Consider the following 288,358-nt stretch of genomic DNA (forward strand, 5'->3'; position numbering starts at 1 on the left):
AATTATTGAAAAGTGACTTCTGCATAAGCCTGGAGATATTTTCCTTTCACAGCTCCAAAATGAAGCCAAAGGCATTGCTCTTCCTGCTGAAGGGCAGAAGTTTTGTTTGATTCTGTTACACCACCTTAATATTTGAGCACATGGAATTCCAGCTATCATTAATACCTTTGAACGAACAGATCAAAATCAGGGGTACCTGAACTTACCTTGTGGATATTTCTATCACTTGTGTCAAACACCAGTCAAACTCAAAATAATACTCATGAAATTAGAAAAAAAGGTCAGTTATTTTACACACTTATATGACAAGGTAAAAAAACAGAAGTTTATTTACATATTGTTAAACTATAGGCCTAATGAACATGATTTGTTTTGTTATTGTTAAATTGAAAAATCATGAAAAGTACCAGCTCTTGATCCATTTTCCTTTCATTGACTTCTCAACATAATCTAGGTAAAATTTCAAACACAAACTTGTCAGAAGTTTGATAAGATTGTAATTTTATTTCCAAGATTGAATAAGATCAAAATGGCAGGTTTAATTATGAAAATTAAAATAAAAATGACAAGGACAGGAGCAATCTACTTTCATAATTTCATTGCAAGATTGTTGTTTTTATATCAGTGATGCCACTCTCCCACTGAAATCAGTGATATTGGGACATGCCCTGTAGAAATACTGTGCTTAAAATATATCAATAAAAATGTTCTAATTCCTATTTGCACAAACCTTTAATAAAATATTTTAATTACAAAACATACTACAATAAAACTAAATTTCCTACAAGGTTATGAAGTATTTGTGAATTTATTGTAATATTACCCATGACATTGTTGTATTCTTGTCTTGGTCAAAACATTACTCAACAATATTAAATATTAAATCAGTGTGCTGAAGTAAATGGAATATCAATAAAATACACTAGCGTTTGGTACTTCTGACTTGTTGAGAAAAGTGCAGTTGGTGCTGTGAGTGTCAGCCTATTTTTGTATTAATTGCACAATTTAAATATTACTATTTGTAGTTTGGAAAAGATGGTTAAAATACAATTTGAAGTTAAATATATTTTCAAAACACTCTAAAAGTAATGCAGAAGTTGCACCACTTGGAGGTATAAAACATTAATCAGAAAATCTGATTCATGCATTGTAATGATTATTGCTTTTAAAAGATACAACACAAACACTGCTTTACTGTTCCCTCAGTATAAACAACTAAATCAATTAGTGTTTTCAACTAGTCTTCAATAATTTGCCAGTATTTTTTCTATAGTATTAGTGTAATTTCCCTTTAAAATATTATTAGTTTTCTGTCAACTTTGCTTTAAGCTATTTGAACATTTGAAACTTAGTCTACTGTCACTGAATGGAAAGGAGATTCCACAATTTTCCATCTTATTTGGCTTCTTTGGTGATACTGGATTGTATATGGCAAATCTGAAGAATTGGAAGCAGTAATTGAAATGCACTTTGGATGTAAGTGGCACTGTTCGAGCCCTGAAAAGAAAAACCCGAAGTATTAGTTCCTTACGTTATTTTTGCACATAAATAAATGCAAACATTTCTTAGTACTTTTAGGTGTACTTTGTGTACTAGCATACAGTGGATCAAATTGCTTATAGTCAAAAACTTGAGACAACTGGCTTAGTGAACAGCAAACTCTGGGTATATCATGTGGTTAGAATATTTATTCAGGATTTAAAATATAATAATAAAGGATATGGATTTATTTCTAACTGAAACTAAAGATCATATGCTTTATTGATAGTGGTTCTACGTCATGTGGAATGAGCTAAATAAACCAAGTACAGTAAATGCTAAGTAAAATTAAAGTGCAACACTGCAAAAGGTAGAAATCTGAAACAGATAAAATCCTTTACAGAGACGCATTACACGAGAAAGTAAGACTGTAATAAATTGTATGTTGAACAGCATTTGTGGTATTGAAGAAAGAGAAATGTGAATGCAGGCCTTCTACCACATAAATACTGCTACCATCCAACTCTACTGCCTGAGTTTGCTTGAGCCAAAACCTGTTTCAGTTAAATACTCGGAAGGCTAAAGCTAGAACACTACAGCACAGAAACAGGCCCTTCATCCATCTAGTCCATGCTGAACTATTATTCTGCCAAATTTTCCAAAGTGTTGAAATTGAACTTGCACCCACCATCTCTGCTGGCTACACGTCCCACACTCTCACCACCCTGAGTGAAGAAATCCCCCCTCATGTTCCCTTAAACATTTCACATTTTACTCTTAACCCATGACCTCTAGTTCTAGGCTCACCCAACCACAGTGGGAAAAGCCTGCTTGCATTTATCCTATCTACACCCCTCAATCTCATAACTCTGAAAGTTAAACAACACAATTGGGTATTTAAATGTCATTGGAGTGCAAAATAAATCCGGATTATGCAACATAAAACAACAACAACTGGAGAACGTTGAGGGGGTTTTTTAAAAATAAAATATAGAAGTTACCTCCAGCAAAATGGTGTTTATTTGTGGATTTAGCACCTCTGCTTTCAGTTTAGCCTGTGTACAAAAACACAAAAGCAATGTAAACAAAGCCTCCTTAATTTACACTACCTAACTCTTCAAATTCAGGAGAAGTAACTCAAAGATTTATGGATATATTCTATTACAATTTTAACGTTAGTTTGAAATGTTCTATTGTGTATTTAAAGATGATACCTCTTGGCTTAATTACAATGTAAAGCATATATTTGCAAAAGAATGTTTGCATTTGTAAAATAATCATTATTAATATACATAAAAACAATTTTCAGAATTGGTCAGTGGAGTTTTATCTGTGTTACGTTGTCTAACAAATGCAGCAACTCCTACTCTTCAGAACTTCAAATTTTGATGCTTCAATTAAAGATCCATTTGTGAGTACAATGACTTTCTTGTGGACTGGGACATCATTATTAAAGGCCACTGATGACTTAAAAGTGCATTCAGGCAGTTCTAAAAAGAAAATTACAACAAATTTTTAACTATGTGGAAATTATAGTAACTTACCCCTGCTTGAGTTAAACAGAGAACAAATTTCTGGGAAAGAAAGGACACATCCTTACACATAGCAATGGTTAACCTGAAGCAATGAAAGAAAAAAATATAAAATGTGACTTATAAAGCAAACAGAATGATCATATTTCCTTGATGAAAGACTCGTATTAAACACTAACATGCAATCATGGAAAAGCTATGCTAGAGTTTACTAGATGTTCAAAGGAAGCTATGTTAAAACATTATGAAATTTTGATAACATTTTTTCTTCTAGTTGTAGATAACAATCTGACATTAATTATTACATAGAGTTTTGTGGAAATTTGTGATAGGAATTTGACTTATCATGCTGTTTCTATATTATGCAGACTTAGACTAGCGCAACTGAACAAAATGACTGAAATTAGTCATTTTTTGTTTGTTAATTTTAGCAAATAAACACATTCTCATAAATGGCTTATGGAAACAACCTACTTTTGATTAAAATTATTCCAAACAATGATTAATGATTATGTCTTACTCAGTCAGGATTTTAGCCTGATCCAGTGCTGATTTCTCGATATCCTGTCCGTGGAGGATCAATTCAGCCACCTTATGGAGTTGTTCAATGCAACGTGCTGTTACTTCGGCCAAACTCTCAATGGATGACATCAAGACATCCTGTGTTTAATAAATGGTTAATTTTAGAAATAAAAAATCTCTACAATTTTTGCATACCTCTATATTCTGAGATTGCTTTCCAAAAGCACCAGCCGCTTTAACTTATTTTGCCAATGAGAGCTGACATGTGAAATGTCTACTAAGGTTTCAGTGTCATGCCCAATTATACCGTTTTATCAATGTTCTTTCAGGCACTTCCATTAAAAGCTGTAAAGTTAAGAGCCTGAGTTGTTCCTTTCCTTAACTTAAGTGCAACATTTGTTTTTACTGCTATTCTTTCTGATATTGGCTATCAGAGCAGAATTGAAAAAGCAGGAACTTCTCAGTTTGCTTGGTGGACAATCAAGGAAGTTTTGATATATTAACTCAGACTGCACAAAGCCAAAAGCACCAATTTAAGTCCATAGTACAATTTACTGGGCAGAATTCTCAACTGCAGGTAATGTCAAGACTTGTGTTTGTCAGCATCATCAGGAAAGAGCCATTTCTGACTTATATTTGCATGCTAACACAGAAGTTGCCATTGAATTGTAATCTTCACTGAGCCAATCTACTTTCAGGTCACCATTACAGTATGATATAGGTTTTATCAGGAAAATGATAAAAATTATTATTGATAGTGCTATCAAATGGATTTGACATGGTCAACACAGGTGAATTCCAGAATTGAGGCAAGAGTGACTTCTCTGAATATCAAGACAACAGTCAACTCTGCCATAAGGTCTGGCAAAACTGAAATCTTCAAGGGAAAAGCATTAAAACAGTTGGAGTCAAAGGAAGATGATTGTGGCTGCTGGATGTCAATCACCCCAGGACAAGACATCACTGCAGGAATTCCTCAAGGCAGTATCAGATCCAGGTGCTTTATCAATAACCTGGAAACACAAAAGACTGCAGATGCTGGAATCCGTAGCAACATATAAAATGCTGAAGTAACTCAGCAGTTGTGGCAATATCTATTGAGGGTAGATTAATGGACAGTCAAGGCCCTTTATCAGTCCTGATGAAGCACCATGTGTACTGGCTTCATCAATAACAATCCTTCCACAATCAAGTCAATAGTAAGGATGGCTGCACAACATTATTTGGGACTAGTGATTTGCTATCTGACTATTATGAAATAATGATAACTCGACATTTTGTTCACCATTTGAAATCCTGATGATTCACCATCTAGTTCTGGTGATAAAAAAGAATGGGACGATACATTGGTGGAGCTTCGCAATTTAAAAGGTACTTAAAAAAACACTTGCAAAATAAGGTTTTATTTTTGATTGAGAAAAAGCATTTCAAATTAGTATTCAATTTAAGCTGTCCTTGAAAGACCTCACCTCTGTTTGTATTTTGCCTTTTTGAATTTCTTCCTGCTTTTGTTTCTCATCCTGCTTATCCTCTTTTTCATTATTTGCACTTGTACTTTTTGTTTCAGCTTCTGCTGCAAGAACAGAAATGGTCTCCTCCACCCAATCGTAAGCTTTTCTTCTTGCCTGGAAAAATGATTGCCTGCCAATTAGGACCACTGCATTTTGTAAATCTCTTTTTAAAATCTTACTTTAAGCAATTGATAATATAATTCCATAATCACAAAAGGTTAAAAGACTAATCCATTACTCTACATCTATTGAAAGTAACATGAAATGGTCAATATCTGAAATTAAAATGATCTTGTTTTGTCTAAATGAAACTATTTCAATTATACCAACTCCGCTTTGACAAAGATATTAAGAGTTTGACATACCATGTTTAGATCAAGTTAAGTAACAGGTTCAAACATGTGCTAAAGACATATTACTGATTTATCAGTGCTTTCACTGGGAAAATCAGTAGCCAAATTGTATATAGCAAGGTTCCTCAAATCGCAGTAAACTAAATGCTTCATATGGTATAATTATAATGGACATATTTTATATAAAGCTTTATATTGGCAAAAGAGAATCACTTGACTGAGTTTAGCATCAAAGGGCACTCGTAAAACTGGTTAATGAACATCAAGGTAAAAACATTACCTTCAGCCAATCAACCATTAGAAAGCTTTAACCTTGACATTCATTGACTTCAGTTTTATGAGGGCCCTCTGATGCTAAATTCAGTCAAGTGATTCTTTGATGCCAATATAAAGCATTATATAAAATATGTCCATTTTGTCCATTTGTGGTAAGTAATATTTGAGCCACAGATATGACACACATTGTTCACCTTAATGTCCAGCTACCTAAACCTGCTACTCAATGGCATTACAATTACCAGGTCCCCCATCAGCATTATTTGGGGGTCCTTTTGATCAGAAACTAAACAGGACCAGCCAGATGAACATGTCAGAGGCTGAATTTCCAGAGGAAAGTGACTCTCCTTCTGATATCCCAAAGCCTTTACACAATCTACAAGGCAAGGTTCAGAAGAAATCGATGATTACAGCTCTAAGTTCAACATCAGCAAAGCAAAACAGATTCCTTCATTGGTATCCCATCCATCACTAGCCCAGCATGGTTAGGGTGTGTTTCTGCTACAAAATCTAATGCAGCTATGCATTCAGCCTATTCCTACAGTATCTCCTAAACCCTTGCCCTTTAGCACCAGGATGGACGAGGAAAGAAACAGCTCTGTGTTTACACTTCCACTCTTGTCAGACAACGTTTTAAATTAGAAATATATTGCTTTCTTCATTACTGCTAGGCCCTCAAACTTGAAAATCCCTACCAAATACAAATATAGGAGCTTCTTCAGTAAAAACAAATAGTCATAGTCATACTTTATTGATCCTGGGGGAAATTGGTTTTCGTTACAGTTGCACCATAAATAATTAAATAGTAATAATAAAACCATAAATAGTTAAATAGTAATATGTAGATTATGCCAGGAAATAAGTCCAGGACCAGCCTATTGGCTCAGGGTGTCTGACCCTCCAAGGGAGGAGTTGTAAGGTTTGATGGCCACGGGCAGGAATAACTTCCTATGACGCTCTGTGCTGCATCTCGGTGGAATGAGTCTCTGGCTGAATGTACTCCTGTGCCCACCCAGTACATTATGTAGTGGATGGGAGACATTGTCCAAGATGGCATGCAACTTAGACAGCATCCTCTTTTCAGACACCACCCTCAGAGAGTCCAGTTCCATCCCCACAACATCACTGGCCTTACGAATAAGTTTGTTGATTCTGTTGGTGTCTGCCACCCTCTGCCTGCTGCCCCAGCACACAACAGCAAACATGATAGCACTGGCCACCACAGTCTCGTAGAACATCCTCAGCATCGTCCAGCAGATGTTAAAGGACCTCAGTCTCCTCAGGAAATAGAGACGGCTCTGACCCTTCTTGTAGACAGCTTCAGTGTTCTTTGACCAGTCCAGTTTATTGTCAATTCGTATCCCCAGGTATTTGTAATCCTCCACCATGTCCACACTGACCCCCTGGATGGAAACAGGGGTTGCCAGTATCTTAGCTCTCCTCAGGTCTACCACCAGCTCCTTAGTCTTTTTCACATTGAGCTGCAGATAATTTTGCTCAAACCATGTGACAAAGTTTCCTACCATAGCCCGGTACTCAGCCTCATCTCCCTTGCTGATGCATCCAACTATGGCAGAGTCATCAGAAAACTTCTGAAGATGACAAGACTCTGTGCAGTAGTTGAAGTCCAAGGTGTAAAAGGTCAAGAGAAAGGGAGACAAGACAGTCCCTTGTGGAGCCCCAGTGCTGCTGATCACTCTGTTGGACACACAGTGTTGCAAGCACGCGTGCTGTGGTCTGCCAGTCAGGTAATCAAGAATCCATGACACCAGGAAAGCATCAATGACAGCAGTTCAAAGCATGGCTCATGTTCTCAGGGAGATTTAATGCCAGCAACAACTCATCCCAAAAAATGAACAAATGTTGAGCTCTCATCGGCTAGAAAGACCTCAGAATTGTTCTTCAGAACAAGAAATCTGCCATTAGCCGGGTTAAAGAGAATCACTATAATTGCCATTGAAACGATCGGGTTTGAGAACAGTTGCTCATGAACTGTGTAGAAAGATTAGGATGGGCGTGTTGATGTTCACTCTGGGCTGAGATAGGATCAGGTTCATGCCACGTGGATGTTCCTCCCCTCACGAATGGGGTGCAGCCTTCAACGAACTGAAGGCATAAAATAAAAAGGCTATGGAGAGCAAACACAAAGGCAAGTACGTACTTGCATAGTAATATATATGAACAATCTTAGTGCTTACCGATGAAAATCACATCTAATTTAATTGTTGCATGTCTGCAATTTTCATTATACATAAACAAATCTATTTACCTTGTTAAGCTTGTCTGGAGTAGCAGCCACATGCAACTCAAATAGTAGTTCAGTTAGCATGTTCACAAATTCTTCATCATCTGCTTGAAACAAAGCAAAAACAGTTCGCTATTTCACACTTCACTCAGCATTACAGAAGGTGATGAGGATTTTTTCCTAAAGCACGCATGTATCAAAGGCAATAATTTAAGTATTTGCATTACTTTACAGCCTCATCGAAATAATGGAAAATTATTTTTAGATGGTGATAAATGATAGGGGGTTTATAAACAAATGACACGGAAATTGCAGTTTCTACTCAATGATTAAAGACAATGAAGTCTCGGGAAAACAGCTGGTATGAACTTCACATGTCCTAACCCAATTTAGGACATGAACCACTATAGAAATATTATGGAAAACCTCAACTATGACAATTTTCTGTGGAGATGTAACTTTGTTGAATCGTCTGTCATAAATAAATTTTAGTGTTCAACTTATATGGCAGCCATGAAACTAATTTATAGGGAGAAATTCAGCCTAAACAGGCCAAGATTCCAGAATTTCTAGAACAGCTTGATTGTTTCCCTATAAAAGTGAAATTTAGAATCGTTTAGTTACATCAAAATGTTATTGTTGATTAATTTTCTGAAGCCAATACTTTAATTATTTGAACAATTGAAATTCAGGTATATTGGCATACTTTTCTGTTCTTGATTTTCTTCTGTATTAAATTCTTTCAATAAGAACAACTCTTTAATACTAATAAGGTCTGTTTTCATGGTCTCCAATTCTTCTCCTGTGAAGGACATGAGAGCAGTTTGAACCTGGTAGAAAAACAAAGTCTATCATTAGTAATTGATTATAAGTAAAGCTGATTAGAGCATTGATTTTATGAGTTGTCATGTGTAACACTAGCAATAAAGAAATCAAAACAAGGCATATTGCAAAGTAATAGAGCAACCATGTTTTAATGGTATATTGCAAATTTTAAAAGGTTTACCAATAATATATGATTGCTCTAAATATATAGAGAATGGACAAAAAAAAAATCTCAGGTAGCAATTATAATACTGAAATTATATTTACTTCCAAATTTTCCCTCTGCTTATCCACCCAATATGACAAATACTCTTTTTCAGGTTAAACCATATCAAAAAGGACTGATAGCTATAATTTATAAATGGTTACTGAATTTGCGAAAGGTATCTAACGATAAAATTAAAGCTGCGTAGCAACTGGAATTTCAAGAGTTACTTTCAGATAATCAATGGGATAACATTTTTCATTTGGTAAATACCTCATCTATTTGTGCCCATCATTCCTTGATACAGTTCAAGGTAGTACATCAGGCGCATATGTCAAAGGATATATTAGCCTGTATTTTTCCCAATATTAATCCTATTTGTGACAGATGTAATATTGACGTGGCTACTTTAACTCATATGTTTTGGTCTTGTATCAAGATAGATAATTTTTGGAAAGATGTCTTTAAAACTTTATCAAAAGTTTTGAATTTGGACCTACAACCAAATTTATTTACAGCAATTTTTGGTATCATTCCACCGGAAGCAGGTTATGTTCCTGTTTCCGCCAACGGATGATAGCTTTTACAACTTTATTGGCTAGGAGAGATATTTTGCTTAAAGGGAAGGACTCTAATCCACCTATTGTCTTTTATTGGCTTTCCTTCATTATGTCTTCGAGAAAATAAGAAGTCGGACATTTGGTATATCCTTTAAGTTTGAAGAAACCTTGCGACCTTTTATTCAATATTTTCATATGGTTTGATTTATTGCTCTTTCAGTTACTTTCTCGAAACTTTGGATTTGATCAGAAAGTTTCTCTTTTTTCTTACTTTTACTCTCAATATGGGCTGCCCAGTCCCCTTTTTCTCTTCCTCTTTTTTTGATTATTTTTTGTTTACCGAGAATAGTGGTTTTTTTATACATATAAAATTATAAAAGTTTCTTTATCTTTTTTTCTTTTTATGAAACGATAGGGGAGAATTGATTATCTTATTTTTTATTATATACTATTAGATTAATACTATGTATGATCTTGACAATGTTTATTTTACCTTTTATATGTATTGTTATCGATATAGATATCTGAGATAATCCGCCTCTTGTTTGTATATATGTACTTTTTTAAAATTAACAAAAATATTGATAAAGAAAGAAAGAAAGAAACTATAATACAGGTTGCAGGGGATTGGTGGGGTGAGCAAAGAGCTGGAGGACAAAAAAAAGGATTAAAACAAACAACAACATTGAAAATAATGATAATTAAATCAAATGGGGTGGGTGGAACTGGTATAGATAAACAATAGTACATAAAAACAGAAATAATTCATACCGTGGCCATTGCCTGTAATGCCAACACATTCTCTAACCTTTCTCAAAGCACTGCTGTTCATCTAATAGATGGCACACACTTTACTGACAGCAAAGAGTGTAAATGTGCAAGGAGGAAAGTGGGAAGAAAGAGCCAACCAAATGAGACGCCTTGTCCTGGGTTATGTTGAACTTGAGCCTTTTGGCTGGATGCATTTAAGAGTACTCCATCTCACATTTTTCAATGGTGAAAGGCTATCAGGAAAGCACAGCCTCTGCAAAGGCTGATTCAATGCCAGCATCCAAGATATTGAACATCACAGATCTGGATGTGAATAAATTTGGTTACACAGTCTCTTGCTAGACAATCAATGCATGCCACATGGATGTTTTAATGTTATCAAGGTATGGCTGCATGATTATCTAAGAATAAAACTGAATACCCTTTAATCTTGATCATTTTAACTACTGGCCTTATGACAAAAGGAAAGTCTTAATATAGAAGGTATGTCATTATATTGTTGAACGATGAAGTAGACGTGGAGACATAAATGGCCTGCTCCTGCTTTAAATATCTGAAAAACATAGAACACATAGAAAATAGGTGCAGGAGTAGGCCATTCAGCCCTTCGAGCCTGCACCGCCATTCAGCATGATCATGGCTGATCATCCAACTCAGAACCCTGTACCAGCCTTCCCTCCATACCCCCTGATCCCTTTAGCCACAAGGGCCATATCTAACTCCCTCTTAAATATAGCCAATGAACTGGCCTCAACTGTTTCCTGTGGCAGAGAATTCCACAGATTCACCACTCTCTGTGTGAAGAAGTTTTTCCTAATCTCGATCCTAAAAGGCTTCCCCTTTATCCTCAAACTGTGACCCCTCGTTCTGGACTTCCCCAACATCAGGAACAATCTTCCTGCATCTAGCCTGTCCAATCCCTTTAGGATTTTATACGTTTCAATCAGATCCCCCCTCAATCTTCTAAATTCCAACGAGTATAAGCCTAGTTCATCCAGTCTTTCATCATATGAAAGTCCTGCCATCCCAGGAATCAATCTGGTGAACCTTCTTTGTACTCCCTCTATGGCAAGGATGTCTTTCCTCAGATTAGTGGACCAAAACTGCACACAATACTCCAGGTGTGGTCTCACCAAGGCCTTGTACAACTGCAGTAGTACCTCCCTGCTTCTGTACTCGAATCCTCTTGCTATAAATGCCAGCATACCATTCGCCTTTTTCACCGCCTGCTGTACCTGCATGCCCACTGTACCATGCAAGGTGATAATAAAGTACTCTGGCAATCTTTACCACTGGAAAACAAGGCAAAGTTTGGCTTGCGGAAGCTGGAAGACATTTCTAACAAATTTCAAATTTCCCAATGTTAAGAAACACTTAAAAATTGTTAGAATTTCTGTAAATAATATAATAATAAAAACTTTTAAATAGTTAAAAAGGGTTTAAAACACAACATTGCTTCAGGAAATAATTAAAGTATTAGAATAACATGAAATAATAACACAAGTAGAAAATAAACTTAATTTATCTGTTCCTTCCTCTAACACCATGTATACACAAACATGCACACACCTTCCAGAATCTAATCGGGTGAATAGGCAGAATAACTTGAACAATCTGTGGTACCATCCATACAGAGCAGTATCACAATCTTTTGAAGTCACTGCTTTAGTCTGATGATGGATACCTAGTTGATTTTGTAAGAAGTTCTTGGTTTGGTTTTGATGAAGAAACCTGACATTAAATGGAATAGTCCTGTACTTCAATTAATACTGGATGCTCTCACCCATTAATAACTAAAGTAGATTTTGTTTTTGTTTTGTTCTAATTGTGTTTTCTTATAAAATTGTGTATAATTTAAGTTTTCATGTGAATACTGCTTATATAATGCTATGTGTTTGTGAGGCATTGCAAGAGGTTTTCATTGAACTTGTGTATACATGTATATGCAAATGATGATGAACTTGAGTTGACCTGATTTTATGTGTGGAGAAAGATGTTCTAATTTTAATGTAAATGTATTACCGAAAGACATATCTATTACTATATACTACCTTGAGATTCATTTTCTGACAAACAACCAACGTGCAAAGGAAGACAAACAAAAAAAATGAGAACATGAGTGGTAAACAGTTCTTGAAAGTGAATCTGCAGGTGATAGAATCAGTTCAGTGTGGAGGTAAATGAAGCAATCCACGCCAGTTCAGGAGTGTGATAGTTGTAAGGTAATAACTGTTTCTGTACCCGGCGGTGTGGAACTTTTAAGTCTTCGCTAACACCTACCGATGGTAGTAGCGAGAGGAGAGCACGGCCTGGACGGTGGGGGTCTTTGATGTCAGATGCTGCTTTCTTGCGGCAGTCTTCCATGTAAATGTACTCAATGCTGGAGAAGGGTTTGCCTGTGATGGGCTGGGCTGCATTCACCACTTTCAGTAGTCTTTTCCTTTCCTGGGCATTTTTGTTTCTAACAGTTGTGATGCAACCAGTTAGGATACTCTCCTCTGTGCACCTATAGAAGTTTGTCAATGTTTTTGGTGACATGCTGAATCTACACAAACTTTTAATTAGAGACGCTGTTGTGTCTTCTGTGTGATGACACTTGTGTGCTGGTCCTGGAACAGATCCTCTGATATGTTAAAGCCAAGGAAGTTAAAGCTGCTGATGTGATACGTACACCTCTGGGAATTTTTGACACATTGGCCACTACCCAGGGCCTGGCTTCTGGAGGGCTTCGCTCCTTTGCCTCCATACTGAAGACTTGTTGTGAATCCCTGTGGCTGCACTCATCCCACAAATCTGACTGACACAGGATTCCTGAAGCGGATTCGCCTGCATAAAGTTCCGCAACAGAGGTGCACTGTTCACCGAACACATCTTCAGCTTTTAAGGGATAAGCAGATATACATGACCACTTTACTTAGGAGTTTACCTCAAAATGCGGGTCAGAGGTATCATAAATCAGCTCAGAGATTACCACTGTGCAGCAGCATGACTACTTCAAACTGGACAATAATGCCCCTCTAGTTGTCTACTAATAATGTCTCCAAAGTCGGCTTTCTACTCTTGCTATCAAAGATGATCACATTGTTCATGGAAATAAAGCATACAGTGTTTTCTGGTTATAAGAGCTGATTCACTCTTTCCAATACTTAGACATTAAGAGCAGCACTCATTACTCATCCTTTACTGCCTGAGAAAGGTGTGCTGCCTTAGTTGAACTGCTGTAGTCCATCTAGCAAAGGATTTCCAAGATTTAGATCCAGCAACAGTGAAGGAATAGCATTATATCACCAAGTTAGGATTGTGCATGACGTGGAAGGCAGTGATGTTCCCTTAAACCTGTTGGCTTCGTCTTTCTCAGTGCTAGAGGTCAGGGAGGCTCTATAGAGCAGCTTAGACAAGTTATTACAATGCATTTTGCAGATGGTGCAGACTGCAATCATTCTGTGCTGCTATTGCATGGAATGAATGTTTTTGAGTTGATGATGGCATGCCAAATCTATGGGGTGTTAAACTTACTGAATGCTCACAATGCTCTGGTTTCTATAATTGTTCTATGATCCAACTCAAGGGAATCTAAGATAACAACCTTCATTAAATAATCATGTCATTTACATTTCCTGTCAAGTCACAATTGAACCTTGCAAGGTGTGTGACCTTTAAGATCTCCAATTTCTTGTATGTGTTGATTATAATAAGATTATACTAACACCAGCAACTTGAATTTCAATGGAAACCTAACTCATTCAAATACAAAAAGAGAAAGTCAATTAAATTTCCTCAAGTATGAAGTGCTTAAGACAGTACTTACTTTTATTTCACTTTCATTGGATAAAATTTCCAAAGCTTCTAAATGAGAAAGACCTTGGAAGTCATCAAACAACATCCCAAAGTGAACTGTCTTCTCTACAGCAATCTGGCAAGAAAGTCGTTGTTTTTCTTTTTCTTTTGCTTCTCTTAACATCTAAACAATGAAATTATATGTGTTAGCTGCTCATGGACATGACACTAGTACACACTTTTACCTCACTACCAGTGGTGGACCAAAATTCAAACATATCCCGAGTATTTATTTTTTAAAGTCCTTATGAAAATTGCAATACTGAATTGTCACTGTCATGCTACTTATATCATGCGATGAAAATCTTGATGAATAGTAGTCATTAAATGTGAATGAATGAACCTTATTATCATCAGGCAGTTTCCACCCTTCTGTTAGGAAATATTCCTTGATAATTCTCAAACCACTACACTTTCAGTTATCCCCTTCTCCCAACAATGAAACACTAAGCATTCGTCAGGTGGGAAATGATGAATTTTAAAATCAGAAGTAAACAGGCAAAGAAATCTGGTTACTTCACAAAACTAAAACCATGAATGCAATTTGAAAAATCGAATACCATTTGAAAACAGCAAGTCACGTCAGGAGGGAGTCATTCTTTGAAGTAGTAAGTGAGAGCACAACATTGTTGCAGAGTGGGGGCCATTTGAAAACTGTAAGACTCGCTGGGAGTGAGTTTTATTTGAGCCAATTAAAAGAAGTGAGGTGCAAGTAGAGTGGCAATTGTCAGGAATGTTCCGGTATGAAGGAAGGACAAGGATTGAGTGGATGTCAAGGAGGAAAAGGAAAAGTATGCAAACCTTAGCAAGTTAGAATCAGACACAGCCCTTGAGTATAAAGAAGCTAGAAAAGAACTCAAGAAGGAAAAGGAAAACCAGGAGGGGCCATGAAAAGTCATTGGCAAGTAGGATTAAAGAGAATCCCAAGGCATTCTATACATACATCATGAGAAGTGGAAAACCAGGCAGAGATTAGGACCAGTCATGGATAAAGGAGGGGAGGGGGGGACATTTGCTTGGATGTGGATAATGTGGATGAGGTCCTTAAATGAGTACTTTACATCAGTATTTACCAAGAAGGACATGGAGGATAGGGAGATCAGTGCTGAGCTAGAGCACTGACAGAGCATTTCAAAGTCAAGGAGAACGTAGTGTTGGGTCTCCCAAAGAGCTTTAAGGCGAATAAGTCCTTAGGGACTGATGGGATATCACCAAGATTATTGAGAGAAGCTAATGAAGAGATTGCTGGGGCCTTGACCAATACCTTTGTGTCCTCTCTTGCTACAGACGAGGTCCCTGATGACTGGTGAGTAGCTAATGTTGTTCTGTTATTTAAGAAGGGAACCAGAGATAATCCTGGAAACTGTAGACCAGTGAGTCTCCCATCAGTGGTAGGATAGTTACTGGAGAGAACTCTTAGAGATAGGATTTACGAGCATTTGGAAAGCCATAGCCTAGTTGGAGAGAGCCAGCATGGCTTTGTATGGGGAAAGTTGTGTCTTACTAACTTGATTTGAGTTTTTTTTGGTCGTGGCTGATTGATGAAAGGGAGCTGTGGATGATATCTCCATGGATTTTAGTAAGGCATTTGACAACATCCCTCATGGGAGGCTCATCCAGAAGATGCATGGGATTAATGGCAAGTTGGCCATCTGGATTCAGAACTGGCTTACCATAGAAGACAGAGGGTAGTGGTTGAAGGAACTTATTTTAGCCGGAGGTTCGTTATTAGTGGTGTTCCGCAGGAATCTGCAGTAGGACCTCTGCAGTTTGGGATACAATGAATGACCTGGATGACATGTAGATGGGTGGGTTAGTAAGCCTGCACTTGATACAAGGGTTGGTAGAGTTGTTGATAGCATAGATGGCTGGCAAAGAATACAGCGTGATACAGATCAATTGCAGATATGGTTATAGAAATGGCAGACGGAGTTTAACCCAGCCAAATGTGAAATGTTGCACCTTGGTAGGCCAAACTTAGACACAGCACACTGTTAGGGCAAGATCCTGAACAGTGTTGAGGAGCAGAGGGAACTTGGGGTTCAAGTTCATAGCTCCTCGAAAGTGGCTGCACAGATTGATAAGGTGGTTAAGGAGGCTTATGGCATGCTTGCCTTTATTATTTGAGGCAGAGTCCGAATGTCAGGAGGTTGTGTGACAGTTTTATAAATCTCTAGTTAGTCCACATCTAGAGAATTGCATACAGATCTGGTCACCCCAATATAGGAAGGTTGTCCCAGCTTTGGAGAGGGTGCAGAGGTTTACCAGGATGCTGCCTGGATTTAGAGGGCATGTACCATAATGAGAGGTTGATTGTTTCCCATGGAGCAGCAGAGGCTGAGGGGAGATCGGATGGGGGCTGAGGGGAGATCGGTCGGGGGCTGAGGGGAGATCTGACGGGGGCTGGGGGGAGATCCGACGGGGGCTGGGGGGAGATCCGACGGGGGCTGGGGGGAGATCCGACGGGGGCTGGGGGGAGATCCGACGGGGGCTGGGGGGAGATCCGACGGGGGCTGGGGGGAGATCTGACGGAGGCTGAGGGGAGATCTGACAGAGGCTGAGGGGAGATCTGACAGAGGTTTATGAGGCAGAGGCCGAGGAGAGATCCGACAGGGGCTGGGGGGAGATCTGACAGGGGCTGGGAGGAGATCTGACAGAGGTTTATGAGGCAGAGATGAAGTAATAAGACAGCATCTTTTCTTGGGATTGAAATGTCTAAAACCAGAGGTCATGTATTTAAGCTGCGAGGGGGTAATTTCAAAGGAGATGTGTGGGGCAAGTTATTTTTTAAAATACAAAGCAGTGGATGCTGGAAAGGCACTGCCTCGGGCAGTAGTAGAGGCAGATACATTAGAGACTCTTAAGAGACGTTTCGGTAAGCGCATGAATGTGAGGAAAATTGAACATTGTATAGGAAGAGGGATTAGACGAGTTGGCTATTTGATTACTAATTTATTTGATTTGGCAATAACATTGTGGGACAAAAGGGCCTGTTCCTGTTTGTACTGTTCTATGTTCTTCATTCTAATTTAACAAAGGATTTGAGTTAAAATTTTTTGATTTCTCTCCAATCAACTATCATGAACAACAGCAAACTCTACAGACACACACAAAATGCTGGAGGAACTTAGCAGGCCAGGTAGCATTTACTGAAAAGAGCAAATAGCTGACATTTCAGCCTGAGACCCTTCACCAGTCCTGAAGAAGGGTCTGGGCCTGAAACATTGACTGCAGTCTTTTCCATAGATGCTGCCTGGCCTGCTGAGTTCCTCCAGTATTTTGTGTGTGTTGTTTGGGTTTCCAGCATCAGCAGATTTTTCATCTCTTTACTCTACTGACATGAATTTTTTAGATATATACTCAGTGGCCTCTTTATTAAGTATCTCCTGATAACACTCTTCTGCAAACCACTGTTTGCAATAATGTGTGGGGTATTTGAGTTACTGTTGCCATCCTGTCAGCCTGAACTAGTCTGGCCATTCTCCTCCAACCTCTCTCATTATCACGTAATCTTGCCCTGAGAACAGCTGCTCACTGGATGTTCTTGTTTCTCACACCACTCTCTGTAAACACTAGGGACTGTTGTGCATGAAAATCCCAGGAGATCAGCAGATTCTGAGGCACTCAAACCACCCTGTTTTGTACCAACAATTATTCCACAGTCAAAGTCACTTAGGTCACATTCAGTCCCATTCTAATGTTAACAATATGTTATAATGTTAACAACAATAGAACCTCTTGACCATGTCTGCATGTCAGGAAGCAAGAGTGAGAGCCATTACTATTACAAAGGAAAATGTGCTAGGCAAACTGAAAGGTCTTAAGGTGGATAAGTCACCTGGACCAGATGGACTACATCCCAGAGTCCTGAGACAGGTTGCTGAAGAGCTAATAGATGCATTGGTCATGATCTTTCAAGAATCACTTGATTCCTGGAGGACTGAAAAATTGCAAATATCACTCCACTCTTTAAGAAGGGAGGAAGGCAAAAGAAAGGAAATTACAGGCCAGTTAGCTTAACCTCAGTGGTTGAGTAAGTGTTGGGGTTTATTATTAAGGATGAGGTTTCGAGTTACTTGGTGAATAATGATAAAATCAGTCAAAGTCAGCATGGTTTCTGTAAAGAGAAATCTTGCCTGACAAACCTGTTATGAGTTTTTCGAGGAAGTGACAAGCAGGATGGACAAAGGAGAGGCAGGGGATGTCATTTACTTGGATTTTCAGAAGGCATTTGATTAGGTGCCACACATGAGGCTGTTTAAAATCCTATCATGATACAGGAAAGATATTGGCATGGATAGCAGAATGGCTGACAGGCAGGAGGCGGAGAGTGGGAATAAAAAGGGCCTTTCCTGGTTGGCTGCCAGTGAGTAGTGGTGTTCCTCAGGGGTCAGTATTGGGACTGCTACTTTTCACATAGTTTGTCAATGATTTGGATAATGGAATTGATGACTTTGTGGCAACGTTTGTAGCAGGACTTAAGACAAATTGGAAGAACGGGCAAAACAGTTGCAGGTGGAATACAGTACTGAAAAATGTATGATAATGCATTTTGGCAAAAGGAACAATAGTGCAGACTATTATCTAAATGGGGAGAAGGTTCAAACATCAGAGGTGCAGAGGGACTAGAAGTCCTCATGCAAGACTCCCAGAAGATTAATTTACAGGTTGAGTCTGTGGTAAAGAAGGCAAATGCAATGTTGGCATTTATTTCAAGAGGAATAGAATATAAAAGCAGGGAGGTAATGCTGATGCTTTCTAAGGCACTAGTCAGGCTGAACTGGGGAGTATTGTCAATAGTTTTGGGCCCCATATCTCAGCAAGGATGTGTTGTCATTGGAGAGAGTCCAGAGGGGGTTCACAAGGATGATTCTGAGAATGAAGGGGTTAACATATGAGGAGCGTTTGCCAGCTTTGAGCCTATACTCACTGGAATTCAGAAGAATGCGGGGGGTTTTCTTTGAAACCTACTGAATGTTGAAAGGACTAGATAGGGTGGATGTGGAGAGGATGTTTCCTATGGTGAGGGTGTCCAGAACTAGAGGGCACAGTCTCAAAATGAGGGTAATCCTTTGGAACAGAGGTTAGGAGAAAAGGAACTTCTTTAGCCAGAAAGTAAATCTGTGGAATGCTCTGCCACAGACTGCAGGGGAGGCCAGGTCCATGCATATATTTAAGGCAGAAGTTGATCATTTCCTGATCAGTCAGCGCATTAAAGGATATGGCGTACAGGTGTACGGGGTTGAGCAGGATCCGGGATCAGCCATGATGGAGTGGCGGGGCAGACTCGATGGGCTGAATGGCTTAATTCTGCTCCTACGCCTTATGGTCTTTATGGATTGTCTTGCTGCCACATGGTTGGCAGATTGGATATTTGCATTAATGAGGTGTACAGGTGTACCCAATAAAGTTGTCACGGAGTGTATATTAACAAAATAATTTTTAACAGTAGGGAAGTGAACACAGCTTTCAGCATGTCATTTTTAAAATGAACATTGGGAAACAAGCAGAAAATGGGGCTAACTATTCTAATCAATAGATGTGAATACTCCTTAACAATATTTTCACCCAAATTCCATCCTTTTACCCAGCAACTATCTGAAATGTAGCCAAGCTTCGTACCAAACTTGAAGATCAAGTTTATGATCATGTATTTGTGTCATAACCCACACAGCCTACACCCACCTCTGTTAAAATCACTCAATTCTTCACTGCCCTGCACCATTTGGTGCTCCAGTGCCTAATCCAGCTTTTGTTACCTCAAGATCTTACTCTCCTGATTGGTCTTTGTCATTCTCCTTTCTAAAGCTTCAGGTTGTTGAAAATCAAAGTTGCTGGTGAACGCAGCAGGCCAGGCAGCATCTCTAGGAAGAGGTACAGTCGTCGTTTCAGGCCGAGACCCTTTGACAGGACTAACTGAAAGAAGAGCTAGTAAGAGATTTGAAAGTGGGAGGGGGAGAGGGAGATCCCAAATGATAGGAGAAGTCAGGAGGGGGAGGGATGGAGCCAGGAGCTGGACAGTTAATTGGCAAAAGGGATATGAGAGGATCATGGGACAGGAGGCCTGAAATGTCGACTGTACCTCTTCCTAGAGATGCTGCCTGGCCTGCTGCATTCACCAGCAACTTTGATGTGTGTTGCTTGAATTTCCAGCATCTGCAGAATTCCTCATGTTAGGTTGTTGAAAATATTATTTTATTTTTAAATTCGATTTCTTTTTGACAAAGCTTTCTTTATTTTTTTGCTTACATCTTTACACCTGGATTGTTGCCAAGATTTTGTTTATTTTGCTTCTATGAAGTGGCATGAGATGTTCGTTTGCTTTACAGACATTACATAGATGGATGCAACAGATAGCTCTTGTTAAAAATGACAGCAATGTATCTTTTCAAATCATTTTATTCTTCAAACAAAATGATAGTCGGAGAAAGAGTGGGTCCCATTAGGCAGGGAGCTATATTGCCTCAGTTGTGGTGAGGACTATGTCTTCGTTGCGGGGCGGCCTGCTGCAGTCACCAGGGAGAGGAAACACAGGTAGTGTGGGAGAGAGCAGTGGCCTCAGAGGCACACTGGAAGCTGCACTGGGTTGGGGGCTGATCCCTCCCATCAGTGCTGCCCTCTGGTGTTCACTCAGTGGAAGAACAAGCTGGACCAGGACAACTTACCCCCAATTTACAGTCATGCTACTCAGGGACTTGGGCTATATTGTTTTTGTATTGTGACAATACGGTTTTCTGCAATCGTAACCATATACACCATTTGTGCTATGTGCAGTGTGGGGCTGGTAATGTGTTTTGTACCTTGGCCCCGGAGGAACGCTGGCCATATTCATTTATGGTCGAATGATAATTAAACTTGAACTTGCACTTGGAGAGAAGTCAATCTATGAATCTTGCTGACAAAACTGAAGGATGGTACAATCAATATGTTCAAGAGACATTTAAAACAGGCACGTAAACAGACAAGGCACAGAAGATGGGCAAAAGGCTCACTGAAGGATTTGGTGGGCTGAGGGCTTGTATCTGTGCTGTTTAACACTGACTATTTGCAGTGATTCTAGATCATGTAACACCAAGATCTCAAATAACTGTTGGGTTACTTCCATCAGTTACTGAAATTCTCTAAAAGGATGTTAGTAGTTATGTGATGGTCCAAGTAATAGTTCTGAGAAATTATGGACATCAGCAAGATGCAAAGATTCCAGCTTCTAGCAGAATATTGTAACGGTGTTCCTGTGTAACATGCCACATGTAATTAATTGTAAAATGATCACTTACTGTAGTTACAGAAACAAGAACAATTCCAACATGACATGCATTTGAAGTCTCTGTAAATGTTCTTAAGAAATCAATAAAACTGGTTTACACTTTTGAAATTTTGCTGTACATCTTTAAAAGGCAATCAGATGAGGCGTATTTCTAAATACCTGGGATAAGGTAGCAGTTCGATTTATTAATATCTTTGTTTTCTTGAATCCAGGATCATTTTCTGCAAGGACATTCATGGTTTTCTTGCCAATAAATTCTAATGCATCCAGGCCACCCGTGATTACAGTTTTACCCTAAATAAAGCAGAAGTGATATGAGTATTTGTAGACACTTGCCATTTTTACAATTCGTAAACTGTTGAATACCAGAGGGAGTCAGTTGTTGATTTGGTGGTAACACTCAGATCTTTTAAAAGTCAAGCTTAGAAATCCAGAATCTCAAACAGATTGACACTCCATTGTACAGGAAGTGGGGTCTTGCTGTGCATGATTTGGTTACCACACCCATTTCTAAACAGTAATTATACACCAAACATAATTGGGCTGCAAGAGGCTCCTCCTTGCAACTTGAAACTTGTTTATCTGTTATACCTGGGATATTTGCAGTGCCTTTCAGCATAGACTATTGCAGAGCATTGATTTAATTACCTACCATTCCCTGTGGGTGGTGGGGTGGAGCTACTTCTCTACAAAAGGAGGTGTAAGGCACTCCTTCTCTCTGCTAGTCTGCAGGTCACCCTTGGGGCAAGGTGTAGCACCTGCTTAGCCCCTCCGATCAGGGTCATGTAAAGCCACAGGAGCAGGTGGTGGATGGTTGTATCGGCAGCTGGTGCACATCACAAGTCTTGTTTATGCAACCACTGATGCCAGGCAATCTATGAAGTGTATTGATAATGGCTGAGGTCACCCATTTTGTAAAGACACTGCCCAGAAGAAAGCAATGGCAAAACACTTCTGTAGAAACACTTGCCAGGAACAATCATGGTTATGAGACCATGATCATCTACGTTAGAAAGATGATAATGAGGATCACCATTCCTTGCTTCCCTTTAATATCATCTATGGGCCCCACATTTACCTTCAATCGCCCTCTTCATTTTTGCACATGCACACAAGTGCTTGCCGTTTCTTTCAATGATACTTGCCAGCTTTCCTCTCAATCATTTGTTCCCCCTTTTTGAAGCTTTCTGATCTCTTGCTGTTGGTTCTCAGAAATTCATGGAGTTTTGGTGTGCCACTCACTTCTGTCTCTTTGCATGTATTCTATAGTTGGTTTACTTTTCTAGTCCATTCCAAGAAACTATCTTTGTACTTGCCCTTCTTTAAATGGAGGACTCTGATTTAGGATCGCAGGTCTTCCTCCTCAAACTCTATCTGGAATTCTACCATGTTATAATCACTACTCCATTAGAAATTCTCAACTACGAGATCCTTTATCACCCCCCCCCCCCACACCTCATTACACATGACCAAAACTAAAATGACCTGTTCTTGGTGAGGTTCTATAATATACCACTGTAAAAAAATAATCTGTGATGTACTCCACAAATACCTCTTCCATGGTAGTCCTGCCAGTTTGACTAAAGTTACCCATGATGAATGTATTTACCTTTTCATAACTCCCCATTTATGCTTTGCTTTACAAGGATGTAACCAGGACTCAAGGACCTGAGTTATAGGGAAAGGTTGAATCGGTTAGGGCCTTATTCCCTACAGCGTAGGAGAATGAGGGGAGATTTGATAGAGGTATATAAAATGATGAGGGTTATAGATTGGCTTAATGCAGGTGGACATTTTCCACTGAGTTGGGTGAGACTAGGTCATGGGTTAAGGGCGAAAGGTGAAATGTTTAAGGGGAACATGAGGGGAAACTTCTTCATTCAAAGGGTGGTGGAACAAACTGCCAGGCGAAGTGGCAGATGCAGGGTTGATTTCAACACTCAAGAGAAATTTGGATAGGTACATGGATGGGAGAGTTATGATGGGCTATGGCCCAGGTGCAGGTCGATGGGACTAAGCAGATTAATAGTTCAGCACAAACTAGACGGGTCATAGAGCTTGTTTCTGTGCTGTAGTAGTTTGTGACTATGATTCCAGGGGAGGGAACATTTTGGCTGCCTATAGACTATTCCTATCCAAGTCTTCTCTCCCCCAGCTATTCCTTACTTGCAATGTAGCCAATACCACATCATGATCCACTACATTGACTCTTTCTGTTTTGGTACCCCATCCCCTTTCGCATTCCGTCTTTCCTTCTGGAACATGAATGACCTGGAATACTGAATTCCCAGTCCTAACTAGCTTGCATTTGTTACCGTTTCTGGCATCTTCCATCTTATTACAAACGTCAAGTGCACTCAGATAAAAAGACATTTTCTCCTTATCTGGATTCAATTCTGGCCACACTTGCTTATAATTTCTGTCGTACTTTGATTTTCATTCACTCCTTCATGGCTGCCCATGTTAATTAAGTGTCTGACTTGTCTTACCGTGCTGTGAACTACATTAGAAATGGTTGACAACATGCCACGAGACCCAGCTGTGGGAGAAGAGTGTGTCACATCTGCAGAATGTGCTTCTTCTTGTGTATCTAACCGGGAAATTAAAAATATACTAAAAACAGTTATTTGGGAACAAAAGGGCACAAAATTGTATCTCATTTCTTAGATTAATCCCGTAATAAAGCTGAAATCCCCCTCTATTTCTCTCTCTGAACTTCTTCCTGCTTGACACCAGGAATAGCATAAAATTAAATTAGTACCAGTCAACTTTATTTTCAAAATGCTTTCATCTCTGATGCACATTATTGAAGTGAAAACTTCAACTTGACATCTTTCATTAAAGAACTTCTCTCATTATTATCTGTCATTATCACTAAAATGCAACCAAACACAATTATTAGTTGGCTTTCCTTTTACCAAAAGCAACAATAAATATCTTGTAGCTCTTTGAGAAGTTCTATAGTTCACTTGCTCACATTCTACTATCTGATGGATTTATACAATTACATAAAAATATTACAAATACCCAGCAATCTATTCTACACTGGATAGACCTTGCTTTTTAAATTTGTCACCAGGAGGTCACACAACTTCCACTAAACTATCATTTGTCAGAGCCCCAAGTTGAAATCAAAATTAGAATGTTCAGCAGTTCAAACAAACTCCAGTCCTGGTCAGATCACTATTGGAAAGCATGTAATATTTATTTTATTAACAAGTTATACTGTGGTTGAATACATCCAAACCGTCAAAGCCAATCACAATGACCTTGAAAAAACTAGCGTATTACCAAAATCCTATCTTCTGCCAGTTTAATCTACCATACAATGTGACAGAGATCTGTGTAATTCTTATTAATAAAACAGGGAGTTTTAATCCCAGTACGAACATATTGCTCACTTTTTGGAGGTTTGTCAATTTGTACAGATTTTGGATCAATCTGTAGCTAGAAATGGAAAATACCAATTTATCTAGGACTTGCTTCTGATACCCATTTCCCCAGGTCAGTAACTAGATTAGTTTCAAACACTGACGAGATGTGCTGACAATGAAGACATCAACCCTCCCCAAATTACAGTCTATGTTTCAAGAGTGGAGTTTAACTTGGATTCAACAACAACTCTAATATATGTCATAATTAGAGCTGCGCAAAAATGATTGAATTTATTTATTTTAGTAAAGATATAAAAGTAGTGTCAGTTTGCAATTATCAATGAGGAGGAAGTGGGTTAAGTGTGGAGTGCAAGCTTTCTGAAATAATAATTTTTTGGTGGAAAAGGGAAAACATAAGATTAAGATTAGCATTATTTGTCAAACGTACATTGAAAAATACAGTGAAATATGTTGTTTGCATCAAATCAAATCAAATCAGCAAGGATTGTGCGAGGCAGCCCACAAGTGTCACCACACTTCTGGTGTTAACACAGCAGGTCCACAACTTACTAACCCTAACTTTACATCTTTTTGGGATGTGTGAGGAAACTGAAGCACCCAGAGGAAACCCACACAGTTACAGGGAAAACGTGCAAACTCCTTACAGACAGCAATAGAGGTCAAACCCTGGTCTTACAGCTGGCATGGTAAAGTGTTGTGCTAACTGCTACACTTCTGTGTTGGCCTGAACTAAAAATCTCACTGAAACTGTAAAAGACCTCATAAACTGCTTCCTCGTCATCTTTTGTTGACAAATACTAGAACCATGAATCAGTACAAATTAAATATAATTGGAAAAACTATAGAACTAGTCTCTACATAAAAGGTAACAGCACAATATATGCTACTTCATCATGTTCAAGAACTTTGACAAGTATATTTTACAGATGAAATAAGATGGGTAAAAATTTAGAACAATTTCTGGTGTGTTAAGCTCCATGAATTTAACTCTTCCTTTCCTGCTCCTCAGTGAATTATTTAACTAAGTCCCATGCCTGAGTGCACCTTACACCCTGAAGACATCGACTCAGTACAGAAAATGGGTGAAAAAGGTACTAAATATCATGAGAATAAAGAAGAAATAAGTGACATCAAGAAGGAGAACAGCAAAGAGAAAAAAATTGGTTATTTTTCAGCTACCTGATGCTAAGGCAACTTCATCTGTCTCAGCTAGTTTCCTCTCCTCAGAAGTGGGGGCACCACCATGTATTTTGAGAGATGCTTCTGCCTTTTCCTTCACAGTGTTCAATCCATGACCTACAATTAAGTGTTAAATTATTTGAGGCACATACTAAAATAAGGCTTTTTCAGAATAAATAAAGAAGTAGCAAGCATAACCAACAAAGCTCAAAAGCACGGCCTTCACTAAGAATCACCGCGGAACTTCCACATCAGCCCTACCTTTTTGTCCTATCTTCATGCTCCTTCAATACCATTGTGATTGAATCCAATGATCTTAATCAGATCACTCTCAGGTAGAAAGTACCAGAATTCCAAAGATTCATAAACTCAAAATATTTTTTCTCATCCTACATTTCATCAACTATAACTATGACACCCCTTCCCAGTCTAGACTCAAGCCAGTCAAAGCCCTTTACCAATATAATACAATATTAATTTCCATTTGGAATAATCAGAAGTCATATTGTTTGAGGGACCAACAGTTGATTAATTTTAACTATAGGTGAAAAAATTGAAGGCTTATTCCTCATCTCCATAATCTTATCAACAAGTATATTTACCAATCCATATAGCTGTCTTGCATCATCTATTGTGACTACCAAGTGACGCAAGTTCCTAGCTCCTAATCTTTTATGCTCAACTTATCTGTATATGAAACATTGAGTACAATTTGAATTCTCATTACTTTGAGACATTTCATTCATATGTTAACTTGTAAAGTAATTGTTCTCCTCTGGAAACTTATATAATCAAAAAACAACCTGAAATGTCGACTGTATCCTTTTCCGTAGATGCTGCCTGGCCTGCTGAGTTCCTCCAGCACTTTGTATTGTTACTTGGATTTCCAGCATCTGCAGATTTTGTTTTATTCATAATCAACTAACATTTACATTTTCCAGTCAATGAATAACAACCATAACACTCACCAACGGTTGCTGTAGCTGTGGAAATCAGAGATTTTCCCCAAGCTCCCCAGGATCCCCAAGAACTTTTATTTGAGAGGGAAACCTGCAAAATTGATCCATGATAGAAAAGGTTTACCCAATGCAACATCAGATTTTTATTTGAGATCATTTGACATGGCTCAACATGTAATGAAATCCCATCTTAATAAAATGATTGTTAATAAAATGATTGTTACTGGTTATCTTAGCCAATTTTTCAAACGTGCACTCACTTGACAAGGTTCCACAGCAGATTTAAAGGCATTCAGGTCAGTGAAAAATTTTATACTCAAATATGCTTCTGCAGAATCCTGGTCTCTGATCATGAATGTCAGTATACCAGACATCCCACCCTGCAAAAACTCATTTCAGGGAGGTAGCACCAACAATTCGCGGGAGATTCCTGGAACTTCCGGGAGAGGTGGGACGTCTGCAATAGAGTAGCTCCTTAGCAGCTAGCCAGCTAGTTTAAATAACGTTAGCTATGCTAATGAACGAATGACACCTGTTAAACTCACCTCAACATGTCTTTTACAGTCTTAACCCACCATGGGCAATAGAAAAGTCACTGTTGCAAACAGTGCAGCGAGCAACACTGTCATTATTTTTGACCCCTATTAGGCCGGGGTACATTTTAGTGTAGTCTGGGGTGACGTACGTTTTATATTTTCTTTTTTTGGAACACTCTGCCATGGTGTGCTCTCACTCTCTCTCTCTCGCGGTCGCTCTCTCTCATGGTCGCTCTCTCACTCTCTTTCTCTCGCACTCTCTCTCTCATGGTCACTCTCTCTTGCTCTCGCTCTCTCTTGCTTTCTCTCTCTCTCAAAAGAATTGATTTCTGGGATATTGTATATAATTTGCAGGCATCAGGGAGACACTATTAATATGCGGGAGACTCCCAGAACTTCTGGGAGAGGTGGGATGTCTGGTATACAATGAAATCTATTTTATGTGGGTGACGGTCAACGGTTATGGGCTCACTGCTTGTTGCAATGAAGACCTGCACATTATAAACAGTCATATCTCAAGAAAAACTGCTCTAATGTTCCTGCAGCACCATTTTAAGCATTACTAAATGGCAATCACTCAACAATTCTCAGTTCTGGATCTGAAAGCACTCTACTGTCACAGATGCTCTCCACTTGCATGGTAGCATGCATCTAAACAGTCCATGAACCCATGAACACTCCCTCTTTATTCCTCTATTTTGCCCTACCTACTTTTGCAACTTATACTAATTGTTTGGCTTTGCACTGTATTGCTGTTGCAAATTAGCAAATTTTATGTAACTCATCCGTGATAATAAATCTGATTCTGATGGAAAAGGGTACTCTGGTCCACTGCCAAGCACACATTTACACTCCTGTGGAAGGAATTCTTCTTTATTCTCTCCAGATTCTACCGCTCTCCTACACATCTGGGGAAATTAACAATGGCCAACTAATTTACCAACCTACACATCTTCGGGACACAGTAGGAAACTGGAACACCCAGCGGAACTCATCCAGTTAAATGGAGAATGTGCAAACTGCAAAAGATCTGGACTAGAGTAAAGGATTAAACCCAGGTTTCCGAAAAATGTGTATTTGATCCTATGGATTTCAACAGGCCACAGGCATAAAATATTCATAATGTAATATAATATAAAATGTAGTCAGAAACCTTTGTTAGAAAGCACTGAGGGAGTTGCAGCGAGATGCTAGAATGACAGCAGTGCTACATGTGCCATTCCACGTGAATATGGAGTTCGGTGGTTTTAACAATAGGTGCGGGGAAATATTTTTATAATTTCTCATCTGGAATGTAGCCTCATAATGAGTTGGTAACTCCAGTGAAATTACTTGGCCTCCTGAAGCACCACTGCAAGCACAACACCGGTGTTTGACGAGCAGGAATCCAATTCAGGATTGTGATTTTTAACAGGAGACAGGAAATTGCTGAAGTCCATTTGCTCAAGGTCGGCGGGGAAGGGGATGGAAGGAAAAATGAAAGATTACAAGGCAATGTTAGATTAAATGAAACTAGATTTGTTCGTGATTGGTGGGGTTTTATTTTAAAATCAAGACCTCTCGGCCGTGAAAGTACTACAGTCAGGGGAGGGTGATCTGATCAGTCAGCAAAAGTTGTGTCTTACTGGACCATTAGCAGGTTGGCACCGGCCACCATTATAACCTAAGCTCGGAGTGTTGACGGATAGAGGAAGTGAAGGGTATCATGGTATTAGATATTACTTTGTCATTGACACCATGGTAGTGTAGGGGTTAGCGCAACACCATTACAGCTCAGGGCATTGGAGATTGGAGTTCAATTCCAGCGTCCTCTGTAAGCAAGTTTCTATGTTACTTCCAGTGTGTGAGTGGATTTCCTCCTGGTGCTCTGATTTTCTCCCACAGTCCAAAATTGTATCAGTTAGTAGATTAACTGCAGATTGGAAACTGTCCCATGATTAAGCTGCAGTTAAAATGGTGTGTTACTGGGTGGCGCGTCTCAAAGGGTGAGAGGGGTCTGTTCCATGTCGTAGCTCTAAATTAATAAATACATTTAACTCAAGTAAGAGAATTTCATCACAGTATAAGGAATTCTTATTTATTAAGGTCCTTAGTCAGAATTTCTGCATCACCAGCAAGTATTCAACAACTGCTGCAAACATAAGTAGGCAGAGAAGATGCTGGTCAAGCATTTGGTATTTGTGAACATATTTGACAAGGGAAGAAGGAGAAAACTGTATCTTTTCCGCCCTGATAGCTACACAATAATACTGCTGAAAACTAAACACAAATACTTAACAAATTAAGAGATGACTAGATTAGATGAGGAAGTTTGTCTCTTCAAATCTACTATTCCTCTGAATATACCCTGAAACCCTTTATCAATGGACACTTTTGCCTAATATTGAGTTTTCTTAAATTGCAGAGATAAGAGAAAATAAAAGGAATGTTTGCGATGTGACACAGATCAAAGTTGTCAAGGTAATAATTACATAACAAATAGGAACTAGAGAAAGATTAAACATTTAAAGCTAAAAAGTACAGACAAATCTGGAAAGAAGAAAAGTAGTTTACTTGAAATAGTTAAAGTCTGAGATAACACCCAAGGATTGCAACCCATTCTGTCATAGAGGTGTGGGAAGGGGGTGGCGGGTGGATTGAATGCGTGGCAGAAAACAAAATTACCTGCTTATGAGAGCATTATTTAGTTAACAGAATTTACCTTCATAAAATTAATAAGCATGCTACTATTATAAGGAACCTATAGAATTATTCCCACACTGTGTGCAATTGTTTGGGCTTATTTAAAAACTTCAATGTTCTGGATTGAATCAAAGAGCCAAACAAGCCTTTAGATGTTTAGCAACTAATATTCCATAATATAAATTAAACTTTAACTGTGAAAAACATGATGGAACTTCTTTTCATTGCATGAGATACTCAATATGTTGGCTATATAGAACAACTAATTGTATTGCATACTAAGTGCAAACTTAACTACACCAATAATTTATTTAAATACTTATTTGATAACTTAACAGCTATAAGATAACTTGCACAACCAGAGTTTGGATAATACTTAGTCATCAGCAAACACATTTGTAGCCATTCTGAAACCCGCTGCACAAGAAGAATCAGTGACGACATAATATGAATGTGCCCTGAACAGAATCTGACTTTAGCCACCTAGCTGGTATTGAAAACTGGTTCTATTCTGATCACTTATAATTTATCTTTTGAACACATCACATACCTCTGTGACATTTTCCTCTGCTGGTGTATGTTCGTCCAATATCTGCGGTCTGCTGGATTCTGTGTCAAGACTTATAACCTCATTATTTTCAGTGGATATAGCCTTAAACGACTCTTCAGTGGACAATGGATCTTCTGATAAAGTTGCTTCTTCCAGGCCACTCTGTTTTCGCTCAACCACAGCCCCAGTCTTGGGTACAATTTCTTGATGTGAGCTCTTATCATCAACTGGGACATGACTGAGATCATAATCTGAAGGATCACTCAATTGAGAAGATATGGTATCTGTTGAAATTCTTGTGCTATTTCCATTTGCTGTATTGGACCCATCTTCAATTGATACATTTTCTATTGCAGCTGAAATATCATCCTTGGTGTTACCTTCTGCCTCAGACATTGTTAATCATATCTATAAAATAAAATGTTAATCATTACTACTCACATTTATTCTCATCATTTCATTCCCAAACAAATGTTAGAAGCAAGTATTTGAACAGCCTGATATCTGCATAACTATCCAATATTCCTTAGTTAGCAAGAATTTTCAAACTCTGGCACCTAGTAATATTTACCTGGACCCACTAAAAAATTCCCACAATCAGATATTCTTAGCTAGTGTTTGACAAAAGTTCCTGCACCACACTGCTTTCAAGGCAGATTACTTAGTAAGTGCTCAAATATGGTTCCCTTTAGAGACAAAGCTGGCACTCAAGAGAATAGGGTTATAGACAATAGACAACAGGTGCAGGAGTAGGCCATTCGGCCCTTCGAGCCAGCACCGCTATTCACTGTGATCATGGCTGATCATCCACTATCAGTATCCAGTTCCTGCCTTATCCCCATAACCTTTGATTCCGCTATCTTTAAGAGCTCTATCAATCTCTTTTTTGAAAGCATCCAGAGACTTGGCCTCCACAGCCTTCTGGGGTAAAGCATTCCATATATTCACCACTCTCTGGGTGAAAAAGTTTTTCCTCAACTCTGTTCTAAATGGCCTACCCCTAATTCTTAAACTGTGGCCTCTGGTTCTGGACTCACCCATCAGCAGGAACATGCTTCCTGCCTGCAGCGTGTCCAATCCCTTAATAATCTTATATGTTTCAATAAGATTCCCTCTCAGCCTTCTAAATTCCAGAGTATACAAGCCCAGTCGCTCCAATCTTTCGACATATGACAGTCCCGCCATTCCGGGAATTAACCTTGTGAACCTACGCTGCACTCCCTCAATAGCAAGAATGTCCTTCCTCAAATTTGGAGACCAAAACTGCACACAGTACTCCGGGTGTGGTCTCACCAGGGCCCTGTACAGCTGCAGAAGGACCTCTTTGCTCTTATACTCAATTCTCCTTGTTTTGAAGGCCAGCATGCCATTAGCTTTCTTCACTGCCTGCTGTACTTGCATGCTTGCTTTCAGTAACTGATATACAAGAACACCTAGATCTCGTTGTGCTTCCCCTTTTCCTAACTTGACTCCATTTAGATAATAATCTGCCTTCCCGTTCTTACCACCAAAGTGGATAACCTCACATTTATCCACATTAAACTGCATCTGCCATGCATCTGCCCAATCACCCAGCCTGTCCAAGTCACCCTGCATTCTCATAACATCCTCTTCACATTTCACACTGCCATCCAGCTTTGTGTCATTGGCAAATTTGCTAATGTTACTTTTAATTCCCTCATCTAAATCATTAATATATATTGTAAACAGCTGCAGTCCCAGCACTGAACCCTGCGGTACCCCACTGGTCACCGCCTGCCATTCCGAAAGGGACCCGTTAATTGCTACTCTTTGTTTTCTGTCAGCCAGCCAATTTTCAATCCATGTCAGTACTCTGCTCCCAATACCATGTGCCCTAATATTGTGCACTAATCTCCTATGTGAGACTTTATCAAAGGTTTTCTGAAAGTCCAGGTACACTACATCCACTGGCTCTCCCCTGTCCATTTTCATAGTAACATTCTCAAAAAATTCCAGAAGATTAGTCAAGCACAATTTCCCCTTTGTAAATCCATGCTGACTCGGACCAATCCTGTTACTACTATCCAGATGTGTCGTAATTTCATCTTTTATAATTGACTCCAGCATCTTTCCCACCACCGACGTTAGGCTAACCGGTCCCTGTTTTCTCTCTTCCTCCCTTCTTGAAGAGAGGGACAACATTAGCCACCCTCCAATCCACAGGAACTGATCCTGAATCTATAGAACACTGGAAAATGATTACCAATGCATCCACGATTTCTAAAGCCACCTCCGTAAGTACCCTGGGATGCAGACCATCAGGTCCCGGGGACTTATCAGCCTTCAGACCCAACAGCCTATCCAACACCATTTCCTGCCTAATATAAATTTCCTTCATTTCATCCATTACCCTAGGTCCTTTGGCTACTATTACATCTGGGAGATTGTTTGTGTCTTCCCTAGTGAAGACAGATCCAAAGTACCTGTTCAACTCGTCTGCCATTTCCTTGTTCCCCGTAATAAATTCACCCGCTTCTGTCTTCAAGGGCTCAATTTTGGTCTTAAATATGTTTTTCCTTTTCACATACCTAAAGAAGCTTTTACTATCCTCCTTTATATTCTTGGCTAGTTTACCTTCGTACCTCATTTTTTCTCTGCGTATTGCCTTTTTAGTTACCTTCCGTCGCTCTTTAAAAGTTTCCCAGTCCTCCGGCTTCCCACTCGTCTTTGCTATGTTATACTTCTTCTCTTTTATTTTTATACTGTCCATTACTTCCCTTGTCAGCCATGGCCTCCCCTTACGATCTTTCTTCCTCTTTGGAATGAACCGAACCTGCACCTTCTGCATTATTCCCAGAAACACTTGCCATTGCTGTTCCACTGTCATCCCTGCTAGGGTATTGTTCCATTGAACTTTGGCCAGCTCCTCCCTCATAGCACCATAGTTCCCTTTGTTCAACTGTAATACTGACACTTCCGAGTTTCCTTTCTCCCTCTCAAATTGTAGATTAAAACTTATCATATTATGGTCACTACCTCCTAATGGCTCCTTTACCTTGAGGTCCCTGATCAAATCCAGTTCATTGCACAACACTATATCTAGAATTGCATTCTCTCTGATAGGCTCCAGTACAAGCTGTTCTAAGAATCCATCTCGGAGGGACTCCACAAACTCCCTTTCTTGGGGTCCAGTACCAACCTGATTCCTCCAGTCTACCTGCATGTTGAAGTCCCCCATAACAACTGTAGCATTACCTTTGCGACATGCCAATTTTAACTCTTGATTCAACTTACACCCTACATCCAGACTACTGTTTGGGGGCCTGTAGATAACTCCCACTAGGGTCTTTCTACCCTTAGAATTTCTCAGTTCTATCCATACTGACTCTACATCTCCTGATTCTATGTCCCCCCTTGCAAGGGACTGAATATCATTCCTCACCAACAGAGCCACCCCACCCCCTCTGCCCATCAGTCTGTCCTTTCGATAGGACGTATACCCTTGAATATTCATTTCCCAGGCCCTGTCCACTTGAAGCCATGTCTCTGTTATTCCCACAACATCATACTTACCAATTTCCAACTGTGCCTCAAGCTCATTCACTTTATTTCTCATACTCCGTGCATTCATATACAATACTTTTAATTCATTACTCCCCTCACCTCCCATATCAATTCCTATTTCACTTGGCCATACTGTACGATCCCTTCTTGAGCTTTCTGCTCTGTTGATTCTGCTGTCTTTCTTAACTTTTCTTATTCTCACTTTCCCTTTATCTCCATCCTTATGTTTCCAGTTCGTCCCCTCCCCCCCACTACTTAGTTTAAATACACCCATGTTGCAGAGGCAAACCTGGCTGCCGGAATGCTGGTGCCCCGCTTATTAAGGTGCAACCCGTCCCTTTTGTACAATTCATCCTTACCCCGAAACATACCCCAGTGGTCCAAGAATGTAAATCCTAACTTCCTGTACCAGTTCCTCAGCCACACATTCAGATCCATTATCTCCCTGTTCTTGACCACTCCAGCATGGGGAACTGGAAGCAAACCGGAGACAACCACCCTGGAAGTCCTGCTTTTCAGCCTTCTTCCGAGTTCTCGGAAGTCGCGCTGTAGAATGTCTTTCCTCTTCTTCCCCATGTCATTTGTGCCGACATGCACCACCGCTTCCGGATGTTCACCTTCACTCTTGAGGATTCCCTGCAATCGGTCCGTGACATCCTGGATCCCGGCACCAGGGAGGCAACACACTATCCTTAAGTCTCGCCTGCTGCCACAGAAATCCCTTTCTGTACCTCTCACTATGGGTTGTGAGACAGGAAGGTGTTTTAAGAGACAAGAAAATCTACGGATGCTGGAAATCCAAGCAACACGCACAAAATGCTAGAGGAACTCAGCAAGCCAGACAGCCTCTATGGAAAAGAGTAAACAGTTGACGTTTCTGGCTGAGACCCTTCATCAGAGTCGTGCAAGACTTTATGATAGTGAATTATGTACCCTTAGGTCTTTCAGCTTTTTGAGCACCTTCTCCCCTGTAACAGTAACTTCACTCACTTCTCTTCCTTCAAACCATTTAACATCCGGCACACTGCTAGTGTCTTCCACAGTGAAGACTGATGCAAAATACTCATTTAGATCATCTGCTATCTCCTTATCCCCCTGTTATTATTTCTCCGACCTAATTTTCTAGCAGTCCTACATCCATTCTTATCTTTCTTATTCTTTACATACTTGAAAAAGTTTTTATATTCAGCTTGACAGTGTTGCTAGCTTGCTTTCATATTTCATCTTTTCCCTCTTAAAGATTCTTTCGGTTGCTTTCTGTAGGTTTTTAAAAGCTTCCTAATCCTCTATCTTCCTGCTATTTTACTTTGCTCTTTTGCTTTTACATTAGCTCTGACTTCCCTTGTCAGCCGTGGTTGTACTATTTTGCCATTTGAGTATTTCTTTGTTTTTGGAACACACTATTCTTCACCTTCTTCATTTCTCCCAGAAACTCAAGACATTGCTGCTCTGCTGTCATCCCTGCCAGCATCTCCTTCCAATTTACTGTGGCCAAATCCTCTCTCATACCACTGTAATTCCTTTACTCCACTGAAATACTGCAATGTCAGACTTTATTTTCTCCCTATGAAATTTCAAGTTGAACTCAATTATACCGTGATCACTGGCTCCTAAGGGTTCCTTTATCTTAAGCTCTCCAATTGCCTCTGGTTCATTACATAACACCCAATCCAGTATAACTGATCCCCTAGTAGATTCAACGACAAACTTCTCTGAAAAGCCATCTCACAGACATTCAACAAACTCACTCTCTTGGGATCCATTACTAACCTGATTTTCCCAATCTACCTGCATGCTAAAATCTCCCATGACTATCCTAACGTTGCCCTTTTGACATGCTTTTTCTACTTCCTGTTGTAATCTGTAGTCCATATCTTAGCTACTGTTTGGAAGCCTGTACATATCTGCCATCCGGGTCCTTTTATTTACCCTGTTTCTTAACTCAACCCAGAAGGATTCAACATCCTCTGATCCTATGTCACATTTTTCTACTGATTTGATGCCATTATTTACCAGCAGAGCCACGACACCCCCTCTGCCTACCTTCCTATCCCCCTGATACAATGTGTAACCTTGGACATTCAGCTCCTAACAATAGCCGCCCTTCATCCACGATTCAGTTATGGCCACCTCATACCCAACAATCTGTAAAAGTGCAACAAGATTTCTTCACAGTATTTCTTACACTGCACGCATTGAGATATAACATTTTGAGTACTATTTTCACTACCCCTTTTGATTCTGCACCACTATTTCACTGATACTCAACCTGTTGACTGTAATGTCGTCATATCATCTGCCTGCCCTTCCTGACAGCCTTACTGCACACTATCTTTTTATTTAACCATCCGTCCTATCCTGAGTCCCTTCACTCCAGTTCCCACCCCCCTGTCAATTACGTTTAAACCCTCCCCAACTGCTCTAACAAAACCTGCCTGTGAGAACATTGCACACCGCCCACTCACCCCACCCCCGGTTCAGGTGCAAATCATCCATTTTGTACTGGTCATACCTCCCCTAGAAGAGATCTCAATGATCCAAGAAACTGAAGCCATGCCCTCTGAACCAGCTTCTCAACCATGCCATCCAAATCATCCTGTTTCTACCCTCACTGGCATGTGGCACAGTAGTAATCCAGTAATTACTACCTTGGAGGTCCTGCTTCTCAGCTTTATGCCTAGCTCTCAAAATTCTCTCTTCAGGACCTCTTTGCCCTTCCTTCATATGTCATTGATACCAATATGTACCAAAATATCTGGCTGCTCTGCTTCCTTCTCCAAAATGCTGTGGACACGATCCGAGATGTCCCTGACCTTGGCACCTGGGAAGCAACATATCATCTGGGTAACACACATCAAAGTTGCTGGTGAATGCAGCAGGCCAGGCAGCATCTCTAGGAAGAGGTACAGTCGACGTTTCAGGCCGAGACCCTTCGTCAGGACTAATCTGGGTGTCCCGTTCAGGTCCACAGAACCTCCTGTCTGTTTTCACTCATGAAAAAAAATCTTTAACATTAGTTTGCGTCAAAACTACTTCAAGCATCTTGATGTGCAGAAAGGTAAGTAGGAGAATTTTCCTCACTCTGAAGCTCCTCAGTTGCTTTCACATGATGGAATGCGAAGCTGAGATGCCCCAGTAGCACAGCAAAACTGGGGATTGGTACATGGTCATCTAAAAACACACAGAAGGTTCCACATGTACTTGGGAGAGGCTTAACTGTATCATCTGTTGCAAAGAAAATGCAAGACTTATGATTAGAAGTAGTCCAAGTGATCGATTTTAAGGAATGTGTTAAAAGCAGAGTGCGGGTAGAGAACCAGAACTTATAGGAAAGATACACCAAAGTCTGGGGTTTTTGTTGTTGATAGTTATTGATGGTCAAGCTATTGATATCAGTGATGCTCTCAAGGATATAATCAAAAAAAAACTATCTTGGCGGGTTTCAGGCTTGGACATAGTAAGAGAAAAAGGAGAGAATTCTTAAATGTTTGAAGGGGAACTGATGTGGCACACAAAGTAAAGATCCAAATCTCATTTCCCAATATTTGGCCTGAAGCCTTCTATATCATAGCATCTCAAATGATCAACAACTACTTCTGAAAACTACCTTTCCTCACTACTCCTTTGGGCAGCAAGTTCCAGGTTTCGGTCATCTGCTGGGTGAAAGAAATTCCCCAAGATGGACCTTGTACAAGATCCCACTGTACCTCAGTATTTCCTAACCATTGTTCTGTCCATCAATGCCATTCTGTAGCCAAAGATAACTCACTATCTACAGCAGAACCAGTATTTGGAAATATATTGTTCATACTTTCTACATTCATATGCATCTTTCCTTTATATAACAGACTACAAGGTCCCAGGACCGATCCCCTGTGGTATAGATGGAAGATCAGGCACCTGGTTGAGCAGTGTTAAAACATCCTCTAGCTCAACATCTGTACAACTTAAGGGCTGATTGTTGACAAGGAAGGAGGAGATGGTTGAACATGCACTAGTCTATATTAGTGGATCAGTGGTGGAGAGAATCTGCAGCTTTAAATTCCTGGGCTTAACATATCAGATGAACCATCTTGGGCCCAACACATGGATGCAATCACAAGGAAGAGGTGTCAGCATCTCTACTTTCTTAGGAGGTTAAGGAGGTTCAGTTTGTCACCACAAACTAACAAACTTCTATAAGATGTACTGTTGGAAGTATTCTGACTGGGTGCATCATGGTCCAATGTGGCAATTTTAATGCACAGGAACACAAGAAGCTACAGAGAGTAGCGGACTCAGGCCAATATACAATGGACACATCCTTCTCCACTATCAGTAATACCTACAGGAGGTGCTGCCTCAAGAAGGCAAAATTCATCATGGTCCACCAACTGGACCAGGAGATCTTCTCACAGGTACTACCAGGCATAACGTACAGAAGCCTGAAGTCCTATGCACTAGGTTCAAGAACAACTATTTCTCTTCAACCATTTGATTCCTGAACCAACTGTCACAACCCTTATCACTAGTCTAGAAACACTATAACCACTTTGATCATTTTGCACTAAAATTGACCTTTTGTTTTGATTGTGTTTTACTTGTAAGACTGTGTATTTTGTGTTTTACTTGTGAATGCTGCTTCGGTAAAGCTATGTGTCTCTGATGCTGCTGCGAGTTTTTCCAGTGCACCTTGTGCATATGACAATAAACTCAACTTTGTCTTTGGTACACAACTGTTCATAAGCTTTCACTGCAAAAACAATCTCCTTCATCGACCCCTGTCCGTATTACTGAGCTAATTTCAGATCCACTCTACCAAATTGCCACGAATCTTACCGCTTGGACATGTCAAAGGCCTTAATGAAGTTCACGTAAACTACATAACCGCAGTACCTTTAACACATTAATCATCTCCTTGAAAATGCATATTAGACAGGATCTTCTCTTAACAAAACCAAGCGGATTATTCTGATAACGCCTTACTTCTCCAAGTATAGATTAATCCAATAATTTCACACCACTTTTAAGAATCTGTTTTATGCCTGCTACGGCATTTACTAAAATAAGCCTCCTTTTTTGTTTCCAGATCTGGTTTTTTCGCAGGAGCTCCCGAAATCTCCATCCTTGCTTCTCACAGCAGGGATAAAGAGCCTCGCTGCTTTAGGTCCATCGCTTCGTAAACTGCAGCACATCTATTGCAAAACTTGTAAAGGCGAGAGTTTCTGCCTCTGCTCCCAGAGTTTTGCACACACCTATCCCCCTCGGGGTGAGAAATATTCTGTGGTGCGGTTCGGGAGCCGATCAGCTGGACTGCAAACCGCCTGGAGTTTAAAACTCCTCCGCTCTGGACTTCGAAGCGTCGGAGGGGGGTGCACGCCGAGCCGAGGGTCTAACCCCGGGCTGTGACCGTGGCCTCCCACCGTCGTCCGTTAGCAGTTTAAACCCTCCGCCCTGCTGTGGCGGGCTCAAGACTCACCTGCCGGCACACCCGCTCGCTGCCGCCACCGCCTCACCCTTCTCAGGGCCGCCACGTCGACAGCCAAGCCCCATCCTGGGCCCGGAACCTCGGGCTCAGCACGGCACAACCCACCGGAAAGCAGTATCGCATCCAATAGGGATCGGGCCGGCCCTGCGCTGGGTTTCAGCGCGACGTTTCGAACTAATCGCTCATGGGGGAGGCAGGTTCAATACCTCACCTGGCAACACACACAAACTGCTGGAGGAACTCGGCAGCATTGGCAGCATCCGTGGGAATGAATGAACAGTCCACATTTGGGCTCGAGACCCTTCTTCAGGACTGGAAAGGAAGGGGGAAGACGACAGAATGAAAAGGTTTGGGCGGGGGGTGGCAAGTGTTAAAGAGGTCAGAGGCTCATGGGGTAGTTGGTAAGGACAAAAGGAACTCAGCGGGTAGATGGGGTGGGTGCAGATGTACAGGGAATGGAGGAGATGTGGGTGATCAATGGTGAGGAAGGAAAGCCCTTCCAGGTGAGGCAACCCTTCACCTCCAGATTTGCTGGGGTCATCTTTTGCATCCGGTACACCCTTCTACATTGGTGAGACCCTTCATAAATTGGGGCACCGCTTAGTCAAGCACCTCTGTTCCATCCGCCTACAGCAGAACTTCCCAGTGGCCAATCATTTTACTTCCAATTCCAACTCCCATTCCGACAAGTTGGTCCACGGCCTCCTTTTGTGCCATGTTGAGAATATAAGCAACACCCTAGATTCTGTCTGGGTAGCCTCCAACCAGTTGGCATGAATATCGATTTCCCCTTCTGGTTAAACCCCCACCCCACCTCTAGGTAACCCTTCTCATTCACTTTCTTCTATAGTGCACTCTTCTCCACTCTCAGATTTCTTCATCTCCAGTTCTTTACCTTTCCCACCCACCTGGCTTCTCCTATCACCTTCTAGTTATCCTGCTTCCTCTCCCCCATCTTTTTTATTCTAGGAACTTTCCCCTTCCTTTCCAGTCCTAAAGAAGGGTCTTGCCCTGAATCATCAACTATTTGTTCATTTCCATGGATGCTGCCTGACCTGCTGAGTTCTTCCAGCGTTTCGGGTGTTGCTTTGGATTTCCAGCATCTGCAGGATTTCTTGTATTTAGGTTCAATAATACATGTACTGGTCCTGGGCAGGGTAATGGGTTCAGCTGGCTCCTAGTTTTGTAGGTTGCAGATTCACTCCCATTCCTAGTCAATTTAATTCCTTTTGATGAATACCCGCAAGCCAGTGCTTCATGCAGTATGTTGAAGGGTTGAGAGTATTGATAGGAGGGATTGATATTGACTAGGAATTAATGTTTAGTTGCATCGGGACCAAATGGAAGCCAATCTATAACCTATAGTGCAACACACACAAAATGCTGGAGGAACTCAGCAGGCCAGACAGCATCTATGGAAAAGAGTATAGTCAAAGTTTCAGGCCGAGACCCTTCAGCAGGATTGGAGAGAAAAAAAAGATGAGTAGATTTAAAAGGTCAGAGGAAGGGAGAGAGAAAGACGAGGTGATAGGTGAAACTGGGAGCGGGTGGGATGAAGTAAAGAACTGGGAAGTTGATTGGTGAAAGAGACAGGGCTGGAGAAGGGGGAATCTAATAGCAGAAGACAGAAGACCATAGAAGAAAGGGGGGGGGGAAGAGCACCAGAGGGAGACAAGGTGAGAGATGGAAAAGGGGATGGGGAATGGTGAAGGAGAGGGGGTGGGGATGGGGGCATTACCAGATGTTCGAGAAATCGATGTTCATGCCATCAGGTTGGAGGCTACCCAGACAGAAAAAAGGCGTTGTTCCTCCAGTCTGGGTGTGGCCTCATCGCGACAGTAGAGGAGGCCATGGATTGATATATTGGAATAGGAATGGGAAGTGGAATTAAAATGGATGGTCACTGGGAGATCCCACTTTTTCTGGTGAAGCAATCTCCCAATCTACGTTGGGTCTCACTGATATACAGGAGGCCACACTGGGAGCACCGAACGTCGTATATGTCCCCAGCAGGCTCACAGGTGAAGTGTCACCTCACCTGGAAGAACTGATTGGGGCCCTGAATGGTAGTGAGGGAGGAAGTGTAGGGGCAGGTGCAGCACTAGTTTTGCTTGCAAGGATAAGTGCCAGGAGGGAGATCAGTAGGGGGGACGAATGGCCAAGGGAGCTGTGTAGGGAGCGATCCCTGCGGAATGCAGAAATAGGGGTGGGAGGGAAAGATGTGTTTGGTGGTGGGATATAGTTGAAGATGGTGAAAGTTCTGGAGAATTATGTGCTGGATGCAGAGGTTGGTAGCTGTGAGAGTCCATGGGTTTATAATAGACATTAGTAGATAAGCTGCCATCAGAGACAGAAACAGGGAAATCGAGAGAGGGGAGGGAGCTGTCAGAAATGGACGAGGTAAATTTGAGGGCAGGGTGGAAGTTGGAGGCAAAGTTGATGAAGTTGACGAGCTCCATGTGGGTGTAGGAAGCAGTACCAATGCAGTTGTCGATGTAGCGTCGGAAAATTGGTGGTGGTCAACAGTGTAGGCTTAGAACGTAGACTGTTCCATGTAGTCGACACAAAGTCAGGCAGAGCTGGGACCCATGTGAGTGCCCATGGCTACACCTTTAGTTTGAAAGAAGTGGGGGGGGGCATTACCCTTCTCTCAATTCCTTGGATTTCCAGCATCTGCAGATTTTCTCTTACTAATGGCCTAGTGTACCCATTCGTCTCTCCTTGTGACTCATTTAATTGATAGCTCTTCTCTGAATCACCATACAAGAGATTCTGCAGATGCTGGAAATCTGGAGCAATACATCCAAAGTGCTGGAGGAAGCCAATGGACCAGGAGGTATCTATGGTGGGAAATGAACAGTCGTGACCCTTCATAGGACTGGGAAGGAAGGAGTCAGAAGCCAGAATAAAAAGGTGGGGAGAGGGGAAGGGGCACAAGTTGGCAGTTAATTAGTGAGTCCAGGTCAGGTGTTGAAAGGGAAAGATGTGAGACGCTGGGAGTGATGGTTGGATTTCTGAATCAATACGTTGTTAAGTCCCATTAATAGACTATGGAAACCTAAATCCAGGCTGTTATCCCAACGCTTAAGAGAAGCTGGAGATTGGGTGTTAACTCTCATTTAATATCTCTATATTTCTTTTTGAACAAGCTTGACTACACACTTTGTGCATTTCAAAAAGCTTTCTGGGTTATGAACTCACAACATACAAGCATTTGGGATGAATTTGCCAGCCGCTCAGGGCTGCGGGCATCTTCTGTCTCCTAAGAACTTGGTTCATGGCTGCATTTGTGACTTATGAACTGTCAGGTTGGGAACAGAAACCTTCTATAATGTTAGTCTGACTTGTAATTGGCTGCAAAGTGATCTGATATTGTGATATGAACTATATATTTATAAACATTTACTTCCTGGTCTTGTTTTTACATATTCATTGTTCCTGAAGCCACCGTTGGTGGAAACATTAAACTGAACTTCCGCTCTGGAATTTCCTCTTACTCTTGAGACACTCCCAGAAAATTAGACTTTGACATAGAGTTACTTGTCACAAGACATCTAGCTTAGTAATCAGTGAGTTTCTGACATCTGGGTACCGTCATGGAAGAGGGAAGCATGCAGTGGATCTTAAGGATCCCATAAAAGCAATCATTTTCTGTGAAAGGACTAAGCCTAATACTTGTGACTGTGGGGAAAAAGGCTTTGGCCATTGGGTGGAGACAGTAGTATAAGATTTCTGCAATTCCTATTTTCCAGTGGAACAGAAGAATCAGAATCAGGTTAATTTACGCTGATACAAATCATGAACAGTGATGTTTTGCGGCAGCAATATAGTGTTCTCCTACAGATGTCTGGGGGAGAGCATTTTGCCGGGTTGCGTTAGTGCCTAGTATGGAGGCTCCAATGCACAGGATCAAAAGAGGTTGCAGAGCCGGCCAGCTCCAGCAAGGGGAATAGCCTCCTCAACATCAAAGACAACTTCAAAAGGCAGCGCCTCAAAAAGACAGTGTGCATCATTAAGGGTCCTCACCGTCCAGGACATTCTTCTTCTCATTACTACGACAGGAGCCAGAAGACACACACTCAGCATTTCAGGAAACTTCTGTCCCTCCACCAATACATTTCTGAACAGTCCATAAACACCACTTCACTAGTTTGCTCTCTTTTCGCACATTTTATACATTGTAATTTGTAATTTTTTAATGTTTTGCATGATACTGCTATCACAAAGCAACAAATTTCATAACATAAGTCAGTGATAATATACCTTATTCTGATTCTGATTCTTGTGTTCCAAGAGGAATATTATTGCATGGATCTTACACCACTGTCTACTCCCAGTGGCTAGAGCATTTCTCCCTCATCACAAAGAAAATACTCTCTGTCAAGAGTTGCCCTCTACACCATATGACAAATACAAGAAAGATGCAAAGAATGGCAGCAGCCACTAGTCACCTTCTATCTCAAAAAAACATTTGTCCAAAAACCTATCAGTGAGATGATGCCTTTCAGTTTGTCATTTTACAAAACTGAATATAGCATTTCCATGATCCTTATAACAAAAGAATGATAATGGAGAACCATCTGGAAATATAATATAGCTGTCAAAAAGTTTGTTCTAGAGGCTGGTTGTAAGAAACTTCTTAAAGGAAGAGTCAGATATCCAGTACGTCGTATTGAAAAGACAGGCAGGTAGGTAGAGGGGGTGGGATGACTTTGTTGGGAAAAAAATGAAAGAAGTACATAGGATCAGATAAGAATTCTTATGAGTAGAGTGGAGAAACTGCAAGCGTAAGAAGACCCTGATGGGAGTTCTATACAGGACTCTGAAAAGTAGCCAGGACATGGGATACAAACCAAAAGAGGAGATAGAAAGGCAAGTAAAAATGGCAATGTAATAATGGTCGTGGGGAATTTCAATATGCAGGCGGACTGGGAAAATCAGGTTGGTGCTGGATCCCAAGAGAGGGAATTTGTAGAATGATAGTGAAGCTTGTGGTTCTGGATTGGGTGTGGTGTAATGAACCATATTTGATTATGGCGCTTAAGGTAAAGGAATGCTAATAAGGCAGTGATTATAATATTTCATAGAATTCACCCTGTGGTGTGAGATGGAGAAGCTAAAATTGGATGTTTTGCTATACAGTAAAGGTAATTACAGCAGCGTGAGAGAGGAGTTGGCCAAACTTGATTGGAAGGGGACACCAGCAAGGATGATGGTAGAGCATTAATGGCTGTTGTTTTTCAGGGCAATTCGGAAGACACAGGACTAGTTCATCCCAAAGAAAAAGAAACATTCTAAAGGAAGGATAGGGCAACTGTGACTGATAATGGAAATCAGAACAGCATAAAAGCAAAAGAGAGGGCATGCAATATAGCAAAAAATTAGTGAGAAACTATAAAATTGGGAAGCTTTTAAAACCCAACAGAAAAATCAACTAGAAAGGCAATAAGAAACGAAAAGATGAAGCCTCAGCTACCCAATAATGTAAAAGAGGATACCAGCATTTTTTCATATATATATAAAGAGTAAAGGAGAAGCAAGAGTGGACATTATATTGCTGGAAAATGATGCTGAATAATTAGTGCAGTGCACACAACATGCTGGAGGAATTCAGCAGGCCAGGCAGCATCTAGGAAAAGAGTACAGTCGATATTTCAGGCCGAAATCCTTCAGCAGGACAGTTAGTGTAATTAGTAATGACAACACAGAAATGGCAGGCAAACTGAATAAGTAGTTTGCGTCAGTCTTCACTGTGAAAGACACCAGCAGCATGCCAGGAGTTCAGGAGTGTCAGGGGGCAGAAGTGAGTGTAGTTGCTTTCACTAAGAAGAAGGTGCTTGTGAAACGGAACGGTCTGAAGATAGAGAAGTCACCTGAACCAGATGGACTACTCTCCAGGGTTCTGAAAGAGGTGGCTGAAGAGACTGTGCAGGCATCAGTATTGATCTTTCAGGAAGCATTATATTCAGGAACGGTTCCGGACGACTGAAAATTGCAAATGACACTCCACTCATTAAGAAGGGAGGGAGGCAAAGACAGTAAATTATAAGTAAGTTAGCTAGACTTCAGTAGTTGGCAAGATGTTAGAGTCCATCATTAAGGGTGAGGTTTTGGGGTACACTTGGATGCACACAATAAAATAGGCTAAAATCAACATGGTTTCCTTAAGGAGAAACCTTGCCTGACAAATCTATTGAAACTCTTTGAGGAAATAGCAGGCAGGATATACAAAGGGGAGTCAGTGGATGTTGCTTACTTGAATTTTTAGAGGACTTTCACAAGGTGCTGTAAATGAGGCTGCTGAACAAGTTAAGAGCCTATAGTATTATAGGATGGGTACTGGCGTGAACAGAAGATAGTCTGTCTGGCAGAGGCAAAGAGTGGGAATAAGGGGGGCCTTTTCTGATTGGCTGCCGTAGTGTTCCACAGGAGCTGGTGTTGGGTCTGCTACTTTTCACATTATATGCTAATAATCAAGATGACAGAATTAATGACTTTGTGGTCAAGTCTGGAGATGATACAAAGATAGGTGGAGTGGCAGGTAGTGTTGAGGAAAAAGGTAGTCTGCAGAAGGACAGACATTTGAAGAATGCCAAAGATTCTAAATCCAGTTGGATTATAGTTCAGAAACATAGAAAACCTACAGTACAATACAGGCCTTTCGGCCCACAACACTGTGCTGAACATGTATTTACTTTAGGAATTACCTAGGGTTACTCACAGCCCTCAAAGCAGGAGCCTCTTAAAAGAACCTATCGTTTCTGCCTCTACCACAGTGACCGGCAGCCTATTCCACGCACTCACCACTCTCGGCGTAAAAAACCTACCCCTGACATATCCTCTGTACCTACTTCCAGGCACCTTAAAACTATGCCCTCTCATGTTAGCCATTTCAGCCCCGGGAAAAAGCCTCTGACTATCCACATGATTCATGCTTCCCATTATCTCATACACCTCTCATCCTCTGTTGCTCCAAGGAGAAAAGGCCAAGTTCACTCAACCTGTTTTCGTAAGGAATGCTCCCCAATCCAGGCAACATCCTTGTAAATCTCCTATGCACCCTTTTTATGGTTTCCACATCCTTCCTGTAGTGAGGTGACCAGAAATGAGCACAGTACTCCAAGTGGGATCTGACCAGGGTTCCTATATAGATGTAACATTACCTTTTGGCTTTTGAACTCAATCGCATGGTTGATGAAGGCCAATACACCGTATGCCTTCTTAACTACAGAGTCAACCTCCTCAGCAGCTTTGAGTGTCCTATGGACTCGGACCTCAAGATCCCTCTAATCCTCCACACTGCCAAGAGTCTTACCATTAATACTATATTCTGCCATCATATTTCACCTACCAAAATGAACCACCTCAGACATCTGGGTTGAACTCCATCTGCCACTTCTCAGCCCAGTTTTGCATCCTAGCGATGTCCCACTGTAACCTCTGACAGCCCTCCACACTATCCACAACACCCCCAACCTTTGTGACATCAGCAAATATACTAACCTATCCCTCCACTTCCTCATCCAGGTCATTTATAAAAATCACGCAGAGTAGGGGTCCCAGAACAGATCCCTGAGGCACACCACTGGTCACCAACCTCCATGCAGAATATGACCCATCCACAAAAACTCTTTGCCTTCTAAGGGCAAGCTAATTCTGGATCCACAAAGCTAGGTCCCTATGGATTCCCTGCCTCCTTACTTTCTCAATAAGCCTTGCATGGAGTACCTTATCAAATGCCTTGCTGAAATCCATATACACTACATTTACTGCTCTACCTTCACCATGTGTTTAGTCACATTCTCAAAAAATTCAATCAGGCTCGTAAGGCATGTTCTGCCTTTGACAAAGCCATGCTGACTATTCCTAATCATATTATGCCTCTCCAAATGTTCATAAATTCTGCTTCTCAGGATCTTCTCCATCAACTTACCAACCACTGAAGTAAGACTCAATGGTCTATAATTTCCTGGGCTATCTCTACTCCCTTTCTTGAATAAGGGAAAAACATATGCAACCCTCCAATCCTCCGGAACCTCTTCCGTCCCCATTGATACTGCAAAGATCATTGCCAGAGGCTCAGCAATTTCCTCCCTTGCCTCCCACTGTAGCCTGGGATATATCTCGTCCAGTCCCGGTGACTTATCCATCTTGATGGTTTCAAAAAGCTCCAGCACATCCTCTTTCTTAATGTCTATACGCTCAAGCTTTTCAGTCTGCTGTAAGTCACCCCTACAATCACCAAGCTCCTTTTCTGTAGTGAATACTGAAGCAAAGTATTCATTAAGTACCTCTGCTATCTCCTCCATTTCCATACACACTTTTCCATTTTCACACTTGATTGGTCCTATTCTTTCACGTCTTATCCTCTTGCTTCACATACTTGTAGAATGCCTTGGGGATTTCCTTAATCCTGCTCTCCAAGGCCTTCTCATGGCCCCTTCTGGCTCTCCTAATTTCATTCTTAAGCTCCTTCCTGCCACCCTTATAATTTTCTAGATCTCTATCATTACCCAGTTTTTGAACCTTCTGTGAGCTTTTCTTCTTGATGAGCTTTTCAACAGCCTTTGTGCACCATGGTTCCTGTACCCTACCATCCTTTTCCTGTCTCATTGGAACGTACCTATGCAGAACACCATGCAAATATCCCCTGAACATTTGCCTCATTTCTGCCATACATTTCCCTGAGAACATCTGTTCCCAAATTATGCTTCCAAGTTCTTGCCTGATAGCTTAATATTTCCCCTTTCTCCAATTAAACACTTTACTAACTTGTCTGTTCCTATCCCTCTCCAATGCTATGGTAAAGGAGATAGAATTGTGATCATTATCTCCAAAATGCTCTCCCACTAAGAGACCTGACACCTGACTAGGTTCATTTCCCAATACCAGATCAATTAAAACCCCTTCTCTTGTAGGCTTGTCAACATATTGTGTCAGGAAACCTTCCTGAACACACCTAACAAACTCCACCCCATCTAAACCCTTTGCTCTAGGGAGATGCCAATCAATATTTGGGAAATTAAAATCTCCCACCACGACAACCCTGTTATTATTGCATCTTTCCAGAATCTGTCTCCCCATCTGCTCCTCGATGTCCCTGTTACTATTGGGTGGTCTATAAAAAACACCCAGTAAAGTTATTGACTCTTTCCTGTTCCTAACTTCCACTCACAGAGACTCAGTAGACAATCGCTCCATGACTTCCTCCTTTTCTGCAGCCGTGACACTATCTCTGATCAACAGTGTAAAGCCCCCACCTCTTTTGCCTCCCTCCCTGTCCTTTCTGAAACATCTAAAGCCTGGCACTCAGTAGCCATTCCTGTCCCTGAGCCATCCAAGTCTCTGTGATGGCCACAACATCATAGCTCCAAGTACTGATCCGCATTCTAGCCTCATCCGGTTTGTTCGAGCACAACAACACAGAGGCAGTCCATTTGGCCCATCTAGTCCATACTGGCCTAATCTTCTGTCTAGTCCTATCTACCTGCACCTCTATAGCACTCCATTCTCCTCTCATCCATGTACCTATCCGAACTTCTCTTAAATGTTGAAATCAACACTGGATCCACCACTTCCACTGGTAGCTCATTCCACATTCTCACCACCCTCTGAGTGAATAGGTTCCCCCTCATATTCCCCTTAAATACTTCATCTTTCACCCTTAACCTATGACCTCTAGTTGTAGTCTCATCCAACCTGAGGGGGAGAAAGCTTGCTTGCATTCACCCTATCTATGCCACTCATAATTTTGTACACCTCGACAAGACCTCCCCTCATTATCCTTTGCTACTGGAGAATGACCATATGACACAGAAGCAGAATTAGGCCATCATCCTCATTGATATGTTGTATGATGTAGGTAATCATGGTCTTCCGATGATCATGATTGTTCTTGGCAAATTTCACTGCAGAAGTGGTTTGCCATAGCCTTCTTCTGGGCTATGTATTTACAAGATGGGTGACTCCAACCATTATCAATACACTTCAGAGATTGTCTGCCTGGCGTCAATGGTCCCTTAACCAGGACCTGTGATATGCACCAGCTGCTCATACAACCATCCACCACCAGCTCCCATGGCTTCACGTGGCCCTGATCAGGAGGCTAAGAAGGTGCTACACCTTGCCCAAGAGTGACCTGCAGGCTAGTGGAGGGAAGGAGCGCCTTACACCTCCATTGATGGAAACATATCTCTAACCTGCTACCCCTCCAAAACATTGGTCCTCGTAAATTCTAGCAGGCGATCTGCAGAACGCAATGAAAACTTTCTTCATTAGCTGTAAAAATATTAGTAGAGATGCAGCTCCACCCTGCCACCCTAGAATTAGGCCATTCAGCCCATTGAGTCTGCTCTGCCATTCCATCATGGCTCATTTATTAACCCTCTCAATCCCATTCTCCTACCTTCTCTCCATAACCTTTGACACCTTTGAGGTTCCTATGTGACCATCAACTCTCCCTGATGAACCTATACTATAGGGTGCATTTACACCAGTCAAATAACCTTCCAGCAGGTCTTCAGGATATGGTAGGAAACCAGAGAACTTAGAGGAAACCTGTGGAATCACAAGGAGAACAGGAAAACTCCACACAGACAGCCCCAGAGGTCAGGATCAAACTTGGATCCCTGAAGCTGAGAGGTAATAGCTCTATCTGAGTCTTCCCCACACAGTAATAATTAATCCATCAGGCAGTGCGTTAGATACCGAGATCAATGATGCTAAAATATGTTTTAAACTCCCACTACAATAGCCAGGAGCTTAAATTCAATCAATTAAATACATCTTGGAGCTAATTTGTTATTTTTCAGTTAATGTCAACCATAAAATCAACAGGGAGTGGGAGAAGCTGGACTCATGTAATGAATACAAATTGGATCAAATGATTCGGGAAATCAACTCAGGCTGTGAATTGGATACGGGGGATTGCTAGGATAATGCAATTTAAATAGGCATGCAAAAATTAGTCTGTATTCTACAGAAGAACAGAGCGTCGTGGTCCAGAGTCCCAGAGCAGACTCTATGACTCTAAATCGTGCCTCTCCACTCCTCCACAGAGCACAGACCATTTTCTTTTGCTTCCCTGTTTAAATTGCATTATTCCAGCAATCCCCGTAATCCAGCTTCAGCCAGTAAATTGTGGGCATGTTATGTTGCCGGAATCCTGGCGATGCTCATGGGCTGCCCCCAGCACAATCCTCGGACTGTGTTGGTCGTTGATGCAAACCCATTTCACTGTATGTTTTGATGTTTATAGACGTATGTGTGACAAGTAAAGCTAATCTTTAATCTTTAATCATTCCTGATGAAGGGTTTCGACCCAAAATATTGCCTGTTCATTCCTCTTCATAGATGCTGCCTGACCTGCTGAGTTCCTCCAGCGTTTTGTGTGAGCTGCTCATGATTTCCATCCTATCCAGAATGTCTTGTGTTTAAAATATTGCAAGGGGTTTAGTTTCCATGGAACAGAACTACTGGCTGGTGTGTAGTGTGTTGGTCAGCACAACACTTTACAGTACCAGCATTCTGGGTTCAATTCCCGCCACTGCTCGTAAGGAGCTTGTACGTTACGTTCTCCCAGTGACCACATGTGTTTCTTCCGGGTGCTCCAGTTTCATCCCACAGTCCCAAGATAAACCAGTTGGTGGGTTAATTAGTCATTGTAAATTGCCCCATGATTAGGCTCGGATTAAATTTGAGGTTGCTGGCTGGCGTGGCTCGAAGGGCCGGAGAGGCCTGTTCCATGCCGTATCTCAATAAATTAAAAAAATAGTAAATAAGTTAATTAAAGGGCTGAACATGTTCACAAGATCACAAGACAAAGGAGCAGAAGTAGGCCATTCGGCCTATCGAGTCTGCTCCGCCACTCCACCATGAGCTAAACTATTCTCTCATCTAGTTCCAATTTCCAGCTTTTTCCCTATATCCCTTGATACCCTGACTAATTAGATACCTATCAATCTCCTCCTTAAACACCCTCAATGATCGGGCCTCCACAGCTGTATGTGGCAATGAATTCCATAAATCCACGACCCTCTGGCTAAAAAAATTTCTCCTCTTCTCTGTTTTAAATGGGTACCCTCTAATTCTAAGACTGTGGCTTCTTGTCCTGGACTCACCCACCAAGGGAAACAGCCTTTCCACATCTACTCTGTCCAACCCTTTCAGCATTGGAAATGTTTCTATGAGATCCCCTCTCATTCTTCTGTACTCTAATGAATACAGTCCAAGAGCCGACAAACACTCCTCATATATTAGCCCCTACGTTCCAGGAATCATTCTCATAAATCTTCTCTGAAGTCTGTCCAACATCAGTACATCCCTTCTAAGATAGGGGGCGTAAAACTGCACACAGTATTCCAAATGAGGTCTCACTAATGCCCCATAGAACCTCATCAACACCTCCTTACTCTTATACACTATTCCTCTTGAAATGAATGCCAACATAGCATTCGCTGTCCTTACTGCCGATCCAAACTGGTGGTTAATCTTTAGGGTATCCTGCACGAGGACCCCCAAGTCCCTTTGCACTTCCGATTCTTGAATTTTCTCCCCATCTAAATAATAATCTGCCGGATTATTTTTTCTTCCAAAATGTACAACTGTACATTTCTCAACATTGTATCTCATCTGCCATTTCTTTGCCCACTCTCCTAAACTGACCAAGTCTCTCTGCAACCTTTCCGTTTCTTCAACATTTCCTGCTCCTCCACCTATCTTGGTGTCATTCGCAAACTTAGCCACAGAACCATTTAATCCATAATCTAAATCATCGATAAACATTGTAAAAAGAAGCGTCCCCAACACTGACCCCTGCGGAACACCACTAATAACCGGCAACCAATCAGAATAGGATCCCTTTATTCCTACCCTTTGCTTTCTGCCTATCAGCCAATGCTCCACCCATTCCAATATCTTTCCTGTAATTCCATGGGCTCTTATCTTATTAAGCAGCCTCTTATGCGGCACCTTATCGAAGGCCTTTTGAAAATCCAAATACACAACATCCACAGCCTCTCCCGTGTCAATCTTATTTGAGATTACCTCAAAAAATTCCAATAGGTTGGTGAGGCAGGATCTTCCCTTCATGAAACCATGCTGGCTTGGGCCTATCTTGTTATGCACCTTGAGGTATTTCATAACCTCGTCCTTGAGGATCGACTCCAATAACTTTCCAACTACCGATGTCAGACTAACAGGTCTGTAATTTTCTTTTTGCTGCCTCCCTCCTTTCTTAAACAACAGAACTACATTTGCGACCTTCCAGTCCTCTGGAACCATGCCAGAGTCTATTGATTCGTGGAAGATCATTTCCAATGCCTCTACAATCTCCAAAGCCACCTCCTTCAGAACCCGTTCATGATACTCCTTGCATTAAAATAGACACATCTGCTCCAAGGTTCTTTCAGAAGTCAAGAAAGAGGAACAAAACATGTTTCATCATGATTGTTTTCTTAAGCATTGATAGAACAAAGGAAACAGGAACAGAACTGTGATATTAGACTACTAATTAAGAGAGAGGAAAAAAACTGAGATGGCGCTGCCTTGTAGTCAGTTATTTTTATACCCATAGATCAGGAAAATTCCATTCAAATTTGGAGATAAGAGTCAACAAATGAGAAAACCATTATTCAAATAATGCAGTACCAGGATGCTTCCTGAATGATACCAGTATTATGCCACTAGGAGAACACACTGAACTTGCATATGCAGACTATTACCATCAGGAAGCATAATAGGCAGTTAGATGTATATAAATAATTGTATAACATACAGGCAGATCATTAATTGTTCAACTGAAAAGTAAATAACAATTAGACAGTCCAATCTAAAAATAAACAGTCAGATCCAACAATCCCCCCTTTGATTTTAAATCACTCATTTAGAATCATTACATCTGAAAATTCAGAGGCAGGAATACTTATGATATCTATGTCAAGTGTAAAATAATCAAAATATACTTATAAAATATCAAGGAGTATGTATTCTTCAAACTGTTCATAGGATTATATCGTGGTCAGGCAGATTAGTTGGCATACTTACATGAATTTGAACTTCTATTAATAATTGCTTTTAAGCAAGTAAAAAAGATGTAAATTATGATAAGGCATATTAGTATGAATAATATGACTTATAATATGACAAGTATGATGTTGTAGGCATCACAGAATAATGGTGAAAGATTATAGCTATGAGCTTAATGTCCAAAGATATAGATTGTATTGAAAGGACAGGCAGGACGGCAGAAGGGGTGGCATTGCTCCGTTGGTAAAAAATGAAATCAAATCCTTAGAAAGAGATGACATAGGGTCAGAAGGTGTTGAATCAATGTGGATAAAGCTAAGGAACTGCAAGGGTAAAAAGACCCTGATAGGAGTTGTGTACAGACCCTCAAACAGTGGTAAGGATGTTGCCTACAAATTAAAAAGGGAGATAGAAAATGCATGCATGGGGGACTTCAATATGCAGGTAGATTGGAAAAATCAAGTTGGTGCTAGATTACAGGAGGGGGAGTTTCCAAAGTGCCTACGAGATGGCTTTTTAGAGCAGCTGGTGGTTGAGCCCACTTGAGGATCAGCTATTCTGGATTGGGTGTGGTGCAATGAGCCAGAATTGATTAGAGATCTTAAGGTAAAAGAACCCTTAGGGGAGAGTGATCATAATATGATCAAATTCACACTGAAATTTGAGAAGGAGAAACTAAGGTCCTGTGTATCAGTATTACAGTGGGGTAAAGGGAATTACAGAGGCATGAGAGAAGAGTTGGCCAGAATTGATTAGAAAAGAACACTGGCAGGGATGACGGCAGGGCAGTAATGGCTGCAATTTGTGGAAGCAATTCAGAAGGGACAGGGTATATACATTCCAAAGAGGAAGACGTATTCTAAAGGAAAGATCACACAACAGTGGTTAACAAGAGAATTCAAAGCCAACAGAAAAGCCAAGGAGAGAGTATATAATGGAGCAAAAATTAGTGGTCAAATAGAGGATTGAGAAGCTTTTAAAAACCAACAGAAGGCAACTAAAAAGTCATTAAGAAGGGAAACAAATCAAAAACAAGAGAAAATCTGCAGATGCTGGAAATCCAAGCAACACACACAAAATGCTGGAGGAACTCAACAGGCCAGGCAGCATCTATGGAAAAATGTTTAGTTGATATTTTGGACCGACACCCTTCAGCAGGACTGGGGGCAAAAAAGATGAGGAGTGGATTTCAGCGAGTTCCACACCCACAATGATGCTGAGCCTTTCTTCTGCCACTTCTGTCTCTGAGCCTATTTCTTTGGCAAGAACTCTTCACCCCGCACCGATGACCTCTTCTCCTTCTTCAACCTTCCTCCTCTTCCTGGACACCCTGCCCTGGTCTTCTGCCTGCTCTGGACTTTTAATTGCCAACTGCTGACAAGATATCAACCGTCTCGACTTCAACACTCTTCTCTCCAATTCCAACTTCATCCCTTCTGAACACTCTGCTCTCCACTCCCTCCGCACTAATCCTAACCTCACCACCAAACCCGCAGATAAAGGAGATGCTGTAGTAGTCTGGTGGACTTTGCTAAGGCCCAGTGTCAACTCTCAGACACCTCCTTTTACTTACCCTTTGAACAGGATCTCACTAAGGAGCACCAGGTTATTGTCTCCCACACCATCACAGACCTTATTAGCTCTGGGGACCTCCCATCCACTGCCACCAACCTCATAGTTCCCACACCCTGCACTTCCCGTTTCTACCTCCTACCCATGATCCACGAACATGCTTGTCCAGGTAGACCTATTGTTTCAGCTTGTTCCTGCCCCACTTTACTCATATCTGCATATCTCAATTCTGTCTTATTCCCCCTAGTTCAGTTCCTTCCTACCTACACCCATGATACTTAACACGCTCTGGATCTTTCCAAGGATTTCAAGTTCCCTGGTCCCCCTCATCTTATTTTCACTATGGATGTCCATTCCCTATACCCCTCCACCCCCCATGAGGAAGGCCTCTAAGCTCTCCATTTCTTCCAGAACACCAGACCCAACCAGTTCCCCTCCACCACCACTCTCCTCTGTCTAGCGGAACTTGTCCTCACTCTTAATAATTTCTCCTTTGGCTCCTCCCATTTTCTTCAAACAAACGAAAGGTGTAGCCATGGGCACTTGCATGGGTCCCAGCTATGTAAGCCTTTTTGTCGGCTATGTGGAACAGCCTATGCTGTAAGCCTACACTGGAGTCAGTCCCCCACTTTTCCTCCGCTACATTGATGACTGCATTGGTGCTGCTTCCTGTGCTCATGAGGAGCTCGTCGACTTCGTCACTTAGCTTCAACTTCCACCCTGCCCTCAAATTTACCTGGTCCATTTCCTCCCCTTTCTCGATCTCACTGTCTATATCTCTGGAGATAGCTTATCTACTGATGTCTGTTATAAACACACAGACTCTCACAGCTACCTGGACTATATCTCTTCCAACCCAGTTACTTGTAAAAACGCTATCTCCTTGTCTCAATTCCTCTGTTTCTGCCACATCTGTTCTCAAGATGAGGATTTTCTTTTTAGAACGAAGGAGATGTCCTCCTTTTCCAAAGAAAGGGGCTTCCCTTCCTCCACCATCAACACTGCTCTTAACTGTATCTCCTCCATTTCACACACATCTGCTCTCACCCCATCCTCCCACCACCTTACCAGGGATAAGGTTCCTCTTGTCCTCGCCTACCTCCCCACCAGCCTTTGCGTCCAGCACATAATTCTCTGGAACTTCTGCCATCTCCAACAGGAGCCCACCAACAAGCACATCTTTCCCTCACACCCACCCCCCCCAAACTTTCTGATCCTGCAGGAATCGCTCCTTGTCCATTCGTCCCTCCCCACTGATCTCCCTCCTGGCACTTACTCTTGCAAGCGGAAGAAGTGCTACACCTGACCCTACACCTTCACCCTCACTACCATTCAGGGCCCCAAACAGACTTCCAGGTGAGGCGACACTTTACCTGTGAGTCTGTTGGGGTCATATTCAGTGTCTGGTGCTCCTGGTGGGTCCTCCTGTATATCGGTGAGACCTGATGTAAATTTAGAAGATTGCTTCGATGAGCACCTACGCTCCATCTGCCAGAAAAAAACAGGATCTCCCAGTGGCTACCTATTTTAATTCCACTTCCCATTCCCATTCCCATTCTGATACGTCAATCCATGGCCTCCTCTACTGTCGCGATGAGACTACACTCAGGTTGGAGGAACAACACCTTATATTCTGTCTGGGTAGCCTCCAACCTGATGGCATGAACATCGATTTCTCGAACATCCGGTAATGCTCCACTCCTTCTTCTTCACCATTCCCTATCCCCTTTTCCCTCTCTCACCTTATCTCCTTGTCTCCCTCTGGTGCTCCTCCCCCTTTACTTTCTTCCATGGCCTTCTGTCTGCTTCTATTAGATACCCACTTCTCCAGCCCTGTATCTCTTTCACCAATCGACTTCCCAGCTCTTTATTTCATCCTTCCCCTTCCTGGTTTCACCTATCACCTTGTGTTTCTCTCTCCCCACCCTCAGCTTTTAAATCTACCCCTCATCTTTTTTTTCTCCAGTCCTGCCGAAGGGTCACAGCCCAAATCGTCGACTGTAATTTTTTCCATAGTTGCTGCCTGGCCTGTTGGGTTCCTCTAGCATTTTGTGGGTGTTCCTAAGAAGATAAAGATGAAATTCAAAACTAAGCTAGCCTATAAAATTAAAGAGGATACCAGAAGTTTCTTCAGATACATAAAGTGTAAACGAGAGGCAAGAGTGGATATTGGACCACTGGCAAACAATGGTGGAGAGGTAGTCATGAGGGACAATGAAATAGCAGACAAACTGAATAAGTATTTTGCATCTGTCTTCACTGTGGAAGACAGTGGCAGTATGGTGGAAGTTCCAGATGTCAGGGGTCATGAAGTGTGTGAAGTTACCATTACTAGAGAGAAGGTTCTTGGGAAACTGAAAGGTCTGAAGGTAGATGAGTCACCTGGACCAGATGGTGTACACCCCAGAGTTGTGAAAGAGGTGGCTGAAGAGATTGTGGAGGCATTAGTAATAACCTTTCAAGAATCACTATATTCTGGAATGGTTCCAGCAGACTGGAAGATTGCAAATGTCACTCTACTCTTCAAGAGGGGGGAGAGGCATAGGAAAGGAAACTATAGGCCAGTGGTTGGGAGGATGTTGGGAGCGATTAGGATGAGGTCTCAGTGTACTTGCAGGCACAGGATAAAATAGGCCTTAGGTGGCATAGTTACCTCAAGGGAAAATCTTGCCTGACAAATCTGTTGGAGAAATAACAAGCAGGATACACACAGGAGAATCAGTTGATGTTGCGTACTTGGATTTTCAGAAGACCTTTCACAAGATGCCATACATGTGGCTGCTTATCAAGCTACGAGCCCATGGTATTAAAGGAAAGATTCTGGCAAGGGAAAAGCAGTGGCTGATTTGCAGGAGGCAAACAGTGGGAATGAAGGGAACATTTTCTGCCAATGACTAGTGGTGTTCCACAGGCATCTGTGTTGGAACTGATTCTTTTTACGTTATATGACAATGATTTGGATGATGGAATTGATGGGTTTATTGCAAAGTTTGCAGATGATTTGAAGATAGTTGGGGGGCAGGTAGTTCTGAGGAAGTGGAGAGGCTACAGAAGGACTTAGACAGATTATGAAAATGGGCAAAGGAATGGTAGATGGAACACAGTGTCGGGAAGTGTATGATCATGCACTTTGGTCGAAGAAATGAAAAGGTTGACTATTTTCTAAGTGGAGAGAAAATACAAGAATACTGAGGAGCAAAGGGACTTTGAAGTCCTTGTGTAGGATTCCCTAAAGGGTATTTTGCAGTTTGAGTCTGTGGTGAGGAAGGCAAATGCAATGTTAACATTCATTTCAAGGGGCTAGAGTATAAAAGCGAAGTTATAATGTTGGAACTTTATAAGGCATGATGAGTCCTCACTTGGGGTATATTGTAAGCAGGTTTGGGTCCCTTATTTTAGAAAGGATGTGCTGAAACTGGCAAGGGTTCAAAGGACGTTCATATAAATGATTCCAGGATTGAATGGCTTGTCATAAAAAGAGCATTTGATGGCTCTGGGCCTGTACTCACTAGAATTCAGAAGAGTGAGGTGTGACCTATCGAATGGTGAAAGGCCTTGATAGAGTGGATATGGTAATGATGTTTCTTATGATGGGAGAGTCTAAGACTAGAGGATACAGTCTCAGAATAGAGGGGCATCCTTTTAGAACAGAGATGGGGAGGAATTTCTTTAGCTAGACTGTGGTGAATTGGTGGAATTCTTTGCCACAGGTAGCTGTGGTGGCCAAGTTTTTATATAGATTTAAGGTAGAGATTGATAGATCCTTGATCGGTCAGGCCATGAAGGGATACAGGGAGAAGGCAGGAGATTGGGGCTGAGAGAAAAAGTGGATTAGCCATGATGAAATTGTGGACTTGATGGGCCGCAATGGCCTAATTTTTCTCCTATATCTTATGGTTTTATGGTCACACTGAGTAACCCCAGCTTCTGAGACTTAAATGAATCCAGTCTAAAAAATCTGATGGATGGGATTTCTTTATAGATATGATATGCCAAATTAGTTATGACTTCAGACTTGTCAGGCATGTAAGTACAACTCTCCTTGCCTATAACGGCACATTTCCCCCTTAACTGCTATGTGAAGATATAATGCCGTATGATTTTGAAGAACCATCTTATGCATGGCAACCAGTTCTGTTGTTATTTTTCCCAAGGCTTCAGCAGTGTCATTACTTACCCTTCCTAAGGTTGCAGCAACATTTTAAATCCCTCTCATACTCCTTGTAACATCATAAAATGGGAATAAAAGTGATGCAAAATGGTCTCCTTCTGAAATGCTTTGTTTACTTTTAGACTCGGGAGGTAAAGGTAAGGTGTGTGTCTTGACAGGGAAATCATACCCTAACTAACAATATCCTAGCCAATTACATGGAAGAGAGGTGTGGGCTCTATTTCCGCACATAAAGTACGTATTGCACTATGAACTTACACCATTTCTTATTACTTGACAGTTTTGTTCATTATAATATTTTCCGATCATCAATGAACATTCCAGAGTTGTTACTCCATTTAGGATAGTGTAAAGTGTAATTGTGTGGGCACGTGGCCAAGTGGTTAAGGTATTGGACTAGTGACCTGAAGGCCGTGAGTTCAAGCCCCAGCTGAGGGACTGTGTTGTGTCCTTGAGCAAGGCACTTAATCACACTTTGCTCTGCGATGACACTGGTGCCAAGCTGTATGGGTCCTAATGCCCTTCCCTTGGACAACATTGGTGTCGTGGAGAGGGGAGACTTGCAGCATGGGCAACTGCTGGTCTTCCATACAACCTTGCCCAGGCCTGCACCCTGGAGAGTGAAGACTTTCCAGGCGCAGATCCATGGTCTTGCAAGACTAACGGATGCCTTTAATTTAATTTAAAGTGTAATTGCATGAAATATGCTCTACTGGAATTGTACCTTCTGAACTCAAGCAAAAGGAAGCTTTTATAGAGAACATATGAAAAAATTTAATAGTTTTTTCATAAACATTAGATGTGGTTATATCCCAGGATAAGGCATGAATAGTGTCAGATATGATAGTTCCTGAATCACATTGATTATATTTACGTACAATTAATGATACAGTTTAGGATAATAGGTGGGGGTATGATCATCATATATTTGTGTTTCTCCTTTCGGAATAATGAACCATAGTCATAATGTCAACTTTGCCATTGTTGAACGGTTTAATAAAGAGGGTGCATGTTTGAAGTGTGCAGTATATGTTGCCATACTCGACAACTTGAGTCATTAACAACATGAACAAATTCATGTGATACTCACAAGTATATATTATGAGTCATCTCAACTGGTACATTATGAGTAGGGAAAATTGGCAAAATATAACAACAACCAATATTAGAATAAATTTCATAATATCCAGTAGTTGTCTACTCCCTTGAAGTCTTCTGGCTGGTTAGTGATTGCTCACTGCAGGCACTGGGTCAAGAGGTTACTAGCACATTAACTACAGCACTTGTTGTCGTCATTGGGTACCACTTTAGCTTACTTACATACTTTTACCTTCTACTTCCACCACTGAGTCGGTAATTAACAGCACTTGATAAGGACCTTCCCATTGATATCCCAGTGGTTCCACCACCATCTGGAGGACCTGTCATTCATCTTTGGCACTCCAGTGTGTCTTCGGAGAGTACTTGCTGTGACAGATAAGGAAGCAACATAGCTGTAACTACCAGTCTATGACTAATGTCTTATCTCCATACTTCATCACTGTTTGACTTCTGGCCATTCACCATTCAGAACCACTTTTCCTAATCAGAACATTGAGCTTGCATCTCTTGAATACCTTGTATGTTCATCTGTGATACAGAGTTCAACTTTGATTCCATAATTCCAGTCACAGGTTCATTGTTTTTGATACTACTTTTATTTCTTTTACCCTTCCCGGGCTGCCCTTTTTGCAAATTCATCTGCAAATGCATTTCCATAGCTTTCCATTGTAGCCATTTTGGAGTGGCTTTTACATTTGAATACAGTAACTTCTGACGGCAGTTATATGACATCCATGAGTTCTTGAGCTAGTTGCCCATTCTTGATTGGTGTTCCTACAGCCATAAGATATCCTCTTTGTCTCCAGAATTTTCCAAAATCATGAGCAACTCCAGAAGCATATTGAAAATCAGTGCAGATATTAGCTGATCTTCCTTCTGCCAACTTACAGGCTTCAATCAAAGCTTTTAGTTCTTCCTGTTGCATAGCGGTATCAGGAGCCATGTTTCCCAATGCCAGTGCTTCAGTTCCAGAAATAACCATTCGAACTCCTCTCTCAATTGTTGGGGAGCCATCAGTGTACAGAATCAGATCTTTGGCAGAGTAATAAATAACAGCGTGCTGTAGGTCTCCATGTTTTTGAGTTAAGACTACTATCCTGTGTTTCTCATTAACATACAGGGTAAATGGTTTACCTGTATCAAGTATATGGTTTACTTGATCTTTACTGGAGCAAGCTGTGACACAGCTGTCAGTCTTATTGTTTCATTACAAGGGCTGTGTTGTGTTCTTTGTGTGAGACGTGGGAATTTTGGGAGACCTCCAGCATCCCGGATAACCACATCTGCACCAGGTGCACAAAGCTGCAGCTCTTCAGAGAACATATTTAGGAACTGGAGCTGCAGCTCATATGGGAAAATAAGGAGATGATACTGTATATAGGAGCTACAGAGGGGTAGTCAGTTCTAAGTTGCAGGAGGCAAGGAACTGTGTGACTATCAGGAGAGGGAAGGGAAATGGACAGCCAGTACAGAGTACCCTTGTGGCTGTTCTCCTCAATAATATGTATACATTTTTAGGTACTGTTGAGGGGGAATACTTTCCTGGTGGGGGGAGGGGGAGGCACAGCAACCATGTCCCTGGCACTGAGTCTGGCGCTGTGGCTCAGAAAGGAAGGGGGAAGAAGGGAACTGTAATGGTGATTGTTAGAGGAGTAGACAGAAGATTCTGTGGATGTGGTGGAGACTCCCGGATGGTATGTTGCCTCCCAGGTGTGAGGGTCAGGGACATTACGGATCAGGTGCATGACATTCTAAAGGCCGAGGGTGAGTAGCCAGAAGTCTTGGTACATATTTGCACCAATGACATAAGTAGGAAAAGTGAAGAGGTACTGAAAGGAGAATTTAAGGAACTAGGTACAAATCTGAAAAACAGGATTTCCAAGGTAGCAGTCTTTGGATTGCTGCCTGTGCTATGCACCAATGAAGGTAAGAATAGGATGCTGTAGCAGATGAACGTGTGGCTGAGGGACTGTTGCAGGGAGCAGAGGTTCAGATTTCGCGATCATTGGCCAGGATGTGGATTACAAATGACATAGAAAAGGGCAATGTTACGATAATCATGGGGATTTCAATATGCAGGGAGATTGAGACTATCACGTTGGTGCTGGATTCCAAGAGAAAGAATTTGTAGACTGCCTATGAGATGGGTTTTTAGAGCAGGTTGTGATTGTGCTCAATAGGGCATCAGCTATTGTGGATTAGATGTTGTGTAATGAAACAAATTTGTTTAGGGAGCTTAAGGTAAAGGAACTCTTAAAATGTAGTGATCATACTAAGTTTAACTGCTCCAAGCAAACCAGCTGAAATGAACGTTGTTGATATTATGAACTAAGTTTAGAAATGAATCCAGAATTGAATCCATTGTTGATTGCAGAAAGCTTTATGTTTCATAAGTGGAATCAAAAGGAAGGACAGTCCATTTCAGTTTATGTGACTGAACTGAAGAAATTGTCCGAGCACAGTGATAGGCTTAATGATGCAGTGAAAGACCACTTACTTTGTGGAATCTTCCAAGACAACATTCAAAAATGTCTCCTAACTGAAGCACAACTTACATTTAAAAGAACAGCTTGAACGGCTGTATCAATGAAAACAGCAACCAGAGAAGCAATCGAGTGGCCGCAAGGAATGAGAATGACTGTGAACTAAAATGCAACATCTAAGCAGAAACCCGTCTGGTCGAAGAAATTCTGTTACCGCTTTGGCAGGAGCTCACATTAACCAGACCAATGCAAGTTTAAAGGCAAATCTTGCAGAAAATGCATCAAAGTAGGACACATACAAAGAGGATGTTGGGCAGACAAAATAAATGGACTGCACAGAGAAGATAAAAAGTCAAGTTGCAGTTTCATAAAGAGTACTTATTTGCATGTTGTGATGAACAATCTGATAATGATGAGAGTGACACAGGACTGAGTAGCCCTATGATTTACAATGTGAAAACTAATAATAGACAAGCAACATGGCTAGGACCGGAAGTGAATGGCACATTAATTAAAACAAAATTGGACACTGTCACAGCTGTTTCAGCTATTTCACAATATGAGTTTGAACAGCATTTTAATGATGCAGAACGGAAACCTGCAGATATCCAACTAACAACTTATACTGGAGAGAAGATAACGGCTGTGGGAATGACATTGATAACAGTGAAATACAGCAACCAACAAGCAACTTTGGGCTTGTATGTGGTAAAAACAGGAGGGCTAGCATTGTGGGACTGTGATTGGCTGAGACAACTACAATTTGATTGGAGATCTATCCACAATTTGAATACCTCATACCCTGCACAAGAATCAATGGAAAGCAAATTAAGAAAGGTGATGCCATGGCAATGTTCAAACGCATGAAGGGTAAGCATCCCTGGAAGAGACTTCACAGTGTAGTAGTCCCACCCCAAACAAGAGAAAATCTCCATACGCTGGAAATCCAAGCAACACACACAAAACGCTGGAGGAACTCAGCAGGACAGACAGCATCTATGGAAAAGAGTATAGTCGACATTTTGGGCCAAGAACCTTCATCAGGACAGAAAATAGTGTTAAATGAAAATGCCACACCCAAGTTTTACCAAGCCTGCCTGGTTCCTTATACCATCTGTGATAAAGCTAGAGAGCTAGATTGTATGGAAGCTGAAAGAATTCTTTCTAAGGTTGAGTGGAGCCTATGGGCAATGCCAGTTGTCCCAGTAACCAGAAGGGTTTGTCAGGATCTGTGGTGATTTTAAGGTCATCATCAATCCAGTTCTGATAGTAGATCAATACCCTTTGCCTAGGAAAGTGGACCGTGACTGTGTGGGTTTCCTCTGGATGCTTCAGTTTCCTCCCACAGTCCAAAGATGTATCAGTTGGTAGGTTAATTGGTCATTGTAAATTGTCACGTGATTAGGCTAAGATTAAGTTGGGGGTGTTGCTGGGTGGCATGGCTCGAAGGGCTGGAAGGGCCTATTCTGCGCTGTATCTCAATAAGAACAAAAGAAATAGGAGCAGGAGTAGGCCATTCTACCTGCCGTTTCCCCATAACTCTTAAATACGTTTGTAAATAAATATCTTTGCAAACTTCTCTGGAAGAAAACACTGAGCTGAGGCCTACCTACAGATGAAGCGAGAAAAAGCGTCAAAAGTGTTTCTCACTATAAGCACTCACGAAAAGCTTTGTCACTTATTTTTGGAGTAGCAATTGCACCTGCACTTTCTGGCAGAAAGCTATGGACCAGGTGCTGCAAGGCTGCTCGGGTACCCAGTGTTACCTGGTTGACATCAGGTGAGAATGACAAGGAACATCTCCAAAAGAGCACGGTGTGATAAGTGTGAATTCTTTAAAACAAGCATTACTTACTGTGATTGCACCATTGATGCACAAGGATTACACAAATGTGCTGAGAAAATTTGAGGCTAAAGGACGTGTCACAGTTGTGGTCCTTTTTAGGATTTGTCAATTACTATAACAGATTCCATCCCTTGAACTCATTACTGCAGATCGGGAAGAAATGGATATGGACAAAGCAGTATGAGGTGGCTTTCCAAAAGACAGAGGAAATGGTGATGTCAGACACTGTACTTGCACATTATGATCCACATAGTCCAGTGAAGCTTGCCCATGATGTCTTGCCTTATGGTATAGGTGCAGTTATGTCACATGTTATGAGTGATAGAAGTAAATGACCCTAGCGTTTGCATCACATTCCCTTACCACTGCAGAGAAAAAGTTACATACAGATTGACAGAGAGGCCTCGAGTCTGGTTTGGGATACAAAAGTTTCAACCAGTGCTTGTATGGGAGAGCTTACCCTCTTTACTTATCATCAACCAGCGGTGTTCACTTTCAAACTACTGGAGGATGTTCCACTGATTGCAGAAGCATGAATGCAGAGATGGGCTTCAAGCATACAATTAAAAAGATCATATTCAAGAGGACAACTAATCCTGTAAATGCTGATGGATTGTCCCATTTACCCTTTGGAGAAGGAAATACTTGAAAAATTTACAAATGAGGACACTCCTTTTGATGTATTCTCCCTTATGCAAATTGAAAGAGCCTCCCTATTACGGCAGAGATGATCTAAAGGGAAATCAGAAATGGCTCCACACTGTCTCAGGTGTACATGGCAACTCAAAATGGCTGAAATGTGCAGCAGAAATTCCAGTTCCCCCATTTTTACAAGCAGCAGGATGAATTTGCCGTTGATAGGGGTTGCCTTATGTGGGGATTGAAATTTGTTGGTTGTTGTACCATCCAAGCTGAGAGTTGAAGTGTTGGAGGGGCTACATGCTGGTCATCCAGGAATGGTCAAAATGAAAGCATTGCCTTGAAGCTTTGACTGGTGGCCTGGGATAGATCAGCAGATTGAGCAGCTTGCCATGCACTGTTCAGGATGCCAAACATCCAGAAGATGCCAGAGCAGTGCCTCTCTATCCCTGGGACTGGTGTGCATTGCCCTGGCAGAGGGTTCATGTGGATTTTGTTGGACCACTTATGGGCACAAATTTGTTGGTAATAGTGGATGCAGCTACAAAGTGGCCAGAAGTGTTCCAATAGCCTCCACTACAGCCTCACACACCATTGATGTGTTGAGATGCCTCTTCTCAATGACTGGTGTTCCAGGAACCTTAGTGACAATGGACCACAGTTTGTTGCAGAACAGTTTCAGTCATTCCTGAAAATAAATATTACAACTGCACTGTACCACCTAGTCTAAAGAATACACTGTGAGCAAAACACACTACACTGAATCAGAAGCTTGCCAATTTCTCCCTTGCTTATCAGAATGCAGCACACTCCACAACCAAAAATTTTCCAGCTATGCTATTCCTCGGTCATCCCTTACACTCAGGTTTGGGTCTCCTCAAACTCAATCTCAGATGGAGTAAGTAGGACAAACAGCTGAGACCAACTGAGGGCTTCTCAAACAAGGAGATTCGATGTTTCACTCCTGGGCAAGCAGTCCTGGTGGGGGATTACAGAGGTGATCAAAAATGGATACCTGGAAAAATTACGGACAGAATTGGACCACTCTCCTACCGAGTGGAGATAGAGTCTGATGTCATCTGGAGATGACATATCAATCATCTGAGGAGAAGAGAGTCAATTGTTGGAGAAGAAAGGTGTCCAGAACTGTCAGAACCACTTCCTGCAGTCCCAGAGTCAACTCCTACAACAATCAGGGTTGTAAAGGGACTTGGGAGTACTAGTGCAGGAATTCTTAAATATTAACTTGCAGTGGCCCTCTTTGTCAGGAAATGTTATCCCACAAGAGTGAAAAATCCTCCACTGCAATTAAATCTTTAGGTAAGAATGGGACTATTTCAAATTTACTATGCAGTAGATGTCTATAGAGTGGTAGTATACTGTGTATAGTATATAGATATATAAGATGACTAGAAAGCAGTGTGTTGCATATTTGACTTGAGATGCATTCTATATTAAGTTGGAGTTTATAGCTAATCAGGGAGGAGTGTAGTGTATTCAATAATTTAATAACATTTAAGTAATATTGCAATATATTGTTTGATTAAGCATTCTTTGTTTATATAATTAACTATGGGTTATATATAAGAAGAACATGAATAGCATACGTCATTACATCACCACATCATACGTGAATAGGAAAGAAAAACTAAGTAGATAAATATCCCAGCTCCTGTGTTTTTCTTTCGGTTAGTTTCTGGAGTTACAAAATGTAACAGCAACCAATATTTTTACAGCTTTTCTCTTTTTAATGCAGCAGTCCTCAAATCTAATTTCCATGAAGGCAGATCCAGTTTTTCTTCCAGACAAACAGAGGGACAGAGGAAGTTCTTACCCTTTCTGTTGCATGCTAAAAATTCTGCTCTGTCTGCAATTGCTCCAAGTCCTTAACTTCAAAATCCTGCTGCCTACACCAATTGTTGCTTTCAGGTGCTTTAATACAAGGCTCTTTCAGAAGTCAGGAAAGAAACATAAAACTTGCTGCTTCATGATTGTTTCATTAAGCATTGATGGAACAAACAAAACAGTAAAAGAATAGTGATACAAATCTACTAGTTGAAGAGATAGAGAGAAAAAACTAGGATGGCACTGTCTCGTAGTCAGGTATTTTATACCCTTAGATAAGGAAAATTCCATACAAATTTGTAGATAAGAGTCAACCATGAGAAAGCCATTATTCAAATAACTCAGTACCAAGAAGCTTTCAGAATCATACCAGAATTATACTACTAGGAGAACGCACTTAACATTATCACCGGGAAGCACACTAGGAAGTTACTCATGTAAGTAATAATATAAAATACAAGCAGAAATGTACTAATTGTTAAACTGCAAAAAATAACAATTAAACAGTATAATCTAAGAATAAGCATTTGGATCCAACAGTGGTATACCGTGTAGGGAAGTAATGGTCATAAACTTTGGCAGAAGGAGTAAAGGCATAAACTATTTTCTAAACAGAGAGCAAATTCAGAAATCAGAGTTGTAAAGGGACTTGGAGGTCCTAATGCAGGAACTCTTAAATATTAACTTGCAGGTTGAGTATGTAGTAAGGAAGGCAAATGCAATGTTAACATTCATTTCAAGAGAACTAAAACATAAAAGTAAGGATATAATGCTGAGACTTTATAAGGCATTAGTCAGTCCACATTTAGAATATTGTGAGCAGTTTTAGGCCTCATATCTTAGAAGTATGTGCTGGCATTGCAGTGGATCCAGAGGAAGTGAGTGAAAATAATCCTGGGAATGAAAGTGTTGATGTATGAACAGTGTTGATGGCTCTGGGCCTGTACTTTTTGGAGTTTGGAAGAATGATGGGGTTCTCATTGAAATCTACTGAATGTTGTAAGGACTAGATAAAGTGAAAAAGATATTTCCAATAGTGGGAACATTGTCTGGGACCAGAGGGCACAGTCTCAGAAGTACATTCCTTTAGGACAGAAGTGAGGAGGAATTTCTTTAGCTGGAGGGTAATGAATCTGTAGAATTCATTGTAACAGGTGGCCATGGAGGCCACATCATTGGGTATATTTAAAGCGGAGGTTGATAGGTTCTTGATTGGTTGAGCATCAAAGAGTACAGGAAGAAGGCAGGAGAATGGGGCCGAGCGGAACAATAAATCAGCCATGGTTGATTGGTGAAGCAGACTCTATGGGCTAAATGGCCTATTTCTGCTCCTATGTTTTGTGATCTTATTTAGAAAGCAAATTTCTGATACTCCACTCCATGTAACTAGCCACATTGCTGGCAGCAAAAGGAGAAAGGGGAACTGAATGTAAGGAGGCCAGAAATGGCAGAACACTGCTTCATCCTTATAATAACCCGAAAGTAAGTCATTCAGCCATTCGGATCCATGCTGGCTCCCAGGAGAACAATGCTTCTTCCTGCTCTCATTATTCCATTGTACCCTCCCCACACTCACTCTCACTCATGCCTGTCAATTCTCCTGCAATTCTTTTTGCCCTGAAACTCACAGCTTACAAAGAGACAATCACTGACTGCAAAAGAAAATTAAATAAGCACTTGAATCAAACTTAAGGGACTACATGGATTTTAGAACAGAGGAATTAAACGGATTGGAATGCTCTGCAGAAAATTGTCATGGATGTGGCAGGCCAAATGCCTCCTTGGTACCGCTAGGAATCACTGTGACTTAAAATCACTTCATTCTTTCTGATGGAGGGAGTTGGGGCTTATCTCTGATTTGGATAAATTGATTGACAATTTGCTGGCAGTAATGAAATAGCCGTAAGAAAAACTGGCAGCCCAACAAGCCACCCAGTTACACCCATGTGACCTACTAGCTTACTAATTCACATGTCTTTAGAATGTGGGAGGAACTCAGAGCACCCAGAGAAGACTCGTGATCGTGGAAGAATGTGCAAACTTGATAGAGACAGTGACATAATGGAACTTGAGTCAGTGGCACTGTAACAGAGTTATGCTGACTGCTAAGCTACCATGCTCCCTTATTTATCACTCCCCAGAAAGGCCTGTACCCTGACACAGCAAATGGTTCAGCTCAGAAAGGATGGAATACTGCACTTACAGAAGTTGCTTCACACTGATGCCAATTTAAAAGTTTTTGCCAACACTTTTATACTTAAAAGCAAGTAAAATAAAAAGGATAAAACTTGAAATGAAACTTTAAGGTTTTCTCTAATAGCTGAGCATCCTCTTAATGCTTCTAACATTGCTTGTACTGAAAAAAAATCCAAGTAAAACTTGTGAAGGGTGGCTTGGACGGATAGGTAAAGAACTTCACTGGGAGTACAGATTAGGAAGAGATGCCATTGTTGGAAACGGACTGGCCACAGTTAGTTGAGGAAAGAGTTGAATCCAGTGAGGGTAGCCCCACTCTACTGCAGCATAACAGAGAGGCAAAGGAAAAGGTTGCTGCGGCTGATTGTACTTGACTCTAGAGGAAAGATGTTTGCAAAAGTGATAGTTGCTTGCAAGAACCGATGGTTTACATGTGATTACTTTGAGAATAGTTGGGTTTGGGTGCTGCTTAGCAGTAGCTTTGAGAGGAAGGAGGCTGTGTCCAAGGAACGAGAACAGTCTTAGAATGTCCATTAGGATGGATCAGGAATGGAAGGTGAAGAGATAGAAATTTAAATAGTATGGGGCAGTGAGAGCAGTAAGTGACTCTGGATGGACAAGATGTTCTCATTAGATGTGTGGAAGGCTGCTGCCTCCGGTACCCTTTCAAGCAGTAAGTTCAAGAGCTCCATTACTCTAGGTGAAAAAATCTTCCTCACCTGCCTTCTAATCCTTTTATCAGTCACATTATATGCCCATTAGGTTATTTCCTTCTCTGCCAAGGGAAGTGTGGCTCTTTTAAGTCTCTTAATCATTCCATCCAGGCTTCTTAGAATTTTATACTCCTCTGTTGCCAATTGCAGAATATGGTGAAGCGTGTCAGACAATCAATTTATATAATAACTGTACAGGCAACTTCATTGTAACGGCAGAGTTGGGTTCCTAGAAAACTGCCTGTATACTAATCCATAACACAAAACCCTATTTCTAATTGAATCTGATGTAGAAGTGGGGATGCATTCCTATGGAATGTTTTTCTTTTAACAGTAATTATAGTACTACAGCTTCTGGTTTATGGCAGGGGGCCTCTTCAGAGATTACCTTCTCAGTTGCTGAAAACCTCAAGTATAAAACAGCTTGAAAACACCAGTCATTGCAGGTGCTGTAATCTGGAGCAGAATACAAACTGAAGGCTGGAAGATGACAGGTAGCGATAGATAAGGAAAGAGGAAGATGCAAAACGAGGAAATCTGCAGATGCTGGAAATTCAGGCAACACACACAAAATGCTGGTGGAACGCAGCAGGCCAGGCAGTATCTATAGCAGCGGTCCCCAACCACCGGGCCGCAGAGCATGCGCTACCGGGCCGCGAGGAAGCAATATGATTTGGCGATATGAGTCAGCTGCACCTTTCCTCATTCCCTGTCATGGCCACTGATCAGCCATTATGCATGCGAGGTCATGACCCGTGCGTCATCCGTGTCAGCGCGGGAAGGCGATCAACTGCTTGAATTTGCAAATGACAATGGGCTGAAAGGTATGTTTGACATAACATCTCTGTCGGCATTTTGGATCAAAGTCAAGGCTAAATATCCTGAGATAGCCACGAAAGCACTGAAAACGTTGCTTCCATTTCCAACATTTTTCTGCGAAGTGGAGTTTTCTGCAATGAATGCAACGAAAACTAAACTGCAGAATAGACTGGACATCAGGAACCCCCTTCGAGTATCGCTGTCTGCCATCACCCCTCGATAGGACTGTCTTGATGCAGGGAAACAAGCCCAGGGCTCCCGCTGATTCAGCGATATTGGTGTGTTGCAATGATTTTATATATTCATACGGGGAAAATATGTGCTGTGTGTTTAATATCCAAACGTTGCTTAAAATGTTATGATGCTATTGACTTACTTATATAACCATATAACAATTACAGCACGGAAACAGGCCATCTCCGCCCTTCTAGTCTGTGCCGAACGCTACTCTCACCTAGTCCCACCGACCTGCACTCAGCCCATAACCCTCCATTCCTTTCCTGTCCATATACCTATCCAATTTTTCTTTAAATGATCATATCGAACCTGCTTCTGCCACTTCTACTGGAAGGTCGTTCAACACTTACTTCAAGCTCCCCTGATAATTGACTGATCATTATATCCGTGCGAGGAAAATAGGCGTTCTGTGTTTAATATTAAATTCGTTAGATAAACCCTTTTAGAAACAAAATTGAGTGTATTATCCACTTATCACCTATATTCCGGTAGTGATTAACACCCACCCCCATGAACAGAATCGCCAAAAAGGATTTGCTTGGGGGGGGAGGAATAAGCAAGTCACGACGCGCATGCGCATTGGTGCCCGCGCAAGGCTTCATGGTCATTGTAGTCTTTTGGGTAAACACTGTATTTGACTCTACTCTTGTCCGTTGGCAACCCTACCCGCGCCCCCCCCCCACCAGTCGGCTGGTCCGCAAGAATATTGTCAATATTAAACCGGTCCGCAGTGCAAAAAAGGTTGAGGACCCCTGATCTATAGGAAGAGGTATGGTCGACGTTTCGGGCTGAGACCCTTCGTCAGGACTAACTGAAAGAAGAGATAGTAAGAGATTTGAAAGTGGAATGGAGAGGAGGAGATCCGAAATGATAGGAGAAGACAGGAGGGGGAGGGATGGAACCAAGAACTGGACAGTTGATTGGCAAAAGGGATACAAGGCTGGAGAAGGGAGAGGATCATGGGATGGGAGGCCCAGGGAGAAAGTAAGGGGGAGGGGAGCCAGAGGAAGATGGAGAGCAGGCAAGGAGTTATAGTGAGAGGGACAGAGGGAGAAAAAAGAGAGAAAGAAAGGGGAAAAATAATAAATAATAAATAAATAAGGGATGAGGTAAGAAGGGGAGGAGGGATATTAATGGAATTTAGAGAAGTCAATGTTCACACCGTCAGGTTGGAGGCTACCCAGACGGAATATAAGCTGTTGTTCCTCCAACCTGAGTGTGGCTTCATCTTGACAGTAGAGGAGGCCGTGGATAGACATATCAGAATGGGAATGGGATGTGGAATTAAAATATGTGGCCACTGGGAGATGCTGCTTTCTCTGGCGGACAGAACGTAGGTGTTCAGCGAAACGGTCTCCCAGTCTGCGTCGGGTCTCACCAATATATAGAAGGCCACACCGGGAGCACCAGATGCAGTATATCACCCCAGCCGACTCACAGGTAAAGTGTCGCCTCACCTGGAAGGACTGTCCGGGGCCCTGAATGGTGGTGAGGGAGGAAGTGTAAGGGCACGTGTAACACTTGTTCCACTTACAAGGATAAGTGCCAGGAGGGAGATCGGTGGGAAGGGATTGGGGGGAACGAATGGACAAGGGAGTCGTGTAGGGAGCGATCCCTGCGGAAAGCAGAAAGAGGGGGGAGGGAAAGATGTGCTTGGTGGTGGGATCCTGTTGGAGGTGGCGGAAGTTACAGAGAATTATATGTTGGACCCGGAGGCTGGTGGGGTGGTAGGTGAGGACAAGGGAAACCTTATCTCTAGTGGGGTGGCGGGAGGATGGGGTGAGAGCAGATGTGCGTAAATTGGGAGAAATGCATTTGAGAGCAGAGTTGATAGTGGAGGAAGGGAAGCCCCTTTCTTTAAAAAAAAGAAGAGGAAGAAAGAACAGATGGAAGTAGGTGGGGTTGGAGGTAGGTGGCAACCTCTTGTGTCTCCACTTATCACCTTCCAGCTTCAGACTGAATGGAGACACATACTTTTAAATGCATTTCAAATATAAGTCAGATAGCTTAACGAGATCAAGAATAACAGTGATTGTTTAGGTTTGAAACCTTCACTTAAAGTTGCTGGTCCTGTTTCAGACATCATGAAGGCAAGTAATATGGATAACTGTTGGAAGAAAAAATCTCCCAGACAGCAAAATGAACTTTTTACACTAAGTAACCTGCCACATTATTTGTGCATGCGTAAAGAAGTGCAAGTTGGTAAAAACAGACAACGTTTGTTGTGTTTTTTTTTGCTTTTCATGTTTATTTAATTTTTCCTCACATAGATTCCATGAGAGTGAATTTTACTCTGCATATGCAATTTTAGGGTTATGATTTGTGGATTCTATTAGTGTTAGTTCTTGTAACCTAAATGGCTGTAATGCATGGTATCTGTAGTCCTTTATAGTGATTAGTTCAAAGAACTCAAAGATTTATGTCATGTAACTGTAAAGTTTTTCAATTCTTTTAGTTATGTAACTCATTAGTTACTTTCACTACTTCTAAAAGTCACACCTTGTAATTAGATATTGCCTCCTCTAGATGGACCTGTTTGACGTTATACTTGTTGACATTGCTTCCTTTGTTACAGCCAATTATTTGGCAAAAAGACAAGTCCTATCTTCCAGGCTTTGCTTAAATCGTTGTAGTCAATATGTGGCTGTTTCTCCAGTCCTTATCTCTACGAGTGCATGTTTCTTTAACTCCTTCAAATTCCTACTGTTGCTGTCCCACAGTTTACTGATCATTGGTGTGAATTTTGTACACCATGGTAGTGTAGCGAATAGCACACTGCTGTTAGAGCACAGTGCTATTGCAGATCATGGCCTTCCACAGTTTGGAGTTCAATTCTGGTGCTGTTCTGTAAGGAGTCTCTGTAACATCCTCCCCATGGAATGCATGGGTTTCTCCAGCATCTGGTTTCCTCCCACAGTACAAAGATGTGCCGGCTATGTTAATTGGTCATTGTAAATCGTCCTATGATTAGATCAGGGTTAATCAGGTTTGTCAGGGATTGCTGCAGCAGTGTGCCTCAAAGGACCAATTCTGCGCTGTCTCGCTAAATAAATTAAATTTGACAGAGGCACTATAGGAGGCAAGGTGGAAGTAGCACTGTTGTGGTCATCAATTAATTTTGCATTGCGAGACTGAACTGGATTTCTTTCCTCTTTTTTTTTGCTAATTCTGCTTTCTTTTGGGTGTTACTTTTCTGACACATTTTATTCTGATATTAACTTCTGATCAGAAAGTAGCTTATAAGGTCCTTTTTTAAAAAAGATTTTGCAGCGTGCCTCTTATTTTCATTTAATTAACTACCAAAAATGAAACAAGTGTATTGCAGTAACTGGTTAATCTCGTTAGTTTCAGCTTAGAGGTTTCTGAATGTTTTATTATGCAGCAGCCAGAGTGCCAGAAACAAGTCATTTCCTGTATAACATACAGGCTTTGCACGGCTTTGGAGATTGGTGTGGAGATTGGTGTGGAGAACTGGTTTGAGCAAACTACTGAGGTAAGAATCCATATCTTCAAAAGAATTTGCAATTTATGTTAGTTGTTTCTTCTTAAAGTCATAAAATCAAAAGTAATGTTTAATTAGTTGTAGAGGGAAGTAAGGGTATGGAACAGAAATATATAATTAAAACATCATGAGATTCAGAATAAAAATATTTTACTCTTTCCCAAAAGCTTAGAATTTATCTACTGTGGATATTTTATACATTCTAATTTCTTTCCATTAACAGATTTGCATTTATCTAATTATGTATAGAGATTTTTATTATCTGCAGATTAACTGCAGACATTCTTAAGAACATTTAAGAGTGTCAACCAAAGGCAGGCTTGTGGGTGATACCCACACCTTGAAGGTGTAAAGGAAAAACAAAATAGATAAAGTGAAAGAAAGGACACTTGAGCTTTTAGTGTGTAGCTGTTTTTAATATATGACACATTTCTCCACAAGGGCAAAAGATTCGTGAGAAAAATCTCTCACGCCCCCCCCCCCCACTCTCTTGTGCCCCCTTGCTCTCCTCCTCTGCTTCTCTCATGAACTTAAAGGATAGATTAGAATAGAATTAGGATATACCTTGTTAGAAACCTCTAGACTTCCACTATGTCTGAACAAAGTCAATCCAGGGAGTGGAAGTGGTATAACAAGTAGGATGGAGGGAAGTTCATGTAGAAAAGGTAAGAGACAGAAAGACGTTTTCCTCACCAATCCTTTGTCCTTATAGAGAAATGTCTGAAATTTCCTCATATATTAAAAACACACTAAAAATACAGTAGTCCTTTTTCCTCATCTGTTTTGCTTTTCTTTTACACTTTCAATGCGTGGGAAGATCATTGATGAAAAGGAACTTCAAAGATCCTCTTACAATATTTGACTGTATTTGTGCTGCTTCCAGCACCCACGTGGAACTCATCAATTTTATCATAAGCCAGAGCCATAGCCATAGAATACTCTAGCACTACAACACAGAAGCTGGCCCTTTGGCCCATCTAGTCTGTGCCGAGCTATTAATCTGCCTAGTCCCATCGACCTGCGCCCTGACCATGCCACTCCCAGCTATGGACAACATCTTATGCAACTTCGACATTACATCCCAACTCCTGTACTCAATACTTAGATTTAAGAAGGCCAGTACACCAAAAGCTTTCTTTACAACTCAGTGATGACACTTCCATGGAATTATGAATCTGTATTCCCAGATCCCTCTGTTCTACCACACTCTTCAGTGCCCTGCCACATACCATGTAAGTCCTATCCTGGTTAGTGGTCGCAAAGAGCAATACCTCACACCTTTCAGCATTAATTTCCATCTGCCATTTTTCCACCCACTTTTCCAGCTAGCCCCGATCCCGCTGCAAGCTTTGATGTTTCCTCGCTGTCGACTACACCCCCAATTTTGGTGTCATCTACAAATTTGCTGATCTAGCTTACCATATTATCATCCAGCTCATTTATATAGTTGACAAATGACAATGGACCCAGCAGGCATCTCTGCAGTACACCACTAGTCATAGGCCTCCAGTCTAAAGGGATGTCCTTCTTTTCTGAGGATGTACCCTCTGGTCATAGACTCCCCTGCTATTGGAAACGTCCTTTCCATGTCCACTCTATCTAGGCCTTTCAATATTTGGAAGGTTTCAAAAATAGCCAACAAACACTGCACATACATTAACTTTTTTCTTCCTGGGGTCATTGGTGTAAATCTCTTCTGGTCTATCTCCAATGACAGCACATCCTTTCTTAGATATGGGGCCCAAAACTGCTTACAGTATTCCAAATGTGGCCTGATCAATGCCTTATAAAGCTTCAGAATTCCATCCTTGCTTTTGTGTCCTAATCTTCTCAAAATAAATGCTATTCTTGCATTTGCCTTCCTATTCCTGAATCATCTTTGACACTAACTTTCACCTTACTGTCAGGTTTACATGACACGGACCATTTCTGATACTTTCCCTTTTCTATATGTCTCTGACCCTGTGTCAGGAGAAAAACTGTCCACTAACATTTATTGTAGATTGACTATTTCCACACGTGCCTGGTCTACACTTTTCCCACACTGCTTCTTGTAAGGATGTAATTCTTTTCACCCAGTTTCTCCTTCTTTGCCCTATCTGCTCCCAAGAGGAGTCTTTCCATTCCAGCAGTGTTCTCAGAATATGAGGTGCTGTTTCTTTAGTTTGTGTGGGGCCTTACCCCGGGCAGTGGAGAAGACCATGGTTGGACAGGTCATTGTGGGAATGGGAAGGAGAATTGGAATGGCATGCAACTTGGAGCCCTGAGATGGACATTGCAGATATTTCTCAATATGTTCTCCTTTTCAGGAAGTGTGGCTTTCATTCTACTATTATGGAGGAAGCCCGCTCTTGCATCTCTGTTTCTTGGGCTTCTGCTTTCCTTGCGCCTCCCTCCATGCATCATCCTTCAACGTTGCTGCCAGATGCAATCAGATGCCACCATCTCTCTCCTGCACCACTCAGTCTTCTGCAGGGATCACTCCCTCTGTGACTTTCTGATCAATTTATTCCCTTCCCACTCCGTCACTTTCCTCTGCAACTGCATGGGGTGCAATACTTGTTCTTACACCTTTTCACTCATCACCTAAACGGCCCATCCAGCTGAGGCAAAGATTCATGTGCACTGCTTTGCCCTCACCTACTACATTTGGTGATCCCAGTGTGGTCTCTTCTGCATCAGTGAGACTAAGAAACAGTTTGGACGACCATTTTGCTGAGCGTCTATGCTCTGTTTGCATTGGCCATCTTGCACTCCCAGTTGCATGCCATTTCAATTCCCCTTCCAATTTCCACAGTGACATGTTCATCCTCGGCCTTCTTCGTTGCCAGGGTGAGGCCTGTGGTAAACTAAATGAAGAGCACCTCACTTCATATACCTCCCTCCGGCATATTTTCCTCCTACACACCCACATACCTTCTGATCATCCTCCATTTCCATTTCTGTCCCTTCTTCATTCCTTCTCTCTCCTATATGATAGTTTCCCTTTCGCTTCCCACCCCTCTCCTCCAATTTCCAGATGCCTCTCCTTTAACGGTTCCCATTATCTCCTTCTTTACTTATCAGATTACAGTGCTTGTAGTCTTTGTGTTCCCGATAATCTTCCTTCACCATTCCATTGGCTCAAAATTGGAACATCTGGACAATGAAGATGCATACATCAGGATGCTTTTCATTGACTACAGCTCAGCATTCAATACTATCATCCCCTCAAAACTAATCAATAAGCTTCAATACCTTGGCTTCAGTAACTCCTTGTGCAACTGCATCCTTGGTTTCCTCACTTGTAGACTTCAATCAGTTCTGGATTGGCAAAAACATCTCCACACTCTCCATCTGTGCTGAGCCCTGCTCTATTCTCTTTTTCCTTCTGTAACCCTCTCACCAGGCTCGTATGCAAACTTGGCTCGATAGCTAACTCGGCTAACAGTAACGTGACTTAGTGATGAGAAGGCCACCTTTCAAAAACAATATACATCTAGGGTTGGTATGTCTTGGGTTTTAACCAAACAGGAACATCATGATGTTCCAATTACAGAAACCTCGTTTTGAGTGAATGCTGTGTAAATACTGCCCATACACAATTATAGGTCGGCAAGAAATAACAGATCGTACAGTGCATAAAATTACATAGAAAGTATTTTTACCAATTCCAGCTTTATCAAACGGTGAATAGGAAAAAGGAGAGAATAGAAAATAAAAGGGCCCATTACCGTTGAACCAGTCCAATGCGCACATAAGGGTGGAGCTTGTACTAGAGTACTCGGGGGGTGTATCGCTTACTCAGCACTAGACCCATGGTCTGCTGAAAACACCCACCACATTTTTAAGCTCTCCTCAAAGATCTTCTTAAACAAACTGGTTCTCTCTCTCAGGAGTATTGGCCCCTTCTGCATGGAGCCATTCATCTGCACAAAACACTTCTTGAAATGGTGACTCCTTCCAACAGCACTCTGCAGCATCTTACCTTCTGTCCTATTTTGCAACACCTGCCAAAAGACCCCAAACGAGACTACAGTCCTTTAGGAAACTCTTCCCCACAATTCTCTAGAACCTTCTCTCACATCCCACAATCCTGATTGGCTGACTCTCACTCCTAAGCTGGACAACATGGGTCCTTAAACACAAAATAATCTGCAGATGCTGGGGTCAAAGCAACACTCACAACATGCTGGAGGAACTCAGCAGGTCGGGCAGCATCCGTGGAAAAGATCAGTCGATGTTTCGGGCCAGAACCGGATGCTGCCCGAGCTGCTGAGTTCCTCCAGCGTGTTGTGAGTGCAACGTGGGTCCTTATCTCAGCCAAAGCCAAAACACACTTACTCGCATGTCACACTGCTTTTACAGAAAACTGCTAATGTAAACTACCTCACATCATAACAGTGGATATCTTAAGCGTGGCATTGCACTTATAACTGTGAGGCTAAGCACAGCTCCAATGCCATATTTAAGTTTGCTGATAACGCCCTTGACATTGGCCAAATCAAAGCTGGTGATGAACCAGCATACAGGAGAAAGATTGAAAATCTGGCTGAATGGTGCCGTAATAACAATCTCTCACTCAATGTCAGTAAGGCCAAGGAGTTGATTATTGACTTCAGGAGGAGGAAACTAGAGGTCCAAGAGCCAGTCCTCATCTGCAGCTCAGAGGTAGGGAAGGTCAGCATCTTTAAATTCCTCAGTGTTATCATTTCAGAGGGTCTCTTCTGAGTCTAGCACATAAGTGCCATTATGAAGAACACATGGTGGTGCCTCTACTTCCTTAGAAGTTTGCGGGGATTTGGCATGTTATCTAAAACTTTGGCAATCCTGTATAGATGTGTGGTGGGGAGTATATTGACTGTGTGCATCATGGCCTGGTACGGATACGCCAGTGCCCTTGAACAAAAAAGCCTGCAAAAAGTTGAGGATATGGCCCTGCCTATCATGGGTAAAGCTCTCCCCACCATTGAGCTTACCTACACAGACCGTTGTTGCAGGAAAACAGCATCCATCATCAGGGACCCCCATAATCCAGGCATGCTCCCTTCTCCCTGCTACCATCACAAAAAAGGTATAGGACCCTCAGTCCTCACACCACCAGGTTCAGGAAAAATTATTGCCATTCAGCTATCAAGCTCTTCAATCAGAGGGGATAACTTCCCAGTTAGATCCCTCCTGTACGCCCGGAACGGTTCCTCCACACCCCACTGCCCAAGGGAGGACTGTAATGGGGTGGAGTCGGTGGCTCACCTCTTTGCACACTGTGGGTTCGCAAAGAAGGTGTGGAAGAGAATGGAAGGGACAGTACTAAGATTCATGCCCAGCAGCTGCGTTACCGAGGACTCCGTGATCTACGGGCTGTTCCCGGGGACGCACACGGAGACCAACATCCGGTGCTGCTGGCAGATCATCAACTTGGTGAAAGACGCTCTTTGGTTGGCCCGAAACTTGATGGTCTGCCAGCTGACGGAGATGTCCGTGACTGAATGCTGCCGACTGGCTCACTCTCGTCTGCAGGAGTACGTTCTGAGGGATGCACTCAAACTTAGTGCAGCCACCGCGAAGGCCCGGTGGGGAAGGACCACAGTTTAACGTTCATCACCTGTAGGAGGGGGAGAGGTTGGGTGGGGAGGAGACCTACCCTCATCAGCGGTGTGGACAGATAATCAACATGGTGCCCAAGGAGTGGGTGGAATTGTTAATTTGGGAAGTATTAGAGCCATTGCCTGCCTTTATTGTTGAAAATTTTGATTGTTAATAAGTCTTAACTCTTGACCAAGGGTTGAGAGTAAACGCATGATTTACTGTAAACATCTTTCATTTGTAAATGAACAGAGTCAATGCAAAATTTTTATTGTTAATAACTGTATTGAATAAGGACTCACAGTCAACGAATGGTTTTCTTTTCCTGTATGTAATTATTTTTATTTTGTAATATTTCTGAATAAAGTATTTTTGGAAAAAAAAGGATAACTTCACTAAACTTCACTTGCTACATCACTGAAATGTTCTCACAACCTATGGGCTAGCTTTCAAGGAATCTTCATCTCATGTTCTTGATATTTATTGCTTATTATTTATTATTATTATTACTATTTTAATATTTTCTTCAGCTCAGGCTGGTATAACCTGAGGTACAGGCATAGCCAAGCACACTCATTTTCAATAGTTAGGAACTTTTGGACTAATCTTGTAGTTAGTATTGTGGCTTTCAGGAGATTCACATAAATATTGCTGTGCAGGCCTAATTGTTTAATGCTATTGTGTAGTGACTTTGGAATGATACCAGTTGTAGATACTATTATCAGGACTATGTATACCCCGTTCATGTTCCATAGTCTATCAATGCCCACTTTTAACCTAGCATATTTCTGGTGTTCTTCACTTATTGATTTCTGTATGTTATGTGTGTTTGGAATGGATATATCTATTAAGTAAACTGTTCTTGCTTGTTTATCCTGCATTATTATAGCTGGATGGTTATTATGGATTGTCCTATCTGTAACTGATTGGTCATAATATAACTAATGGACCCTGACTATAAAACTGGATCAGGCTTGTATTTATAGTAAGGTATGGTTTTTTATGAGTTTGCATTTTAAAGCAAGATTTTGGTGAATGATGTTTTCCACTTGATTGTGCCTGTGGAAGTAATCAGATTGAGTTAAACTGTTGCAGGATCCTGTAATATGTTTGATTGTTTTTGGTTTCTCTAGGAATTTTCTGTATTTATTATCTTGAATTTGTTAGTCTTTTATTATGTACTTTTGATTTTTTTTGTGTTAACCACCTGGTCCTGTATTGCCACAAGGAATCCTTCTGTTTCTAGGAAGAAATCTCCAACTCTGAGCCAGGCATTTGAAACTACCTTGTCAACATCTAGTCTGCTCAGATCATGGGGATGTCTTCCATGGAGGGTAATGCTCTTCTATTGGTTAATGCTTTCTTCTATAGTGATAATTTCTTCATTTTTCTGGATTGTTCTTTTAACTTAAGTTGTTGGTACTTCACAGACGGAATTCTGAACCCTGCTTTCATTGATGAAAGTATCTCCTTAGAAGTTTTATCTGACTGTTGTGTAAATTTTTAATGATTGTTATTCCTCTTCCTCCTTCTGTCCTAGGTAGTGTTAATCTAAGGGTGTTTACATAATGTTATCTGAAATTTGTCATTTCTGCTCTTATTTTTCTTAGGAAATTTTCCAGATCAGTTTTGGACCAAGGTATTATGCCAAAAGAATATGTTAATGCAGAGTGAAAGTGTTTATTGCCTGTGTTATATTTTTACTACTGAACTCTGGCAGATTTTTTAAGCCTTGAAGTAAATCCTGTTGAAAGCTTTCCCTTTATCACACGGTGATCTGTTTTCTTTGCATGTTGATGTCCCAGATACTTACATGTTTCATTCTCATCCATCTGTTGTGTTGTATCCTGCTGCTTTGTTTTAGATTCTATTAGCTCTACTGCACCTTTCTTTATGTTTAATGTTCTGCATTTATCCAGTCCAAAGTTCACATTTATATCTTTTGAAAATAGTTCTACTATTTGAATTAATAAGTTTAGCTTTACTGATGAAGGAGTGTATCATTTCAAATTGTCCACGTATAGAAAATGTGTCAAGTTATAATTTGTTTTGTTGTTTCTGATTTGATTCCCAATTTTTCTCTGATTCAGTAAATTAGAGAGTGTGATTAAAGCTAGACAAAACCATAGTGGGCTTAGAGAGTCGCTCTTGAAAATGCCTTGGTTTATTTCGATAATGATGATTGTTCTCTTTTGGTTGTTAATAGATAGGGTGATTATAGTACACCAATGATTCATCAGATGTTGAAGGAATTTTACAAGTATTGGGTGTAGTTTATATGTTACCATAACTTCTACTAACTGTGACTGTGGGACAGAATCAAATGTATTTTGGTAGTCAATATAACACCATGAAAGACTTCTGCTTTTCTGCTAGCCTTGGCTTAGAGTTACAGAATCTATAATCAATTGACCTTTACATGCTTTCATATCCTTCCTGCTCTTCTATAAGTGGTTATCTAAAGTGAGTGGTGATTAGTAGCGAGATGTATGGTGTTACAATTTAATATATACACAATATTTTGATGGATCATTTGTGATTTCTCCGTTAGGTAAGAGATATATAATTACCTTCTGCAAAAAATTCAGGCACTTTTTCAGGATTTTTAAGAAAGTTGTTGATATGTATTAATATGGATAAAGGCAGGTACGTTTTTATACCAATAATTATGAATATTATCACTGCCAGTACTTTTCTATTTGTGGGTATTTTTTATAACTATTTTTAGCATATCCATTGTAACTTCAGGTATTTGCATTTCTTAGATTGTTTGAGCGCATTCATTTTCCTCCCTAATCCATCTTGCTTCTTAATTGTGCGTAATCCTGTATGACCGGATATTAGACCAAAGATTCATTATCTCTGTGTTTGTTGGTAATTCTGTACTAGGGTTATTATTAGTAGTAGTATTTATGTATTTGCACAAATACTTTGTTGTCCTTTGCACGTTGGTTGTTTGTTTGTCCTGTTGGGTGCAGTCTTTCATTGATTCTATTGTGTTTCTTGTCGTTACTGTGAATGCCTGCAAGAAATGAATTTCACAGTTGTATGTGGTGACATATATGTAGTTTGATAATAAATTTACTTTAAACTTTGAACTAACTTTCTCCAATTTCACTCTAACTTCAGCATGCCTTTACAGATCATTTCTAATATTTTTTCATTGACTAACTTCTGCTGTTTCATGTCTGTAGGTCAGTCTTTATTTTGTGTCCTTGAGTCAGGTTTCCAGCATTTGAAAACTTAAATACAATTACTGTGTAAAGTTACTTTAATGGGAAAGAGGAAGTGATTTATATTTTTTGCAGATTTTTGCCATTTATTTTTAGTTCTTCCCCTTTTGAACATCTGCAGTGTGGTTGTAGAAATAAAAATGTTCCTAATCTTCAAATAAAAATAATCCTTTTGAAAAGTAGTTTTTCTTTCTAAATTGTTTAATTGTTATAGATATCAAAGAAAAATCCTTTATAAAAAGATTTTTCTACATTTAGGGTCTCATGTAATTGTGTGGTTTATAGCAGCAAGATGCATACAATGTTTAGGCATGGACCCGTGCAATGACAGTGTTCAACAAATGGGAGTCTGACTGCTGAATCATGACAGGGGCCGGATGAAGTTGCCAGCCAGCTGTGGAAAGATCAGCAATCCTAAACTCCAGGGCCGCATTTTACATGGCATTGCATGTTATCCCTGTGACTATATGGGTTTTGGGTTCTTTGAATACAGTGATTTTGTTCCTATGCAGTTCACCCTTAAATTGCATCTGGATTGTGTTATATCGTGGTCACTACCTTCCTCAAGGATTTTTAACCACAAGATATATCCTATTAATAAGACCATTAGAGCAGAATTAGGCTATTCAGCTTAATTAGACCATGAATTTGCTCCATTATTCCATCATGGCAGATTTATTATCCCTCTCAACCCCATTCTCCTGTCTTCTTCCCGTAACCTTTGACACCCTTACTAATCAAGAACCAGTCAACTTCCACTTTCAATATACCCAATGACTTGGCCTCCACAACCATTTATGGCCACATATTTACCATCCACTGGCTAAAGAAATTCCTCATTTCAGTTCTAAAGGGAAATCTTTGTATTTTGAGGTTGCGTCCTCTGATCCTAGGATCCCCCACTATAGGAAACATCCTCTCTACGATCACTCTATCTAGGCCTTTCAGTATTTGATAGGTTTCAATGAGACACCCCTCTCCCCAATTCTTCTGAACTCCAGGATGTACAGGCCATCAAATACTCCTCATATGTTAACCCTTTCATTCCTGAGATCATTTTCATGAAGCTTCTCTGCACTCTCTCCAATGCCAGCACATCCTTTATTAGATAAGGGGCCCAAAATTTCTAACAATACTCCAAGTTTGTTTTCCTTCCTTTTCTTTTCCTTTCACATCCCAAAGACATGCAGGTGTAGATTAACTGGCTACTGCAAACTGCTCTTGGTGTGCAGGTAAGTGGTAGAATCTGGGGTAAATTGATGGAAATGTAGAGTGAATAGGTTGAAGAAAAATCAGTGGGAATGGAATTGCTCTGTGATCTGGCATGGACTTGATGGGCCAGATGGCTTTATTTATCATAAGGAAATATGGAAATCAATTGTCTTTTCATGACACAGTAGTAGTTCATTCCTGGCATACCTCCTTTGTTCCCTTTCCAAACCCTTGATATTCTTCTTAATGTTTAGTTTCCTGGCATTCGACATTACTCCAAATAACATCCATCCATTAATTTTGTAAAAGTTTTGCATTACAGCCTGTTTTTTATGGTTAATTCATTGATATTCAAAGATAAACATTCTGCATCCTTTCTCGTCTACCTGAATAACCTGCTCTTCCCTTTGACAGCATTCTGAAAATGTGGATCCTTTTCCCTCGCCTTTTACAACACACACAGAATGCTGGAGGAACAGGTACAGCTCTACTCGCTTCACACTTACGACTGTTTGGCTAAGCACAGCTCCAATGCCATACTCATGTTTGCTGATGACACCACGGTTGTTGGCTGAATCAAAGGTGGTGACAAATCAGCATATAGGAAGGAGATTGAACATCTGATTGAGTGGTGCCACAATAACAACCTCTCACTTAACATCAGCAGGATTAGGAAGCTGATTATTGAGTTCAAGAGGAGGAAACCTGTTGAGCCAGTCCTCATCTGGGGATCGGAAATGGAGAAAGTAAGTAGCTTTAAATTCTTTGGTGTTATCATCTCAGAGGTTCTGCCCTGGGTCCAGCACATCAGTGCCACTACAATAATTTTGTACCATTATAAATAAAGCAGTGCCTCTACTTCTTTAGAATTTTGTGAAAATTTGGCATGCTATCTAAAACTTTCATAAACTTCTATTGATATGCGGTGGAGAGTATTTTGACTGGTTGAATCACGGCCTGGTATGGATACATCATCCTTGAACAGAAAAGCCTACAAAAAGTAGTGGATACAGCTCAGTACGTCATGGGTAAAGCCATCCCCACCATTGAGCACATCTATTTGGAGCACTGTTGCAGGACAGCAGCATCCATCGTCAGAGATGCCCACCATACAGACCATGCTCTCTTCTTGCTGCTGCCATCAGGAGCGGGGAGAGGAGCCTTAGAACCCACACCTCTAGGTTCAGGAACAGATATTACCCTCAACCATCAGGCTCTTGAACTAGAGGGGATAACTTCACTCAGCTTCAGTACCCCAACACTGAACTGTTCCCACAACCTACGCACTCACTTCTAAGGACTCTTCATCTCACATTCTTAATTAATTACTTTGCTTGTTTTTTTGTTGTTTCTTTGTATTTAACGTGAATACTTGCAATAAAAAGAAACTCATGGTTGTATTTGATGACACACTGTATATGTACTTTGATAATAAATTACTTTGAAATTTGAACTTTTGAGATGGCCAGTGACTGGAGCTTGCATGGTATGAAGGTTACTTTGCACTTAACATTGAACTTGCAAGTTTGAACATTGCCTTCAGGAACTGCATCTTTAGAAACTCCACACTTATTTGCAAATTCTGAAAAATGGCAGACCTGAAGCAAATTCATGAAATGAAATAATCTCCCTGCAAAGGCAGAATGTAGGAAACTGCAAATGTTGGAATTCAGAGCAGCATGCAGAATGCTGGAGCATCCCAGTCTATCAGGCAGCCTCTATGAAGGGAAATGCACATGGAATAGATGAAGGATCTTGACCCAAATCATTGACTCCTTTTCCATCCTTAGATGTTGCCTAACCCATTGAGTTCTGCTGGCAACAGGAATTCTGCAGATGCTGGAAATTCAAGCAACACACATAAAAGTTGCTGGTGAACGCAGCAGGCCAGGCAGCATCTCTAGGAAGTGGTGCAGTCGACGTTTCAGGCCGAGACCCTTCGTCAGGACTAACAGTTCTGCTGGCATTTTGTTTGTTGCTCTCTATAACTGCTGTTTCATTCTAAACTGTTTTTTTCCTTTAAAGGTAATCAGGAAACAAAAACGTAGTAAAACTTTGATAATCTGCTGTCTGACTATCCAGAAATCATAATGGTTTAGCACTTAGCTCATTGGGTGCTAGATTCTGCAATGTATTTCACATAAAATGGTTCAGGTTCTTGGGCACCCTTACAAACACTAGATCCAAGATTTCCTGCTCTACTTCACAAACCAGAGCTCTAGTTCCCTTACTCCCTTTATCTCACATGGTCTTGGTTTCCAGGCTCCCTTTAATCTCACTGGGACCTTGGTTTCTGTATTCCCTTGAACTCACTTGGTTCGGTTTACTGTGCTCCTGAGAAACTTAACGGAGCCCTGCATCCTGTGTTCTATTTAAACTTACAGGAGTCACTGGAGAATTTATTATTCAATTGTGTGACATCTAAAAAAGAAGTGAATTAAAAAATTGCATTTAAGTATAAAAAGAAATAACACTGAGAAGTTTTGAAAATCTACTCCACCGAAGTACAAAGTTTGCAAGATTAATGGACTTTTTCTGTGAGGGTAGTTAATCCTGGGAATGCTTAATATGTTAGTTACTACCCAAGAAATAAAAGATTCAAGCAACACACACAAAAACTGCTGGTGATCGCAGCAGGCCAGGCAGCATCTATAGGAAGAGAAATAAAAGATTCAATGTTTTTTTAAATTGAACTGTCCTGCTGAAGGGTTTTGGCCGGCATCATCGACTATACTCCTTTCCATAGATGCTGCCTGGCCTGCTAAGTTCCTCCAGCATTTTGTGTGCGTTGCTTGTAAACATGCTCATATGTGCTTTCGAAATTTTCTCAATGAGACCAAATGTTGCACTATTATATTTACCATCACAAATTTTCACCGCTTTTTCCACAACAAAATTCTCTCATCTTTTTGAAATGTGTTGGTGGTTAGTTCAAAAGTGCATTATTGATGTGTTTTGTTTGGCTACTGTATAACCATTGTGGATTGCATGTTTCAATTAACATGTAAGAGTCACTTTGAATGTGGCACTTAATGCATCTTCTGTTTTCAGTTCAGCTTTCTCAATATATACCATTAATATTACTCATATTTTGCTTTTCTTTCAGATGTTCTAAGTGGATTTCACTTAAGAGATTTGTAAGTGTTTCATTGTGGGAAAATCACACATTATGGCCAACTCTTCCTTCCTTAGCTGGATTTTTATCTTTAAAACTGTCTGTAGTTTGTGTTTTCCTGCAGAGAATGGCAAAGTCACAGACATTTCGTCCTCTGCACTGACAACTGTCCCAAGCAACTTACTAAACCAGACAGAAGTATTGGATTTATCACAAAACAACATCACTGAAATTTATATCCAGGACTTTGCTTCTCTTCGCTGGTTGAGAAATCTGAACTTGTCCAGCAATAGAATCAACAATGTAGCAAGTGCTTCCTTCAGGTCTAATCAAAATTTAGAATGTTTAGACCTTTCCAAGAATGAACTTTCAAGTATTGAATGTCAATTTTTATATAATGTTGTATCTCTCAAATACTTGGATATTTCTTATAATCGTTTTCATCGGCTGACCCTTGGGAAAGCATTTAGGTTGTTGAAAAATCTGGAATATTTAGGACTAGGCAGTAGGGAAACAATAAACTTACAGAAAAATGATCTGAAAGAAATAGCAGGAAAACAGTTTCAAGAAGTTTCAATTGGATTAAAATATTTGTCTGAATATGATCCAGGTACTTTACCGGTTTTGAGAACTACTAAACTCTGCATTACTTTGCCATCTGCTGGCACAGAAGATTTACTTAAAAAGATCTTGCATGATGCCTTCATCTCTTCTGATACTTTGAAATTATCAAACATTGATTGCTCTCAAGCATGTATCAATTATATTGGTGGCTTTCAAACAGTAGGAAAATTGTCAAGGGTTAGTAGTTTGTCGTTAGAAGATTTAACAATCTCTTGGCAAGATTTAATGAGCATAGCAGAGCCTATTTGGGAGACACATATTAAACATATAAGTATTTTGAATGTAACTTTAAATGACGTTAAAGATAGTGCATTTCAGTATTCAGGCAAAGAGTTGGAAACATTAATTTTAAGAAGATTAAGAGTCACTGTATTCTACTTCAGTCAACCAATCATTTATAATTTCTTTGCTAAAATAAAAGTTAAAAATCTAATTATTTCTAATTCAGATTTGATCTTCCTGACCTGTCCAGAGCAAGGAAACCATTATAAGTTCATGGACTTTACAGATAATTCAATTACCAGTGATTTTTTCTTCCAAGAGTGTGATACCCTAATTCTTTTGGAAACCCTTATCTTACAGCAGAACAAATTATTTCATTTTTACAAATTGAGTACAATGACCCAAGGTATGAAATCCCTTAAATATATGGATGTGAGTCAAAATCAACTTACTCTTAATGAGAAAGGAAAATGTCTTTGGACCAACAGTTTAAAGAAACTGAACCTGTCATCAAACAGTCTGACAGATTTGGTTTTTAAGTGTTTACCCAGTAACCTGGAAGTCCTCGACATGGAGAAAAATGATATTTATATTGTGCCCAAAGAAATAAATAATCTGGAGATGTTGACGGAATTATACCTTGGCTTTAATAAGTTGGTTAGACTGCCTGAATGTGGCAACTTTAGAAATCTTGAGATTTTGTATGTTGAGGAAAACTTATATCAGGAACCTTCTACCAATTTCCTTCAAACTTGTCAAAGGCTGACCAGACTGAATGCTGCCTCTAATCCATTTGCATGCACCTGTTATCTGAGAGACTTCAGCAGGATGAAGAAAAATACCCAAATAGAACTGGTGGGATGGCCGGAGTCATATCAGTGTACTTATCCAGTGAATCTTAGAGGAACTCTGCTGAAGGATTTCCAAATATCAGAAATGATGTGCAACACAGCTCTTTTATTGGTGATTATACTGGGTAGTATGATTGTTTTAGCAGTTGTAATGACACTGACATGTCATTTTTTGGACTTGCCTTGGTATTTGAGAATGATTTGTCAATGGACCCAGGTGAAGCGCAGAACGATGAAGACAGACAGCCGCCAATTAAGTGAACATTTGATCTATCATGCTTTTGTGTCTTATAGTCATAATGATTCTGGGTGGGTGAAGGAACAGTTGTTGCCAAACTTGGAAGAACGAGAAAACCCATTCAGGATATGTCTTCATGAAAGACATTTTATTCCTGGCAAAGGAATTATTGAAAATATAATCAATTGTATAGAGAAGAGTTACAAATCAATATTTGTGTTGTCACCCAATTTTGTTCAGAGTGAGTGGTGTCATTATGAACTTTATTTTGCGCAGCACCAGGTATTAAGTGAACAGTCTGATAATTTGATACTGATTGTTTTGGAGCCAATTCCTCAATACATGATCCCATCCAAATATTATAAGCTAAAATCACTTATGGCAAAGAAGACTTACTTAGAATGGCCTAAAGACAAAAGCAAACAGAGACTATTCTGGGCCAATTTGCAAGCAGCAATAGGAATAAAACTAGCTGTTTCAACGGGGGAGACATTGCTGTAAATCATGATCTATTGAATTCTGAGCTGTGTCTTATTAACTTTCATTGTACTCTATTTTTAATTCTCTTCATTCAATAATAATGTTTTGTAGAATTATATTGATAGAAGATAATCCAGAGATTACTGATGCAATTACCCAAGAAAATCTCTTTTGGTGGGGTTTTGGCTGCAATCATATGTTGTCTTCAGCCTGAAAGATCAAATTGAAGGAAAATAGTAACATGCAAATCAAGCAAGGAAAGCAGGAACGTTGGATAAAAGTTGGAATGGTGGGAGGGGAAAAGTGGGACGGGGTGGACAGACGGGTAGGTGATGAAGAGAGAGATACCCAGTAGGCACATTGAGGTTCTAAAATGATAGTTGGAAATGGACATCACAGACTCCATACAGCAAAATACAGCTAGTAAGGGACTTGGTGCATGAGGTACTACAGGCTCTATATAGCAAAGCAAGAGCTTGAAATAAACATAGTGCATTCGGCACTACAGGCTCCATACACCAAAACAAAGGAGTTAGAAGTGCCTTTTAAGAAAAAAAAGACATGAAATATGCTGGCTAAGCCATGTACAATCATCCATGAGATATCAAAAGATGTTAGTCTTCAAGGCAGGAGGTAAGCTCCAGAATACTTGTAGAGGTTATTAACCTATATTGACATGACTGAGGCTAGAAGTGAGAGAACCAGTATCCAGAACCAGGACGTCCTGACATACATCAACCTTCTAGAAGTGGCAAGATGCTTAAGAATAATTACAGCAAAATAATAGACAAACATCTCCTATGCATACAGGTGTGAATGTCGTTTGATTGTCTCAAAATTCTTCCATAGCTACAACTGATTTTACCTTTGATTTCTCTCTTCTTTTTTGTTTTGGGACTACTGTGACCATTGTCCCTTTTATAAGGGGTGCTCTTTTATTTTTGCTAGTTGTTTTCTCATCTATGATCATACAAGTATTATTTATGAAATACTTTGATTTCAGTATTAGATTCATTTAAATTATTCAAATATTTCTTTGCTGATGATCCTAGATTATCATTTGAAATTTGACAATGTGAGTTCATAATCTATTACAATCCATGATACTGTGATCGAATGTCTTTCTTTCCCATCCTAACAAGGGCCTCAACCAAAAATGTTGACTATCAGTTTCCCTCCATAAATGCTAGCTGACCTGCTGAGTTCCTCCAGCATTTTATGTGTGACTGTAATTCATAGAGCTATTGAGCAATGCAGTATTAATACAGGTTCTTCAGCCCAATTAATCCATGCTGACCATGGTGCCCACCCAGCTGGTCCCAATTTTCTGCATTTGGCCCATATCCATCAAAGCTCACTCTTCTATGTACCTGCTTTTTAAATGGTACTATTGTAAACGCCTTAACGAGTTCTTTGGCAACTGGTTGCGTATATGCACCGCCCTCTGCATGGAAACAGTTGCCCCTTATGTCCTTTTAAATCTTTCCCCTCTCTCCCTAAACCTATGCCCTCTAGTTATTGACTCCACCACCCTGGGGAAAAGTGTGATACCATCCACCTTATCTAAACACCTCATAATTTTAAACTTTTCTGTACAAGTTGCTCCTCATTCTTCGACATTCCAAAGAATAAAAACCTTACCTGACTACCTCTCCCTATAATTCAGGCCCTCAAGTCCAGACACACCTTTGTAAATCCTTCCTGTAATCTTTTCAGTATAATCACATCTTTCCTATAACACTGTCATCAAAACTGTACACAGGACACCAAGTGCAGGCTGACCAACGATCATAGCTGACTCAAAGCTCTGGCCCTGAGGATATTCACTTAAATTTATGATTGTGTACAAAACTTTCAAAAAAAGAACTTCATGATATGCATTTTAAATTGGTGCTTTCTTCGTGGATTTATTTCAAATAAAGTTTACTGAAGCAACAGCGAAAAGAAAGAGTGCTTAATCAAAAATTTTTTAAAAAAGCTCCTTCATTCTTGAAGAACTACAAGTTACAGTTTGTGGTGGGAAATGAACTAAAACATCTCGTTTTATGCGTTTACAACCTAAGTGTAATTTAACCATTTAAAAAAAAGGCACGCATGCTTCCTTTAAATCAATTTAGTCCATATATGTGTCTCCACTTATTAAACCATTTTGGTGTTCATGTTCTAGATGGTAAGCATAGATATGATGAACTGAACATGCCTGTCTTTGTATTACATGATTCTACAGCTTTATGACAGTTCTTTTAATTTGATGATTGAGACATGCTACTGAATGTTTTTAAACTACCAGCTCAAACTATGTTCAGATTAAATGTGATTGAGTTATGACTGGCACCTCTCAAAAATGTTACATGCTTTAGAAACCAATTGAACTTTTATATAGAGAAGAGATGTTCTCTCTCATTAGGACTATTAAGGGTTCATGTTGCAGTTTACTAATGGCAGAATTGTGCTCGATTCTTGCATCCTGACCATGCTGTCCCCCTCCTTACCCATCTACATTTGTCACTGTGCCCCATTTCTCTGCCATACCTGCAGACTTCCTGCAACTCTGTGGACCCAGATGTCTTGGAAGTCAGGCTATGATGTCAAGGTGAAGCAGACCACAAGTAACTACTAGACCTGAGGAAGCTGTTTGATCCTATCTCACAATCCCAGGTATGGTGGGCCTTTGTGCTGCTTGTGGTATGGGGGCCTGTCAGGTCAGGTCATCATGCCCAGACCTACTGCAGAGACATCAATTAACTCTGGAAACTTATTAAATGTGTCTGATGATCAGAAAAATTGAAATTTGTTTCAACATATTTAGATAACCAAATAAAAAGTGTTAAGGTATACTTAAAAGCACTTTCAGTGATTCAAGTGATTTAGAAATTGAAGTGTAAATAAAATCAAGAAGAGAACATCTTTTAAATTGAAGCTGGCTTCCTTGTTACATGAGATTTTGTTACATTTGGCAGATACCACATGCATAAAGTCACTTGCTCAGGATATTTGTGCTACTTCCATGGACTCAATACAGAATCCATCAGTGGCATAGGAGGTCACATTCACTGACATCTAACCTCTAGCTTAGATCTGACATTGGAGTTGCAATGCCCCATCGTGGAAGTCTGAAACAAGCTAACTTCTGGTGGTCAGCTGGCCATTTATTACAGAACCACTCACTGGCTGAAGATTTGTACCTGCTGGCCTAACATTTGTGCTGTTTTAATGGATTTCAATTCCTGAAGATAAAATAAAGGGTTGGAAGGATTTCCTACAAGTTTTAATGATATAAAACTTTAGGAAAAAAGTAGAAGGATGTTTTTTCTTGCTCACAGCAGAAGTATTATTTAAAGTTTAAATGTAGTGACAGAACTAGTTCTGGTGATAATTTAACAGAGTTATCAGCTCTTTTCACTGAAGTCCTTTTTAGTTCATCAGGCAAAAACTTTAGTACTGATAAATGTGAAAGTGTTCAGATTTACACATATACAAAATAAGGCACTATTACACATTGAAATTCTTAAAATGAGAGGATATGTTCCCAATTAAAAGAATGAAATGAAAATTTGACCCATTAGGCTGTCAAGACAACTTGCAAAGTCTATTAACTATTCATAATCTCTGTTAATGACTTAGATGAAGTCACTGTGTGTATCAGGGCCGAACTTCGACCATATGACATAGGAGCAGAATCAGGCCATTCAGCCAATCAAGTCTGCTCCACTATTTCATCATGGCTGATCCCAGATCCCATTCATCACCATACACCTGCCCTCTCAGCATATCCCTGACCAATCAGGAATCTATCAGCTTCCATTTTAAGTATACCTACCAACTTGGCCTCCACTGCAGTCTGTGGCAGAGCATTCATCAAATTCACAAAGAAAAGTTGCACAGTTTCTACCCTCATGTTTCACCAGTTTGTAATAGATGTAAATCTGTGAACAGTAACTTGTCACATTCATTCTGGTCATGTTGTAAGCTTTATGCATACTGGAAAAGTATTTTTCACTGTTTCTCTGAGGCTTTTGGGAAGCGGTGGGAACCGGACCCACTCATAGCCATCCTTGAAGCAACAAGCTCCCTATCTTCAGCCAATATGTATGAAAAAATGGCTATATTGATTGCTAACAAGTTAATCCTGCAAGTGTGGAAAATGGACTCCGTGCCTATGTACGATCTGTGGCTGAGAGAACTGGCAAATACTTTACATTTGGAGAGACTGAGACTGTCTCTGAGGACAGAGGGGACATTTTGAAAGGATATGAGGCCCTGTACTGGACTTGCTTACGGGGTGAGGACTGAGGTGTTTTGGTGCAGTGCACCTCTGCTGTGTATGTTTACTTTTGCCTTTATATTTTTCTCTCTTTTGCTGCTCAATATTTAATTTGATTTTGTTATGGTTGTGGTTTTTGTGGATGTGCTGTATTTTTTGTTTTTTGTTTGTAATAAATTTTAAAAAATACAAAACATTCACAACTCTTTGGCTAAAAAATTCCTCCTTACCTCTGTTCTAAAAGGTCGCTCCTCAATTTTGAGACTGTGCTCTCTAGTTCTGGATACACCCACCAGAGGAAACATCCTCTCTACATCCACCTTATCTAATCCTTTCAACATTTAGTAGGTTTCAATGAGATCCCCACACATTCTTGTAAATTCTAGTGAGTAAAGGCCCAAAGCTGCCTGATGCTCCTCATATGTCAACACCTTCATTCCTATTTGCATTTACCTTCTTTACCACAGACTCAACCCGTGAATTAACCTTCTGGGAGTCTTGCATGAGGTTCCTAAGTCCCTTTGCACCTCTGAAGTTTGAATTTTCTCCACATTTAGATAATAGTCTGTACTATTGTTCCTTTTACCAAAATGCATTATCATACATTTCCCAACACTGTATTCCATCTGCTACTTTTTTGCTCATTCTTCCAATTTGTCTAAGTCCTACTACAATCACATTGCTTCCTCAGCACTACCTACCCCTACATCTATCTTTGCATCATCCACAAACTTTGCCACAAAGCCATCAATTCCACTATCTGAATCATTGACAAGCAATGTGAAAAGTAGTGGTTCCCAATACTGACCCCTGAGGAACACCGCTAGTCATGGGCAGCTAACCAGAAAAGACCCCTTTATTTCCACTCGCTGCCTCCTGCCTGTCAGCTATTCCTCTATCCATGCCAGTATCTTTCCTGTAACACCATGGGACTTCATCTTGCTAAGCAGCCTCATGTGAGGCACCTTATCAAATGTCTTCTGAAAATCTAAGTAACTAACATCCGCTACCTCTCCTTTGTCCACCCTGCTTGTTACGTCCTTGAAGAGTTCTAACAGATTTGTCAGGCAAGATTTCTCTTTGCAGAATCCATGCTGACTTTGATTTATTCTATCATTCGTCTCCAAGTACCCCGAAACCTCATCCTTAATAATAGACTCCAATGCTTTCCCAAACACTGAGGTTAGGCTAACTGGACTATAATTTTCTCTCTTTTGTCTTCCTTCCTTCTTAAAGAGTGGAGTGACATTTGCAATTTTCCAGTCCTCTGGACCATGCCAGAATCAAGTGATTCTTGAAAGATCATGACCAATGCATCCGTTCTCTCTTCAGCAACCTCTCTGAGGACTCTGGGACATAGTCTATCTGGTCCAGGTGACTTATACACCTTAAAACCTTTCAATTTGTCTAGCACTTCTTCCTTTGTAATAGTAATGACACTCACGGACCTGTGGCATACAGCTAGTATCTTCCACAGAGGAAGCAAGGTACTTATTAAGTTCATCTGCCATTTCTTTGTCCCCATTACTACTTCACCAGCATCATTTTCAAGTGTCCAATATTAACTCCCACCTCCCTTTTATCCCTTATATAATTGATAAAGCTTTTAATTTCCTGCTTTATATTATTGGCCAGTTTGCCCTCATGTTTCATCTTTTCCCTTCTTATAGCTTTTTATAGCTGGCTTCCTTGTTCAGATGGATGAAATTTTGTTACATTTGGCAGATATCACAGGCATGAAGTCATTTTCTTAGGATATTTGTGCTACTTCCATGGATTCAATACGGAATCCATCAGTGGCATAGGAGGTCACATTCACTGACATCTAACCTCTAGCTTACATCTGACATCGGAGTTGCAATTCCCCGTCGTGGAAGTCCGAAACAAACTAACCTCTGGTGGTCAGCTGGCCAATTATTACAGAACCACTCACTGGCTGAAGATTTGTACCTTCTGGCTTAATATTTGAGCTGCTTTAATGAATTTCAATTCCTGAAATAAAATAAAGGATTGGAAGGATTTCCTACAAGTTTTAATGATATAAAACTTCAGGAAAAAGTAAAAGAACATTTTTACTTGTCCACAACAGAAGTATTATTTAAAGTTTAAGTGTAGTGCCAAAACTGCTCTGGTGACAATTTAACAGAGTTATCAACTCTTTTCACTGAATTCCTTTTCAATTCATCAAGCAAAAGCTTTAGTACTGCTGAATGTGAAAGTGTTCAGATTTACACATATACGAAATAAGGCACTATTACACGTTGAAATTCTTAAAATGAGTGGATATGTTCCCAATTGAGAGAATGAAATGAAAATTTGACCCATTGGGCTGTCAAGACAAATTGCAAAATCTATAAACTATTCATACTCTCCGTTAATGACTTAGATGAAGTCACTGTGTGTATCAGGGCCGAACTTCGACCATATGACATAGGAGCAGAATGAGGGTGTTCAGCCAATCAAGTCTGCTCTGCCACTTCATCATGGCTGATCCCAAATCCCATTCAGGCCCATACACCAGCCCTCTCACCATACCCCTTGATACCTCAACCAATAAGGTATCTATTAACTTCAGCTTTAAGTTTACCTACGGACTTGGCCTCCACCGCAGTCTGTGGCAGAGTATTTGACAGATTCATCACGCTTTATCTAAAAAATTCCTCCTTTCTTCTGCTCTAAAAGGTCACTCCTCAATATTGAGGCTGTGCTCTCTAGTTCTGGATACCCCCACCAGAGGAATCATCCTCTCCACATCCACCTTATTTAGACCTTTCAACGTTTAGTAGGTTTCAATGAGATCCCAATGCATTTTTCTAAATTCCAGTGAGTACAGGCCCAAAGATGCCTGATGCTGCCCTTCATATGTTAACCCCTTCATTCCTGGAATCATCCTTGTGAACCTCCTTTGGACTCTCTTCAATGACAAGACATCCTTTCTGAGATAAGGGGCCCAAAACGTTCGGCCTGACTCTTCAGCATTATCTCCTTGCTGTTATATTCCATTCCCCTTGAAATAAATGCCAACATTGCATTTGCCTTCTTTACCATAGACTCAACCTGTGAATTAACCTTCTGGGAGTCTTCCATGAGGATTCCTAAGTCCCTTTGCACCTTTGAAGTTTGAACTTTCGCCCCATTTAGATCATAGTCTGCATTCTTGTTCCTTTTAACAAAGTGCATTATCATACCTTTCTCAACATTGCATTCCATCTGCCACTTTTTAGGCTATTCCAATTTATCGTAAGTCCTACTACAATCACTTTTCTTCCTCAGCACTACCTACCCCTACACCTATTTTTGCATCATCTGCAAACTTTGCTACAAAGCCATCAATTCCACTATCTAAATCGTTGACAAACAATGAGAAAAGTAGTGGTTCCCAATACTGACCCCTGAGGAACACCACTAGTCACTGGCAACCAACCAGAAAAGGCCCCCTTTATTCCCACTCATAACCTCCTGCATGTCAGCCGTTCCTCTATCTGTGCCAGTATCTTTCCTGTAACACCATAGGATTTTATCTTGTTAAGCAGCCTCATGTGAGGCACCTTATCAAATGCCTTCTGAAAATCTAAGTGTAACATGCTGTAAGGTTTCACTGAAAATGTAGTGGTTTCTCTGTAGCAGCAATGTATGGGTTATGACTAGACATGACGGGGTTTGGATTAGGAATAAGAATGGGCCCTTTTCTTTTTTCTCACCATCGTCTTTACTAACCATATAGTCAAAGTAAGAAGTATAAAGTTTAATCGTTTAATCACATATTGTGTACTGTTTGTTATTTCGGGGTACTGATTTATAACAAGGGACACATCGCGCAGCATCCACCCAGACAAAATTTTTTAAGTTTGACCGGGCCGGGGGCTATCACCCCCTATATTAAGCCGCTAGCTGAAGCGAGATTTACATAAGTAAATAACATCCACTGCCTCTCCTTTGTCCATCCTGCTTGTTACATACTCAAAGAGTTCTAACAGATTTGTCAGGCAAGATTTCCCTTCACAGAAACCATGCTGACTTACTCCCGTATAAATCCTGTTTGTGACAGATGTCACTCTGAGGTAGCTTCTTTGACTCATGTGTTCTGGTCTTGCCCTCTTTTGGAAAAATTTTGGAAAGATATTTTTGATATTATTTCAACAGTTTTGTACATTGATTTACAACCTCACCCTATTACGGCAATTTTTGGTTTACCAGTGATGGAACATAGCCCTTTATCCACTTCAGCTCGTCGGATGATTGCATTTGTTACTTTAATGTCTAGAAGATCCATTTTATTGAATTGGAAAGAGACCAATCCCCCTACTAAATTTCAATGGTTTTCCCAAACTATATCATGTTTAAATTTAGAAAAAATTAGAAGTGTCATTTTTGATCCTTCGGTTAAATTTGAAGAGACTTGGAAGCCATTTATTCACCACTTTCATATGATGTAGCTTGACCTTTTCCGAATCCTTTTTATTAATCTAGAATATGTGGATAGAGGAGCGGAGTTGACGACATTAATGATTGTATTCGATGTAATATATTAGCCTAACCTTGTTTTTTGTTTAGATCAGTTTTTGGTTTAGTTTAGTTTAGATTTTTTTCCTTTTTTTTGTTACTTTGGGGTTTTTTTTCTTGTGTTTTTTTTTCATTTTTCCTGTTATCATGATTAACTATATTGAGAGTTTGGGAGGTCTATTATATTTGTATTATCTGTAGTTTTACTTGCATATGTCTATTACCAATGATGTAATTCCAATCTCTTTGTATTACTACTGTTACTATGTTTATGAACCTGAAAATTAATAAAAAGATTAAAAAAGAAAGAAACCATGCTGATTGTAATTTATTTTATTATTAGTTTCCAAGACCCCGAAACCTCGTCCTTAATAATAGACTCCAATACTTTCCCAGACACTGAGGTAAGGCTAACTGACCTATAATTTCCTCTCTTTTGTCTTCCTCCCTTCATAAAGAGTGGAGTGACATTTGTATTTTTCCAGTTCTCCGGGACCATGGCAGAATCAAGTGATTCTTGAAAGATCATGACCAATGCATCCGTTATCTCTTCAGTAACCTCTCTCAGGACTCTGGGATGTAGTCCATCTGGCCCAGGTGACTTATCCACCTTAAAACCTTTCAGCTTGCCTAGCACTTTTTCCTCTCTAATAGCAATGGCACTCACTCCTGCTTCTTGACACTCACGGACCTCTGGCGTACAGCTAGTGTCTTGCACAGCAAAGGCTGAAGCAAAGTACTTATTAATTTCATCCGCCATTTCTTTGTTCCACCCATTACTACCTCACCAGCATCGTTTTCCAGTGTCCAATATTAACTCTCACCTCCCTTTTATTCTTTGTTCTTCTTCTTCTTCTTCTTCATCATGTGCCTTGCGCATTACATGCTTGGGCGATCATGGCACTCCATATCGAACGATCCCATGCAGTGTCAATGATACCTTGCACACTTAGATCTGTTAGTTCTTTCACAGTATCCATATATTTTCTTCTTTGCCTTCCTCTTCCGCGTTTCCCAGGCATACGGCCTTGTAATGTAAGGCATTCTATTTCTCCCTTTCTGGTGACATGGCCCAGGAATTTAAATTTCCTCTCATTTAATGTTCTCATTAAAGATCTTTTTGTATGGGCACGTTGGAGTACTGTCTCATTAGTTACCCTGTCTCTATATGATATTTTCAGCATCCTTCTAAGAAACCACATTTCTGTTGCTTCTAAGTTTCTTTGGAGTTCTGGTGTTATAGTCCAAGTTTTGGAAGCATACAGCAAGATTGACCAGATGTAACATTTTAGTAGCTTAAGCCTTGTTGTCATAGAAATGTGTCTGTTGGTAAAAATGGGTTTCATTTTTTGGAATTTGGTTTTGGCAATGGCAATTCTTCTTTTTATTTCTACTTTACTTCTAGCATCTTGTGATATAAAGCTACCAAGGTAATTAAAGCTGGTCTTTTGTTCTTTATGTAATTGAAAGAACATTTAATTTTCTGCTTTATATTATTGGCTAGTTTGCTCTCATATTTCATCTTTTCCCTTCTTATAGCTTTTTTAGTTGCCTTTTGCTGGATTTTAAAAGTTTCCCAATTATCTAACTTCCCACTCACATTTGCTACTTTATATGCCCTTTCCTTGGCTTTTACGCAGTCCTTAACTTTCTTTGTCAGCCACGGTCACCTAACCCTGCCATTTGAGAACTTCCTTCGAAGGGACAGATCTATCTTGCACCTTGTGAACTATTCACAGAAACTTCAGCCACTTCTGTTCTGCCATCATCCCCACCAGAATCCCCCTCCAATCCACCTGGGCAAGCTCCTCTCATTCCTCTGTAATTCCCTTTAATCCATTGTGATAGTGATACATGTGACCTATGCTTCTCCCTCTCAAATTGCTCATATGAGAACTTGCTGATGATACATATATAGTTGACAAAGGACATTATGAGGAGGGCATAGCTAGAGATTAGAGTCAATATTTAAAATCTATTAATCACACATAAAATATTTTAGCATTTGTGCCCCTTTCTGGTTGAAGGCCTGCCACTCGGGAAATTAGAAGCAACACATACAAAGTGCTGGAGGAACTCAGCAGGCCAGGCAGCATTTATATAAAAGAGTAAACATTTGAAGGGTCTCAGCCCAAAATGTTGATTGTTTACCCTTATCCCATTTACTCCCATCAACCACATCCATAAATGTACAGAAAAATATGCACAGGCAAAGATATGTCTGAAAATAATCCCATCCTGGTGATGTTCGTATCTGCAAAAAATCACACAACCAACACCAACAAATGTCCAACATGCAAAAGAGGCCAAATCGTGCAAATAGTAGAAAAATGTAAACAAATAATAGATGGAACTCTAGAGAGTCGAGTTCACTGAGTCCTTCAGGAGATTGTAAAATCCTAGTTCACTTAGATGGTTCAAAAGTACATTTCTTAAGGGGAAGTTGCAGGTTGCAGATTGCAGTGATCATAGTTCAGAAGAAGTATATCAAGTAGAGTATCTAGGAGTTTAGTGCTCGCAAAACATCACTGTATATTGCCAGTACCATGTACATACAATATGCATGTATGTATATGTGTGCATGCATGTTTGCAGTATGTGTTTGTGCACACATCTACATGAGTGTTTGTATATGTGTGTACACCGGTGAATGTGTGTGTGTGTGTGTGTGTGTGTGTGTGTGTGTGTATGTGTTTTTGTGTGTATGGCTGATTGAGAATAGATTTTAGTTGTGATTTTCCCTAATCTGAATAACTAACTGAATAAATAACATGAGAAGTGTCACATGGAACAGCTTCAGGAAGACCACCAGTGACCTGAAGGCATAATCCAGCACTTTCTAAGGAACGGCAGGGATTCAGATATTTAACTGAGTCCAGTATTGCACATTTCCATCCCACAAAGTAAGTCACCAACTGTTGCCATAAAGCCCACTGGCCTTTCAAGTTTTATCTTGTTCTTAATCAGTGCCTTGAAATTGAGGATGACTTGCTTCCAAAGCAGGCAAGTGCATTGTTCATGAGAAGCTTCTTTCCATCTCCCGCATTCAGGACTTCTATGTGTCTCCAATTTAAAAAATTAAATGTATAGATGATTCAAAACCCATTGAAACAATTGAAATAATTATAAACATCAAAATATTTTTAAAAATGCTTGCCTTACCCTCTGTACCTTGTGAGTCCATCTGTTTTTAGTAAGTCTCATAGGTTTATCAGGCCTAGAGTTCATTTTTGGAACTAGTGAGGACAAGAATAGGGAGGGGTTTGGCCCGAAATGTCGATTGTACTCTTTTGCATAGATGCTGCCTGGTTTGTTGAGTTCTTCCAGCATTTTGTGTGTGTTGCTCAGATTGCCAGCATCTGCAGATTTTTTCTTGTTCCCAATGTATGGATTTTGACTTCTCAATATCATCCTGAATGCTTACTCTTTTATACTTCGAATAGTCATAAATCAGAGAATCAAGGGTCATGATCTACTTCTTCAAGGGAACTCTGAGCACATCACTGAATTTTGTAGGGCTTTTGGCAAGGTCTAATACAGAAAACTGGTGGCTTGGTAACAGGAGGCAGAACATAATGGTGAGGGGTTGTTTATATGCCTGGAAGAGTGTGGTGTACCTGACTTCTCATTGTATACTTTAACGCCAGATGGAATGTATGACGTAAGATTAATAGGAATGAGATGACATGAAAATTGGTAGGATTATTTACAGTGAAGAGGATTGTCAGGCTTCATGACAATATTGATCAGCAGATAGCAGATGAAACTTAATCCTGCTTGGTGTGACATGATGCACTTTTGGTGGACTAATGGGGTAGGATACACATAGTAACTGGAATTTTGAGGAAAAGAACAATCTTGTTTTAAATGTCCACAATTCGCTGAAGCTTGCAGTACAGGTAGTTAGGACTGTGAAGAAGGCAAGCAGAATATTTGCCTTCATTAGCCAAACCAAAAGAACAGGAAGGTTATGGGGCAACTGTCCAAAATATTGATTGATCCACAGCTGGAGTGCTGAGTACAGCCCTAATTACCACATTATTAGGATGAATGTAATTATACTTAATTGAACGGAATTGGTGAGGGCGCTGAGAAGATTCATTAGGATGTTGCCCAGGACGGAGTCTTTAAGTTATGAAGAGAGGCTGGACTTGTTTTCCCCTGAATGGAGGACGCTGAGGGTACACATGATTTTAGGGGGCAGAGATAGGATAGATAACAGAAAACCTTTCCCCATAACTAACATATGTAGAACTTGAAGGCATAAGTTTAGTGTAGGGGGTAGCAGGTTCAGAAAGAAAGTGACAAGATTTTTCTTTCACCCATAGAGTGTTTGGAATCTAGAATGCACTGCCTGAGTGAGTATTGGAGGCAAGCACACTTTCAACATCTAGGCACGTAGACGAGTGCTTGAACTAGGTGCTGGTAAGTAAGATTGGTATAGACGGATCCTTGATGGTTGGCATAGACATGATGGGCCAAAGAGCCTGTTTCTGTGCTGTATGTCTCTGTAATTCTCTGACTCGACTTTTCTCTGCACCCTAACAATTTCTTGCTATGACAGAGCTTGGAAATAGAATGCTTTGTTGAAATCTGGTGATGGGCATGTGAGTAATGTGGCCTGTTCAATGTAACTGACTAGGGCCTCAAAATTGGGAAGATACTGACGTGAGGTTCACTCATCCTTACAGGAATTTGGAGGATTTTACAGAAACAGTGCTGCTGGTGGTACTTTTCCAGCTCCTTGTGGCACCTACTGGATGTGATCCAGTTTGTAGAAGCATGGATGTAGAACAGCAAGATCACTGATGCTTGACATCAGGACCTACCTCAGATGACCAAAGCTTGTGCTAGTGGAGTGAAGGCTGAAGTAAATTTCATCATCATTGAGATGGGGTTGAGGGCTTAACGTATAGCAAGCAGTTCACATTTTCCACGTTCTTGCTGTGAGCTTTTATGTTGTTGTGTTATGGAGGCCAATGAGAGGGGCAGTGGGGTTATGTTGGCATTCTGAGCATCAGGAACCACTAGGGGGCAATCCAACTGCATCAGAGCAAAGTAGAATTCTTCCCTCTTTAAAATTTTGGTTGCATTTTCATTTTGCTATAATGAAACACTGTGTAAGTAATAGGTGATCAGTATCAATAGGGAAACAATAAAGCAGAAAAGAGCATTCAGGTGAGCAACTGCTGTTGTTGATGTCATCAGACAAAAACCATACCTGTTTACTGGCATTGTTTTATCAAAGGTATTGAGAGACAAGGAACAACTGGTAAAATTGATTCAGATAATTAAAAAAAATAAATGTATAGACAATTCAAAACTCATTAAAACAATTGAAATAAATATAAACATCAAAATATTTTAAAAAATGCTTACCTTACCCTTTGCACTTCATGGGTCCATCTGTTATTCATTAAGTCTCATGGGTATATCAGGCCTTTGTTAGCCTGGGGTTCAGTTTTGGAACTAGTGAGGGCAAGAATAGGATTACTTGGCAGATGAATGCGTGGCAGGGGAACTGATACAGGGGCAGGGTTTCAGATTTTTGGATAATTGGGCTCTTTTTTGGGGAAGGTATGACTTGTACAAAAGGGACGGGCTACACCTGAACCCAAGGGGAACCAATATCCTTGTGGGCAGGTTTGCTAGAGCTGTTAGGAAGGATTTAACCTAATTCGTCAGTGGGATGGAAACCGGAGTGATTGGGCTGAGGATAGGGATGTTGGTTTACAAGCTGAAGTACTGTATATTGAGACTGTCAGGAAGGACAAGCAGATGATAGGGCAAAATTGCGGTCAGTGGGATGGCTTGCAAAGTAAAAGGAGGAATACTGAAAAGAATGACAAATACAGGACTAAAGGTGTTATATTTGAATGCAAGCAGTATGTGGTGGTAAATCTGCGGAATTCATTGCCACAGATAGTTGTGGAGGCATATTTAAGGCAGAGGTTGATGGGTAATTGTGAAAGGTTAGTGGGAGAAGGGGTTAAAAGGGCAGACTCGAAGGGCTGAAAGGCCTAATTCTGTTCCTATGTCTTATGGAACCATTAGCCACAGCCAAGGGGATTTGGTCCATTAACCTAGCTACAGAGAGTGATAGGCCCTCCAGTCCAATGAGCTGTGCCGCCCACCAACCCACCTGTTTAACCCTCGCAAGACAATTTACAAAGATCAATTAACTTCCTAACCGGTACGTCTTTGGACTGTGGGAGGGAACTGGAGCACCCAGAGGAAACCCATGCATCCAAGGGGAGAATGTACAAACTCTTTACAGATGATACGGAATTGAACTCCGAGCTCTAATGTCCTGAGTTGTAACAGCATCACAGTAACCGCTCTGTTACTATGGCACCCATGTTGGGTGTATTTGGGCATGTCATAACTTTTATTTACGTCTGGACTTCAGACTATTAAAATGTGGTTAATGAAAGTGAAGTAAGCTTAAGCTAGTTAATACATTTTCTTTTACTGTTTCATTTTCTATATATTAGGAAGAGTTGTCTTTAATTCAAGTAAATCCTTGGATTGATTGTAACTTGCTTTTACTGGGCAGATACAGTGTGTTTAAAATACACACTGTTTATGCTGGTCTTGATATTTCCAAATGTATCCTGTGTTGCTAATTCATGTTCAAAATAATCCTGGAGGTTTGGTCTCACAACTTCCTTCCTGCGGCCCCACCCGATTGACTAAACTACTTCCCATCTATAATGCAGCTGAGAGAAAACACAGCATTAAAGAAGTCCCACCCTTCCCTATTCATTCATACCATTGAATTAACACCAACTCACAGCGCAATCCCATTTCCACTCATTTCCCTTCTTAGTTTCTCCCTACATTCCTATCACGGACACTCCCCTGCCGCAACCCCGCCCCCCCCCCCCCCCACCATTTTCTACATTGAGGGACAAGTTACCGTGCCTAATTATCTTATCAGTCCAGGTGGCCTCAGGAAACCAGTGTACCCAGAGGAAATGCATGCAGTCACATCGAGAACCTGCCTCCCCCGGACCACTCCGGAGATCAGGATTGAACATGATTCGCAGGGGATACGAGGCAGCAGCTACACTAGCTCCACCACTGTGCCACCCAGAAATTTCTCACATGCCTTGGTGGGATTTGAACTCAAGTTTTTAGTCATTCCTTGAACCTCTAGTCCAGCAACTTACACGATCATGATAATAGCTCAGGCTGCCATTTAAGGTCAGTTCCAGCCTCCTGTCATACTTGCTCATCTAATTCCATCTGTGCATCCTTCTCCCTCAGAAGTTTATCCAACTTTCAGACATCTACATTGTTTTCCTCAGCCACTGAGTTTGTGAGTTTCGCATTCTCACCAGGTTCTCGGTAAAGACTTGCCACCTGCATTCCTTTTTAAATTTAGAGATACAGCAAGGTAACAGGCTTCCTGGCTAACGAGCCCACTCTTTTCAATTCCATGCACGTGCCAATTAGCCTACTAACCCGAATGTCTTCAGAATGTGGGAGGAAACTGGAGCACCTGGAGGAAACCCTTGTGCTCCTATGAAGACATAAAAGCTCCCTACAGACAACAGTGGAATTGAACCTGGGATGCTAGCGTTGTATTAGTGTTACGCTATCTGTTATACTACTTTGATTTCTTGCTGATGTTCTCTAGCTCTATAATTGGAAGCAAACATTCATAGGGAAAAAAAACATGCACACCAAGGATTTTTACCGCATCCAAAAAAACTAAGTGTATTGCAACAGCAGAGCACTTCAGATGCCACTGATGTCGGAATTCAGGGGGTCTGTAGCTACACAATCTTGCGTGGCAAGAGGAAGAGGGCATTGCATGCTGTCTTTATAGTAGAAAGGGAGAAGGACTGAAACGTGTTTGTGATACTGGGAGATGGAGATACTGGGTAGGCTGGGAATCAGGAATGGTAGAATTAGATTGATGAGTCAGAGGAACGGGACTCAAGTTTTAGGGAAAGGGGATGGATTAGAGGTGAAAGTGGGAATCGTGAGCTTGAGTGAGGCCTGAGGATGGAAGTAGGTAATCGCTACCTGAACTGTTTTTCTATTTGCATAGTGAAGAGAGACTGTGTTTTTCATTGCTTTTCTGTTTTTTTTGTTATGCCACTGCATAGGAAGTGGGTAATGGTGGCAAAGGCATATTTATTGACCGGTTCTAGTCGTTCATGAAAAGATGGCAATAGATTGTCTTCAGTGCAGACTCCATGGTAAACAGTCCTCCCATATTATGGTTAAGGAGCAAATTCCAAAGTTTTGACTCAGAGATGATGAAGGCCTAACAATATATTTACAAATCAGAATATGGTATGAACAGGATAAGAAGAGATGTGATTGTGCTGGAGAGGATACCAAAGAAATTTTGCTTAAACTGTAGGATTTCATTTATAAGGAATAACTGGATAGGCTATATTCGTTTTCCCTGGAGCAGATGAGACTAAGGGATAATCAGACAGAGGGAAATAGATAATATATTCCACTATTTCTCTTTTTCTGATGGCGGAGGAGCTAAGGATAGAGGGCATTGGTTTAAGGTGGGAGATGAGAGGTTGACTTTTTTTTCTCACAGACGGTATCTGAAGTCTGGAACTCTCTGAAGAGGTGATGGTGCCAGATACTTCCATGACATTAAAGAAGCAGCTAGACAGGTACTTGAATTGCCAAGGCATAGAAGACAATGGACTGGCTACCAACAGCTAGCATGGACATAGTGGGCCGAAGGTCTTTGTTTTGTGCTGTAGGATTCTATGGTCCTCTGTGGAGGTGATGGTGTTTCCAGCCAACTGCTGCCCTTCTCCTAGGAGTCTGGAAATTTATTACTTGAGCCATTAATCATGTGTAAAATATTTATACTGTTTGCATTACGTTTGCTCAGTATTCTTTCTAGAAAAATATCACAGTTATATATCTTCCATTCCTTACAGCCTGAGCACAAGGTCTTCTCCAGTAAAAAGACAGGGAGGTGACTTGGAATACTTTATACCTACAAATTGCACAATATGAGCAATTTAACTACTGATCCTCTGCTCTGTTGAAAGACTTGACTGAGGTCACAACGTTAGAACAGCATTACAACACTACTGTCAAAATGTGGGTTTCAGTGTAGCAGGAAGTAGCTCTGTTTTTGTTTGTCCTTCTTCCATACAAGGCATGAATCACAATGTAATTAATAACGTGACCGATCTCTTATGGTATTACTCATGGCATCTTGGAAGAGAGGACATTCTGTTATAGTTAGTTTTATTGAATAGTGCTTCAGATGAAATCAGTCTTTTGTCAATGTTCATGCAATCCTCTATCTCTTATTGAATGGTTGAGAAGGTTCAAAAGATATGTTTCTATTTCTTATCTTCAAAATATCAAGTCAATTTTGGCACCTTGTAGAATAATCAGTTCAATTTCATTCCCTTACTCTATTCCTCTAGCCTTTTAATTAATATCCCTTAAATACCTATCCAATTTACTTTTGAAAGCAATGATTGACCCTCTTATCCTCTCCTTGCAGGTGGTATGTACCAGACCCAAATAATAACTGATCTCTGCATTAAAAGTGTTTTATTTTGTTATATCCTTTACCCATCAGCTTTAATACGTCCTCCAGTCCTGAAACCATCTGGTAATGGAAACCAACAAGTATTTTTCTCACATGTGTTTTTCCCCTTGTGGTGTGTCTGACAATTTTTTATCTTGCTGAAAGATTAATTTGGAGCAGTTTCAAAGACAATGCTTTGCCAGGAGCCCACATGTGTATTTTAACCGTTAAGAGAATTTCTTCACAGGATTTGTGCCAGAGATCCAAATTACAGAGCTCATCCACCCACATTAGATGTTGTTATGTGCAGTTCATTTCATTACAGAACGAGTGAAATATGAGACACAAATGACAAATTTGGAACATTTTCCTCACATTTATTTGTCAGTAATCAATTCCTTGTTCCCTACCAAGGATTGCTGGTTATTTGTATTTTTTAAGATTTTATGAGGAAACTTCCTTTGCGAATCTCTAATTATTCTAATACTTCAATTTCTAATATGTAATTTTACACTCAATTCAAGGTGACGTCAGCTGCCTCTGCACTTGAGATTCTGCGTAATTTTTTTTCTGTTGTGTGGCAGCAAATGTACAAATTCATGAAAGTGAATCACAATGTGCCTGGCTCAATAAAAAGCCATGTCTGGATGTGGCCTAAGCACAGAATTAGAACAATTATAGTTAGCTTTGCTCAAACTCTTAATGGCAAGAAATGGCTTATGTTCCCTTAGTCACAATTTCATGGGACATTCTATCTCAGTGCACACATAGATTTTCTGATGGCATTCTGAATGAACTTCTTCACAGATACGCCCATAATGGAGCACTTTCAGACCAGACACAGTAGGGTAACAGAGCTCCAGCATGTCATCTAAAACTTTGACGAACTTCTATAGATGTGCGGTGGAGAGCTTGTTAAATAGTTGTATCATGACTTGATATGGAAATACTAATGCTCCTGAATGGAAGAGCCTACAAAAGTAGTGGATACAACCCAGGGTGCAGGAGTGTCAGGACCCATACTAACAGGTACAGGAGTAGTTATTATTTCTCATCAATCAGGCTCCTGAACCACAGGGGATAACTTCACCCCCGCCCACCCCCACCATCACAGAATTGTTTCCATAACCTAAGGAGTCACTTTTAAAGTCTCTTCATCTCATTTATTGTTTATTTATTTATCTTTTTTTTTGTATTTGCTCAGTTTATTGTCTCTTGCGCATTGATCGTTTGTCTGTCCTCATCGGTTCTATTGTGTTTCTTGTATTTACTGTGAATGACTGTAAGAAAATGAATCTCAGGGTTGTATATGGTGACATGTATGTGGTTTGACAATAAATTTACTTTGAACTTTGAGGTGTCTGGTTGGATTCCAGGAGGGCAGCATGATCTTTCGTACACTTCCCAGCTGGCAGACTTGGAAACCTGCCCACTGAATGTGAGGCAGATTGATTTGGGACAAGTACGGGCTCTGATTGTTTGGGATACAAGCATTTTACTTTAAAAGTAAGGTTGATGTTGGAGATTTGGAGGCCAGAGTTTTGGGCAGATGTCATTCTTGTCTCTCCAGCTGGTGGTGTCAGAAAGGGCACTGGCTCCCACCAGTGGAAGGCTGCACCCTAATCTATGCTGGGTGCAAGTGTTGACTAGGATACAGACTGGTAAACTTCCAGTGGCAATAATTCTACCCCCATACCTCAGCAAGTGTATTCTGGAGTGGCTGACAGTGGAGTCAGCTCACAGTGGTGCTGTGAGTATTTATTGATGTGGAACATTTATTTCCTCTTTGCACAGAAATTGATTATTTTGTATAACTCCAATGATCTAGACCATAAGACCAATAGACATTGGAGCAGAATTAGGACATTCAGCCCATCGAGTTTTCTCTGCCATTCCATCATGGCTTTTCCCGGATCCCACTCAACTCCATACACCTGCCATATCCTTTGATGCCCTGACCGATCAGGAAACTATCAACTTCCACCTTAAATATACTCACGGACTTGGCCACCACCAGTCTGTGGCAGAGCATTCCACAGATTCACTACTCTCTGGCTAAAAAAGATTCCTCCTTACCTCTGTTCTAAAAGATCACCCCTCAATTCTGAGGCCGTGCCCTCTGGGTCTGGATACCCCCACCACAGGAAACATCCTCTTCACATCCACCCTGTCTAGTCCTTTCAACATTCGATAGGTTTCAATGAGATCCTCCCACATTCTTCCAAATTCCAGTGAGTACAGGCCTAAAGCTGTGAAATGCCCCTGGTATGTTAACCCCTTCATTCCCAGAATCATTTTCTTGAATCTCCTCTGGACTCTCTCCAATGACAATGCATCCTTTCTGAGATATGGGGCCCAAAACTGTTGACAATACTCCAAGTGCAGCCTGACTGGCATCTTATAAAGGCTCAGCATTATCTCCTTGCGTTTATATTCTGTTCCCCTTGAAAGAAATGCCAACATTGCATTTGCCTTCTTTACCACAGACTCAACCTGTAAATTAACCTTCTGGGAGTCTTGCATGAAGACGCTCAGGGTCCCTCTGCACCTCTGATGTTTGAACCTTCTCCCCATTTAGATAATAGTCTGCACTATTGTTCCTTTTACCAAAATACAATCTTCCACAACACTGTATTCCACCTGCTACTTTTTGCCCATTCTTCCAATTTGTCTAAGTCCTGCTGCAATTGCATTGCTTCCTCAGCGCCACCTACCCCTGCACCTCTCTTCATATCATCCGCAAACTTTGCCACAAAGCCATCAATTCCATTTATGCTTAACATAGACTCATGTGATAAGACTTACAAGATTCTCTAACTGATTAGGCATAACATTACAAAACATGTACATAGTATTGAAGAGAAGTATAGGTTTTTTGTATATATAGAGTTTTATTGACAGATGTATGATACATACACACACATATATATGTATGTGTATATTGAATACAGAATAAGAAGACTGTACAGTACAAATTTGTGTTCACAGTTTGATATGACAAAATGTCATTACTAAACTCCCATGGGACAATCAGAAATGTTGAAGAAATAGTAAAAATATCTTAAAAATTTCACATCTTTAATTATACCGACTGCATACACTATTAAATGATTTAAATAAAGTTAACAAGACTTAATATAAACCCAGAATTACTCATTTAATCTTAACTCTTGAAATATAATCCTATGTTGTTCTATATTTTCCAGCACAATTTACTGCTTAAGCTATTAGCAATAATCTGCTGGAGTATTCAAAAGCAGGCTTGCAGAGACGCTGACCAGATGAAATAATCTTAGCCATGTAACAGTGGAACGCTTAAATCTAAAGTGAAAGTACATAATGGTGAAAAGGGAGAATTATTTTTACAAATATGAGTAATAACATAATGATTTGCAGTGAAATTTCTCTGTTCCCTACAAGGATTTGAATTTTTAAAAAAACTACAGATCCTAAAAATCTGATATAAAAGCAGAAAATACAAGAAACATTCAGTAGGTCAGGTGGCATCCGTGGAAAGAGAAACAAGAGTTAATGTTTCCAGTTGAAATCCCTTTACTGGATGCTATTTGGCCTAATGAGTGTTTAGCATTTTCAGTAAGAATTTATAATATTCTTTTGAAAATCAGAAGTCTTTTTCTAACAGAGTTAGCTTTTTCCCTCACCAGCTTTACCTACTGTTGCAGTCATCTGCACCAGTTGGAAATCTGGAGTAGGTGGAGAAATTTGTGGACCTGTGGGGAAGAGGGCAGTATGAACAGGGTTCTATCACTGCTGCAATGATGTTGAATCGCTTTCCCCACCATTAATGTTGATAAAATCCATCCAATTTGATTGGTAGGGAGGGACATAATTTAATTAATTCTGTTTAATTCTGTTTTGAATTCTTCACCCATGAATTATTTTGCTAATTATTAATTTTTTCTTGAATTCCTTTGAAACAAAAGCAGCAACTATTTTTTTTTAAATCACTGTTTTCATGCCGAAATGAATTAATTTTCAGCATTTCCCGCATCCAGAAAAATAATGTTAAATTCATGGATCAGTGGAACTATTATTGAAAAATTAATTTGATTTCTAGTTAACCAAACAAATACTGCTGTACAACAGAAATAGTGTCTGAGTGCCACTATTAAAAGCTTTACATATTAAAATTAAACTTCTAAGGAATATTTTTCTGAAAAATGTAGAATTGATAGCTACATACACTGCTTAATATCATCGCTGTACATAGTAGGAACATGATTAACTGTTCACCTTACTCATGCTTAGATTGGTTCAACCTCTTTTTATAATTGCCCCTCTATATGATTATGAAAATAAAAAGAAAACAATATTTGTTACCACCTTGACTTTTTATTTCATCTGTTCAGGATCACTTTTATACCGTCACAATAAGCTTCTCTAACTATTATCCCAAAACCAAATTCTAAACCAAAATGTATGTTCCCCTCAAAAAATTATAAAAATTCACATTTTAGATGTCTAAGATGAGAAGAATAGATTCAAACTGTGTATGCATCTAAATCCTCCTTCCCATCTCAGTATATGACACAGCACATAATGTGTGCTTCGTAGTCTTTTAAAACTCTTTCTGCTTTATTACTTATTTTTTTAATTTTAAAGCAGAGAGGTGATTTATTTTCACATCTCTTCTCCAAAAAATACTCCCAGATTATTATTCATGTTGTGAACATTACCTGATTACACCCATTTTCAAGTGCATTTTATTTTAAATTCTTCAACATATCACCCACACGGCTTCCTTACAGGAAATAAGTCACTCTTTAATATGAAACATAGAATATGTATGACTACTGTCCATAAGGCAGGCCAGCTGCCACAAGGTGTTGTGTTCACATATTTCAATTTTTAGCAATATTTTACCACGTTGTATGTGAACTACTGGTTTCTACTATTCTTGTCCTATTGCACAGAATGTAACATCTTGTGCCCCCGAAGCAGAGCATTACCTGTAATTCTATTCCAGACAGACATTCCTATCAGCAATGACCTACTCTCAATCTACTGCTTTGATGCAGATCATCTAAACATTTACTTCTTCTCCACATTCACATGTTGGTTGAAATTATAAACACAAGAGAGGGTAAAAATTCACCTCTGGTCACTTGCACTAACACAGACTTTAATCCAAAGGCACTATTATATTAGTGAAAACAACTAAAGATGAATATTGATCCCCTTCGATCTAATTTGCTATGTGGTGAAATTCTGATCTTCCATGTAGAAAGCTTAACCTTACCAAGATGAATTAAAAACCCAATTTTCAACCAAAATGAAGTGAGAAAAAAAAACTAATCTAGCTCCAGTTCTGTCCCTGAACTGATTGGTTTGCTGTTGGGTTGCAGTCCACGGATCTAGATACCTCTATACTCTCCCTGAGTTATTTACTGATCAGTTAATTTTCACCTGCGACCATAGGATAGTGCAGGTCCACTTAATCATTGACAACTTCACAGCCATGTCCTTCCCTGAGAGCCACATGTACATCTGCTTTATTGCAGCAAGTTATTGATTTTGATTGCCAAAAGAAAGTCCTGCAACTTTTAATTTTTTTTCCAGAGACAGATTGTAGAATCTCCAGTGTTATCAGGAGCGTCTGGGTTGGGATTAACTAACTGTACAAATTGGAGACTGACTTATTTACCTTCTTTTCTGGATTCAGTCTCAAACTGGTCAGTACTTTAAACAACATTGAAGGCCTGTAAAAATAAATGCATTTCAAATTGCAAGAATATAATCTATGGAATATGGTAGATTGAACTGCATTAAATTAATTTATATACATATCCCAATCTGCTGCAGGAGTCACAATGCACATCTTACAGGAAATGATTTCTCAAATCATGAAGGTAAACTGAAAACTAGCATGCTGATGATTACTTATTTTCAGTCTCTAAGTAGAGGGAAATAATTCAAGATGTGTATTTTAAAAGCTGTGATTTATGGCTGAGGATGTTAGCAATGTGTGGCTTACAATCATATTTTCACAGGTAATTGAAACTTAGCTTAATATAAGTTATAATGCTTTATCACTGTGTGTCCTGCTCATTTAAAAGTTTAAATGAAAAATATTACAGTCAATGTATTGGAAATGTTAGTAGTGATTAATTTTGATAAGCCATTCCAATTCAGCTAAAATTCTCTTCTCAAATTATGGAAGTAACAAGAAAAAATTGGATTTCAATACACTCCATTTTGAAATGTTTTAGTGACTGTAACAGTAATGTTACACAGATCTGTCCTAGTGATATGTAGAAAAATTAGTTTTGCCACTTATATACTCAAAGTATTCAATTTGTTGACTGGCTACAATGAGAGCTTATAAAACTTCAATAACTGCAAGCAATGGTCCAATAGTAAAGATACTTAACAAAGAGTTAACTAATTGATGTTGTTTGAGAAGCTTAATATTATTGCCCCAATACCTTAAAATAATTAAGCAAGATATTACACATGTTGCAGTAAATGCCTTACTGGCAGATTGTATTTTCTTGTACTGATTTTCACAATTTTTCTTTTCAACAAATATACCTAATTTTTTCAGGGTGTTCTGGGTTAAGGTTGACTGGGACAGACCAAATGCTGCTTTTGGTTATTGCATTATTTTCTACTAACTATAGGAGTATGTCAGGAATAGCTGCACAATTACAAATGTGTTATGCTGCTAGAATAACTAATGATGAGAACTGAAATCTTTGAGACATATATTGAAACAACCTCCTTTCTCACTCAGATGACTAAGTAAGAGTCATGCTTGCTGATGTAAATTGATGTTTTGCCATTGTTCACAATTAGGTCAATATTGTTAAATTCAGAATGTGATTGCAAGACTTTTTTGAACTATCTGGATTATAAGGAAGAAAATTTTGGCAAAACAGTGTATAATTTACTGACAATTTTACAAGTGACTGGTAAAGATTCAACATTTAGAATTTTCTTGTTAATTTTAGACAATTTGTTCTGTGAACTTTTTTTTTCCATTTGTGTTTACCCACTTATTTAAGTCGGTGAAAAAAAAATCTGAAAAGTAAAAATATTTGATCCAATCAACAATGAAAAGGTAGGCTATATAGAAAAGCATAACTATGTTCCTGAACCACTTGCTTATAACCTCAGGTGCAAAGGATTGTCTTTTCTTCTTCTTCTTCCTTTATTAAATTTCAGAATCATTGTTGAAAGTCTTGAGAAAATGGTAATTGTGCCTTCTAATGGGTGAAATTTCTGGTAGCTTCATATGTGGAACAATATGAAGAGATGTATCTTTGGTGCTTAACTTCATGAACTGGCTTGAGTTGATATTGAAATACAAATTTAACCACTGAAGGGAGTTCACCTTCAATAAATATACTGAAGAAATGTCACTGGATATTTGGCTACATGGCAATAAAGAAGTTCCGAGGGAGCAGGTTTCCTCCAATGGAGACAGAAAAGATTTCTGCAGATGCTGGAAATTTTGAGCAACACACATAAAATACTGGAGGAACTCCAATTGTATCTTGAGGTCTTTTCTTCTTTCACAGTTGTTAGAGCTTGAATTTCATGAAGTCCTCCACCCTCACAGTAAAAATATTATAATTCAAAGCACAAACCAATCACTGCACAATAAAGAGATAGCACTGTTTTTGACAAAAATAATCCATTTTAGATAGGATGTAGTTTTGGTGAAGGATATAGCAAAGAGCAGCATTCTATGGTAATGAAGGAATCTCTCTGGCAAGAACATTAAGGCCTATTAATCAGAGGAAATTCTGACAATTTCAATGAACCAATGAGACGATAAAGTGGGGAATGTTACGCACTAATATAAAGTCATCCTTATTGTTAACCATGACTCCTGCACATAGCAAAATGAGCTTTGTTTGTGTTTCAGGTGCTGAGAACATGGAAGTGTTCATCTGTTGAAGGATTCAGCCCAGCTGAATCTTGGTTAAGAAAACCTATGTGAATAGTTTGCATCTGATCTGGATTACATTGTGAACAGCGAGAAACTCAGACCAGCATGTGACGCTTTCTGTGCAGGGCAAGGTGGTCTGAACGAGAGAAGCTGCGGTCACAGTCAGGGCACTGGAAAGGTTTGATGCCAGTGTGCTTCCGGTAATGCCTGGTCAACTCATCCGAGCGGGCAAACTTCCACGTGCATCCTTCCCAAGTACACTTGTAGGGTTTTTCACCTTCAGCAACAAGGAAAAATGTAAGTTCAGTCATAACACAGAATCCGAAGTCTAATTAAACTGTGGACATAATTTAATTTGAAGTGTTTAAACTGTGGACATAATGGAAGTAACGCCAGATCTACAAAACAAAGTAAATTTGAATTACAATAGTCTTTGACCCTGCATTAATTTTGTTTAAGGATTATTAACTATTTCAACTGCTGATTCATTAAAGCCCTGCAAACTCAGTAATACTTTAAACCATTGAAAGTATTTCTTGAAACCTGATACATTTGCAAAACAATGAATTGGACCCACTTATAGCTGAGTGAATTAACTGGTGTTACCATCAGTATGTTAGAATATAGCCTTTCACTTGGATCTATGAATGTAGAGTTTGACTTTAAAGTTCATTAAAATTAATTTGTTCTCCACTGGTGTTAGTATGTTCCAGGCAAACCAAGAAACCTTTCTAATAAATAATAAAATGGCATGCTAATAGAAAATGGTGATGGATACAGAATAAACACTGTAATAAATTCAAAGAATGTTGGGCCTGCTGGTGGCGCAATGACATCAGCGCCGGACTCCGGAACGAAGGTTCCTGGGTTCGAATCCAGTCGGGGCCGCTCCCGAGTATGCTTTCCATCCGTGCCGGGTTGAGTATCGAGATCACAGCTCGACCTCGTAAGATAAAGGGAAAATTACCGCGAAATGTCGGTGTGAGGAGTGGTGCGCCATACAGTCTCTCTCTCGTTCTGCGCTTTGTAAAGGCATGAAAAAGACATCATCCCGCCAACATCGCACACACACGCAGACGCACACACCAAAAAAAGTAAAAATAAATAAATTCAAAGAATGCAGGAAGTGGAACAAAATAGAAAGCTCAATTTAATTCAGTATGGGTCTCTTTTAAAATATCCTGACATAATGCATACTAAAGTCTTATAATAAGATAGTCCTTCTTATTATTACCTGTGTGAGTCCGCCTATGTGCCTTGAGGTGTGAACTCTTTGTATACACTTTATTACATCCCTCAAAGTCACATCTGTGTATACGACGCTTCCTTTGAGTATCTGGTGACTCAATAGGATGTGGTCTTCCAGCAGTATGTACGATAACTGAAGGAGTATGACTCCTGAAAAGTGAGAGAAATTTTGTATCACTTTTCAACTAATCACCTAACAGTAGATTATACACATAATGACAATACTAATCATTTATTTTCCCCTGCATCTTTTAGAAGTTCATAACATGAAAACTCTAGAATGAACACTAATTTACACTTTTCTCATTACACATGATGGATAGGTATGCCTTCTGTGAAAGTTCTTTTCTTTGTACTTCACCTTAAGTTTATATTTATGGTCAGCTTCAAATTTGCATAGTTGTTGCCAATCATGTTTTTTTTAGCATATTTTTAGTTAATTTATCTTGCACAATACAAGGCACATTTCTCTCTTGTTATAGCTCAGCATTTAGTTGATATTTGGAGAAGATTTATTGGTGAGGTATGATGAATAATGAAGATGCTTTTGATAACAAAATACATAAAAGTAATAATTCTTGCAAAGCACAGTAATTCTGAAAAGCTTGAAGAACTATAATGTTATGATTACTCTTTTATGAGATTTCCTGAGACCAAAGACTTCTGGTTAATCATTTCCCAGCAAGAATATGAGCAAAATCATGTCCATTTAGAGCAGTAGGCACCTATAAAAAGCAACATTGGTTGGAATGAGCTGACCATTCCTGATTAGTTAGGAGCATCTGGATTGGCATCATTCTTCTAGCAAAATGTACAGGAAGCCCTGAGAAATACATTTCCCCATACGAGCTTCTGAAGAAAACTGACACTACTGTTAAGAAGTGGGAGGTGGTCATATGCCTGATTTTGTGCGTTCCCTACAGAGCAATCCATCAGTCCCCTCAATCCTATTTCCCTTAATCTACTCCTGTCAACCCCTCCCTCCCTCCCCCCTCCACTAGAACACTACCTTCATCTTCCCTGCGGCCCTATAACAGTGTATGGGGAATGCTATCATTTTTTAAAGGACTTCTTGTGATGTCAAAACATAACATAAGAAATAGGAGCAGGAGTAGGCCATCTGGCCCGTTGAGCCTACTCCACTATTCAATAAGATCATGGCTGATCTGGCCACTGACTCATCTCCACCTACCTTCACATAACCCTTAATTCCCCTACTATGCAAAAATCTATCCAACCTTGTCTTAAATATGTTTACTGAGGTAGCCTCCACTGCTTCATTGGGCAAAGAACTCCACAGATTCACCACACTCTGGGAAAAGCAGTTCCTGCTCATCTGCATCCTAAATTTACTTCCCCTAGTTCTGGTCTCACCTACCAGTGGAAATGACTTTCCTGTCTCTATCTTATCTATCTCTTTCATAATTTTATATGTTTCTATAAGACCGCCTCTCATTCTTCTACAACCACAGAGTTGAGGGAAAGCATGGGGTAGGGAAGAAAAAGTAATCTATTCTACCGGATGTGTACACACATCCATCAAGCAATCCACTGCTCAGACAGTGTACTGAGCCAGGAGAGGCACTATGTCAATGCAAAAATAAGGGATGATCAGTATGGCAGGCCAGGCAACATTAGGTTTGAAGGCAAGCAAATTTAAACAAGTTGGGGTATTTTGAATGTTGCTTTGAAGAAGAAAACTATCGGCATCATTTATTTATTCCCTTCAAGATCATAAGGGTTCCTGACAGGATAATTATGAAGAATGTTTCATCTTGTGGGAGAAATTCAGAAATAAGGGTCATGGTTTAAAATAAAAGGTTGGGTATATAAGACAGTGGTGAGTTGGATTTTTTTTTCACAATGGGCATGCATCTTTGGAACTCCGTTCCTCAAAGGACAGTGAAAGCAGATTGGTAAGATAGAAGTGAATGAATTCTTTATAATCAAGAAGGAGAAATATTATTGTGGGAAGACAAGAATGTGTTTGCATTTAGATCAACCACATCCTTATTGAAGTGCAGAATAGGCTTGAAGGGCTGTGTGGTTTGCTTCTGCTCCTAATGCTCATGTTTATGTATCGGTTTGAGTGTAAATCCAGGTGAGGCAGATACAAAGACTTTGTTGTTGATTCCCTTTACTCATTCAGCAGAGTGGGCTTGGTACCAGGAAGCTGCAGATGTCTTTCCTCTGCATGCCAAGACAGTGACAAGAGAAGCAGAGGAAAAATCTAAGCTGTAGGTTTGGGTCACAGATCAAAGAGCAAGGTTCTTGTTTGGGACAAGGGAGCTCAGTGTGAAGAGCAGGGTTGGGGCATCAGTAATTAGTGGAGGTGAAAAGCTAAATACTGAGAATCACTACAAAGCATCAGAAGGGATAGGTGCTACTGGGGCCTTCGGATGTGACGTGCTCAATTTCATGAAGGGATGATGGGTGTTGTTTCATTATTGTCACGAATACCAAGAAAGAGTGAAAACACTTCTGTTTTCAATGCCATCCTGGTGGATCATGCGTAAGTACTGAGAGTTAGTAAAAAGAAAATAACAAGCAAGAGTGTAGGAACTATAGAGAAAGTGCAATACAGGTAAACAAATAAAGTGCAAGTCGGATTGATGTGATAGATATTCACTGTTTGTGGACATTGATATTTGCCAAGCTCAGCTTTCTATACATAGCAGATGTGAGCTTCTGAAGATCAAAGTGTTGTTTTTAAATAAGTTAAACCTCCATCCAAATTTAATTGTTTAGCTTCTGATCATAAGCAGGAGTCAGTCTTCAGTTCTTGATGTAAATGGCAAGCAGTAATCAGTTTGAAGCTGAAAACACAGCTTAGCAAACAAACACACTGTCTACAAAGCAGATGCTGGTTCACAGCACCTGCTCTACTGCTGAAGAGGTACAGTATAAAACTAGCTTATTTAATTTGGCATGTTTCAAAACAGACAGCGCTGGGTAAGTTATTTAGTTCAAGGAAGCTTGCAGACCAGATGGATAATATCACCTAATATATCAATAGCTGACCTATTAATAAGTTAGAAAGTTCATAGAGCCAGCTTCACAGCAGTGATTTTGGGAACCTGGGAACTCTATCTCCAGAAGCTTTTAAATCACTTGTGTTAAAGGATTTCTGAAAGGAATATTACATGTATGAAGCCACTCAAGTGGCAAAGAAATAGTATAAATCAAGATAGCATTTCAGGCTTTATAGGAATAATTAAGAAACTTTAAGAAGCATAACAGAAACATGGGGTGAACACGAATCCATTCCCCGGCCTTCGATTTCTGCACTGGATGACTGGTTTGTCTGTGACTCTTTGGTATGTATTTTTAGCTTATAGGAATTATAACTGTGATTTGGAAATTCCCTGTATTTTAGAAATGGTTTGTGATTTGGAATCCCTTTACAAGATAGAAATCCTCTGTGAGTTTTAAACGTGCTTTAAGAATGTTGTTTGGATTTGAATGTGTCTCACTGAAAAAAATGAACTGTATTTAAACTACTTTTGTTAGCTGGAAGCATATCCTCCTTGGCAGTGAGGGGGGACTCATGACTCAAAGAATGGGTATCAGCAGCTAAACTCACTGTGGAAGGTAAACAGGAAAGTGAACTAGTTACAGGAAAGGTAGTTACCATATAACCTCCCTTTAGTGAGAGTACGTGTGGCTATTTATATCCAATAGCGGTTAAGGTCTTTGCTTGAGTTTAGAACTACACGGTCAGCAAACCCATTACCAATATATGGGGAGATCAATAATTCATCTTTAGGATATCAGAGGTCTGTTCAAGAGTCTGATAACAGTGGGACAGAAGGTATCCTTGAGTCTGATGGTATGTGGTTTTAAATTTTTGTATTTTCTGCCCCAGGAGAAGGGAATGGCTACATGTGATAAATTTTCAATTTAAAGAGCACTGGACATCACAGGCTGTTCAGGAACTCCACACCTGTTTGGGAACCACTCCCTTACATTCCCTAAAGCAGGCCTTCACACTCTGCAAAGAGTGGTCTGTGAGTGCTGATGCCGTACTGAATTTCACACCTGTGAAGTCCTGATTCAAGTTGTACACTGTTGATCATCGTGCAAGTGAAACAACAAATTTTGCAATGAACCCAATCTATCCTAGAACACAGATTTTTACTGAAGAGTTTTCTAATTAATTCACATTATGTGGCATAATTTGCAGTAATTGTTACTGACAGAAGAATATACAGCTACAATGTCTTATGGGAAAAGCTTAAGCACTGGAAATACGATTTGGAATTAATAGATCAGAGATCTTCTAATCCAGTGGTCTTAAACTGAGAAAATTTCACATATCTCCATTCACTTCGTTCTAGTTCTAAACATTTTTCCCACTCATCTGCCAATATCTAAAGGTGTAGAAATACATTCAAGTAAATTGACTTTAATGTCATTCTAACAGAGAGACGTGCATCTGTTCTGACGAAGGGTCTCGGCCTGAAACGTCGACTGTACCTCTTCCTAGAGATGCTGCCTGGCCTGCTGCGTTCACCAGCAACTTTGATGTGTGTTGCTTGCATGTGTTCATTGGACAGGTTCTAGGTGGCTTAAGGTTGTCCAATCATCATAAATAATGGGGGGGAGGATAGGACACATATTTTCTAAGGTATTAACAGCACATTAAGAATCTTGTTAATACTGAAATACAAGAAAATACTGCATCAAATGGCTCACAGATGTATTCCACAAACTGCAATGAGAAAAATGAACACAGACTTTGTTTTCTAGATGACAGCAATAACACAACGAGCTACCTCAATATTCACTCTCTGAAGAATGGGATTGAACCAGTTAGACAAGCCACAATATGGCATTGAAAAATAATATCATACAAATCATAAAATTTACCAGCAAATGTTGTTTGCTTGAATTTTCTGATTGTATTTCTAAACATTTTGAGTGACATATTTCCAGCAGACTTGCTCTTCAGCAATGTCCTCTATGTCCCAAGAGACAAGGACCCATCCTGATGAAAATACCTTTATCTTTATGTACAAGTGTGTCAAGATTGTAATGAATTTGATATTATCTGACAGTATCACAACACTACAAATTCTGTACTTCAAATACTAGAAGTGTAATTGTAGAACCAGTGAAAAAATGTAGTTTCTCAGTAACAGTAACACTTTTTCTGCCTTCTGTTGTTGTTTTCCCTTGTACTACCTTAATGCAGTGTTGGTAAAATGATCTGTATGGATGGCACACCAAACAAAGCTTTTCACTTTACTTCAGTACTTGTGACAATAAGAAGCCAATTTACCAATTTAATCAGTCCCATTTAAATGGGAAAGAACTGTTCTTGCCACATCACAATGAACAGTTTATTTCCAAAGAATGATAAGCCACTGAGAAACTGTTTAATGCACAGATGCAGAGTTCTGAGTTAGAATTTGTGAATGTTGAATATTTCTGCGATGAAAGACAAAATGCAGAATGTACTCAGCGGACCAGGAAACGTTTATGGCGATAATAATAAAACTGCAGACATGATTGGTCAGAAATAAAACCCAAAAATGCAGGAAGTGCTCAACACCCAAGACACCTTCTGTGGAAAAGCAGAGTTAACTAACCTTCTACTTCATCTGACCCTTCATCAGAACAGTCATCAAAATGTTAATTCTGTTTTCTCTTTCAACAGAAGCTGTCTTGTGTGTTGAGCACTTACTATATTTTTGTTTTATTTCAGACTTATCGCATCGGCAGTTTTGCATTTAGTTTTGAGTTGACTTTTTTCCCCCCAGAAACTTTCAGCAAAGGTACTTTATAGTAACTACTAGGAATATACTTTTACCCTGTTAACTGTACAGAGAAGTGAAAAGTTCATACCCATGGCGGCAGAAGAACCTTATCACTAAAACCTATTTTTTATAACTCTTGATAAATGAGTGGATGCTATTGCCTTTCCAGATTAGAGTATCACCATGACCTCAAAGAGATTTTTATTGTTCTATTATCATTGTCATCATCAAGTGCCATGTTGTATGACACGGGTGATTGTGGTCTGGACCACGATTGTTCTTGGCAAATTTTTTCTATTGAAGTGGTTTGCCATTGCCTTTTTATGACCAGTGTCTTTACAAGACGGGTATCCCAGCCATTACCCATTCTCTGAGATTGTTTACCTGGCGTCAGTGGTCACAGAAGCAGGACTTGTGATATGCGGGTGGAGCTAAGCTTACACTGCACCTTGCCCAGTGGTGACCTGCAGGCTAATGACTTACACTTCCTTTGGTAGAGACATTTCTCCACTCCGCCACCCAAATTGTTCCCAAACCACTGTTATAAATGCCAAAATAAGCCTTTCTGAAGTATTGTTCTTTCTAAATGAATAAATATAACAGTTCTATATTACATTTATTTTCAGCATTATTTTGCACAAAAAAAACTTCCAGACATTTATTGTCATATTGTGTGACAATATTTGAGGCACATTCCCCTTTCGAGCATTCCACTCTGTAGGACTGACCACACTGAGTAAAAAAATTTGTCCATTATGTTTCGATACTGGCAGGGCAATGTATTTTTTCCCCATAAAATCTATAAAATCTTCCTCCATGTCCTTAACTGTCTTTAAAAGTTCAGAACTCTGGAGTTTTACTGCAGGAGCCCCTCCTCCGATCTGCTATTAAACATTTCCTGTTGTTTTGATACAGCCTGAAGGGTGTGGCTTCTCTCAAACATTGATGTCAACACCTAAAAGTAGTTTCAACTGTGGGCCCCACCCACAGGATGTCTGCTGCAGAGTCACCACTTCATAAGCAGATTTCCAAAGGCCTCGTTTGTTTATCCAGTCTAAAGCAAATAGGTGTTTAAATAGGTGACCTGAAAGTCATTTATCTGCTGAAAAGCTGCTGTGAGATTTTATGAGTGTCATCTTCTTTCAATAATGACCATATTGCTAAAATTAGCGTGGAAAGGAACTACAAATTTTTAAGTATGACCAATCACAAAGCTAATTAACAGCACTTTACCATCAATTAACATATAAAGTTGCGGATTTATTCCGTCCTTTATTTAGAGTAGGCAACACACATGGAATGCTGGAGGAACTGAGCAGGCCAGGTAGCATCTATGGAAAAAGAGTAAACAGTTGATGTTTGGGGTCAAGAGTCCTGAATGAGAGGTCTTAGCCCGAAGCATCAACTGTTTCCTCTTTTCCATAGATGCTGCCTGGCTTGCTGAGTTCCTCCAGCATTTTGTGTGTGCTGCTTGGATTTCCAGCATCTGCAGAATTTCTCTTTATTTAGACAATTCTTTACAAAATATTGATGCTGAAAGAAGATTATTATGCATATGTAACTGCTGAGGGCGGGTATGTATTTTAGACTGCATGGTAACTCTTAAAAATAGCTGAGATAGTGCTGAGCCACATGCCCATTCTGCACAATATAAATGCTTCTTTTAGAACAGAAACAAGTCACCATTAAAAAAATTAATGTGTCAGGCATAGATCTAATGGTGACTGTAGTATCACAGATGAAATACTTTCTTACTCTACAAGTAGACCCGAAGAGAGTTGGTGTTCACATTTCAGTTTGAAATTCCTTTATTCTGGGAAGGGTTTTTGATCAGAACTCTGTTCCTCTTTCTACAGATGCTGCCTGATAAATGATTTTATTTCAGATAGCCAGCATCTGCAATTTTTAAAACTTTAATTCATAGGATGTCAGTGTATAATCTTCTCTACTCCTGTTTTAGACAATGAACGTACCAAAAACTCTATCCCAGCCCGTGTTCTGTACTCATTGACCCAACTTGTCTCCCAATCTACCAGCACTTCAGTTCTTCAATACTTATTCTTGTTTACAAATCCCTCTCTTTCACTCAAATAACTTTGTGATCTCTGCCTTCCCTTGAGTCAGCAGCTTTGCCTCTGTTTGAGACCCTTCCTCTGGACTAAAAACCAGTATAAAAAGGGAAGAGAAACAGGGTGGAGCAAGAGCTGGCAGGTGATGGGCCTTTTTAATTGTTTTTAACTGACAGCACAATAGTGAGGGACTAGGCCTAAATGTGTAACAGACAGGAAGAGGGAGGATTTCACTTCTGTTAAAGACTTTGCGGAATTATTGGGCTTTGAGCAAAGAGTGGCCTGCTGGAGGAGTGCAGCAGGTCAGACAGCTGGACGGAAATGAGCAGATAGTGCTTTGCACCCAGAATCTTTATTGGGATTGAAAGAGTAGAGGGGAGATCGCTAGTTAAAAAGCCGAACCATGGAGCGGGAGTTGGCAAGTGATGGTTTAATCCAGGTGAGGAAAGGTTAATTGGCAAATGGGGTCAGGTGGGGGAGGAAGGACAGAGATAGCAAAAGAGTTTGGGAGACAACAGTTGGCTGCAGGTTATGGAATCTGGTAAAGGAAGATAAGAATTTTGAGAATTTTGCATTTTGAGAATCGCTGATCAGATTTTATCCAAGCAGTCTTATTTATTTCAAAATTAATAACTTGCAGGTTTCACACCAAGGATTTTGGCTTGCAAGTCCAGTATCAACACCAGGTTTCTGTAACAATATTAATCACTTTGGGGAAAATTGTGAGGGTGGAGAGAGTTAAATACAACTGACTAGCACTAAAAGGTATTTAATTACTAAGCAAAATATAAAAAAGTGTCAATATTAGCAGAGGTAATCATGATTTAAATCCCAAAACAGCTGATATTAAACTGTAACAATTCCATTCAGCAACTTGTATGCATTGTTGGGTTAGAGAAGTAAATACAGACATGCTTTATTAGTCTACATGGCACTCAATAAGCTGATGCACAATAATGTTCGTAAACATCTCACGATGGAAACTTGTTTTTTGTAGTTTTCTAATCTAACCCAAGGCAGTGTCTGGGAACTACAATTAACCATCCTCACGGTTCTGGGTTGGGTGGGGTGGTGTTAGTGGTCTTGAGATTGTTACTTGCTAATAACCCACATATGTTAATGAGGAAAGGATGAAGCCCAGTGAAAATATTATTTACATTAAATATACTCAGTACACATTCCATCTCATGAATGGAAAATAGTAATGGAAAGGAATACATTGGCTAAAATGTAGCTCAGAAGGACACTACGGTCTTTGGAAAAAAAGAGGAGAGAATTTATCACCAGAAGAAGAAAATATATATTTTAGTATCTATTTAATTTTCTACTGAACCGTAGGATGTGAACTACTGCTTGATACTCTACCACCGTGTAATATCTACACAGCAGTGTGGTATTTCTCCACACTATATAGACTAATGGGAATTGCAAAGCATAAACATAGAAAACCTACAGCACAATACAGGCCCTTTGGCCCACAAAGTTGTGTCGAACATGTCCCTACCTTAGAAATTACTAGGGTTACCCATAGCCCTCTATTTTTCTAAGCTCCATGTACCTATCCAAAAGTCTCTTAAAAGACCCTATCGTATCTGCCTCCACCACCGTTGCTGGCATCCCATTCCATACACTCACCACACTCTGAGTAAAAAACTTGCCCCTGACATCTCCTCTATCAGGTCACCTCTCATCCTCCAAGGAGAAAAGGCCGAGTTCACTCAACCTATTCTCATAAGGCATGCTCCCCAATCCAGGCAACATCCTTGTAAGTCTCCTCTGCACCCCTTCTATGGTTTCCACATCCTTCCAGTAGCGAGGCGACCAGAACTGAGAACCTTCAAAGATTCCATAATTTATCATTTAAGCCTGACATACTCTATTAAGTGTATGGGTGTATGGGGTGTCCAGGGAGGGGTAGCACCTCTGGTGAAGGGGCTTGTCGTGTCCATTCTGGGGCAGTGGACACTCCGCTATTCCACATGGCTCCAAGTAGCTTTTTACATGTGGCAGTGGCCACACCCCAGTACACCGCTTCAACAGGTGGGATAAAACAGGTGAGGGTAGCCTTTTACCCTGGTGAGATAGTGACATGCCTGTGGACTGGGTGGGTGAGATCTAGAGTGAGATCCAATGGCCAGGAGGGCAGCACTGTAAAACTCTGTGGAGAGTGAAGAGCATGACAAGCCTCAGAAGATGTCATGGTCATCTATTGCAACCAATAGATAACCTCAGTTTGTGATGTTGTTGCAACACTGGACCAGGACATCTGAGGTCAAGAGAGTGGAACTGCCCCAGTACAATGGCTTTTCCACTTTAAAAACTCTCCTGCACAGATTTCCTGTCATTGTTGGACACAATGGGCAACTACCACTCCATTAAATAATGAAACCGTAACTGGTTCTCTAATCAGCAGTCAGAATTCACCAATTCTGACATAAGTGTTTCATTCATGAACCTGGAGTTCTCAATGCCTTGACATTCTCTCCATTAGGCAGTCCACTGGGACCAAAGGTAAATTGTTTCCATTTCAGTTCTGTGATGAGGCCAATGTGGCACCCACAGAGGTGGTGAAGGAGGTGCCTGAAGGTGTGAGTGAGTGAATAGTTGCAAGGAGGTTCACTCCTTCCATTATTTTCACTAGGCATCTGTGTGCTTCTGGAAAAAAATGCCATTCATTGCCCGCAAACTCTCGGGAAAAAGTATTCATAATCCCTCAAATGGGGAAAAATTGGTATGTATTGAAAACAGGAGGAAATGCTTTAAATTAAAATATAATTTAGAGTATCTTTACATCCTTCAAAAGAGCCATGAATGTCAGGGTGTGAATAGACAGCAAACAGGCAAGTTATTTCCATGTGATACATGACAGAGAGAGGGAAAAAAAATCAACATTTCCCTAACTTTAGACTCTTCAAAAATGAACACAAAATTATAAAACAAAACCTAACAAATAGTTTTGAAACTGTAGTTAAGAAATAACAAAGGAAATCTCATGGTGTCTGTCTGAAATTTCACTTCCTGTTACTTTAAAATAGGTTATCTTTTAGCCCTTTTCATATCTCCGACAGGGCACTAGATTATAACAGCAATGTGTTTATAATACAGAACTTGAGCTCCAAATGCCAGTCTAAAAAAAAGTAGAAAAAGCAGACGATGGTAATTTATTAATCTGAATTTGCATTTAAAATAAATTTAGAAATAAAAATGTTGCAATGAAATTATTAGTTGTCATAATTCTTGATCGATTTACCACTTATATCTGCACACTAAGGATAAAGTGAACAGATAATATGATAAATCCATAGCTCAGAAGCATTTCAGATGATATACAAATAAATGATGTTTTAAAAAATTCAAACAGCTTCCTAAGTGCTTTGATTCTCTTGAAGAGCTGGGATTGGCTTGCAGATAAATCACCAATAGTTTTACCTCTTCAGTGATTGCTTAAATTGTTTTGCTGAAGAAGATGTGGAAGAACATATGTGGCTCACTGCTTTGAAGATGCAAGTTTTTGGATCAAGTAACGTACCAAAAGCTTGAGCAGAAACTGAAGTTTCCACGTACTGCGATGGATTGCTCGACAGTCACAGACGCTGCCACTTGAATGAAATATTAAAGCAAGAAAGATCCTTTGGCATTACTCAAGATGGAGAAGAGGTGTAACTTCCTTTATCCTGGCCAATATTTACCTGTCAGTTAACATCACTAAAACTAAAACTGGATACTACGGAGACAGAAGAGATTACACATGTTGCAATCAGGAGTAAAAAATGGTGGGTGTCAGATGGAAACAGGTAAGGGAAAGAAGATGGACAGGTGGGACAGGAGATAGAAAAGGTCAGGTGGATAAATATTGTGGATAAAAGTAGGTGGATAAGTATTGTGGAAAAGGTGAACAAAGGTAAAGGTATTCTTGTACACAATCAGGAAAGCTCACCAATGCCTTTACTTTCTGAAGAGGCTGAAGAGAGCTGGATTACGCACATCTGTACTCACATCATTTTACAGATGCACAGTCAAGAGCATTCTAACAAGCTGCATCATTGCATGGTACTGAAAGTGCACTGCGGTGGACAGACAGGCTCTACAACGGATAGTCAAAATAACCCAACGCATCCACGAGCACCAGTCCACTTGCCATCAAGGATGTATATAGAGAAAGGTGCCAGAGAAGGGCCAGTAACATCATGAAGGATGCCACCCACCCTGTTCATTGACTGTTTTCCCCACTCCCATCAGGGAGAAGCCTACATTGCATCCATACCAGGACACAGGCCTGGAAAAACAGGTACTTTCCTCAAGCAGTAAGGCTGATCAATACTTCCACCCACTAACCCACCACTCCACATCTTCAGCCACCACTAATTTATCATTTCCTGTCACTCACCTTATGTACAGGCACTCCCGTGGCTAACATCCCTTTATGGAAATACAATCAGTGTATATAAGCTATCTTATGTATTTATATTTATTGTGCTTTTAAAATTATTATCTTATTCCTTATCTCATGTTTTATTGTGCTGCATCAGATCTGGAGTAACAATTGATCTCTTTTATATTTGAAATGGCATTGAACAATCTTGACTCTTCAATTTTGAGATAGAAAGATCCAGAAAAAGGAGAGAAGAGCTAAGAAATTGTCCGAGTGAATTTAATGGCAGGGTGGAACTAGATAGCAAAGGTGATAAAATTGACAAGTTCTGCAGGAGTGCAGGATGCAGCACCAATGCAGTCATCAATTTAGTGAAGAAAGATTTCAGAAGGATTGCCAGAGTAGGTTTGGAATAAAGACTGTTCCACACAGTCAATGAAAAAGTGTAGCTGGGGCTAATGGTTACATCCTTAATTTATAGAAAGTGAGAGGAATTGAAGGAGAAGTTGTTGAGGGTAAGAACAAGCTTCTGCCAGATAAATGAGTGTGTTTATGAAGAGGAACTAGTTGGGTTCTGGAGGTTACTATTCGATCATGTGCAGAAGATTGCTCTGCATGAATTGGTGGTTGTATTTCCTCCATGATAATGCTGTCTGCACTTAAATCATTGGTAAAGCACTGGGAAGCCATGAAGAGGATATAGAATAGTCTCCATAAATGTAAGCAGTTCTTTTAATAAGTCAAAATCTAGGGAATGGTCTCATCACAATACTTGATTTAAAATGCTATGGTTCTACTGAATTCATACAAGAATCTTCTGAGTGTTTTTCTTACGTTGACCAATTTATAAAGTTTTGTTATCCTTTTTGAAAGCAGTAACCTTCCTGTGGTGTACAGACCTACTTTCATGTCAGGCAAACAACTTCTACATAAGTGACAAGAAAGGCAAGTGGGATGGCTCTGAGAGGTAATATTTTGCTGCTGAGTAACATAATTAGGAGTAAAGGGTAGGGGAGAAAGCAGCTCCCCCTCAATCAGTTCCTCCTTTCGCTCCCTAAAGTTACCCTCTGTGGTTATTAGCCTTCATATTTTAATGCAGCTAAATAAATGCTAAGCAGAGGTGCACACTTACTCGTGTGATGGAACTGGCTGAATAGGACTGACAACTGAAGACGACACCTCGTTGATGCAGTTATCTAACAGTTCATACTCCTGTTTGTGATTTATTGCTTTCATCACCATATCTCTTTGATCATCGGTGTCGAAGATCTGAACTAGTCACAGAGAAAAAAATGAACAGTCAACACATGATAACACTTTACCTGTAAAGATTAGACTACGTTAACATTTGGTATCAGGCAACATCCTCCCCCAATCTCACTTTCTCTTATTTTATTTTCGTTTTTTTCCAAAATCTAATGTTCAAAAATATGTGGCTTTTTAATGTCATTAGAAAAAAAATTAAATCTGAATAATATCAAAATGTTTTCCAGTTCCATTAGTTTAATAAGTGTAGGCTTATTATTCTGCATAAATTTTGATCTGTTGAGCAGCAAACTCCACACAGAGGCCAGGATTGAACCGATGTCACTGGAGATGTGAGACAACAATATTAAATGTTGTACCACTTCTGGGAGCAGTGTAGTTCCTGTACTATCACTTTCTGATCAGAGCCTCTGGGAAAGAAGTGTTTATGTATGCATACACATGAGTTTCCATGTATTCGATGAGAATGGATTGCTGCTACTCACTATCAAACCTGACAGATGAAAGGTTGATGAGCACAGGCAATGCATGGAAGTGGATCCCAGCAAGGAGTTAATACTGTCAAGAAAAAAAAGGACATAGACAGGAAAAGGTCAAGGAGAAAGAGAAGTCATATACATTAAGTGAAGAAACACCAGCTGCACAAGATATCCCAGGCTTTCGAAATGGAATAAGATGGTGAATAAATAAATGAGACAAGATGGCACAAGGTAACTGATGAAAATATTTCATGAGTTTCCATGATGCTCACCTTCAAAAACAGCTCTGACCTGAAAGCACAACAAATGTTGAAAGAAATGTGATAATGAATTTCTGTACATCAGGACTCCAATGCACGATGTTAGTAAGCTGTAGAATGTGCATTGTACTTCAGGTTCCTGGTTGGCAAAAAAAAAAAAAAAATTGGGAAATAAAATAGTTTGAGAAAACTAACCATAAAGCTGTTGGATTGTTTAATATCTCAGTTAATCAGTGTGGTTTGAAGGGCTTGATCCTGTGCTGGTCTGCTCTATATTTTTGGGGGTTTACTACTGTGATGACTTCTAACTTCTGCCCTTGCAAGTTATTCTTATTTACCTCCTCTTGAATGTCTACAAAACTGCGGATGCTGCTGCCTAGGGAGATATCGGGGGCCAGATATCGCACACTGCATCGGAAAACCTAATGAGGGAAAAGAAATTCAAACGTTAGAAAATATACAAGCAAATCGAAACACAATTCACATTCTTCTTTCAATGTCCATGGGTTAGGTTTTGTGTTAAATTCTGGCAGCTCCATTTGGAAGCGCCAGCAGTTCCCTGCATGTGTCATCAAGTTGGGGACTTCAAAGCTTACCTGTCAGAAAGTGGAGAGTTGAACATGCTGTCAGGCTTTTGCCGGCGATTTCAAAACAGCTCCCGTGTCAGAATCAAAGGTGTTGCAATTCAGGATGTGGTTTTGGTTTGAGAAAGGCTATGAGGGGCAATACTTTGAGGAACACAACTTTGAGTTTTTTTACGGTTTTATGTTTTCCACCTTTTTAAAACTTTGATAATATTTTTCATTCTGAATGTTTCCAGATTATCAGGGTTTTGAAAACCATATTGACTAGTATAACAACACCACAACTGGCTTGATCACGTTTGCACTAAAATGGACTTTGTTCTAATTGTGTCTGTGTTGTAAAAATATGTATATTTTATGTCTAACATGATTTTCTTGTGAATGCTGTTTATATGCATCTATGTGTCATGATGCTGCAGACATGTAATTGTGCTTATGACAATATACTTCACTTTGACTTTTGTAGTTTTCACAGTTGTTTATACCAGATCATATGACTCAGCTAGCTGAAGTTCATTCAGAATTTCTGTGGGAAGGACTTATCATGCCCCTTGTCCTTTTCTTACCCAAGTGATGGGATTTACTAAATACCTGGCGAACAGTTCTCTTAAAACAGATTCACTAGGCATCAATGTTATATCAAGTTGGTGGATTTTGCTGCGTGCAAATTTTCTGCTCTGCTTGCTTACAGGTAGTAATCTGAAAATGTGGAGATGGGTGTGGTGGGAAATGCTTTAAAATATGCTGAAGTCATGAAAGATGGATTTTAAATAAAAGTGTTGACATCAAACTTTAAAGGTAATCAGTAACACAAATCAGCGAATATTTGCCCTGTATACCACTACGGTCTAATAACGTAGGTCCTTGTATTTACACTCGCTCTCACCTTGCTGATTATTCCTCATCTCGTCCTTTAACATAGCGGGAACCATTATAGGCTGAGTATATACGACAGGCTGTACCACCACTGGATGAATCACAGGGTACAATCCTGAGCCTGGAATGGTTGATCGGGATAAAAGGTGACTCGTCAGCACTGCGGGGCTGGTTAATGGCATGCTGTTAGGCGGCTGAGGTGACCTCTTATTAGGTGAGCCTGAACGAGATACATTCATTGTAGGAGATGTCGAAGACAGCACAGTCAATGAGTACGGTGAGGAAGGGGAACTTGACATACGCGGAGAATGTTTCTTGTTCAGCGAGAGATCTACTGGCTCAATTTGACCTGCATTGGTCTCAAGCGATTGAAGAAGTCCAGCGTGGGAGTAAGTGATGTTGTGCTTGTTCTCGGATTTAATATCATGCTTTAGGCGTCCCATATGTTGGAATGGCTGTAAGAGAAGAATGAAAATTGAATTAGCTTTGACTAAACTCAAATCCACAGCTTGATATGATCCAGCTGGAAACCAGCATAAATATAATGTGAAAAGAATTCCTATTTCCAGCTTCATGCATTCCACACTACCGGTCTCAGGACTGAAGCTGTGCTCATGTAAAGCCAATTGAGAATTTCCTAAGCAGGCTGGGAGCTGACTTCATTCCAGTTGTTCCGCTGCATTTTCTCCTGAGTTAACATGGAACTTCACTGGAACGAGAGAGTCCTATTACGTTTACATAGACATAAATAGTGGTGTTGGGTGTGAAGAGCCAGGCAAAGTCTTTGAACAGAATGCCAAAACATCCAAAATAGAAATGTTGTCGTAATTAACTATATAATTACTTTGAGACTGACCTTAGCTATTGTGAAAAATGCATATAATTTGAAAAAAATATTTATGCATCATTTCAAAAAGAACTTTAAAATTGTTGAAACTGAATAAATTTGCTAGAAGCAGGTTCCACCTACCCTTTTATTTAGAACACTTGTTGACTTCATGTAACTTCAGCGTGCAGCAGGAACACCTGATTACCTGTTTGGTCGCTACATCTCCACAAAGCTTATCAATATGAGATACTACATAGTTCCTTTACTACATTAGATAAGACTGAAATCAAAGTAATTGATTAGCTATATTTTGATAAATAGGAAATAAAATACAAGGTTCTTGGATTTTACTGCCCACACCATCAATAGATGTCGGATTCTCCTCATGTGTCAACGAAGATGGTTTAGAAGAATATGGGCCAAATGCATGCAAATAGGACCAGCTCAAGGGGACTCCCTGGTTGGTGTGAACAGGTTGGACAGAAGGGCTCATTTCTGTGCTGTATAACTATGATCCTAAGATCAGCTCCCCATTTGTAAGCCTAGAGCAGATCAGCTGAAGGGAATATCAGAGATGAGAGTGCATTTTTCATCCAATATTCAGAAAGCCACAAGGAAGATTGCAAGTCATACCATCTCTCTAATCCAACCCTCAGTTTATTCTGATTATTTACGAAGAGACGAAATGGTGATATACCTGGATTTCACAATGCTGACTTATTAACAACAAACTCAGCATTGCAAAATGCATTTTGACATCAAATGTTTAATTGATGGCTTTGCCATAAATTGTGGTATGTAGCAGTGTACGTATTTCTTTCCTGGTCCATATGATTTCAATGGTCCTAATTTCATCAGCCACTTGGTTGCTGGGATATGCCTCAAAATAAAAACAAAACAGAAAATAGTTTTGTGATTGTATGTGCTATGGTAACTATATGTGCCGTGCGTGACCATATGGACTGCGCACCTTGGCCCTGGAGGAATACTGTTTCGTTTAACTATGTAAATGCATAGAGTTAAATAGCAATTTTTTGTATCTGTGCACAACTACGTATACATTAAATAAAAGCACGCACACAGCAAGTCGCTTTAACGGGTGTATTCTCATTGCAGCGAGAGAGAGAGAGAGAGAGAGAGAACAATGTGCATGCATAGACAACAGATCAATACGAAGTGCTAAAGGAGGTGAAAGAAATAGATCCATACATTACACTTCCTCCCCCTTTAGATTAGTGTAACATAAACCATATGTACAAAATATTTAATTTTTCTTTCATAACCAATATTCCAAACAGATATGCTTTCACAATAACAGTCCATAGCTAACTTCACAATTCTAACGGTTCAGTCTTTTGGGTGGCACTCTGTTTCTTTCAGGAAAGCACCTCTGGACCTGTGGAGTGGCATCAGGTTTGGGAGGTGCCTCGTCTAAGACAATGTTCTTGGTTTCTGGTGTCATGTTGCTGTCAGTGACATCGTCACTAAGAGGTAAGTCCAGTGACTGTAATGTGTCTGTCTTGTTCAATGCAGTCGACTCAGGTGTGTTCTTCAGTTGAGAATCCAGCATCTGATCCACATGACGTCTCCACGTCTGATCTCCACCATCCACTGTGTACATCAGTGGTCCAGTTCTTGTAGCTATCCTACCGGGTGTCCACTTGTCTTCTTGGTAATCACACGCTAGGACTTCCTGTCCAATCTCAACGGTCCTTACTGCTTCAGTTGGCAACTGGCTGAACTGTTTATTCTGCACTTCCCTCCATAGATCTGGTTCAGGAGATCTATGCGAGATCTCAGATTTCTGTTCATGAACAGCAGTGAAGGTGTATGATTTGTCGATGCATGAACACCTTCAAGAGTCCCAATTTATATAAAGGGAGTTGTACACATTGTGCTGTAGAGAAATGTACATTGCTTTAATGGAGTCCTTGAAGGTTTAGATAAACCTTTCAGCTAACCCGCTTGTTGCTGGGTGATGAAGGGCTGACTTGAAATGTCTGATGCCACTTTTCTTCATGAATGGTTGGAATTCTTCTGACGTGTATTGTGGTCCGTTTTCACTCACAACTTGTTCCAGTAAGCCATCTCTGGTGAAGATAGTCCACAGAGTGGAGACAGTCTTTGCTAAGGTGGTTGATTTCATTGGTATAATCTCCGGCCACTTCGAATGAGCATCCACAGCAATCAGAAACATGGAGTCCATGAGTGGCCCTGCAAAGTCAATATATACTCTTTGCCATGGTCCTCTTTGGCCGCTCCCACAGGTGTAACAGTGCCTGTAGGGGTGCAATTTGAACCTTTTGGCATCCTGAACTTTTTGGCAAAGATGTTGATCTGTTTATTTATTCCCTTCTCAGAGATCTTTGATTGAGTGCCAATCTAGTTGGATTTTTCTCAACCATTCGAAAAGTGCTGGCTGTCCATTTTTCAATATATAAAGCTCTAACTGCTGTGTTTGGCCTCCATACGTCACCTTCACTTTCAATTAACCTTTGGGAGACACTTTTTTGCCTCTGTAGGTCTTCAGCATCACTTAGTTTTGTGTTTGAGACTTTTCACATGGTTGTGCTCTTTATCTGCCTTGCACATTCTCTCTACGTAACCTTGTCTGCGACACTTTCTGCAGACCCTTTCTTTCAACCAACAGTCATTTGCATCATGGGAGGATTTGCTATGTCGATTGGCTTTTTGTGCATTTCACATTCTCACCTCCTTTTCTGTAGTTCTGCTGCACCCTTTGCTGCAGTCTCTAACAATATTGCAATGGTCAATGCCCACTCCAAGGTTAGGTCTCTTTTGGATAATAGCCTCTTTTCAGTGCTTTGACCATGCATGCCACATACAAGACTGTCCCTTAATGCATCAGAAAGTCCATCTCTAGAGGCACAGTACTGAGAAAGTTTGTGCAGTTCTACAATGTATTCAGAAATGCTTTCATCTTTTGACTGGTTTCTTTTGTAAAATCTAAACCTCTCAGTTATTGCTGGCAGTTTAGGGCTCAAGTCATTTTGCAACATTGTAACGATTTCATTGAATGTCTTGCTTGCTGGCTTTTCAGAGATTACTAGGTTGCGTAAGAGACTGTATGTACCTGAGCCCATTAAGCTAAGAGGTGTATGGGGTTTCTGTTGCTCTTCCATGTTGTTTGTGCTACAATACAGTTCAACTCTGTCAATATACAGCTCCCAGCCTTCATTAGCGCCATCACATTCATCAACTTTCCCGACTGAAACCATTGCCACGTATTTTCACTTTAAATTCAGTGTGTCTTTCACTGTTACTCATGCCTTTGTTAGCATCCGTGATGTCTTTCTCAGTGCTGTTTAGCTCCCACTGTTTTGTCTCATAATCGTGCCGTAACTGTTGGTGCAGTTGGTGATATTTTCTGACATTCAGGTTCATATTCGTCGCCAATTTGTTGTGTCTGTGCACAATTACATATCAATCAAGTAAAAGCACACATGTGAGAGATGGCTTTAACTGGTGTATTCACATTGCAGCGGGGGGAGGGAAGAGAGAGAGAGGGATAGAGAGAGAGAGAGAGAGATAGAGAGAGAGAGAGGGATATAGAGAGAGAGAGATAGATAGAGCGGGATAGAGAGAGAGAGAGATAGAGAACAATAAGCATGCATAGACAACAGCGCATGCACAGACAACAGATCAATACAAAGTGCTGGGTGGAGGGGGTGGTGTCTTTGCTCTGAAAGAAATAGATCCATACGTTACACAATTAAACTTGGTGCTTAAACTTAAACATCTGTCCAAACCGAAAATGATTTTTCAAGCAATTATTCATAAAGTTACTACTTCTTTAAGCTGTTAAGAACACAATTTGTAAGGTATTAATCTTGTACATAACAATGTTGTGATTTAAAGTGGAAAAGCTTAATGTGTCTATCTGATACCTATCTCTGATACAATCATTGCATGTTAACCGTGCCTTTTAAACAATAAATAACTATTATTATAGGAAAAGGGCAACTTTAGATGAGGACATCAAGCATTTGTCATGGTATCAAAAGAAGCATCATATTTCACAGGCATTTATTGATAGTCTTCTGTCCACAAGCAGTGAAGTTGGTCTCACCTAAAGATTTCCAGGAGGATTAAAATTTAACGTAACTTCATGGCTAATGGGGGGGGGGGGGTAGTGTTAACCCTTTCTGCCTGTGAAAGCCAGATTCAAATTTCAAGATTGTTTATTTTTATTTCTAGTACACAAGTGCAAAGGAGGATTAAATAATTGTTTCTCTGGATTGGATGCAGCACAAAAAACACAACAAAATAAAGAACATAATAATAAAAGAATACACAATAAATATAAATACATAAGATAGCCTCTATACATAGATTGATTGCATGTCCATAAAGTGATGAGAGGCACAGCAGGACTGTCTGTAGATAAGGTGACTCTGACAGGAAATAGTCGTGGTGGTGGTGGGTAAGTGGGTGGAGGTGTTGATTAGCTTTACTGCTTGGGGAAAGAACAGTTTTTGAGTCTGTTGATCCTGGCACAGATCCTACGTAGCCTCCTCCCTGATGGGAGTGGGATAAGCAGCTCGTGAGCAGGAGATAATTAAGGTCATCCAGCCTTACTAGGAGCTGATGGAAGCTGGCATGTCCTGGTTCTCACCTGGAAGTGCAGGTATCAAAAATCAGAGGGAACCAACTGAAATTTTAACTCTTGACCAAGTCTGACCAAGAGGATTCGGGCCAGCTGAGCTGATGAAGTGCAGGGGGCCCTTCTCTCACAACCTTAAGAAAGCCAAAGCCTCTCTCATGCAGATCATCCACATTTTCAGCTTGCGGGATTTTCACAACACCATCCTTGGCTCTAGTGTAGTGGATGCACTACCAACTCACACTACTGCATCAGCAGACACTCTGCTGGAGCACGTCAACAGTTGTGCCGTATCTGTGGGAGAAAAGGAATTCCCCCTCATTTTGGGTTAGAACGCCTACATTAGGACCTGATAAGTCAAGAATTCCCCCTTCCACCCAAACACACAGGTGCTGCAAAACCCAGACTGTCTGTTGCCTCGGATTCCAGCACCTTTAGTCTTTCTCACATCACTGCATAACCACTAAAAACCATCACAAAATAAACTCAAGGGCAATATTCTCCTAACAAAAACCTCCAGCGTTGTAACACTAAAAGAACAACTTCTACAAAGCTTCTCCAACACACTGGCAAACTAAAAAAGAAAACAGCATTGTTCGTGATCTTTATTTTGTCATTGAAAGTTAAATCGGAAGTTGAAATGTTATAATTATTTTTAATCATTGGGATTCAGCCAATTTTTCCCCGAGGTAAAAGAAGACGCCCTTGAATCAACAACAGCTTAACGTGTGTAAAAATGTAATTATATGTATACTTATGCTAATAAAGTTTGGAACAAAATTACCTCACATCAAGTCCTTAACTCACTTCATACTGAGCTGCTGTTTATATGAACGTGTTTTTGGAACTCAAGTCAAGTCAAGTCACTTTTTATTGTTATTTCGACCATAACTGCTGGTACAGTACACAGTGAAAACGAGACAACGTTTTTCAGGACCATGGTGCTACATGAACAATACAAAAACTACACTGAACTACGTAAAACAACACAAAAACTACACTAGTTTACAGACCTACCCAGGACTGCATAAAGTGCACAAAACAGTGCATAAAGTCTAAGGAAATGTCCTAAAATGAATTAATTTCTAAAGTGAAACAGGAAGAAATCTTGCATGCACTACAGGTCGGTAATATGTAAATAAATAGCACCTTACCTAATATGGGAAATGGGCAGGATAGTGCTTTTTCACTTTTACTAGTACAATATCTAGAGCATTTCTTCAGTTACCGCTCATTCAAAGTGAAGTGAATAAGTGAAGATGTACCTAATCAAACAAGAAAAAAAACTGCTCTTGAAGCACAGCAAAAGGTAGAAATGACAAAAATGTTTGGTGCTCCACAAATCTTGTTTAAGCTTGTTGAATATTATCGCCCCACTGCTATAGTAAGTAAATGATACTTGTGTCAACATGTTGAGAATGACATGACAGTCCCATTTATTCTCTCGTCCAAATGCTTGAGAAATTGCAGCTCTGAGAATGTTAAAATACTAACTAATAGATTGTCAGATTTAGTAAGAGGTGTCCTGATGAAGGGTCTCGACCCGAAACGTCGACTGTACTTCTTCCTATAGACGCTGCCTGGCCTGCTGCGTTCCACCAGCATTTTGTATGTGTTGTCAGATTTAATAGCTTATTTACACTTGATATCTGCAATGATTTACAATTGTGAAGAGGTTAACAAGCCAATGACATAAAAACAGAATGTGGTACAATGAATTATAATGGAAAACATTGATCTTAAATAATAACGTGTTGATTGAGATGGGACAGAAAACAAACCGGTAGCCCTGCCCTGACAGCCCATTCCTGGCAGCCCTGCCCTGCAGTTGCCCCAATTGTCTTTCCTTAGAAACAAAGAAAACCTACAGCACAATACAGGCCCTTCGACCCACAAAACTGTGCTGAACATGTCCTTACCTTAGAACTATTTTTGCTTAATCTCTACTCAACTGGTAATTCATGAGAATAGGCTAAAAAGGTATTCAATGCATTTTGCCTGTCTGCTCCATTGCAACAGTGGCAAAATTTTATTGGTTGTAAAGCATATTTGTATGTTGTAATCACAACAACAGTTTCTTATCTGTCAAGATCATAAAATTTGTGTCAAACATTTGTAGCTTTTTGGTGGACAAGTGATGTGAAGGGCATTAGAAATTCTAAATGTAGCCTGTTTTTGAACCCAACATCATAAATGGCAATGATGCTTCACTACCAGACGAGCTCAATGCCTTTTATGCTTGCTTTCAAAAGGAAAATAAAACCACAGCTATGAGGATTCAGTGACCCTGTGATCTCTGTCTCTCAGTCCTATGCCAGGCTGTATTTCAAGAGGGTGAACCCTCACAAGGCAACAGGGCCCGATGGAGTACCTGATAAGGCTCTGAAAACCCATGCCAACCAACTGGCAGGAATATTCAAAGACATTTCCAATCTCTCACTGCTACAGCTAGAAGTTCCCACCTGCTTCAAAAGGGCAACAATTACACTGGTACCCAAGAAGGGCAGTGTGAGCTGCCGTAATGACTATCGTCCAGTAGCACTCACATCTACGGTGATGAAATGCTTTGAGAAGTTAGTCATGGCTAGAATCTCAGGAAGGACCTGGACCCACTGCAATTTGCCTATCACCACAATAGGACTACCGCAGACATGATCTCAGTGGCTCTCCACGCAGCCTTGGATCACCTGAACAATGCGAATACCTATATCAGGATGCTGTCTATTGACTATAGCTCAGAATTTAACACCAACATTCCTATAGTCCTGCTCGAAAAGCTACAGAACCAAGGCCTCTATACCTCGCTCCGCAACTGGATCCTCAACTTCCTAACTGGAAGACCACATTCTGTGTGGATTGGAAATAACATCTCCACCTCACTGATAATTAACACTGGCACTGCACAGGGATGTGAGTTTAGCCCACTGCTTTACTCTCTACACTCATGACTGTGTGGCTAGGCATAACTCAAACAACACCTATAAATTCGCTGAAGACACAACCATTGTTGGCAGAATTTCAGATGGTGATGAAAGGGCATACAGGAGCGAGATATACCAGTTAGTTGAGTGTGGTTGGAGCAACAAACTTGCACTCAACGTCAGTAAGACCGAAGCGCTGATTGTAGACTTCAGGAAAGGTAAGACGAGGGAACACAAACCAATCCTCGTGGAGGGATCAGAAGTGGAGAGAAGTGTCAATTAAAACACTCGGAAACTTCTACAAATGTACCGTGGAGAGCTTTCTGACTGGCTGCATCACCATCTGGTATGGGGCGGTTACTGCACAGTATTGAAATAAGTTGCAGAAACTTGTAAAATTAGTCAGCTCCATCATGGGCACCAGCTTCCGTAGTATCCAAGACATCTTCAAGGAGTGGTACTTTAGGAAGGCGGCGTTCATCATTAAGGATCCCCACCACCCAGGACATGCCCTCTTCATGCTGTTACCATCGGGAAAGAGGTACAGAAGCCTGAAGGCACACATTCAGTGATTCAGGAACAGCTTCTTCCCCTCTGCCATCCGATTTCTAAATGCACATTGAACCCATGAACACTACCTCACTGCTTTTTTTATTTGTTATTTAGCACTACTTATTTTAACGTAACTATTTACTAGACAGACATGCACACACATCATACTGTAACTATTTTTCTCTGTATTTAGTTATCATGCATTTCATTGCACTGCTGCTATAAAGTTAAAATGTTTCACGACATATACTGCTGATATAAAATATGATTCTGGACTTTTTCTTTTTAGTTCAATGGAAAGTGCGCTTTTTCCATCATTATATTAGTATACTTCCTTAAAATTTACTGAAAGGTTAATATAGAAGAATAAATTAATACAGCAGAATTATTGTATTCTGCCTCCCATCAACAAATACTGTTGACTTTTTATCGTAAACATAGTCTCTACATAAACACTTGAAAAATTCTCCATTTCAATTATAAAAAAGTAGCTTTCCTGCAAACCTTGTTTAATTTGCCATGAAGGGCAAATTACCTAATTAACTGCTATATTCCATCTGCTTATAGTTTTCTACTTATTCCTCCCCAATTTAATCATGGAGAGCTTCATCCCAAAAATTAATTGCAACCCTGATAGCACTGAACACTCACTGAGTTTTGTTAAATATGAAATGTCTTATTTGACCAAAAAGGATCTAGTGCTTTCCCGGCATATATGACGAATAAACTCTTCCTGGACTTCCAGCCAGATACAGGTATCGATTATAACCAATATTTCGATGATAAACTCTGCCATCTTTATCAGGGATAATGGCTGGACACGTCTAGTCCGGAGGTATTTATACTCTGTAGTCTAAACAGCATACATCCCGACATTTAGTTTACGATGGAGATGGAGAAGAATGGTTGCCTCCTGTTTCTGGACATTCTAATACGATGGAAACCGGATGTTAGCCTTGGTAGCTATTGGAAACCCACTCACATGGACTTATACCTCAACAATAACAGCTACCATCATGCCTCCCAACATAAAGCGGTTCTTTCTACTTTAATTAACCATGTGAGAACTATTTCTAACCCGGAGAGTCTCCCCAAGGAAATAGGACGAATACGCACGATACTCCTACAAAATGGCTACAAGGGGAAGGAAATCAATCAGGCTCTTAAAAAGGCCGACGGAAAAACCAGGAAACCTAACAAGGAGGAGGAATCTATCACTACTGTCTGTCTTCCCTATACTTCTACAGTTCCTGGAAGGATCACCAGGATCCTGAAGAAATACCAGATTAATACCATCCATAAACCCGTAAGGAAGCTCAAACCACAGTTTATGTGGGTCAGAGATGACCTGGGACTCATGTGAATGCAGAGCAGCGTATATTGGCCAGGCGGTGAAAACCTGCATCGAGGAGCACCATTTTGGCTACCCAGAGAACTCGGCGGTAGCAGAACACGGCATTTGCAATAGCCATAGGATTAACTTCAATGGTACAAAACTACCGTGCTGATCCAATGGCTTCCGGCACCCCTGGTAAAGGAAGCCACTGAAATGAAATTAGAGGAAGAGAATTTTAACAAAGATGAAAGTCTTAGTCTAAGAACTGGAACTTGATTGTAAACAAGGTGGGAGAATGGAAACCTGGATGAGGACTATCCAATCAGGAGGGATGGACTACAGGACTATATAAATACCACTGGACTATACATATCCAAGCATCATACCTGATGAAGATGGCAGAATTTGTCATCAAATTGTTGGTTATACTTGATACATGTACTCAGCTGAAAGCCTGAGAAAAGTTTATTCATCTTATTTGACCCTCAAACCTCTTAAGAATACAATGGCTTAATATTAATATCATAGTGACTTGATGAAGCAGAGTTCCCCAGCGGCCATAATAACATTATCTTCAATAAATTCAATTGCTGAGAAGTACTTGACAGTGACAGCTTTGTATTTATATGCTTCTTTGTTGTAAGGACTAATATGTCTAAAGTAAAGCTTCTCCACTATGTTGAAAATCGAGGTGAAAAGAGAGAGTTTTGTTTTTGGAATTCATATGGTGAAATTAATGGGTTATTTGGAATTTCCCAGCCTCAAATCTAAACTGAGAATTTTCAGAAATAAAGATTTGTAAAATCACTCGGAAATACTGTTGTTTTGATCATTAAGCAGGCATGGAATACAAATGACGTTTCCATTGTTGTCCAAGCAGACAAAGTGTATTGGAAGCTAACAACCCTATATACATATATCCCTTCTTGTAGGCAGCTGTCGATCCCAGGGGATCATGGGTTTGCGCCTCTGGTGGACTCTGTCCTCTCCAGGGCGCAAGCCTGGGCAGGAAGATTTGTTGCCTGTGCAGTGGGTTCTCTCTCTCCTGATCACTGATGTAGTCCAAGGGAAGGGCAAATGCCAATACAGCTTGGCACCAGTGTCATCGCATATCCCTATATCCACCTGCATCAAAGTGGTGACAAACATACCGGTGCCCAAAAAGAGCATGGTGATTTGTCTCAATGACTATTGCCCAGATGCACTCACGTCTACAATGATGAAGTGCTTTGAGAGGTTGGTCATGGCCAGAATCAACTCCTAATTAGGCAAACAACAGGAATTCTGCAGATGCTGGAAATTCAAGCAACACACATCAAAGTTGCTGGTGAACGCAGCAGGCCAGGCAGCATCCCCAGGAAGAGGTACAGTTGATGTTTCAGGCCGAGACCCTTCGTCAGGAGGGTCAAGTTCTTGGACCTGCTCTAATTTACCTATTTCCATAATAGATCCACAGTGTTTGCAATCTCGCTGGCTCTCTACTCGCCCTTAGATCACCTGGACAATAACAATACCTACGCCAAGTTGCTCTACATTGATTACAGCACAGCATTCAACAGCATCTCACTCTCAGTATTAATCAACAAACCCCGACACCTTGACCTCTATACTCCTTCTTCAACTAGATCCTTGACTTCCTCATTGGGAGAGAACAGTCTCTGAAGATCAGCGATAACAACTCCTTGCTGGCAATCAATATTGGTGCACCTCAAGGATGTGTCCTTATCCCACTGCTCTACTCTCTCGACACCCACAACTGTGTGGCTAAGTACAGCTCAAACACCATCTATAAATTTGCTGTTGATACAACTATTGTCGGCAGAGTGTCAGATGGTGACAAGGAGGTGTACAGAAGTGGGATAGATCAGCTGGTTGAGTGCTTCTGAAGCAACAACCTTGTACTCAATGCCAGTAAGAACAAGGAATTGATTGTGAACTTCAGGAAGTGGTATTTGAGGGAACACACACCAGTCCTAATTAAAAGGTCAACACTGGAAAGGGTGAGTAGTTTCAAGATCTTGGGCATCAACCTCTCTGGAGATCGATCCTGGGCTCAACATATTGATGCAATTACAGAGCGGACATGACAGCAGCTATATTTCATTAGAAGTTCGAGGAGAATTGTTATGTCACCAAAGGCTCTCATATATTTTTACCGATGTACTGTGGAAAGTATTCTAACTGGTTTCATCACTATCTGGTATCAAGAGGCCACTACACAGGACTGGAAAAGCTGCAGAAATATGCAAACCCAGCCAGTTCCATCATGAGCACTAGTCTCCCCAGCGCTGAGGACTTTCAGAATACGATGCCTGAAAAAGGTGGCATTGGTCTTTAAGGACTTCCATCACCCAGAACATGTCCTTTTCTAATTGTTATCATCAAGGAGGAGACACAGGCTCCTGAAGATACACACTGAATGTTTCAGAAATAGCTTCTTCCCCAATACCACTAGATTTCTGAATGGACAATTAACTCATTATTTTTTTCTCTTTTTGCACTATATATTTAATTTGATTTATATTGTATTAAATTGTATTTATATTTAATTAATATTGTAATTTATGTTTAGCTTTATTATGTATTGTAGTATACTGCTGCCACAAAACAACATATTTCTCGACATACGCCAGTGATATTAAACCTGATTCTGTGTCTGATCTTTCTTCTAGTTTGAGTCATTGTGGCCTGGTTCCAATTTAAGCTTATAAAATGGGACTTTACTGTTCTCAGTGGTATTGAAAATCTATGCTGTCAGCTAATTCCAGACAACAAGTGAATTTAACCACCAGTTTTACAAGTAAGGAGAAACTTCACCTTAGCTGCTTATGCTAAATGAACAGTATAGTAACAACTGGGTGTGGTATTCTACTTTTGAAGTCTGGTTCCACTGATTTCAATGGAACCAGGCTTCGGAAATTGAATACAATGTGCAGCTGCTGCTTTACAACGCTTATTTGGTGCGTGCAGTGGAGGGCAGTTCTTGCTCGTTGCAAGGATTAACATCAGAGAGCACTCTGTAACAAATAGAGGTTATTTTCAATAACCCATGGCATTTTCTACGGGTGTTAGAGCCTTCCTTTTAACATTTCTGTAATGCTTGTGTTATGGACTGTAGCCATAGGATGATTGGCCTTCGTCTTATTTATATTTTGCCTTTAAATAAATAAGGCTCCCTGTTGGATCTATCAGCCTTGTCTGTCAGTAGCTGAACAGGAAAATTGATATTCGGCTGTGTCATATAATCCCAACCCACAAAGATTAAGGACGCTAAAGTAAGGTGTGTTGGTTTGGTAGGTCTGGAGGTTCTGATGTGAGTTAATTCAGCATCACTTTGCAATTAAGTGGCATGGCCACACTATGGGCAGGCTTCATGTACAGTAGTGGTACAAATGATTCTCATCTGTGAGCTGGACCTTAGCAAGGGATCACTTCTTTGGGAAGAGAAAGATAGGGCCAGGTAGAAACTGATAGATTCTAATTGCATCAGTTCGGTGCCATGTGCTTCTTTACAATGCTAAAACATACACAGCAAATACAACTCCTATCTTTACCTAATTTGATGGGTATTTATAAAGCTGCTTAAAGGAATTTAGTTTTTTTTAAATTTAATTCCCTGTGACACTAATACCTTATGCAGTACTAATGACTCCAGAGGCACTGTAGAGGCAGATCTTCCTATAATTGACAAGCTTTCCAATCTCCCTGGTCACAAACCTTTGCAAACTTACTGGGTCTTTTCCCAGTCTTCCCCTTGTTTATGAGTCTGATGATCACTGAAGTCCTATGGTGCCCAGGGCCTTTCCCACTGCCTGGCTGGTCCTGCCACAGAATTTCATTAGATCCATAGTAACATGCTAGAGCTGGATGTGAGGGAGGCTGGGGAATGAAACTGGATGTTGGCAGAGCTGGCGGAGATGGGTATTGGATCTGAAATGGACAGATTAGGGAAGGTCAAGATCAGGATGACTGAAGATTCCAGGGGCCAAAACCTACAGTTGGCCTTTACCTTGTGCCCTGACCTTGCCAATGGCAGTTTTTCCTGCAGGCCAGTTACTGGCCTTGGACAGGAAATCCTGCTGCTCCTGTTATTCTGCACTCCAAGCTCGTGAACAGAAAGCAGCCGGAAAAATTGACCCTTTCATTCAAAACATTAGTGAAGAGATATATCATTCCTCTCTAACAACTTCAATATACCTTTACTCATACTTTGAATAATGAAGCCACAGATTGAATGTGCCCTTTGCTGGCCAGGTTGGCGCTGCTTGGATTGACAGAAACCCATTGTTGCAGAAGGAAGAAGATGGAGCTGGCACATCAAGCTCTATGGGAAGCCCAGCTCAGGACTGTAGGACTGATGGGTAGCAAATCGGGAGCTCGACAGATGATGCAGCCAGAGCCAGCTGAGCAACTGGGAAAAAATTCCTGTGGATGTTGGGTGCTATGTAAAGGCCTGCTGGCGCGCTGTGGAAAATCTGACTCAGGAATAGCCCAACAGACTTGCTGGACTTTTCATCAGTGCTGCAAAGCCATGAAAAAGATGCAACATACAGTATTGTTTGATAATATTTAATGAATAACAAGTTTATTTGGTTGGTGACTCTGACGATAAATTTGTGAAGAAACTCGTGTGCAGTGGGACCAACAAATGCTAATAAAACATTCTACAAAACCAAACAAGAAATGATGCATAGTTCCATTTGACTCTGATAGACATTATACAAGCAATTCACTGAGAAGGCCAGTCAATGTAAGATACAAACTCAACACTCTTCAGTGCTAGGCTGGGCCGGTACAAGTTCAAAAGACTCAGGGGGAACAGGATGGGTACTGGGTAGATGTTTTTCCCGATATGAGCCCAGTTTCGAAATAAGGGGATCGTCATTCAAGCCATGAATGAGAAGTAATTTTTCCACAATGAGGGTGCTGGAAACTTCTGAGAGGGCCAGCAAGGCCAACTTAATTTTTTTTTCTGTACACTAGGTTCATGTATATGTTTTTCCAACAGAGAATCACTGGGCATTTATAAGGAATAACAACCCTGCCCCCACCCTTCCTTTTACTCCATTATCAAATTGCATAGGCTCCCAATCAAGATGGCAGCTTTATTTTGTATGCCTAGGACATTAATTGGATAAACTCACTGGAGGATTCAACAAAATTATTGCATTTTAAACCCCATTGTAAAAGCCAAGGAAACAATGAAGATGGAAAACAAGTGCGAGCTGAAATACTGGATTTAATGTACAGTGACCTGTTGCTATGAATAGCTTAATGATGAAAATTCTTGGTTACCAGTGAAGTTGGATCCATTGGGTTTTGCTTTCCAGGCAGACAGTCAAACATGAGCATTTTGATCAAACTCCAGTCCCAGAAAGAGTCGGCTGTTCGGCCTGTAAAAGAAAAGATTTTGACCATGACCATTGTACTCATTCTGTGCCTACATACCCAAGTGGATTAAACACTTACAGTATGAGAAGCACTAGTTGAAGCAGGTACTATATGCCCACCACTCAGTGTTGGGTCCCCTTACTCAAAGGCCTATAAAACAGGATCATCTCATAAATATCGCAGGTATGGGTTAATGCCAATAATAGTACATGACTTACTGGCCTCCAGCTTCACAGAAAAGTAAGTTTTTTTTCAATGCACAACCATAAGAGAAGATAGGATAACTCATCTACTGGGTGAGTCCTCAAGTGATGAAAACATCCCCAAAGGTTAATTACTATTGTTTACCTAGCTGGAGTGAATACTCCTTCACTGTGCTGTCTTCACAGTGTGTTGTCTCCACAAAGGGAACCCTCCTAACCAGTGCAAGCATTCACTAATGTGAATTCTCTGACCATTAAATGGTATTGATTATAAATCAGGGTTGAAGGCTTTGCATAATTTGCCTCTGTTTTATTGATAAATGATAAATGTTGTTTTAAAGTGGTTTAAATGGAGTAAATACAAATATTTGCTTTTTTTTAAAGCTTTTTGCAATGTTTAGATTTTAGAACTAAAATAAATACATAAAATGAATTTTTAATGATGCCAACATTATTTTAAATATTGCTACTATTCATCAATTTGAATTGATATATTTCCCACTTTTTTATGATAATGTAAATTAAAGCATCAGGTCTCTATGGAAGTGCAGTACATATTCAAGGATGTACTTTATTAGATAACATATATTATACATCATGCCAAATTGACTGAGTAATGTACTCTTGCATAAAGGATCAATTTACAAGGCACAACACGAAACTTTTGAGAATTTTGGATACAGCAATAAAAAAGAATATTTATAACTGTTACACAAAATGATTTAAAGAAAACCATAATCCTAAATAATCAAATGATTTAAAGAAAACCATAATCCTAAATATTCAAGTGCAACTCTAGAAGATTTATACATTTTTAAAAAAAATTTGCAGTGGCCTCCTGTTCACGATAAATGTGTTCACTAGAGACATTTTAATACGAATGGGCAACTTGTAGAAAACGAAGTTACTATAAACAAGTTTGAATAACTTGGAACACATTTGTGATTAAGACATGGAACTACCTAATAGGTCCTCATACAAGGAATTTAGCGAAGGAGCCACAGAAAAGTGCACACAAAAACAGGCTCTTTGGATCATCTAGTCCATGCCAAACCATTTAAACAGCTTACTCCCATTGACCTCACCCGGACCATAGCCCTTCATTCCCCTACCGTCCATGTATATATTCAGCCCTCTCTTAAATGTTGAAATCGAGCTTGCATACATCACTTGCACTGGCAGCTCATTCCACACTCTCACAACCCTCTGAATGGAGAGGTTCCCCTCATGTTTCCCTTAAAGCTTTTCACCTTTCACCCAGAACCCATGATCTCTCATTGTAGTCCACCCAGCCTTAGTGTCTTCCCTTATTATACCCCTCAATTTTATATACCTCAATCAAATCTCCCCACAATCTTCTACATTCCAAAGAATAAAGTCCTAACCTATTCAATCTTTCCTTACAACTCAGGTCCTCCAGTTCCGTCAATATGCTTACAAATTTTCTCTGTACGCTTTCAACCTTATTTGCATCTTTCCTGTAGGTAGGTGACCAAAACTGCACACAATTCTCCAAATTAGGCCTCACCAATGTCTTTAATAACTTCAACATAACATTCTATCTCCTAAAAACTAATACTTCAATTTATGAAGGCCAATGTGCCAAAAGCTTTCTTTATGACTGCTACTGTACTGCCACTTTCAATAAGTTATGGACCTGTATTTTCAGATTCCATTTGTCTTCTGCACTCCTCGGAGCCCTGATGTTCACTGCGTAAAACCTACTTTGTTTGGTCCTAATGAAGTGCAACACCTTGCACTTGTCTGCCGTAAATTCCATCTGTCATTTTCACCTGGTTCACATCTCACTGCAAGCTCTGATAGTCTTTCCTGCTGTCCACAACATTCCCAATCTTGATGTCATCCACAAATTTGCTGATCCAGTTAACAATATTATCATCCAGATCATTGACATACAGTAAATGACAAACAACAATGGACCCAGCACTGATCCCTGTGACACTCCACTAGAAACGGGCCTCCAGTCAGAGAGGCAACCATCTACTACTACATTCTGGTTTCTCCCACAAAGCCAATGTCTAATCCAATTTACGACCTCATCTTGAATGCCAGGCAACTGAATCTTCTTGACCAATCTCCTATGCGGGGTTTTGTTAAATGTTGTCTTCATCAACTTTCCTGATACCTTCCTTGAAATACTCTTTAAGATTGGTTACACATGACCTCTCATGCTCAAGGCCGTGCTGACTACCCCTAATTAGTTCATGTCTATTCAAGTACTCATATCCAGTCCCTTAGAATACCTTCCAATGACATTCCCACGACCGATGTCAGGCTCACCAGCCTATAATTTCCTGGTTTCTGTTTAGTGCTTTTCTTGAACAGCGGAACAACATTGGCTATCCTCCAATCCTCCAGTACCTCACCTGTCGCTAAGGATGATTTAAATATCTCTGCTAGGGCCCCTGCAATTTCTGCTCTTGCCTCTCACAGGGTCAAAGGGAACACCTTGTCCACCCTAATTTGTCTCAAGACAGCTAACGCCTCTGTATAGGGTACATTACCTCAATGCTGCTTTGCCACATTTGTATAAACTCTGTGTTTGTCTTCTGAGTAAACACAGATGCAAAAAACTCCATTTAAGATCTCTCCTATCTCTTTTAGCTCCAGACATAGATTACCTTCCTGATCTACCAGAAGACCAATCTTGTCCCTTGCAATCTTTTTGCTCTTAACATATCTCTAGAATCCCTTTAGGATTCTCCTTCATCTTGTCTGCTAGGGCAACCTCATGCATTCTTTTAACTCTCCTGATTTCTTTCTTGAGTGTTCTCTTGCATTCCTTGTACTCCATAAACACCTCATTTGTTCCTACCTGCCTATATCTGCTATATACCTGCTTTTTTTTTTAAACTAGGGCCACAATATCCCTTGAAAACCAAGGTTCCCTTGCAAAGGGCATCCCTCTTTGAATAAAAATGTACCCTGTCACTCACTGGATTAATTATATGTAACATGATCTAATAAAATGGAAATCTCAGTTCGATCTACTGTGAGAATGCAGACGCTAGGTGATCTGCAGATGCTGGAAATTCAAGCAACACACACACAAAATGCTGGTGGAACGCAGCAGGCCAGGCAGCATCTATAGGAAGAGGTACAATTGACATCTTGGGCCGAGACCCTTTGTCAGCATTTTGTGTGTGTGCTACTGTGAGAATAGTTGGAATGCTCCACACCTAGCTATTCTAATGAAATTTCCAACTAATCTCAAATAAGCAGTAACACATGTAAAATTGCCCGAGACTCACTTTTGTAAAATTAGGCAGAGGATTCTTGCTCAGCTTAGTCCTTCAGGTGCCTGATTGCTGTCATAGTTAAAATGATGACTCTTGTAATAACATTTTAGCTGTTGGATTAGTTCCATGTCTGGCAGTTTGATGGTATAAGAATAATTTTTAAAAATTTGACCATACCCAGGTCAAACAAAATACAATCTTAAGACCTATTTCAATTTAAAGAAGCAGGCTCTCCTGTGTTAGTGAATTTACTTTTCCTTCAGTCAGCTCTTCCTAGCTTGCAAATAATTCCCCAGTCATAAGGAGTGACAGGTTTTGCCGTCTTAGTTCGGGACAACACAATGGGGCAGGAATAAGCTGCCATCCCCTTATTTACTCAGAGGTATAATTTTACACAACTGGATCTATCAAAGGGTGGATCACTCATCGCTGTTTTAGCCAGTGAGGATAGATGGCCCAAGCAACAGCTGAGAAGAACCTGTTACATAAAATACAGTAGAATGGGTGTGCTAGCTTTTGTTAGAAGTAGAGCGTCTCATGGGATAAGCAGCATTGCAAGTCTCCTCATCCACCCAAGCTCCTGGGAAGAATTATATTCTCCAGTTAGATGCTGACAGACTTTTAAGGGCAACAACAAAGGAGAAAGCAACATCAATAATCTTGTGGCAGAACCAGACTGACTGAACTAAAACTTTCCTGAGAAGTACTTGTTACACTCTTATTGTTATGTTAATATTATTCCAGGGTTTCGACAGAGGTAAATCAGATCCAAATGAAAGGAACAAAATTCCATTTATACACTATCAATTACCCCCTGGGGTTACCTCATAGTGCTTATAACCAGGGATGTACTTTTAGATTGAATCACTGTTGTAATACAAGGTGGGTAGTGACAAATCAGGCCACTAAATTAGGGACTTGAATTTAGCCACAAGAGTTTCCACAGATGCTGGAAATCCAGAAGAAAACACACAAAATGTTAGAGGAAGTCAGTAAGTCAGGTAGCATCCATAGAAAGGAATAAGCAGTCGATAATTTGGGCTGAGACCCTTCATCGGCAATGTGATAATGGCCAGATTACCTATTTGATGATGTTGAAGGGTAGATATTATCTGTGGCCTGGGGTGATGGTTGTATGGGCATGGTGGACTGATGGACTCTTTTCGTGCTATATGATGTTATAATGCTATAACTAACCTACACAAACCAATAATAACAAAATCATTATATATTATTATGCGGGGTTGGAATAGGGGTAGTGAGGGTGGAGAGGGCTGTTAAGGTGAGGTGCAAGAAGTTCTTCATTAGAAAACTGTGTCCATAAACCTTTGCTGGGAGTTGCTGGCCAGCAAGACTGCAAGTTCTCAAAGAATAATCTCCTCAAGATTCAGTTATATCAACGCTGATTTCTCTAATAGGTTCTTAACCGCCCCAACTTGCAAGTTTAGGTAAAAATCAGTAGGGAATCTGAAGAAAGTTCATAGACAGGAATCATCCACTGAACACCTGACCTCAGCGAGAGGAAGGAACAGCTTATGCAGGAACAGCTGAGCATAAATATCAGAGCTGGTTTCGCTTAAGGGCTCATATCATTATAGTAGCTCCTTCAATGTCACTTGGCTTCAGTCAATGCAATTCACGCAGGGATTCACCTCAACTGGGGTAGCTTCCATTGAACTTCTCTGCTCTTAACAATAAAGGTGAATATTAATCAGTTAATATTAATTGGGCACCCTTTCTTTCCAACTGCAGAGACTAGACTGCTCAGACATCTTTCTCAATGCTGTGGTCATGACCATGTCTGTGAGCAGAAGTGAAAGTAGTGACTGTAGTAATTTGGGCCAGATAATGAAAACAGGATCAATTTCACAGCAGCAGGTCAAGAACCACTTCTGCTAAAGCAGATCTGTAAACAATAGCGACAAAATTTAGGGGATTTAGGTAGAAACCAGTGGTACCTGGCAACAATCAAAATTCCTGCTGTAGAGGTTAGGGTAGGAATAACAAGAGGATCATAGCAAAACAGAATAGTATTATGCACTCCTATAAATGCACACACACGCACACTCACTCACTCAGAAACACAAATACACACACACACACAGAGCCCACTCACTCACAAACACAAATACACACACACGCACACACATGTAGGCATCCTATGCATTTCATAATGAGAGGTAAAGCCATACCTTTAATGAAGCTAAAGCTCGAGACCGATATTTAACTGAAAATTTACCAAAATATGTGGAACAGTGTTTGCATGATGAAGGTTCTCTATTTGTTTTTAACAAAAAGATTAGCTAACAACTTTACTACATTTGCAGAGAAATGAATGGGTTTAACTTTCTTATGAACTTGACACAAAACAATTTCCAACTCCAAAAGCCCCTATAACATTTAAAATCTCTTGTCTCACACCGTTTGGCTGGATAGATCCACCAACTCTAAACAATAAGGTAATTTTCCCACACATGGATCAAAGGAAGCAGCAGTGGGTATTTCCACAATGCAGGATATGAATGTACTATTCACAGAAAATGAACCAGTACTCTTCCATTATAGTCCATGACTAGGAGGCATTTGAGAATTCTCCTAGAGCAGCTTCAATTCCAAAAGGTAGACTTTTGTTCAAATAGAGGGTGTAAAAACTTTGTGTTAGATTGAACAGAAAATCTGTCTCTGATGAGAATTTGCAGTCCCCTTGAATAGAGATAAGTAAGATACTGTTTCCTTTGGTTCCACCTTTCAATTCCAGAAATTCAAATTGCACAGCCCTGTACTTAATAAAACAGTACTGTGTTTCACCTTCCCAATTTGTCTTGCTGTAATAGTTTATCTTTCGATCTATTGTCACCCAGGGTCACAAAGATAGATTTATTGCTTTACTTGCATTTCACAGTGGTTTAGCACCATGGTGGAAAATACACTGTCCATTTGTTTCTTAAAGATCTCTAAATTATTCTCACCTGTACACTATATACTGTGTAACTTCCCACTATTCTGGACAAAGATAGATGTGTAAAAAGGGTCCGAAGGATCATTGGGGACCCGAGTCACTCCAAGCACAAACTGTTCCAACTGCTACCAACCAGGAAACGGTACAGCAGCATAAAAGCCAGGACCAACAGGCTCCGGGACAGCTTCTTCCACCAGGCCATCAGACTGATTAATTCATACTGATATAATTGTATTTTTATGTTATATTGACTGTACTGTTGTACACACTACTTATTACAAATTACTATGAATTGCACATTTCACATTTAGACGGAGATGTAACATAAAGATTTTTACTCCTCATGTATATGAAGTCAATTCAATTCAATAGAAGATACATTTGACTGTAAGACATAGGAGCAGAATTACATCATTTGGCCCATCCAGTCTGCTCTGCCTTTCAATTTTGGCTGATTTGTGTCTTGCTTTGTATCTGTCCTTTGTAGGTACAGTGGTGTTTGATAAATCAAGCATTCAGCAATTTAGAATATGTTTATGATTTATTATGTAACAAATAACAACATATGCAACATTAGGAAGATGTGAAGCTTTAAGGCAAATCTCTGAAAACCTGAAAAAATATTAAAATGTCTTAGTTGGTGATTTTTGGGTAGACAAGTGGTAGAATTTAGGGGGAGTTGAAGGGAATACTGTCTGGGGCAAATTAGGGTGGATAAATCCCTAGAGCCTGACAAGGTGTTTCTTCAGACCCTACGGGAGGCAAGGGCAGAAATTAGTGCCATAGCAGAAATATTTAAATCATCCTTAGAGTCAGGAGAGGTACCAGAAGATTAAAGGATAGCCGATATTATTCTGCTGTTTAAAAAAGGCTCTAAACATAAACCAGGAAACTACAGGCCAGTGAGTTTGACATCAGTAATGGAAAAGTTATTAGAAGCTATTCTAAGAGACCAGATATATAAATATTTGAATAGACTGGCTGATTAAGGATAGTAGGCATGGCTTTGTGTGTGGTAGATCGTGTTGCATCAATCTTATGGAGTATTTTGAGGTAGTTACCAGGAAAGTGGTGGAAGGCAAAGCAGTGAATGTTCTCTACATGGACTTTAGCAAAGCATTTGACAAGGTCCCATATGGGAGGTTGGTCAAGAAGGTTTGGTCACTCAAGATGCAGGATGAGGTAGTATATTGGATTAGATTTTAGCTTTGTGGGAGACGCCAGAGAGTGGTAATAGAGGGTTGCCTCTGACTGCATCAACTATATCAACGATCTGGATGATAATGTGATTAACTGGATCAGCAAGTTTATGTATGACAACAAGATAGGGATGGTAGTGCACAGTGAGGAAGGCTATCATGGCTTGCAGAAGGATCTGAACCAGCTGAAAAAATGGGCTGAAAAATGCAAGATGGAATTTAATGCAGGCAAATGTGAGGTTATACACTTTGGTAGGACCAAACAGCATAGGTCTTACACAGTGAATTGAGGAGTGTGGTAGAACAAAGGGGTCTGGGAATATAGGTTCATAATTTGTTGAAAGTGGCCTCAGGGGTAGATAGTCATAAAAAAAGCTATTGGCACATTGGCCTTCATAAATCAAAGTATTGAGTACAGAAGATGGGATGTTATGCTGAAGTTGAATAAGACATCGATAAGGCCTAATTTGGAGTATTGTGTGTAGTTTTGGTTACCTACCTACAGGAAGGATGTAAATAAGATTGCAAAAGCACGGAGAAAATTTATAAGAATATTGCTGGGCCTGGAGCTACAAGGAAAAATTGAATAGGTTAGGACTTTATTCCTTAGAACATAGAAGATTGAGAGGCAATTTGATAGACGTATACAAAATTATGAAGAGTATAAATACGGTAAATGCAAGCAGGCTTTTTCCATTGAGGTTGGGTGGGACTACAACCAGAGGTCATGGGTTAAGAGTGAAAGGTAAAAGGTTTAAGGGGAACATGAGGGTCAAAAGTGTGTGGAATGAACTGCCAGCATGAGGTGCATGTGAGCTCGATTTCAATGTTTAAGAGGTTTGTTTCAGTACGCGGATAGTAAGTGTATGGAGGTCTATGGTCCCGGTGCAGGCTGATGGCAGTAGGAAGTTTAAGTGACTTTGGCATGGACTAGATTGGCCAAAGGGCCTGTTTCTGTGCTGTACTTCTCTATGACTCTATGAGAAAAGAATAAACTGGGATCGGTGTACAATTAGTGTGTATGAGTATTTGATTGTCAGGGCATACTCTGCAGGCTGAGGGTCTTGTTTCTGTGCTCTCTGGTCATGACTCATCACTGACATACAAATAATTGCTATGATATAGACTACTAAAATGCTTGGTGTCAAAAACAGTCTTGAACTGGTTTTACTAAAAGTGCAGTACCAAAATTAATCAATAATTACAAATACAATGCATGATATTTTTATGCTACTGATAAAATTTCCCTACAATCCAAGTTAAACAGTTTGCAAATATTTGTATTGATATAATCTTTCTATAACTGATTTACATACCAGGAGTCAATTTACGTAGGTTTCACAATGGGCACAGTGTACCCTGGCTCTAAGCTTCCTTCTATTCGTTTACTGAGAATGGATGTATGAATGTATTCAGAAAAGTAGGGGAAAAGGGAAAACAATATATCTTTTGGGAAGATCGCTGAGTGAACTTTAGCAGAACCGAATTAACGTCAAAGTAGCTGTGTTGATTTTTCTGTATTTGTTTTTGCACAGAGATCACAAGGGAAATGATCAGTAGGTATATATTAACCACAATTACTCTCAGCCCCGATGAAAAAAATCTGTTCTTTTTATGACAATAGCTTCATGATCTTCATTTATTATCAGAACAAAATAGTTCTAAAGACTTCAGGATATGGAAAAATTTGCTATGGAAGGAGCTACTTTTGAGGTATAGTTGTGGTTGCAATGTAGGAAATGCAGATGTCAAATTGTGCTCTGCAAGCTTCCATAATAACATTGGATTAAATTATTTGATGATGTGCTTTAGATGTCATTTGAGAAATAACTACTAGCCAAAACAATTTCACTACTTTTTTCTTCAATTCTTTCCTCTTCATCAAGACCAGTATTTGCCAAAAGTGATACTGTTGACAGTGAGGAATGTCTTCTGAACTCAAATGCAGAGCTGGGCTAGATTTTCTGTTCAAGGGACTTAAATTCACAACCTTCTGACTGACAGTCAAGAATTCTGAGAAGCTAAGGCTAAAGATTGACATCAAAGTCCTAGGTCTGGAAGTTCTGTTGTGTGCTGTAACATTGATGGCCATTATGAGATTGAATTCCTGAGAAAACTCTTCCATTGCATGAAACCTGGACAGCTATATATGTGGATTGTGAGGTCTGTAATTTTTCACTAGCTCCTTCACAGAGGTGCCTGGACATGAATAAAGGCATCTAATGTCACTTCTGTGACTTTCACCCAGGCAGGTACATCTTGTGCAGGTTCCTTGCAAAGAAGCATCCCACAATGTGCATCTATGACATCCTTTGACGTAAGGGAGACCTATGCAGACTTGTTCCTACCCAGAAAAATCAGCTTCACGTAGGTACAGTGTCACCTAAGACTTAGTTCTCACCTCATCAGTCCTCAGTGTTCTGCCTGTAACTAAGTACCTGTTTCTTTACATTCATCTATTCTCACTGTTGTCTTTCACGGTTGGTGCCCTGACCACATCGTAGCGGACTCGATCAGCAACTCCTCTCACTGATAGCCCCGCCTTCTCTCCCACTCCTCAGAACCCCAATTTCCTATGCAGTTCCAATGAACCATGACATGGACGTTTACCTTTATGAGGCATTAAGTTCCCCTTCAGATTTTAAAAATTGGTAAATATTATCTTTTAAACGTTTCAGAAGTAGCAGATGACTCAAATGACTCACAACACCCATCCCTGATAAACACAGCCTGACAAACTTACATAGAAATGACGCACAATTTTCCCTGAGCATAAAGAGATTAAAAAGGTAATCTGCAGAGCTATTTGCTTAGGGTGGAAGCCTTTTGTAGATGAAATATTATCTGCATAGTGGAAGGTGAAGGGGGATAATATCAATATAAAACTAAAATGATATATTCAGAATGAAAAAAAGTACAATACATTAAAGGAAAAATGTGGTGTCTATATTAAATCTCTTCTGAGTCACACTTGCAAATCATCACAGTGATTCTGAGCAAAACTGACATTTTGTGGCTCCAACATCAATGTAAACCCACAGAACAATTGACACAAAAACAGATGATGCTGAAAACATAAGGAGGCTAATCCACAGCTGAAGAAGATAAAAGAAAAGTAAATGGTTCAGGTACAATTCTCCTTTAAAACTGGGTAATGATGTGAAGTCTCCTTGCTGAATTATTCTTCTGTCCTACCTGACACTGATGTAAGTGTTCATTTTCAGCATTCTCTCTGTGCCAGATTGCAGGTTTTATCTGTCTTTTTACCTGAGCAGATGAATGATGCACTGTATATATCCACTTTAACAAAGAGATGGAGGATTCATTTTATTACAGTGAGATTGCCATTATTCATTATTCTGGTTTATACCACGGAGACAAAGCCAGGATTGAGAGTTTACTTTGTTGCCCAGCATGCTCGTATTACTCATCTGCATTGTGGAAGCCTTCATTCCCATGCTTAACAAAATAGTTATATTATGCAGGTACAAATCAAACTTTGGTCTAATAATTCCCATTTTAAACATTAAGGACCCTTCCTTAATTGAGTTGCCATAGCGGTTGCCAATAAGCTCTGACTACTTACCATTGGACCTGCCAAACTAAATATTTTGATGGAGACGGGCTCATTTGCAACTTATAGCTGCTATGTAGAAAATTGTAGAAAATGTACAACCGGATGCTATTCAGCCCAGTATGTCTCTGCTAATCAAGAAAGAGTTCCGCAGCCGACGTCTAGTTTCTAGAACTAGTGAGTCTGTAGGTCAAGTATGTATCCAACTATAAGTGAACAGTGATGCTGGTCTCTGCCTCTTTCATCCTCCCAGGCAACAAGTTCATATCCATATCCAGCATATCTAATCTTTCCTTATGGCTTCAGTTTTTCAGTCATGGCAATACCTTCGTCAATCTCCATTGTACCTACTCCAGTGCAATCAGATCTTTATTCTATGGCATCCTCAGGTTATATTATTGTACATAGTTGCAGTATTATCTCCATGATCATTAATCATTAAAAGGTAGCATCCTGGATGTCTTTTAACTACATTATTGACTGGCTCTACCATTCTTCCATTTATTGTGTATTCCTTGCCTTGATACATCGTTCTAGATGCATTACTCCATACTTCTCTGGATTAAACCCCACTTACCAGTTTTCTGTCTAAGTAATCAGACTGTTGTTGTGTGAATGAAGTCACCGGAGAAAAGTACTGGTAGATATCAAACAGCCTCTTTATTCGAAAAAACAAGATAGAGAAAGCATCATATTGAGATGTTTCACTGGAAAGGTCTGGCTGGCCCAATACTACCTGATATTTTATGAGCTAAACATCAAAGGACAATTCCATATTTACAATGCATCCATAATGCTTTCTTTGAAACTACACAAAGTTTACACCTCCAGATTCACACCCACACCACAGACATCTAAATTAATGTTAATCAGCATTGTCTGGTCTGTGATTCAAGGCTTTTAGGAACCTATTGTTTAGAGCTGCATTTTAAATTAAATTAATCTATATTCAGATTTGAAGATTGATGGCTGAATTCATTTGCTAGATGTGCTAAACCCAAAAGTCACTCTAACAAGACCATTGATGTACTCCTCGAATCTTGAGTTTTCCTCCTCACTCTCAACAAGATACCCAGTCTTTGTAGACAGCTTTATCATTTCCATACTTGGCTCATAGTTCAACTCTTGGCACTCCTTTGTAGTGTCAGTGAAGCTGTTCATGTGAAGCATTAGTAGCTGCATCAACATATGCATTACTAGTAGCTTGAAATAAAGAATGGAATGTTATTTTGACTTTACATTATATTGCTATTTTAACTGTACATATAAGAATTGGAAAGATATAATGCTTCTATAATTAAACATGCATGATTGCTAGTTTTATTTATAAAACTGCAGATTTTGGAAATCTGAAATAAAAATAGAAATTGCTGGATTCACTCAGCAGGTCAGGCAGCCTCTGAAGAATATGAAGGAGACTTAATGCCTCAGGCTGGAGACCATTGGTCAGAAAACCTTTCCAACCTGATGTGTTAACAGTATTGACATTGTAGTAATGTGAGTTAAATTATTGATATAATGAAGTGAAATATGATAGGAGGAGGAACGCACACAAAATGCTGAGAAGGTCAGGCAGCATCTATGGAGAAGAATAATCAGTCAAATGTTTGAGCCTTCACTGGGACATTGACTGTTTATTTGGGTTTAGAGTCATGGAGTTATAGGGAAACAGGCCTTTTGCCCAAAACATTCATGATGACCAGGCATCCCATATTCTCAAGATCTTTGTCATTAAACTATGTTCCTCCCAGAACAAATCAATGGCCCACAAAAACATCAATACAATCAGGATATTTTGCAAGTACATTTCTAATTATAGATATACAACTTTTTCTATCACCTCTTATCTGCCACTGGTCCAATAATGATCTCTAACTAAATGACAGAATGCTGTTAACTATTTTATAATATAGATCTAATTCTGTGCTGGATAAATCTAAACTAGTTTTAGTTGTGCTTCAAATTATTTATATTTATACACAAGTGTAGATGATCTTGAAGACTGCCATGCATTTTCCAATGTATTGTCTTTGCCTCTGGTGTTTTTTTGATTGCTATTTTTGTCTCTCAGCTTCCTCCTCTGCTGCTTGGAATTGTTCTGCCTATATGGCAGGTGGGACATCTGTCCTATGGTGCCAAGTATTCCTGTTATGTAATTGTCTGCCAAACGATGTAGGCTGTGGGTTGGTTCATTCTCTTCCTACTTGCACTGCTCACTTGAAGAAATGACTTGCCAGGAATTGTGGCATAAGTCATATCTTATACTGTGCATCACAAAACCTCAGCACACCCATAGGCTGGTTTGTTGTGACCAATGTTAGTGCATACCTTACCCAACAACAACATAATGTATTTACCTTGTGATGTCAATATAGGCATAGTACACTTCTCACTCAACACTTGCTCATTGTGTTAGATCCTGATCTTCAGAAGAATGCTGTCATTATTCAGGTAATAAAACCAGCCCAACACCTTTTTAAGCTGCAACATCACTTCTTTCACAGGGTGCCAAGCAGGAATAATTAAACAGCATTGATGCTTCACATGACAGCTTTTGTGTCAAGCAGCACCACTGCTTGGAAGTGCAATCCCTCGAGTGCCAAGCTGGAACACAATGTCGACCATAATTCAATGGAGCAGAGGTGTCTGAGCATGCATAGGGTAGCTTGGTACCCCAGCATGGAGACCTCCAGAATTCATGCACACATCAAACAGTAGGAAGAAACCTGTTTTCATGACTTTGTGAGACACTTGTATCCACCCCTTCCCCAGACTTGTGCATTCTGCTGTTGTGCAAGTTGTGGTGTAGGTTTTTATTTAGGTTACTTCAGGGACGAAGTTGCAGGGTAATATGATGTTCTGGTTATTAGCAATGGAAATATTCCTTGTGGTCTCTTGAAGTAGGTGAAAATACCGTGCAGGGCATTGTACAAGACTGCTTAAAGTTCACCTCCTTTGAAGAAACAATCAGGACGGTTCTTATTATATGGATAGTACAAGTCCTGACAACCTTCTGGTGAATGCACTGTAGATGCGGCTTCAATCGTCATAAATGGTGCAATTCATTGGTGGATAAATAGATATTCCTCAGTGGAAGATAGGATAATGCTTGTTTAAAGCACTGAGAAAGAAATAATGTTAATTTAATTTAGCAGAACATAATTTGTGTTGATATTGTACCCCTAATGCAGTAACAAACCAATGAGGATCTGGGACACACTGCTTTTTACACAACTACACTCAGAGGCTGCTTTATTAGGTACAGAGTGGAACCTGGTGTGGTTTTCTGCAGCTTTACTCCATCCACTGCAAGGTTCAAAGGTGTTGTGCTTTCAGAGATGTTCTTCTGCACACCACTGTTATAACGATTGGTTATTTGAGTTACTGCCACCTTCCTCTCACCTTGAACCAGCTTGAACATTCTCATCTGACCGCTCTCATTTCTGTCTACAGAACTGCCGTTCACTGGATGTTTTTGCATTTCTCACCATTCTCTGTAAACTCTAGAGAGAGAGTTATGTGTGAAAATCCCAGGAAATCAGCTGTTTCGGAGATACTCAAGCCACCCCTTCTGGCACCAAGAATTATTCCACAGTCAAAGTAACTTAGATCACATTCCTTCCCTATTCTGACGCTTGGTCTGAACAACAATGGAACCTCCTGACTATGTCTGCATGCTTTTATGCATTAAACTGCTGCCAAATATTTGCATTAATGAGCAGGTGTACAAGTGTATCTAATAAACTGGCCACTGTGTGTAAATCTCAATGAGTCCATTAAGAACCTAGTAGTGAGCTGCAGTCCCTCATTTTTCAGTTTAGCACAAAATCAGGATCTGTTTGCGGTTGAGAAATGTATGTTACTGGAATATACAATCTAATCAGTTACTCCAGAGGACACTGATATTTTGTCCTTATATGGTGCCAGTTAAGTCATAAAAATTCCAAAGCCTTCACATGAATATAAGAAGGCAACATGTGATGCCGAGATATTTACAGAGAAGTGAGGGTAAGCAACCAGAGCTGAATAAAAAATGTATGATTTTATGACAAGAACTTAACGAATGAGAGCTGGAGAAGTGAAGGAATGTCAATGATGGGGTCAGCTGAAGACTTGGCTGCCTTTAGTGGAGTTGCGGGAATCATGAATCACGAATGCCACAGGAACACAGAGATCTCTGTGTCTTGTCGCTCTGGGGCAGACTGTGTTGATAGGGTGGGGCAAAGCCATGGAAGGATTTAAAACTCAGAGGTTGCTGGGAACAAGCCAATGAATACATTAAGCACAAAACTGATGGATGAATGGGACAAAGTTGGGGAACAAAGTTTTAGATGAGTCAAGATTTACCAAAGGAGAGAAGGGGACGATGCACAGGACAGTGACAATACATTTAAATAAGATGACACTCAACTGTTAGGATGTTTAAAGGGCAATGATTCATTCTCATTACTTATTGATTGTCAGGATATTCAGTTACAGACATAATTGATTCAGAACTTTACTGTGTTTCTTGAGTCACTAATTTCAAAATATTTTGTGTCAATTGTTTCCTGGTTTTGATCATGATTCATACAGATACAAGTTTACAAGCACTGCTGATCAGTACCCAAACACATTTGAAACTTTTTACAGAAGTGTTCCTTCTTTGCCTGTTTGCTGCTGCCCAGAGGGAGGCACTGGAGTCAGACACTCCATCGGAATGCCAGAGGTGGGGTGGCATGGTGTCCATGCAGGAGCCAGTGCTGCCCCCCAGTGTTAGCTTGGCAGAAGATGAGCTGTAATGTGCTTGACTGCAGACTGCTGCAACATTCATGGACTCAGGGACCTGGACTATATTTTTTTGTTTGACTGTATCTTACTGCTATCTTTTATGTGCTTACTACCTTATCTGTGCTATGTGTGCCTTGCGCTGTGGTACTGTGTTTAGCATCTTGGCCCTGGAGTAACGCTGTTTTGTTTGGCTATATTCATGGGTATTCGTGTATGGTTGAATGACAATTAAATTTGAATTTGAACATGAACACCTGTGGAAGGTATTTTAAATATAAAAATTTTAAAAAAGCAACTGAGTCATCCCACCTGAGGAGGAAGCTCAGCTCTTTGCCAAGATAATACTCATTTGTTCTTGTAGATGCTGAGCTCATTAGTGTTATGACCTGACCTGCTCTCCCGGCTGGTCACACAACAGTAATGGCATATTGTGCCAAGGGAGAGTGGAGCTATAGGCAAATCTTTGTCGAACAAGTTTCCTGTTTATTATGAGTATCTCTATAAAGTATTGCAAAGTGAACAAATGGGATGAAGTCTGACTGAATGAAGTTGATCCAAAAGTACTGTTAAGTTAAACTGGAAAGAACCAAACCTATCTAAATTTAAATTGAGTTATTTCTGTCTGAGGTGGGTGGTAAACATAAATGTAAACAGCATTTGTTGAAATTTTATTCCTTGTCTGCACCTACAATTCTATTTGAAAGTCACACACCAAGTACTAACTTATCCATTTTAGATCGGCAGTGTAATTATAGTTGCAGTACTCATTGCAATTTTCCAGTTCTTCACAGCAACCTATGCACACGTTTGGAGATTCACCCTCAATAATACTCAAACAACCAAGAAGCAGGACCCTTGTCTCACTACACCCAAGGTGATTTTAAAACTGTAAGACAATAAGATGTAGGAGCAGAATTAGGCCATTCAGCTCATCGATTTGCTCTCTGCCATTCCATCATGGCTGATTTACTATCCCTCTCAATCCCATTCTCCTGCCTTTCCCTATAACCTTTGACAGCCTTACTAAACAAGTACCTATCAACCTCCGCTTTACGTATACCCAATGACTTGGCCTCCATAGCCATCTGTGGTAATGAATTCCACAGATTCACCACTGTCTGGCTAAGGAAATTCCTCCTCTTCTCTGTTCTAAAGAGACATCCTTCGAATCTGAGGCTGTGCCCTCTGGTCCTAAACTCCCCCACTTCAGGAAACATCCCCTTCATGTCCACTCTATCTAGGTTTTTCAATATTCAATCAACTTCAATGAGGTTCCCCCTCATTCTTCTAAACTCCAGCAAGTACAAGCCCACAACCATCAAATGTTGCTCACGTGTTAACCCTTTCATTCCTGGAATCATTCTCGTGACTCTCCTCTGGACTCTCTCCAACAGTAGCACATTTTTTCTTAGATATGGCGTCCAAAACTGCTCACAATACTCCAGGTGTGGTCTGACCAACACCCTACATTGCCTCAGCATTACATACTTGCTCTTATATTCTTGCCCTCTCATAATGAATGCTAACGTTGCATTTGCCTTCCTTACCACCAACTTAACCTGCAAGGTAACCTGCAGGGAATCTTGCAGAAGTCGTCCCAAGCCCCTTTGCACCTGTCATTTTGTTGTGTGCCTCAAGTACTCCAAAACTTCATCGTTAATAATGGACTCCAACGTCTTCCCAACTACTGAAGTCAGACTAACTGGCCTACAATTTCCTTTCTTCTGCCTCCCTCCATTCTTAAAGAATTGGGTGGTATTTGCATTTTTCCAGTCTTCTGTGACCCATTCCAGAATCTAATGATCCTTGAAAGATCAATACTAAAGTACAATCTTTATTAATCCCATTTAACATTGCTTGTTCCTGAGTATTCTATGCCTTGGCAATTCACATGCTTCTCCAGATACTTTTTAAATGTTGTGAGAACACACATCTTCTCAGGCAGTGTGTTCCAAACTATTTTCACTATTTGAGTGAAAAAAAATCCTCATATGCCCTCTAATTCTCTTTTTAAAATCATGTTTTCTGATTTTGGACTTGTTTGTTAGTAACTCAGCTTCCTCTGGTCTAAGGAAAACAAGCCTAGCTAATCTGGTCTCACCCTATACCTGAAATGCTCCAACACCATGTTAGATTGTCTTTGTACCTTGTCTAGTGCAAAGTCCAAATATATCCTTGCTATACTACTCTCTGGTGATCAGAACTGCACACCGTATGCCGCATGTGACCCAAACAAAATTTTATAAAGTTATGTCCCCCACACTAAGACTTGACTTAAAAAGGCAAACATTCTAATTGCCTTCTTCACCACTTTTTCCACCTGTGATGCCACCTTTAGGAATCTATGGATTTGTACAAACATTTGTACATCAAAGTCCATTTGCTCCTCAATATTCCCTCAGATTCTATCATTCAAGTTGTTAGTCCTATTCTTTTCAAATATCCCAAAGTGCATAATTTTGCACATGTCAGAAATTAAATTCTATTTGGCCATTTTGCCAATTAAGCAATATCATCTTTTAGCCTAAGAACTATCCTCCTTGCTGTCAACAACATCACCAAAATGTATGCCCTCTGTGAATTACCATTTATGCTTCCCGTATTCTTAGCAAAGAAATTCCAGTCCTCTGTGTTTGACATCAGTTGTGGGGAAGGTATTGAAAACGTTTCTGAAGGACAAGATTAATCTACATTTGGAAAGGAAATGGTTAATCAGAGATAGTCAGCATGGCTTTGATCTAGAAGATCCTGACTAATTTAATTGAATTTATGAAGACATAACAAAAAGGTATTGACAAGGGGAATAAAGGATAGTGTAAACATAGACTCAGTAAGGCCTTTGCAAGGTGACATGTGGAAGATTGAAGTCCACGGGATTCAAGGAAAGTTGGCACATTGGATCCAAGGATGGTTTAGTAAAAGGAGACAGAGAATGATAGTGAACAGTTGCTTTTGTGATTGGATTGTAATGTATATAACAAAGAGTACAGATTCCAGCACAGATCCCTGTTCAACACCACTTATCACAGGAACCCCATCACAAAGGCAACCATTCACCATCATCTTCTTTCTTGTATAGATGGATGAACTGTAAATACAAATTAAACAAATTAGAGGTTTCTTTTTTCATGAAATTAGCTTAAGCCCATTAGGAGTTGTGACAGTGAGAAGAATCTATTGCTTTGCATTTCAGATCAGTGCCCAAGAAGAGCAGGGTGAGCTGCCTCAGTGACCACTACTGTCATAATTGTTCTACAGCAGATGGTTTTCCACTTGGTCTTAGACTACCTAGACAACAGCAAACACAGGCCAGGCTGCTATTTATTCATTACAGCTCAACTTTCAACATTATCATCCCTCCAGAACTAATCAACAAACTTTAAAACCTGGACCTCTGTACCTCCCTCTGCAACTGGATTTTTGACTTCCTCATCACGAGGCCGCAGTTAGACAGGTTGAAAATAATATCTCCTCCTCACTGACAATCAATACAGGTGCACCTCAAGAATGCATGCTTCTCCCATGACTCTACTCTTTCTACAGTCTTGTCTGTGCGGCTAGGCACAGTTCAGATTCCATTTACAATTCGCCAATGACTCAGCTATTGTTAGCAGAATCTCAGATAGTGATGAGGAGGCATACAGGAGTAAGATAGATGGGCTGGTTAAGTGGTGTCATAACAACAACAACAACCACCTTGCATCAGTAGGACCAAGCAATTGATTGTGGACTTCAGGAAGGGGCAATTGAGGGAACACACTCCAGTCCTCATTGAGAGATCAGCAGGGTTAACACCTTCAAGTTTTTGGGTAACAACAACTCAAGGGATCTATCCTGGGCCCAACATATTGATGCAATTATGAAGGTGTGCCAGTACCTTAAGAGCTTGAAGAATTTTACTATGTCACCAGACCTTAACAAATTTCTATTGATATACCACGGTGTGCATTCTGACTGGCTGCACCACCATCTGGTGTGGAGGGGCCACTGCACAGGATTGGACAAAAAGCTGCAGAATGATGTAAACTCAGCCAACTCCACAATGGGCATCAGCCTCCCCCTTTTCAAGGACATCTTCAAAAGATGATGCCTCAAAAAGGTGCAATCCATCATTAGGACCCTCACAGTCCAGGATTTGCCCTGTTCTCATTGCTATCATCAGGGAGGAGGTACAGGAGCCTAAAGACACACACACACACACACACACACAACATTTTAGGAACAGCTTCTTCCCCTCCGCTATCAGATTTCTGAACGGACCATGAACCCATGAACATTACCTCACTACCTCTGCTTTCTCCTTGCACTGAATATTTAATTTTTACTACACTCAGGGGCCACTTTATTAGGGACCTCCTGTATCTAATGAAGTGGCCACTTAGTCTATGCTTGTGGCTTTTTGCTGCTGTAGCCTATCCATTTCAAGGTTTGACGTGTTGTGCGTTCAGTGATGCTCTTCTGCACATCGCTTTTGTAACACGTGGTTATTTGAGTTACTGTCACCTTCCAGTCAGCTTAAAGCAGTCTGGCAATTCCCCTCTGACCTCTCTCATTAGCGAGGCATTTTTGCCCATAGAACTACCTTTTATTTTTCATACCATTCTCCGGAAATTTTAGACGCTGTTGCACATGAAAATCCTCGGAGATCAACAGTCACATGATTGGCTGATTATGTTTTTGCATTAACGAGGTGTACAAGTGCATCTAATAAAGTGGCCACTGAGACTATTTTTTTGTAATTTATAGTAATTTTTCAATATTGCACTGTACTGCTGCCAGAAAACAACAAATTTCAAGACGTATGTGAATAATAATATACCTGATTCTGATTCTGTTTTGATTTTGGAGAGTTGTGGGGAGTGCAGTTGTTGGGTGGGGTGGTGAGTAGCTGGGTGTGGACGTAGTAAAGATTAAGGCAACATTTTCTTTCCAAAGTAACTACACCCTAGTTACTTGTATTCTGTGCTCTTGTAAAAATCGATACCAGATCATGATGTAGCAGGATCTGCAAATATACAGTCATGTCCGCAAGCAGTTCACATGTCTGGTAACTGAGCAAGTCAGACTTCATTTAACGGCAACCATTTCAGATTAAAGTTTATACAATGTCTGGATGTTAAAAACATACAGAATATATGGAAAAGGGTTCATGTTTCTGCTATTGTTAATGCATCATTTAAATAAATCACATTTTATTAAACAATGTTGAACAACCTGCTGTAGCTTAAATTGATTATTTAGAAGTATTCTAATTCCTCAGATGTGATGACATGAAGGTCACAGCTTTTTTTTTGAAAGGGTCAGAATAAGCTAATCCCATAATTCACATTAATGTAGAATAGTTCCATTTTTGTTCAAGTCCCAGGTCATATTTTTCTTTTGACACATTATTGCATAGGCCCCATTTTATCTTTTTAATGTTACTAAACCATCTTTTTCGAATTCAGCTCATTTTCCCATTACCCTATGTCTTGGTCTTTGGCCTCTCATTGTGAAGCTTCTGTGTTTATAAAGCAACTTAAGGAAGGCTTATTGTTTCAGCAAAGAGAGAAGCCGGGGGACAAAAGCAATTTCATCACGATGATATCACCTGTAATGGTAACATGGTGCACCGTAAAGAAGGTTACAACATTGTCTATTGTGACTGCAAACAACGAAGTGGCGAAACAAGAACATTCTTTAATGATTATGTTGCATTCCCAAAAGTTCCCCTTCTCCTCTCACACTTCTGAACTCTTCACTTCCTAGATGATGCGTCGGAATTTCTTGTGTTTCAATATTTGAAATCTAAGGAGATTGTGTGATAAGCTTTATTTTTCTGTACTAAGATATAGCACTCAGGGAGATCTAAGTTGGCTGCTATAGGAACCAAGCATACAAGGAGATTTCTAAACAAGCAGAAGAAAATAGTATAAGCTTCCATTACTTCTCCACCACTTATCTCACCCATCTAGATGTGTTAAATTTATTTACCATTGGCAAAATACACAGTTATTGGCCATACCCAATTGCAGTAAGAAAGTGGCGATGAGTGATGTTCTAGAACTGCTGAGGTCTAGGGCTCAAGTGCTGTCATAATGTGGTGAGGTGGGGATTGTACGCCATCACAAACTGATTTATTATCAGGGAGTTGCAAACCGAATTGAATTCTATGGTAAGCAGCCTCACTTCTGGCTCAATAATGGGAGGAATATCAGTGACGAAACGACTAAGGATAATTTTGACCAGAATACTGCACTAATGTAAATAAAAAATCAACCTGCTGGGTTTTTCCAGCATTTTTTTTTTGTTCTTATTTTTAAAAACACTAATATATTCTGCTGAAAGTAGCTGCACCTGCTTTATATGGTCCCCATTGGAATGAGGGTGGCATGAGAAATGTGCTTGGTCATGGCATGGCAGAATGTGGCAGAATACAATTCCACTGCGGCTGATCACCCAGGAAGCACCACTGTCGTTTAGGTTTGATCTGTACTGAGTCTCAGAATCAGGACCAGTTTTATTATTAGCATGTGTTGTGAAATGTGTTAACTTAGCAGTAGTCCAATGCAGTACTTAATATAGAAGATAAATAAATCAAGTACAGTATATGTATATTGGAGATTAAAAATTGTGCAAAAATAGAATACATATACCGCAAAGGTTGTACCATCAACATGAGGAACAGTGTCCTTATGTTGAAGAAAGGACTTTGCACACACAAAAATATGTGGAACTCACACCTGGCCATGCTGTCAAAGAGAGATGCACTTGTAACGTGCAGACTAGTGAGGATGAGATCAAGCAGGTTCATTCCCTGTGCCGTTTTTCTCAAGACATGCCACCAACCCAGCTTGACTTCTATATCCTTCAGATGGTTCAGTTAGTATCACGGGGCCGTTGGAGATATGCGCCAAAGTATCCCATACAACGAATGCTTCGTGTCCGAGCTACTTTCAAATCCTCTTATACTATTGGTAATTCTTAAAATTGATGCAGTCTGCTTGTGTTTGATCTGACGCATTGAGATCCCATGGGCCGGTTGTCAATGCTAAGGGCCTCCAGAGCTGTTGTGTCTTAACTGTATAAACTGTTGTGCCACTTTCCTTGTTGGATCTGTCCTGCTAGTGGGAAAGGATGCATACAGAGAGCCCGTAAGGTGTGATTCACTAAGTATGTGAGCCTGTTATTGATGTAGTTTGCAGAATAGCTTCTTCCAAGTTTACAGAAGGCTCTAATGTCAGTGTTCGGAGTGTCTTTGACTTGCTAAACGTATGACAGAAAACCCACCCAGTTTTACTCTGATTACTGTCTTTGAAACAATTTGCTGTAACAGTGGGATAGTTTACCACTTGAGAGGGCAGTTTAAATCAATCACATTGCTGAATGTGCTGGTACTTGTACATCAGAGTAGAAGTACTTGGCAGATTTTCTTCACTCAAAGATATAAGTAAGCAAATAAGTTTTTAAAGCAGAATTGATTACCATGGTCATCATTGTTAATATTAAAGTAAATTAAGATTGATTTACTCGATTTGAATATAGGTTTGCTAGATATTACAGTGGGATCTGCATTAATATTTCATTGGTCTGCACCCCAACCTCTTCCCAGTAGCTCTGCTTCATTAGCAGATTTGGTATCTCACCAAAGATTCTTGCAAATTTCTAATCAATGCATGTTGGAGAGTATTTTGATTAGTTGCATTGCAGCCTTGTATAGAGACTCCAACGCACAGGATTGAAGAGGCTGCAAAGGGTTGTAAACTCAGCTGGTCCCATCATGAGCACAACCCTTCCCCACCATTGAGGACATCTCCAATAGGTGGTGCCCTGAGAAGATGGCATCCATCATTTAGCATGTTTACCAGCTGGGTTATGCCCTCTTCTCATTACTACCATCACAGAGGACCAGAAGGAACATTCAGGAGCAGCTTCTTCTCCACCACCACCAGATTTCTGAGGCGTCCATAAAAATGACCTCATTATTCTTTATTTTTTGGACCATTTATTTATTTTGTAATTTTATGTCCTTGCACTCTACCAACACCTCAACACAACAAGTATAATTTCAAAATGCAAACACGAGGAAATCTGTAGATGCTGGAATTTCAAGCAACACACTTAAAAATTGCTGGTGAACGCAGCAGGCCAAGCAGGATCTATAGGAAGAGGTACAGTCGACGTTTCGGGCCGAGACCCTTCGTCAGGACTAACTGAAGGAAGAGATAGTATCTCCCCCTCTCCCTTTCAAATCTCTTACTATCTCTTCTTCCAGTTAGTCCTGATGAAGGGTCTTGGCCCGAAACGTCGACTGTACCTCTTCCTATAGATGCTGCCTGGACTTCTACATTCACCAGCAATTTTTAAGTATAATTTCATATGGTAAGGAACTGGTACCACAATGTGATGACCTTTGACCCATACAGAATGACGGGGTGATAGACAGGAGCTACAGGGAGATAGTCACCCCAGCTTGCAGGAGACTGGTAACTGGGAGACTGCCAGAAGAATGAGGGGAAATGCACATACAGTGCAGAGTACACCTGTGGTTGTCCCCTCAGTAATAAATGTGAAACTTTAGATACTATTGAGGAGGATGACCTACTGGGGGAGCCCCAGTGACCAGGTCTCTGGCATTAAGTCTGGTGCTGTGGCTCAGAAGAGCAGAGAGATGAAGAGGGCTGCAGTGTTGTTAGGAGATTCCTTAGTCAGAGGAACAGAGACAAGGTTCTGTGGGTGCAATAGAGACACCTAGAAGTCTTGGTATATACTGGCACTAATGGTATAGGTAGACAAGGTGGGGAGGTCCTGAAGAGAGATTTTAGGGAGCTAGGTAGAAAGCAGAGAAACAGGATCTCCAGATTAGTAATCTGTGGATTGCTGCCTGTGCCATGTGCTAGTGAGGATAAGAATAGGATGATTTGGCAGGTGAGCTACTGGTGAAGGTGGGGGGTAGGTTCAGATTTCTGAATCATTGGGATCTTGTGGGCAAGGTATGACCTCTATATGACAGGTTATACCTGAACCTGAGGGGGACCAATCCCTTGCAGGTAGGTTTGCTAGAACTACTTGAGAGGATTTAAATGCAGCAGGGAGTTAGTTTAACTGAAGTGATAGGGATGAGAATATGGCAGTTGGTATACAAGCAGAGGAAGTGTGCAGTGAGATTGGCCAATAAAAGGGAAAGATTGTAGTCAGTGGGATGAGTTGCAATGTAACAGGGGAACAAAATCAAAAAGGATGACAAATACAGTACAAGTATTATATTTGGATGCACGCTGTGTACAGGATAAGGTAGATGATCTTGTAGTGCAGTTAGAAATTGGCAAATATGATGTTGAGGTCATCACTGAGTTGTGGCTGAAAGAAGATTGTAGCTGTGAGCTTAACATCCAAGGAAACGCATTATATCAAAGGGACAGGCAGGTAGGCTGAAGGGATGGCTTGTCTCTGATGGTAAAAAAATGACATCAAATCCTTACAAGGAGGTGGCATAGGACTGAAAGATGCAGAATCGTTGTGAGTAGAGTTAAGGAACTGCAACGGTAAAAAAAACCCTGATTGGAGTTATATGCAGGTCTCCGAACACAGGCCAGGATGGGGGCTCCAAACTACAGCGCGAGTTAGAAAATGCATGTCAAAAGGATAATGTTACGATAGTCATGAGGAATTTCAATATGCAGGTAGATTGGGAAGATCAGGTTGGTCCAGATTTTGGAATCCAAGAGAGAGAATTTGTAGATTGCTTATGAGATGGTTTTTCAGAGCAGTTTGTGGTTGAGCCCACTGAGGGATCAACGATTCTAGATTGGGTGTTGCGTAAGATTAAGGAGCTTCTGGCAAAGGAACCCTTAGGAGGCAGCGATATGATAATATGATAGAATTCATCCTGCAGTTGGAAAGGGGGAAGCTAAAGTCAGATGAATTACTGTTACAGTGAACTAAAGGGAATTACAGAGGCATGAGAGAGGAGCTAGCCAACATTGATTTGAAGGGAACAATAGAAGGGATGATAAAAGGAGCAATGGCTGGAGTTCTGGGAGCAATTCGAAAGGAGCATAATAGATAGAGCCCTAAAACGTATTCTGAAGGCAGGATGACATAACCATGGCTGACAAGTCAAAGACAATACAAACGCAAAAGAGAGGGCATATAATAGAGCAAATATTAGTGGGAAGTTAGATGATTGGGGAAGCTTTTAAAAACCAACAGAAGGCAACTAAAAAAGCCATAAGGTGAAAAGATGAAATATGAAGGTAAGATAGCTAATAACATCAAATAGGATACCAAGGGTTTTTCAGCTATATAACGAGTAAAAGAGTCTAGTGTAGCTATGGGACTGCTGGAAAATAATATTGGAGAGGTAGTAATGGGGGACAAGGAAATGGCGAAAGATCTGAATAAGTATTTTGCAACATATTTTTCTGTGGAAGGCAGTGTGCTGGAAGTTTAAGATTGTCAGGTGGCAAAAGCGAATGCAGCTGCTCTTACTAGGAAGAAGGTGCTTGTGAAGCTGGAAGGTCTGAAAGTAGATAAGTCACTTGGACCAGATGTGTACACCCCAGAGTTCTGAAAGAAGTAGCTGAAGAGATTGTGGATGCATGAGTAATGATCTTTCAAGAATCACTGGATTCTGGCATGGTTTACAGGACTGGAAAATTTCAAATGTTACTCCACTCTTCAAGAAGGGAGGGAGGCAGAAGAAAGGAAAATTTAGGCCTGACCTCAGTTATTGGGAAGATGTTGGAATTTATTGTTAAGGATAAGGTTTTGTGGTACTTGGAGGCACGTAATAAAATAGGCCAAAGTCAGCATGGGCTCCTTAAGGAAAAACCTTGCCTAACAAATCTGTTGAAATTATTTGAGGAAGTAACAAGGAGAATAGACAAAGGAGAATCAGTGGATGTTGTGTACTCGGATTTTCTGAAAAACCTTTGACAAAGTGTCACACATGAGCCTTCTTAGCAAGATAAGAACCCAGAGTATTACAGGAAATATACTAATGTAACTAGAGCATTGGCTGACTGGCAGGAGGCAAAGAGTGGGAAGAAAGGGAACCTTTTCTGACTGGCTGCCAGTAACTAGTGGTATTCTGCAGGAGTCTATGTTGGAACCGCTTATTTTCAAGTTGTATGTTATTGATTTGGATGACGGAATGGTTGGCTTTGTGGTTAAGTTTGCGGATGATACGAAGATAGGTGGAGAGGCAGGTAGTGTTGAGGAAGTAGGGACGCTGCGGAGGGACTTAGACAGATTAGGAGAATGGGCAGAGAAGTGGTATATGGAATACAGTGTCTGTAAATGTATGGTTAAGAACTTTAGTAGAAGTAAGAAAAGCACAGACTATTTTCTAAATGGAGAGAAAATTCGAAAATCAGAGGTGCAAAGGGCCTTGGGAGCCCTTGTTCAAGATTCTCTAAAGGTTAACTTGCAATTTGAGTTGGTGGTGAGGAAGGCAAATACAATGTTAACATTTATTTTGAGAGGACTAGAATAGGAAAATAAGGATATAATACTGAGGCTTTATAAGGCACTGGTGAGGTCTCAGTTTTGGGCCCCTTATCTAAGAAAGGATGTGCTGACATTGGAGGTGGTCCAAAGGAGTGTAACGTTCCGTTATATTGGCTCATGTATGTCTAGGGGATCCTGCCCAGCACCTGCTTCAACACTCCCCTCAGGGTCAGTCGTCGCCCGAATCAATCACAAACATCAATCATCAGCCAGCACACCCAGTAAATTTTAACACATACACTTTATAGATATTACTAATTCTATGACATTAATATACATTTGATACAGAGAGGAAAGTAATGGGAAAAAAAAAGGCGCCAACACTTATCAAAGTCCAAGTTCTTCGCGCGCTACCGTTGGAGCTCAGTTCGACGTCAGACGACCACCCGAATTCCGTCGACCCACGGCTCGGGACCACCCGAAGTGATCGACCGGAGCCTCTCCGCATGTCCGCCGTCCTCCTCGTCTCTCCTCCGACTCCCCGCCAAAACTCAGTCCACAGTCATATCATACAGCATGGCGTCCGAAAACAAAACGATACATAACCACCCATTGGCTAATAGAACCTGGTTATCTCATTTAAAGTAAAACAAACTGTTAGCGCAAACTCTCTGCAGCGTTAAAACACAACAAAGCCGCATTCCACAGATTAACATAACAAAATCGCCATCTTAAATGTAACAAAAGAAAGACCCCGTACAGGAGGTTTACATAAATGATTCCAGGAATGAAAGGCTTGTCATATGAGGAACCTTTGATGGCTCTGGGCTTGTACTCTCTGGAATTTAGAAGAATGAAACCTATCAAATGTTGAATGGCCAAGGTAGACTGGAAGTGGAGAGGATGTTTCCTATCGTGGGGAAGTCTAGGACCAGAGAGCACAACCCCAGAATAGAGGCATACCATTTAGAGCAGAGATTAGGAGTATTCCTTTAACTAGAGGGCTGGTGTGAATCTGAGGAATTCTTTGCCACAGGTGGCTGTGGAGGTTAGCAAAGGATACTGGATGAGTCAGTCAGAGAATTCTTGCTAAGTCAGGGTGTGAAAAGTTAAGGAGAGAAGGCAGGACAGTGATGTTGAGAGGGAAAATGGATCAGCTATGATGAAATGGCACGGCAGACTCGATGGGCCAAATGACCTAATTCTGCTTCTCTGTCTCTTATGGTCTTATATAAACAGAGATAACAATCTTGATTCTGATTGTGATCCTAGTCTCATAATGTACTGTAACTGCTCCCACTACAGAGAGCTAGCGAACAATTCTCCTTTTCTTCTGTTAATAAATGTTTCTGTGGCACTTTACATTCCTGTGTTTCCACACCCATCTGTGTGGTTTTTTGTTAGGGCAGCTTAACCTGCCCAAACAAGACAGAAATTTGGGACCGTAACACACCCATTCCCACGTAATGAAACCAAGCAACTACTTCAGTATGTAAGTGAGGTGAATCAAGAGATGGCACTAATGAAATGTAAGAAATTATCTTTCACAAGACATTAACCAATTAAGTCACGTATGCAGCCACAAGTAAAGAAATTAGTTTGGTTTTACTAGTCTTACAGATTACATCAATAAACTTGTTTGCTTAATAAAAAACCAATGAAAGCTAGTAGAATATACATGTACATCTCACAAAAAATTAGAAAACTCTACAATAGCTTACCAACAATTAGTGACAGTAAGAGCATACATTGAGGAGTGTCCCTGAAGTGATTTTAAGGAGGTTTGGAATATTCTAATTTTCTTTCACTACAATTCTAGGACAACAATTGTGAAACTAGATACAGCGGGACACCTAAAATCAGTAACCCACATTAAGAAAGCAAATGTTTATTACTAGTATTTGTCCAACAAGTCAAGAAGATTTGAAGAAAAATAAGGGAATTTGTTGCTGAACACATTCATTTTAAAATATACTTTGTCACTCATGCTCCAAGATTAAATTTCACCTTGCATAACATTTACCCAAAGAATACATTGAACTAATTTGTCACGATTTCTTTCCTAGCTATCCCATAGCAACCAGAATTTGCTTATAGATTTTATTCAATTGCTACACACATTTGTGATATAATTTGTGTTTGTTGTGTGTTAATTCATGCAAGTTTGTAATATCACTGGAAGCTCTTATCCTAAATCAATTTTTTTTCAACAAATCCAACAAACATCGATACTATTTCAGGCGAATCGAAAAGAATCCACTTAACCCATGATTTCTGAAGATAACTTTATGTCAAAGCAAATTAACAAATTATAAGAAAATGTCAGGTCTAAAACTTGCTAAAAGGACTCACATTTTCACAGTCAGGTCTCACCATCCATGTTTCCTTTTGGCTCAGGAAGGACCAGGATGAGTTCCAAGCCCAGACAGTCCTGGGGCTCTGTAGCACGGCACTGACTGATGCTTAGCCTGCGGCATCATATGTAAATTATAAGCCATGCCTGCAAAATTCCTTTGAAAAGCTTTGATAATTGTCCTCACCCCTAACATTTCGGTCTATCAATTCTGTAAAAGCCTTTTGACTATTCTGATCCTTCCTGACATTTTCAGTGAGTTCTGACAACATTTAGCTGGGAAATGGCCAATGGAGCATGGCCAGTAACTCTTGGACATCCACATTGGGAAAATATTCCAGAACCTACTTGTTAAGTGATGGCACTGTTAAAGCTCAGGAATACCATACCAAAAATCTCTGCTTCTTCCTCTTTTCTGTGGTGCTCAGGTGGTAGGAAGGGAGAATACATGACGTAAATTAGTCATGTTAACCGAGAAGTTTGCTTTGCCCTGGTTGTGGTCCAGCTTCTTAAGTGATGGTGGAGCTACATTCATCCAAGAAAATGGAGAATATTCCATTGTAGTTCTCACTTAGATGGTCAAAGGCTTTATGGAGTCAGGAAAAAAATGGATTGTCACAGAATACCTGACTGGCTCATGCCAAAGTACATTCATGATTTTTTTTTCCAGTTAGGTCTCTGCCCAATGATAGCACCCCCTTGGCTGTTGATTCGGCACGGATGGAGAATGATGAATGTCGGGCATTGCTGATGATACCTTCAATCACTTTATGGATGATTACAATGCAAATAACTGGCCACTCTGGATTTTGTCATGGTTTTTGTGGACAGGGCAGTATCTCCGTTGTCTTTGTAAGCTTTGTAGATGTGCTGGAACAAAAGAATTAAACTCCATCTCAACAAACTTCTTCTGTATCTGGTATTCTTAATATCATATGGAATGAATCAATCCGAATGAAGACTGGCTTCTGTGGTGGAAAACAAGGTAGATCATAGCTCTTCTGGCTGAAGGTGGTTACAAATTGTTCAGTCTTATTTTATGAACTCACATTGTGTCATCGTGGAGACTCCACCTCCTATTAATGGTCTGACTACAAATGAAGGATCACTTCACACTCTCTGTACTGTTCTGGTTCTGCTGTTTATCACTCAGGTAGTTCTGTCTCGTGGTTTCACCAGGTCTGCAAAACATTTTCAAGAACGCTTGGTTCTGTTCCTGGTATGCTTTTCACCTCTCGTCATTGAATCAGAGTTATTCTACTGGATTGATGATAATTGTAGAGTGGTGGTTATCCAAAGTATGAGGTTACTGACAGTGGAATACTCGTGCCTCAGTGTATGGCCAGTTTGGAGTTGCTCGACCTGGCATGAATCCATCTAATGTAGAACAGTGCTGAACAAAAAATTCATTGTGGGCTTCAGGAAAGGGAAGTCAGAACACATGCTAGTCCTCATTGATCAGCAGGAGGAAGGGTGAGCAGCTTCAAGTTCCTGAGTGTCAACATCCCAGAAGATCTACCCAGAACTCAATGCAAACATGAAGAAGGCACACCAGCGGCTTTACTTTATTAGGAGCTTGAGGAGATTTGGTAGGCTACCAAAGACTCTAGCAGATTTCTACAGATGTGCTGTGGAGAGCATTCTGACTGGCTGCATCAGTGCCTGGCATTGAAACTCCAATGCACAGAACTGAAAGGAACTGCAAAGGGTTAGACCTAGTCAGCTCCATCATGGTCACAAGACTCTTCACCATCACAGAAATCTTCAATGACCGCACCTCAAGAAGGCGCCATCCATCATTAAAGGACCCTGACCATCCAGGACATGCCCTCTTCTCTTTACTACCCCGAGAGAGGAGGGGCAGGAGTCTCACTCAATGCTTTAGAAACAGCTTCTTCTTCTCTGTCATCCGATTTCTGAACAGTCCACGAACCCAAGAACAGTATTCCTCTTTAGTACTATTTATTTACTGTTTTTTTCTATAACTTAATGTATAGAAATATTTTCTTAAGTCTTGCACTGAACTGCCGCCAAAAAACAACAAATTTCACGACAAATGTCGGTGATAATAAACTTGATTCTGATTCTGAATGGTATGCATAGCACAAGGGAATTTGTCCCCATTATAAAGACAGGAACTTCGCTCTGTGTGCCTAACACTTCTACCAATGCAGTCATGGAAAAATGCAAGTCAATTCAGAAGGACAAAGCCCAATCAATGTAAACACTATTATTAGTTCTCAGCCCACCTACAACTTGGCAGCAAAGTCCCTCAGCATAAGAGTGGTTGGAAGTAATGGGTACCTTTGAAACAGTTTGAAACCCCAACCAAGAATACATTTCTTTTACAAAGGCCATTCAACATGGGGGGTGAAACAATTTCATCCGTGAGGTAAGATAGCTATCATAGAGGTTTCCTTGCCCATGTTTGTCCCGATGCCTTGAGAAACTATCAGGTTTGATCACAAACAAGAGAAAATCCGCAGATGCTGATTTTCTCCAGTCCTGATGAAGGATCTTGGCATGTAGCGTTGACTGTACTCTTTTCCATAGATGCTGCCTGGCCTATTGAGTTCCTCCAGCATTTTGTATGGGGATTGAATTCAGTTTGTCCTTCTTTGTATACCACTGCATGGTCACCTCTGGTCCAGTTGGCCTTCCCAGGAGACATACCTTAGGAAGAGAGAGGACGGAGAGTCTGGGTCATCTGACGGTGTTATTCTGAGGATGTCTATGTGACTACACCTAAGACCTTACCCAAGAATGACCTGAGTCTGACTACAGCCTTTAATCGGCACACGCACAAACCTCAATGGTGGGTGTGCAAATACCATTAGGACTCTGTTGCCCACTCAGTCCAGGTGATGAGCTTAGCAATAATGTCCCCGAAGCCCCAGTAATTTTCATAAAGTGTGAGAGATGCCGGCTGAAACACAGAACGTTTTCAGGTGTATATCTCAAAAATTGCCTGACCGGTCTGGAACAGCTCGGCATTTCTGGTGCAGGACACAAAATGAAGCATGAAATACGAGGAGGACTTTGCATGGCTAACTTGGTGGGGCGCATGCACTCTCGGTCAAGACAGAGTGGGATGTATCCAATCTTATTCTTACTATTGACTTTCAAAGCCACTTTGACACAGCCAACAGGTTTGCTAGACCCTTTCAGAGGGTAATTAAGGGTCAGATACAGATGGGGAGGACATCAAATTTCCTTCTGATAACTTACTGCCTGTATGCCATTTGCACTTAAGGCAACAATGAATGTCTTCCATCTCCGTCTGTCCATAGCCTTGCACACGGATAAAGAAGGATTCTTCATTGCAGTTTTTTTTGACCAGTCAGGGTTGTTCACCTGAGCTGAACCCCCGAACATGGAGAACTGGTGAACCACTCCTAGCATGGCCACTACTCTCAACCTGTTTGGTACGATTGACCCTACAAAGAGCCAAAGCGCAAGGCCCTGACTCCAAACATCACGCAAGCCTCCAAACCCTACGAAACTTACATATTCCTAGTCATCATCCCTGATGTGGACTCTGTTTATTTAGATTTACCTAACTGTTGTAGTGGGATCTAAACTTGTATCTATGAATCATTAGTCCCAAGTTCTGCATTATTAGTTCAATAATAAAACAACTATACTACCGTAAACAACAAGAATTCTGCAGATGCTGGAAATTCAAGCAACACACATCAAAGTTGCTGGTGAACGCAGCAGGCCAGGCAGCATCTCTAGGAAGAGGTGCAGTCGACGTTTCAGGCCAAGACCCTTTGTCAGGACTAACTGAAGGAAGAGTGAGTAAGAGATTTGAAATCTTACTCACCCTTCCTTCAGTTAGTCCTGACAAAGTGTCTCCGCCTGAAACGTCGACTGCACTTCTTCCTAGAGATGCTGACTATACTACCGTAATCATTTCTTCTAATACTTCAGATTTGTACAGTCACAGGGCTTGCACTCACACAATTATGGTTATATTTCTCTTCCCTTCTAATGAATGCAACTCATTCTAAATTTCTTCAAAATTTTAAATAATTATATTAGTCAAAAGTTATAAAAGCTGAAGTGAAAATGAGAAAAAAATTGCATATTTTTCTATGTTTCTTTTTCCATTATCCACTAGAATAAAAGCAGCTAGCTTTGGAGAAGAATATTGGGCAGCATTACATATGGTATCCTGCCAGCTATCTCTTCCCACCCAGTAATCTCTGGGGAGCGCACATGAGCCAGCTCCCTCAGACAATACCCTCCCTTATCAGGACAGACTGCTGTCTGGTTTCCTGTCTTAAACCCGCACTTCTGCTTGGAACAAGAACACATTACATCAGAAAGCTTGCTACCTAGGTTCTCTATGTAAATCATGTCGCAAAACATGTTTCTGTTTGAGTATGTAGCTACTCTTTGAGTTAATAGTCTGCAATATTTTCCTGCACAGATCATTGAGTCGCATCATAGAACAATGTCCATACTTTACATAACCCCTTTACAATGTGAAAGTACATCTGCCAAAACAATTTACTGGCAATCCCAATAGATTAGATTGTTTAGGAACGAGTATGTTGACCTCTGTTGGAATAATCAATTTGATTCTAGCCAAGCTATTTGCACCAGAACTGCGATTCAGATTATTAAATAATTGTCTAAAAGGGAATGAAACTAATCTCAGTTGATCTTTTGAACTAACACTCATGTGCAACTTCATTAACAATTGAAAAATGTTTCCTATCAGAATGACACAGAAAACAATATATACCCTCAATCACAGGCACATGAAAAGTTGCCACCTACAGATGGACATATAAGATCTCCTATCCTGTTATTTAATTTCAAATAAAAAAGAACCATGCCGATTACAAATACAGAAAGGTCTTCATTAATGTCCAAGAACAGCATAAAGGCACACAAAAACAGTGAACACACTGGACTGGCTCACATTCATTTTCAGACAAAGAAAAAGACGGCAATATTTCAGGCAGCAAACTTCAGTCCAAAATCAAGAACAAGCTCTGATAAAATACTTAATCTGAGAAGTTAATCTGTTTTCCCGCCTTTCCACAAGCTTTCACGTAGCATGTTCTGTGTTTACACCTTTATTTCCACTCCAATATTATATGTCATGTTGCAACAATATCATTGTCTCAGAACGTTGATATGGTCCTGAGTTGCTAAGTAGGAAAAGTCAAGAAGCCAAGTTTCTCACAAATGAAATTTATAAATTTAAGCACACTTCCTCCCTGGTCTAGCATTATGGGGGTGGCATTTGGCACTCCCAGGTACTCAAAGCATAAAGGTAGGAGCAGGAATCTATCCATGCCTGTTGCTTCATTTATAATGTGGATTCTACTTCACAAGCTGAACAGAAAGATAATTATGGAAAATAAGGAGAGTGTCTAAATAGAAATTAATTTTAAAGATATATCAGCTAATTCCCTGCATTCACCAAAGCATCCTTACATTATACATTTGTGACTTAGTATCTTCCCAGAGATCCCATGCTTGCAATAAATAGACAAATAAGTTTGTTCACCTTGGATATACTGGGATATGATTATGTCACCAACTCTTATGGAGTAAACTCATGGAACTAGACACAGTCTAGTAGCTGATTGCCAGTGATTCCAATAAACCTTTATATCAATCAGCCCAAACAGATTCAGATTCTGATTTATTTATCACATATACATTTAAACATACAGTGAAATTTGTCATTTGTGTTAACAACCAACACAACCAAGGGATAAACCTTGTGAATATATTCATATTTGTTTCTGCAAAGCAGAATTCATACTTTTTGAGAGCTGAAAGCACCAATATCACAAACTAAATAAAAATCCTGAAGTTGTATATATTACTGGCCAATGGACAGGCACCACAATCCTCCCCCTGCAATAAAACTTGTTACCTAAATCACAACCAAACACTTACTTTGTATCTTTCCACAGTTAATGCTCCTTTTTTGGTCAAAAAATTGTTTCTGGGCAAAAGAAACAAGCAAGAAAATGTTAAAAATTTAAATTGCAACGCAGCAGAAAGACTTACTTAAAATTTAACAATATGACTATCACTCCACCAATTCCATACAGGCACAATGTCTAACTTACAACAACTGGATACTTCCTTCATTTGTCCCAGCTCCCAGTCAGAAAGAAGATAATTGTAAAGTATTGCTTGATCAACCAGCATAAAATCAATCTCCAACTTTTATCTGGTGCGAGGCTTCATTTTTCCAGACAGGAGGCGACCAGGGAGTAGTGACCATCTGTACACAGTGTGTCAACAGATAATGAATGACTCTGGGGGGAAGGGAGGAGCCGGGGGTTGGGTTAGGGCAGGGACAGGGCTTCAGCTCCTCTAGAAGAAAACAACCTAAACAGGAAAGAACATTGAAATAGCACTTGGAATGCATGACGCAAACCTCAGCCTTGAAACAAAGAGCAGGAAACTGCTCTGGCTGGCTGAGGTGGAGTGAAACCAGGGAGAGGCATTTATACATTCTAAACAGTCTTATTTACATGGGCAGCTGGGCCAGTTTGGGTCAGAGAGTTTTGAGGAAATGATCATTGGCTGCTTGCCATTCATACTGACTGACATCGACGAGTGTTCTTTGGTTAGAATGATCTTTTAAATTGTAATTTCAGCTATAGCCTGCTTGTGGAGTTTATTACTGCTTGCACATATGATTCCAAATGGGAAAGTGTGTCCATTCAAGAAAACAAATTTTCTTTCAGTTGATACAGTTCAGTGAAACCTTGCCTACAGTTCCTGGGAGTGAATGAATCCCTTTACTCACTAGGTAAAAAAATATTTAGCTTATGCTGCCAGTAAGCAATGCTGGCATGAATTTAGGGATGCAGAAAACAATCAGGTATTTATTAAAACTATTTATGAAGCTTATGAAATTCCCAGTATCCACTTCTCATTTCTCCAAAAGTGTTAGTTAAAGCCTTTAGGTTACAGATACTTAAAGTCAAAAGTTTTCCTATGTTGGTAAGTATTTGAAATATCTGCTTCTACACTGCAAAGCAAATCAAAGTGTCAGAGAAAGACCTGCATTTTTATGGTATATTTCTTGGCCTTTTCATGGAATCCCATAGCATCTTAGAGCCAACTATTTCTGAAGTGTGGCCACTGATTCAGGGCAGGATATGCACAAAAACACAAGTATGGGAGTATTAATTTTAAATGCTGATAAGCTCTATCCACATTTCTATCACTACAATACATTAGGTACTTTGTTAATAGCACTCACACCCACTACTTATTGTGCCGTAGCTGAATCCTTCACTTGCCAACAAAAGTTTTACTGCAGTAAGTTGTGACAGGTACAAAGCAACACTGTAAAGAGTTAACATAAACTTTACATAACTTTAAAATTAATTTATGGTTTCGGACCACCTGAATTTAATATGATCCATTAACAATGCCGGAAGCCTAAGTAGAACAAAGAGCTTACCTAAACTGGCAGGGAACACAGGCACTTTCCCCACTAGATCAACTTTATAATATCTAGCTATCTCCTTTGGCCTGCTGCCAGTCCTCCCAGTCATGCCCTTACAGCTGGTAACAGCAATAAAATATGTTGTGTGTGCTCCTAAAATGGTATTCTGAAAACCCAGCGCAGGCAAGCTAACACAACAAACCTGTATCAACCTTGTATTTCTTTCTTTATAGCAATGTCATATATTCATTGTGAATCAGTTCAAATTAACCCCAGCTATAAAACATAACTTGTTCTCAGAAGGAGTAAATGTTCATTTTGTTTCAAAAGATCTGAATTAAGTGATAACTTTTGTGTTCATGGATGGTTATCTCCACAACTATTTTGAATTTGACCTGTAGAGGGAACCAGATTGTGTTAAATATGATTTTTGTCAATGAAGTATTTAAGCATCTTTTAAAGTGTGTAATGCCTAAGCAAGTACAAAGGGTAAATGACAGAATACCACTCATTCAATATTTATTGCTCTAGCGAAGCTGTATCCTTAGCTCATGCATAATAAAGTTTTCAGTGGGTCATGTAACTTTTCCTACCAATTTAGATTCAATTAGCTTTATTTGGCACATGAACATCAAACTATTGAAACATACAGTGATGTGCATTACTTACATTGAATCAAGTCAGAGGGGAACTGGTTTTGACATCCCGCAAGCTTCACCATGCTTCTGGTGCCAGTGTACTGTAGCATGCCTGCAACTCACTAACCCTAACCGTACGTCTTTGGAATGCCGGTGGGGGTGAGGGACTTGGAGCACCCGGAGGAAACTGATGCAATCGCGGGGTGAACATACAATCTCCTGACAAGTAGCAGCGGGAACCGAACCCTGATTAGTGCTCGCTGGCGCTGTTAAGCGATGTGCAAACCACTAAGCTATTATTATTTAATAAATAAATGTATTCCATTCCCATCTGTTGTTTTAGCCATTTTTTCCAATGCATTGCTGTCAGTCAGCTTTTCTTTAATATCTATAGTCTCACTTGGATTTTTGTACAGAAAAGGACTTTGCTATCTACTTTTTCAACTATCTCCAAAGCAGTGGTGCTTGAAATACTTTCCATCCAGACGCTTCTATGCAGAACATAAAGAACATGTTAGAATTTTGGGTTCAGCAATGTATCAAGATATTTTTATTTTTGGGTGTGGTTGTGTAGGTTTGCAAGGAAGGTTTGTTTTTGCTGTTTGAGGCATAAGGTTGCTAAGCAAGGGGAAAGTTTCTTGTGCAATATAACTGGCTATTAGAATTGAGTGGACCTACCTAACCCTTAAAGCTGTAACTGGATGACTCTTAATGTTGTAAATTGATCTCTTAAGAAATTTCTGCTTGATCACTGTCAGACACACAACATTGTTCTCCCACTATTTTTACTTAAGTATATTAACCATACAAATATCAAATTTCTGTCAGGCAGGCCGTTATTGGAAAATTTTTAACTGTTGTCAGGTCACCTCGTCTAAAAGCTGACTCCTGTTGCTCCAAGCATATCCCACTCCATGGAGTTTACTTGGCCAGCTGCTGGAAAAACTTGCTAACAAAAGCAGAGAGCCGTGGATTTACAGAGCAGCAGACCTGGCACACAGCTCATCTGAGAGAAACTAAGCAGTCACTGCATTGGGGGGGTGGGGTGAAAGATCAAGGTCGTGCTAACTTTCAAACTCATCTGTCCAATCCCTGCCCCACCAGCACATATCCCTGATATTTTCCTGCAGGAAATACAGAATTAGATTTTGGACTCCTCTATAAACGTTTTGCTACATAACAAAACACTGGATCAGGTGAGTCCTCTCTCACCCCACCTTTCCCCACTCATAAGCATGAAGCTTGGCACAGGACAAAAATCAATTCAGGACTGATTTAAGGCAGCTGTACCTGCAGGCTTTTTGTGCATGTACAAGATGACAGTCGAAAGACCAAATTCTTCACTGATAACAATGCTAATAGGAGAAAAGTCACGGAAACACAATAAGCCCCACAAATGGGTAATAAAGTAAGAAGTAATTACAGTCTATGATTCGGAGGAGAATGATGGAAGATTTGATAGACGTATACTAAACTATGAGTATAGATAAGGTAAATGTAAGCAGGCTCCTCACTGGGATTGGTTTAGGGTGAAAGGTGAAATACTTCAGGCGGAATTTCTTCACTCAGAGAGCAGTGCAAGTGTGGAACAAGCTGCCAGTAGAAGTGGTGGATGCAGGTTCAATTTCAGAGGAAATTTGGAAAAGATATAGACGGGTGAGGTATTTATTTATTTAAAGATACAGTGCAGAACAGGCCCTTCCGGCCCAAGGAGCTGCTCCACTCAGTAAGCCACCTATTTAACTCCAGCCTAATCATGGGACAATTTACAATGAACAATTAACCTACTGAGTGTGGAAGGAAAGTGAAGCACCTGGAGGAAAGCCGGAAAGAACATGCACATTTCTTACAGACAGCATAAACCGCAACACCTCACGCTAACCGCTACGCTACTGTGGGGCCCTCATGGTACAGTGGCGTACCATAGGTATGGAGAGTTATGGTCCAGGTGGGGGTGCAGTACTTCTTCCATAGGAGTCTCTGTTATAATATAATATTGCTCTTGTATTTACATTGTTTACTCGCAGTTGTGCTTCCTCTTTGAAAGTTGTTTGCATTCTCAATCGTTAGATTCTACAGATGCAAGCTTGGCTCTGATGTGCACTCTGGGAATTACAGGGTTAATAACATAGGAGACAACAGGACTGGACTATTGGCAAATGTTGAGCACACCCACGGCAGCCAGTGAAAGTGTTATCAATACAGATTAATGCCTGCCTGATACTTTTTTTTTGCTGAGTGGCAGTGTTTAAATCTTGAGCACAGGCAGTTTTCAGTCATGTCTTGGTTCAATGATTCAAAGCAGTGGAGTAAAGCACAAGACTAGAAAGCCGGACTAGAAGCCAAAAAGCAATCACACTGAAGTACATAGCCCAAAACTCTAACAGCATCTTGGGTCAAAAGCTGTTAAGAAGTTGGCCCTTTGCCTATCAAGTCCATGCTGAACTGTTATTTTACTTAGACTCATCAACCACATGTTGACCATAACCCGTGGTACACCACAGTACCGTAAGGGCACTTCGGTAGCATAGCAGTTAGTGCGATGCTATTACAAGTCAGGACTTTGTAGTTCAATTTCAGTTCTGATGCTGTCCATAAGAAGTTTGTATGTCTTTCCTGTGAGTGAGTGGGTTTCCCCCGGGTGCTCTGCATAATCATAGCCTTACAAAAAGTAGTGGGTACGGCCTAGACCGTGAAAGGTCAAGCCCTCCTCACCATTGAGATCGTCTACATGGAGCGCTGTTGTAAGAAAGCAGCCTCCATCTTCAAAGGCAGATTGGCAACAGTGTCTCCTCCACAATCTCCATCAGCACAGGTGCACCACAAGGCTGTGTGCCTAGCCCCTGCGCTTCTCCTTTTACACTTATGACCGTGTGGCTAATCACACTCCAATGCCATGTTCAAGTTTGCTGACAACACTAAATCAAAGATGTCAAATCTTAGGCCAAATCAAAGGTGGTGACGAATCAGCACGTATGAGGGAGATTGAAAATCTGGCTGAGTGGTACCATGACAACAACCTCTCACTCAATGTCAGCAAGAACAAGGAGCTGATTATTGGCTTCAGGAGGCAACCAGAGGTCCATGAGCCAGTCCTTATCAGAGGACCAGAGGAGGAGAGGATCAGCAACTTTAAATTCCTCAGTGTCTTCATTTTGGAGGACCGGTCCTGGGCCCAGCATGTAAGGCCAATTGCGAAGAAAGAATGATAGTCCCTCTACTTCCTTAGAAGTTGACAAAGATTCGGCATGACATCTAAAACTCTCACAAACTTCTATAGATGTGTGGTGGAAAGTATATTGACAGGCTGCATCATAGCCTGGTAATGGAAACACCAATCTCCCTAAATGTATTGGATACAGTCCAGTCCGTCCCAGCCCTGCCCTCTATTGAGCACATCCACGTGGACTGTTGTGGCAGGAAAGCAGTATCCATCATCAGGGACCCCCACCACCCAGGTCATGCTCTCTTCTCACTGCTGCCTTCAGAAGGGAGGTACAGGAGTCTCAGGACTCTCAGCACCAGTTCAGGAACAGTTATTACCATTCAACCATCAGGCTTTTAAACCAGAGAGGATAAATTCAGTCAACTTCACTCACCCCATTACTGAACTAATCCCACAACCTATGGATTCACTTTCAAGGACTGATCTCATATTCTCAATCTATTTATTTATTTACTATTATTTCTTTTTTGCTCTTTCATTTTGTATTTGCACAGTTTACTGTTTTTGTGCACATTGGTTGTGGTCTGTCCTGTTGGGTGTGGTCTTTCATTGATTTTTAGTATGTCTTGTATTTAATGTGATTTCCCACAAGAAATGAATCTCAGGGTTGTATATGGTGACACATATGTACTTTGATAATAAATTTACTTCGAACTTCTGTACTTTAGAACATTTTAGAGCTTCACAGTTGAAAATGCTGAACTACAGTGCAGCAACAACATGCATCTACATTGCATCTTTAACAAAGAAAATGAGTAAACAAATAAAATTTGACATCATGCCACAAAGAGGTTTTAGATCAAGTTTTTCTTAAAGGAGAAGAGAAAGGTAGAGAGCAAAGTAGCTTAGGGAGAGATCTTAAATTCATACCTAAGTTCTGACAATGATGAAGCAATTAAAAGAAAGATTTACTTTCATTTGCAACATACAATCCTTTGTTGGTGCTTGATTCAGCAACACCATTCAGACATGTGATCAAGTCCTCAAGATATTTTCCTTTTACTATCCGATCTAAAGACTTAATTATCAGAAAACATGAATCAAGATCAAACTAATCCTAAGACTAACAAAATGTCAGCTTGTAAAACATTAAGTGAGATAATATCCAATTTTGGAGCAAAATTATAAAAAGAATGACATAAAATCATTGCAAATGATTGCTTTTTTTGTGGTAAGTCAGCATTATTAATCAGAGTCCTTTAGAAAGACACATCATACTCAGCCATGCTGTTCATACTGTTGAAAAGTTAATTGTTCTTCAGAGGTGATATTGCATGACGAAACACAGCCTCAAAGAATCACCCTGAGGATCCGTGTATTGTGAATGAGAAAAGTGTTCTTTCCCATATTTAAATTCAAATAGAAGTATGCTATCGATGTGGTGGTAACGCATATCGGTGATTCCAAAGATCTACAGACTTCGGTGAGACCAATGATCCATGAGACCATGTATGGAGGGATCATGTTCTAATTTACTGACCCATTGCCCATTTTTAATAACTTCGGTGGTCTCACTGCTCTGCAGGCAGGCCAGAACATTCACTGAGATGGCTGTCAGCATTCAATCCTGCGCAGTAACTGTCGCTGGTCTTTGTGTGCCATGGGAAAGAAGAAAGCATGGACATGCAGGGGGCAGCAGTGAGAGAAATGTGAGTTGAAAGTAATCCCTCCTTAGATGGTTCAGGCTCATATCTGGAGGGTCATCTTTGTTACATTGTGATTATGGTGCTACATCTGAAATTGATCAGAGAGGATACAAGTAAAAATAGAATGAAGGGGCAAAGTTTGGAAAGGAGGATTGCAATTAGCAATTATAATCACTGCTGTGATGACCTCCTACCTGCTCTTCCTTCACCTGTATGTTTCTCCCATACCTCCTTGGCACTTGTCAGATTTCAGTGGGAGTCTCAAACCCTTAAGGCAGGACATGAAACATCCACACAAGAAGAGTAAAATAACCCAAACAGAAAATGAGAAATTACCTCTAATTTGTCCAACTGTGTGTGAGTATTCCTCATGGTAGGACAGAAAGTTCGTATGTTCTAACCCTGTCCATGGTTAGTATGCCTACACCCTCTCTGCCCCACCTTTCTAGCTTCCACTCCTTTCCACTCAATCATTAAATATTGTTTTGGCCCTCAGCCATTTGGTGTGTACAGTTCACTGATATGATAATTCCTCACCGCCGAGATGTTCTGCAACTCCCACCAGCAAAGGTATACTCCGATACGAGGTATGAAGTCAAGGCAGGCAGAACTAATATAAGGCACAAACACAATCACACAATTTATAGTGAGGATTTTGAACAAGAGAACTTTGCTGATTCCCATTTCCTTCCTAGGTCAGATACAGCAAAGAGAATGAAACTTTCCAAAAGCAACTTTGCCCGGGTAGTAACACTGGTACAGCCCACCATCAGATCTTGCCTTGTTTTTTATAAACCTCAGCCCTACTGTGGTACATAAGCATCGATTTAGGGAATGACATATTCCAAGAAAAGTAATTTACTGCAGAAGTTTTATTTGAACCATCTACCTGCTTAATTCCAATCTAACACGTAGTAATCATGGGAAAGTTCACAAGTAAGGCCATCAGTAAAAGAAAATAGTTAGAAAATTAAGCTATTTCATTAAAAAATCAGGATTATCTTGTAGTATTACACAGATGTGAAAATTAAAGTGGTGTTTTAATAGTCTTTTGTTAAACTCAAAAGAAAATTCATAAAATCTGTATTAAAAGGGTAGGTCTGTGTAAAATGTATCTGGCAGATTCCTGTGTACGAAGACTATCAAATATGCTATCAAATATTTTGTACAATGGCCATGGTGCTTTAATAAATGTTATCAAACAACGACCTTTCTTTCATATAATTTTCATAGCACTAAAACTGTTTTGCAGCTATAGATATGCGAGGTCACCACACAGAATTCAGTGGATTGATATGATAACATATAAATGTGGTTTGTCTAGTATTCGGTACAGAAAACAAATAGGTCCAATGAAGTTTCTCCATGGAACCAGACTGTACAATATCTGTAACATCACCGATCACACCTGAGTTGCCTCAGCATCTAAAATATTTCCATTTCCATGCGGTTAGACAGATTTTTGAAATAAAAAAGCTCCTTTGTGACCTGCCTAGAGAGGTCTCTGTCAGAAAGGGAGATTTTCCATTACAAGACAAGAATCAATCAAAAGCTGCAATATTTTCGCCTTGACCATGTTTGAAAGAATTCACAAAACATTAAAAAAACAATGTTAGGAATGCATGTTTAGAAAAGGTGGAGACCACCTCATTATTACTTTTAGATCAGCCACAGGGTTTTGACATTAGTAATCAAGACCACATCTCTTTCATTGGCCTCCGAAGCTCTTATAAAGTATTCTGATCCAAGCTCTTCACAATGAGTGCACAAAGTAAAGAGATCTCCAGGACCCATTTCACACAACAGCACATTGCACTTTATTTTGCCTTACCCAACTCGCTTTCACCAGCCTTACTTTGTTTCTAGCTAAACATTTTTAAATGATCAGAGAGCGACTATATCCCTCTTTGGTTCAAATGGCAGGGCAATAGCAGTTACTGGTTATTACTTTAATCCCAAATCTCACTCATTTATAGTGGCATAAGACAAAAGAGTTGGCACTTTCAGCACGAGGGTTTAATTAACACTGTTTTGGTTGATGAACAAAATCAGTATATTCTTTTTTTGGGCTCCTTTTTGTTATAAGAAATAAATATGTTGGGAGCCAGTTCAGGTAATCTGTTAAACTGGCTTCTTTCTCCTGGATGTACGCTGACAGGACTGCATCTGAGGAAAAGGAAGTGACTTAGAGCAGCAACAGATGAGTAAACAACATAGAGTTTAAAACATTGTGCCCTAAGTCTTATGAAACACCGATAACAAACTAGGGTCATCTTAAAAAAAAACTTAAACTGAAAGTAGAATGATGGAAGTTTGAGGAAGGGAGACAAGTGCAAAGGAGGCACAAGAAAGGGGGATAGACTACAGGCAGGGAGAAAACTGCTACAGCTGAGCAAAGCAGGAATAAGGAATAACTTCTGCACAAGGTTTCTGATTAGCCTCTCCAACACTTGTTGAACTACCACTTGTGCAATCAAAACACTCCTAAACCATGTATGCACTTAATACTAAAAACAATAAGGTTAGCTATCAGATAATTAAACAAAAACTTACTTGTTTCAGCTTAGTAAACTCCTCTAAGTGTAGTCCTTGGTTTTAATTCACACACACTGCTCTCTCTTTCTCTCTCTCCCTTTGAGAATGTGCATGTAATGTGAATCCTACTGCCCTGAACACTGCCAATACCTTACTCCAATCACATGATCACTGATATCTAGGGCGGGCTTAGACTGGGAAGGGTGGAGTTATAAAACCTCTGGACTCTACTCTTACCATTGCTCAGAATCTCCAGATACTCTTCTCCCACTAGTAAAACAATATAAATTTCATAACAAGAACTGGATGGATTAACTTGGTGTCTCATAGTGCCAATTTACTCTGAATAAAATTTAAAAAACTGCTTTGCTCTGCAGCAGAGGATGCCTTCAGTGTATCTGTCAAACAGGAGATTTCTTTTTAGCACTAAAATGTGTCTTAAGAAAGTGGAAAGCAATGAAAGTGGTCAGTAGTCTCTCTTTTGTGCTTTTAAATCCTGTTTGAGCAGAAAGTGCAAAGAAGCATTAAGCCAGCAGGTTCAGTGAGAGGCTATTGAGGTTTTGCAGAAATGCCTTTTTAAAAGACTGAAGCCATTGATGGAAAACTGCCAAGAATTTTGAGCAAAGCCTGACTAGAAGATTGCCAACAAAGCAAACAGAGAAGAATTAACATTGCAGGCTTAGCATAGGTCAGCCCAGAAGGTTGAAGTCAGGAACCAAGATGTAATGGGTGGGATTGTGCTTCTCACTAGCCATCCGTTCCATGGACAGCTGTGTGGATCAGCTCTTTCTGAACTTGTGCATCACAGCAGGGAAGCTAGACACAAGCTGGAGGGTCAAACCTTAGTGCATAAACTTTCCTGATCAGTAGAGAATTCAGCATCAGGGCCAGAAGAGAGTTCAGGCATGTTTGGCTAAGAGTATGGATGCATTTTACATCTGGGTCAATGGCTTTATACTAGCTATGGGCGATATGAATGAATGCAATTACAAGCTTGATTGGAAAGCTAAGAGCAGGTAAATGACAGTTTTTAAACTAATGTTTCTAATTAATTTCTATAACTTTGGTGCAGTTTTTAAATGAATGAATTACCCTTAAATTCTTATTATCTGTAATAATTCATAATAATTAGATTTTTAAAACTTTACTTCAACTGGCCATCTCAGGGGTTGGAGTTTGGGCTTTGGCATCCTTTGTCTGAGGACTAATCATTGCTCACAGGCCTCTCTGCTTTGTAGGATCTCTCAGCAGCAAGGCACGGAGATTGCTCAGACACATTGGGCCACAAAAACTATCTACAGCCTTAAGAACACTGTGGTTATTAAGGGTGACGAGCAGTTGGATTGAACATGATCCAGCTCCATCTTTGAGACAACACATTCACAAGAATCATATGGTGATGTAGCATGGAAACAGAGGAATTTCTAGGACCATTTCATTGGATATATTTAAAGTGAAGGTTGATTAGTAAGGGCACCAAAGGTTATGAGGAGAAGGCAGGACAATAGGGTTGAGAGGAAAAGTAAATAGCCACGATCTAATGGTGGAGCAGACTCAATGGACTGAATGGACTAGATCCGTTCCTAATATTCATGCCAGTTATCCATTGTAATCCCATTTTCTAGCACTCAGCCAAGAGCTTTCCAAGAACTTTGAGATGGAGCACAAGCCAATGTTCGACTCCATTTCACCAGTTAAATCGCCTATTAATCGGCCATTAAAGTATCAAGGAGGATTGATCCATTGAGTCAAATGCGGAAGGCAGGTGAGAAGTTCAATGCCGACTGCTTTCCTTTGATTGTTGCCAGATGAGGAATCTGAGAGTGGCTTTTCACTGTGTGGCTTGCTGTGGCAAGTGGGTAGGCCTCTATGACTTGTGTGGTGTCCCTCTCTTTCTCTTTCAATGAATATCTTTGTCCTGAGGAGGAGGAGAAGATGGTGGCGCGATGCAGCTCGCAGCGGCCACTCTGGTGGTGATGTCTGTTATTTGTCAAGTAGGGTGCCGTGCACAATCCTGATTTGATGGAGACGGATGTGAGGGCATGGAGGAACATCTGGTGAAACTTCTGAAATGTCTGCTTCGCTGCTGCTGCTACTGTGAGGTCCAGAATCTCCGGAGGGGAAGGCCCTGAATCCTCGGCTTTGCCTGTTGCTTGGCAGCTGGGGCGGGGTCGAAGCACTCGGCAGAAGATGGCGCTCGGAGAGGCTGTGTTGGAGGGGCTGGTCGGAGGCTAGAAGTTTTTGGACAGACTCAGAGTCCGCTGCAGTCGGGTGCTTCCAATGGTGCTGCATCGGCAAGTTTGCGGCGCTAGAGGTTCATGGCAGGAAGAGTTTCTGCCTTATGCCATCTGCGTGAGATGATGAAGCTATCAGGACTTTGAGACTTTTTTTTTTACCATGCCCATGGTCTGCTCTTTATCAAATTATGGTATTGCTTCGCACTGTTGTAACTATATGTTATAATTATGTGATTTTGTAAGTTTTAGTCTTGGTTTATCCTGTGTTTTTTTTTGTGATATCATCCTGGAGGAATGTTGTATCATTTTTTAATACATGCATTTATGACTGTCCTCATAACCTAATCTAATCTAAACTAAATCCTGAGATGGTATCGTGGTTCTGCATTTATGGATTGGACTATTGTGCTTATGGACTGTGGACTTTTTCAGACAAATAGTTTCTATATTCTGAGTTATTTACTGCCCATTCCTTTTCTGTTTTGTTGTGTGAGGTGAGGGTGTGTGGAGGCTGACATTCTATTAGTTTTTTTGTGCGGGGGTGGGGTTGTTTTCTGCTACAGTTCCATTTTGTGCAGGGGAGGGGGGTTTTGGGGTTGATGATCAGGATGTTGTTCTTTTTTGTTTGGGGGCTGGGTTGATATTTTTCTCTGAATGACTTTCATGTTTTTTCTTTGTTTCATGGCTATCTAGAGAAGATGAATTTCAGAATTGTATATGCATGCATACTTTGATAATAATTGAACCTTTGAACCTTTGAACAAAATGCTGGAGAAGCTCAGCAGGTCAGGCAGCATCTATGGAAGGAAGTGAGTGAACAGCCAATGTTTTGGTAATCCTGATTTTGATTTCTCTAGATGAAAAAAAAATCATCCTATATTTCTTACCTTAAACTATTGGCCTCTGATTATTGAAATAAAGATCACTGGGCGCAACGAAAAAGCTGGGAATATCAATAACTGTGGCGCTTCTCTTCCCGACGAACTTAACGTATTCTACGCAAGATCCGAACAGAAGGAGAGCGTCCCGCTCCTTCTGGATGAACTGGACCGGGTGGCATCGAGATTCATCGTCACCGAGGAGGACGTTAGAAGAACCTTCCTGAAGATAAATCCAAGGAAGGCGATGGGCCCAGATGGCGTCCCAGGACCGGTTCTCCGGGCCTGTGCAAGTGAGCTCGCTGGAGTGCTTGCTGACATCTTCAACCGCTCCTTGCTTCAGTCTAAGATCCCCTTGTGTTTTAAGAAGGCAACGATAATCCCAGTGCCAAAGAAGAGCAAGGTGGCATGCCTGAATGGCCATTGACCTGTGGCTCTGACATCAATTGCTATGAAGTGCTTCGAGAGATTGGTTATGGCATACATCAACCACAACCTACTGGTCAAACTCGACACTTTGCAATTCACCCACTGGAGCAACAGGTCAACGGCAGATGCCATCTCTTTGGCCCTACATTCCTCCTTAGAACACCTGGAGAATAAAGACGCATACGTAAGGCTCCTTTTCATTGACTACAGCTCTGCCTTTAATACCATCATTCCAAATAAACTGATTCCTAAGCTCCAGAACCTGAGTCTTAGCACTCAGATCCGCAGCTGGATCTTCAACTTCCTCACAGACAGGACCCAGGCTGTAAAAATAGGGGACAAGCTCTCCTCTACAATCAGTCTGAGCGCCGGTGCCCCACAAGGCTGTGTACTCAGCCCCCTGCTGTACTCACTGTACACCCATGATTGTGTAGCCAAGTTTCCATCAAACTCAATATATAAGTTTGCTGATGACACAACAATTGTAGGCCGTATCTCGGGTAATGATGAGTTTGAGTACAGAGAGGAAATTAAGAACCTGGTGGCATGGTGCGAAGACAGTAACCTATCCCTCAACGTCAGCAAGTCGAAGGAATTGGTTGTTGTCTTCAGAAGGAGTAGCGGACCACACGACCCAATTTACATCGGTGGTACGCAAGTGGAACAGGTCAAAAGCTCTAAGTTCCTCGGGGTCAATATCACAAATGACCTGACTTGGTCCAACCAAGCAGAGTTCACTGCCAAGAAGGCCCACCAGCGCCTTTACTTCCTGAGAAAACTAAGGAAATTTGGCCTGTCCCCTAAAACCCTCACTAATTTTTACAGATGCACTGTAGAAAGCATTCTTCTAGGGTGCATCACAACCTGGTATGGAAGTTGTCCTATCCAAGACCGAAAGAAGCTGCAGAAGATCGTGAACACGGCGTAGCACATCACACAAACCAATCTTCTGTCCTTGGACTCACTTTACACCGCACGTTGTCGGAGCAGTGCTGCCAGGATAATCAAGGACACGACCCACCCAGCCAACACACTTTTCGTCCCTCTTCCCTCCGGGAGAAGGCTCAGGAGCTTGAAGACTCATACAGCCAGATTTGGGAACAGCTTCTTTCCAACTGTGATAAGACTGCTGAAGGGATCCTGACCTGGATCTGGGCCGTACCCTCCAAATACCTGGACCTGCCTCTTGGTTTTTTTGCACTACCTCACTTTCCATTTTTCTATTTTCTATTTATGATTTATAATTTAAATTTTTAATATTTACTAATTTTTGCTATTTTTACTATTTTTAATATTTAATATTTGTAATCCAGAGAGCGAGAAGTGCAGAATCAAATATCGCTGCGATGATTTACGTTCTAGTATCAATTGTTTGGCGACAATGAAGTATAAAGTATTTCCTACTATAAACCCTAGATATATGCCTTATAATTGTGTACATCTTAAACATTATACATTCTATGATTATTACATATAAAATGTTACAGTTATTTAAAATCATAAGCCAATTGTTCCTTCTAACATTGGTACTCAGTTCTGTTTATGAGTTGTTTTGGTATAGTGGCCTACTCTCTGAGAATAAGTCTTTCCTTCGACATAATCAAAAATATGCATTATCAGAAAGGGAATGAATTGGGATTGGGGACTTAATATTTTACATCTTGACTGTGCTGATGAATCCTTGTTTTGCAGTGTCTCCCACTGAAACTAGCCGTAAAGAGCTGCAGAGGAACTATTTTTCTGCAGCCAACTGTTCTGTGGCAAAGGAGAGAGACAAGACTGGAAAAAAAATACTTTAAAAGTGTACCATTTAATTTGAATGGAAGGATCAGGTGCTGTGCTTCAGGCAGTGCCATTGTCAGTGGTTGGGACATTTTGTGGAGTACTCCACAGAAGGATTGCCCACAGCTTGACATTACTTGTGTTGGTCTAATGGCAAAGCTGTCCAATCCCGTGGAGCAACCTTTGAAGATGTGTTGCTCGGGGACACATGAGATGTTCACTATCTAACTCACATGTTTTGGTCATGTCCCTTGTTGGAGAAATATTGGAAATATATTTTTGATATTATTTCAACAGTCCTAAAAATAGACTTACAACCTCACCCAATTACTGCTATCTTTGGACTACCAATGATAGACTCAAATAATTTAACCTCTTTATCACGAAGGATGATTGCATTTCTTACTTTAATAGCTAGAAGGTCCATTTTGTTGAATTGGAAAGAGATCAACCCTCCTACAGTGTTTCATTGGTTTTCACAAACTATGGCGTGTTTGAATCTGGAGAAAATTAGAAGTGCAGTTTATGACCCTTCTATTAAGTTTGAAAAAATTTGGAGGCCATTTATTCAGCATTTTCATTTGATGTAATTTGATCATTTCCAAACTTGTTTTATTTCTCTGTACTGTTGTTGGAGGGGAATGGAATCGTCGACGCTGTTTTCTTCTTTTCCATTTTTAAGTTGTTAGTTTTGCCCAAGTCTTTTAGTTTAGTTTAGTTGTTTTTTTTTTATTTTTGGGATGGGTTTTTTTTCTCTTTTTCTTTCTTTTTTCTTTTTTTTCGCTTTATATTATCCGTGATCAGTTCTACATGTATGGGAGTTTTGGTAATTTCCACTATTTGGTTTTGCAATTACTCTTTTTTTAAATGTAACAATGCATCTCATATTATCTGTATTATTGCTATGTTTTGTTTCTATATTTTGAAATTAATAAAAAGATTGAAAAAGAAAGAAAGAGATGTTCACTCGACCTGGATCTCCAGGTTCCATAATAATTTGGTTTGCTTGAGCCTAGTCGGTGCAACAGATTCAAATTTATAGTGTGGATTGTTCTCAAAGTGGACAGTATCACAGCTGGAGTTGCAGCCTCTGTTGCTGCTGAAAACACTTGACAGTCGATAAGGCAATTACTGTTGCTGGCCAATTAACTTCCTTGACCTTAGAGCCAACAGTGCAGACACTGCTACCCAACTCTGCAACCCTATAACCAGACCCATTTCAGAGCTTTGACTTACTTGACATGTCCCTTAGCTTTCAAAAAGTGTTAAAATGCAGAAAGCACCATCAGAAATGACTACAGTCCAATGAGGTTCAGAGAGAGGGGAGTTAACAGTGTTAGCGTCTGCCAGGCTGAAACAAAGCAATACAATCCAGTAAAATTCCAGTAATCTGTCACATTTGGTGATGTTAAACCAGAAATGTTTTCAGACTATTGGATGTTACTCCTATTAATACCTAAACTTACTTATTTGACTTTTCAAACATAATACGCATTGGGATAACAATTTTTCTAGTTGACCCAGAGAGTTTAAAGGAATTGGGAAATAAACAAATACTCCAGACTTCAAACACGAGGAAATTTGCAGATGCTGGAAATTCAAGCAACACACACAAAATGCTTGTAGAACGCAGCAGGCCAGGCAGCATCCATAGGAAGAAGTACAGTCAATGTTTCGGGCCGAGACCCTTCGTCAGGACAGGCAAAGTTAATGAAGTCAACGAGCTCAGCATGCATGCAGGAAGCAGCACCAATGCAGTCGTCGATGTAGCGAAGGAAAATTGGGGGACAGATACCAGTACAGGCTTGGAACATGGACTGTTCCACAAAGCCAACAAAATGGCAGGCATAGCTGGGACCCATACGGGTCCCCATGGCTACACTTTTAGTTTGGAGGAAGTGGGAGGAGTCAACTGAAGTTCTGTATGCCAGCTGAAGTTCTACTTCAATGGCAGAGTAAAATTCATGCATAAAGAGCTTTCATATCAGGAAAGGTGGCTAATGTATGCCAGCTGTCCAAACTGATGTGAAAATTGGAGAGAATGTGAAGGATGCTCTCACCACTTCCTGTTTCAAAGAAAATAAATCAAACTTCAAAATGCAAATTGTTATTAGTGTGTCTTTCAAAATTCAAGATACGAGGTTCAAGAATGTTTAATGTAATTTCCAGTACAAAAGTGTAAAGGAGAATGAAATAGTTGTTACTACAGATGCAAAGCAGCACAAAAACACAATAAGATAATGAAAACAATAATAAACAAATAAATATAAATACATTAGATAGCTTATATACATAGGTTGATTGTATGGCCATAAAGTGATGCTAGGTACAGGAGTGTCTATACATAAGGTGACTGACAGGAAATGATAAAGTGGCAGTGGTGGGAGGGAGTGTGGAGGTGTGGATTAGTGGGTGGAGATGTTGGTCAGCCTTTCTGCTTGGGGAAAGTAGCTGTTTTTGAGTCTGGTGGTCCTGACGTGGATGCTACATAATTTCCTCCCTGATGGGAGTGGGATAAACAGTCCATGAGCAGAGAGGATGGGATCCTTCATGATATTGCTGGCCTTTTTCCAGAACCATTCTATATATATTCAAGGGTTAAAATACAGAAAGTGCAAAAAAAAATCAATAAATGATATAGGAATATCTTAGATTCTAGTATTTCCACATCTTTCAGTTCTTCGTCTTGTATTTTGAGTCAGATTTCCCTCTGTCTCATGAAGTCTAATCAATGATTAATGAACTGATGGCTTTGCTACTTGTATCAACCTGAAGTTGTGACTTGATTGTTCTAAAACTAACAAAGAAATTCAAAGGCTGATTTTAAAAGTTTCATCCTACCAGACATCATATATTAGGCAGCCTAGACAAGGCAAGTGCATCACCCAAGAAATATCTGACTTGGAATCTATTCTTGTAATCTCATATTTCTGTGTGATCAGGGAATTGAGTGTTATGGTGAAAGGGAACAGAGAAAAATGGAGGCCAAGGAAAGGTCATCCATAATCATATTGAATGGCAGGGAAGGCTAAAGGGGCCAAATGGCCGGCTTCTGCTCCTGCTGAACTGGAAGCTTTAGAATATTGGGAACAGTTGTAGATCATGGGTAAGGAAAAAGCAGGATTTAATTCCAGCTAGGTTCTGACAGAATAGCTTTGTATGTGAGGTTTATAGAAGTATGTCATGCAGGAAGTGCTGGAAATAATCTGATCTACAGGGAAGGTCCCATTAATGAGGACCATTAATAGATGGACTGAGGAAGGGCTGGAGGAGAGTAATAAGGTGGAAGTGTCTGGTAAGAGATTATGTTGCACACAGTTTAGTTCAGCTTCTACTGCCAAAAATGGAGTACAGTCAGAATCAAGTTTATTATCGATGATGTACAATATGTCATGAAATCTGCTGTTCTGTGGCAACAGTACAGTGCAAGACATAAAAATTACCATAAGTTACAATAAATTAATGAAGAAGAAGGCATGTCCTGGCTGTTGAGGGTCCTTAATGATGGCACATCTCTGCATATATCTGTTTCCTCTGTACTGCTATTGTTTTGTGTAGAAGACTTGCTTTATCAAGACTCTATACGAGAGCAACAGATTGACAGCAGGGGAGGGTGATTATGAGATGTAATCACCGAATATACAAAAACTGCCCAAGGCTGACAAACCATGTTGTACGGGGCTGCGCTGAAATAAGAAAAAAGAGGGGAATGTAGATAGTTATTTCGGAAACCTTTGAATTCAGTAGCAGAGTTGTAGGTCAGATGTGCTGACGTCTGATTCACCAGTGTTCTGTACTTCTGCTCGACAGTGTGTAAGCACAGATACTGGGAATGCGCTAACTCATGCAATGCATTGCCCACTTTTTTAACTAAAAAAACTTCATTCATAATAAAAATATTATTTATAAGAATAAGCCATTCAACGCCTTTTCATTCATTACATTTATAGTCAATGCTTAGCATATTGTTCTATTGCATTCATACACATCAATAGCCAGGCACTCTGGGGTAGTATACTGCTATAATAATAATAATAATAATAATAATAATAATGATAATAATAATAATAATTGACGGGCTTCCTCCCTCAGCCCAACCCCTCCCTCTCTAGAAGGAGAAGAACTCTATACTGTGGTCCTTCCCCAGCGAGCTCTTGTGGTGGCTGCACCAAGTGTGTTCCTCAGCAGGTACTCCTGCAGCCTGGGATGTCCCAGTCAGTAGCATTCCAACACGGGCATCTCGATGTGCTGGCAGACCAACATGTTGCAGGCAGAACCAGACGGTGACTTTCATCCAGTTGATGAGCTGCCAGCAGCACCTGATGTTAATCTCTGTGTGTGCTCCTGGTAACAGCCCCTGGATTGGAGAATCCTCTGTCACACGGCTGCTCGAGGTGAACTGTGGCACAGGTCTTTTCATCTTTCTCCACACCCTCTTTGCAAACCTACAGTCCACAAGGACGTGAGCTACTGCCTCTCCCCCACTACAGTCATCCCATGGGTGGCAAGCTGTTGGAATGACGCTCCAGGCACGCAGGAAGGATCTGATTGGAGGATCTCTCTCACCACCAGCCAGGCAAGGCCTTGGTGCCTGTTGGTGAGGCCTGGTGGTGAGGCATTCTGGACAAGCTGCTCAACAATCCACCCCAGTGTGTCCATTGAGTTCTTTCCCTGCACTGTCTGCTGATTATTGCATGAAGGACTTGTGGTCAAAGCTGTTGGTGTGGAAGGACTTTTCCATGAAGGATACGTAGTGCAGAAAAGTCCAGCTGACTAGGACGTTACCCGGTAACGGGGCCAGATCCATCCTACGTGACATGGGGTACAGACAGAACAATTGGCCGCTGGTTCTATGGTTCTCTGCAGGACTGTGTGTGAGGAGGAGCACAACTCAAGCCTTTGGGCTGCTGCGTTGTTTCCTAAACCACTGGCCCTGCACTTCACTGATATGGTGGAAGTAGACATTTGGCAGCATCTTGCTGGCCATTTCAGGAAGGCTGTTGGGAGGGGGGTGAGGGGGAGAGGGGAGAGAGCCTGGAGAGCAGGACTGTGGTGGTCCTGGGTGATGCACAGTTGAGGATGCAGGATGGATGTTGGGATGTCCTCCTGCACACTCTGCCAGAGTATGGTTGATGGCTGAATAACTGCTTCTCTGTTGGCACTCCAGCTCTCCCGGTCCACAAAAGGGAGTGATAAAAGACCCATTTAATCTTGGAGGCATCCTCTTGCCACCTCAATGCAGCTGTCAGAAGTCATACAACTAGGGTGTTTGAAGCTTTAATCTGATGAGCTGCCAACATCAAATCAGGCAGCAGCTCCAAATCGTTGTGTCACTTTGCAACGTAACTGCAGGGCGGTACTGCAGAAGTCAAATTGACACCTGATTGATCGAAATGTTCCTCTTGAACCTTATTTTAATGCTTATTTGCATTCCATCAATAAAACTTCCATAGGAATGTGCAGCTGCAGGTGGGTCCTAAACACTAATCTCACTTCGCCCAATGTCTCTTTGGATTCTTGGTTGCAAAATAACACCAGCAGCACAAGGTGACCAGCACATTGGTGATGTTGGTTAGATCAAGGCTCAAATCTACATGAGCCAACTGCAAGGATGGTGGACGGACCAGTGCTAGACTTCCAGAGCTCATTAGATTCTAAAATGATCCAAGTTAATTGGAAGATACCGGATGTTACGCTGTTGTTCAAGTAAGCAAAGAGAGAGAAATTTTGGAACTATAGATCCCATGTAATGAAAATTGACTTGATTGATACAAAGCAAAATCCTGCAGATGAAGGAATAGAACACCACAAAAAGAATAAGCAGAAGACAGGAGGAACACAACACGCTTTTAGAAAAGTTCAAGCCTGATGGTGGAATTGCTAACCAAGCTGGGAAAAATGGACTCTGAGGCTGTGCGCAACATTTTGGGTTAAAGTTGGTCCTGAATCTCTCAATGTTTCTGGACGTTACGTTCAGTCTTCAAGCGGGCCTGCTGATGCACCAGGAATTTTCTCACTCCTAAGTATAAGCCTTCATCAGAAACAGTACCATTAAAGCCCGTGATGGAAACTGGGCAAGGACAAATCCTCTGGAGAAGTGGCACCTGAGCTGTCCTTCCCTCAACTCAGGGCCCAGGGATACACTACATTCTGGTCCTGTCTTGAAATTATGGGCAATCAATATGTCACCTGAGAGAGCTAAAATTAGTCACAATGCCATATAAATGCTATTGCATATTGTAATATGTATGCATATTAGATCATTAAACTTTACTGGGAAAAAACACGTGATTGCATACGCACTATACTTAAAGCATGTGAAATTATTCTTGAGACCTCTGTGCTACTGTGGTGCCTACAAGAGGAGATAATGGGATGGGGGTATCAGTGGGGACAGACCCATGAGCTAGAGCAATGTGTTGTGCCTACTTTGGCTTAAAGAGGACTTATTTAAGCAGAGTAAGTCCCACCACCTAGTTCCATCTGTTGCCTTTCTTTTTCTGTGCTCTCATTGTCTGCCTCCATCTATCATTCACCTGCCACAGTCTTCCAACTCCACCCCCATTGCCGTTCACCTTCCCTGCCTAGCACTAGCTTACACTAGTCCTCAGTCCACCACTCACCCCTGAGTTATCTTTCTTGCCCCTCTCTTCTCCTCCCCGTGCTGGCCATCTCCCCTCTCCACTCTCAGTCCTGATGCAGGGTTATTGACAGTTTCTTTCCTTCCACTGATGCTGCTCAATGCACTGACATCTTCCAGCAGATTGTTTGCAGGCCCTGAGCAGGTCCCTGCTCGGGAGTCTGGTGCTCAGAAACAACTGCCGATGAGTGTCTTCTGATTGCAGATCTGATCATTTGAGCTGTCTTACCACTATGCAATTCCTGTATGTGTATGGTACAACCGAGCCCAAACCACTCTTGTTACATCTAAATAAACAAGGTACTCTGATCCAGAAACCAAACACAAGTGCAACCCATCACTCCATCAGATTCATTCATTGACCATCGCCTTACCTATGCTCTGACTCTTTCCTCCCCCAATCTCACCCCAATCTCTTGACATCAGAATTTGAAAAGATGGATTGTTGGGTGGCTGAGAGTGAGGAGTGGGAATAAGGATAGAATTACTTTTAATTGCCTCTGCTCTGTTATAGGCCGAAGGCTGTAATGATCACTGCAAATCGTAGACACAGGGGATCCTGCAGATGCTGGAAATCTTGAGCAATATGCACAAAATGCAGGAGGAGCTCAGCAAGTTTGTAAGCATTTATGGAGGGGAATAAATAGTTGATGTTTTGGGTTGAGACCCTTCATCAGGGTCTTGATTCCTGATGAGTCCTGAGCATTTTGTGTGTGTGCGTTGTTTAATTATCACTGCAACCTTGGAGCCTGACTCCTGAAATTAAGGGGTGTGTATGTGTGTGTGTGTGTGTGTGTGTGTGTGTGTGTGTGTGTGTGTGTGTGTGTGTGTGTGTGTGTGTGTGTGTGTGTGTAGAGATCTCATTCACTCTGCCCCTTCATTGACCCTTCATTGTCAGGATGGTGGATCCTGATGTCTTCCATGCAACACCATTGTTAGTTGTTCACCAGATCACACTCAGCTGTAGTAACTGCCTCACCCATAGTGCATCTTCCTTTAAAGGAGCTACAGGTTAACTTTAGTGAGCATTATGTAAAACTCACGAAATTGGATCTCTGCTGAGTGATATGTCTTCTGCATCATATTAATGAGTAAGCTAAATGAGCAGTACCTTGGAATTGCTGTGCTACAGTCATTAACTTGAAAGAGCACTGCAAAATCTCATGCATTTGTGAATTAATCAGATTATTCCAATGCGCCTTGGACATTACTGAAACCTTGGTTTTCTGCAAATGAGACAAACATATCATGTCAATCAAGTCAATCTAAGAGGATGTTCTAACTATAATAAAGAATAAAGTTCCTCTTCTGTGGTAAACCATATACATATGTGTCTCGGCCTGAAACGTCAACTGTACCTCTTCCTAGAGATGCTGCCTGGTCTGCTGCGTTCACCAGCAACTTTGATGTGTGTTGCTTATATATATTGTAACTGGGTTAGCTCTCTGGACACGCCCCTCTGCTGACTGCCCCTGTGGCTCCGCCCACACATCCCTGAATAAAGGCGATTTCGCCCCACTCCTCCCCCTCAGACCAGGGGCAGACACTCAGCATGGAGGTCACGCCTTACTGCGAATAAAAGCCTTTCAGTATTTACCCTACTTCAGTCTTTTGGAATTATTGAAGGTGCTTCATCTTCATTGGCAGATTTTGCAGAAAATCAAAATGTTATTGATGTCATATGACTAGGTCTATTTATTTATATTTTTATTTATTTACATTTCATAATTGTAAGATTGCTCCATTTTCAGTTTGCAGTATGAGTCCCATTTGAAACATTATTTTACTTACAACAACTTCCGTTTGTGCTTTGTGTATATCTGTGGTACTGGGAAACCGGATGGCCGACAGAGACGGAGAGGTGAGGAACAAATGTGCAGCTGTTTATTTTACTTGTAAACCATCTACCCAGAATATTCTCTCACGTAACACACAGGGCAGCTAAGACAGCATCATATAAGGGTCAAAATATACATAAATACATAACACTTTGGCCCTGCCCTGTTCTTAATCTCAAACTGGAGAGTATAAATTGTTGAAATACAGCTGGGTTTGGATATCACATTTCCAGGCTCTCTCCAATGGTGCCTCTGACCGAGACAGATATTCCCAGCCACTCCTTGATGAGAATGAACCTGAACAGCTCGCACAAATAACTGACGTGTTTGACAGCCTTTTCTCTGCCTCACTGGTCCTTATTCTTCTAAAACCTGTCTCTCCTGGTATGTAAACCTGGGATGTAACTACATCAACCATTTCAGGCATCCAGTATAATAATTTCCAGATCAGGTATAACATCATGAGGTGAAGAGCCATTTCCTGTACGGCCCTTTTCTATGTCTCAGGTACTACCCCTGCAGTCATCCTCTGAAATGAAATCCCAACCTAGCGTTGACCAGGCTTCGAAAGCTTACAGCAATGAAGGGGTGAAATCTATCATCCAAGAAGGGTTAATGGGCTTTGCAACATTCCTATCAGCTAAAAAGAGTAGCACTTATCTCCCCTGTCTCTGACCTTTGGTTTCCTCTTAAGCGCTGGCAATCTCTTGCGATGCATCCTCCTCCATCAACTTTCTGTCCTCCCTACCCCACCTGAATGATCCAAGTCCACCCCACGAAGGGTTCGTGAGATAGCTGGCCAGCAGTCAGAAAAGAGAAAACGAAATATTATAAGGTCTTGCTGTTAATTTCCATAGTTCCTGCACTTTGCAGCTCTTGCTGGCAATTCTCTATGCCAGTGGATTTCTCCCAAACTCAGCCTGCCATTTAGTAATGCCACAGCCATGACGGAAATTATAAATGTATTTGTATAACTTCTCAACTGAAAGACTTCCAAGAGTGCAATTTGATTCTGCACTGTGGAAATTACTATTAACTCAGTCCCATTAGCAAAATGAAATCAAGCTGCCTCAACTCAGGTCAGACAGCACTATTGCAGCAGACAAAAGATCAGCTGGGTTCAGTTCCTTGTCTTGGATGGGAACATACAAATTCTCCAGTTCATCTTTAACTACAGTCCTAACTGTATGCAGCACACCAAACTAGATTCTAAACTTCCTATGCTAATAAAGTCTTGCTTTTTATCCTGCCTTTCACAGGCACAAGAAGCTCTAGTTTTTATTGGTTGCAAAACTGATTTGTGACCAATTAAACATAACCTCCATTTCCTTCTTCCTGAGTGCTGTCTGACCTGCAAAGTACATGGGCATGTTCTGTTGTTATTTCAGATTTCCAGCATCCACAGTGTTCTGTTTTTGGAAAACTGGGTAAGACATTTCAAAGAGAAATGATTTTTTATTATGGTAGGAAGCTTGGAAGCCATTTTCTGCAAAGGAAACTCCAAATCCAGCAGTATGACAATAGCTAAATTAATATGCTTTTATGATATTGAGTAATATCAGGAATGCCAGTAACACTAGGAATAGCTTGCCTTTGAATGGTGCCATGGGAACATTTTAATGAAGCAATTGAGAGCAAAGTCAGCAGTTCCATTAGTACCTCTCAGCACAGCACCTACTAAAAGTTTAATTTACTCACACACGACACTACTGCATCATCTTAGAATTCTATGCTCGAGTATCCTGGAATGGGCCTTAAACCCGCAACCTGTTGACATAGACTTGAGAGTGCAGCAAACGGAGCTGAGTTAATGAATTGCCATTATAATGAATGCAGGCAAATTGTTGTAAACAATCCTTCAGCCCTGCTACTTGGAGATAATTAAAGAAGAAGATTACCAAGAAATCAGAAAACATTGACATATTGTATGTTTTGTAGTAATGGATTACAAAGTCATGTCATGTCGTGTGTCATAGTGATCGTGCAGGATTGCAGTTAAGTTAAGGACACAGTCTTGGTCCAGGGCCTCAGGCAAACTCTTCCACAGTACCCTCCACCACCAGCCTCAATTCTCCTTTGCCTATTTCAGAATTTCCTGGTCTGTGCATTCTTCCTTGTTGGTGCTGCTAGTCCCTGAATTATTGATAAACGTGCTGAATTCAAAGCACTAAAAGACTCTAGAACCCATGTTAGTTTCTTCCAACAGGACCTTAAGTAAACACTGTGACTGTAGCTAAATGAGCATGCTAAAATTGTCACAGGAGACCAGTGGAAGCAGGCCTTTATCGGAGGCAGGTTCTGCTCCATTGAGATTCAGATCCTTGAAACATTGGCTGCTGAGCTTGATCCTTGAGGCCACAAAAACCTCAAATTCTAAGTCAAATTATCTTGCTTAAGGTTACAGGAATGCTCTCAGTAATCTCAATTAGGAAGATAGAAATGATCTAAGGATTATGTCTTCATTGTTGTCAAATTTTCCCATCTATGTGGCCACTGATTGAAGGTCATATCACGATCAATGGCTACTGAAGTTGAATTTACCCATCCAGATTCACTATAAACTGCGGAACTTGAGAAAAAATAGATACATACATAAAATACTGGTGATTAGTGACTGATTATGATAATAGTTACATTTAACTAAGATTAATTGCTTTGGCTTAGGTGGTAAGATCTGTAGGAATGTGTCAACCAAGCAGAGTTATTCATGATGACATGTACAAAATAGTAACTAAATAAAAACTGAAAACCTGAAAGCCCTGCAGATGATGGAAATCCAAAAAAAAGCAGAAAGTACCCAGCTGGTCAGCCAGCATTAGGAGGGAGGAAAACAGAATGCTTTAGGTTGATGATATTGGAGAACTTTTTTCAATATTCAGAAGAGAAACCAGAAGAGAAGCTGAAGTCTTTGATCAATTTTTGCATTGTTGACTGGGGGAGTGGTGGGTGGGAATAATCATCAATGATGTTGGTGGGATTCTGGGACATAGATTCACTCCTCTATCTGCATTGTCTATGGGCCAAATTTAATGCAGCTGGTGCTCCACAGAGTGCCAACCCCAGAAAGCTTCAAGGAGTCAGAAATCCTCTTTGACGAGAAGACCAATGTGGTGCCTCTAATGCAGAAGTGACCTTATGGTACATCACAAATCAAAACAGATTATTAGATGAGGAGGATTAGATTAAAGTTTAGAGGAGATTTCCAAAGAAGAATAGAAAAGCAGAGAATCAAACAAAGGATAGGATAAGAGATGGGCTTTGAGGGAGTAGGACTGGGACTGATATGTAGGAATGGAGTAAATGGAGTGAATGAGGGAAGCCTAATGGGGGTGCACTCTGGATGAAGAGGGTGAGGTAGTGAATAAATTGGAGCTGTGGAATGGTGAAGGAAGAGAACTAAAGATGAGGTTTCATTATGACAATCACAGCACGTGTCATTTTTGATCTTGTGCTGTACTGTGAAAAGAGCAGAACAAAAATTTCTAACTGTACATTCTGAGGAAAAGGGAAACGGTGGTTGGTGATAATAACGTATCTGATGACCTTAGAGAGGTAGTGGATTATAAATGGGGCTGTAGGTGGAAGAGGACTGATAGGATTTGGGTCACATTTTTTGAAGAGAGTTAGAAGCACCAGGATTCTGGGAGTGCACATAATGGACAGTCTCACCTGGTCCCTCAACACCACCTCTTTGGTCAAGAAAGCACAACAGTATTTCCTCTTCCTGGGAAGATTGAGGCAAACAAGGCTCCCCCCACCCAACTCTAACCAATTTTTACAGGAGCGCCATCAGGAGTGTCCCACCCAGCTGCATCACTGCCTGGTATGGGAACTGCAGGCAGCTGACCACAAGGACCTAAAAAGGATTGCAAGGACTCCTGAGAGGATCATCAGGATTTCTCTTCCACACATCAGAGATATTTATCCAGAGATTTACATACACAGGGCCCTTAGTTTTGTTAATGATCCCTCCCATCCATCCAACAATCTCTTTGATCCCCTACTATCAGTTAGGAGGTACCACAGCATTAGGACAAGGACTGTTAAGATACAAAACAGCTTTGTCCTCCAGGCGAGAAGATTACTGAACTCCCAGCCACCAGCCATATCTCATCACGTATGAAGTGCAAAAACATTATACTGTTTACTTTTTAGCTTGTGTCAAAAATGAACCTTATTATTTGTTAATTTATTTGTGGTAATATTATTTTATGTATTGTGGGTGTGAGTTATATGTATTGCGCGGTGCACCTTGGTCCGGAGGAATGTTGTTTTGTTTGGAGGTATACATGTATACTGCTGAATGACAACAAACTGAACTTAAACTTGGTAGGTTTGAAGGGGAGAGGCAAGCACGGAGGCTATGGTCAAGCAAAAATGTAAAATAAAATTGAATGGATGAAGGTCTGGGTCCCTGGAAGCAAATGAGCTGAGGAGATTGAAGGATGTTGGCATTAGAGCACAGTTGCATAGCTCACAGCTCTGTTTGGAGTTTGCACATTCTCCCTGTTATCATGTTCTTTCTTCTAATTTCCACAACTTCCTCCAAAGTTCCAAAGATGAGAAAATTTGTAGGTTAACTCTGTTGGGTAGGTGAATGGTAGAATTGGGGCCAAATTAATGGGAATGTGGGAATGGCAAGGATTTGTTGGGCAAGAGGGTCTGTTTCTATGAAATTTGAGCTTGTCTGTGCAAGAAAATGGGGAAGAGATGCGACAGAGAAGAAGAGTAGATGTCAGTAGAGGCAGTTGTAACAATGATCTCAAATTCAGTTATGGTGAATGATCCCTTCACACTTGGCAGAAGTTGGAGGGGGCAAGGTACAGGAGGCAGGTTGCTGGAGAGAACAAGGAGCCTTGTGTCAATCTTGGTTTCCAGAGATCAGAGTTTGGTTTTGGTTGAGCCATTTTGTTTTATTTTATTTATAGACACAGAGCAGAACTGGCCCATCCAGCCCTTTGAGCTGGCTGTCAGCAATTTCCAATTTAACCCTCGCCTAATCTCAGGATAACCTGCAATGACCAATTAACGTACTAACTGGTATGTCTTTGGAATGTGGGAGGAAACCCATGCATTCCACGGGGAGGAGGTACAAACTCCTTACAGAGGACACTGGGATTGAACTTCAAACTCTGACGCCCTGAGCTCTAATAGTGTGGTTCTAACCACTAGGCTACTACGGCAATGAATAAGTGGAACAGAATGTGAGTTTGGAGAAGTGTTTGGAAATCTAAACTAATGTCAACATGCAAATATTTGAGGAAGCATTGGAGATGAGATCTGAGGTGAAATGATATAGGGAGAGATAGTGGATGGTATATCCTAAGCACAAGAAAGGTTGCAGACATTGGAAACCCAAGCAAAACACACAAACCACAGGAGGAACTCAGCAGGTCAGGCAGCATCTATGGAAATGAATGAACAGTCAATAGAAACATTGAAATATAGAAAACCTACAGCACAATACAGACCCTTCGGCCCCCAATGCTGTGCCAAACATGTACTTGCTTTAGAAATTACCTAGGGTTACCCATAGCCCTCTATTTTTTGAAGCTCCATGTACCTATCCAGGAGTCTCTTAAAAGCCTCTATCGTATCTGCCTCCACCACCGTTGTCGACAGCCTATTCCACGCACTCATCACTCTCTGCATAAAAAACTTACCCCTGACATCTCCTCTGTACCTACTTCCAAGCACCTTAAAACTGTGTCTTTTCAGCCCTGGGAAAAGGCCTCTGATAATCCACATGACCAATGCCTCTCATCATCTTATACACCTCTACCAGGTTACCTCTCATCTTCCGCCGCTCCAAGGAGAAAAGGCCAAGTTCACTCAACCTATTCTCATAAGGCATGCTCCCCAATCCAGGCAACATCCTTGTAAATCTCCTCTGCACCCTTTCTATAGCTTCCACATCCTTTCTGTAGTGAGGTGACCAGAAATGATCACAGTACTCCAAGTGGGGTCTGACCAGGGTCCTATATAGCTGTAACATTACCTTTCGACTCTTGAACTCAATCCAACGGTTGATGAAGTTCAATGCACCATATGCCTTCTTATCCAGAGTCAACCTGCACAGCAGTTTTGAGTGTACTATGGTCTCGGACTCCAAGATCCCTCTGATCCTCCACACTGCCAATAGTCTTACTATCTCTATATTACTATATTCTGCCATCATATTTGAACTACCGAAATGAACCACCTCACACTTGTCTGGGTTGAGCACTGTCTGCCACTTCTCAGCCCAGTTTTGCATCCTATTGATGTCCCACTATAACCTCTGACAGCCCTCCACACTAGCCACAACACCCCCAACCTTTGTGTCATCAGAAAATTTACTAACCCATCATTCCACTTCCTCATCCAGGTCATTTATAAAAAATCACAAAGAGTTGGGGTCCCAGAACAGATCCCTGAGACACACCACTGGTCACCGACCTCCATACAAAATATGACCCATCTGCAGCCACACTTTGCCTTCTGTGGGCAAGCCAGTTCTGGATTGACAAAGCAAGGTCCCCTTGGATCCCATGCCTCCTTACTTTCTCAATAAGCCTTGCATGGGGTACCTTATCAAAGGCCTTGGTGAAATCCATATACACTACATCTACTACTCTACCTTAATCAACGTGTTTAGTCACATTCTCAAAAAATTCAATCAGGCTCATAAGGCACAACGTGCCTTTGACAAAGCCATGCTGACTATTCTTAATCATATTATGCCTCTCCAAATGTTCATAAATCCTGCCTCTTGGGATCTTTTCCATCAACTTACCAACCACTAAAGTAAGACTCGCTGGTCTATAATTTCCTGGGCTATCTCTACTCCCTTTCTTGAATAAGAGAACAATATCTGCAACTCTCCAATCCTCCGGAACCTCTCCCATCCCCATTGATATTGCAAAGATCATTGCCAGAGGATAGGATCAGCAATCTCCTCCCTTGCCTCCCACAGAGCCTGGGGTACATCTTATCCAGTCCCAGAGACTTATACAACTTGATGCTTTCCAAAAGCTCCAGCACATCCTCTTTCTTAATATCTACATGCTCAAGCTTTTTAAACTGTTGTAAGTCATCCCTACAATCGCCAAGATCCTTTTCCGTAGTGAATACTGAAGCAAAGCATTCATTAAGTACCTTTGCTATCTCCTCTGGTTTCATATACACTTTTCCACTGTCACACTTGATTGGTCCTATTCTCTCATGTCTCATCCTCTTGCTCCTCACATACTTGTAGAATGCCTTGCGGTTTTCCTTAATCCTGCTCGCCAAGGCCTTCTCATGGCCCCTTCTGGCTCTCCTAATTTCATTCTTAGGCTCCCTTCTGCTAGCCTTATAATCTTCTAGATCTCTATCATTACCTAGTTTTTTGAACCTTTCGTAAGCTTTTCTTTTCCTCTTGACTAGATTTTCAACAGCCTTTGTACACCACAGTTCCTGTACCCTACCATCCTTTCCTGTCTCATTGGAACGTACCTATGCAGAATGCCATGCAAATATCCCTTGAACATTTGCCACATTTCTGCCGTACATTTTCCTGAGAACATCTGTTCCAAATTTATGTTTCCAAGTTCCTGCCTGATAGCTTCATATTTCCCCTTACTCCAATTAAACACTTTTGTAACTTGTCTGTTCCTATCCCTCTCCAATGCTAAGGTAAAGGAGATAGAACTGTGATCACTATCTCCAAAATGCTCTCCCAGTGAGAGACCTAACACCTGATTAGGTTCATTTCCCAAAACCAGATCAAGTCCAGCTTCTCCTCTTGTAGGCTTATCTACATATTGTATCAAGTAACCTTCCTGAACACACCTAACAAACTCTATTCCATCTAAACCCCTCGCTCTAGAGAGATGCCAATCAATATTTGGGAAAATGAAATCTCCCACCACAACAACCCTGTTATTATTACACTTTTCCAGAAACTGAATTGAATTTATTTCTTACATCCTTCATATACATCAGGAGTAAAAATCTTTACCTTAGGTATCCATCTAAATGTGCCATGTACAGTCATAGTAATTTATAATAATTTATAATAAATAGAACAGTCAATGTAATATAGAGTACACTCAAGTCAGCGTGATTTCATCAGTCTGATGGCCTGGTGGAAGAAGCTGTCTCGGAGCCTGTTGGTCCTGGCTTTCATGTTGCGGTACCGTTTCCTGGATGGTATCAGCTGGAATAGATTGTGGTTGGGATGACTTGGGTCCCCAATGATCCTACAGGCCCTTTTTACACACCTGTCCTTGTAAATGTCCTGAATCATGGGAAGTTCACAACTACAGATGCGCTGGACTGTTGGACTTCACCTAAACACTAAAAAGACAGAATACATGGCGTTTAACTGCGATGCAGGTACTCTCAAGACCATAAAGAATGATACCATTAAGGAAGTCTTTGACTACAAGTACCTCGGGTCAAGAATGATGAGTTTGGAGAAGGAGATAAAGATACGGAAGGCACTGGCTATGAACGACATGAAGGAAATCTGGGAGTCAAACCTGACCAGAGGGCTTAAAAAGAGGATCTTCATAGCAGTCATAGAGTCCATTCTCACGTACGGATATGAGACGTGGACACTCACCAAGACTATGCGAAAGTCTCTAGATGGTTGCTATTCACGAATGCTCTGGATGGCTCTTGATGTGAGTTGGCAACAGCACATAACGAACATCGAGCTCTATGATGACCTACCGAAGCTCACCACTAAAATCAAGGCGAGAAGACTGCAACTAGCGGGGCACTGTCTACGCCACCCAAACTACCTATCAGCCTGGTCACCATATGGAAGCCCAATCATGGGGGGATGAACCCTGGGCGCCCTCCCAAGGCTATGGTCAACATGCTCCTAGAAGACAGCGGCGTGGCTAATGTAGATGAACTGAACACACTGATGAGGGAGATGGAGAAGTGGAGAGTCCGTCGTCATGCCTGACACTGGCCCCCTAGGCATGAGTCGATGTAGTAGTAGTAGTAGATGCGTTGGGCTGTCCGCACCATTCTCTGCAGAGTCCTGTGATTAAGAGAGGTACAGTTCCCATACCAGCCAGTCAGGATACTCTCAATTCTGCTCCTGTAGAAAGGATTTGGGGGCCCATACCAAACTTCCTCAACCGTCCGAGGTGAAGGAGGCGCTGTTGTGCTTTTTCCACCACATAGCTGGTGTGTACAGACCACGTGTATACACCAGCTGTCTCCTTATCTGCTCCTTAATGTCCCTGTTACTATTGGATGGTCTATAAAAAACACCCAGTAGAGCTATTGACCCCTTCCTGTTCTGAACTTCCACCCACAGAGACTCAGTAGACAATCCCTCCATGACTTCCTCCTTTTCTGCAGCTGTGACACTATCTCTGATCAGCAGTGCCTTCCCCACCTCTTTTGCCTCCCTCCCTGTCCTTTCTGAAACATCGAAAGCCTGGCACTCTAAGTAACCATTCCTGCCCCTGAGCCATCCAAGTCTCTGTAATGGCCACAACATCATAGCTCCAAGTACCGATCCACGGTCTAAGCTCATCCACTTTGTTCATGATGCTTCTTGCGTTAAAATAGACACATCTCAAACCATTGGTCTGAGCATATCCTTTCTCTGTCACCTGCCTATCCTCCCTTTTGAACTGTCTCCAAGCTTTCTCTAGTTGTTAGCCAACAGCTCTTTCCTCCGTCTCTTCAGTTTAGTTCCCACCCCCCAGCAATTCTAGTTTAAACTCTCCCCAATAGCCTTAGCAAACCTCCCTGCCAGGATATTGGTCCCCCTGGGATTCAAGTGCAACCCGGCCTTTTTGTACAGGTGTACAGGTCATGTCTCCCAAAAGAGGTCCCAGTGATCCAGAAATCTGAATCCCTGCCCCCTGCTCCAATCCTTCAGCCACACATTTATCCTCCACCTCACTCTATTCCTATACTTACTGTCGCTCCCTGTGGTCTTTTTTCAGAACCTTCTCCCTTTTCCTGCCTATGTCCTTGGTACCAATATGTACCACAACCTCTGGCTGTTCTCCCTCCCACTTCAGGATATCGTGGACGCTCTCAGAAACATCCCAGACCCTGGCACCTGGGAGGCAAACAACCATCCGTGTTTCTTTCCTGCGTCCACAGAATTGCCTTTCTGACCACCTAACTATAGAGTCCCCTATTACTGCTGCCTTCTTCCTTTCCCTACCCTTCTGAGCCACAGGGTCAGACTTTGTGCCAGAGGCACCGCCACTGTTGCTTCTCCCAGCTAGGTCGTACCCCCCAACAATACTCAAACAGGAGTACTTATTGTTAAGGGCGACTGCCACAGCGGTACTCTCTGGTATCTGACTCTTGTCCTTCCCTCTCCTGACTGTTACCCATTTGCCTGTCTCCCAAGTCCCTGGTGTGACTACTTGCCTATAGCTCCTCTCCATCACCTCCTCACTCTCCCTGACCAGATGAATGTTCCGGGCTGAGACCCTTCTTCAGGACTAAAATCCACCTTCTAAATCCTCCTACTTTAGGATGTTTATTTGGTCCAACAATTGAAATAAAAGCAAATTCTTCACTAACTTAAATCTCGAAAGCCTAATCTTAGCAGTAGTGTTCAACTCGACTTCCATTATTACTGAATACTGCAAATCAAATTCAGTTCATGCTCTTGCCAACAATTTCTGCTGATTCTCTGTTCTAATAATGGTCTGATAATATGTGGAGTGCAAATGCATTTCAGAAAGAATTCTAAATATCAACAGTAATGGTAATTGCCAATTAAGTGCCAATAGCAACCTGGAGCATTCACTGGTAAATGTGTCCAACCCAACTTATGAACTCCTTCTGCAAATCTGCATGCATACACATACATTATTGTTCTTGATGAACTTTGCCTGCATTAGATGGATTAGTGACCATTACGGAATGGATGGAAATGATGAATGGTAAGTGTTTTGCAATGTTAAATGTATTTATATTGATCAATGATGAAAGGCAGATTCTGCTTCAAAGTATTTGTTTCAGAAAGGTCATAATTTGATCTATGATTTTCTCTGTTCTAGTTTGATTAGTAATGTCTGTTACTTTTCTGCCTTTCACTCCCCCATGCTCTGCCCTCCACCCTCTGCACTCTGCACCTGCTCTTAACAATGTTTAACTATGGTAACACCCTCTAGCTAAACTCTCCCAGCTGAGTTGAAACTTGCCAAGGCATTTCAAATCACCTTAGTAACAAAGTTTATAGTTCAAAAGCTGTTACTTTCTTTAAGACCAAATCCAAATTTTGCATAATTTACCTTTTGGAAATTAAAAATTAAAAATGTTTTTTTTTGTCTCTACCTTAGTATTCTGTTTGTTGGAAAATGAGCTGCATTCTTGGTGAACTGCATTTTTTTCTGTTTATGTTATACTAAAGATATGATAAGAAGTATACAAATTATAAAGCAATTTCATAGGTCTTATCTACTTCCTTATTCTGTTGGCAGCATGTTATAAGTCCGTTTCTTGGAATATACAAAGGAATTTAAATGAATTCTAGTATTTACTTATCACTTTATGATCAGCAGTGTGGAATATTTTTACTCTTTGGTGTAGGTTCAACAGCTGAAAAGCACATATTCACATGTGAAGTTTGACCTGGAGGTTAAATCAGTGCTAATTAATAAGGTTGATGTATTCCTTGTATATCAGAAGTTCAGATACATTTTCTTAGTTTGTTCGAAATCTGATACGTGAGCGACTTAAAATAGTCAGGGAATTCATAATCACACACACTATGAGGGATCTAAGGAAAATCAATTCAGTTAGTTATCACTCAGCAACATCTCAGCTTCTCAGTTATAGCAGTAGTACAGCAGAGACAATAATTTTGTAGACCATTGAACTTGGTTTTGAAGAGAAATGCCCTTAAAATGACTGAAAGTTTCTCATTAGAGAGTAGCAGGCTGAAAAAGCATCCACTCTTGACAAACCTGCATAACAGCCTGTTCTTGGCAGTGTTTCACAATTTCAACCTGATGACAAGAACTTTGATTTCTCCAGATACCAGTAATTTTTCCTACCTCTGCTTTCTCTCCTTTTCCATTCCATATTCTGGCTCCTCTTGTACCTCTCCTCTACTCCTCACCTACCTAACCCTTCCCTTTGGTGCCTGTCATCCTCTCCTTTCTCCCATGATCCACTATCCTCCCCAGTCAAACTCCCTCTTCTTTGGCCTTTTACCTTTTCCACCTATCTCCTCTCAGCATCTCACTTCTTTCCTCCCTCGCCCACCCACCTACCTTCTCCCTCACCTTGTTTCACCTATTACCTCCAGTTTGTATTTCTTGCGCTTTCCAATCTTCTTCTTTTGTCTTTTTCACTGTTCCTTTCCAGTCCTGATGAAGGGCCTTGGCCTGAAACGCCAAGTCTTTATTCTTTTCCATAGATGTTGCCTTACCTACTGCCCGAACCAACAGACCTCGGATAGTCAGGATGTACAACCACTCCTCCCTTCCCATTATCCTCAACATGGGTGCCCCTAGACTCACTGCTGTACTCTCTGCTGACACATGAGCTGCATGACCCAAACACCGAGTAATCACATTGTCAAGTTTGCCGATGATATGACAATGATGGGGCTCTTCACCAACAACAATGAGATGGCTCACACGGAGGAGGTGGAAGAGTTCGAGGCCTGGTGTCAAGCAAATAACCTCTTCCTCGATGTTAACGATATAAAGAAGAAGGATAGAAACATAGAAACATAGAAAATATACAGCACAATACAGGCCCTTTGGCCCACAAAGCTGTGTCGAACGGGTCCCTACCTTAGATCTATGTAGGCTTTACCCATAGCCCTCATTTTTCTAAGCTCCATGTAGTCTTTCAGGAGTCTCTTAAAAGACCCTATCATTTCCATCTCCACCACCGCTGCCAGCAGTCCATTCCACACACTAACCACTCTCTGTGTAAAAAACTTACCCCTGACATCTCCTCTGTACCTACTTCCAAGCACCTTAAAACTATACCCTCTTGTGCTAGCCACTTCAGCCCTGGGGAAAAGCCTCTAACTATCCACATGATCATTGCCTCTCATTATCTTGTACACCTCTATCAGGTCACCTCTCATCCTCCGTCGCTCCAAGGAGAAAAGGCCGAGTTCACTCAACCTATTCCCATAAGGCATGCTCCCCATTCCAGACAACATCCTTGTAGATTTCCTCCGCACCCTTTCTATGGTTTCCACGTCCTTCCTGCAGTGAGGTGACCAGAACTGAGTAAAGTACTCCAAGTGGGGTCTGACCAGGGTCCTATATAGCTGTAACATTAGCTCTCGGCTCTTAAACTCAATCCCATGGTTGATGAAGGCCAAAGCACCATATGCCTTCTTAACTACGGAGTTAACCCGTGTAGCAGCTTTGAGCGTCCTATGGACTTGGACCTCAAGATCCCTCTAATCGTCCACACTGCCAAGAGTCTTACCATTAATACTATATTCTGCCATCATATTTGACCTACCAAAATGAACCACCTCACACTTATATGGGTTGAACTCCATCTGACACTTCTCAGCCCAGTTTTGTATCCTATCAATGTCCTGCTATAACCTCTGACTGCCCTCCATACTATCCACAACACCCCCAACCTTGGTGTCATCAGCAAATTTACGAACCAATCCCTCCACTTCCTCATCCAGGTCATTTATAAAAATGAAGTTATTGACTTCAGGACGACTCGCATCACTCTCACCCCTCTTTATGTCGGCAGCACAGCAGTTTCAAACTCCTGGGAGCGCGCATCCTGTAAACCTCTCATGGTCCCAGAATGCATCCTATACGATCAAGAAAGCTCACCAACACCACTGCTTTCTGAGGAGGGTGAGGAGAGCGGGACTATGTACACCAATTCTCGCAACCATCTACAGATGTGCAGTAGGGAGCATCGTAACAAGCTGCATCACTGCATGGTATGGAAACTGCACTGCGGCAGACAGGAGAGCTTTTCAAAGGATAGTCAAAACTTCCACTCATCACTGGCGCCAGCCTATCTGCCATCAAGGACGTATGTGCAGAAAGATGCCGGAAAAAAAAGCCAGCAGTATCGTGAGCGATCTCACCCACCCTGCTCATGGACTGCTTGTCCCACTCCTATCAGGGAAGAGGCTACGTAGCATCCACACCAGGATCACCAGACTCAAAAACAGCTACTTTCCCCAAGCAGTAAAGCTGATCAGCACCTCCACCCGCTAACCCATCCCTCCACACACCCCACCACACACTTCACCACCACTACTTTATCATTTCCTGTCAGTCACCTTATGTACATACATTCCTAAACTAACATCACTTTATGTACATACAATCAATCATTCTATATAAGCTATCTTATGTAATTGTATTTGTTGTGTTTTTTAAAAAACGTTTGTTTTTTTTGTACTGCATCAGATCTGGAGTAATAATTATTTTGTTCTCCTTTGCAACCAGGTACTGGAAATGGCATTAAATAATCTTGAATTGAATTGAGTTCCTCTAGCATTTTGTGTGTGCTGCTCTGGATTTCCACAATCTGCAGAATCTCTCGTGTTTATTATCTCACTGGCAGGCTGGTTGTGGGGCCATCTCTTTCTCCCTCTTCCTTTCAGAACCCTTGGATTGAGGATCATTTACTTCCTCTCTGGCTTTGGGATTCTGAGGCCAAAGTCTGAACTGCAAGTTCTTCCATGGGAGGTGCTGGTGGGTGGGAGGCTAGCATGGCAGAGGCAGAATCAGAATCGTTTATTATCACTGGCATCTGTCATGTTATCTTGCTGCAGCGGTACTGTGCAAGGCATGAAAAATTACTGTGAGTTAAATAAAAAAATAAACAAAAGTGCAAAAGAGGAATAGCAAGATAGTGTTCATGGATCATTTAAAAATCTGATGGCAGAAGGCAAGAAGCTATTCCAAAAACCAGACTCCTGTATTTCTTCCCTTGCGATAGTATGAGAAGCAGACATGTTTTGGGTGGTGAAGGTCCTTAATAATCGATGTCACCTTCTTGATGCATCACCATTAAAAACTCCCTCATTGGCGAGAAGGCTTGTGCCCATGATGGAGCTGGGTGAGTCTACAACACTCTGTAGCCTCTTTCGACCTTGTGCATTGGAATCTCCATACCAGGTGGTGATGCAACCAGTCACAATGCTCTCTAATGTCCATCTGTGAAAATTTGCTAGTCTTTGGTGACATGCCAAATCTCCTCAGGTGATAGTGCCCTCTCTGTGTAGCTTATGCAGGTCTCCTGTGCAGTTATGACGTGGGGACTCCAGGTTCTCAATGAAATGCTGAATGATTTTTTTTCTTTGTTTTGAGTCATCTTGGGTGAAAGATACCAAGGAAGCAATGCAGTTGCATTTCTTCGAGGAAATTTAGAACACATCCTTCTTCTGCTGGTAATCTCTTCCTATCTCTTCCAGGTAATCCAGTGCTCGGAACAGAGTACCTGCTTTGGGAGGGGGGAGGGTGTCTGGTGTTCAGTGTGCAAACAATGTGACCTTCACAGTGCTGAGACTTCAGTGACAAGATCACCACCATCTTCATTGTGTCAGTATAGTCCTTGGTAGATTGAGGCAAGGAGTATTTGAAGAAGAACCCCTCAGCGTTGGTAGAAAACTTATGGTGCAAGAAGATAACCCGCATTAAGCAAATACACTATACGTACATGAAACAAACAGCTAATATTGTGATCCTCTGCCTCTCTTTATAAAAAAAAACCCAACACTCACGTCCATAATGAGGTGCAAAGAGTCCTTGTGCAGGATTCCCCAAGGGTTAATTTGGAAGTTGAATTGGTGGTGAGGAGGTGAAAGCAATGTTAGCATTCATTTCGAGAGGACTAGGATATAAAAACATGAATGTAATGCTGGAGGCTGTATAAGCCACTGATGAGACCTCACTTGGAGTATTGTGAACAGTTCTGGGCCCTTATTTGAGAAAAGATGTGCTGAAATTGGAGAGAGTCCAGAAGGGGTTCACGAAAATTATTTTGAGAATGAACGGGTTATCGTATGAGAGTGACTGAAGGCTCTGGACCTCTGGTCTTTGGGATTTAGGAGAATGAGGGGAGATCTCATTGAAACCTATCAAATGTTGAAAGGCTTAGATGGAGTGGATGTGAAGGGGATGTTTCCTTTGGTGGGGGAGTCTAGGACCAGTGGATACAGCATCAAAATAGAGGGATGTCCATTTAGAATAGAGATGAGGAGGGATTTCTTTAGCCAGAGGATAGTAAATCTGTGGATTTTGCTGCCACAGGCAGTTGTAGAGGCATTTATAGTGGAGGTTGATAGGTTCTTGATTAGTCAGCATGTGGAAGGTTATGGAGAGAAGGCAGGAGAATGCGGTTAAGGGGGAAATGGATCAGCCATGATGAGATGGTGGTGCAGACTCAATGGGCCGAATGGCCTAATTCTGCTCCGACATCATATGCTCTTATAATAATTGTTTAGGTTTATAGATTTGTTGCTCTAACTCTACAGAACAATAGTGAGATTAGAATGTCTGTTCCACAGGAGCTTTTCTACATATTCCAGCCAAAGACTTATTTTATACCCATGTGGAGGTTAGGATGTTATTCCTATGATCAAACTTGCTCTTCTCCCGGATTGTCCTACCCATTAACTAATCCTTTTATATTCTTCCTTTCCAAATACTAATTCAGTTAAGTAGTAAATATTGCTAGAGAATATGTTTCAACAGCTGCCTGCAGTAAAGAATGGTTTTCCACTAATAACCCAGTGGGTGGAAACAAATCCCTTTTCAGTTTCGACTCTTCCTCAGTTTATGATCACTTGCTCACAATTAACCAAATTTGTGCTCCCTGTCTCTTCTGTCAAGTTCTTTCATAGCTTTGATCCCCTTTAACCTTTGCCAAAACGTCCCAACTTGTGAGCCCAAATGAAGTGAACATAGAACATAGAATAGTACAGCACAGTACAGGCCCTTTGGCCCACAATGTTGTGCCGACCCTCAAACCCTGACTTCCATATAACCCCCACCTTAAATTCCTCCATATACCTGTCTAGTAGTCTCTTAAACTTCACGAGTGTATCTGCCTCCACCACTGACTCAGATAGTGCATTCCACGCACCAACCACTCTCTGAGTAAAAAACCTTCCCCTAATATCCCCCTTGAACTTCCCACCCCTTACCTTAAAGCCATTTCCTCTTGTATTGAGCAGTGGTGTCCTGGGGAAGAGGCGCTGGCTATCCACTCTATCTATTCCTCTCATTATCTTGTACACCTCTATCATGTCTCCTCTCATCCTCCTTCTCTCTAAAGAGTAAAGCCCCAGCTCCCTTAATCTCTGATTATAATGCATACTCTCTAAACCAGGCAGCATCCTAGTAAATCTCCTCTGTACCCTTTCCAATGCTTCCACATCCTTCCTATACTGAGGCGACCAGAAATCGACATAGTACTCCAAGTGTGGCCTAACCAGAGTTTTATAGAGCTGCATCATTACATCGCGACTCTTAAACTCTATCCCTCGTCTTATGAAAATTAACACCCCATAAGCTTTCTTAACTACCCTACCTACCTGTGAGGCAACTTTCAGTGATCTGTGGACATGTACCCTGAGATCCCTCTTCTCCTCCACACTACCAAGTATCCTGCCATTTACTTTGTACTCTGCCTTGGAGTTTGTTCTTCCAAAGTGTACCACCTCACACTTCTCCGGGTTGAACTGCATCTGCCACTTCTCAGCCCACTTCTGCATCTTATTAATGTCTCTCTGCAATCTTCAATAATCCTCTACACTATCTACAACACCACCAACCTTTGTGTTGGCTGCAAGCTTGCCAACCCACCCTTCTACCCCCACATTCAGGTCGTTAATAAAAATCACAAAAAGTAGAGGTCCCATAACAGATCCTTGTGAGACACCACTAGTCACAATCCTCCAATCTGAATGTACCCCCTCCACCACCACCCTCTGCCTTCTGCAGGCAAGCCAATTCTGAATCCACCTGGCCAAACTTCCCTGGTTCCCATGCCTTCTGACTTTCTGAATAAGCCTACCGTGTGGAACCTTGTCAAATGCCTTACTAAAATCCATATAGATCACATCCACTGCACTATCCTCATCTACATGCCCGGTCACCTCCTCAAAGAACTCTATCAGGCTTGTTAGACATGATCTGCCCTTCACAAAGCCATGCTGACTGTCCCTGATCAGACCATGATTCTCTAAATGCCCAGAGATCCTATCTCTAAGAATCTTTTCCAACAGCTTTCCCACCACAGACGTAAGGTTCACTGGTCTATAATTACCTGGACTATCCCTACTACCTTTTTTGAACAAGGGGACAACATTCGCCTCCCAACAAAGTGAAAACCCAACAAAATCTGTAGTACTGCCACACTTGTGTCTCAGCAAATAAAATTTGACTAAATATTTGGAGAATTTCATGCTTTTATTTTGACACCAGGGTCTTATGCTCTTCTTGTAGTCTGAGAAATAACCTGATAAAGCTTATGACATGATGGATACGAAGTGGGGTGTGCTAATGACCTGGTGTTAAAAAGGATAATAAAGCAGCCACGACTGAATGGTGGAGGAGACTCAAGTGCTGAATAGTCTAATAATTCTGGTCCTATGTCTTATAGTCTTATCAATGATGGAACTGATGGGATTTTGGTCAGATTTACAGATGATACAAAGGTAGGTGGAGGGGCAAATAGAGCTGAGGAAACAGAGAAACTGCAGAAGGACTTGGATTGTTTGGGAGGGTGGGCAAAGAAGTGGCAGATAGAATACAGCAGAGGGAAGTATATGGCTATGCACTTGGTAGAAGGATTGAAGACATTGATAATTCTCCAACTGGGGATAGAATTCAGAAATTCGAGGCTCAAAGGAACTTGGGAGACCTAGTACAGGTTTCCCCAAAGGTTAACTTTCAGGTTGAACCGGTAGTAAGGAAGGCAAATGCAATTCCTGCTTTTATTTTGAGAGGTCTAGAATATAAAAGCAAGGATGCAAGGCTGAGGCCTAAGAAGACATTGGCCAGATCACATTTAGAGTATTGTGAGCCGTTTTGGCCCCATATCTACAGGAAAGATGTGCTAGTGCTGGAGAGGGTCCAGGGGAATTTTACAAAAATGATCCTGGGGATGAAAGAGTTAAGATAGGAGGAGCATTTGATGGCTCTGGGTCTGTACATCCTGGAGTTTAGAAAAAGGAAGGGGAATTTCATTGAAACCTACCGAATATTGAAAGGACTGGATAGAGTGGACTTGGAGAGGATGTTTCCAGTAGAGGGAGAGCGTAGGACCAGAGGGACAGCCTCAGAATGCCCCTTTAGAACAAATGAGGAGGAATTTCTTTAGCCGAGTAGAGTATCATAAATCTGTGGACTTGATTGGCACAGATGACTGTGAAGGCCATGCAATTTGACATGTTTAAAGTGGAGGTTGATAAGTTCCTGATTAGAAAAGGCGTCAAAGCTTATGAGGAGAAGGCAGTAAAATGGGGTGGAGAGGGAAACATAAATCAACCATGACTGAATGTTGGGGCAGACTCAATACACCAAATGATCTAATTCTGTTCCCTTATCTTATGATCTTATTTCATATAGTAATGAATAAAACAATAAAGGAATTCAGGTGAGATTTTACTCAGAGAGGATTTGTGGTTGGTAGAATAGATGTATTTAAGAACAGGGTAGACATGAGAACAGGATTCATTGACATAAACCTGATTAGCTGGTTGATCTATTTCCTTGTGATAAAATTCCATGTAATGTAATTTCATTTCTATTTAATGACAGATTATGAAAGGCTTCTTCAGGACATTTTCTTTTGCTTGTTAAGTTACTTTTAATAAATGACTTATAAATCAAATTATTTATCTTCAGAATCACGCGAACTATGTTTTACTGACACACCTGAAATTCTTCTTGAATTCGATGCGTATTTCCATTATATTTTTCCAGATAAGTGAAAGCTTATTGGGAAAGCTTTTGTTAATTGCACAAGGGTGTGCAGCATAGTTTGGGACTCAAGAAGAGGGAATTGTAGCCTGGTACCTGAACTCTTTATTTATTGCAAACTTATGTGTGGGTGCTTACCAGTGAATTAACTGTTTGCATGAAAGGGCAAGAGAGAAAGAAAGTCCAGGGGGAGCTCTTGGTGTTTGTTCAGAGCTCACCTTGGCATGCTAGTAAGTTGTTAGAATCAATGATCTTACGTTGGAGATTTTCACTCATGACCAACGTTAGCTGAACTATTCCCTCCCAGGATCTTCAAAAAATGACTCTCCTTCAGCTTCCCTTGACACAAGGCATTTCATTCTGAGCTCTTGCTTCCTGCATCAGAATCTTAATATCATCGGGAGTTGATGGAGGGTCTCCTCCCAGACTGCTATTCGGACTCATTGCCACCCTTCAGCCCAGAGACCATCTGAAGCTGCAGTCACTTGTGCTTATATCATTAGCCATTTATCCTTTCAAGTTCCTTCATAAGTTTGATTGCCAAAATTGCACCAACTTGTAAGCCCAGTCATATGAAAGCGCACCAGCATCTGTGTCCTGATTCACTTAGATATTAATAAATATAACCTGACTCTTGGCTAACTCCAGCTTTCACTTTGACATGAGGGTCTTACACCCTTCATTTCGTCTGAGACATGACCCGATAAAGATGTTATTGGGAAACACGCAGGTCCTTTTCCAACATGCTTCTGGGAATAAGCCACTAGAATGCTGTCTCAAGCATTTTTATAGCCAATTTTGGTGATTAACTTCATACACCACTGTGGGCACAAACAACATCAGTGAAGAGTGATGTCCAATTTTTGGCCTTGTGTGCCTGTAATGGAGTCTACCTGTCTCTCACCTATTTACTTGAATGATTGCGGGTGCAGGTGATCTTTAATCTCCGGACCTGATTTTCTACTTTGCATTCCATTCAGCCAGTATTTTATGTCGGAGCATTCTCCTTCCTTGAATATCAGGGGTTCAGAATTCTTGAAATTGTCTACTCATCCTAATTCTGTGCCAACATGACTCCAAGGAATTTCTGTCCCACGACCACTCAAAGTGCGGGGAACCTTGAATGTGTGCTGGTTGCGCAGAGTGGTGGTAGATGCTGATTACCTGATAGGGTACCCACTTCTCCGCCCCAACAGCTACTGCCGCCCTAAGGACAAAGAAAAATCTGCGGCTCCTGCAACGACCTCAGTAGCCACTCCAGAAACCACTTAATGGAGTGGAAGTTGATTCTGAAGGATTTTCCAAGAAGAGTAGTTATAAAGGATGGCCCTGCACCCACACTGGAAATTACATTGGAAGCACAAGATACTGGAAATCCAGAGTACAGTATCACACACAAAATGTCGGAGAAACTCAGCATGTCAGGCAGTATCAATGGAAGGAAACAAAGAATCAATGTTTCAGGTCAAGACCTTTCATCAGGCCTGGAAAAGCCTTCTGTTGTTACCAAGTATAGCTTGGGTGGATTTGACAATTATATGAACAAAGCTTTGATCTCTAAATGGCAAATCAATGCTAAACAATATCACATAGTTATCACATTTAGATTGTCGTTGTTGCTTTAAGTATGATTGAGGAGAACAGAGAGACTTTTAATGAGTTCTGCAATGACTGTGTGACCCTGGTACATATTATTCACAGATAACCAAATTTAATTAGCAAATTACTAAACAATTATCAACAGTATCAACTAATGGAGCAAAAGTTTATGTAAGTTAAATATAAACAATAATATAGGTGTGCAAAGTTACACCTAACAGTTTTTAACCTGAACGGGGTTGCCAAATAAAGAAATAGAAACAAAATCAGTTGACAGAAATTAAAAGAAAGAAACTGTTGGGAATATAATTCAGAACAGACAGCATCAGTGGTCGTCACTCTCCCTTGGCAGGCATTGGCACCATTTGTGTCATACACTCTTTATGTTATTTATATATTTATTTTATTTTATTTAGCGATACAACACTATACAGGCCCTTCCAGTCCTTTGAGACACACTGCCCAGCAACCCCCATTTAACCCTACCCCAATCATAGGACAACTTACAATGACCAATTAACCTACTGAATATGTCTTTGGACTGTGAGGGGAAACAGGAAGACTTGGAGAAAACCCATGTTTTCCACAGGGAGGTCGAACAGAACTTCCTTACAGATGACACTGGGATTGAACTCCAAACTCAGATGCGCCTGGGCTGTAATCGCGTTGCGCTAACCGCAACACCACCATGGCTACGGGCATCTACTCCATCATGGACATTCTCTCTGCTCTTCCCAAACCTCCTGCAAAGCGTATGTGATTTCTTACTTTTTATAGTTCTAATGAACCATCATCAAACTGAAACCTTAAAAATAGTTTCTCACTCCAAGGATGCTGCCTGACCTATTGAGTCATTTATTCAATTTTCTGATTTTAATGCAATTAACATGAAATATTTACCTGTTTAGTGGAAATAGAGATTCTACTTAATATTTTTATTTGTCAAATGCAGCAAAACAATGTGCTTTATAAAAACAAGCATATTTTCCTTTATTTATGTGCCCTGTTTTCTAAAATTGTAACTGTTTATCATAAGTAGCCACAAGATTTAGAACTTTCCCATCAATAATGGAAGGCCCAGTGGATTACTACTTTGGGCTCAACATTGGCAAATTAGAGAGGTAAAGCATGGTTAAAGAATTAAAATAATTAGCTAGTGGATTTGTAAAGAGAACTGAGTGTTGTATGCAAATATTAGAAACTAGAAAAGTACCAAGAGTTGAACATGGGAATTTAAGATTATACTGCTGAGTAAATAACTATGAACGATGAGTCTGTGATGGAACAATAAACATCTGTTGGGTTATATCATGTAATTTAGTCACTGAAGTTTTGGTTGAAGAATAGAAGCATGAAGTTGCTATAGACTACAGTTTCAGAGAATGAGAATCAAGGGATATAGTTCAAGAAAATAATGCTGAGGTGATCGACCAAGATATGACTAAATGGCAGAGTAGATACAAGGGGCCAAATACTCTATTCCCAGTTCAGTTTCTGGTGTTCTTGTAGAATAATCAGGCTGCATCTAAGATGAGAAGGACAGAGTTAATATTTCAGTGCAATGAATTGGCAACAGTTGTCATTACTTTTATGCCAGATGGATTCATGGGAATTCGTCACTGCTTAACACCTGTAGGAAAATATGTGACTCAATTATCAATTCTAAGAAAATGATAAAGATAAAAGCTGTGCCACGAGCTGTTAGAGAGTTCAAATTCCATTTCTCAGGTACCATCTATTGTTATCTTTTACAATTTCTATTTAGCATGTTGGAGCACGTGGTGAACCTTGATAACAATTCACCTTCATTTGCTGCTCTCAATTTTGGTTAAGCTGTCAGTCAGACTACCAAATGAGATTTCCAATTTCCTTACAGTCGAGACTATCCTGGCACTCAGAGAAATTCCATTCCCAGCTACCTATTTCCCAGTCTTTCTCAGCTGCCATAAGACCATATGATACAGGAGCAGAAGTAGGCCATTCGGCCCATCGAGTCTGTTCCGCCATTCAATCATAGGCTGATCCAATTCTTCCAGTCATCCCCACTCCCTTGTTTTCTCCCCATACCCTTTGATGCCCTGACTGATCAAGAACCTATCTATCTCTGCCTTAAATACACCCAATGACTTGGCCTCCACAGCCACTAATGGCAACAAATTCCACAGATTTCCCATCCTCTGACTAAAGTAATTTCTCCACATCTCTGTTCTAAATGGATATCCTTCAATCCTGAAGTCATGCCCTCTTGTCCTAGAATCCCTACCATGGGAAATAACTTTGCCATATCTAATCTGTTCAGGCATTTTAACATTTGGAATGTTTCTATGAGATCCACCTCTCATTCTCCTGAACTCCAGGGAATACAGCCCAAGAGCTGCCAGATGTTCCTCATATGGTAACCCTTTCATTCCTGAAATCATTTTCATGAATCTTCTCTGAATCCTCTCCAACGTCAGTATGTCCTTTCTAAAATAAGGAGCCCAAAACTGCACACAATACTCCAAGTGTGGTCTCACGAGTGCCTTATAGAGCCTCAACATCACATCCCTGCTCTTATATTCTATACCTCTAGAAATGAATGCCAACATTACATTCGACTTCTTCACCACCGACTCAACCTGGAGGTTAACCTTTAGGGTATCCTGCACAAGGACTTCCAAGTCCCTTTGCCTCTCTGCATTTTGAATTCTCTCCCCATCTAAATAATACTCTGACCATTTATTTCTTCCACCAAAGTGCACGACCATACACTTTCCAACATTGTATTTCATTTGCCACTTCTTTGCCCATTCCCCAAACTATCTAAGTCTCTCTGCAGGCTTTCTGTTTCCTCAACACTACCCACTCCTCCACCTATCTTTGTATCGTTGGCAAATTTAGCCACAAATCCGATAATCCCATAGTCCAAATCTTTGAAATACATCATAAAAAGCAGTGGTCCCAACACTGACCCCTGTGGAACTCCACTGGTAACCGGCAGTCAGCCAGAATAGGATCACATTCCCATTCTCTGCTTTCTGCCGAACAGCCAATGCTCCACCTATGCTAGTAACTTCCCTGTAATTCCATGGGTGCTTATCTTGCTAAGCAGCCTCATGTGCAGCACCTCGTCAAAGGCCTTCTGAAAATCCAAGTACACCATATCTACTGCATCTCCTTTGTCTACCCTGCTTGGAATTTCCTCAAAAAAATTGCAGTAGGTTAGTCAGGCAGGATTTTCCTTTCAGGAAACCATGCTGGCTTTGACCTATCTTGTCATGTGCCTCCAGGTACTCCGTAGTCTTATTCCTAACAATTGATTCCAACAACTTCCCAACCACTGATGTTAGACTATCAGGTCTATAGTTTCCTTTCTGCTGCTTCCTACCCTTCTTAAATAGCGGAGTAACATTTGCAATTTTCCGGTCATCAGGTACGATGCCAGGATCTATCGATCCTTGAAAGATCATTGTTAATGCCTCCGCAACCTCTCTAGCTACTTTCTTCAGAACCTGAGGGTGCATTCCATCAGGTCCAGAAGATTTATCCACCCTCAGACCATTAAAATTCCTGAGCAACTTCTCAGTTGTAATTTTCACTGCACATACTTCACTTCCCTGACACTCTTGAATGTCTGGTATACTGCAGATGTCTTCCACTGAGAAGACTGACGCAAAATACGCATTCAGTTCCTCTGCCATCTCTGCGCCTCTCATTACAATATATCCAGTGTCATTTTCTATTGGTCCTATATCTACCCTCAACTCTCTTTTACCCTTTATATATATTAACTCCACTCTGTTTTGACCTTCCTATACAAAGGGTAACTTACCATAGCTACTTAACGCAGCAGCCATCACATCAATTGAAACCAAACAGCTGGAGGAAACTTTAAAAATACCAGAGGAAGAGTGCAAACTCCTTGAGGTCAGCATTTAACCAAACTGCAGGAGATGTGAGGTAGCAAAATGAACAGCTGCAGCAATGCCCACCTATCGCTTTGAAGATATATAGTAGAGTTGTTATCTTCTGTTCCCATAGATAATATTTAATGCTTTTTGCCTGAACGTCTTCCCTGCAATGATCAGCTCTACTTCCTGAGAAAAATGTCCATTGATATGTTAATATGTCTCAGGAGTCAGAAAAGCCTTGTTCTTTTTTTTCAGCTTCAAAGATTGGTAGTTTTCTATTTCATTACTTGTCCACAAGCTGGCTGGAGTTAAATCTTTTGCTTCACATTCAGTCCACGCATCATAGCATCAGGTTGTTCCCTGTGAATTTATGGACATGACTTCTTTCCTTTGCATTGGATCCTCTCGTTCATCTTATGTGTTCAATTTCTCTGTCTCTCTACTTCTGTATATCCTTAATTACTCATTTAATGACTGCTGATTGCATTACTGATCACTTCTGCCCTTGTTCTTTAACATCCTGAGTAACTGTCAACCCTCCCTTCTGCTCAGCACACGTTTGGATAGCCTTAGGTCATCCTTTCCTTTACTGATTGGCATCAAATTTCCTTATGTCAATTTCAAAAGTAGTTTCTTTAAGTGAGAATTTGTGTATAGTTAAATATTCTATTTGCCAATGGAAGTGGGAATTTACATTATTTGGAGATTTTATTGATATAAATGTAAGCATTGGTTATAGCAAAATATATTTAAATAATTTTAAAAGATGTGTTTCTTATGCACATTTGGGAAGGCAAAATTTGATAAGGGAAATTAGGCATGGATTGATGATAAGATCGTACGCACCGAATTGAGCTGACTGCTTATGAAGAATATAGATGATGGCATCCCAGTTGTTCAGTGTGGTGCTTGACTGGCCATTCTTCACTCTACAGAGCAACATTAGCTGGTTCCCTAACTACATCCACAACCTTATTCTCACTTAACATTCCAAAATGCATTTCTCAGCAGGGTAACTAATAGCAAAGGAGATCTGGATTGCTTCTTCAGTCCCTGGGCATTTATATCATCAACTTGTGTCCAGCTGTAAACTCTGCTCGCAAGGAATAATAAAAAGGAATGCACAAGGTTGGGAGTAACACATTGGCAAAAATGGGTAATCAACAGAAAACTGAGAAATGTGCGTTCAATAGTAATATTTAAGAGAACCTTGTTAGGTATATGGATGAGAGGGATATGGAGGGCTATGGTCTGTGTGCAGGTAGGTGGAACTAGGCAGAAGATCTGGTTGGCATGGGCTAGATGGGCCAAATAGGGTTGCTTCTGTGCTGTACTAGACTATGAGTTTAGATATGGTGATTATGAAATGTTGACCTTGCTTGCAAGACATATGGAAAATTAAGTACAGTAGTTGAGTCTGTGCCTGGAATACTGGGTACAATTATCTGTTTCTATATTTAAAGAAGGATGTGTTTGCCTTAATGTCAGTGCAGAGAGGTTTTACTGGGTTGATTTCTGCGATGAGGGACCTGATGTATGAAGAATGATTGAGCAGTTTGGGCCTATGTGCACTAGAGTCTAGAAGAATGACAGCTGAATATAAGATTCTGAGGAAGACTGTCAGGGGTAAATTCTCCCAGTGGGAGAATCTAGATCAAGTGGGCATAGTTTCACAATAATGGTTAGGGTTAGAGTGGAGAGGATAAGGTGTTCCTTCTCTCTGGGAATATGAATATTTAGACTTCTCCACTCCAGAATGTTGGGAGGCAGATATCAAATATTTTCAAAATAAGATTGGCGAATACTTAAACCGAAAGGAATTTAAACGATAAGGGGAGACAGTGTAAACCAGCAATATCTGAGAGGTGATGATAAAGGTGTACCCATGATGAGAGGTATAGATCGAGTTGATAGCCAGAGACTTTTTTGACAGTGGAAAAAGCTAATATGAAGGAGTATAATTTTAAGGTGATTGGAGTAAAGTATTGGGTGGCGGGTCTTATGGGGAGTGATTAGAGGAAGCACGTTGGAGGTAAGATCTTTACATAGGGAGTTGTGGGTGTGTGGAATGTCCTGCTGGGTGGTGGTAGGGGCAGATATAGTAGGGATATTTAAGGAACTCTTAGATAGGTACATGGATGATAGTAAAATGGACAGCTATGTAGGTAGGAAGGATTAGATTAATTTTAGTGTAGGTTAAAAGGTTGTCACAACATTGTCGGCTGAAGAGCCTGTAGTTTACTGTAGCGTTCTAAGTGGTGTTGACACCAAGACTGAATCTGCCATCAATGTTATTTATTTATTTATTCAGCGACACAGAGTGGAGTAGACCATTCCAGTCCTTTGAACTGCTCTGCCCCAGCCACCACCCCCCCCAACAACCCAATTAGCACTAACCAAATCATGGGACAATTTACAATGACCAACTAACCTACCAACTGATATGTCTTTGGACAGGGAGCAAACTAGAGCACCTGGGGAAAACCCACGCATTTCACAGGGAGAAGGTACAGTACAGCCCCAGAGGTGAATTCTGAACTCCGAAACACTCCAGCTGTAATAGCTAACCTCTATGCTACCATGGTGCCCAACTTAATGAACGATGGAAAAGTTCCTCACCGTATCATAACACACAATGTCATTATTTATATACATCAGAAGGAACATTACTGACAGTTTCAGATCTTTCCATGAATGAAATCAGGCTCGCACTCTAACCTCACTGACTGGGCAATGTGCCACCGGCACTTGGATTTAAGTTTGGATGAATCATTGGTGTAGTAAGTGACTCAGAGTCAGAGGCAGCTTTACCGTCACAGACATTCGATGTGAGATTTGTTCTTTTGTGGCAGCAGTACAGCGCAGGCACAACAAATTACTGTAAGGCACAATAATAAATAAATAAATAAACAATGCAAAATTGGAATAGACAGGTAGTGTTCATGGACTGTTCAGAAATCTAATGACAGAGGGAAAGAAATTGTTCCTAAAATATTACATGTTTGTCTTCAGGCTTCCGTATCCCCTACTTTAAATACAGTGGAGCTGCTGCCTGGGGGATATTCTCTCTTGTGCTTTGGATTCCTCCCTCACCCTAAAAATGTGCAAACTGGTCGGTCATGTAGATTGCCCAGAAGGTATAAAATCCAGGGGGTATAATCCGACCAACAATACACAAAATGCTGGAGGAACTCAGCAAGTCGGGCACCATCTATGGAGGGGAATGAACAGTCAATGTTCTGTGCCAAGTCCCTTCATAAGGATTGGAAAGGAAGGGGGAAGAAGCTAGAATAAGCAAGTGAGGGAAGGGGAAGGAGCACAAGCTGGTAGGTGATAGGTGAGATCAGGTGAGGGAGAAGATGAATGGGTGGGAGAGGGAAGTTGAAAGGTGCACATGGAAGAGGTAAAGGGCTGAAGAAGAAGGGATCTGACAAGAGAGGACAGTGGAAAGGAAAGGAGAAAGAAAACCATTGGGAAGTGATGGGCAGATGAGCAGAAGCATAGGGGTGAGAGGATAACCGGACTGGGAAATGGAAAAAGAGAGAAGGAATGGGAAGGGGGAGAAATTCCCTGAAGTTAGAGAAATTGAAGTTCATGCCATCAAGTTGGAGGATACCTAGACAGAGTATGAGGCGTTGCTCCTCCAACCTGAGTTTGGCTTAATCGCTGCAGTAGAGGAGGCTATGGATCAACATGTCAAAATGGGAATGGAAAAGTCAAATTGAAATGCAAACCATTAGAAGATTGAACTTAATGGATGATCCTGCCTTTTGCTGTAAACAGAGTGAACATTCTCAACAGAGCTGTCCCCAATAATGGGCACGTAGGGAGAAGAGGTTACAGGGTAAATTAGTGGGGAATGCAATGGTCAGCGCGGATTTAATGGGATAAAAAAGTCTCGTTCTATGCTGTATGGGAGCATGTAAAGTCCTGGACCCGAGGAATGGGTTCAGAAACCTGGATTGACCTTCTAGTGTGGTAGTGGGAAGTGGTATAATGCTGTTTTCTGGTTGAGATCTCTCAGGAGGAATGTCTGCAGGTGCTCTTTTGCAGAAGAATTATTCCCAGAGCCCCGGCCAACATGTATTCCCCAATCAATACTCCTAGAGCTGACTATCTGATTGTTATCACAACATGTGCCAAAGCTACACACATCAAAGTTGCTGGTGAACGTAGCAGGCCAGGCAGCATCTGTAGGAAGAGGTGCAGTCGACGTTTCAGGCTAAGACCATTCGTCAGGACTAACTTATTAGTGTCAAAGCTTATTATATGCAAAATAACTGCTACTGTTTTTTTAACAATACAAAAATATTGGTACAAAGCATTTAGGGTATCCAGACAGATATTTGAAAATAAGAAATAAATATAAACCTCTGTTTCTTCTTAGGTAGGGAACTTAGAAAATAACAATGTTATTAAAGCAGGAGATAAAATTATAGGCTAGATATTGGATGGATTAGTACTGGACAATTGACATTCTCTGTTACCCGTACCTGGTTTGAACGTGGAGAGTCTACATTGCTGGCTTAAGATGGTCCTGGCTTCTACATACATGAGCTGTGGAGTAACAGAGATTGAATATTTGGAATGGATGCCCCTCAGAAGTCCTTACAAAATTTTTGACAGCCAACTGTCAAACCAGTAAGGCTTTTCAGAATCGGAATCACGGACACATATGACCTGAAGTTTGTTGTTTTGCAGCAGTAGTACAGTGCAAAAATATAAAATTACTATAAATTACAAAAATAAGTAAATAGTGGTCATGGGTTCATGGACCATTCAGAAATCTGATGACAGAAAGGAAAAAGCTGTTCTTGAATCACCGAGTGTGGGTCTTCAGGGTCCTGTACCTCCTCTCCAATGGTAGTAAGGAGAAGAGGATGTGTCCCCTTAGCAATAGATGCACCTATTCAAAGCACCACTCTTGAAGGTGTCCTAGATGTTGGGGAGGATTGTGACTGTGGTGGAAATGGCTGAGTCAATGACCCTCTCCAGCCTCTTGCAATCCTGTGCATTGGAGCCTCCATACCAGGCTGTGATACAACCAGTCAGAATGCTCTCCACTGTATACATCTATCGAAATTTGTAAGGGTCTTTGGTGGTATACTGAATTCCCTTACACTCCTAACAAAGTAGAGCAACTGCCGTGCTTTCTTCATGATTGCATTGGAGTGTTGGGCCCAGCATAGGCTTTTTGAGATGTTAAGGCCCGTGAACTTAAAGCTGCTCACTCTTTCCACCTCTGACTCTTCCACAAATGAAAGAAGTGAATTGAGAAAATGGCTCCATAGAGGGGTAACTTCTTGAGTGCTGCTCCCAAGGAAATCACATATTCAATGTGCCTCTACTATTTAGAAATATATAAAAGCTACTAAAATGATTCGGATCATTTATAAGATAAAGATTATTATATTAAAAATAAGATCAGCAAAGAACACTTAAATAATCAAGAAAATAAATTTGCTTTCTCATTTCTTTACTGAAGCCTCCCTATTCCACTGAAATCAAGTTGTTTCGGAATACTGTACTGACAAACCTGCAGGAGGCTCTGAGGAACATAAGTGAGATTGATCCCCAGTGCTGGTCCTATGAAGATGCAATTGAAGATGGAGAGCTTGGAGTCATTCAGTAATTCTGGGATTTTCATATATTAATATTTCCCACCTACAGAAGTACCAGATCTGCTGTCCTTTAAATAGTTCCTTTCAGAAATAAAGACACGCCAGAGCAAGAGAGATTAAAGGAGGACAGGTGGCGTTACTGGTCAGGGAAAATGTCACAGCAGTGAAATATCAAGACATTAGAGAACTCATCTAGTAAGTTGTTATGGGTGAAACTGAGAAATAAGAAATGTATGACCACGTTAATGGGGCTATATTGCAGACCGCCAAACAGCTTGCAGGACTTAGATGGGAAAAAAAATTGTAGAGAGATGGCAGACTGTTGCAAGAAACCTAAGGTTGTTACAGTAGGTGATTTTAACTTTCCACTTATTGACTGGGAATCCCATACTGTAAAAGGACTAGATGGTGTAGAGTTTGTCAAATGTGTTCAGGAAAGTTTCCTTAATCTGTATGTAGAAGTCCCAAAGAGAGAGTGTGAGATACTAGATCTGCTGTAAGGGAATAAGACAGAGAAGGTGACAGAAGCTTGTGAAGGGAAATACTGTATCTAGTAATCATAATACCATTAGTTTAAAAGTAAATATGCAAAAAGATAGCTCTGGTCTCTGGATTGAGATTCTAAATTGGAGAAAGGCCAGTTTTGATGATATCAGAGAGGAGCTGGCAAATGTGGATTATGACACACCATTTTCTGGCAAACGTGTGCTTGGTAAGTGGGAGGCCTTCAAATGTAAAAATTTCAGAGTACAAAGCTTGTATGTGCTTGTCAGAATAAAAGGTAAAGATTACAGGTGTAGGGAGATACAACTATTGGTAAAGAAAAAAATTGAGGTTTACAGCAGTAAAGGCAGGTAGGAACAGATGAGGTACTATGGAGTATAAGAAATGAAGCAAAACTCTTAAAGAAGAAACCAGGAGGGCTAAAAGAAGGCATGAGGTTGCCCTAGCAGACAAGGTGAAGGCAAATCCCGAGGAATGTTAAGTGCAAAAGGATTGCAAGGGACAAAATTAGTCCTCTGAAAGATCAGAATGCTACTCCATGCATGGAGCCAAAAGAGATGGAGAAAAACTTAAATGGATTTTTTTTGCATTTATATTTACTCAGGAGATGGACACAGAGTCTCTAGAAGTAAGGCAATGCAGCATTAGTCACGGATCCTGTACAGATGACAGAAGAGGAGGTGTTTGCTGTCTTGAGGCAAATTAGGATGCATAAATCCCCAGAGCCTGACAAGGTGTTCCCTTGGACCCTGTGGGAGGCAAGTGCAGAAATTACAGGAGCCTTAACATGAATACTTAAATTATCCTTTGTGACAGGTGAGGTATCGTAGGATTGGAGGATAGCTAATGTTGTTCTGCTGTTTAAGAAAGGCTTTAGAAATAAACCAGGAAATTTTAGGCTGGTGAGCCTGACATCAGTAGTGTGAAAGTTATTGGAAGGTATTCTAAGGGACTAGATATATGAGTATTTGAATAAACACGGACTGATTAAGGATATTCAGCATAGCTTCCGCTGTGGTAGGTTGTGTCCAACCAACCTTATAGAGTTTTTCGAGAAAGTTACCAGGCAAGTCTGGTACTGTCTCCATACTTTTTTATTTGTGTGCTGTAGCACTTACTTTTTATTTGCAGCTATTTCGTAAATAACACCATTCTTTGCATTTCTGGTCAGATGCTAACTGCATTTCATTGGCTTTGTATCTGTACTCGGCACAATGACAATAAAGTTGAATCTAATCTAATCTAATCTAAATTGATGAAGACAAGGCAGTGGCTGTTGTCTACATGGACAAGGCATTTGACAAGGTCCCACATGGGAGGTTGGTCAAGAAGGTTCAGTTGCTCAGCATTCAAGATGAGGTAATAAATTAGATTAGACATTTGCTTTGTGGGAGAAGCCAGTGAGCAGTAGCAGTAGCAGTTGCCTCTCTAACTGAGGCCTGTGACTAGTGGTGTGCCACAGAAATCGGTGCTGGGTCCATTGCTGTTTGTCATCTATGTCAATGATCTGGATGATAATGTGGTTAACTGGATCAGCAAATTTACGGATGATACCAAGATTAGGGGTGTAATGGACAGTGAAGAAGACTGTCAGAGTTTGCAGTGGGATCCGCATCAACTGGAAAAATGGGCTGAAAAATGGCAGATGGAATTTAATGCAAGCAAGTGCGAGGAGTTGCACTTTGGTAGAAGCAAAGTGGTGGTGCAGGTAGACTGGGTCATAAAGAAAGCTCTTGGCACATTGGTCTTCATAAATCAAAACATTGAGTACAGGAGATGCGACATTATGTTGAAGTTGTGTAAGATATTGGTAGAGCCTAATTTGGAGTGTTGTGTGCAATTTTGGTCACCTACTTACAGAAAAGATGTAAATAAGGTTGAAAAATTTTACAAGGATGTTGCAGGGACTAGATGACCTAAATTTTGAGGAAAGATTGAACAGATTAGGACTTTTTTCCTTGGAACGTAGAAAATTGAGGGGAGACTTGATAGAGGTATACAAAATTATGAGGAGTATCGATAGGGTAAATGCAAGCAGGCTTTTTCCATTGAGTTTGGGAGGGACTACAACCAGAAGTCATGGGTTAAGGGTAAAAGGTAAAAAGTTTAAGGGGAATATGAGGGGAATCTTCTTCACTCACATGGCCGTGAGAGTGTGGAACAAGATACCTCTGCAAGTGGTGCATGCGAGCTCGATTTCAACTTTCAAAAGAAGTTTGGATAGTACATGGATGGCAGGGGTATGGAGGGCTATGGTCTTGTTGCAGGGCTATGGGAATGGGCAGTTTAAGTGGTTTGGCAGGACTAGATGGGTTGAAATACCTGGTTTCTGTGCTGTAATTTTCTATGACTCTGTCTACCATCATTAACTGGCAAAATTTAGACCAAATCTAAAATGGAGTAGTTCAGCAGCATAGACTCATAGGATACTACAATGAAATGGAAAGCAATTTGATCCATTGTACTTGGACCAGGTGCTGTCTAATTTAGTACACACCCCAACATTCCCTTTAGTCATGTACCTTATTTCTCTCCCAACCTGTAGCTAATTGCTGGACTGTTTGTCAAAAACTGATTCTATCATACTTTCAGGAAATAATGGCCTAGATCCTAATGTCTCTTGCTTCCAAGAAATTTCTCCTCTTTTTTTTTCTAGTTCTTTTGCTCATTATTTTAAACCTATCACTTCTGCTTCCTCACTTGCCAGAGAAATAAATTCTCCCCACTATTAAAAATTATCTTCTCTGTTAAAGCTTTACACAAGATTAAAAACTTTGCTGGGTCTCCACTTAACCTCATCTGCTCTGAAAAGATCAACTCTAAATTCCCTAATATCTGTATTCCTGAACTCCTTCAGCTCTGGTATCACCTTTTCAAACCTCTTCTCTACTTTGTCCTGAAGAATTTCATTGTATTGTTAAGACTCAATTATTTTCAGAATCAGACTCAGAATCATATTTATTATACTGACATATGATATGAAATTTGTTATTTTGCAGCAGCAGAAGTGCAAAGACATACAGTCGATTTACTATAGCTTACATAACTATTTCCTAATGATAATATGAAGGTTTGCTACTCTATCTCCTACACAACATTTTGGGGTCTGTACCAGCAATAGAGCTACCATGCTCTTCAACTACACACAAATAGTTTCAGTTCTTGAAGTCTTTAGGATATTATTCTGTTGAATGTAATATCATCTCTCATAAGGACATTGGGAAATACTAACAGTAGCAGTTCACACCACATCAAGTCTGCCCTGCCATTCGATATCATCAAGTACGATCAGCCCTAGCATACCTTTTCCTTTCTGTGCCAATAGTCCTCAGTCATTCAAATATTTATCTACCTTCTCTTTAAATGCTTCCTAAAATGTATCTTTCTTTACTATCAGTGCTGAACACTTCCAGTAAATTACCTGCCTTCTGTGGGAAGCCAAAACTCACACCTGTGCTTTTAATTTTGCATACTTCTCTGAATTCTTTGTAGCCAGGTATGGTAAATTTCCATTCTTCCCTAAGTTTAAACAAGGTCTACTCTGTAGCCTCTTCAGTGCCTAGAAAAAGTATTCACCATACTTGGAATTTTTCATGGTTTGTTGTTTTATAAAAATTGAATTACAGTGGATTTAATTGGGCTTTTTTGGCGCTGATCAACACAAAAAGACTCTTCTGTGTCAAAGTGAAAATAGATCTCTACAAAGTGACACACATCAAAGTTGCCAGTGAACGCAGCAGGCTGGGCAGCATCTCTAGGAAGAGGTACAGTCAACGTTTCGGGCCGAGACCCTTCGTCAGGACTAACTGAAAGAAGAGCTAGTAAGAGATTTGAAAGTGGGAGGGGGAGAGGGAGATCCGAAATGATAGGAGAAGACAGGAGGGGGAGGGATGGAGCCAAGAGCTGGACAGTTGATTGGCAAAAGGGATATGAGAGGATCATGGGACAGGAGGCCCAGGGAGAAAGAAAGGGGGAGGAGGGGAAGCCCAGAGGATGGGCAAGGAGTATAGTGAGAGGGACAGAGGGAGAAAAAGGAGAGAGAGAAAAAATATATATAAATATATATAAAAATATATATAAATATATATAAAGTAAATAAATAATGGATGGGGTACGGGGGGGAGGTGGGGCATTAATGGAAGTTAGAGAAGTCAATGTTCATGCCATCAGGTTGGAAGCTACCCAGACAGAATATAAGGTGTTGTTCCTCCAACCTGAGTGTGGCTTCATCTTGACAGTAGAGGAGGCCGTGGATAGACATATCAGAATGGGAATGGGACGTGGAATTAAAATGTGTGGCCACTGGGAGATCCTGCTTTCTCTGGCGGACAGAGCGTAGGTGTTCAGTGAAACGGTCTCCCAGTCTGCTTCAGGTCTCGCGAATATTATGCGGTATATCACCCCAGCCGACTCACAGGTGAAGTGTCGCCTCACCTGGAAGGACTGTCTGGGGCTCTGAATGGTAGTGAGGTAGGAAGTGTAAGGGCATGTGTAGCACTTGTTCCACTTATAAGGATAAGTGCCGGGAGGGAGATTGGTGGGGAGGGATGGGGGGAACGAATGGACAAGGGAGTCGCATAGGGAGTGATCCCTGCAGAAAGCAGAGAGGAGGGAGAGGGAAAGATGTGCTTCGTGGTGGGATCCCGTTGGAGGTGGCAGAAGTTACTGAGAATTATATGTTGGACCTGGAGGCTGGTGGGGTGGTAGGTGAGGACAAGGGGAACCCTATTCCTAGTGGGGTGGCGGGAGGATGGGGCAGATGTGACTCTACAAATCACTCCACAAAGTGATCTAAATTAATTACCAATATAAAGCACAAAATAGTTGAATACATAAGTATTCACCGCGCAACCCCCCCCCCCCCCCACCCCATGATATGACACACCAAATCATCACTGGTGCATAACTAGTTAAGGTGTCCAAGCTATATATAAACCTGTGTGCAGTCAAGGTGTTTGAATTGTTTGCAGTAAAAATACACCTTTATCTGGAAGGTCCAACTGCTGGTGAGTCAGTATCCTGGCAAAAACTGCACCATGAAGTCAAAAGAACCCTCCAAGCAACTCCGTGGAAAGGTTCTAGAAAAGCACAAGTCAGGACATGGATACAAGAAAATTTCCAAGTCACTGAATAGCCCTTGGAGTACAATTTAGTCAATCATCAAGAAATGGAAAGAATATGGCACAGCTGTATATCTGCCTAGAGCAGGCTGTCCTCAAAATCTCAGTGACCATGCAAGAAGGGAACTAGTGAGGGCGGCCACCAAGAGCTTGACAACTCTGGAAAAGTTACAAGTTTCGGTAGTTGAGATGGGAGAGACTGCACATTCAATAACTGTTGCCTGGGTGCTTCATCAGCAGCAGCTTCATGGGACAGTTGCAAAGAGAAAGCCATTATTGAAAAACACTCACATGAAATCTCGGCTAGAGTTTGCCAGAGGGCATACAAGTGACTCTGAAGTCAGCTGGAAAAAGGTTCTATGGTCTGATGAAACCAAAATTGAGCTTTTTGGTTGTCAGACTAGACACTGTACATCATCAAAAACACACCACTCCTACTGTGAATGATGATGGTGGCTGCATCATGCTGTGGGGTTGCTTCACTGCACCAGGCCCTGGAAGGCTTGTGGGAGCATAGGGTATAAGGAATGCAGCAAAATACAGGGAAATCCTTGCGGAAAACCTGATGCAATCTGCAAGAGAACTGTGACTTAGGAGAATTGTTTTCCAGCAAGACAATGCCCCCAAGCATAAAGCTAAAGCTACACAGAAATGGCTTAAAAACAACAAAGTTAATATCCTTGAGTGGCCAAGTCAGAGTCCAAATGAAAGCTGTGGCTGGACTTGAAAAGGGCTGTTCACTCAGGATCCCCATGCAATCTGACAGAATTTGAGCAGTTTTGTAAAGAATGGGGAAAAATTGCAGAGTCCAGATGTGCAAAACTGATAGAGACCTATCCACACAGACTCAAGGCTGTAATTGCTGCCAAAGGTGCATCTACTAAATACTGACCCGAAGGGGTGAATACATGCAATCAATTATTTTATATTTGTAAATAATTTAGATCACTTTGTAGAAATCAGTTTTCACTTTGACACAAAAGAGTCTTTTTCTGTTGATCAATGTCAAAAAAAAAACAAATTAATTCCACTGTGATTCAATGTTGTAAAACAATAAAACATGTAAACTTCCAAGCAGGTGGAAGGTGTATACATTTATAGGCACTGTAAATCACGATCTTGAGGCAGGAAAATGGTGAAAGGCAACTAGGTAGGGTTGTGATCAAGATAAAGATGAACTTACTGAATTTAATGCCTTTTTCTATATTCCTAAACTTAGTAATGTTGTTGCCCAGAAAAATGTTTCTGTTGTCCCCAAATATAGTGGTTGACTGTTCACATTCCTGAGTCATGAATATATACCTCTCAATCCTTATTTGTTGTTCCACCATATTTGGAAAGTGAGTGGTTGATGCAATTAATATGCATCACTTCACTTCTCAATACTGGCATCCAGATATTCTTTTCAATTTCTCAGAGTTTTGTACATGTAACAAATGTCATCACACAATAGCATTTTATGCCATAAAAGCAAGCAGTCTATTTCTAACTTTAAAAGCTGAAATATTTCAGCCTGCAACCAAATGAAAAGGTGAAAATTTCAGAAGGGTATCTATCTGGGCATTGGTCCAATGTATTGTCAAAATTACATGCTGCCATTTCAAATTTTGTCAATCATCCCAGCCAGGGGTACAAGGAATGTAGAATGTCGATAAAGCACAAATGCGGAGGAGAAATAAAGTGGTCAACACAGGAAAGAGGAGATTATATTTCTTTAGAATTATGCTAATAACTGAAACTGATGTGAAACTTAGACTAACTCAAAAAGAGAAAACAATGCAACACACTCACAATGTTGAAGGAACTCAGCAGGTTCTCAGTCCTGTTGAAGGGCCTTGGCCTGAAACTGTTTGCTCTTTTCCATAGATGCTGCCTGAGCAGCTGAGTTCCTTCAGCGTTTGTGTGTGATGCTTTGTATTTCCAGCACCTGCAGACTTTCTCATGTTTGTGAAGTAAAAACAATATTGTGCTTCTTTGTCAATAATGAATCAAGTACAGCTATGGTATTCAGTATTTTAGCAGTCAATGGGAATTATATATTTTATATAACACTAAGTAATTTCAGTAATGGCAAATTGATCATTCTACAACTAATAATAGAGAAAAATAGCAAAGCAGGAAGTATAAAGAACATATTTAAACTGCACACTGGAAATTTCAGGTTAGCAAGCAAACTAAGTGACTAAAGTCAAATTATGACACATTTTGATGTATCCATTGACTTGAATACATCAAACCAATTGAATTACTCCATGGTCCTCTGTCCTCTCCCCTCTCCTATGAGATTCCATCCTCTGCAGCTTTTTGTCACTTCCGCCTGTCACCTCCCAGCTTGTTACATCATTCCCACTCTCTCACACCCTACCTGCCTATCAGACCCCTCTTCTGGATCTACCTATCATGCCTCAGCTTTTACTCCATCCCTTTCATTTGGATTCTCCTCTCTTTCTTTCCAGTCCTGATGAAGGGTCTCAACCCAAAATGACAGCTGTCCACTTCCCTCCACAGATGCCACCTCACATATCGGTTTCCTCCAAAATTTTGTACATTTCTCCAGATTTCCACCAACTGCAGTCTTTCTGTTGTCTCCAGGCTAATCAATCAGTCAAGATGATTTCAATCCTATTTAAAATTTTATGGTGCACCCATGCATTCCTGAATCCGATTAATTTCAGGCTGAGGACACAGTGTCAATTGAAGGAACCAAGTCAAAGTCAAGGAAATTCTGCAATAAAATCTCTGCTGCTTTCTTATCTGTTTGTGTGAAAGCATTCTCAGTAACTTTGCTGACAGGCGACTGAAAAAAGATTGGAGGTTTACTCAGATACAAAATAAGTGATGTCTTGTACACTTTTGTTAATTTATTTAGTGATACAACATGATTTAGGCTCTTCTGGTCCTTTGAGCTAGGCTGCCCCAGCAATCCCTGACACACCCTATTAACCCTAACCTAATCGTGAGACAATTTACAATGATTAATTAACCTATCCAGTACGTCTTTGGACTGTGGGAGAGAACTGGAGGTCCTGGAGAAAACCCATGCATAAGATTGTTATGTTACTCTGAGTGTGGATCATGTTCAATATGATTGAGAGATGGGTGAGGTGTCTAATAAGTGGCTGGGTGGTTTCTATCAGTTCTCATTTCAACAAAGTTGGAAATTGTCAAGCAGCAACTGAAGATGATAATGCATGCCCCCCAATCCCTACACAATATCTTATTTGCATGGATAAGAAGTCATTATATTGCCTACACCAGATCCCCGAAGCCATGCAGAAGAGAAGCAACAATTGCCACTCTACCCTGAATTTACTCAGCCCTCCTGCAGAAGAACTTAAGAAGCATTTCATCTAAGGGAAGACTGAGGGAGAAGGATTTTTCAGTTCTTTTTTGCTACTCAGCATAAGATATTGTCTGACTTTACATTAAAAAATACTCACGTCAATATGAAATTTCAGGACCTCTCTTCACTAAAGTAAAGCAGATGGAAAGGCATATTGGATGGACAGCAACATAGTGTTGGTGTACATAAACAAAACATCACTGGTAAGGATCATGCCCTTCTCTGTTTATGAATTGCATGGGGTTTATACTCGCTTTTCCTTTCTTGTACTTGCCATTTCTATGACATTAGCAGGGTGATGGTGATGGAGGGTGTCTATGTCACCTGTGACTATGATGGTGATGGTGATGGACAGGAAGAGTAGGTTAAACTGAAGCCTATGCATGAATCTCTGAGCATGAACATTGTTCCTTATCCCTCACCCTACAGCCATCTCCAGGCTCTAAGTCATCCTGTCTGCCGGCCACAGCCAATCCTAGCAAGCACTCTCTCTGATACGTATCTTTCTTATTTATATATACCCCTTGGTGCATTACGAGAAGACGAATCCAGAGAAATCTAGCTTGTGACATTGTCAATCTTTATTATCATAACTTGGAAGTTGGGAATTTGGTAGACAGATCATGGAAAGAGCCATATATCTGTTGGGTATTCAGGATGTCTGAGAAATAGCTGGCATGTTAATTTGCTGCTCAAGTATAAGACAATCTCTGCTTTGGCCTGTTCCTGTACAGTATTGTACTGTTCCATGTTCTATGTTCTAAAAATGCTGAAGTTAGGTATATGACCTGAGTTTTCACCACTTGGAATGCAAATAATAAATTTAGAAATGGAATTACTCTGAGCCATAAGACCATAAAACAGAGGAGCAGAATTAGGCCATTCAGCCCATCAAGTCTGCTCCACCATTCCATCATGGCTGATCCTGGATCCCACTCAAACCCATACACCTGCCTTCTCAGCATATCTTTTGATGCCCTGAGCAATCAGGAAACGATCAGCTTTTGGTTTAAGTATACCCATTGGCTTGGCTTCCACATCTGTCTGTGAAAGAGCATTCCATAGATTTACTACTCTCTGGCTAAAATAAATTCCTCCTCAATCTGTTCTAAAGAGTCGACCCTCAATTTTGAGGCTGTGTCTTCTAGTTCTGGACACCCCCACCAGAGGAAACATCCTCTCCACATCTACCTTATTGAATTGAATTGAATTAACTTTATTTCTTACATCCTTCACATACATGAGGAGTAAAAATCTTTGCGTTACGTCTCCATCTAAATGTGCAATGTGCAATCATAGTAATTTATAATAATTTATAATAAATAGAACAGTCAATGTAATATAGAGTACACTCAAATTAGCATGAGTTCATCAGTCTGATGGACTGATGGAAGAAGCTGTCCCAGAGCACGTTGGTCCTGGCTTTTATGCTGTGGTACTGCTTCCCGGATGGTAGCAGCTGGAATAGATTGTGGTTGGGATGGCTTGGGTCCCCAACGATCCTACAGGCCCTTTTTACACACCTGTCATTGTAAATGTCCTGAATCATGGGAAGTTCACAACTACAGATGCGCTGGGCAGTCTGCACCACTCTCTGCAGAGTCCTGCAATTAAGGGAGGTACAGTTCCCATACCAGGCAATGATGTAGCCAGTCAGGATGCTCTCAATTATGCCCCTGGAGAAAGTTCTTAGGATTTAGGAGCCCATACCAAACTTCCTTAACCGTTTGAGGTGAAAGAGGTGCTGTTGTGCCTTTTTCACCACACAGTTGGTGTGCACAGACCACGTGAGATCCTCGGTGATGTGGATGCTGAGGAACTTGAAGCTGTTTACCCAGATCCATTGATGTCAATAGGGGTTAGCCTGTCTCCATTCCTCCTGTAATCCACAACCAGCTCCTTTGTTTTTGCAACATTGAGGGAGAGGTTGTTTCCTTAACACCACTGTGTCAGAGAGATGACTTCTTCCCTGTAGACCACCTCGTTATTGTTTGAGATGTGGCCAATCAATGTAGTGTCGTCAGCAAATTTAATTAGCAGATTGGAGCTGTGTATGGTGATACAGTCATGGTATACAGGGAGTAAAGGAGGAGACTCAGTACGCAGCCCTGAGGGGCCCCTGTATTGAGAGTCAAAGGGCTGGAGGTGAGGGAGCCCACTCTTACAACCTGCTGGCGATCTGACAGGAAGTCTACGATCCAGCTGCACAAAGCAGGGTCAAGACCGAGGTCTCTAAGCTTCTTGTTGGGCCTACGGTAAGTTTCAGTAATATCCCCCCACATTCTTCTAAGTTCCAGTGAGTACAGGCCCAAAAGCTGCCAAATGCTCCTATGTTAAGGCTCTTATTCCTGGAATCATCCTTGTGAACCTCCTCTGGACACTCTCCAATAACAACATATCCTTTCTGAAATATGGGGCCCAAAACTGTTGACAATACTCCAAGTGCAGCCTGACTAATGTCTCATAAAGCCTCAGCATTATCTCCTTGTTTTTATTTTCTATTCTCCTTGAAAGAAATGTCAATATGACATTTGCCTTCTTTACTGCTGACTCAACCTGTAAATTAACCTTCTGGGAGTCTTGCACGAGGACTCCTAAGTTTCTTTGCACCTCTGATGTTTGAATTTTCTTTCCATTTAGATAATAGTCTGCACTTTTGTTCCTTTTACCAAAATGCATTATCATACATCTCCCAACACTGTATTCCATCTGCCATTTTTTGCTCATTCTTCCAATTTGTCTAATTTCTTCTACAATTGCATTGCTACCTCAGCACTACCTACCCTGCACCTATCTTTGTATCTTCTGCAAACTTTGCCACAAAGCCATCAATTCCATTATCTAAATCATTGACAAACAATGTGAAAAGTAGCGGTCCCAATACTGACCCCCGAGCAACACCATTTGTCACTGGCAGCCAACCAGAAAAGGCCCCCTATATTCCCACTTGCTGCCTCCTGCCTGTCAGCCATTTCTCTATCCATGCCAGCATCTTTCCTGTAATGCCATAGGATTTTATCTTGTTCAGCAGCCTCATGTGTGACACCTTATCAAATGCCTTCTGAAAATCCACGTAAATAACATCCTCTGCCTGTCCTTTCTCCACCTTGCTTGTCACTTCTCAATGAACTCTAACAGATTTGTCAGGCAAGATTTCCCTTTACAGAAACCGTGCTAACTTTGACTTAATCTATTATTAGTCTCCAAGTACCCCAAAACCTCATCCTTAATAATGGAACTCAACACTTTCAATACTACTGAGGTTAGGCTAACTGGCCTATAATTTCCTTTATTTTGCCTCCTCCCTTCTTAAAGTGTGAAATGACATTTGCAATTTTCCAGTCGTCCAGAACCACGCACAACTCATTTTAGAAAGATCCTAACCAATGTATCTGCTATCTCTTCAGCAATCTCTTTTAGAACTCTGGGATGTAGTCCACCTGGTCGAGGCAACTTGTCCAGCTTAAGACCTTTGAGTTTGCCTAGCACTTTTTCCTTTGTAGTAGCAATGGCACTCACTCCTGCTCCCGGACACCCATGGACCTCTGGCACACTGCTAGTATCTTCAAAGTACTTATTAAGTTCATCTGCCATATATTTCTTTGACCCCGTTACTACCTCACCAGCATCATTTTCCAGTGCTCCAATATCAACTCTCAACTCCCCTTTACTTTTTATATAACTAAAAATAACTTTTATTATCCTGCTTTATGTTATTGGCTAGTTTGCCCTCATATTTCATCTTTTCCCTTCTTATAGCTTTTTTTAGTTCCCTTTTGTTGGATTTTTAAAAATTCCCCATCATCTAACTTCCCACTTACTTTTGCTACATTATATGCCCTTGCCTTGACCTTTATTCAATCCTTAACCTTCCTTGTCAACCATGTTTGCCTATCCCTGCCATTTGAGAATTACTTCTTCTGTGGGACATATCTATCTATGAAGTATTTCCGGAAACATTAGTCACCTCTGCTCTGCCATCATCCCATCATCCCACCAGTATCTCCCTCCAATCCACCTGGGCAAGCTCCTTTCTCCTTCCTCTGTAATTCCCTTTATTCTATTACATAACTGACACATCTGACTTGTGCTTTAACCTCTCAAATTGCAATCACTGCCTCCTAAGTGTCCCTTTACCTTAAGGTCCCTAAAAAAAATGGATTATTACACAACACCCAATCTACGATAGCCGTTCTCTTAGTAAGCTCAAGCACAAGCTGCTCTAAAAAGCCATCTCATAGGCATTCAACAACTACCTTCCTTTCTGATCTGACACCAACCTGATTTTCCCAATCCACTTGCATATTGAAGTCCCCTATTACAATTGTGCCTTTACCCTTATTACATGCCTTTTCCAGCAACCTTTGCAATCTCAACCCCACATGTTGGCTACTGTTTGGAGGCCTATATATGATTCCTATAATTTTTTTTTACCCTTGCAGTTTCTCAATTCCACCCACAAATATTCTACATTCTCTGATCCTATGTCACCTCTTTCTAAAGATGTAATTCCATCTCTTACCAACAAAGCCAGACCACCGCCTATGCCTTCCTCCCTGGCCTTTTGATACAAAGAATATCCTTTGATATTAAACTCCCAGCTATGATCTTCTTTAAGCACAACTCAGTGATGCCCACAACATCATTCCGACCAATCTCTGATTACATGAGCTCATCCACCTTATTCTGTATACTACTCACATTTAAGTGCAGCACTGTCGTCCTTTTGAATGTTGCCTCTGTGATACAATTTAACTCTTTGCCCTGTCTTCATTTGTACCCAATCATTGGCTTGTCCTTTCTTACATTCATATTACACCTATCATCTACTTGTAAACCTGCTGGCTTATCCTCAGTTAGAACATAGAACATAGAATAGTACAGCACAATACAGGCCCTTCGGCCCACAATGTTGTGCTGACCCTCAAACCCTGTCTCCCATATAACCCCCAGTTCTATCATACTGATTCCCATCCCCTTGCCATTTTAGTTTAAACCACTCCCAACAACTCTAGGAAAACTGCCTGTAAGGATATTGGTTCCCCCCAGATTCAAGTGCAACCCGTCTCTTTTTTACAGGTCACACCTGCGCCAGAAGAGATCCCAGTGATCCCCAAATCTGAATTCCTGCCTCCTGCTCCAACTCTTCAGCCACACATTTATCTGCCACCTCATTCTATTCCTATCCTCACTGTCGCATGGCACAAGCAGTAATTCTGAGATTACTACCCTTGAGGTCCTTATTCTCAACCTCTTTCCTAACTCCCTGTATTCTGTTTTCAGGACCTCTTCCCTTTCTCTACCTATGTTGTTGGTACTAATGTGTACCATGACGTTCAGCTGCTTACCCTCCCTTCTCACGACATTGTGGACGCATTCAGAAACATCGCAGACCCTGGCACCTAGGTGGCAAACTACCATCCGTTTTCTTTTTTGCATCCACAGAATCGCCTATCTGACCCCCTAACTATAAAGTCCCCTATTACTGCTTCCATCCTCTTCAGTTTCCTGCCCTTATGAGTAACAGGGCCATTCTCTGTGCCAGAGGCACGGCTGGTGTTGATTCCCCCAGGTAGGTCGTCGCCCCCTACAGTACTCAAAATGGAGCCATATCAACACTGTAGATTTCAACACAGCAGGAGATTAGTCCTGTATTGAAACTTCAAGAGTTACCAGAAAGTTTTCTTTAGTTTTTTTCCCACCCCTGGGGTTAATTTCTGTATCAGTCTCACCCTGTGCATGAATTCAATGGCACTTGAGACTCAAAGGGAATGGAGATGTTTAAGGCTAACACCCTTCACATTACATAGGCCGTGGAACTAAGGACAGATCTGCTTTGAAAGAAGCAAATGCTTTCTGTTCGTATTAAAGTCTAAAGAAATTCAGACACTGCCCAGTTTGAAGCATAACCTGTGGAGGGACTGTAGTTCACTAGCTATTCTACAAACAGTCATAGGGGTAAGGCTTGTATGAAATTGTTGCAGTTCCATAAACTTCACTATTGAAATTAAGCTCTAACTATTCTTTCCACTGTAATCCCCAATGCTGGAGTAAAATGTTAGTTTTTCACTCATTTCTTAGACTTCTGTGACAGTTTATCAGTAATTGGTGTACTTGAAAGTCCTTTTACTGTCAGTATTAAGAATTCCTACCCAGAGGTTCAAATGGAATTGACTATGTTTCAATCCACATCCACTCAAAGAATAGAAGCTATGTGATAGCTGTTGTGGTATCTAAAAGTGTTTATCAAAGTTCTTCATGACCAAATCTAGTGCAGGCTTTAGTTATTTGTCACTATACATGCAAATAAACAAGTTCCCTTAAAAATAAATTTTGCTTCAGCTCTAGGGTCATGACATCCTTGGAAAAAACACAAGCAAGCACTAGCCATACATACTGAGAAACTATTTCAGAACTGCCTCTCTCACTTTCCACCTCTGATGTTTGTGCCACCCTGAGCAAGGTGAATGTACGGAATGCAGCTGGTCAGGATGGAATACCTGGCTGTGTGCTCAGAGTCTGTGCAGGGCAGTTGGCCAGGGTCTTCACGGACATTTTCAATCTGTCCCTTGCCCAGGCAGTTGTTCCCACAAGCTTCAAGATCGCCACCATCGTGTCAGTACTGAAGCATTCCACTGCTACGGGCCTGAATGACTTCCGTCCAGTTGCACTCACCCTCATCATTGCAAAGTGCTTTGAGAGACTGGTTCTCTCACATCTGAAATCCTGTCTGCTCACTACCCTGGACCCCCATCAATTTGCCTATTGCACCAACAGGTCAACAGAGGACACCATCTCCACGGCACTTCACTCTGCCCTGACCCACCTGGACAGCCTCAACTCTTACGTCAGAATGCTGTTCATTGACTTTAGTTCAGCATTCAATACTGTGATCCCCTCCAAGCTGATCACCAAACTTTGCCAGCTTGGTATCAGCTCATCCCTCTGCAATTGGACCTTGGACTTTCTGACTAACAGACCCCTATCAGTTAAGTTAGACAACCTCTCCTCCTCCACTCTCACCCTGAATACCAGCATGCCTTAAGGCTGTATGCTGAGCCCTCTTCTGTACTCCCTTTGAATCCAAGCTTCAAATTCCTTGGTGTCCACATTTCTGATGACCTCACCTGGTCCCTGAACTCCTCCATCCTGATCAAAAAGGCACAACAGCGCCTTTATTTCCTGCGGAGCATCAAGAAAGCTCACCTCTGTCCCAGGATACTGACAGACTTTTACCACTGTACCATTGAGAGCATACTCACCAACTGCATCTCAGTGTGGTATGGCAATTGTCCCGTATCGGACCCCAAAGCGCTCCAGCCAGTGGTGAAATCTGCCCAGCCGATTATCGGCACCCAGTTGCCCACCATTGAGAACATCTACCATAAACGCTGCCTGGGCAGGGCGAAAAGCACTATCAAGGATGCATCTCACTCTAACCATGGACTTTTTACTCTCCTCCCATCCGGTAGGTGCTACAGGAGCCTCCGCTCCTGCACCAGCAGGCTCAGGAAGAGCTTGTTCCCTGAGGCTGTGACCCTGCTGAACCTCACACCACAGCGATAAGCAGTATTGCATCCGTATTGTACTGTCTCAGTACTTTTATATTTGTGTGCTGTAACACTCACTTTTTATTTGCAGTTATTTTGTAAATAACATTATTATTTTGCATTTCTGGTTAGATGCTAATTGCATTTCATTGGCTTTGTATCTGTAGTTGGCACAATGATAATAAAATTGAATCTAATCTAATCTAATCTAACCTAATGGCTGTCAACTAAATGCAACTATGTTCCAAAATTCCACCTTGCCTGGAAAGTTGATGACAGACAAATATTCCTTCAAAATATATAAAAGGAGAAATTGGACTATTCATAGGCTTGAGAATATATATTGTTTCCCCAATGCATATCGGTTGCTGTATTTCTTACAATGATCATAATTTTTGGAAGTCAGCATCCCTTACCTAAATGATGCCTTAATACGTACATAACGTATGCAAATAAGGGTTCTAATACCTAACGTAGAGCCGACCGGAAACAGAGATTGTTGAGTTTCTAGGCCTGAAATGCCCCATTCAGAACCCTTAAGAAATCATTATAACTTGAGGAGCGAATGAAATTCACAGTGACTTTAGGAAAAAGGTGTATTTTTATAAGGAACCAAGAAGGAAAGGAATATTTCCCCAGATCCATTGTTCCCATGATTGCTCCCACTGCTGTTTTTTCAGCACTCTCTCCATCTCACCCCTTCTCCCCAATGTGACCTACTTAAAGCTCTGTGTCTTCATTCAAGCTGTGAGGAAGTGTGCTGCCTCTGGAAGCATATCAACTGCTGGACGTTAGTCCAAATGATGTACATATACCACTTTTCTTAGCCCCGTAGTCACCTGTTTAACATGCAAACTACTTACACACCATTGAAAATAGCGCCAATCAATTTCTAGATTTGCATGTTTTGTTAGCAAAGAAAACCGGTTGTATTAGACAAAGCTTTAGATCCAGAGTGCCCGATTCCAAATTACTTCAATTGTATACAACCCATGCAGTGGTTGAGTCATGTGGCTCTGGCTCTGGGCCAGACTTTTGGATATGCATTTGTTATTTCGCTACTGAAAGGTGAAAAGTTCATGATTATTCCATCTTTTGGATAGATAACTAACCTGAAACATATATCAAATCTTTCGAACCAACCAATCTATTTATTGTGATAAAATTCTTAAAAGCTTTTCAAATTTTACAAAGGACAACTATTTTCCCTGACCACAGTGGTTCAAAATGGTGAGAAAGGTTTTCTAACCAATATTCCAAAAAGGAACATTAACACAGATATGTTTGCCACTGAGAAGAAAAATGCACATGAAGTAACTTTATTAGAAGTCACTTTTAAATTTTACAAATAATTGCACTGGTCAAATATAATAAAACATATTATAACATGGATAAGTATGTACCAATGCCTAGTCTAAGAAAAGTTCAATAGTTCAGAGATTTGACAGGAGATTGATAGGTTGAATGATATTTTCTCCCTATCTTGTTTTCAGAAGTTTTTACATAATAAAGGTGGTTTCTCATGCTCTCTCACACACCTGGCAGTCTCTTCCCCACTGTCTGCTCTTCAAGCTAATCAAATACTATATTCCTGCTTTTTCGGTATGGCTTCTATATTTTGAGTTTTTATTATGTTTATTTTAAAGTCTGAAGTTTGTAATGCAATAAATAAGATGAAGAAAGAAAAGGCAGCAGGTCCTGATGAATTAGTGATAGAACAAATTATCCCCCTTGAAGATTATGGAATTGAAAAACTTACTGATTTAATCAATGGCGCTTATGAGACTGGAATAATACCAGAAGAGATGAAAAAATCAGTATTCATCATTCTTCCTAAGAAATCTGGAGCAATAGAATGTGAACTACATAGGAACCATAAGTTTAGTGAGTCATATCAACAAGATACTTCCAAGAATTTTGATGAAAAGAGCTAAAAGTAAGATACAAGCTGAAATAGGTAAAGAACAATGTGGTTTTGTGAAAGACGAAGGTACAAGAAAGTACAAGGTACAAGAAGGTACAAGGTGAAGAGGTCCTGGAGAGTGAGTATAGAGAGCTTGGTAGGAAGTTGAAAAGCAGGACCTCAAGGGTGGTAATCTCAGGATTGCTACCTGTGCTAGGTGCCAGTGAGGGTAGGAATAGGATGCTCTGGAGGAGGAACAAGTGGCTGAGGAACTGGTGTAGGGGGCAGGGTTTCAGATTTCAGGATCATTGGGACCTCTTCTGGGGCAGGTGGGACCTGTACAAGAGAGATGGGTTACACTTGAACCACAGGGGGACCAATATCCTTTCAGGGAGGTTTGTTAGTGCTATTGGGGAGGCTTTAAACTAGATTTGCAGGGGGATGGGAACCAGAGTGCCAGAGCTGACAGTGTGGCTGGGGTGAAAATAAATGATATTGAAAGTTTAAGCAAATCCGCTGATAGAAAGGTTGTGAGTGGTGGTAAAAATCTTCTGAGGTGTATATATTTCAATGCTAGGAGTATTGCGGGGAAGGCGGATGAGTTGAGGGCGTGGATTGACATGTGGAATTATGATGTTGTAGCAATTAGTGAAACTTGGCTACAGGAGGGACAGGACTGGCAGCTTAATATTCCAGGGTTCCGATGCTTCAGATGTGATCGAGGCAGAGGAATGAAAGGTGGGGGAGTAGCATTGCTTGTTAGGGAAAATATTACAGCAGTGCTCAGGCAGGACAGATTAGAGGGCTTGTCTACTGAGTCCTTATGGGTGGAGCTGAGAAACAGGAAAGGTATGGCCACATTAGTGGGATTGTATTACAGACCACCCAATAGTCAACGAGACTTGGAAGAGCAAAGCTGCAGAGAAATAGCAGACAACTGCAGGAAACATAAAGTTGTGGTGGTAGGGGATTTTAATTTTCCATACATTGATTGGGACTCCCATACTGTTAGGGGTCTAGATGGTTTAGAGTTTGTAAAATGTGTTCAGGAAAGTTTTCTAAATCAGTATATAGAGGGACCAACTAGAGGGGATGCAATATTGGATCTCCTGTTAGGAAATGAATTAGGGCAAGTGACGGAAGTCTGTGTAGGGGAGCACTTTGGTTCCTGTGATCATAACACCATTAGTTTCAATTTGATCATGGACAAGGATAGATCTGGTCCTAGGGTTGAGGTTCTGAACTGGAAGAAGGCCAAATTTGAAGAAATGAGAAAGGATCTAAAAGCGTGGATTGGGTCAGGTTGTTCTCTGGCAAAGATGTGATTGGTAGGTGGGAAGCCTTCAAAGGGGAAATTTTGAGAGTGCAGAGTTTGTATGTTCCTGTCAGGATTAAAGGCAAATTGAATAGGAATAAGGAATCTTGGTTCTCAAGGGATATTGCAACTCTGATAAAGAAGAAGAGGGAGTTGTATGAAATGTATAGGAAACAGGGGGTAAATCAAGTGCTTGAGGAGTATAAGAAGCGCAAGAAAATACTTAAGAAAGAAATCAGGAGGGCAAAAAGAAGACATGAGGTTGCCTTGGCAGTCAAAGTGAAGGATAATCCAAAGAGCTTTTACAAGTATATTAAGAGCAAAAGGATTGTAAGGGATAAAATTGGTCCTCTTGAAGATCAGAGTGGTCGGCTTTGTGCGGAACCAAAGGAAATGGGGGAGATCTTAAATAGGTTTTTTGCGTCTGTACTTACTAAGGAAGCTGGCATGAAATCTATGGAATTGAGGGAATCAAGTAGTGAGGCCATGGCAACTGTACAGATTGAAAAGGAGGAGGTGCTTGCTGTCTTGAGGAAAATTAAAGTGGATAAATCCCCAGGACCTGACAGGGTGTTCCCTCGGACCTTGAAGGAGACTAGTGTTGAAATTGCGGGGGCCCTGGCAGAAATATTTAAAATGTCGCTGTCTACGGGTGAAGTGCCGGAGGATTGGAGAGTGGCTCATGTTGTTCTGTTGTTTAAAAAAGGATCAAAAAGTAATCTGGGAAATTATAGGCCGGTGAGTTTAACGTCAGTAGTAGGTAAGTTATTGGAGGGAGTACTAAGAGACAGAATCTACAAGCATTTGGATAGACAGGGGCTTATTAGGGAGAGTCAACATGGCTTTGTGCGTGGTAGGTCATGTTTGACCAATCTGTTGGAGTTTTTCGAGGAGGTTACCAGGAAAGTGGATGAAGGGAAGGTAGTGGATATTGTCTACAAGGACTTCAGTAAGGCCTTTGACAAGGTCCCACATGGGAGGTTAGTTAGGAAAATTCAGTCGCTAGGTATACATGGAGAGGTGGTAAATTGGATTGGACATTGGCTCGATGGAAGAAGCCAGAGAGTGGTGGTAGAAAATTGCTTCTCTGAGTGGAGGCCTGTGACTAGTGGTGTGCCACAGGGATCAGTGCTGGGTCCATTGTTATTTGTCATCTATATCAATGATCTGGATGATAATGTGGTAAATTGGATCAGCAAGTTTGCTGATGATACAAAGATTGGAGGTGTAGTAGACAGTGAGGAAGGTTTTCAGAGCCTTCAGTTCCAGGATCATTCTCATAAACCTCCTTTGGATCTTCTCCGTCCTCATTAGATATGAGGCCCAAAACTGATCACAATATTGCAAATTTGGAGTATTGCATACGGTTATGGTCACCCCACCATCGGAGAGATGTTGAGACTTTGGAAAGGCTGCGGAAGAGCTTCACCAGGATGCTGCCTGGTCTAGAGGGCATGTGCTATCACTTATTACAGGAAACTCTAGATCTAGGTCGAAAGACCTCTGCCTAATCAGAAATCTGTACTGGGAAAAAACTGCCGCTGTAAGAATAGATGGAGAAGTGAGTCAGTTTACGAAAATCAAGAGAGGCATTAGACAAGGGTGTGTTTTCTCCCTTGATTTGTTTAATGTGTACAGTGAAACAATATTACAAAAAATAAGAGACATCTTGGGAATCAAAGTTGGCGGTGAAAACATCAATAATTTCAGATATGCAGATGACACTGTTTTAATTGCAAGTACGGAGGAAGAACGACAAAACTTAATTGATATAGTTGTTGAAGAAAGTGCAAAAATGGGTCTATCTATCAATTGCAAAAGGACAGAATGTATAGGGATATCCAAAAAGAAGGAGAATCTTATCTGCAGGCTGAGAATAAATGGGGAAGACATAAAACAGGTACAGAACTTTTGCTACCTAGGAAGCTGGGTGACATCAGCGGCAGGTGTGACTTGGACATTAAAAGAAGAATAGGGATGGCAAAAGACACCTTTACAAGAATGAAGAGTATACTGACCAATACTAAACTAGGCATAACAACCTGCCTCAGAGTACTGAAATGTTACATTTATCCAGTTATGTTATATGGCTCAGAATGCTGGACAATATCTAGTAGCATGAGGAAACGAATTGTAGCAGCAGAGATGTGATTTTTGAGGAGGATGCAAAGAATATCATGGACGAAACGAATATCTAATGATGTCATGACAGAGCAAACACAAAAAGAGAAATAATGTATGAGATCATGAAAAGGCAACGTAACTTCATTGGACATGTCATTAGTAAAGAGGAGTTAGAATGCATGGTAATTATGGGAAAGATTGAAGGGAAGAAAGCAAGAGGAAGACAAAGACAAATGATGATGGAGACAGCAGCCAGAGAACTGGAAATGAGTAGCAATGAATTGATCCACTTGACCCGAAACAGGAGTGTGTGGGCCATGGCAGTCAAAGCTCAAACTGGGCACAGCACCTGATGATGATGATGATGATTATGTTTATGTTGCTGCATCTATGATAGTACATTGTAGAGATAGCTAAATGTTTGTATGTCTATTCACATATACTTTGTTAGATACCTGCATGTATGTGAACATGTAGATTTGTGTAGGCACTGGTATATACATATGTGCATCGTTGAAAAAATTACTGCCCTCCCTCATCACCTTGCTCTGACTGATCTTGTCTGTTGCTTATCTACAACACTTCAGTCTTTGTTCGGTCAATGACATGCTCTTTACTGATTGAGTAGCCATATGAGGCTGAGGTTTTCTTCTTGGGAGGATGTCAGAGATCTGAAGTCACTATTTTGAATCACAGGCAATATTTATTTCTGTACCAGCATCTCTAGAAACGGATGTCTGGTCATTATTACATGTGACTTGTGGGAGCTTGCAAATTACAAACTTGCTCATTCATTTCCTACATTGCAGCAACGCCCTCACTTACAGAATTGACCATGAAGTGTTTAAAAAATGTTGCAAAGGGGGCTTTATAAATGTTTGCTTTTATTTAGAACATAAGACCATTAGATAGAAGGGCTGAAATAGGCCATTCAGCCCATCAAGTCTGCTCCACCATTCCATCATGGTTGATTTATTATCCCACTCAACCCCATTCTCCTCTTTTTTCCCCATAATCTTTGACATCCTTATTAATCAAGAGCCTATCAGCCTTTGCTTTAAATGTACTCAGTGATGTGGCATCCACTGTCCTCTGTGGGAATGAATTCCACAGATTCACCACCTTCTGGCTAAGGAGTTTTTTTATCACCTCTGTTCAAATTGGATGCCCCTATATTCTGAGACTGAGCCCTCTGGTCCTAAACTCCCCCACTATAGGAAATATCCTCACCACATCCACTCTAGCTAGGCCTTTGAATATTTGATATGTTTCAATAAGATTCTCCCTCATTCTTCTAAACTCCCGTGAGTACAAGCCCAGAGCCATCAAAAGCTCCTCGTATGTTAACTCGTTCATTCCATGGATCATTCTTATGAACCTCCTCTGGACCTACTCCAATGCCAGCACATATTTTCGTAAGTAAGAGGCCCAAAACTCTTCACAATACTCCAAGTTCAGTCTGACCAATGCCTTGTAAAGCCTCTGCTTTATTTTCCAGTTTAAGATGGAACTGGTGAAGCTCAGCAACTACTTGTTGGTGGCAAATAAAACAAAGTAGACAACTAAATACTTTATTAATTACACTTTTTCTGGTAAGCAATCACTGCAAACAATAGCCTACAACTTCCTTGTTGGAGTTGAGTATTTGAACTGTATGTACAACATGGCATTTTTGTGGAGTGAACTGAAATCTCGAAGGTGCAGGACAGTTGTGGTGCAGCGTGCACGGGCTGAATGTGGTGGTGGGGTTTAGGACAGTGAGCGGGGAATGAACCAGTGTATGGCCATTGCTGGAGTAGACTTGGAGGCAACTTGACGTGGTAGAACTGAGGTGAGGTGAGTGGAGTCGAGGCAGAGTCCGGAACTGAGGTTTGATTGATTGAAGTGCCGAACCGCATCAGAAAGGTCGGGTATGGGCTGAATCGAAGCTGAGAGGCTTAGGTCTGAAGTATCGAAGCAGCAGAGCCCAGGTCCAGGAGCAAGGATCGACCCAAGCTTTGGATGATTTAAGTCTGGGCCAGATTGCAAAGATCAGGGTGTTGGGGCCAGAGGCAAAGGACAAGACAGTTCAGCTCACTGCTCCGTGAGGTTTTCTTGACTCTGGGCTGTTACCTGCTATTACTGGGCTTTTGAATTGGCTGCAGTAACTTCTGGCTGTGGACTCACTTTCATGACCTTCAGTTCTGAATGCTATTTACTTATTTTTATTCTTTGCACAATCTGTTTTTTTTTCTCTGCACTTTAGGTGTTCGAAGATCTTCTTTTGTTTTAATGTGTTCTATTGGGTTTCTTTGTTTTGTGGCTGCCTGTAGGGAGATAAATCTCAAGGCTGTGTAAAGTATACATACTTTGATAATAAATGTACTTTGAACTTTGAACATTATATCCTTGCTCTTGTATTCTAGAGCTCTTGAAATGAATGCTAACATTGCATTTGTCTTCCTTACCACTGACTCAGCCTGCAAAGTCAACCTTTAGGGAATCCTGCACTTGGACTCCCAATTTGCTTTGCAACTCTAATTTTTGAATTTTCTCCCCATTTAGTAAATAGTCTATGCCTTTATTCCCTCTGCCAAAGTGCATGACCATGCACTTCCCTACACTATATTCATCTGCCACTTCTTTTCCCATTTCCCCAATCTACAGTAGGTCCTTCTGTAGACTCCCTTCCTCTTCAAAACTACTTGTCCCTCAACCTACAGTATATTCGTATCATCCACAAACCTGGCTACAAAACTATCATTCCTTCATTCGGATCATTGAATATAACATGAAAAGAAGTGGTCCCAACACCGATCCGCACAACACACTGGTCACTGGCCGTCAAACAGGAAAGGCCCCCCCTTATTCCATCTCTTTGCCTCCTGCCAGTCAGCCAATCTTGTATCCATGCTAGTATCTTTCCAGTAATACCATTGGTTCTTACCTTGTTCAGCAACCTCATGTGTGGTATCTTGTCAAAGACCTTCTTAAAATCCTAACAAACAACATCTACTTACTCTGCTTTGTCTATCCTGCCTATTATTTCCTCTAAGAATTCCAGCAGATTTGTCAGGCAAGATTTCCCCTTAAGACTTTGGCCTATTTTATCATGTGACTCCAAGTGCCACAAAACCTCATTCTTAATAATAAAATCCAACATCTTTCCAACCACTGGAGTCAGCTAAATGGCTTATAATTTCATTTCTTCTCCCTCCATCTGGTCCAGGTGACTTATCTACTTTCAGCTTCCTAATCACCTTCTCCTTGAGACCAGCAACAACAATTATTTCTGCCCCCAGACACTCTTGCATTTCTGGAATTCTGCCAGAGTCTTCCACAGTGAAAATTGAAGTATGTCTGCCATTTTTTGTTTGCCATTACTACTTCTCCAGCATCATTTTCCAGTGGTTCAATGTCCACTCTCATCCCTCTTTTACTCTATATATCTGACAAAACTTTTTGTATCCTCTTTTATATTATCGACTAGCTTATCTGCATATTTGATGAAAGATATGGCCTACAAATTACATCAGGAGATAGAAAATGCATACCAAAAGGTCACTATTACAGATAGTCATGGGGGATTTCAATATGCAGGTAGATTGGGATAATCAGTTTGGTGCTGGATTCTGAGAGGGGAAATTTATAGAAAGCCTATGAGATGGCTTTTTAGAGCATCTCATGGATGAACCCACTAGGGGATCAACTATTTTGGATTATATGTTGTGCAATGAATCAGAATTGATTAGAGAGCGTAAGGCAAAGGAAACATTAGCAGCCAGTGATTGTAATATGATAGAATGCATCTTCCAATTTGAGAAGGAGAAGCTAAAGTCAGATGTGTTTGTCAGTATCTCCAGTTGAACTTTGACTTTTATTTTGTTTTCCCCCTAGTTGTCAGTCTGTGGTTTTGTATTGCCATGTGCTCTTGTTTGTTTTCATGCCCCATGTGATCCTGTCCCTGCTCCACTCCGGCCCCTGTATTACTGAGTACTCTGCCTCCTCACCTGTTTCTCATTATTACCTGTTTTGCTGCCACTTCTGTCTCATTGTGCTCCACCTATCATCTGCCTCTCTGTTTATTGCTCAGTGTATTTCAGTCCTGTGTTTTCACCTGTTTGTTGCCAGATTGTGCTAGTGAGTTTTCCTGACTCTTTCCAGCATTTGTATCTGATGTCTGTTTCCTGATTCTGGTTTTTGGATTTTTCTGGAATTTTTGATCTCCTGCTGAACTTTGATGCTGATTTTGTTGCCCCTCTGGGTTTGCTACTCAGTAAACATCACAGTGTGCACAGTACTTGGTCTGTGATTGGGTCTCTACTTCAGTGTCCTGACAGTATTACAGTGGAATAAAGGGAATTATAGAGGCATGAGAGAAGATCTGTCCAAAGTTAATTGGAAGGGAACACTAGTAGGGATAACAGCAGAGCAGCAATGGCTGGAGTTTCTGGGAGCAATCTGGAAGGTGCAGGCAAGGTACATCATAAAAAAGTTGTATTCTAAAGGCAGCATGACATAGTTGTGAGAAGTCAAAGCTGACATAAAAGCCAAAGTGAGGGCATGTAACAGCAAAAATTAGTGGGAATTTTGTGGATTGGGAAGCTTATATAAAAAAAACTAACCGAAGGCAACTTAAAAAATCATAAAGAAGAAATACAAAGGCAAGCTCTCAAATAATATCAAAGAGGATACCAAAAGTTTCTTCAGATATATAAAAGAGAGGTGAGAATAGATATTGGACTCTTGGAAAATGATGCAGGATGAGTTGGTAATAAGGGACCAAAATGGCAATCAAACTGAATAAGTATATTGCTTCAGTCTTCACTTTTGAAATATGCTGGAAGTTTGAGAGTGTCAGGGAGCAGAGGTGAGTGAAGTTGCCACTACTAGGGAGAAGGTGCTTGTGAAACTGAAAGGTCTGATGCTAGATCTGTCACCTGGATCAGATGCCTATACCCCAGATTTCTGAAGGAGGTAGCTGAAGAGATCATGGAGGCATTAGTAATGATCTTGCTAGAATCACTATATTCTGGCATGGTTCTGGAGGACTGGAAAATTGTAAATGTCACTCCACTCTTCAAGAAGGGAGTGAGGCAGAAGAAAAGAAATTATAAGACAGTTAATCTGACCTCAGTGGTTGGGAAGAAATTGAAGTCAATTGTTAAGGATGTGGTTTCAGAGTTCTTGGAAGCACATGATAAAATAAGCTGAAGTCAGCATGGTTTCCTTCAGGGAAAATCTTGCCTGAGGATTCTTTGAGGAAATTGACAAGCAGGATAAACAAAGGAGAATTAGTGGATGTTGTGTACTTGGATTTTCAGAAGTTCTTTGACAAGGTGCCACACTTGAGGCTGCCTGACAAGTTAAGAGTCCATGGTATTACAGGAAAGATGCTAGCATGGATAGAGTATTGGCTGATTGGCAGGAAGCAAAGAGTGGGAATAAAGGGAGACTTTCTAGTTGGCTGATGGTGATTAATGTTGTTTCACAGGGGTCTGTCTTGGGAATGCTTTTTACGATATATGTCAATGATTTGGATTATGGAATTGATGGTTTTGTGGCCAACTATGCAGGTGCTACAAAGATAGGTGGAGGAGCAGATAGTGTTGAGGAAGCTGAGGGGCTACAGAAGGATTTAGACAGATTAGGAGAATGGGTAAAGAGGTGGAAAATGAAATACAGATTTGGGAAGTGTATGGTCATGCACTTTGGTTAAACTTCAAAGTATGTATACTGTACAGAACTCTGAGATTCATCTTCTCCAGACAGCCATGGAAGCCATTCAAACAAAAAAGTCCACCCTCCCACATACAAAAGAAAAACAAATCGCACAAACAGCAACAGGAACATTAACCAATACCCCATGCAAAAAGACCCCAAAGAATCCGCACTAATGGCAGCAAGAAAGAATGAGTGAAAACACAGAATATAAAAACACAAGATAGAAAGAGTCCAATCCAACTACAATCCAATCCTTAAACCGCAGACCCAGAGCTTCAGTAGCAACTTCTGACAGCATCAAGGAGGAGAGAGAGGAAAAGATTATTCAAATGTAGGGCCTTCCAGTGGGAGCAGTGAGCAAGAGGGAGAGAGAGAGCAATCAAATGTAGGGGCTTTCCCTCAGGAGCAGCGAGAGAGACCATCACATGCAGTCATTTTCCTCCAGCAGCAATGACTGAGAATTTGATAGACGACACTGAATGCTCGGTCGCCTTCCACAGTCACTTTGATGTTTCAATCTTCTTCAACAGTGAGAAACGGAGTCAATCATGAGCTGGCACCCCATCTCTAAGCTTCCAGGCCTCGAGGCTGCTCACCTCCTGGAACCTCCTCAGAGACAGCAAAGCTCCAGAATGCTCAATCAGCCCAAAAAAATAGCATCAAACTGTAGATCACAGGCTCTAACAGTACAAAAGCCACATTGAAAAGAAAAGGAAGGCATAAAAGAACTAAAACAAACAGTTTCATGGACTATCTGGATGATATCACCTGAGGTAGCATTGTTCATTGGCACCTTCTTGACCAGAGTTTGGTTGAAGAAATAAAAGCATGGACTATTTTCTAAATGGAGAGAAATTTGGAAAAAGATGAGGTGTAAAGGGACTTGTTGTCATCCTCATGCAGGATTCCCTAAAGGTTAATTTGCAGGTTGAGTCTGTGGTGAGGAAGGCAAATGCAATGTTAACATTCATATTGAGAAGATTAGAATATAAAGGCAAGGATGTAATGTTAAGACTTTATAAAGCACTGTGAGGCCTCACGGAGTATTGTGAACTGTTTTGGGCCCCTTACCTAAGAAAGAATATGCTGACATAGGAGAGGGTTCAAAGGAGATTCATGAAAACAATTCTGGGATTGAAAGGCTTATCATATTAGGAGTGTTTGATGGCTCTAGGCCTGTACTCACTGCAATTCAGAAGAGTGAGGGAGGATCTCATTGAAACGAGCCGAATGTTTAAAGACCTTGATAGAGTGGATGTGGAGAGGATATTTCCTGTGATCAGAGGACACAGCCTCAGAATAGAGGAGGAAATGAGGAGGAAGTTCTTTAGCCATCGAATGGTGGATCTGTGGAATTTGTTGCCACAGGTGGTTGTGGAGGCCGAGACAATGGGTATATTTAAGGCAGGAATTGATAGATTCTTGATTAGTCAAGGCATGAAAAGATATGGGGAGAAGACAGGTGACTGAGGCTGAGAGGGAAATGGATCAGCCATGATGAAATAGTGGAGCAGACTCGATGGGCCAAATGGTCTAATTCTGCTTCTATATCTTATGGTCTTATTTAATCTTTGCTCTCTTGATGGCTTTTTTAGTTGTTTTCTGTTGGTTTTTAAAAGTTTCCCAATCCTCTATCTTCCCACTAATTGTTATTATATTGTATGTCCTCTCCTTTGCTCGCTTGCTGTCTTTGATTTAATTTGTCAGCCAAGGTTGCCTTATCATCCCTTTAGAATACTTCTTCATTTTTTGTATGTATCTTTCCTGCTCCTTCCAAACTGCTCCCAGAAATTCCTGCCATTACTGTTCTGCCGTCATCCCTGCTAGTGTCCCCTTCCAATCAACTTTGGTCAGCTGTTCTCTCATACCTCTGTAATTCCCTTTACTTCACTGTAATACTGTCACATCTGATTTTAGCTTCTTCTTCTCTACTGCAGGGTGAATTCTATCATATATTGATTCCTGCCTCCTAAGGGTTCCTTTACCTTAACTCCTTCATCAAAACACTCAATTTAGAATTGTTGTTCCCCTAATGGGCATTTAATTTGGGTGTTCAGAAGCTGGGGAGGACCTGTTAATGTGCAGTGACTGTTGTAATGCAGAAAATACACACAGTAAAGTCTCACAAAGAATAATTAGATAAGGATGACTTAACCTGACTAGATGATGATATTATATTAATAAATATTGGCCAGGTGTTCATGTCAGATAAATAACTGTTGGCAAATATGCATCCCTGATATGTCTACATGATGCCTCCTTATGTTTGTCATAACCCGAGGAAGTAGTGTGGATAAGGTCCCACGACCTATTAAACACTACTGTTGCCTGAAAGCCAGTTGCTTCAGCCAGGTGGGACTTGTCAACTGTGGCTGGGAGCTCATTTGTACAAGGAAAACTCTCAGCTCAAACTTCCACTGTCTTGCGGCTATACCCACCCATAGGGAAGGCTTCAGAAGTAAACCCCGAGGAAAAATCTAGAGGTGAGGTCACTAAGGCAGTCGTATGTTGAACTTAACACTGATTGATAACTCCTGCGACATTGCTGGTGCAAACTGTATTGGTCTCTGCTGTTCCTTTGGATTCATGAGCTACTGAGTGGCTGCAGCATGGGCAACATCTTGCTCTCCATATAGTCCTGCCCTAGCTTGTGAACTGGTTTGGGTATCACATAGACAGCTAGGACCTACACAGGGCCTCAATTGGCCAGAGCCCTGCAGAAAACTCTTCTTTTCTCTTTGAGCCTTTACAGTGACATGTTGTTTGAAAAATGACACCTCCAGGAAAAAAGAAACATTGGCATATTTCACATATATGCCCACGCTGGCACAGATACCTATTATCAAAATGCGAATAAAGTGAAGCCCCAATAAGCTAATGGGGCTGGTGACAAAGATTCTCAGTAAATGCAGCCCCACAACTAAAACAAGTCAGCTGGTTAGAAATGGTCAGCCAGCCGGCAGGGCTTGAAGAGAGAAACATAACATTAATAAACAGGTCGAAGACCTTTCACAAGTTGCCATATTGTGCCTTCAAAATTTTGGCAGAATCTCCATTGCAACCTTAAAATATCTAACGTGATATTTCTTGCATGCAAATCATTTACTTTATTTTATAACATAATTTAATTACAATGCAATTCTCCTCACCTGAACTGGTACCATGTGTGCAAGTATTGAATCTACTGCAATCTGCTTCTAATTTAAAATTAATGTTTCCAAAGTTGAGTCATACAATGATTATCTATCTCTCTAGAATTCCATAAATAAGTAAATTTAACAGTGGTCTTGAAAAAAATATATTCCATTATGCTCATATTTCCACATATTGGACTTATTAAAAATCTGATGATTGTTACACATGGAGCAAAACAGTTGCAGAAGAATTAAGCAGAAAAGAAATGACAATGCAAAATAAAGTATCACCCAGAGGTACAATTTTACTTGCCTGTGCACAGAGTGATTAAAAGGGCATAGCACCACTGCTGGCAGGTGCTTGTTCAGCTTAAGTTGTCAGCAAGGGTTGTCTTTTTATACCTTGAGCAACACCTGGCAACCTCAAGTACTGGGCGTGTATTAGCAGGACCATTGCTCGCTGTCGATTTGCAGCCCCGCCCCTCAGTGTTTATAGTCGAAGTGAACCTGATATGTCTCTTGCAGTTTGTCTTCTAAATTACACACTTTTGGTTACTGAAATGACTGGTGGAATAATAAATGAAAGAAAAATTCCTTCGAAACTTCATCCCGAGAGTGCTATACCATGCATGTGTGGTTTGGACACAAAGCACGTTAATGCTTTAAGGGCTGGCCTTGGGGTGTTTGCAGTTGCATCAGTGTAAAACATCAAACGGTTACTTAAAGAATGGTTCTGATCTGTTTCATGACTACGTGATCAAAGGTGCATATGCAGTACTGTATTCTCTTCTGCTACCCTCACCATTCAGGGTGGAATGATGTCAGAGAAGGCCATGAAATTAGAGTATTAGAAAATAAAAGGTCTGTGACTAGTGGTGTGCACAGGGATATGTGCTGGGTCTGTTGTTTACCATCGATATTACCTACATATTTGAATGATAACGTCGTAAACTGGATTGGCATACTTGCGGATGACACCAAGATTGGGGACGTTGTGGTCAGCGAGGAAGGCTATCAAAACTTGGAGTAGGATCTGAAGCAGCTAGAAAAATGGGCTGAAACATGGCAGGTTGAATTTAATGCAGACAACTGTGAGGTGTTGCACTTTGAGAGGACAAAATAGGGTAGGACTTATACAGTGAACCATATGGCACAGAGGAGTGCAGTAGAACAACGAGATCTGGGAATACAGATTCAAGTTTCAAGATTGTTTCGTTCATGTCACTTCCAGCACACAAGTGTAATGTTATTCCATTATTCAAGAAGGGAACCAGAGATAATCTTGGAAATTATATACTGGTGAGTCTCACATCAGTAGTAGGGCAGCTGCAAGATAGAGTTCTGAGGGATAAGATTTATCAGCATTTGGAAAACCATGGCCTAATCAGGGAGAGCCAGCATAACTTTGTTCAGGGCAAGTCATATCTTACTAACTTGAGTTTTTTGACAAGGAAGATTGATGAAGGTGGAGGTATGGGTGTTGTCTACATGAATTTTAGTAAGGCATTTGACAAGGTCTCTCATGGGAGGCTCATCCAGAATGAACTTGAGTTATTTTCTCTGGAGCAGTGGAGGCTGAGGGGGGATCTGATAGAGCTTTATAAGATTATGAGAGGCAGAGATAAAGTAGACAGACAGTACCTTTTTCTCGGGTTTGGAATTTCTAATACCAGAGGGCATGCATTTAAGGCGAGAGAGGGTAAATTCAACGGAGCTGTGAGAGGCAGGTTTTTTACACAGAGAGTCAAGGGTGCCTGGAATATGCTACCTGAGCTGGTGGAAGAGGAAGATGCAGCAGGGACTTTAAAGAGACATTTAGATTGGCACATGAAAGTGAGAAAAATGGGAGGATGGAGGTCTAGTGTAAGCAGAAGAGCTTAGCCATTTAGTTAGCCATTTGATTAATAATTTAATTGGTTTGGTACAAGATTATGGGCAGAGGGGCATGTTTCTGTGCTGTTCTGTTCTATGCTCTATGAGAATGAAATAATTGTTACTGCGGATCTGATGCACCCAGACACACACACACACACACAATAATATAAAAACACAATAAATAAAAATAATTGAGAAAGCTTATATATATATACAAAGTTTGTATATGCATTAAGTGATGTTAGGTACAGCTGTGTCTGTACATAAGGTAACTCATACAGGAAATGTTAAAGTGGTGGTGGTGATGGGTGTGGAGGGTTGGGTTAGTGGTTGGAGGTGTTGCTCAGCCTTACTGCTTGGGTCTGGTGGTCCCATCGTAGCCTCCTCACTGATGGGAGTGGGACAAACAGTCCATGAGCAGGGTGGGTGGGATTTTTCATGATATTGGCTGTCCTTTATCGGGCACCTTGATGGCCGGTGGGCTGGGGCAGGTGCTGCTTTGGGCAGTCTTGACTACCCATTGTAAAGTCTTCCTGTGCAGTTTCCGTACCGTGCAGCATGTTAGGATGCTCGCTGTTGCGTATCTGTGGAAGGTTGTGAGTACTTAAGTGCATTTTCCAGCTTTCTTCACCCTCCTCTGAAAGTAGAGACATTGACAAACTTTCTTGATTGTGTAGGATGTGATCTGGGACAATAAGAGTTTGCTTGAGGTGTGCACTCCCAGGAGTTTGAAACTGTTACAGTTCCACTGCTGTGCTGCCGATGTAAAGAGGGGTGTGTGAGTGGTGCGAGTTCTCCTGAAGACAGTAACCATCTCCTTTGTCTTGCTGACATTGAGGAAGAGGTTATTTGCTTAGCACCAGGCCTCGAACTGTTCCACCTGCTCTCTGTAGTCTATTTCATTGTTGTTGGTGGTGAGCCAACCACTGTCATGTTATCAGTGAATCTGATAATGTGATTACTCAGGTGTAGGTTAGTCACGTACAGAGTGCACAGCAGTGGACTCAGCGTACAGACCTAAGGGGCACCCATGTTGAGAGTAATGGGATGGGGGAGTGGTTGTGCATCTTGAGGTCTGTGGGACAGTAGTGTCAAATACCAAACTGAAATCCAGAAACACCATCCTGATGGAAGTGTCCTTGTTTTCTAGGCGTGTCAGGGCCAGGTGCATGATAGATGCTGTGGTATCTGTCGTAGAGCGGTTCCGTTGGCAAGCATATAAGGTGGGTGTCCAATGTGGCAGGAGTGGAGTTTTTAATGAGTGCCATTGCCAGCTCTTCAAAGTACTTTATGATGATTGGCATCAGTGCCACTGGGCGGTAATTGTTTCACTCTGGAGGTGTGGAGCTCTTTGGGACAGGCATGATGGTGGCTGATTGACGCAGGTGGTGACTGCAGCTTGGATGAGTGAAGTGTTGAAGATTTCAGTGAGCTGGTATGCACACTCTGTCAGTACTGGGCCAGAGATGTTGTCAGGCCTGGCAGCCTTATGGAACGTTGGCTCTCTGCAGAGTCCTTCTCATGTCTGCTTCTGTTACAGACGGTGGTACGGTTGTTGCTCACCTGGAAGTGCTGTAGCTTTCGCGCCCTGTGTTCTATTACATGCTCTGGAGCATCTATAAAAGTTGTTTAGAGCATCAAAGAGGGAGATGTCACTGGTACGGCTGATGCTGTTTTTCCTTGCATAGTAACTAATGTCCTTGATGCCCAGCCACATATGCCAGGGATCATTATTGGAGAGTTGTACTTGAATTTTTTGTGTGTGGGCACTTTGCCCTCTTGATGCCTAAGATGCGGCTTTTCCTGGATGCTCTGAGAGGTGTCCCGGCTTTTAGTAGGGAACACACCTCTATGTTCAACCAAGGCTTCTGGTTGGGCCATGAGTTGACTATTTTTGGGGTACTGATGTCGTCTACACACTTACAGATGTAGCTGGTGACAGATGAGGCATATCCTTTGAGGTCTGTGCCTTCCCTAAACATCTGCTGGATAGTACTTTCAAAACAGATCCATAATTCTTTGAAAGTAATGCCACAAAAAGAGCTTTTGGTACATTGGCCTTCATAAATCAGAGCACTGAGTACAGGAGTTGGGATGTTATGCTGAAGTTGTATAGGACATTGGAATATTGTGTGTGGTTCTAGTCATCTACCTACAGGGAAGATATCAATAAGACTGAAAGAGTATGGAGAAAATGTACAAAGATTTCTGGGACTTGATGACCTGAGTTTTAGAGTAAACTTCACTAAGCTAGGACTTTATTCTCTGGAACATAGGGGAATAAAAAGAGATGATAGAGGTATACAAAATTATGAGTGGTGTAGATAGGGTAAATGCAAGCAGACTTTTTCCACCAACTTTGGGTCCACTAGAGGTCATAGGTTAAAGGCAAAAGGTGAAATATATAAGAAGTACCTGAGGGAACCTTCAGAGAGTGCAAATATGGAGTGAGCTGCCAGTGGAAGTGGTGGATATGGGTTTGATTTCAATACAGGTGTCCCCCACTTTTCGAATGTTTGCTTTACGAAACCTCACTGTTATGAAAGACCTATATTAGTATCCTGTTTTCACTTTCAGAAGGTGTTTTCACTGTTACGAAAAAAAGCAGCTACGATAAATAATTCAGCGCGTGAAAAAAATCAGTGCGCGATAAAAGGCAGCGCGCGCCCCGAGTAGCCACTCTCCCCCGGATTCGGAACTGCATTCTCGCCGGCATTTCTTAAACACGTGCCTGTGAACAGCCATTTGCAAGATGAGTTCTGTGGTGTTGGAAAAGCCTAAAAGAGCTCGTAAGGGTGTTATACTTAGCGTAAAACTAGACATAAGCGTTTCGATCATGGTGAATGAAGTAAGGACTAAGTGAGTTTGGCTTGTGGAAGCTGATGAAGATGATGTTGAAGAGGTTTTGGCATCCCATGACCAAGAACTGATAGATGAAGAGCTGATGCAATTGGAAGAGGAAAGGATAACAATTGAAACCGAATGCAGTAGCGAAAGTGAAGTCGTCCAGAAACTGAATGTAAAGCAACTGCGTGAGATTTTCGCTGCAATGATAAAGTACGACTTTAGTTTTGAAAGGGTACGTAGGTTTAGGGGATATTTGCAAGATGGTTTGAGTCCTTACAAAGAACTATATGATAGAAAAATGCGCGAGGCTCAGCAGTCAAGCAAGCCTTCCACATCAGCCACAGCAGATGACGAACCTCGACCTTCGATATTGAGGTGGGCAGTCATAGGAGAAGATGAGCTGCCTGCCCTAATGGAAACAGACGACAAGATGACACCCCAGTGTCCCACCAACCCAATCCCCAGGCCGCAGACAGATACTGTACTGATTCGCGGAGAATGCAGCAGTAGCTGGGAGGCACACAGCATATCTTTAAGAAAAAAGCTGAAATAAACATGCTAATTAATTAGGTGCTGCCCAGCACGTAATTGTCGGCCCAGATCAGAGACAACGCAGTCGGAAATCGGCACTGATCTGGGCCGACAATTACGTGTCGGGCGGCACCTAATTAATTAGCATGTTTATTTCGGCTTTTTTCTTAAAGATGTGCTGTGTGCCTTCCGGCTACCGTTGGACCCCTGCGTGCCTCGCGGCAATGTATCGCTCGGCGGCCTGGAGGGTGGGGGCCACTGCACCACCCAAACTCTGAAAACTCAGCCTTACACACCATCATCAGTGTGCTCGGTGCTGCCTTCTCGATTCCCGTAAGTGATACTACACTGTACATACAACACACATTAAAGTTGCTGGTGAACACAGCAGGCCAGGCAGCATCTGTAGGAAGAGGTGTAGTCGATGTTTCAGGCCGAGACCCTTCGTCAGGACTAACTGAAGGAAGAGTGAGTAAGGGATTTGAAAGTGGGAGGGGGAGGGGGAGATCCAAAATGATAGGAGAAGACAGGAGGGGGAGGGATAGAGCCAAGAGCTGGACAGGTGATAGGCAAAAGGGGATATGAGAGGATCATGGGACAGGAGGTCTGGGAAGAAAGACAAGTTGGGGGGGGACCCAGAGGATGGGCAAGAGGTATATTCAGAGGGACAGAGGGAGAAAAAGGAGAGTGAGAGAAAGAATGTGTGCATAAAAATAAGTAACAGATGGGGTACGACGGGGAGGTGGGGCCTTAGCGGAAGTTAGAGAAGTCAATGTTCATGCCATGTGAGATTTTCTGCCGATGGCGCTTGCGTGAGATTTTCGCTACGGAGAATAGTTCAGGCAATGATTGTGGAAAAGTATTTCTACTTTATATAGGCTGTGAATTTATCATATCATTCCTGCTTTTACTATATGTTACTGTTATTTTAGGTTTTATGTGTTATTCGGCATGATTTGGTAGTTTATTTTTGGGTCTGCGAACACGCACAAAATTTTCCCATGTAAATAAATGGTAATTGCTTCTTCACTTTACGACATTTCGGCTTACGAACCATTTCATAGGAACACTGTACCTTTGGATGGCGGGGGAAACCTGTACTTAAGAAAATTTGGATAAGCACATGGATGGGCTATGGTCCAGGTGTAGGTTAATAAGAATAGACAGAATAACAGTTCGGCATCGACTTGATGGGCCGAAGGGCCCGTTTCCGTGCTGTAGTGCTCTATGACTCTATGACTCCAGCTACTTTTCTACACCACTTCTGAATCACCCTTAATTATCCAATTTTTCAAAATTTCTTTGCCTGTCTTTGAACACATTTGATGATCTAGCCTCTACAACCCTCCAAAGTAGAGAATTCCAGAGATTCACTACCTTCTGTAAGAAGAGATTTCCGTGCAACTATTTGTAAGTGGCTTCCTTCTTAACTTGTAGCTGATGGACAAACGCTCAATATCTGTCTTGTTGTGCTTCTTTTATGTTTCAGTAAGATCATTCCTCATTCTTCTAATTCCAATGAGTACAGATCTAAGTTCTTTAGCCATTCATCCTAAGAATTAGCTTAATAGATCTATTCTGGACTGCTTCCAATGAATATATCCTTTCTTCATTAAGAGGGCCACAAATATGCAAGATACTCCAGTGGAGCTTCACCAACCTCTGCATAATTTTAACAGTGCTTAGCTATTTCTAAACTCTAACAGTTTGCATTAAAGCCCAATATACTATTTGCTTTTTTAATTCCCTGTGTAAATGCATGCTATTTTTTGCTCAAGAACATCAACAATACTTTGCACTCGCTCTCTCACCACTTGGATATTCGTCTGCCTTTTGATCTTCTTACCAAAGGGAGTGACCCACACTGGTCTACATTGAACTCCATTGGTCAAGTGTTTTCCCATTCACACAACCTATCTATATCCTGTGGCTGAATCTAAATATATTCATCACAGCTTGTCCTTCTGCCTATTTTTGTCCATTCGTATGGTCGAAGCCCAGAGACTTTGGGCAAACACTCCCATGTCTATAACTCAGGAACCTCAACTTAAAAAGGGCAATTACTTAAATAGATAGAATTGCCTAGAGTGAAATGGGATGCATGGATCAGTTGATGAGCAATTGCAGGTAGCTAAGCAGCTAGTTCATAATGCAAAGCAAAATTTTATCCCAGTTGAGGGTTGCCACAGTAGCACAGCAGGAGTTTGACGCTATTACAACTTGGGGTGTAGGTGTTTGAAGTTCAATTCCGACGCTGTCTGTAAGGAGTTTGTACACTCCCCCTGTGACTGAACTGGATTTCCTTCTGGTGCCTCCCACAGAACGAAGACATCCTGGTTAGCAGGGAATTGGTCATTGTAAGTTGTCCTGTGTTGAAATACGTGGGCTGCTGGGCAGCACGATTCATTGGGCAGGAAGGACTGTAGCTTGGTATAAATAAATTAAAATGAAACCATGTGAGAGATAAAACATCTACAGTTAATAAAGGAAGTCAAGGAAAATATTCTCTGCTGCCCTCTGAATCTTCGACCATGTGCTCACCCAGACTCCCTACCACAGCCACATATCCTTTCTGGGAGCTTCAGTTCACTGCCATCTTGTGTCAGCCTTTGACCTTTCCCACCCATCTGGCTTCACCAGCAAGCCTCCTACCCCTCCCCCCACCTTTTCATTCTGGCAACTGTGGTGATATCACATGTAGTGATGTGCCAGTACGTGACTGGACAGAGCACTGAGCGTGCACAGAGATGTCATAATGTTCCAGCACATGGCTTGGTAAAGACGTGTTTGTTTATTACTGTAAATAAAAGTTCTCTAATTCTTCCAGAATATGATTCTTTACTATTAACCCACGGTATGTTTAAACAGAAGTAACAAAACATGGTGTCTGAAGTGGTTCTGGGAGAATAATACGGGGGCGTCGAGAATCGAGAATCGAAGATAATCAGAAAAAAAGAAGAAAGTTTGAACTGTAAATGGTAAAATGGAAGGTTTACAACCTCCACCAAAACTCCAGTTGACTGGGAATGTAGCTGACAATTGGAGGATGTTCAAGCAACAGTTTGAACTGTATTTATTGGTGATCGATTATGAAGAAAAATCATAAAAAACCAAAGCTGCACTTCTGCTCCATTTAACTGGGAATGTCGCAGTAGAGGTATATAACAATTTTGTCATTGAAGATGGAGATAATTTCAATTTAAAGTCGATAATGGACAGATTTGAAGTTTTTTGTATACCTAAGCATAATTTAACTTATGAGCGATATAAATTCTTCACGTGTGCAGAGAGCTGCTGAAACAATTGATCAGTATGTTACTGAGTTAAGAAGGCATAGTAGAACATGCGATTTTGGATTGCTCACGGACTCTCTCATTAAAGACAGAATAGTTTGTGGCATTCAAGATAATGCTCTGAGAGAAAGGCTGTTGAGAGAGCGAGATTTAAATTTTGAAAAAGCTTTGGTGCTCTGCAAAACTTCTGAGACTGTGCTGTCACAGGCTGAAGAGCTTTTTGTTGAAAACTGCAATGTAAACGCTGTGAAAAAGCGCGAATATATCAAGAAATGTAATAATTTGTCGACAAAACCGACAGAGAGCAAGACAGCATTTGAAAGAAAAAAGTCATGTGATTGCTGTGCGCGGGAACATCGTCCAAATCAGTGTCCCGCATTTGGCAAAATTTGCTACAAATGTGGTAAGATTAATCATTTTTCACGCTGTTGTAAAAGTAGAAAGAAGGAAAATAAAATGAAACAAGTAAATGCTGTGCTTGAAGATTAACGTGAGGAATTTTATATAGATGTGCTCTGTGAAAATAAACGAAGTAAGAATGACCAGACTATTCCGTTGCAAGTGAATCAAAACAATATTCTGTTTAAATTGGATACTGGTGCACAAGTAAATGTTCTTGCAAAATCTGAGTTTAATTCTTTAAAGCCAAGACCAAAGTTACATCAGACAAATATAAAAGTGACTGGGTATTCAGATGCAGATGTTCCATTTAAAGGAATGTGTGGCAAAAGTATCACACAAAAATATGGTGCACATGCTTTCATTTGTGGTCGTGCCAAAAAATGTACAGTCAATTCTGGGTTTATCTGCCTGTGAGAGACTGAATTTGGTGAAAAGAATTTTTGTCTTGGATAGTGACACAGAGCTGAAGCAACAGAATGTTGCATTACAGTCGGCAGAAGGTGATGTAACTCGACTGCAGGTTCAACTCATTGAGGCAAATGCTGACATGGAGAATATAAAAGCAGTATATGCAGTGTCTGAGAGGACCAAACAGGAGGCAATTGATGATGTGAAAAAGCAATGGCAGGAGGAGGTTGCTTCAATGCAAGCGATAATGAAAGAGACACTGAGAGAATATGAGATTCAGTTACAAATGGAAATGGAAGGAATTAAGAAAGCTACAGTACTTAAAGAAGTACAACCCAGGTCATACATGGTCCAAACCGAGGGAGAAGCAGTGTTAAGAAGAAATCGCAAAGAAAAGAAGAAGAAGCCAGATTCAGAGTTTCAGTTATCTGATGCAGATTTGTTTTGTGGTTAAATTATGTATCTGCTTTGATTGATGTTGTTAATTATTTTCGTTTTTAAGGAAAGGAAGATGTGGTGATATCAAGTGTAATGATGTGCCAGTACGTGATTGGATAGAGCACTGAGCGTGTGCAGAGATGTCAGAATATTCCAGCACATGGCTTGGTTAAGATGTGTTTGTTTATTGCTGTAAATAAAAGTTCTCTAATTCTTCCAGAATATGATACTTTACTGTTAACCCATGGTAGACTTAAACAGAAGTAACAAAACAGCATCTTCTCCCTTCCATCTCAGTCCTGAAGAAGGGCCTCGGCCTGAAACATCTAGTGTCTATTAATTTCCATTGGTGCTGCTTGACTTGCTGAGATCTTCCAACATTTTGTGGGTGGTGCTTTGGATTTCCAGCACTTGTAGACTTTCTTGTGTTTATGATTTGCTTTGAAAGTGAAGTCACTTTAAGGGATGCCTACCCATTAAATCTACTCTTTGATAGGAGTTCAGAGAAACCCTCTGCGATCTCTGCTGCCCTCTGACTCTTTGACCATGACCCGCTACCACAGTCACGTATCCTTCCTTGGAACTTGTCTTTGCCACCATCTTGTGCCAACCCTTGGCCTTTCCCACCCACCTGGCTTCACCTTATCCTTCCAGCAAGCCTCCTTTCCCCTCCCCACACCTTTTTATTCTGGCATCTTTCCCCTTTCATCTCAGTCCCGAAGAAGGGTGCCAATACAAAATGTCGACAGTCTATTCATTTCCATAGATGCTGCCTGACCTGCTGAGTTCCTCGAGCAGTTTGCATGTGTTGTCGGGAAAACCTGCCTGAATGCCAGGTCACTGGTGGTGAAGAACATGAGTTCAGAAGTGGTAAATTGAAATACAGAGATTGAACGAATTGCAAGTACAGTGAGTGTCAAAGCTAAGGAATATGTTGGGAGTACGGGTGAGGGCTCAGGTCTCAGAGTTAAGAGGGCTGTTGGAGGGCAGCAAGGATAGCAGAGAATTTCCATTCTCTGAGGATTAGAATGACAACAGTGGGGTTTTTGAATGTCTGTAGTTCAAGTGGGGATAACTTAAGTGGTCAGATTGGAGGACGCTGTTGATCTGGCCCAGGGTTTCACTGATTCTATGGTGCATTAAGCACAAGGGTGAAGTGAAAACAGACTGCCTTGACAATAGACAGGATATGGACTTTGAAACTCAGTTCAGGGTCAGGATAAAAATAGAATATGTTTATGAAGCCTATCGGTGTAAAATAAAAAGCCTTTTAATTAAGTAACTAGTTAATTATTGTCCAAGACACTTGCTAAGAAAAGTACTTGACAAACCCAGTAAATGTCTTAGGCTGGAATAATTGACAGAGAATATCGAGACATGTAATTAACAACTTTCCTTATCAAACTAGAATTATCTATGAGGCAATTTATTACTTCAACTGAAGTTGCATTTTTCTCTTTGAGACAGAATGGTTGTTTCATGCTATGTGAAAGATATGAATTGAACTAATTAAATGATTTATTTTATTAAGTAAATGTATTTAAAATTGAACATGCTTCCTTTAAAACTGCACTCTTCAGTTGGGCTGACTGCACCCTTGCCAGTATAAATTGGGCAATTTACAGGACAAGCACTGTGTCATGGTCCGTTCCGGGAAATCTGAATTCCTGTTCACGGTTCGGTCCAGGTTCCTTATTCCAGGTTTTCTGGTTTTCCCTAGTTTCTGTTGAGGCTGCTGATTCTCGTTTGTGCTGGCTTCATAAATACCTTCAGGATTCAGCCTCTGGCTGCTGGATTGTTCCTGTCTTCCCCCCTTCTCCCTTCTCCCCTCTCCCCTTTCCCCTCTCCCTCCAGCATCCTTTTTTCCCCTCTCCCCTTGCTTCCTTGTCTCGCCTAGTTCTGTTCCTAATACATCAGTGTCTGTGCCTTGACTTTGGGTCCACCACCAATGCCCCCATTATGATAGACTGAGCAATTGACAGGACAATGGACGGATGAGATAAGCAGCTGCCTTTGCTGACTGCTGGGTCCAGAGTGAGGAGTACAATATCAGAATACGGGGAAGACATTCAGGCTAGTGATGAGGAAAAATTTCTTTAGTCAGATTCCTCTACCACAGAAGGTGGTGAAGCCAATTTACTGTAAAACTTAAGTAAAATGGAGGATTCCTAGGCACTAAAGTCATCAAGGGGGGTTAGAAATTATATTGAAAGGCAGAGCAGGATTTGAGGGACAAATGGCCCACCCCTGCTCCTACTCTCTATGTTTTTTATGGTTTCACATCACAGAGAAAAATGAAGAAAATCAGATAACAAATATGGAATATTACACTGGACGACAAAGGTTTTGAATCCTGAATACTTTTGGGTGTATCTTATGGATTTTGGGCTGTTGATTATGAAAATCACCATGATATTTTCCTTTCCTGTACCATTTTTTTTGCAATCATCTATATTTGTTATTTCAATTCATAATTCAAGTCAATTAAAATGTTGCCCACAATGTAAGCTGAAAAGTTTTCTATCTTGCCTGGGCGTATTTAGGCAGGGTGGATGCTGCATGGCAGGACGGGTTTTTGAAAGGTTATAAAAGCATTATGCAAGCACCATTCTGTACATTGTGTTTACATGTATATCGGTTTGTGATCACATTGATGCACTTGCTCTACATGCATAGCATATTGTGTGTACTCATTATAATAAAATAATTGTGTTTTCAGGGGTATTTGCAATAGCAAAATGTCTCGCCAATGTTGCAACGGCCGCAATATTTTCTGTTATAGCTGTGGCGAGTATATGCTTAAATCTCAGATAGAGCATGACATTTCTTATGAAGAAAGCCTATGAGCTCTACTTTGGGTGTAAAATTGGCGACCAAGACAAAGCCTGGACTCCTCACACTTGTTGCACTACATGCGCTGTTGATCTTAGAGCTTGGTTCAGAGGTACTCGGAAGTCAATGCCATTTGCTGTTCCGATGATATGACGAGAGCAGAAGGATAATGTAAAAGACTGTTACTTCTATATGACCAGTGTGTCTGGTTTCTCGGCTAAAAACAAGAAATCCATTGAATACCCTAATCTCCCTTCAGCCATGAGACCTGTACTGCACGATGATAGTCTTCCAACACTGAAACCACCAGAGACATGGAGTCCAAAGGAGACAAATGAAAATGCCATGATTCACGAGCCAGGAATGGAAAACGACTCTAATACTGATACAGATTTTTACCCCTTTATGTTGAGTGAGCCTCATCTGATAACTCAGTCTGAGTTAAATGACCTGGTCAGACACTTGGTTTTGTCAAAGGCAAAAGCAGAATTATTGGATTCAAGGCTGCAAGGATGGAATCTACTGTCACCAGGCACAAAACTCCATAAGCAGTTGATTCCACAGCAGAAAGGTACGGCACATAAGCCACTTGTAGACTCAACTAAGATATTTTTGCCTCCTCTTCATATAAAACTGAGGCTTATGAAAAATTCTGTTAAAATGATGAACAAGGAAGGTGAAGTTTGAGACTTTGAAATGTAGGAGGAAACTGGAGCACCCCAGAGGAAACCCACGCGGTCACAGAGAGAATGTATAAACTCTTTACAGGCAGCAGTGGGAAATGAACCTGGATCGCTGGTATGGTAAAGCATTGTGCTAACCACCATGCCACCACGCCACTCTGCAGCAGAATTAAGTCATTTGGCCCATTGAGTCTGCTCCACCATTTCATCATGGCTGATCCAATTTTCTTCTCAGCCCCAATCTCCTGCCTTCTTCCCATATCCCTTCGTGCCCTGATCAGTCAAGAATCTATCAGCCTCTGCCTTAAGTATACATAAATATTTGGCCTCCACAGCTGCCTGTGGCAAAGAATTCTGCTGATTCACCACTCTCTGGCTGAAGGAATCCCTGATCATCTCCACTCCAAACGGACTCCCCTTTATTCTGAGGCTGTGTCCTTTGATCTTAGACTCTCCCACCATAGGAAACATCTTCTCAACCTTCACTCTATCAAGGTCTTTCACCATTCAATAGGTTTGACAACCATCAAACACCCTTCATATGACAAACCATTTAATCCTGGAATCATTTTTGTGAATCTCCTTCGAACCCTTTCCAGTTTCAACACATCCTTTCAAAGATAAAGGGCTCAATCAAACCTGCTCAGAATACTCCAAGTGAGGCCTCGCCAATGCTTGAGAAAGTTTCAACTTTACATCCTTGCTTTTATATTCTAGTCCTCTTGAAATGAATGCTAACATTGCGTTTGCCTTCCTCACCACAGACTCAACCTGCAAATTAAGCTTTAGGGAATCCTGCACAAGGTTCTTTTCCACCTCAGTTTTTTGTATTTTTTTCTCCATTTAGAAAATAGTCAAAGCTTTCATTTCTTCTACTAAAGTGCATGACCATACACTTCCTGACATTGTATTCCATCTGCCATTTCTTTGCCCATTCTCCTAATCTGTCTAGGTTCTTCTGTAGCTTCTCTACTTCCTCAGAACTACCTGCCCCTCCACTTATCTTCATATCATCTGCAAACTTTTCATCAAAGCCATCAATTCCATCATCCAAATCATTAACGTATAACATAAAAAGAATCGGTCCCAACACTGACCCCTGCGGAACACCACTAGTCACCAGTAGCCAGACAGAAAAGGCTCCTTTTATTTCCTCTCTTTGCCTCCTGCCATTCAGCCACTGCTTTATCCATGCTAGATCTTTTTCCTATAATATATGGGCTTGTAGCTTGTTAAGCAGCCTCATGTGTGGCACCTTGTCAAAACCTTCTGAAAATCCAAGTACACAACATCAACCAATTTCTTCTTTGTCTGTCTTATTGTTATTTCTTTAAAGAATTCCAACAGATTTGTCAGCTAAGGTTTTCCCTTGAGGAAGTCATGTTGACTGTGACCTATTTTATGATGTGCCTCAGTACCCTGAGATCTCATCCTTAATAATCGACTCCAGCATCTTTCCAACCACTGAGATCAGACTAGCTGGCCTATAATTTCCTTGTTTCTGCCTCTTTCCCTTCTTGAAAAGTGGAGTGACGTTTTTAATTTTCCTGTCTTCTGGAACCATTCCAGAATCTAGTGATTCTTGAAAGATCATTACTAATGCCTCCACGATCTCTTCAACCACCTCTTTCAGAACTCTGGGGTATACACCATCTGGTCCAGGTGACTTACCTACCTCCAGACTTTTCATGTTTCCCAAGAACTTTCTCTCTAGTTATGGGAACTTCACACACTTCATGACCCCTGACACTTGGAACTTACTTCATACTGCCAGTGTCTTCCACAGTGAAGACTGATGCAGATGCTTTTTCAGTTCATCCGCCATTTCCTTTTCCCCAATTACTCCCTCCCCAACATCATTTTCTAGTGGTCCAATATCCTCTCTCCCTTCTCTTTTACACTTCATGTATCTGAATAAACTTTGGTATTCGCTTTAATATTGTTGTTAGTTTACATTTGTATCCCATTTTGATGAATTTATTAGTTGCCTGCTGTTGGTATTTGAAAGCTTCCAGTCCTCTAACTTCCCACTAATTTTTGCTCTATTATATGTTCTCTCTTAGGCTTTTATGTCGGCTTTGACTTAATCTTTTAACCACGGTTGTGACATCTTTCCTTTAGAATATTTCTACCTCTTTGGGATGTATATACCCTGCACCTTCCGAATTGCTTCCAGAGATTCCAGCCATTGCTCTGCCATCATCCCAATCAATTCTGGCCAACTCCGCTGTCCTGCTTCTGTAATCCCTGTTAGTCCACTGTAATACCGAAACATCTGACTTTAGCTTCTCCTTCTCATATTTCAGGGCACATTTGATCATATTATCATCACTACCCTTCAGGGTTCTTTTACCTTAAGCTCTCTAATCAATTCTGGTTCATTGTACAACACCCAATCCAGAATAGCTGATCCTCAAGTGGGCTCAACCGCAAGCTGCTCTAAAAAGCCATCTTGTAGGCACCCTAGAAATTCTGCCTCCTGAAATCTAGTACCAACTTGATTTTCCAACCTGCCTGCATATTGACGTCTCTGCCTTTTATGTTGCAACTCATCTTGTTGACTGCAATTTTGCCCCATCAACAGCCTCACCTCACGACATATTGCTTCTGTTTGTAAACCAGCTACCTGAACTTCGGCTCTATTTTCTGCCTTTCCTACGGTACTTCTTGCATTGAAATATAGGCAGCTCAGGACACTAGTCGCACCATACTCAGCCTTTTGATTCCTAACTTTGTCTGAGGTCTTACCAACAACTGCCACCACAACCTCTCCACTAATTGTTCTGACACTCTGGTTCTCATCCCCCTGCAACTCTAGTTTAAACCCCACCATGCAGCAGTAACAAACCTTCCTGCAAGGATATTTGTCTCCCTCCAGTTCAGGTGCAAGCTGTCCCTTCTGTACAGGTCCCACCTTCCCTGGAAGAAAGCCCAATGATTCAGAAATCTTATGCTCTCTCTCCTGCACCAACTCCTTAGCCACCTTCAGGCCTCTGTAGCACATGGCACAGGTAGCAATCCTGAGATCACAACCCTGGAGGTACTGCCCTTTAACTTAGCACGTAAGCCCCTGAAATCCTTATGCAGAACCTCATCACTCATCCTACCCCTGTCACTAGTACCTACATGGACTATGACTTCTGGTTGTTCAGCTTGCTACTTAAGAATGTTGAGGATTCGATTTGAGATATCCTGGACCCTGGCACCCGGGAGGCAACATATCATCCAGGAATCTCGCTCTCGCCCACAGGACCTTCTGTCTGTTCCCCTAACTAACAAATCCCCCATCACCACAGCATGCCTCTTCTCACTCCTTCCCTTCTGTCTCAGAGGCAGACTCAGCGCCAGAGACCAGACCTCTGTGACTCTCCTCTGTTAGGTCAACCCCTCTGAGAGTATCCATAGTGATATAGCTGTTGCTGAGGGGGATCCACTTCAATCCAGAAAAGTGTGAAGTGAAACACTTTGGAAGGTCGAACTGCAAGACAGACTACAAGGTTAATGGCAGGAATGTGGAGGAATAGAAGGATCGTGGGTCCATGGCTATCCACAGATCTCTTAACATTGCCATGCAAGTTGATCAGGTACAGTAGTTAAGAAGGTGTAAAGTGGGTTACTTTTCATTAGTCAGGGGACAGAATTCAAGAGTTGTGAGGTAATGTTGCAGCTGTATAAGATTCTGGTTAGATCACAATTTTGTTCCATTGTGGCCACCTCATTATAGGAATGATGTGGAAATTTTAAAGAGGATATTTACCAGGATGTTGCCTGGATTAGGGAACATCTCTTATCAGGAAGGTTTGAGCAGAGTTGGGCCTTCCTCTTTCGGGCGATGGAAGATGCGAAGTTATTTGACAGAAGTGTGTAAGATGATCAGGAGTGTCAGTAGACTGGACAGTGAGCATCTTTTCCCTAGGGCTGCAATGGCTAATACGAGAGAGGTGATTGGAGGGAAGTACTGGAGCGAATATCTTCAGTAGTTTTTTCACATACACAGTGGTATGTGCATAGAAAGCACTGCCGGGTCTGGTGGTAAAGGCAGATAATTAGGGGCACTTAAGAGAACCTTGGATGGGCCAATGGTTGAAGAAAAAACTAAAGGGCTGCATGGGAGGGAAGGTTTAGATTGATCTTGGCATAGACTAAAAGCTCAGCACAACATCGAAGGCTGACATGTCAGTACTGTGCTGTACTGTTCTATGGTCTAGGTCAGGGGTGGCCAACCTTTTACATTCCATGTGTCAATTTGTTTCACGCACGAGTTCAGATGCGCCATACAACTCTTGTACCTGCACAATTCTTGTAAAAATATGTTAATATAGAACTCGTGTGTGAAAAAATTGATTCACGGAACGTAAAAGATTGGGCACCCCTGGTCTAGGTTCGATGTTCAATGGAAGAAGGGAGCAGCAGTCATTCTGGGTGATTATAATCTGGAAATTGATTAGATCAAGCAAGCAAGGGTTAACATAGAAAATGAGTTTGTGGAATGTGTCAAAGATTAGTGGAGAATATTGCAGAACAACCAATAAACAGCCTATTCTAGACCTGATAAGTATAATGAGGTAGAACTAATGAAACATCTTGTGGTTAAGGATTGGCTCTTCAGTAGTGAACACAATATGATAGAATTCTACTGTCAGTTTGATGATGAAAAACTATTAGAAAAGCAAACGGGACATATTGCCAGGATCAAATGGCCTACACTTGAGGATTAAAGGAAGTGGCTGCATAGATGCATATTCATTGGTTGAAGGTTTTCAGATGTCACCAGTTCCAGCATGGTATCAGCGTATTGGAAAACTGCCAATATGACGCTATTGGTCAAGAAGGAATAAAGCCAAAACTAAGTGAACCCATGGCTTGTTGACTTTGTGTCTTACATCGGAAAGATGCGGAATCTATAATGAAGAAAGGCATATCAAGTTATTCAGAGAAACTGAAGGAAACCATGTAGAGTGAATGTGGTTTTATAAAAGGTAAACTATATTTAACAAACTTGCTAGAATTCTTCAAGTATAAAACAAACGGGGTCAATATAGGGGAATCTGTAGGTGTACTGTATTTGGATTTTCAGAAAGCATTTAACAAAGAGCCACATAAAAATCTGATGCACAGGATTACAGCTCACAGCATTGGGGGAAGAGTGTTAGCATGGA

The 288,358-nt window shown here is 40.8% G+C and overlaps 3 protein-coding genes across 18 annotated transcripts; 1 reads left to right on the plus strand and 2 right to left on the minus strand.

The window, feature by feature from the left end:
- Positions 1 to 789: 789 nt before the first annotated feature.
- LOC140195115 (protein NOXP20-like) lies at positions 790 to 39,766 on the minus strand. The gene is made up of 14 exons (XM_072252875.1): positions 39,668 to 39,766; positions 30,685 to 31,092; positions 26,926 to 27,007; positions 25,958 to 26,074; positions 23,873 to 23,973; positions 21,543 to 21,677; positions 14,088 to 14,240; positions 8,625 to 8,748; positions 7,943 to 8,022; positions 5,003 to 5,158; positions 3,532 to 3,671; positions 3,024 to 3,096; positions 2,481 to 2,534; positions 790 to 1,497 (listed from the first exon to the last, which is right to left on the minus strand). Exons 2-14 carry the CDS (start codon positions 31,078 to 31,080, stop codon positions 1,396 to 1,398), a joined length of 1,713 nt encoding a protein of 570 aa, XP_072108976.1. The 5' UTR covers positions 31,081 to 31,092; positions 39,668 to 39,766; the 3' UTR covers positions 790 to 1,395.
- A 34,810-nt stretch (positions 39,767 to 74,576) lies between these two features.
- tlr1 (toll-like receptor 1) lies at positions 74,577 to 93,787 on the plus strand. 8 transcript variants are annotated; one of them, XR_011885370.1, is made up of 6 exons: positions 74,577 to 74,816; positions 82,001 to 82,029; positions 85,250 to 85,314; positions 85,500 to 85,581; positions 87,942 to 87,972; positions 92,904 to 93,242. XR_011885370.1 is itself a non-coding variant. In XM_072252879.1 (5 exons), the coding sequence occupies exons 1-4, from the start codon at positions 74,700 to 74,702 to the stop codon at positions 87,948 to 87,950; spliced, it is 273 nt and encodes a 90-aa protein (XP_072108980.1). In that variant the 5' UTR covers positions 74,577 to 74,699; the 3' UTR covers positions 87,951 to 87,972; positions 92,904 to 93,242. The 8 variants fall into 8 exon arrangements, 6 of the variants coding, with proteins under 6 accessions (XP_072108980.1, XP_072108982.1, XP_072108981.1 ...); XM_072252879.1 differs by lacking the exon at positions 82,001 to 82,029; XM_072252881.1 differs by lacking the exons at positions 82,001 to 82,029; positions 92,904 to 93,242 and adding an exon at positions 88,075 to 88,128.
- A 19,191-nt stretch (positions 93,788 to 112,978) lies between these two features.
- Positions 112,979 to 194,503, minus strand: LOC140195117 (Krueppel-like factor 3). Of its 9 annotated transcripts, none has more exons than XM_072252889.1 (9): positions 194,395 to 194,498; positions 184,819 to 184,867; positions 176,923 to 177,166; positions 149,050 to 149,147; positions 133,503 to 133,947; positions 132,371 to 132,454; positions 131,160 to 131,301; positions 117,814 to 117,977; positions 112,979 to 116,856 (listed from the first exon to the last, which is right to left on the minus strand). In XM_072252889.1, the coding sequence occupies exons 4-9, from the start codon at positions 149,104 to 149,106 to the stop codon at positions 116,675 to 116,677; spliced, it is 1,074 nt and encodes a 357-aa protein (XP_072108990.1). In that variant the 5' UTR covers positions 149,107 to 149,147; positions 176,923 to 177,166; positions 184,819 to 184,867; positions 194,395 to 194,498; the 3' UTR covers positions 112,979 to 116,674. The 9 variants fall into 9 exon arrangements, with proteins under 9 accessions (XP_072108990.1, XP_072108987.1, XP_072108986.1 ...); XM_072252886.1 differs by lacking the exon at positions 194,395 to 194,498 and adding an exon at positions 184,995 to 185,235; XM_072252885.1 differs by lacking the exon at positions 194,395 to 194,498 and adding an exon at positions 184,995 to 185,235 and having other exon boundaries at positions 176,923 to 177,174.
- Between the last annotated feature and the right edge of the window lie 93,855 nt (positions 194,504 to 288,358).

The sequence above is a fragment of the Mobula birostris genome, chromosome 3 (genome assembly GCF_030028105.1).
Source record: "Mobula birostris isolate sMobBir1 chromosome 3, sMobBir1.hap1, whole genome shotgun sequence".
Taxonomy (NCBI): Eukaryota; Metazoa; Chordata; class Chondrichthyes; order Myliobatiformes; family Myliobatidae; genus Mobula; species Mobula birostris.

Bases quoted from the DNA above. Each gene is read 5' to 3' on its own strand.
- LOC140195117 (XM_072252883.1), bottom strand. From the start codon at position 185,076: ATGCTGGTTGATCAAGCAATACTTTACAATTATCTTCTTTCTGACTGG. The intron at 133,948-149,049 runs GTAACCAAGAAT...CTTCTCTTACAG, and splicing joins CAATGGATCCAACTTCACTG to CCATTCCAACATATGGGACG. The intron at 131,302-132,370 runs GTAAATAAGAAT...CTCTGTGACTAG, and splicing joins TTGTAGACATTCAAGAGGAG to TTCAGATCTTCGACACCGAT.
- tlr1 (XM_072252876.1), top strand. From the start codon at position 88,005: ATGGCCAACTCTTCCTTCCTTAGCTGGATTTTTATCTTTAAAACTGTC.
- LOC140195115 (XM_072252875.1), bottom strand. From the start codon at position 31,080: ATGTCTGAGGCAGAAGGTAACACCAAGGATGATATTTCAGCTGCAATA. The intron at 8,023-8,624 runs GTATGCCAATAT...TGTTTCAAGCAG, and splicing joins AGAAAATCAAGAACAGAAAA to ATGATGAAGAATTTGTGAAC. The intron at 5,159-7,942 runs GTAAATAGATTT...TCATTTTTCCAG, and splicing joins CTCCAGACAAGCTTAACAAG to GCAAGAAGAAAAGCTTACGA.